This window comes from Myodes glareolus, chromosome 9 (genome assembly GCF_982192425.1).
Source record: "Myodes glareolus chromosome 9, mMyoGla1.1, whole genome shotgun sequence".
In the NCBI taxonomy this organism is placed as follows: domain Eukaryota; kingdom Metazoa; phylum Chordata; class Mammalia; order Rodentia; family Cricetidae; genus Myodes; species Myodes glareolus.
The window spans coordinates 50,420,218-50,657,170 of record NC_142034.1 but is presented as its reverse complement, the minus strand read 5'-3'; the positions used below and the strand labels follow the sequence as shown (position 1 = coordinate 50,657,170).

General features: G+C 43.2%; 9 protein-coding genes and 2 pseudogenes across 19 annotated transcripts; 7 read left to right on the top strand and 4 right to left on the bottom strand.

The window, feature by feature from the left end:
* Positions 1–700: 700 nt before the first annotated feature.
* Positions 701–18,834, bottom strand: Ctns (cystinosin, lysosomal cystine transporter). 3 transcript variants are annotated; one of them, XM_048448709.3, is made up of 12 exons: positions 18,423–18,834; positions 16,764–16,843; positions 11,878–11,956; positions 10,248–10,332; positions 6,349–6,452; positions 6,093–6,224; positions 5,428–5,527; positions 5,232–5,351; positions 4,003–4,173; positions 2,334–2,451; positions 2,048–2,162; positions 701–1,692 (listed from the first exon to the last, which is right to left on the bottom strand). In XM_048448709.3, the coding sequence occupies exons 2-12, from the start codon at positions 16,822–16,824 to the stop codon at positions 1,575–1,577; spliced, it is 1,203 nt and encodes a 400-aa protein (XP_048304666.3). In that variant the 5' UTR covers positions 16,825–16,843; positions 18,423–18,834; the 3' UTR covers positions 701–1,574. The 3 variants fall into 3 exon arrangements, with proteins under 3 accessions (XP_048304666.3, XP_048304664.3, XP_048304665.3); XM_048448707.3 differs by lacking the exon at positions 701–1,692 and having other exon boundaries at positions 1,713–2,162; positions 18,423–18,792; XM_048448708.3 differs by lacking the exons at positions 701–1,692; positions 10,248–10,332 and having other exon boundaries at positions 1,713–2,162; positions 18,423–18,804.
* A 111-nt stretch (positions 18,835–18,945) lies between these two features.
* Positions 18,946–42,861, top strand: Shpk (sedoheptulokinase). The gene is made up of 7 exons (XM_048448706.3): positions 18,946–19,180; positions 24,990–25,131; positions 35,322–35,505; positions 36,061–36,213; positions 36,939–37,114; positions 39,745–39,945; positions 41,219–42,861. Exons 1-7 carry the CDS (start codon positions 19,019–19,021, stop codon positions 41,629–41,631), a joined length of 1,431 nt encoding a protein of 476 aa, XP_048304663.3. The 5' UTR covers positions 18,946–19,018; the 3' UTR covers positions 41,632–42,861.
* A 10,523-nt stretch (positions 42,862–53,384) lies between these two features.
* On the top strand, positions 53,385–76,390 carry Trpv1 (transient receptor potential cation channel subfamily V member 1). Its single transcript, XM_048448045.3, has 15 exons — positions 53,385–53,758; positions 54,440–54,612; positions 54,694–54,846; positions 55,242–55,382; positions 55,488–55,786; positions 56,596–56,775; positions 58,063–58,221; positions 59,677–59,772; positions 63,060–63,130; positions 65,536–65,701; positions 66,106–66,172; positions 67,691–68,013; positions 68,501–68,628; positions 69,070–69,185; positions 75,445–76,390. The coding sequence occupies exons 1-15, from the start codon at positions 53,385–53,387 to the stop codon at positions 75,615–75,617; spliced, it is 2,619 nt and encodes an 872-aa protein (XP_048304002.2). The 3' UTR covers positions 75,618–76,390.
* A 7,261-nt stretch (positions 76,391–83,651) lies between these two features.
* Trpv3 (transient receptor potential cation channel subfamily V member 3) lies at positions 83,652–116,214 on the top strand. Of its 4 annotated transcripts, none has more exons than XM_048448715.3 (18): positions 83,652–83,801; positions 84,925–85,045; positions 92,400–92,504; positions 92,620–92,706; positions 93,411–93,565; positions 94,298–94,474; positions 96,281–96,421; positions 98,559–98,839; positions 100,874–101,050; positions 101,940–102,098; positions 102,744–102,845; positions 103,819–103,892; positions 106,997–107,162; positions 110,099–110,165; positions 111,169–111,443; positions 112,360–112,472; positions 112,658–112,737; positions 113,033–116,214. In XM_048448715.3, exons 2-18 carry the CDS (start codon positions 84,927–84,929, stop codon positions 113,125–113,127), a joined length of 2,373 nt encoding a protein of 790 aa, XP_048304672.2. In that variant the 5' UTR covers positions 83,652–83,801; positions 84,925–84,926; the 3' UTR covers positions 113,128–116,214. The 4 variants fall into 4 exon arrangements, with proteins under 4 accessions (XP_048304672.2, XP_085551398.1, XP_048304671.2 ...); XM_085695272.2 differs by having other exon boundaries at positions 113,030–116,214; XM_085695273.2 differs by lacking the exon at positions 83,652–83,801 and adding an exon at positions 85,128–85,214 and having other exon boundaries at positions 113,030–116,214.
* Positions 115,185–117,471, top strand: LOC125409586 (thymocyte nuclear protein 1-like; annotated as a pseudogene).
* Positions 117,472–121,857: 4,386 nt separating this feature from the next.
* Positions 121,858–141,306, bottom strand: Aspa (aspartoacylase). 2 transcript variants are annotated; one of them, XM_048448716.3, is made up of 7 exons: positions 141,217–141,306; positions 139,003–139,260; positions 134,845–135,040; positions 132,549–132,642; positions 129,968–130,075; positions 125,561–125,670; positions 121,858–122,585 (listed from the first exon to the last, which is right to left on the bottom strand). In XM_048448716.3, the coding sequence occupies exons 2-7, from the start codon at positions 139,233–139,235 to the stop codon at positions 122,388–122,390; spliced, it is 939 nt and encodes a 312-aa protein (XP_048304673.3). In that variant the 5' UTR covers positions 139,236–139,260; positions 141,217–141,306; the 3' UTR covers positions 121,858–122,387. The 2 variants fall into 2 exon arrangements, with proteins under 2 accessions (XP_048304673.3, XP_048304675.3); XM_048448718.3 differs by lacking the exon at positions 141,217–141,306 and having other exon boundaries at positions 139,003–139,384.
* LOC148120903 (small ribosomal subunit protein eS19 pseudogene) lies at positions 133,468–133,887 on the bottom strand (annotated as a pseudogene).
* Positions 141,307–143,631: 2,325 nt separating the features above from the next.
* Positions 143,632–159,165, top strand: Spata22 (spermatogenesis associated 22). 2 transcript variants are annotated; one of them, XM_048448720.3, is made up of 9 exons: positions 143,632–143,717; positions 144,786–144,881; positions 146,760–146,885; positions 150,533–150,593; positions 150,710–150,805; positions 154,894–155,236; positions 157,337–157,460; positions 158,357–158,454; positions 158,842–159,165. In XM_048448720.3, exons 2-9 carry the CDS (start codon positions 144,839–144,841, stop codon positions 159,031–159,033), a joined length of 1,083 nt encoding a protein of 360 aa, XP_048304677.2. In that variant the 5' UTR covers positions 143,632–143,717; positions 144,786–144,838; the 3' UTR covers positions 159,034–159,165. The 2 variants fall into 2 exon arrangements, with proteins under 2 accessions (XP_048304677.2, XP_048304679.2); XM_048448722.3 differs by having other exon boundaries at positions 143,640–143,717; positions 144,791–144,881.
* A 284-nt stretch (positions 159,166–159,449) lies between these two features.
* On the top strand, positions 159,450–169,328 carry LOC125409236 (olfactory receptor 1468-like). Of its 3 annotated transcripts, none has more exons than XM_087909569.1 (2): positions 159,450–159,465; positions 168,397–169,328. In XM_087909569.1, the coding sequence occupies exons 1-2, from the start codon at positions 159,450–159,452 to the stop codon at positions 169,326–169,328; spliced, it is 948 nt and encodes a 315-aa protein (XP_087765695.1). The 3 variants fall into 3 exon arrangements, with proteins under 3 accessions (XP_087765695.1, XP_087765696.1, XP_048304003.3); XM_087909570.1 differs by lacking the exon at positions 159,450–159,465 and adding an exon at positions 165,881–165,890 and having other exon boundaries at positions 168,400–169,328; XM_048448046.3 differs by lacking the exon at positions 159,450–159,465 and having other exon boundaries at positions 168,390–169,328.
* A 31,007-nt stretch (positions 169,329–200,335) lies between these two features.
* On the top strand, positions 200,336–204,772 carry LOC125409237 (olfactory receptor 1468). 2 transcript variants are annotated; one of them, XM_087909568.1, is made up of 2 exons: positions 200,336–200,346; positions 203,839–204,772. In XM_087909568.1, exons 1-2 carry the CDS (start codon positions 200,336–200,338, stop codon positions 204,770–204,772), a joined length of 945 nt encoding a protein of 314 aa, XP_087765694.1. The 2 variants fall into 2 exon arrangements, with proteins under 2 accessions (XP_087765694.1, XP_048304006.3); XM_048448049.3 differs by lacking the exon at positions 200,336–200,346 and having other exon boundaries at positions 203,819–204,772.
* Positions 204,773–216,004: 11,232 nt separating this feature from the next.
* On the bottom strand, positions 216,005–216,952 carry LOC125409238 (olfactory receptor 1468-like). Its single transcript, XM_048448050.3, has one exon. It carries the CDS (start codon positions 216,950–216,952, stop codon positions 216,005–216,007), a length of 948 nt encoding a protein of 315 aa, XP_048304007.3.
* Positions 216,953–236,953: the final 20,001 nt, after the last annotated feature.

The window sequence follows — 236,953 nt, the reverse complement described above, 5'->3', positions numbered from 1 at the left end:
AAAACCCAGATATTTACAGGAGCGAGCTGACTAGATGACGAGCTGGGAACTCCAGGCAGATGCCACTTAGGGGCTTGCCTATCCCTGCCAATCAGAACGTGGAAAGGAAAGCTCAGAAGGCTGGAGGTGTGCATCAGCAATGGAGCACCTGTCTGACATGCTCAGAGTCCTGGGTTTGCAGTCATAGCACTCCTAAAGAAAAAGTCCAGCATTTAAAATCTCTTTTTAAAGCGTAGCACCCAGTAACACTTTTTTTTTTTTTCTGGTGCTGTTTAACCCAGAGTCTCAAGCCTGTGTACTAGGCAAGCCTTCTGCCAGTGAACCACATCCCTACCTTACCCTGAGACAGTCTTCTTGCTGTGTTCAAGCTGACCATGACCTTGTGTTCTTCCTGCCTTAGCCTCCTATAGGTGACCTATGGGCTTGACCAGGCTGCTGATTCTAGGAAACAGGACTTTAGAGATGGTTCAGCCTACAGAGTAAGATCTTCACCACCCCTGCTTCATGCCCCACCCTGAACCCAGCAACTCCTGCTGACATCCACAGCCTGATGTCCCAGACCCTAGCACTGGCAGATAAGGCACTGTGAAACAAACCTACCTGACTCTGGTTGAGCAGGCATCTTGAACCCGAGAGGGCTTCCCTGATCCAGTGTGGGTCAACATGCAGCCACCTCAAGCCAGTGTACTCCACAACCCTATGCATTGCCACCTTTTAATTAAGGACATATACTCCACCAAAATGAAACAAGATACAATCACAAAAAAATACACAAGAATGAGAAGTATAACGGGCCCTCAGTATTAGTCTTGTAGAAAGCAAAAAGAGCAGATTGATAAACTCAAGGCACACCCTGGTTCCTTCCCTGTCTGGCATAGGAGGACAACTTGGAATGAGAAGGGAGGTTTGGGGTCAAGGTGGGACCCATAAGCATTATAGGTGGTGAGGGCTTGCTTTTCTGAGGCTCCTCAACAGCTAAGAAACTGGAGTTCTAGTTTGGGATTAGGGGAAGGAGCCTGCGCTCCCCTCTAGGGGAGCTACTCTTACAGCTTGATTGACTGATGGGTCTCGAAGGCACAGGCTGGTACTGAGTGCCTGCTCCATAGGTGTAAGGTTAGGAGCAGTAGGGGTGGGGAACTCAGATGGGGCTCCATCTGACTCTCAGAAAGTAGAGGTAAGAAAGAGGTCAAAAGAAAACAAGCCATTTCAAAATATCCCTCAGTGTTAAAAAAAAAATCAAAAAGTTACTGTGATATCTGTCTTTGTATGTAACGATCCAGAGGGCAGTTGGTGTGAGTCTGCTTCACACTGATCTGGCAGGCACCTCAGGGATCAGAAATATACTTTACCAGGCACTGGCCTGGGCCACATGTCCTACAGTTACTGAAGCAGAGTTATATAGAATGAGTATCAGAAATGTGGCCTTCAGAGAAAGGACCCCAGAGCCTCACCCCAGAGTTCTTTCCCCTCCACCACCAGCATCAGCACCTTCGAGTCCATTAGCCACAGCACCTGGCCGCTTGGTCCCTGTGAACACAGCGGTGGAAGCACCGTTGGCTCTCCCAGCTGTAAGGTTAGCCCTTCAAGCTGCTTCCAGAAATACTGGTGGTTTGGGGCAAGGCCATCGGCTGCAAACTTGGTGCCCAGTTCTGTCTGGGTTGGCTGTCAGGATCTGTGTGTGCTGCTTGAAGCCTTAAAGAAAAGAGAGATGGCATATCAAGATGCAGGAGGGCTGGGTGCCTCCCAGCAGGGGGCTGGAACTTTAGGTTGGAGAGACCACGTCAAGTCTGGCTTTCAGCCTTGGGGTAGAGTCAGGTGTCTGTCCCAGAAAGGAAGTCCTCTGTGGCTCAGGTGGGGCCAGGATGAAGGCAGGCAGGCTGAGTTTAAGGCATTTGGCCCTTGAAGAGAGTGCTTCTCCGTCGGCATACTGTACCAGCCCTGTACATCAGCTGCTTCTCTGGCCTTCGCAGGATACAACTTTTCCTACCAGAGCCCAGGCCCTGGCTGTTTATACTGGGTCTCTGGGTTCTAGTTCATCTGTTCGTACCCTGGTTTCTTTCTGTACAAACAGAAGTGCTGGATGAAGAAGACAACATCAAAGAAGATGGTGAAGACGCCAAGTCCAAACTTAGTTGGGTCTCCGAAGATCAGTGTCCATTGGTCTGTTAATAGCCAGAGAGAACAGAATCTATTTTTAGCTTCTAAGGCAGGTGGATGTGAGGGGATGTGAGGACCCCCATTTGCCTAGGAAACTGCATGAGCTAGGGGATCCCAGGAAGCCCCTTCCTCCTGTGCTTTCACTCATTGGGTAGGAGCAGCTTTGGCACACTCACCATTATTGTAAGACTGGAGAAACATCTGGAGGAGGCTAAAGCTGCCCCCTGTGAAGTCCAGAAGCACACCGCCAATGCTCCAGCCCTCGGTGCTTTTGTAGTAAAAGTTCATGTAGGCCTGGGGACAGACAATGCCACACATGCCTTGTGACTGCTACTCCAAATGAGATCTGCTGATTCTTCCCACTCATGTACTAAACTCAGGGCTCCAAAGAACACAATGACCTCTGGGCTTTTGACAGACTGGAGCTAGGGAAACAGGCTCCAGTCTGTATGCAGGGCAAGGGAAGCTTTCCTTTCTTTCCTGCCCTTTCTGCACCCTTGGACTCCAGTGGGGTGGGGTGGGGGTGGAGGAATGCTGCCTAGCTTCTCAGCCTCTTAGAGGCAGACCTCCAATTTTTATTTATTAAGCCAGTGTCTATGTAGCTTAGGCTGGCCTTGAACTCATGTTCCTGCTTCAGCTTTCTAGATACTCCAAGTACTAGGATTATAGGTGTGTACCACTATGTCTGACTGTGACTTTTCAGCCTTCAGAACTCCAGTGATCTTGTCCCCGATCTCAGCCTGAACTCCACAATTAGGAATGTGGCTGGGAGCCAGACTGTCTGGTGTGGAATCCAGCTTCAGCTGTGGAGTCAGGTCTATCTTGAAAAAGCTACTGAATCTTTTAGTTCTTTTACCTATAGAGTGGCAAAGTTGCCACCTCTGACTAGGCTTTCCAACTCTTGGGCATTATTTCCCTCTTCCTGCTGCCCCAGCCTCACCAAACCCACAGTGCCCTCAGAGTATCTCTAGCTGGCACCATCTCCTTTCCTACCATGCAGGAGGGAGGTCTTGGCCTTGTTGGCAGCCATCCTGATCTTTCTCATTCTGTCCCATACTTAGTTTTGCCTCTCCAGTTCTAGATAATCCTAAATGTCTCCCACAAATGTTTGTGCCTCAGGTTCCCAGCCTTAAGCCTTACCACAGAGTCTGGTTCCTCCATGTAGATCCCTTGGGACCTGGCTCTAGCTACCCAGTTTCTAGATTCTCATTATTGCTCAGCAGCCAGATTTCCATGCAGGTACCCAGGCCTGAAATGACACTTTCCACAGTCTACAGAGCTCCACTTTTCCCCTCAGGGTCTACCCCTGCCTGTAGCCAGTGGATACAAGACTCAGCACTGAGGCTTCTTTGTTGGGAGAAGTTCAAGGCGGCTCTAGAATTCATATGTGGATGTCATTTCTTTACACCAGGCTCTAGCCTGGAGCCATCATGCTTGCCAGGAAAGACATGCTTGAGTCTAAGCTCCAGGACCTGTATTGAACTCTAAGAACTGGGGAGGGGAGTGTGCTGAGGGACCTCTTTGGAGAACATCTTCACAAAGGGGAAGGCCACTGTGGTCAACTCCCTCCTCTGTCTGATCTTTTCTGATTTGTCCTTAGAGATGGCTATTGTGGCAGGCAGGCAAGAGAGAGAAATCCTAATTATTAGGAAAGACTCCAGGAAAGAGCAGGCCGTGGTATCCACTGGCCTTTTGCCATTCTAGGTTTACTGGCTTCTACCATAGCTTTCCACCCTTGTCTTCTTAGCTTAGTAAAAGCTGCCCCATGAGAGCAGGGCCTGGGCTTAGTACTTCTTGTCTTTCACACTACCAGCCATATGGAAATGCAGGAAGGCTCTCAGGTACCTGTGGAAAATACTTGATCAGCGTGACGGCGAGCTTGATGTAGGAGAAGCAGAAGAGGAACTGTAGCCATGTGGTCACACCGACTGCAGCCACAATCATGGTGACTAACACAAAGAGCCATGCGAGTACCAGGAAGCCAATGGAGGGCCATGACACATGCTGGTTGCCTCGCTGAGGATGAGAAAAAGGTGGGGTTTGTAGATGTGGACACAAAGGTTGCTTCATGGCTTCAGGAAGGGGTGGCTTTGGACAGGGATGCAGGATGGAGGCAGAAGTCTGGCCTTGGTGTAACCTGTGTAAAGGGGGTCAAGAACACTAGGGCTGTATCTGCATAAGGCCAGGGCAGGAGACCAAACCCTGTTGTTGGTCTCTGTCTGAGTGGTGAGTGAATCAAGCCTGGGCTGGGATGAGGTGTGGAGTTCCTAGCAACAGCTTCACCCTTTACAGTCAAGCTCTCCTGTTCCATTCATGTTGGCTCCTCCAGCCCCTGCCAATCAAGTTCCACCTCCACAGAGCTGGACACCTCAGAGCTCATTTGGAGGAGCAAACAGTGCAGGGCATAAATCCCAGTGTTGGAGGCCCAAAACCTCACCTAGCCTGCTGATAGCTCAACCCATGATGCGGAAGAAACCTGGGGATCTAGGAATCTGTCCCCCACTGCAGCTTTCTCTAGAAATGACCCCAAAGGGAGACCCCTTCAGCAGAGCATCACAGCAAAGGTGCAAGAAAACCAAGGAACTTCGAGAAAGTCACACAGCCCCCACTGGTTTTGTGACGTGAGGAGGTGCCACATTATGGAAAGGCGATGGTAAAGCTCACATTAGGGGTGCTCTTGTGAAACACTGGGACTTCTAGGTACCCCCAATCCATGCTGAAAACCCAGATAGCTTTTCAGTGACAGAGCTGAACCCAGGCTCCTCCTGATCTCCCAGGAGTTGGCTCCCTGGCCATTCCCATCTACTCACAGTTTCCCTCATGCCATGGTGAATGATCTTGCCTTTCCCTTTACCAAGAACCTCATTCAGCCTTGGCCCAAGAAAACACCATTTTCCTGACACACCCCCTCAGTTAAGCCAGGGACAGGATAGGAAAGCCCACCCCAAATCCATTCTGCCACAAAAGGCTGGGGGTCATCATGCCACCATTCCTTCAGGGCACGTGGGTAGAATGGGGTGGGGGTTGGCTTAGGACATCAGTGGCAGGTCAGGTCACCAGATCTCATCACTCACCTGATACAGGCAGCATTGCAGGATGACAACCAGGGTGAGAACGACTGCATGCAGGCTGAAGAAGACGTCATTACTGTCGACAGGGTTCACACCATTGGGATATTTGAGGAGAAACTGCTCCTGTTGGGGGTGAGGAGAAGCTTAGAGGTGAAGAGAAGCAGTTTGGGTGGGCTATAGGGAGCAAGCGATGCTGTACCTGGATGTAGGGTACCCATAAAAGGCCAACGTTGAAAACACTGTAGGCCACGAAGCCGGTCAAGTTCAGGGCTAAGAAGTCAAAGCTGAGACCAATGACACTGCAGGGGGGCAGAGGGGAAAAAAAGTAGGGCTGGGGTAAGGCAGGGAACCTCTGGGATGGGAGGGGACATAGAACCTAGTACATGGGAAAGGAGGCCTCAGCACCATCCTTAGAGGTCTCTCTATTACCATGGCTGATCCCACCCAACTGGCCCTCTTGAGAGCCAATCCCCTTCTCCCTCCTACACTCCAGAGGCTCCTCCTGGAGACCTCTAGGGGAGAGAGAGCACCCACTTCCCTGGCTCACTGCTTGGCAGTCCCCTAAGAGACCTGAGACCCAATGTGAAGATAGGAGAGCTATACAGTCTCTGGGGCTAAAGGTTGTATGTGTCCAGCTTTCCAGGGCCAAGGAGCTTCAGAGCATAATTTCCCTTACCCAGTCTGTTTTTGGTTTAGTTGAGAAGCTCCATGTCATTGTTCCCATAGGGAAGGGTTAAACCGGGCAAGGGACTGAATACACAGCATGGGAAACCCCATCCTACTTGCACAGAGACGAATGTAGAGGGGTGTCTTCCTGCAGCCCCACAAGGGTCTGCAGGGACAGCTCTAAGCTGGGCAAGTTACCTTTTCCGCCTCCAGTTCTGGAACACCTGTGGGTAGAAGGAGACAGACCAGGCCACGAAGTAGATCCAGCCAATCACCTGGTTTATGATGCTAACGATTCTGCTATGTATCACCAAGAACCGAATCCTGGGACTAGAAAGGAATTTGGGGTGAGGATGCATTGAGGTGAAGCTTCTGGAAGAAGTCCCGATGCACATCTGTGCCTGGCCACCCTTCCTGCTCTGAGGCCACAGGGGTGGGGTGGACACCAGCCTACCAGGTCTGGTTGGAATGATTGCCGTGCAGATAAACAGTCACTTGTCCAACATTTTGAGAAGTCACTTGGAAAGAGGCATTCTTCTCTCCCGGAGGCACTATGACCTGTTAGGAAGGCAGAATTTCATCTGCGGCCCTGTACAGTTAACAGGGTCTGGCTCCAGGCCATGAGCCAGGGAATGGGGGTGGGGGTACTGGGGGTATATCACACTCGGCTCTGCTTTCTGAGAACTTACCAACCAGGCACAAGAATCCCACCCTGCCCATGTTTCCATTTGGTTTTCTGAGCAGAACCATAGGCCGGTCCTTAGCTCTCCCTGGCTAATCACCAAAGGAGTATAGGATAACTTTTATCCTCTCATTAGCTCTGATAGCTCAGTCTACTCATCTGTACATGGGGGTAACACCAGTGCCTGTCTCATAAGGCTGCTTTGGATATGATGTCCTTAAAGCTTCCAGTGCAGAACTGGGCACATGGCAGGCTAGGAGTGCTGCATATCACGACTATGAGAGCAGTATTATTTCTATTTCCATTGTTGTGATGTTCAGTGAAATCCATAAAGGATGTTTCCCCATGCCCTGCCTCACTGCCTAACAGCAAAGCAGAAGAAGTGGGAACACAAGATGCTCTTGTGGTCATTTCTGCTTGATGTTTGTCAAAAGCTCAGCTTCTGGAAGATGGGCTTGGAGCCTGCCTGTGCCATCTGATTTTTTTTTTGTCATCTTCCTGCCACACTGAAGAAGCAGGGAGCTGGATGGCATCTTGTTGGAATCAAACTGTCCCCATTTGCCTTATAACATTCTAGGTCCCACTCTCAACCTTTGTTGCAAGTACCACATGCATGCAGCTCATTAAACCATAGTGTTTCTTTTTCTGTCTTTCTCTGGTTTTCTAAGACAGAGTCGTGTTATGAAGCTCTGCCTGGCTTGCAACTTAGTATGTAGCTCCAGCTGGTCTTAAACTCACAGAAACCCCATGCCTTAGTTTCCTGAGTGCTGGTATTACAGGTAGAAGCCACCACACCTGTCCCCCCACCCCTCAGCCCACCCACACACAGGGTTTTGCTAACACAGCACAATCTGGCTGAGACTTTGAGATCACCCTGCTTTCAGCTCCCAATGAATGGGATGCCTGGCAAGCAGGGGCTTCTTACTGGACTTGAGGCTCTGCCAGGTGTAATGCCAGCTGTTTTATATTTCCCGCTATTTCTTTTAATCTCCAGAATGTGGTCCATGATGACCTCTATGCCTACAAATAAGGGAAACACTGGCTGGCTGAAGTCCCTGACTTCTAGGCTGAACTCCCAGACCACCTGACTCCCAGGTTCTGACCATTGGCTTCTTATACCACAGGTACAGGACAGGAATGGGCAGGGAGGGGCCAATGATGCAGGAGCCTGAGAAGGTGGGTTCAGGTGTTCATAATGATCATCTTCCAAAAATGGTTTGGTTTTGACTCTCGCTGCTAATTAAACAAACAAACCTAGCCTATAATACTTATACAGAAAAGTACACACAGCACAGCTTGATGAAGTGTCTCTATACACTGCACACATTTAGCCTCCAGATCAAAAAATGAACATTTCCAACACCCAGAAGCTCCATTCGGCTCCCCTTGCCCCCAGTCTCTTGACCCTGAGGATAACCACTGGCCTGACACGATGAGTTCACTGTTTTTTATTCAAGGAACCTTACAGTCCATTTTTTTGTTTTGGGTTTCTTTTGCCTGTTATTCTTGATTTTCATTTATTTTTACCTTTACTTCGATGTCTACATATAAACTAACTGGTGTCTGTTCCTCTGAGTCTCTACATGTGACCTACAGGTCCAACAAAGCTTAGAGGCCTTGAAGTAGACCTGCTATTAGGACTGTGTCTTTCATTGTGTTGCATTCTGGCCTCAGCCTTGAGGCTCCCTGTGTGTGTGTTTGCAGTGACTAATACTGTACAATGCTACCCATGGACACAAGGGTGTATAAGGGCTACCTCTGACAGAGGGGCTCTTTAGTGGGATACTCTGAATCCCCTCTTACTGCTGTTTGCTTGTTGGGGGGCTCAGAATGATTTGTAGCCCAAATCCACAACCACCCAGGGTTTTTTGAACCTCAAGGTTGTCCCTGCATTTTTTTCTTGCAGCCCCTCCCCATCCTTTGTTATTATGGTCAAATAAAAGTTATATATGATAAAGTGTGATGCTTTAATCTATGTATTCACTGCAATATGGTTAAAATAAGATAATTAACTTATTTGCTACTTTACATACTTAACATTCTTTTGTTGGGTGTGGGAACATTGACGATCTAATCTTTTATCAGTTTTCAAGTATAGGCACATTTCCTTTAACAACAGGATATTACGCTAAGAAATTAGACAATTTCATAGTCATGTGAACATTTGTAATGAGTATGTACACAAATAAAGGTGGTTATGACATCATTGGGTAATATAACCTTATGAATCCATTGTCCTATACATAGTCCTTCCTCAACCAAATACTGTTATTCGATATATAATTATGATACTTCGTTGTTAATAATAGTCACTACGGCCTTCAGACTTAGCTGACTGATGTTAAGCTTTTTTTTTTTCTTCTTTCAGTACTTGCGATTGAATTAGTGCCTTGTGCATGCTATCAAATGCTCCACAACTGAAGTTGTTTTGGCTGTTTTTTTTTTTCTCTCTGAGACATGGAGACAGGGTCTTTCTATGTAGTCCTGGCTGTCCTAGAACTTGCAAAGTAGATCAGGCTGGTCTGTAACTCACAGAGTTTCACTTGCCTCTGCTTCCTCAGTGCTGGGATTTAAGGTGTGTGCCACCACATCCAGATGCACCACTGAGGTCTAACTCCAGCTTTTTATTTTCTACCTTTTATTTTGAGACAGGTCTCACTATTTTCCCAGGTTGGCTAGGAACTTGTTCTGCAGCTTAGGCAGGCCTTGAACTTGTGACCTCCTGCTTCAGCCTCTCAAATAGCCGAGATTACAGGCCCATCATTTGCTTGTTTTTATTTGGAGTTGCTGCTTCCCTATTAAAGTATTTTATCTAGCCAATGACAACTGATTTATATGACTGGCAATGTAGAAGCAGAAGATAAAACATAAAAAGCTATGAATGATTATCACTATTATACCAGAAAACCTCTGAGACAGTTCTGCAATTAACACCCAACCACCAACAATGTCTCAGAATGATGTGGACCCCCCCCCCCCAGTCATCCAAAGACCCTGCTAACATGTAGACTTTGAACCAGTAGGTCTGGGCTAAGCCTGAGATTCTGTTAGAAACACAAAAATTAGAAAGTTAGTCTTTCTCTCCACACACACATTAACTTTTTCCTTCCTTCCTTCCTTCCTTCCTTCCTTCCTTCCTTCCTTCCTTCCTTCCTTTCTGTGTGTTGGCAGAGATTGAACCTAAAGCCTCATGTATGCTAGATAAATACTCTACACACCAAGAACCCCCTCATTTCCTAAAATGTTTTAAAGCAAGGCTGATACTTCCTATACAAAGACATGGCAGGGCCTTAAAATATCTTTAGAACTTCTTCATTCTCAGAACCACCTTTGCCTGAGGCTTTTTAAAATTTTTTATCTTATTTATTTTTTTGGCACCTGCCTGTACACTGTACCTTACTTAGTATTATTAACCATGGTTTAGCTCTAGGATTGAAGACCCAGAAGCTATTCATCTCAACTTGCATTCATCCTGTGAATCCTTCACTCAAACTACATAGCAGAAAACATTCAACCTTAAAGAGGCCAACAAAGCCCAAACCACATATTTCTATGATGGAATGGGGTGCGCGGGGGTTGGGGGAGCCTAGGTAACTTTCCCCCACAATTAAAACTAAAATGTGTTCCGTTGCCGAGTGTTGCCTTAAGCGTTAGTAAGGTCTGTTACTTACTTCATCAGGAAGCTCCAGAATAGTAAGATTTTTTGAACGAAATGTGATTTCAAAAGTGATCACCAAGGTTGCATTTAATGGATGCCTAGGAGGATAAGAGTCTGGTTACTGTTGGGAGGTTGGACCCTGTAAGATGTCAATCGACCCTCTGGATTTCACACTAGGTCTTCCTTTCTCTGGAAATTAGGATCAGGAAGGGCAGTGTGCTCAGACTACACACATCCAGCCCCCAGATCAAGAAATGAGCATTTCCAACACCCCAGAAGCCCTGTTCTGCTCCCCTCAAGTTTCCTGACCCCAAGGATAACCACTGGCCTGGCATCATGGAGTTGCTGTTTTTATATTTTATATATAAAGAATTTGACAGCCCAGAGTCTTTTGTGTTTACCTTCTTTTGCATGACATTATGCTTTACTTTCATTTATTTCTATAGGAGAATACCTTCACCTAGATATTTGCCCCTAAACTGGGAGAGGTAGAAGGAACCATGTTCCCGCTTTATGAGAAGACTAGATATTCCTTTGGGGTAGAATGAGAACACAAGAAGGTGGAATTCTGGCTGTGAATAATGGGGGCAAATAGAGGGAACAGGCCAATGGCTCTCTGCCCCAGTGGGAAAAGCTCCTTCGGTAGGGTCAGCTCTGAGCTGGGTGTGGTGTGAAGGTCAGCAGGGATGGGATGAAGTGAGTCCTTTCAGAGCAACCCATGGAGACCTCAAATGTGAGAAGCTATTTAAAGATTCCAGAGAGGGGAGAGAGGGTAAGCAGATAAATTAGATGGTTTACATGAGGAAGGTGTGCAAGGTAGGAGGACAGAGCAGAAGGTGTGTGAGGAGGCCTGGGGACTTCCAGGGCAGGTGTAAAGAGCATTGTCTAGCTGGGACCCACAGGCATGGTGAAGCAGTTGCAGGCCACAGAGACAGAGGAATATCTTCTGGCAGAGGGTGAACCAGGTTAGGACCTTCATGCCTAAACCAGTACATGTCAGCAAGTAAGACTTTTTTCTTTTCTTTTCTTTTCTTTTCTTTCTTTCTTTTTTTCCTGAGACAGGATTTCTCTGTAGCTTTGGAGCCTGTCCTAGAACTTGCTCTGTAGACCAGGCTGGCCTCAAACTCAAAGATCCGCCTGCCTCTGCCTCCTGAGTCCTGGAATTAAAGGCGTGCGCCACCACGCTTGAAACACAAGGAAGACTGTTAAAGGCTAAGTGTGAGCCGGGACGGGTAGAACCCCTTGATACTATCACTTCTGCTTTGGCAAGTGACCTCAGCTGTGCTTGCTGGTCAGCAGTTCAGTTCCTCAACCCTTGACTTTTAGGGCTCTGATCAAATACTTAGTCTTGAAAAGGGTCTTGAAGTCTGGTATCACCTGTGATCACCAGAAGACTTACTTGCTAGAGGAAACAGCTCACATTTCTAGGGAAATGTGTCCCCTTTTCCTCCCAGTGGAAACAGGGACTCTGTAGACTCTGTAGGTGTTTGACTTTGGGACCCTGCTCTGCAATCCTGAACTCGTACCACTCTATTTATGTCCTACAACAAAGAGGCAAGGGCATCACACCAGAAGTACATGCAGACAGTGCCAGAGGTCAGTACCAAGTGGGGCTGAGGAGAGAACTGGGCCTGAAAACTTACCCAAGGGTGATGCTGACATTGGTTGAACTGCCATTTTCCAGCTTCACAGTGGGAGGAACCGTGAGACTGACAGCTGACTCTGGAAAGATGCAAGTCAATGCCATGAGTCACCACGACAAAGAGTTTAGCCCACAGGAGGAATGAGCACCAGGTCCCTGCCATCTGAACTCACTAGCCCTGACTCACTGATAGTCCTGTTTTCTAGGTGCACTTCCAGACTTGTATTATGCTCTTTCCATCTCTGCACCAGGGGCAGACTGCCACAGTTTAGAGCAGGAAGTGCTGGAACTTCCTCTTCCTTCCCCCCTGTGGGCAAGCTGAGTTCCCCAGCAATGGTTTGGGAGCTACAGAGCCCAAAAGTTATAAAACAGACATTCAGTTCAACATCTGTGATTTTTTTTTTCAAGACACTGTTTTTTTCTGTATAGCTTTGGAGTCTGTCCTGGAACTTACTCTGAACTCAGAGACCAGCCTGCCTCTGCCTCCTGAGTGCTGGGATTAAAGGAGTGGGCCATCACTGCTCAACCAACATCTGGGATTGTTAAGGGCGGACTTGAGACAGATTGAAAACAGCCCATGGGTCCCCTCTGAAAAATTGGTCTGGTCTCATTCCTGGATTCTGAGGTGGGCACAAGGCCTGGCTAACATGTTTCTAAAGAACCATCTGGGGCTTTCCTGCAGACTCAGCTCACCCCATGCACGGTTCCCTCTCTGAGGCTGTTTGCTAGGGACTGGAGGATAGTGGTGAGGGATGTACACTTTTCACTATCAGGGCTTGCTTCTTGGCATTAAGGCGCTAACTCGGGAGCTGGTGGACAAACAGGCCTCCAGGGTAAGGGAGGAAACAGGCTTGGGTCTTAGAAAACCATGTTGGGGTGAGGGCTAGGCTGGGAGTATAGCTCAGCGGGAGAATGTATGACCAGTAAGCATAAGACCCTGAATTTAATCTTCAGCATCAAAACAAAACAAAATGAAACAAAATGCCAAGAGAAAGAAGGAAGATCATTTTGGGAGATCAAATAACCGAGCACACTGTGGTCACAGGGTATGGCTGGCTAGCTTGAATAATTCCTGTATTCTTTGGACAGCCCACCCACTTTGTCATTGTGCCATTCTAAGGTATTCAAAGCTTCAGGGCATACCTGGCCATCTCACCTCCCCTGCCTTACAGACTTCAAGGAAAGGCACATCCTAGAAGTCATGATCAGGGATCCAGATTAAGAGAGGAAAGGGTATCTTAGGAGGCAGAGAAAGTGCTCCATCTGGTGAATGGCTCCCATAGGGATAGGAGGTGTAGGCCTCTACCCAGAAGCCTCCACGGCAGAAGATAAAGAACTAGGACCTGAAGTTTTAGAGTTCAGGTTGGAGAGAACAGTGTCACCTCCTCCAACCTCAACTGTCTCCCCTTGGTATTTCCACTGCATGGACACTTCCTGGGAGAGTCACCTTATGTCCCAAGGTGCTTACTAGCTTGAAACTCACACTTCTGGGCCCAGTTCTGCCACATCTGAGCTGCTTTCTTCAGTTTGGTCCCCATGTACAAATGCAGATGGTGGCTGTACCCAAAGTACAAGTCTCCCAGATGTGATTCTCCATAGTACAGTCTCTAGCTCCCTCACAAGTGGATTCTTCACGTCAGATTAGTTGTTGTAGCTTCAGAGTCTGGAGGCTGTTTTGGCAACTCTGTCCTGTCTGCCATGCTAACTGTCCTATCTGCTGTGCTAACTCTGTCCTGCATGCTATACTAACTCTATCATGCTATGCTAACTATCCTGCCTGTATGCTAACTCTACCCTGCATGCTATGCTAAGTTTCCTGCCTGCCATGCTAACTCTGTCCTGCACATTATTGCTAACTCTGTCCTGCCTGCTATGCTAACTCTGTCCTGCCTGCTATGCTAACTCTGTCCTGCATGCTATGCAAACTCTGTCCTGCCTGCTATGCTAACTCTGTCCTGCATGCTATGCGAACTCTATCTTGCATGCTATGCTAACTATCCTGTCTGCCATGCTAACTCTGTCCTGCCTGCTATGCTAACTCTGTTCTGCACACTATTGCTAACTCTGTCCTGCCTGCTATGCTAACTCTGTCCTGCATGCTATGCTAACTCTACCTTGCATGCTATGCTAACTATCCTGTCTGCCATGGTAACTCTACCATGCATGCTATGCTAACTATCCTGCCTGCCATGCTAACTCTGTCCTGCACACTATGCTAACTCTTTCCTGCCTGCTATGCTAATTCTGTCCTACATGATATGCTAACTCTATCTTGCCTGCAATCCTATCAGTCTGAGGCTTTGTTCTGGGCTTGCCCAGCTAGGGAAGTACAGGACTTACTATCCCAGTCTATGAAATTTTATTTACTGCTCAGGACTACGTCAGAGAAGTAAGACCCAGAGCCAGTCACTGTTCGGGGCAAGCACATGCATGTTGTATGTGTACGTGTAGGCACTTAAAAGGGTGTATATTAAAGTAGGAAGATGGGAGCTTTCAAAGAATCAGATCAGAGAGCGTTTAAATCATCCTCACTCAGTACTACAGAAAACACTAGTGCTCAATCAAGCAAATGAGATTCTAGGCTCTGAAGTCACACAGTTCCATCCTGGTTTGATACTTCCTAGCTGTGTGACCTGTAGAAAGGTACTTTACTATTAAGCCTACACCTGTGGAGCCTTACCTGTAAAATGGGTGGAATAAGACCTATCTCACAGATAAAATGCAGAATGGTTAGCAGCATGCTTTCTACTTTCTACATGGCCTCAATACTAAATAGTTGTTAGTTTCTATTACTGTCATCACTTTCCAACTGCAGGCTAGTTTAGTCCAAGATAGGAGGCAGTTGGGAAGCTGTATCATACCCGGGGACAGCAGGAGCCACAGGGAGACCACCTTGTTTCCCCTAAAGCAAATCAATCTTTCCTTCCCGATTTTTCCCCCATTCCTAGACTGGGAATTGAATACCAGGTCCTTACACACACAGTGTAAGTGATCTACACTGAGCTCCATATTCTTTTTAACTTTGAAATAGGGTCACATTAAATTGTTCAATCAGTCTTCAATTAATCTTGTCCCATAACCTGTACCTTAAACTTGTGATCCTCCTGTCTCAGTAGCAAGGATTATAGATCTAAGCAATTGCTACTGGCTGGTACCACTCTGCACCCTACCTCATCCCAGTCATTGCTACTGACTCTATTCCCTCCCTCCCTCCCTCCCTCCCTCCCTCTTTCTTTCTTTCTTTCTTTCTCTCTCTCTCTCTCTCTCTCTTTCTTTCTTTCTTACTGTGAGGTCCGGAGTGCTGGGACTACAGGTATGGCACCATTTCTGTTGTTCTCATCACCCCCATTTATATATATATATATATATATATATATATATATATATATATATATGGAAATGGGCATTTTTCAGTCCTATTTTAAGTCAAGGAAACTTTCTGCAAGAGGGAAAGAGGCCTGTTCCCATAGCTACACACAACTGAATGAGGATTCAAAGCTAGGATTGTTGGGTCCAAAGCCCAAGCTGTTACCACTAGGCTGCACTGCCACAGATTCCACTCAAAGAAGTCAGAAGTGACAAACTCTGGAGGCTTTCTGTTCTTGTGTCATCCTTGATGCTGACACCCCAAACAGAGAAGAAAAGTCCAGCAGACTGAGGCTGGGATCCAGTCCAATTCCAGGTTCTTAATTCTGTGGTAGCATCCATTGCTCCTTCATAGAGATGGTCAGAAGAAAGAGGCAAATGGAACGGAGGCTCTATTCCAGTCCTAGTTTTATCTGTGAGGCTTTCTACCCTGCCTGAGTCTCAGTTTACCCTCTGTGTAGCTAGGAGTACTAGCAAGATTTTCCGTGATCTCCTAGGTAGTATCCTTTATGTGCTCATGCACACATGCATACACAACCACATGCACCCAATTCCCAGAGAGTTGACTCAGTGGGGCTGAAGTGTGGCTGTGGCATCCCTCTGGAGAAAGGTGGCAGGATCAGGACTCATGGTTTGAGTCCCCCCTTGCCTTTTTTTCCCCCAGAGATTACTTCTCCATAAGGTGTGACTACTAAGGAATATGACTGATATTTACCAAACCTAGATGAGCCGATCAGATGACCAGTTTTCTGGCCATCAGGAGGCCAGGTAACCATAAGGATGCAGGCAGTGTGTGCAGCTTTAGGGCACATGTGTATGACTTCTAGTGTTTGCCCCACGCTCCTGGAAATTATTTGTCAGAAACTTTAAGATACATTTGCCTTGGAGTAACGACCTACCTAATGACTAAAATGGGCCGGGATCTGGGAGTACCAAACAAAGCTATTCACAGAAGGAATTCCAGAAATGTCTTGGGTATTTCAAGGATGACAACAGTATTTGAAGGGATCCTCTGACAAGGATGTATGATCTCTCTAGCGTGCTTTCTGTGTGGCTCAGGATGCTGTAACTCTCCGATCTTCTGTAAGGGAAAGGTATTTTCTCTTATGATGTGGGGCCAGGTGACTTTTCTTGCATCTGTGCCTGGAAGAACCAGGCACAAGGCCTCCTTAGTGTCTCCCAGGACCCACAACTCTCTCCGTGAGGTCCAGAGGGCAGAAGCACAAGTTGTTTTTTATAGATACTACCTCAGCTTGGTGAGGCTCTGAGAGCCAGTTGTATGGTCTGACTAAATAACCAACTACTATCTCTGTTGATACAGAAAAGGCAAGAGGCACCCCAGCATAATAGGCCAATTGTGTTGGGGACCATTTGGCTCTTTGTGTGTCCCCATACCAGACCTGAATCTGGTTATCTCACTGGGTGGGAGGCCGACCGTAGGTGGCATGGACAGCGCGCAAAGAGGTTACTCTTTCCACTATTCCCCTTTTCACAAAGCTGAGAAGTCACTCTTAAACTTACCGCATTTCTCTATGATGTTCAAGAGGAAAAGGATCAAAATAAGCAGGCAATTCCTCATCATGTTCTCTGACTTCTCAGAACTAGGAAAAAAGACAAACAGCAAGAGAGAGGGATGTTAAGGATGAATTAGCTCAGCTCTTGGTGGACAACATGTTACCTGAGCCATGGCAGTGGGACAGTTCATAAAGGACTTCTACTTCACAGGCTCTGTGACCGCTGACCTCACAGGCTTGGCATCACAACCTCCGAGAAGGAGACCTCAGAGAGGTCTTATCTTTGTTTCGTGTAATGGGCAAACCTGCTCAGAGCAGCTAAGTGGGCTGTGTGAAGTCTTACTCTGCGGAAGTGAGCACAGACCCGTACCATTCCCTCAACTGCTTTCTACAACCCAGTTAACAGGAAAGGAAAATAAATGGAGTTTCACTGGCAGAGTGTTCTCTTTTTCCAAAACCCATCTCTTCTCTAGTTTCACTGAAGCAGATATGGACCATGAAATTCAAACACTGTGTCAGCAAAAAAAAAAGCCCCCTCCTCCCCCAGTGCTAAAGGCTAAGACATCAGGAAGAAAAACCACAGAACAGATGAAAAAAGAATCGACAAGATGACCACAGTGCTAAAATGATCAGATTGGTTAACCGCACAACTAGGCTTGTTCAGAAAGAAAGACACTTGCCATGCCCATCTTGGGTGTGTGTTCTAACCTTCTTCCAGACCCCAGTCACATGGTGCTTTCCAGAGCTTCTACCATCCCCACTCAAGAGCAACCTGGAATCAGACACCTTCCACAGCAGCTTCCTTTGCCAGGTGTCTGATGTAGTCCTGCCCTTGGTGCGTAACCTGGAACGTCCTCAAGGGATAACTAACATAGACTGGACAAGAAATATATTCCTTGGAGATGGACTGTCCAGGTCTCAGGCTTCCCGTTTACCTGCTGTATAAATTTGGAATACTTTTAACCGAGGCTTCCTAATGGGGGGACCGCACCACAGAATTAAAGTGAGATGAAACTTAAGGCCCGAATTCTCAAAAGGGGCTAAAATAGGCTCTTGGGGTCTGAAAATATCTGCAACTATTATTTGTGGCTCCCCCAAAAGCCATAATATAAAAAACAGAGCTTATCAGCTGTATTAAAATTTTAAGGAGGTGGACTGATAAGATAAGAATGTTTAGAAACAATGATGTAATGTTATTACTGCTACCACCCAGGGTTCCCAGCAAGCTCTCACAAAGCATTTATTTTTCTCAATATTACTTAAAAGGCAAGACCCAGGTGTCCTTTCTTCCTCTGGGCGAATCAACATGAGCTTCTGGAACGGTCCTAACAGTATCTAACTCCCTTCCCACCCCAAGTCACCTGCACATTCCCAAGCCAGACTGAGGCGCACCAGAGGAGGAAAGCAAGGGGTTCCAATTGCACTCGAACAGTGCCACCAACACTGGCTGGCAGCCGCTATCAGTGCTTTTGCTCACCATAACCTGGCCCTTCAACTTGTGGTTGTGCAGGCCTGGGCTGGGGCCAGAGGACAGAAACCCAGGCGCTGCTGAAGGAGGCTGCATTCGCGGCAGACTGCCCCTCTTAGGTCTGGCTACTGTCTGCTGCCGGGTGGGTGGTGTCCTACCAGGAAAAGGAGAGGCCGTGCCGACCGCGATGGTTCTCACCTGACAGCTTCCCAGGCTCGGTGGACTGACCTCACGGAAAGCAGCAATCTCGCGCCAGATGCCTCTTCAGAATGTAAAGAACTCTTTGGGCTCCGCTGACTTTGTGCGAGGGCGGAGCCAGCTGTCACCTGACCCGAACCACCTGGTTTATGGAGCTGAGCGTTCGGTGCGAGGAGCTCTGGGAGTTGTAGTTTTCACGAATCCTAGCCCGATAAAGCTGGGTAGGGTCGAGGGAAGGGCGCAGGCACCTTGGCAGGGACGGGAGCTCGGATGTGAGGGGAGACCTAGTCATTTGTCGCGCCTGCGGCAGGACTCTCGGAGCCTCTGTCGTCTTTTGGTGAAGATTCTCGGACGCGCCGCACAGTCTGGGAACCTCAGCTCAATAGGTCCCGCCTTCTGTCGCCTCTCCACCTATCGCCGGGGGTGCTGTGTGTGGCCGTCTGCCCTCCTTGGCCAATGGGAATACAAGAAGTCGCCATGTTGCGTGCGGCAGAAGGATTGTCAGGGAAGCCCCGCCCCCGTGCTGCCCTCCCCAGTGAAGTGTTCCTGGGCTAGCGCGCTGCTCAAACCACCGGAACTTCGCTGGCACCGCGGCTATGGCTTCGCGACCCGTCACTCTCGGCATCGACTTGGGCACCACGTCCGTGAAGGCCGCCCTGTTGGAAGCTGCACCCGGCCACCCATCCGGGTTCGCGGTGTTGGCCAGCTGCGCCCGGGCTGCCCGGGCAGAGACAGAGAGCGCAGCGGCGGGGTCCCAGGTGAGGTAGCGTCCTGGAGCCGCCACCTTCGGACGACCCTAGCGACATCCCGGGCAGCACCTTTCTGTGAAGAAGTACCTCTGACTGTCCAGTCTGTCCGACCTCCACCTGCTGTCCTTTCCTCCAGAGCCTCGAGCCTGCTGCAGCTCAGGCTAAGCCGTTAGATTTTCCCAGGGAGCTTTCCCATCTGCGGGTACCGATCTTCCCACTCTAGGGCTTCTCTGGCGGCCCTGCCCATGGTGCTGGATCCCTCTACTCTTTGCCCATCGCTTTCTGTACTTTGACCCGAGAGCACTCGCTTTCAGAGTAATAATCACAGCCCAACTATCACGCTTGCTTCTCGTGGCTCACATTTGCTCTGTGCCCTCAAGTTCAGACTTCGTTTTGTACCCCTTAGGCAGGCTGCGCTCTGGAAATCAGATGCAGCATTAGGCTTACCTCGCTCCTCTCACTGCGTAGAAGCGAAAGTGAACAGAAAATTTCACTTGGTTACTCAGAGAATTCCAGCTCCAGCAAGATTCTCTAGAGAAATGTTGTCAGAGCAAGAAGGAAGACCCTGAGATAAGTTGATTAAAAAAAGATTTTTTTTTTTTTCTGAGACAGAGTTTCTCAGTAGCTATGGAGCCTTTCCTGGAAATAGCTCTTGTAGACCAGGCTGGCCCCGAACTCACAGAGATCCGCCTGCGTCTGCCTCCCGAGCGCTGGGATTAAAGACATGCGCCACCACCGCCTGGCTAGTTTATTAAAATTTTATCCCGGCACTTGGGAGGCAGAGGCCGGTGGACCTCTCTGAGTTCAAGGTCATCCTGGGCTACACCGAGAAACTGTCTTGAAAAACTAAACTGAACTAAACTAAAATAAAAAACTATCTTTATAATTTTTTTTAAATTATCAGACTGATAGTTATATACCACAACCAGTGGTTTTTGAAACTGTAAGATAGCAAAGTACACATTCAGGGTCCCACAGGCTGGCTCAGCAGCTAAAAGCAATTACTGAGCAAGCATGATGACCCAAATTCCATCTTCAAAACCCACCATGGAGGGAAAGAACTGACTTTAGAAAAACTGCCCTCTGATGGCCACATGTGCTCCATGACAGGCACATGTTGTACACATACACACACACACACACACACATACACACTATATATACTATATATAGTCTACATGTATATATAGTATACATATATACATAAATATGTGCAGACATGTGCAAAATCCTATGAATTAAGAACAGTGGACATCTGATGATGTAGGTAGCCTCAGAACGGACACCAAGCCTCAGACTCCACTCCTGTTAGTTTCCTGAAAAGGGAGAGTTTATAATCAATTTATTTACAGAAATTAATTTCAAGGTGGAATGTAACATCTCACTTTTTTATTGGCCTTAACTTTTTTCCTCATCTGAACTAGGTGGCCACTAAGGCTTCTTCCAGCCAGAGACTTGGATTGAGTGCGGTATCCCACTCTGGAGCTTCATGTCTCAGAAGCTGTTGCCCAGGGTCTGTATTCAGTTCTTTGGGGTCCAGAATCCTTCTTGCTGGAATGTGTTTAAGAAGATAAAAATTGCAGAGACTCTTCTAATTTTCCCAGAGGCCTTCACATTTAATTTGGTTGGAGCCTCAGGGCATTTTAGAATGATATTCTACTTTATTAATTATGACATGGAGAAGCTGGCTCCGATTTTGGAGGAGTGAGAAGCTGGGCCAGGATTATAGTATAATGGGTTCAGACCCTGCCTTTTTCTCATAAAATTGAGCCCCCTTCTCTCTGTTATGAGATAGGGTTTTGTTGACCTCAAATTTGGATCTTCCTTATTTAGCCTCCTCCCAAGTGCTGAGAGGGCAGGTGTGCTCCACCCCATGCAGCGAAAATACAAGTTTTTGAAGAGAATCTCTGTCAGTTGTCTGTTTTCTCTGGCTCTGCCTCCTCAATTGGTGGGGCACAGGGTTGGGCTGGTTTGAGTGAGTTGTTCAGCACTTTTTTTTTTCAAGTCTGAAATTCTATATCTGGGTATAGCTCTACTGATGTTTTGAACCAAGAAAGAGTAGTAACAATGACTTTTCTGTCACAGTATGGGTGTGCCCATTGTCTTGGGACTGCCCCTGGTCACACTCAACCCTAAAATGAACTGCTGAACACAGCTTTCTTGTCTTTACCCCAGCTGGCTCATGTTCCTCCTCCATGGTCTCCACCCACACAATCCATTCACCCCGGACCCATTTTAAACAGAGGCCCCTCTGTCCTGAGGGGATGCACCATCCGATGGCTATTTGAGGACTTTTAAACTGCCACTATCTAACAGAAATGAAATCACAATTGTGAGCTACACATGTATTTTCAGTTTTTGAGTGACTATTTTAAAAGAAGTAAAAGGAATGGATGAAATTAATTTAGTTTAAATTTTATCTATCATTTATTAATTTGAGACAGAGTCCCACTATGTAGACCTAGCTGGCCAAGAACATATTATGTAACAGAGTTCTATCTGCTTCTACCTTCTGAGTACTGGGATAAATTAATTTTTGTTATGCATTTTGTTTAACCTAATGTATATAAACCATCATTTAACAAGCACTGATGGAGCTGTGTTAGTGAGCTATTTTGCATATTCATATGAGTTCTGAACTAGCATGTGTGTCTTTAGATGCTCCTGTATTTGATTGTAAGTGGATGCCAACCTTGCATTGTGTTCCTCAGCCCTCAGGTTTTATTCAAGTCCCACCCCCACCCTCACTTTTTTCTTTTTGAAAAAGTGTTTCTCACTGGCTTGGAGGTTGACAAGCAGGCTGGCTGTTCCATGAGCCCCAGGCATCAGCCTATTTCTGCCTCCCCAGTGCTGGGATCCCAAGTACGCATCACAGCACCAGGCTTTTACAAACACCAGTTCCAGGGATTAATCTCAGGTCCTCAGTCTTGTAGGGAAAGCACTTGACTGACTGATCCATCTCCCCAGCCCTCAGATGTAACTTCAATCTTTCAGTTCAGATCAGACACATGGCTTGCACTTGCTGGGCAAGCATTCTACTGTTATGTATCTACTACTTGACATTTTTTTTAGCTGTACAACTTTAAAATGTGTTTCCTCTGTCTAAGGCCAATCTCTCAGCTTGAACCTGTCCAACTCCTGTATTCTTTTTATGGTGTCATCTACTAGGGTCTCTTGACTTTTACTAGTATTAATATGGTTTTAGATTAAACGCTGATTAATTTTCATGACTTTATTTTTTGTTCTTTTTTTTCTGGGAATTGAATCCAAGGCCTTGTAACTGGTCAAAATGGGTTCTTCCACCAACTGTATTTTGTATTTTTAATCAGAGTTTTTTTCATGTGCAGAATAGAACCCAGGGCTTGATAGATTCTAGGCTAATACTCTACCACTGAGTCACACTTCGCTCTGTATTCGATACTAAATTTTTAAAAAATTTTATTTATTTTATGTATATGTGTTTTATTTGCATGTACACCTTTATTCCAGAAGAGGCCATCAGATTCCACTTACAGATAGTTGTGAGCCACCATGTGGTTGCTGGGACTTGAACTCAAAACCTCTGGAAGAGCTGCCAGTGCTCTTAACTGCTGAGCCATCTCTCCAGCCTCTATTTTGCATTAAAAAATTTACTTTACTTAAATTATGTGTATTCATGCATGCCCGTGTGTAGATTTGTGCATGTGAGTGCCAGTATCCATGGAGGCCAGAGGTGTCCGCTCCAACCAAAGCTGGAGTTACTAGGTGGTTGTAGGCCCCCAAAGTGGGTGCTGCCTAATGGGGATATTGGGAGTCCAACTTGGGTCTTCTGCAAGAGTTGTACATGCTCTTAATGGCTAAGATATGTGTGTGTGTGTGTATGTGTGTGCATGTGTGGTATAGGTAGGTGTTCATGTTTATATGGGTGGGTGTGCATATGTGTGCATGTAGAAGCCAGAGATGAATCCTGGGTGATTTCCTTCATTTCACTTAATCTTCTGAGACAGGATCTTTCACTGAGACTGGAGCTTGCTGTTGCTTTGCAACACTGGGATTGTAGGCACATATTGCTGTGCCCAGCTTCTCCGTGTGGGTGCTTGGTTTCAAAACCAGGTCCTCACGCTTGCATGGCAAGCACTTTATTGACTGAGCGCTCTCTCCAGCCTCAGGATCTGCTTTGTTTACATTTATTATTTACTCATTTGTTTATTTTATTTTAAATGAGATCTCATTACGAGACTATGTCTCACTAGCTCAGACTATTCTCAAACTCTTAGGCTCAAACATTCCTCCTGCTAGGGCTTATCTGATAGTACTCTAGTCTTTTGGAGGTTTGTTCTTGAGACAGGGTCTCACTACATAGTCCTAGCTGCTCTGGAACTCTCTATGTAGACTAGGATGGTCTGGAAATAACAGCGATCTCCCGGTCTTTGCCTCTCCAGTGCTGGGATTAAAGGCATGCTCCATGCTCCACTGTACTCGGTTCTTTGGGTCTCTCTTGACCACATCTTCCCTGTGTCGAGGCTCAAAGGATGATATTCCCCCATTGTGGCATCTTTGTTGAGGAAGCCAGTGTAGGGGGAATGAAAATGTCCTAACGAAGTTTTCTCACCCAAACACACAGAGAGTTTTTTTTTCCCCTCAGATGTATCAAGAGCAGGCTGCAATCTGGATATGAGCCTCGCTTTCCAAGTCCTTGGGAGGCCGAGGCTGGAATGGGGATCATTGGCATGGGAGTTAAGAGCCAGTCTGGACAACAAGCAACATTGCCCACTCCACTTTCCTTTCATTGTTCCCCCCAAAGACCAACCTACAAAGGTGCTAGACCTGTCTTCCATCCCCTATGAAATTTCACCCTCAGGCTCAGTCAGGAAGACCAAGGGATGGAGCCCTCCTGCATGGACTTCCCTTTCTTGGCGGTTAATTTCCATCCTTTGGGTTCATTTGAGTTTCAGAGACTCATCTTACCAGCTAATTTCTGCTCCTCCCCTTATCATGTAAGACTTTTCTAATTTCTCTACATTCCCTAGTCTTTCTTTCTTTCATTCCTATAAAAAGGGGCAATGTAAACTTCAATGGCTCTGCGTCTTCTGATTCTCTTCCATGCTGTGATTTTTTTTTGTCCTCTTTCTTGTTAATAAATTGACTTGCTTTTTCTCCTATTGAGTCTGTCTCCAGTCATTCAGTTTAGCCAACCTTGATTGGAGGGGAGAGAGGGAAATTTCATCTGCCTCTGCGTTGCCAGTTTCTTTCTTCTGCCTCTGTCCCACCCTTCCACATCCCCTATAAGGAGACCCCCCTCCTTATTTCTCTTGCTGACTGTGGAACTGGCTTTTTTTCAGCAGAGCCTGGTGTGTTGCTGAACAGTCCAGAGTTGTGGCTTCTTCCCTGAGGGTGGGGAGTGGGCCTTTGATGGACAGTCTCAGGGGGTGGGGAGTAGGGATTTGATGGACAGTTTCAGGGGGTGGGAAGTGGGCCTTTGATGGACAGTCTCAGGGTTTGGGGAGTGAGCCTTTGATGAACAGTCTCAGGGGGTGGGGAGTGGGCCTTTGATGGACAGTCTCAGGGAGTGGGGAGTGGGCCTTTGATGGACAGTTTCAGGGAGTGGGGAGTGGGCCTTTGATGGACAGTCTCAGCGGGGTGGGGAGTGGGTCTTTGATGGACAGTCTCAGGGGGTGGAGAGTGGGCCGGGCCCAGCTGGAGCTAATCAGATCCTTCAGTTCCGTATCTTGGCAATGGCGCTTGGAGGAGTCTTCTCTCTAGGAGATCTCTGGAGGCCCTCCCTCCTTGGTCTGTTTGTTTGTCTGCCCATGCCCACCCTGTCCTGTTCTGTTTCCAGGGCCGGGAGCAGGATGTGACTAGAATCATCCAAGCCCTAAATGAGTGCCTTGTTGCCCTCCCCCGGCAGCAGCTCCAGAGAGTCGGAGCTATCGGAGTGTCTGGACAGATGCATGGCATCCTATTTTGGAAATCAGGTCAAGGTATGCTCGGTGTGGGTAATGATCTCATGTTGTGGTCACTTAACAGACTAAGAACAGGGTTGTGAAGGACTCTTGGATCAGGGTCAGGTTGTCCTGGCATGGGCATAGTGCCTTGTTCCTCAGAACAAGATATCAAATGCTATCTCCTGTGTTTTGTGTACATTTTGTCTGGGCCAAATGTGTTGTGAAGGCTCAACTGTCTACTTGCACATCCATTATATTGCCCATGGACAGCCGGAGAAAAAGCAACTTTGATGTTTCTTTGGGACTCAGTAAGGAGGATCTCACATAGCCTTCTCTTTATTGTGCCTGCTGTGACTGGACAAGATGCCAAGCAGAGGGAACTGGAATCTGAGTATTTTAAAATTAAAATTTAATTTATCATTCTCTCTCTCTCTCTCTCTCTCTCTCTCCCTTCATTCTCTTCTTCCATTGTACATTCTGGGGATGGAGCTCAGGTGGCTAGACTTGTGTGGGAAACACTTTTACCAGCTGAATGATCTTGCTGGCCCTGGGTATAGTATAGGTTTGTTTTTTTTTAAACTCAGTCTTATGTAGCTCAGGCTGGCCTTAAACTCTTTAAATAGCAATGTTTAATGTCTTTAACTCCCGACTCTCCTGCCTCTACTTCCATGTAAACCCAGGACCTCACTTCATATGTGCTAGGCAAGTACTCTATCATTGATCTATGCCCTAGTTCTTGTTTTTTACTTTTATTAATGACTTGGTAAATTGCCCAGGCTGTCCTTGAACTCACAATAGCTCAGGCAGACTGCAAAGAACTTAGGATCCTCCAGCCTCTTAAGTAGCTGTAATTACAAGCTTGTGCCACCAGCCCCAGCAGGGTATAGTTTCTAATCTTTACATAATTTTTCTTAATTTAATTACTATCACTTTAGTGGGCAAAACATTCTTATTGTGTTTTTGTCATTTGGTCCTGGGGATGGAACCCAGGGCCTTGTACATGCTAAGCATGTGCCTGCAGAGCATTATTTTGTCTTCGTCTGATGAAGGTTGGCCACAGGGCAAAGGTGTGGCCCTCAGGGGAAGACTGTGCCAGGAGGACAACAAGCACTTCAGGTGCCAGGTGTCAGGGTAAGGATGCTACCAGCATGACCTCATCCGACTTTCCCAACAGTTTTATGATGAGTGTGACTGTCACCACTGTGCAGGTGAGCAGGAAGTTCAGAGAGGTTAGAACAACATACAGGGGCAGTCGTGGTCGAGCTTTCAAAGGTCTCTCAGAAGAACAGAGCCACAGGAAGGCAGTGGTACAGGGAAGGGGGGGACTTCCCAACAGAATGTTTGCAGAAGGAATAGAATTTACAGGAAGTCACCAGCTCCCCGGATTGCTAGGCATTCTTTTTTTTTTAAATTATAGAAAATATCATATAGACATCCACTAGAAAGGGTAGTTTATAAAACCATTTAACCTCAGGAACATTATCATTTGGGCGCAGATGGGTGCTCTTATTTATTGAGATGGACTCTTGTACCTCCCAGACGCAGACACATGGTACTGCAGCTGGCCGAGCGCAGGTTTTTTTTTTTTAGGGGCAGAAATGGCTGCTTGGGGTTGATGGGTGATGTGGTTAAGAGGGTGGGATGCTGAATTCACTCCTGTCTGCCTAGAAAGTCAGGGCCTCAGGTGCCCTGGGCTGAGTGAATGGTGACTCTCCTCATCTAGTGATGTGTCCTCTGAGCCTTGCCCCAGACAGGGCTGGGAATCTGCAGAAGCCCCTTGCTCCCTGAACTGCCTGTTATCAGGTTATCAAGTGAGCTGCTTGGCTCCAGGCAGCAGAAGGCCAATGAGGGCGCCAGAGCTGACCTCTCCTAGGCAGTCTTAGGTTGTAAAAGCTTTTTAAATTCTCGAATTCTTCATTAACAAGAATAAATGTCCTTTTAATACCAAAACCCTTTCTAAAGGGGAGAGCAGAGATCTAATGATTGTGGTCTGGTCATCTGCCTTCCCTTCTCCAAGTCTCCTGGATTCTGTACCAACCACACAAACCATCAGCCACATTGTTGGAAGAACTGCTTAAAATTTCACGGAGCCAGTCTGCCGTCTTGTTTTGCTTTCTACTTCTGGGAAACAGGAAGCAAGTTTGCTGCTGCTGATTCCTGATGATGGAGTCCAGCAAAGTCAGGTTTGGGATTGAGTTGTGCCATTTTTTATGGTGGCCACAGTTCAGGTTGGTTTTAGTACCTACCACATGGAGGCCGTGTGCTGGTCCCCCTGGGAGATGTGGAATTGACTGTAGAAGCTTGTATCTTCCAGAACACAGCCATCATGGTCAGGCACCTGCAACTCGAGCAGTGGACCAAGTACTTCAGTGAGGACACAGACAAGCAAGTGGGAGGCCTGGGAGTGACTGGCATTTTCTGAGAGGCCTGTGGTTAGGCCTGTTTTTAGAGTCCACTTTCAGGCTCAATAAAAGAAGGAGAAAAGTAGGGGCCATAAAGCAAAGCTAAATGGCAAGCTGCAGACAGGGCAAAAACATTTGCCAATGCAGAGTAGGTGAAGGACAAACATCAGGCGAAGAAAAGGCAGGTGGACCAAGGGTCCCCGACAAACAATTCCTGGAAGGGGAATTACAGAGGACACGATGCTCAGTGCCATCCGCAATTAGGAGAATGCAGATGTCAACAACCATGAGACATTGTTTTCCACCCACTGGGCTGAAAGAAATCCAAAGGCCTGGGAATCTCAAGAGTTGTCAAAGGGGTGGGAGATTGGCTTATTATAAATACTGCAGTTGGTATTTCAATAGTGTAAATTAACAGAGCTCTTTTGTAGGGCAGCTTGGCAAGGCCTGTTAAAAAGGGTGGCTGCTATGCCTTAGGAATTATACTACTGGGAACTGGTCCACGAGAAGTACTTCACTGCATCTTTGTTTATAGTGGCAAAACTGTGCCATTTACCTGTGGGGGCTCATTGCATACATCAGTCAGGCCCATGACGTGGGATGATGTTTAGTAGTTAGAAAGAATAAGGTGCATTCAAGCATATTGACACACAGAGGACTCAAGACTTGCTGTTGGGCAGCAATAGACACAATAGACTATTATTATTTAAACAAACACACCCAGGTCAACCACACAAAACAAAACCTGTTGTGTGAAGGTCAACAATAGATGGTCACCCAGTAAGAATGCACAGTGATAAGGGGGTTGCAACTAAGCGGAGAATGGGCAAGCAGGACTTTTACCCTCTCTGTAATATTTGAATATTTTTTTAATTAAGAATGCTTTCATTTATCATTATGTTGTTACAAGCTTCAAAATGTAATAGCTCTTTAGCAAAGAGAAAGAAGGAATGAAAGAGGGAAAGAGAAGGAGACTTCTGTTGGGTCAGATTCTGGGACAGGCTTCCTAGGTTAACATACTAATTATTAGGTCTGTGAAGCATCCTGGTTTATTTTTTTATATGTGGGGATAACAATCACATAATCAAGGCTCAGCATCCATATGGCAGCTTACAACTGTTTGTAGCCCCATTCCTGTGTAATCTAATGCTCTCTTCTGTCCTCCACAGGTACCGCATGCATGCGGTGCACAGACATACATGTAGACAAAACATGGCAAATAAATAAACAAACAAATTGCCGCATACCATGAATTACTATATTTATTTATTTAAAAAGTATTTATTATGTGTACAGTGTACTATCTGCATATATGCCTGTAGGCCAGAAGAGGGTGCCAGATCTCATTACAGATTCAGGTAGCATTGCAGCTGTGGAGGAGGCTGTCGTAGGAGGAAGTGTCCCTCCCTGTCCCCGCCTCCCAGGGGAACTTGACAGCAGGCAGATGCTGTAGGTCCCTGATGTCCAAGCTTTGGCCTGTAACCTGCCTCTCTGCTGTGCTGCATGCCAGGAATACTGACAGACTGTTTAACAAGGTTCCTTTAGAGTATTCGCAGCCATTGTTCCATCTATCTGTAACAATAGTCCCCAGCCAATTTAAAAAGATTTATTTTTATTTTTAAAAGATTTATTTATGTATTTTATGAATGAGTGCTCTGTGTGCATGTCCATCTGCAGGCCAGAAGAGGGCACTGGATCCCCTTATAGATGGTTGTGAGCCACCATGGGAATTGAACTGGTGACCTCTGGAAGAGCAGCCAGAGCTCTTAACCATTGAGCCCTCTCTCCTGCTATTTGTAAGGCTCACTCCCTTACTACATTCATGTTCTTCACATGCCACTTCAGAGAGGACTTCTGCACCACCTCCAATAACCTACCACTGTCTTTTCCTTTCCCCCTTTGCACATTTTCCACAGCAACTAAAAGTACCTGGTATCATATCTTTGCTTGTCTCCAACCTGGCATATAAGCTTCATGAAGGCAATGGGCTTGTTCACTATTTTGTGCTCAGAGACTAGACTGGAGCAGTGTCTGTTATACTACTGGGAAACCGGGACCTCTGGAAAAGCCGCCAGTGCTCCTAACTGTCGAACCATCTCTCCAGCTCCCCACAATGTCTTTTGGGAGAGCACCCTTAATGACCTAAGATCTCCCACTAGGTTCCACCTCAAAGTTTCTACCTCTTTTCAATAATAATGGGACCAAGCCTTTAATACATGGTTTGGGGAGAAATTCCAGTCTGACCTATCACAGAAGAGAAAGGTTTGTCATCAACATTACCTTCTCTAGTATTTACTGAGTCTTCTCCATGTGGTGGCAGTGTTCTGAGTGCTCTTCATGTATTACCTTATTTAATGTAGACAGTATCACACAGACAACACATAGGACTCTAACCAGAACCTTATTTAACCCTTGCTTTTGCTAGAATAGAAGTGTCAGAAACATTAGGATTCAGGGGTCTAGAGTTCTAAGTGCTTTCTAGTTCTGAACTTTCAGATGGTTGTCACCAAAGTACTGGCTAACGTGACCCTTTGTCCCCAGGATTGGTTTCAGATGAATCATAAGAGGAAAAAAAACACAAAGAAAATGGGAGAACACTGTAAGAGACCTTGGGGTAATGGGGACTCATTTGAGCTGGTATGTGTGTGCATGTGTATTTGTGCACGTGTGTGTTGGCTTGGGCTGAGTAAGAGACAACCAGTCAGGAGGGGAATTCTGGCGTCTCCAGCCCACAATAGTCCTACAGGAACACAGGTGTCTTCAGGGATATAACCAAAGCATTAGAGAAAAGAAGTTGTCCTCATCCAGCTCAAGATTCGGTGACTTAGAGTCTAAAGATTCATGTAACATCATTTGTTCTTGGGGGCCAACTGGGACACCCTGGCATGAGGAGATAATTTGTGACACAGGGACAGATTACCTGTGGATCCACTCAGGATCTGTGTATCCTTCTCTAGACCTTAGGGCAAGACCTGTACCACTGACATTCCTGGGCAGATTAGCCAGTGTTGCTGGGAAAATGAGCTCGTAGGCCAGGATAACAGACACGTGAAGAACAGTCCTATTCCTCAAGAAAAATATTGTCTTGGGTTAGTCTGATTGGATGAGATGGAATTCACAGAATGGGATGCAAAGAACATAAAATGAGTTCGATACAAACCAGGTGTAGTGGTGCATCCCTATAATCCTAGCACTCAGGAGACCCAGGCAGGAAGATGGTGCGACAGAGGCCAGGCTGGGCTACACAGTGAGACCCAGTCTACACAATTTAATTTGATACACTGCCTAGGGTTACTATTGCTTTGATGAAACACCATGGCCAAAGCAACTCAGGGAGGAAAGGTGATATGGCTTATGCTTCCATATCACAGTTTATCATCAAAGAAACTCAGGACAGGAACTCAAGCAGGGTAGAAACCTGGAGGCAGGAGCTGGTGTAGAGGTCATGGAGGGGTGCTGCTTACTGGTTTGCTCCACATGGCTTGCTCAGCCTACTTTCTTTTCTTTTCTTTTCTTTTCTTTTCTTTTCTTTTCTTTTCTTTTCTTTTCTTTTCTTTTCTCTTCTTTTTTCTTTTTGGTTTTTCAGGACAGGGTTTCTCTGTAGCTTTGGAGCCTATTTTGGAACTCACTCTTTAGACCAGGTTGGCCTCGAACTCACAGAGATCCCCCTGCCTCTGCCTCCCAAGTGCTGGGATTAAAAGTGTGCACTGCCACCACCTCCTGGCTCAGCCTGCTTTCTTATAGAACCTAGGACCACCTGCCCAGGAGGCCACACCCACAATTGACTGGGCCCCACTTCCATTGAGCACTAATTAAGGAAATGCCCTACAGACTTGACTACAGCCTCATCATTTTTTCAGTTGAGCCTTCCTCCTCTCCTGTGGCTCTAGCTTGTGTCAAGATCATATCAACTAGCCATCACGAACGCTAAACAGTACTGAAGGGGGATGATGTTAGCCAGGGCAGCACAAAGGAACATACAAAAAGAACCAGGAAAATTAGATTTTACAAGTCTAGAAGTTGAAACAGAGTGTAATACATGAAATTAATAGTAGAATGGATGAAACTTTAGAACAGATATCAGACTGAATGACCAGATTGAGATCTGTCCTGGGACTGGTGAGGCGGCTCAGTGGGTAAAGGCTCCTGCTGCCAAGTCTGGAAACTTGAGTTTGATTCCCAGAACCCGCATGACAGAAGGAGGAACCAACTCCTATAAGTTGTCCTTTGATCTCCACACTTGCTCTGGCATGCAGATGTACACATGCATGTGCACACATGAGTTCACAAATACATATGAAAGCAGTTATTAAAACTGAAAACTGTCAGGAAGTTGGAAAGGATATCTATCTATCTATCTATCTATCTATCTATCTATCTATCTATCTATCTATCGTCTATTTCTCATCTATCTACCTGTATATTATTTATCTATCATCTGATCATCTGTCATCTCTCTGTCTATGATCTATCTGCCTATCATCTATCTATCCATCTATCATCTATCTGTCTGTCTGTCATTTACCTGTCATCTGTCCATCCATTCAAGAGAGGCAGAGGCTACAAACAGAAGCACTAACATCTGAATAATATGAGAAAGAAAAATGACAGTGGAGAGGAGGAAATATATGAAGAAATAATGAAGAAAAACTTCCCATAATTGACAAAATAAGATGGAGTACCCCAGACTGAAAGGGCCCAAGGAATGTGTACCAAACCCCACAGCTAGTTATATTCTAGTGAACTTTTGAGGACAGAAAATTGAAAAGCTCACAGAGCCCCAGGTCAGATCTCACACAAAATAAAGAGGAACAGATGACCTCTGGACATTTTCTTACAGCAATTCTCTCTGGGAAGTGCAGTGGGATGGGATTTCGGATTCCTGCCTCTGTTTCTGCATCACAAATTATCTCCAAACTTAGTGATTTACAGATAGCTACCACTCTATCACATCTCAGGATGCTTTCTGACTGACTCTGTTTTTTTCCATTTTTATATAATTTATTAATATCCAGGGTAATGATGATCATGAAAATTAACATTAACGTATCATTAAACATTTATTAAAGAGTTAGAAAAATAAAGACAACAATCATTTCCAGCTCTACTACCTTAATATAATGACTTAAACTAAGTGTCCTTTCTCTCAGACTACTGTCTATAAAAAGGCAATTTTTAATTTTTGTTGCATTTTATTTGTTTGAGTGTGTGTGTTGGTGTGTGCATGCTATGCTAATCAGTCTGAGGCTTACTTTTTAAAAACATACCAGAGCTCATACCGGAACTACATTAATATGTAATGTTTTTTCACTTAATGTTGCAGCCTAAGTATTTTCTATACTATTACATAATATTCACAGCTGACTGACTCGTGCATGGTGTTGATGGAGGCAGGCTGCTGCTTGTATTCATCTGGGGGACAGACTCCTCAGGATGGCTCAGGATAGCCTTTATCAGTGCCTGCTATCTTTATGAGGAAGGCTGCAAGGCCAGCTCCCCTGGGAATGTCTGTTAGATGTCACAGTGGCTGCAGGGTATCTGGGCTTTGTACCTGGAGGCTGGTTTCTCTGAGAGGGGTGGGGGTGACAACCCTTTGTGTGTGTGTGTGTGTGTGTGTGTGCATGTGTAGGCACAAATGCGTATTCCATGACCACATTCTGACCATGTGTGGTGGTCAGAAGACACCTGTAGGAGTCAGCTGTCTTCTTTTACCATATGGATGCAGGATCTGAACTCAGGTCATCAAGCTTGGTGACCCACACCTGTATCCACTGAGCCTTCTCACTGGTCCTTCACATTAGTTTTTGAGATAAATGGACTGGTCCTCTTCCAGGCCCAGCCTTACCTAGAGCTCATCCCTGGGGTGAGGATGGAGGCCACATCCACTGCTGCCAGCCAGGTACAGGTGGGGGCCATGAAGAGTCTTTTGAGAGCCAGTCCAACTAATGATGTGGCCACTGTCATTATCCCAGGGAAAGATGTCTCTGTGTCACTGTGCCCCTCAGCATCTCCCACATAGTAGGTGGGGGAGGCAAGCAGAGGCCGGGCTGGGAAGGCTTGGAGTCCCAAGGCCAGAAGTATGCCTTGTACTGGTCATTTGGGTGTTGATCAAACGTGATGGGCAGGAACTTATCCACAGGTAGCATGCGTTGCAAAGACTGAGAGGCTAACAGTTTGCAAGCGCCTGCCAGGCTCAAGGTGTATGCTAGTATCCAGTAGGAGTACCCAGTCACCACCAGACCGGGCAAACCCTCCATGGCCACCTTCTCCTCAGGGTTCACCTGCTTCTGGCCAAGGTAGATCAGGCCCCACAAAAGCTTCTGAGTCACCACGTCCTCCATCAGCCGTTCCAGCCGCCTCTGGAAGTTATCCTCAAAGCGGACGTCATCCTCAAACACCACAACCCTGGCCAGGCCCCTGACAACCACCTCTTCCCAGATGGAGTAGTGGCTGAGGCAGCAGCCCACCTCACCCTTGATCAGTGTGCAGCCCGTGTAGGTGTCCTGGTACCAGGGAGCAGGTCCACACCAAGGGGCTTAAGGATACTGCTGTTGAGTGTCCTGCCATCCACAGCCTCTCACTGAATCCAAAGCTCACCCTTCCATTGGGCTAGCTGACTAGTGTGCCCCAGTGACCTATCCATCTCTATCGGGGTGGTAGTTATGCCTAGTTTTTACCTGGGTGTAGATTTGAACTCAAGTCTGCTTGCTTGCTTGATCTTACCCACTGAGCCATCTCTTCCGCCTTGGCCACACTTCTTATAACCTCGCCTTGGATGTTCTTAATTATGACTTCTCCATATTCTCTCAGTCAAATAAGTCACCAGGTAAGGGCATAACTAAAGGAATAATGTTAGATACTGCTGCTTAACAAGGAGATACAGCAAGGGTTGTATGGGAATCCACCACAGATAATGGTTTTAAACAGTGAAGGAAAGGAACTTTGGACCTAGACTGTTCCAACGGATAAAGCTGCCATTCAACCTTGAGAATATGAAGAGCATCTGAGCATCTGAGCATCTGAAGCAAGAAGGACTGCAGATACAGGAGGACCTGCCCTGAAAGCAGCTTGGTTAAAGTGCTTAAGTCAGAGCACAGGGGACTTCATATCAGAAGAGACAGATGAAATAAGCTTGGTCAGACCTCTCTAATGTCAAAAAATAATTAATGAATTTGGGGATGGGAATGTGCTCAGTGGTAGAACATGTTCTTAGTATTCAGTAGGTCCTAGGTTCTATCCCTAGCACAACAAATAAGCAGTCAATTAGCTCAGAACAAAAGAGAAGAGGAAACTGGGTGATCCATCTCATATCAAACCTAGAAAATTTTGTCGTCATGAAGGTTGGAAGACAGGATGATCAAGAGACCTTGAGAGTTTGTTAAATGTCTTCTCTTATGAGCTGGGGGAGATGTGTATCAAGTTAGAGATGAATTTAGTAACCAAACCAAGCCTGGGTATGGCAGTACTCTGGCACTCAGAAAGCTGAGGTAGGAGTATCACAAATTTGAGACCAGTCCTGAGCTAGACCCTGTCTCAAAACACCCAGTCTAACCCAACTCTTTCTCACCCACCCATCCACTCCATCCTAGGCCCAACCCCCACACAAGAAGAGTGAACATTGAGATGAGGGTGGAGAACAGAGGTGAGACACACAGGAGAAGTGAGTGAGGTCACCCAGCCACTCTGCTCTCAGACCCATGTGTGAATGAAGCCCTGTCCCAGAGGGGAAGGTTGTGCTGTAAATTCATTGCAGAGAAGATCCAAGGACATGCCTGTACTCACTCAATGCTGTTTTCTCCATTTTTGTCATCTCCTTTGTTGCAGGCTGTGAATGGACGGAAGGAGGGCCTGCCCTTGTCTTTGAGCCCAGAGCCGTGAGCCACTTGGTCACATGGCAGGATGGCCGTTGTAACAGTGGTTTCCTGGCTTCTTTGCCTAAACCAGCATCCCATCTCAGTGTGGCCACGGGATTTGGCTGTGCAACCATCTTCTGGCTTTTGAAAAACAGGTCTGACAACTGTTCTTTGAATCAGCATAGGGTTTCTGGGGTGCGGACAGACAGGACTGTATCTCTAGTTAGTCAGCATCTTTTGCCCTGTGCCCCTGTGCCTTGAGTGGGGCCTGGCCCAAGGTGGAGTCACAAGGCTCACATTTGGTCTAGAATGGTTCCATTTGTGGAGGTTCACCATTGGCTATCTGGTTCTAACTCAGGACAGGAGATGGAGGTGGAGGTGAGGTGGCGAGGGAGAGAGAGGGAGAGCCAGAGAGGGCAAGTGATTTGCCAAGGTGAGTTCACAGTGGGGGGTCAGGGCTGTAGGGGACAGAGCCATGACCTTTTTTCCCAGGCATAGGGCCTTTTCCCTCAGGTGCCTTCCCCTGGAGCTGACATGGGATAGCTTTATCTAGAGTGGCCAGGACACTCACTGCGTTGAGCTATAGTTTGTGAGCTTGTGGCTGTGCCTCAGCTGTGCCATGTCTAGTCCCCTCTGTTCACAGCTAGGTACAGCATGAGCTTCCATATTCTCATTATATTGTGACAAACTGTTTCTGGTGTGATAAACAGCCCAGAGTTCCTGAAGTCCTATGATGCAGCTGGCACCATCCAAGACTATGTGGTTGCCATGCTGTGTGGCTTGCCAAAACCCCTGATGTCTGACCAGAATGCTGCTAGCTGGGGCTATTTTAACACCCAGAGCCAGAGCTGGAACTTGGAGATGTGAGTATGGCCTCATGGGTGGATCCAGAGGAGGGGCATGCCTGCAGGGAGAACCTGAGTAGGACTTTAGAGCTGTCACCCTTGTCTGTATTGAAAGAGAATGGGGCAGAGGCTGTCTGGGGGAGGGATGGTTTCGACTTCAGTCTACATGAACATTTGCCTTTCAGGTACAGAGCTCCAGGGCCCTGTAAGTTCACTTTCTTCAGGGCCTCAATTTTGAGCCCCAAGACACAGTTAAAAACACATGGTAGTCCAGGTAAAGAGCTTTGTGGTATGCTTCATGCAGCCTTCACTAACCGTGAGCAGTGGATGCATGGGGTGTTCATGAGGCCTCTGGGCCTGGTTTGGTTTGGAATGCGCTAACCAACTCTAATGGTACTGGGGCCCCAGTGTTCCCTTTGCAGAAGGTTTGTGCTCCCCTCAGACAAGGGTATTGGAACGCCCTCGACGTCTGGCTCATCTCTAATCCCTGCTCCCGTCCCCCTCTTCTATTTATCTCTTCCTCTTTCTGATGGCTGCTGTTGAGATTGTTTGTCCCCCAACCCCACTCTGTGATGAATCTCAAATTTTAGTTCACTGTCTACAAAACCCAAACTCATGACTTTAAAAATGCCAGAGACGTTTTGTAGTAACACCGCATTCTGTCCTCCCTGCTGCTGTGTGTAGCTCTAGCACTGAGTTTCCAGGAACCGGTACAATCCAGATGGCTCACTTCTGTTTTGCAGACTGGAAACGGCAGACTTTCCTGTCCATCTGCTCCCTGACATTGCAGAGCCAGGCAGCACGGCAGGCAGAACCTCTCACTCGTGGTTTGAGATCCCAAAGGGCACACAGGTGGGCGTAGCCCTGGGTGACTTACAAGCCTCTGTCTATTCCTGCATGAGCCGAAGGACTGATGCAGGTAAGTTTGCCATTTGTTCCCTCCTTAGACTCCTGCCACTGTCTCCTCAGTACCCTCTGACCCCAGGGTCTGTGACCCACAACATGGCCACAGGCTCAGGATCCTTTCAAGGTAGAAGCACCTTCATCTCTGCAGGGGAATCTCTCCTTGCATTGACCCCACTAGGGCTAGGAGAGGCAGAAGCCTCCTTTTTTCTTTCTGTGTAACCTATGACCAAGAAAACAGAGATTAACTGGGACCATGGCTCAGTGGCAGAATACTTACCCAGCATGCACGAGGCCCTGGGTTCTGATCTCAGCATGAGCAATAAGGCAAGAGAAGGGAACTAGAGCTGTTATTATAGTATCAATGAAAGTTATATTAGATGCACTTCTAAGAGCAGAACCGTTTTTGTCAGGACACAGTCTCCATTTGGTTTCTTTTTAGGAATCTATAAAATCTAAGGACATGTAAAGTGGTACAGACCCTTTGGAAAACACTGTAGGTCCTTAGAGGCTAAATGTGGAGTTAGCGTAGGACCTGGTGATTCCAGTCCTAGAGATACAGCAAGTGAACCAGAAACACGTGTCTGCACAATCACTCCAGCCCAGTAGTTCATACCAGTACCGTTCCCAATAGCCCCAAGTGGAGTGTGACAACTGGGCCATCTGTACAGTTAAAGGGATGAAAGCTCTGTGAGTGCTACAAAGAGTGAGGACAGACATGAAACCGTATATCACATGCATCCAGTAATGCCTCAGTGTCATGGAATAGCCATGGACAGAGAAGGATGATTGGTTGCTAGGGGCTGTGGTGAGTGATTGTTAAAGGGTACATTTTCCTTTTATTATTATTTTTAATATTTATTTATTTATTATGTGTACAGTGTCCTGCCTGCATGTGTGCCTGCAGGCCAGAAGAGGGCACCAGATCTCATTATGGATGGTTGTGAGCCACCATGTGGTTGCTGGGAATTGAACTCAGGACCTCTGGAAGAGCAGTCAGTGCTCTTAACCTCTGAGCCACCTCCCTAGCCCCACATTTTCCTTTGAGAGTGATGGGAATGTTCTAAAATTCGTTAGTGGTGAAGGCTGTTCCCAGGTGAAAAGACAACTTTTCCCACTGTAGGGTATCATAGATCACTTCTGACACTGGGTGCACCAGGTTTCTACCTGCACCAGCAAGTATTGAACTGGGCAACGGCAGACACCAGCTGAGTGGCCTCTAGTTCAGTTCAACCTTGACACCTTCTCTTTGGAGGTATCTTCAGATCCCACAGGTTGAGAGCTCAGGTCTAGAGAGGTTTCTCCCCACACCATTCATATCAGGTTCCCACATTCTCTCTATAGTTCAGTTATGCTGCCTGTGTGGTTTAGAGAGATATATTAACTGGTTTATTGTGAAGGATAAAGCAAAGGATACAGTTGAAGAGGTGGATGTGGAGGGCAGTGTTTGGGAGATGGCATGTGACTATCTATACCTTCTTTTCTATGCTACCTCCAGAATCTTCCATGTCTTAGTTACAGAAACTCTTTATTCTGTCCTTAAAAACCTAGGTTCTCTGGAAGAGCAGCCAGTGCTCTTAACCACAGAGCCATCTCTCAGCTCCTAAGTGGTTTTTTCTTTATGACAGAATCTTTGATAGCCTAGGCTGGCCTTGAACTCTTTATTCTCTATTTCTATTCCCCCCACTTCCTGACTTCCTAGGATACGACTGTGCAACACCATGAGTAGTTTTCTCTCACCCCTAAAAAACCATAGAATTGAATATACTAGGATATTGTATATTCAGTTCTGTAACTGAATACCACAGACTGGAAATTTATAAAGGAAAGGGTTCATTTAGCTTATGACTCTAGAGGTTTGGCAATACAATGTTGAGGGGCCACATCTAGTCTTGGACCTTCTCGCAGATCATGACATGACAAAGGACATCACACACAAAGACAGAGAAAACTAGCCCAGGTGAGCTAGCTTTTCTAATAAAGTTGCTCTCACCATAACCCACAAATCCATTCATCAACAAGCCATCTGATCCAACTTGGAAAGTTCCTGCTGGTTGCCCTTCTTAGCTTCATAATGGAATTGAACTCTAACATGAGTTTGGACAAGAGCATTCTAGTCATAGCAAGACCCCCTCTTCCCAGGGTGGTTGGATTCTCTGGTTCCATGGGCAGAATGAATGGGGTCTCTTCCCTGGGCCCTGGCCCTGAGCCTAGAGGCAGGTGGGGTAATATTGCTTCTGGCTCATAGCCTTTCTAGAAGGTTTGATGTGGCATAGCACAAAGATTCTTTATTGCCTTTTGAGGCTGTTTTTTCTTTTGTTGTTTCTGATCCCTTAACAGGTGAAGAAATTGGATGCTGGTTTCTGTTTGGTTCCTAAACCTGCCAACTCTGAGAAAGTAGTGCACTATTGGCTTCTGCTTTACTTTGTTTATTAGACTGACTTATTTTATTTATTAGTGTTTATTTATTAGACCGAGTCCAGCACACACTTGGTAGGGACAATTGTCTATGCCTCTTAAAGTAAGTACTACACAAGAACACTCATATTTTGAACATGACCACGCTTTCCCCCTGCTCTGTTACGATGTTATGATATGTGACCCCGAGTTAGCCCTGCAGGCCTAAACTCTGTTGTCTTTGTGCAGTTCTCAACATCAGCACCTCCGTCCAGCTGGCAGCCTCCATGCCTGTGGGATTCCAGCCACTGCAGACTCCAGATCCTGCAGCCCCAGTAGCTTTCTTCCCTTACTTTGACAAGACCTACCTAGGAGTTGCAGCGTCACTCAATGGGGGCAATGTGCTTGCCACATTTGTCCACATGCTTGTTCAGTGGATGGTGGATCTAGGTAAGGTGGAGCCCACAGAGTGGTGTGTTCTCTGCTCGTTGCCCTTGTCACTAATGTATACTGTCCAGATCCAGCCTCCCACCCAACTGAGTCTCTCTCTCTCTCTCTCTCTCTCTCTCTCTCTCTCTCTCTCTCTATATATATATATATATATATATATATATATATATATATATTTGCCTGCCCCAGGAGTCTGAGATTTCAGCTTCCTTTCCTCTGTTTCTGAAATGTCATTATACACGTATATTTGGGGGAGGGCAGGTGGCCAGGCACTTTCCCCCTAACCTTGACCATGGATTATTGCAACAGTTTCCCAGCTCCTTCTGACTCCATAGTCTTACTTTCTCAGCTAGAAAGTCAAGGTCTTATGGCTCCTTACATTTAAGGCCTCCCTTCTGATGACAACAAACATCTGAAAAAATGGAATGACTGACACACATGAGCGAAAAGACCACTGGTGTTTGACAACATTGTAAAATCCTAATAGCACTTACTTCTGGTTGGCAGTTCCTGCCTCCATTTCTTGGAAGGCTCCTTGGGAGTACCTACAAGGTTTTCCTCTATGTATAGTGGCACATGTAACTGCCGTGTACCAGAGGTCTGTCCTGTAAGCATTGAAAGTCAGCCAACCAGATTTAGGAAAATTGTGGCCTTTAGGTGCAGTGGTCACTGGAACATATCAGGTGAAGTGATTACTGGAACATGTATGTCAAAGTCAGGTAACTGTAGAAAACATGAAATATGGGAACAAGGGTAAGACACAGGCAGAAGGCACGTGGGAGTCTTCTATAGGCTGTGCACACAAGATGGCAGGCTGGGGTTGGCAGATTGAGGGTAAATTCTACCTTCTTGGCTTGATCTTCCTAGTGTGTCTTTGTAGGGAGAATCAGGAGAAGGTTTTGAGTTGCAGAACCAGTCCTCAGACCATGCAGGGAAACCCTATATTCAGATTCTGCTGTAACTGGATTGGGTCTGTTTTTCTTACTAGTAAAAGAGATAGTACTATTCTGTTTACTACTCCGATTGGCACGGTGAACCTGGGAGAATGGATCCTAAAAATGAAGTGGATTACAATCTCATGCAATAGCCAACTTCTGGAGGATCTGGCTTCAATTCTCAGCACCCTCATGGTAGTTCACAACTATCTCTAACCGCAGTCCCAGAAGATGTGGTGCCCTCTTCTGGCCTTTCAGGCACTGCATGCATGTGTTACACAGTCTTTGCCTGCCTCCATCAACTGCATGGTCTCACACAGATCTTCCATTTCTGACAGGCCTGGAGGCTGAAGAATCCACTGTCTATTCACGCATGATTGAGGCGGCTGTACAGCAGAAAGACACACATCTCACCATTACCCCGACAGTGCTGGGCGAGAGGCACCTACCAGACCAGCTGGCCTCTGTGACTAGAATCTCCTCGTCTGACCTTTCCCTGGGTCATGTGACCCGGGCCCTGTGCAGAGGCATTGTTCAGAACCTGCACTCCATGCTTCCTTTTCACCAGCTCCAAGAGTGGGGTGTGGAACGGGTGATGGGGAGTGGGAGCGCACTGTCCAGGAATGAGGTGCTGAAGCAGGAGGTCCAGAGGGCATTCCCTTTGCCGCTGTGCTTTGGGCAGGATGTGGATGCAGCCTTTGGGGCAGCTCTGGTCATGCTCCGGAAAGACCTCAACCAGAAGGACCTTTAGTTCAGCAAGCTCTTTGGTTAAAAGAATGCTGGTAATTCTATCTAATCGACATTGCCAACATGATCTCTGGATTGTCCTTTTCCTGGACAGTCCTGTGAGCAGACTGTAAATTATACTTGATCTTGAGGTACTATCTAAATTGACCAAGATCTTACCTTCAGGACATATGATAATCATGCAACCAGGAATCACTAATCAGATCCCAAACTAATGCCTTCCAAGAACAGATCTGAGAGCTGATTACAAATGCACATGTGAGAGCTGGAGAGAATGGGAAGAGGGAGAGGGAGAAGAAGAAAGAGAAAAACACAGCTTCCTGATCACTAGGCTCATCTGTGATGCAGTTGTAGACAGAAAAGGAAGATGACTTCAGAGCGAACAGTCAGGTAGTCATGGCTCCAATTAAGCAAAGAAGACTCGCTTTATGTCCAGCATTTGGACTGGTCTCTATAAGAGATCCAGCTTTGAGTCAAATGCATTGTGGGAAAAATCCTTCCTGCAGGATTTTACCAGGTGGCTGGAGGCCCCTTTGCAGTCTTGTTGTCCCTCAGCCCTAGCATGTTCTCCGGGTAGAGAGAGGCCTAAGGACGGTGAAGCAGGATGGCTTGGAGGAGGCTGGGCTTTCCTTGCCATGTGCATTTTTTTCTGGGAAAGTACTGCACCAGGGCTACCCTGAGTCCTCTCAACACAACTGGCTTGAAGGCACATTCCAGAGGAGGAAAAGCAGGTGGCATGAACAGCAAAAGGGACCAGAGTACTGTGGCGAACACTGTTCTGACAGACTGTTTTAAAGATGGCGGCAAGGCACTGAGCCTTTTCCATGACTGTATCCAGTCATATGTCCCCCAGTCCCTGCCACAGGGGGTGGCCAGTTTCATGAGAGAACCCCTTATCCCACAGGTCCCACCCCTTTCTCTGTGGTGAGGGCCTTGCTGGCCTCTCATGGCTCTGGCTCAGTAGAAATGCCCTGTTCAAGAGGGCATGCGTATAGGGCCAGAGCACCATCAGTCTTCTCAAGTTACAGAGCCTTCCAGGACAGCGTCACCATCACCGCACCTCCTAGACTCCTAAAGGACCCAAGACTTGGGGGCAGCTGTGACTTTGGGGAGCAGTCATGTTGTCTCTTTGTATGAGTCATTTTGTGAGCTGATTGTGGGAACCCATTTGATGAGTTTGGCTCCCACTGCTGGCTACAGTTCAGATAACTGAATAAAATTCATTTTTCCAGAATCTTGTCCCTTTGATAAACACATACCTATCTGTTCTGGAAAGATCATATATTACTGCATGGCTGCAAAACGGACATGGCTGACATGGCGGCAGGGACCCTCATAAGTAGATATGGTGGTGCATGCTTTTAATTCCAGCACTTGAAAAGCAGAAGCAGGAAATCTCTGTGAGTTCTAGGTCTGTGAGCTCAAGGACAGCCAGAGCTACACAGAGAAACCTTTTCTCAAAAAAAAAAAAAAAAAAAGAGGCCTTGCCCCATATTACCAGGGCAAGGATACACGTCTTAGATCAGCCCATCAGGTGCCCTTGGCAGTCATGTCACAGCCCTTGAGGAAGGCCTAATGAGAGAGGTGGAAAAGCAGAGGGCTCCTTGGTACCCTGTTAGCTGAAGAAGCAGTGTTCTAGGATCATTTAGCTTCCTGAGGTGCAGCTGGTCTTGCATATTCAGAGAGCTGTGGGTAATGTGTAAAGACTAAGATCTTGGGCTGGTGAGATGCCTCAGTGGGTAAACAGACTTGCTGCCAAGCCCAGTGACTTGAGTTGTATCCCTAGGATTCACGTTGTCCTGTAACCTCCACACCTGTGCAGTGGCACAAGCGTGTCCTGTCCTAAATAAATAAGTAGATGTAATAAGGGGAAGACCTGGATGGGTGTCCTCTAAGCCATGGAGCCAGCATGACACTAGAACTCTGTGACCTTTTTAGGTCACGTGTCTGCTCTGCCCTTGAGGGCTGAGCCTTGGAGTTCAAGCTTGTTGACTAAATGCCCTGCTGCTCCTTGTCAGGGCCTCTTTTCTCTGGCCTGAAGTTACAGCCCATCCACCGCTTCAACCCTCATTGCTGCAAGGTGCCACAACATGCTGGACGTCAGATTGCTCCTCAGATGACTTAGGTGGCTCCTAGCATCAGGCCGGATATCAGTGCTCACGTCTTAGAAGCACGTACAGTTTTTCTCATCTGATTGACTTCTCCAGGGAAATGTAAATAGATGTGTATCTGTTTTAAGCAGCTGTCTTGGTCACACTCTTCCCTTTGCCCAGGAGATTGGTGGTGTTTCAGAGAGTACATACTTTGTCTTCCTGGGTCCCTGTCTAAGGTCAATATGGCATTGTATCTTTGCCAGTCAGTGAAGAACACAACTGTGAGTGAGAACCTTTGCTGTCTTTGAGCTTTGCAGGATATTTTATTACCACAGCAGACCTTACTTTATCTTTCTATGCAGCCACAATAATCATGGCGTCTGTGAGGTTTCCGTTGTTTCCAACGCACAAGAGACTAGCCTCATTTCCACAGCAGCAGGGCGACCTGGGAATCCTGTCAGGCTGATGTGTTGATGGATTTCTATCACTAGGAGACAAACTAAGCACCGCGGCAATAATCTACATGCCCAGAAGGGGGAGTTGCTTATTCTCCATGCAAGGAACATACAGCCAAATCTTAGAGTTTCACTAACATTTAATATTTGTTGTTACCTGCTGTGAAGTGAGAACTAGTAAGTTTTGGTTTTTTTTGACCCGCTCAATCTTTATAATCTAGGAGGTGAGTGTATCTATCCCCATTTCACAGATGGAGAAACAGACTCGCTAGGTAACTTAGCTGAAAGCACAAAGCAACTCCAACCCCCAGAGCCTACTCTCTTCATTTCATTTATTTATCCATTCATTTCTGACTGTATTTCTTTTTATTATGTTTGTTATTATTTTAAAATGTTATACAATATTGTTTTGTTATATTCTTCCCCCTCCTCCAACTTCTCCCAGATCCTCCCCACCTCCCTACCCAACATTTCACATTTTTTCTTCCCTCCAAACAGAAACAAACCAAAGATCAACAAAACAAACCCCAAAAGACAAAAGAACCAAACCTTAACAACAACAACAACACAAAAGCACACACATGCACAGACCTTGGAGTGTTTTGTGTTGGTTAGCAGCTCCTGTGTGTCAGCCTCCATTGGAGTGTGATTGATAAACTCAGTGTCACTCTCCTGGAGAAAAGTCATTTCCCTCTCCTAGCAGATATCAATTGCAAATAGCTTTCTGATTAGGGGTGGGACTTTGTGTCTTCTCCCCCTTCTCCGTGCTAGGATTCTGTCTGGCTTGGAATCGTTCAGGTCTTATGTGTGCTGTCAGTCTTTGTGAGTTCATACAACATTTCCTTGGAGCCACCCACAACCTCTGGTTCTTACCATCTTTTTGCCTCCTCTTCCGCATGGATCCCTGAGCCTCGAGGAGCCCATTTAGGGCTGAGTGCTCCAAGGTCTCTCATTGTCTGCACATTGTCCACTTGTGGGTCTCTGTGTTAGTTCCCATCTCCTGTAAGAAGATGTTGGATGTCACACAGGAATGGAGGTGGGCTCAGGAGAGTGGCTAAGTGGGGCAGCAAGCAAGAACTAGGAAGACCCTGGGTCTGTACCAAGGGGATGATGTCCCCTTGATTGAGTTGAGTCCCAAGGGGACAACAGTGGGCTGGGAAGACAGTGCTCTCTTTGGAACTCTAGGGAGAGGGTCGGGACAAGTGTATGTGTTCACATTAAAGTGTTGACACACCCAGAGTGTGACACTGGGTCTGAAGTAATTTGGTCAGAGAGCAAATGAAAGGATACCTTGGGAGTTGTGAGTCGGAACACAGTCAAAAGAATGACCTTGGGGCAAGGAACCAGGAGAGAGAACTGGGCTCCAGGAAAAATGGCAGAGGGCCTTTTACCTCAGGTGCATTTGGTTCCCTGGATTGTCCTTGGTTGTGATTTTGTGCCTCCTGTGTTAAAAATTTATATTCAGTTTATAAGACATGTTCATTCTTGTTGGATGTTAGAATGTAGCTATAGAACCCAATTTGGTCAACGTGCCCTGAACTGCCTTCTGCATTGCTTTCATGTTTTCCCAGATACAATATATACTACATGCCAGGCTTTTGTGTTAAAGCTGGTCTGTTCTGAGAAAGTTCTAGGAAAGAGCTGCTATGTCATTATTTAGTGTGTGCTTACTGGTGTTTATTTACATGTTTTTCTGAACCCAGACTCAGTGATTTCTTTTGAACCATTGCTTTCTTCATTACGCTCATGTATAAAGTACCCTGAAACTGAAGTAAAGCTGTCTACAGCACTGGACTGTAGTCTGCTCCATTCTCTGAGGTCCTCAGATCCCAGATCCATCAGACAAGATCTGCACAAGTCGGCTGAAAAGTTGCCGGTTGTGGTGGGACGTGCTGGCCAAACTGTGACGGGCGTATTCTCCCGAAGTCAGTGGCGTTTAGAGAGCAGGGACTTCCTGGAATGGAGGTGTATGGTTGATGGCATGGATGGTGTGGACATGGATGGGAGAGTGGCTTCTATAGAAGGTGGCAGCCCCAGGAGAGGCTAGAAAACTACTTGGAGAGAGATGGACAGCTTGGCTCCCACACGACAGAGAAGTGAATGCCAACCCACCCTTCCCCTCCAGCACACCTCCCTTGACCTGTGACTGCAGCTGCATCTGGACCCTGTGGCTTTCTTGTTTTGTGTTTTTCTTTTTTTCTCAAGTAGAAACTCCTGAAGGTAGGTCCCTGTGCTCTTTGCTCTTTTCTTTCACCCTAACTTGCCTTTTGCTCCTATTTGGAATGGCCTAGCAAAGCAGAATCCTACCCCTGTCTATGGCCCCACCTACAGCCCATGTGCCTACTGCATGGAGTCTTCCTGGTGGCACATCTAGAGGATTCCCCATGGCAACACGGGATACTGCCCCTCAGTCGAGTGCTTGCTATAGGTCTTGCCCCATATGAATGAGTCTGTGTATGATTCATATCTGCTGTGGGCTTCCAGTGGGCAGAGGACTTTTCTTCATCCTCTTGTACTGCTGTGAGATTCTCAAAGCCTGTCATGAGGGTTCCACGTGATCTTTGTCTCAGCCATGCGCAATTGGCTAATCCATTTCATTCATTCTTATATAGTCATCACACACGAGGTCTTCCTTGCTTATTTACACAGGAAGATGCGCTAATAAAATACCTATCTTTAAAAAATTCAACTCACCATACTTCTTAATGTCTAAGATACTAATAATTGAAAGAGGCTTAATAAAAAATGTTTTAGGAATAAATAATTCCTAGCACATTAAGCATACATTAGAACATAAAATCCATCCCAACCTAAGAAAAATCAGAAGGTTAGAAATGCATCAGGGCAAGTCTTTGACAGCAAGATATTCTCATTACAGAGATACTTGCTCGGGTGACTCATGAAACATTAAGCAAATCTTTTTTTTTTTCATTATAAAGCAATTAGTCACAACCTCAAGCTAATGGCCGGACGCAACTCAGCAGTCAGTAGCCATGGTTCTGAGAACACTAATTCCTCTGGTCTGCCTTGGCTCCTGGAGCTCATTTACCACCAGCTCCTTAGTCCCCAGCATAGAAGTAGCCGCACAGGTACAGCTACCAGCTCAAGTTCCTTGCAAGAAAATGTATGGGACATATTACACAAATAACATATTTTCTGTCACATATAGAATCAAGATTCTATATGTGTAATATATTTATATATTCAATGTGTTTAATTGAAAACAGAAAAGGGACAGTGTAGGGGAAAAAGACATAGGGGAAACAAATAAGATAATGGGAGATAAAAACAAGCATATGCTATAGCGAGGATTACATACACACATACATGCACGTGTATGAATGAAACATAAAAGTGGAAGGAAGGAGCTCAGTCAGCATTGAAAGAGGGTGACAAGGTGGGGGACAGGGGCAGATATGAGCAAAAAAAATCCATTATTTTCTCCCTAAATTTAAAAGCCCAGTAATTTGTATTTAACTTTGTTTTTGAAAAATGAGAGGAATTAAAATCACAAAGAGTAAAAAGCCAGTGTTTGTAGCATACTAATATGATGGGAAACCTCTGTCAGCCAATGACCTTTAAGAGGTTGGACCAGGTTAGGGTGTGACCTTTTGGTCATATGAACCTATGCCTATATACAAACCATCGAATTTTGAGGAAAAAAAAAAGGAAAAAAAGGGCAGGACAGGGAATGGACACCAGGTAGAAGCAGCCTATGTGTCCATCAGCCAATGAATGGACAAGCAAAGTCAGACATGCAGGCAGACAGTGGAATGTTACTGTCTCCAAAGGGAAGGAAACCAGACACTTTGAGGACATCATGCGAGGTGAAAGAAGCCAGTTACAAACAGACAAATATGGTCCGGTCCTCTGCCACACTTGATTACACTTGTACCAGTGGTCTCAACCTGTGGGTCACGACCCTTTTGGGGGTCACATAGGGACCAGGGGCTGGGGGCTTGTTTAAGAGAGGTAGAGTTTCAGCCCGGGAAGTGAGGAAGCTCTGGAGGGAGCTGGCGATGCCAATGGTGTGGATGGACAGCAGACCACCTGCTGTATGCTTGCGGTGGTTAGGACAGTGAAGTTTAGACTCTCGACATCTTACCACACTTTCAAAACGAGAGCAAGCCCTTGGGATCATACTAATGGAAGCTAAAATGGCATATGCAACAGAGAAGTCTGAACTAGTCATGTGACCTGAATAATTGTTTACTACCTTGGTGCCACAGGTTTCTCTTCTGCAACTTAAGTATGACAGTCTCTGCCCACCCACTCTGGGGTTGTTGCAGGGCCTGGGAGGTGGGTGTGGGGAAGTCCTTTGGTGACAGTGCTATAGAGTGAGTGGGAGTCGCTGTACACCGAGGGCCTCCACTCTGGTCACAGCTTTTGTACTATTCCAGGTGGGGCTGCAGAAGCTGTGTCTGCGCTGCGGCTTATCGACACCCCCTGGCTTCCTAGATGCAGCTGCTCGGGTGGCTTCTGCAGGGTGTTTGTGGGTGCAGCCTGCATGTAACCCCTGAAAGCTGTGGATTTTCCTGGAGCGGATCTGGGAAGGAATGGGCTTGTCCTAATCGCCCACTGCATGTGATGGTTGAACCTGCCTCCTGGCAGTTGGGGCGACACTAGGGGAAGCAAGAAATTGATACACATATTCTCTTGTGTTCTGTTGTTCACCGAGGAACCCCTGTCGAGTAAGGCTGGGTTCTGGAAGACCTCGAGACCCCAAAACCTATCCTCTACCCAGGACTTGAGTGCCCAAGAACCCAGAGGCCCAAAGGAGGCAGGGCCTCCATACAAGACAGGTGACACAGGGGTCCCACTCCTTTTAGGACGCTGGATTTTGCATATCTGGCTAGGACAGTCATTTGGGGAAGCTACTCCTCAGATCATGGCATACCAGAAGAATGATTTGGAAAGTCTTCCTGCCCTGAGAGACAAGGCATGGCTCAGACTGGACTGGGCTGGAGGCGGCTAAGTGCACCTCGGCCCTGGCATGACTGGAGGCGGGGCGGTGGCTAAGTGGTTTCTGAAAAAGGGCAAAAATGATGGGAAAAGCTTTGGAATCCTTTGGGAATCGGAGCCGTGGCAACAGCAGCTGCTGCCATTGCTGGAAATGTTTCCTTGAGTGCCAGAGTATGCCCAGAGCCCACCCCTGCTGTGGACCCAGGGAGGGGCAAGGACCCTCACAGAGGCAGGAAGGCCACTCCTACCACACACCAGCCCGACTCTTCCACGAAGAACAGCTCCTACGCGCACTTGCTCCATTGTGGTGTGCCTGCACCTAGCTGGTAAGTCCCTTTCTCCATTTGATGGCCTGCCACTGTCCAGCTGTGCATGGTTCCGCTGGGCTCTGAGGGTCTCAGTTATCCCATCTGAAAACTGGGTCATGCCATGTCTGCCTTAGGTGGCTGGGAGGAGGCTGAAGCAACAGTGCCGCACACTTAATTTGACTGACTGTAGGCAGTGGGTCCCTGCAAGAGGTGCTGTTAGTACCAGCGTTCTTTCATTGGCTTCTGCAGCAGGAATGGGGAGGCTGCAACTACTGTAGAGGCCAGAGGTTTGTGCATAGCTGGATGCGGTCAGTGTGCTGGCCTCTGTGCAGAGAGGTGCAGGGATGGACGGGAGTAGCCTGGCTTCTTGTGTTGGTTCATCTCTGTTCTTAGCAGAGACCCTCTGTCCTTCCTTCCTGGTATACATAGGAAGCCCTGCTCAGCTCTCTGTCTTTCCTGAGTTGATCCTTGGGCCAGGTAGAAATGGGCTTGATGTAGCTGGCCATGTTTTCTCAGCTTCTCAAAATCACAGGCAGCCAGAAGGAGATGTTCTCAAGGTCTTAATGGGAGGGAAGTTTGGGGCACAGAGGCAAGTGGGAGAAGCACCCCTAGAATGCCCTCATGGTCTGGAGAGAAAGGAGGGATACTCTCCACCCACTGACAAGGAAATGCAGACCCAGAGTTAAAGTGGGTCTTGGAGAGTGGGTTTTCAAGACAGCCCTGGAGTGCATCCTGAGTTCACGGCCCTGGTGTAAACCAGAACTTCTACCTCCATCAGAAAACCAACAAGTTGGGAGTGGGAGGGTGTTGGGAAGAGGGGCGGAAATGGAAACTTTTATAATTTAATAAAATTTACTTTAAAAAAAAAAAAGAAAACCAACAAGTGTCTGCAGAAAACATGGCTGAATTCCCCGGGTCACTATAACACCTTCTTCTGTGACTGGTGCATCCCTATGGGGCTCATGTCCAGACATACTTTAGTCATGGTTATGACAGACTATCTGTACCATTCCCTTCCCTTCCTTTGCCAATGCCCTCCCTCCTCCCCCATTGCCCCACTAATCATCTTACCCTTAGACTGGGAGAAGCTTAGTTTCCAAGGGGAACAGGATGCAGAAAGTGCGGTGATGATTCACAGTGACTTGTGGGCTGCATCCCAGTTCCCGGTTTGGTTAGATTGGGAACTCTCCAAGGAAGAGGCAAAGACCCAGCCAAGAACCTTGCTGCAAAGTTCATGGAGAGTCCTGCTGGTAGCATCTCTCTTGTCGAGTGGTTCAGCTCATCAGGACTGCTTTATTCTTGGGTTCGCAGCCAGCATTATCCAAGGGTTAGCCATGGACATTCTGGAGAGAGTGAGACATTGGCCATGAACCTTATCTGTACTTTGTTTGGGGCTTAGGGGATCTTGGGATACTTACTTGACCAGGAGGTTGCTTTAGGTTTGTGACTTCTGTCTGGTCCCAGGGGATGGAGTTGGAGAGGTGGCAGAGTGCTAGAGATGCTCGCAGTCAAATCCAGGTTCCTCCTGGTCATCGTGTGACATCTGAGAAAGATTTACCTCTGAGAGAAGCAAGAATTAAGTGAATGTAGGTGAATGTGCTGACCATAGGATGTGCTCAAATATACTGACCATGCTTATTCTCATTTGTCCCCTGTGCCTATCATTTATTTATTTTTAGTATATTTTTGTTGCGCTTGGGATGGAATCCAGGGCTTCATGCACGTTCAGCACTGAGTCACACCCCACGCCATCTGAGCTTTTAACATCACTACAACCTCCCCAGACTATGAACAACAGGTCCTTGGCAGGAAACTGTCTTTTGAAAGCCTATAACAGCACCTGGCTCCGTAATTCCTAACCTCTATTTGGCTTCCTGCTGCCTGCCTAATCATGTTTCCATTCTGTTCCTTGACCTTCTAGGCCTGCAGTTTCCGGTTCTATTGTTCACCTGTCTTCTGTCTGAGTTGCAGCACAGTGTAGATGGGGCTGAATGGCAAGCTGAGCAGATGAGGAGTGGTTAGAAGTGGCTTTTCTGTGTCTGGGAGCACTCTGCCGCAGCGGCTCTGCTGGATTCCACAGCCATAGGTGCTCCCGAGAGCAGACCAGCAGGGGAAGCAGCTATGCTCTGCCAGGCGCAGGTTGGGACTGGTCAGGGCCCCTCATTTTGTTTTTTTTTGGATGTGAATATTAGTCCTCAGCCGATTCGTGGGCCTGGCCTGGCCATGCACTCAGGGTTTGTGCTGCCTGAACTTTCCCTTGGAAATGCAGAACTCGAGAGACCTCCTCAGCCTATGTCAGTGGCTGCTCTCCAGCATGGAGACGCAGTTGGGCTGTTTGTTTCCCTAACTGACTGTGATCTGAGACGGATGACAGCCTGGGTCTGATCGCTCTGATTTCCAAAGTCCAGCACAGCCTTTCCTTTTCTAAAAATCGGTCTTAGAGTTTATTCTTTGAGAATTTCACACACAAGCACAATGCACTTTGATCACATCTATCCTGTTAGCCTCACTGTGCTCCGTGTCTCCTGCCCATGCTTCCTCTTCCTTGTTCTTCTAAATACCTGAACCGAGTGAACCCCTGATGTGCAAAGATATGGGATCATCCACTGGAGTACAGACAACCTACAGGGGCCACACTTCGGAAGAAAGCCAACTTTTCACTCCTCAGCAGCCACCAACTACCAATAACTTGGAGTTAGGGATGGGGCCTCCTGAGCCCTCGCTCTTCAGTGTGGGTCTAATCGGTCTTGCACGGAAAACTGCAGCTGCTGCGAGTCCACCAGAGCAGCCGCCCTGTCGTGTCCCAAAGACAGTGTTTCATTTTCCCTGGGACCTTTGGCCCTTGCAAACTCTCTGCTTCTTCTTCCATGATGGTCCCTGAGCTTTGGTGGAAAGGGACACAGCATGGCTTTTTCCGGCTAAGTTTCTGCTGGGCAGAGGTCACAGGGCATGGGAGGAGGTAAGCAGGTAGACAGAGATAATTGACTCTAAGGTGGCCTGTGTTAAAAAGGGTGATCAGGATGGCTAGGCAGGAGCCTGGCCTCTCTGAATGGTCAGGGATGGGGGCGTTTTGTGGTGGTGGGTAGACTGGTGTTGGGTCTTGAGGGGAGAAGGAAGGCATTTGAAAGGTGGGAAGATTTGGGCAGGGAAGGGGAGGGGAAAACACTCCAGCTGGTGGCACCATAGGAGCAAAGGCTCCTGGTCCAGGAGAGACCTGGGCACCAGGGAGCAGGATGGCCAGCAGGTGGAGGGGGAACATGGGAGATGGGGTGGGAAAGAGTGTCGGTCCCCACTTAAGTGGAGAACACCCACCTGAGCAACTAGCTTATCTCTAGAGGTTCAGGTCTAGAACACCTGCCAACCCCACAGCAAATGATGCCACAAAGCATAGGCTGAGATGCTGGAAATACACCAGTTTCACAAAAATGATCCAAGGCATGCATACATGCTGCACACATCAGACCCCTCCTGACACTTGGTTGCTGCAGCTGTGTGGAAGGGCAAAGGTAGGTGGTACGTGTGTCTGTTGGCACCTGGCACACGAGTTTATACAGCACAGATGGGGGCATTGCCATCTTCCACGAACATGGACTGCCTGGCTCCTTGGGGCTTGGTCAACCCGTTGGTCTCACTACTGAGTTCCTCTGTGTCCTTTCTCTAATGTGGTGTACGGAGGCAGGAAGAACAAACCAGGCAGCTGAGCCCCAGAGAATCTCAGGGATGGGAGGCTTCTGACCTCAGCCTCAGAACTTGCTGGCTCTATGATGGGGAGCTTGACCACTGTGGCCACAGGATCTGCTGGGCAGTACAGTTCTGTTTCCCCAGGGCTGCTGGACTGGAAGGCACAGCCCTAAAAGCTTTGCTTCTGCAGGGCAGTACTAATTGGGCTTTTGCGGTGTCCTGCTTCACGGGAACCTTGACAAGGAGAGCAGGGAGGGGATGAGAAGTTGTGGTCCTCCAGATGGGCACAGACCTCATCTTTGTGGCTACCCACAGGTTGCACATTGGGCCACAGAGGATCTGGAAAAGATGAAGAAATGGGATAGCTTAGATTCCGAGGAGTCTGAGCACCCACCCCAAGAGAACTCCTGCCTGGACCCTCCAGACAGAGACCTTAACTCCAAGCCGTCTCCAGCCAAGCCCCACATCTTCACTACCAGGAGTCGCACCCGGCTTTTTGGGAAGGGTGACTCAGAGGAGGCCTCCCCTATGGATTGCCCTTATGAGGAAGGCGGACTGGCCTCCTGCCCTATCATCACCGTCAGCTCTGTTGTCACTATCCAGAGGCCTGGGGATGGACCTGCCTGTGTCAGGTAAATCTGGAGGTCCTTCCTTTCCAAGACCCAAGTGGTTCCACCAGTGGCAGTCCCAGCCATGGGCTAACTCCTCAAAGCGGGCTTGTTTCTGGGTTAAAAGTCACAGAACTGGGGAGCTGGGGAGCCTTCAGAGGTGGTCTGGCCCACACTCTTGTACCCTCACTGGACACACAGTCACGGATGTTGGAGTGTGTATACTGATCCCAGCTGCCAGCATATGCTAGATTTCCAGGCCCCGAATGCTCACCAGACCCAAATACTTAGACTTCAAATTCAAGGTTAGGATCTTGGGGACTAAGAAGACAAACAGCTCAGGGGAAGAACCTATCAGCTTTTCTACCTCTTCTGAGGCAGGGCCGGGAGTCACAAGGTGGCTTCTGGGTAGTGTGAAGATGTCTTCGTTCATCAGAGGCCAAGCCAACCCTGCTTACCCTCTAGGCTTCTGTCTCCTGAGCCCCAGAAGGAAGGCAAGTGGACTGGGTAGAAGAGGTGACAATAGCAAAGACTTCCTCCCGTCTCTCTATAGGCAGGTCAGGCACAGGATAGGATGGACAGCTGTGCCTCAGAATCCCCATTAGATTTGTTTCCTAAACTGGCTGGTTTGCTTTGGGGCTTCAGAAGCCCCAAAGGCTTCAGGGCAGAGCAGGGCCTGAGTTGAGGGTGTAATTTATTTCCCAGGCAGGCATCCCAAGACTCTGTCTCCACTGGTATCGGTGTCGAGAAGCCCCCCAGGCTCTATGACCGCAGGAGCATCTTCGATGCTGTGGCTCAGAGTAACTGCCAGGAGTTGGAGAGCCTGCTGCCCTTTCTGCAGAAGAGCAAGAAGCGCCTGACTGACAGCGAATTCAAAGGTGGCCCTGTGAGGGCTGGCTTCCCAGGAGAGGGTCATTTTCCAACCCTGGCCTGGTTTTGACCCTCTCTCTGCCCTTCAGACCCAGATACAGGGAAGACCTGTCTGCTCAAAGCTATGCTCAACCTGCACAACGGGCAGAATGACACCATCGCTCTGCTCCTGGATGTCGCCCGGCAGACCGACAGCCTGAAGCAGTTTGTCAATGCCAGCTACACAGACAGCTACTACAAGGGTGAGGTGGTGGGTGGTGGCCTGGTGCAGCTATAGCACACCTGCCCCCTGAGGGGATTGCCCCAGTTCCTGCCACTGTGTTGCGTTCTGGTTCTGATCAGTCTCCTTCCTGGGATTGCTGCTGCTCTCCTGCTGACTGGGTGGTCCCTACCTTCCTTGCTTGTCCTTCCCTCCTATCTCCCTCTGTCTCCTCTCTTTTGTAACTTGGTATTTTCTGTTCTGTTCCTGCTTCACGATTTTCCTGGCCTCATTTGTGGATCCTGGCCTCCCACTGTGAGGCTGGCGTTTTCTGTGTGCTTCTTCCACAGTTGCTATCTGCTAGGGGCCTTCTCTGGGGGTGCATCTCTCTAGGCTGTAATCGCAAGGCTAACTGTGATAACTAGCATCCCTCTGTAGGTCAGACAGCACTGCACATTGCCATTGAGAGACGAAACATGGCACTAGTGACCCTCTTGGTAGAGAATGGAGCAGACGTTCAGGCTGCGGCCAACGGAGACTTCTTCAAGAAAACCAAAGGGCGGCCTGGCTTCTACTTTGGTAGGGAGGCCATGTGGCATACATAAGGGAGCTAGAGACCCAGTTATCCAGGGACTAGTCAGTCTCATTCCTAGGGCCCCACTGAGGACCCTGTGTTGGCTGCAGGTGAGCTACCTCTGTCGTTGGCTGCGTGCACCAACCAGCTGGCCATTGTGAAGTTCCTGCTGCAGAACTCCTGGCAGCCAGCAGACATCAGTGCCCGGGATTCGGTGGGCAACACGGTGTTACATGCCCTGGTGGAGGTGGCAGATAATACAGCTGACAACACCAAATTCGTGACAAACATGTACAACGAGATCCTGATTCTGGGGGCCAAACTCCACCCCACGCTGAAGCTGGAAGAACTCACCAACAAAAAGGGGCTCACTCCACTGGCTCTGGCTGCCAGCACTGGGAAGATTGGGGTAGGGTGGGTGCTTTGGCTGGAGCTGCTATTATCAGGCAGGGAGGGGGTCTGGATAGAGGACTGTGTGTACTGGTCTCTAATTCCACCAGCTAATGGGGCTGTTAGTGTGAGTCAGAGGAGCTGTGAGCAGAAACCATCAAGCAGGATGTGTGTGTGTGTGTGTGTGTGTGTGTGTGTGTGTGTGTAGCCTAGGTTGAGAGAAGAGGCTGATTGTTATTTTACTAGAGTGAGTGAGAATTTTGGAATATAAGGAGGGTCCTAAGGGGGAAACTTGGAGCAGACCAGGTAGACCAGGCCCCAGCCAAATCAGGGTCCTATGGATGATGTCAGGTAAGGCTGATGATGTGTCTGGGGCTGCTTGAATTGGAGGGGAGGTGCTTTTCCAATAGTAGAGATACTGGGAAGCTGTCCCTGCCCATAAGACTAGGCTGGTCTCAAAGTTGCAGTAATCCCCCTGTCCCAGCTTTCTGAGTGCTGTGAGTACAGCCACAAACCATCAGGACTGGCTTATTGCTTCCTTAGACTTCGATTATCTCCTTCTGGCTTGAAGTTTTTTAGAAGGGCCTACCACTGTCCTTCACAGAAGGACAGTAAATCTTGAGACCCTGGTGTAATGCACCTGATGCAGCTGCAGCTGGGGCTAGAGGCAACTAGCTAGTGGATCTAACTAGTTGTTGGGGCTTGGGTTGGGTTCCTGATGGAGGTGGGAAGCTGAGTCCATTTTTCAGAAAAGCTCAGAGCCTGCATGGGGAAGCAGCCTGTGGCCTGGCCTTAACTGTCCTGATAGGGCTCTCCTACCTGCCACAGGTCTTGGCTTACATTCTCCAGAGGGAAATCCATGAACCTGAGTGTCGGCACCTGTCCAGGAAGTTCACCGAATGGGCCTATGGGCCTGTGCACTCCTCCCTTTATGACCTGTCCTGCATTGACACCTGTGAGAAGAACTCAGTTCTGGAGGTGATCGCCTACAGCAGCAGCGAGACCCCTGTGAGTGGCCAAGGCTAGCGCCCCTGCTCAAGCTGCATCTCGTATCTCGCAGGAAAAGCTGCTGTTAGGGGCCTGTGTCCTGCAGTCTTGTCCCTCCTCCTTTCCATTATGTTTCCCTTAGCAAACGAAGGATAGCCATCCGATCATAAAAATGAGAACATTTCAGAAGTACAGCGATAAGGACAGCTCCCTTTGATACCGTGTGAAAAGCTTCCTAGAGTTTTTTGTTTGTGTAAATGGGCTCATACTATACACCCTGTAGGGTAAGCAGTTGTTTCTCTAATTGGTGTGTGCTGTAGTTAGCTTTATATTAGCACTCAGATATCTGGCTCGTTTAAAAGCCCTTGCCCAGCACCCATCCCACAGGACAGTCAAGTTGTTTGCAGCCGCTCACCACCCTGCAGGCCACTGACACGAGCCTGGGGAGTTTTCAGTGAAAGACACATGAAATTGCTGTCTCCAAATCAAAAAGTATGCCCACCCTATGTCTTCTTGTTTTGGGGGACGGGGCTGGCTAAGCAGCCCAGGCCAGCTTTGAACTCCTGACTCTCCTCCTTCCAAAGTGCTAGGACATGAGTCAGGGGTCGACCCACCCTGCGGTGAGGCGGGACATTGTTATGCATTTACTGGCCTTTTGTACCTTTGTGGGTCTCCTAAGGTTTACAGGACTATTTGCTGGCTTATTCTGGTTTATAAACCTCTTGCTTCCGAATGAGTCATCAACCTTTTCTCTCCCGCTGTAGTGTGGTGTTGTTTCTTCTCCCCATTTGCCTCTTGGCTTTTATAACACCCTTTTCTTATGAATGGTTTTCATTCTGATAGGGGCAAGCCAGTCGCTCTTTTTCTTTTTTGGCTTCTGGATTGTGTGCTGTGCTCTGAAGACCTGTCCTTTACAGAGTCACACAGTGGCCCTTCTCTGTTCTCGTAACGTAAATGTCTGTGATTTCTGATGGTCATAGGTGACCCCTATGAAAGGATCGTTTGACCCCCCAGGTTGAGAACTAATGTCTTAGGGCTTGTCCAGTTTCTTCCAGTCAGTGTACTCACGGAGACACTGAAGTTAAGAGGGTGGGTCACTCAAGGAACCGCAGCAGAGCTGGGACCAGCCCAAGGTCCTGGCTGTACAATGGTTCAGACCTCTGGTGACCCTTGGTTGCTTGGCAGGCTGAGGGGACATTCTTCCTTGACTGTATGGGCTACATAAGTGTGAGAAGTGGTGTGGGCTGGTGTAGCTATTCAGTTAGTTGTTGGTGCAAGAGTGAGCCTCACTTCTCTCTGCTCCCATAGAACCGCCATGACATGCTTCTGGTGGAACCTTTGAACAGACTCCTACAGGACAAGTGGGACAGATTTGTCAAGCGCATCTTCTACTTCAACTTCTTCGTCTACTGCTTGTATATGATCGTCTTCACCACGGCTGCCTACTATCGGCCTGTGGAAGGCTTGGTGCGGACAGAAACACGGGCCCTATCTCGGGGTTGGGGTTGGGGTGGGGTACTGTCCTGAGATACTTTTGGCTCCAGGTCCAGACCTTGCCTGCTACCCCTTCCTAGCTCACTGAGAGGTAGAAAGTCTGCTTGGAGAGCCTTGCTTCCTTCCTTAGTTTCCCCTCTTGCAGGCTGGCCTGTGCTTGGACTTTGTCTTTTAAGTCCATGGTTCTGGGAAGTTGAGCACGTGAGCCTTGAGGCTCCTGAGTATGAGGACTCAGGACTGGGGAGGCGTTGCCCCTGGGTATCTGGAGATCATAGGATGGTACAAGCTCCAATTCCATTGCCACTTGCTGGCCTGCACTGTTTGACTCGCCTGCTTGTTACAAATTTACTCCTTAGTCCTATGCCCTTGAGTACTTTTGTGCCAGGCTGGGTTCCATCTCTTAGTTCAGTTTAGGATGAGACTCTTTACCCTCTTCTGAGCCATGGATTCCATTATGTTTCTGAATTGAACCTTCTCATTTAATACCCAGATCACCAATTTTCTACCCTATCTCTGGAACATTTTACCTGTAAATTTAGTTTAAAAGCTTGAGTTCTATCTGTGTATAAGAGGCATTTAGTGACTTCATTCGAAAAGAAAAGAAAATTGATAATGGGTATAGCTCAGCGGCATAGTGCTTGCCTAGGATGTGCAAGGCCTTGGGTTTGATTCCCAGCACTCCAGCATTATAACAAATTAACAAAAGAAAGGACACACAAGTTTGTTAGAGAGAGGAGAAATATGCTAATAAAGTGAGATGAGGGAGTGAGCTAATGCTGGCAAAGTGCCAAGGGGATCCTCCCAGAAAATGGCTGCGACACGAGGGTGGTGTGCATGGGTGTGGAGGACACCACAGGCTGTGGGGTGAGTGGGATTCCAATGCACCAGGTCTGTAAGAGCACCTCCACCTACCCTGTCCCCTGCTCCCATCCACTCAGAACCCTGGGCAGGGACATTGCTTGGGAGACAACACAGCTCTGCAAGAGACTCAGGCAAGCAGACTCACAAAGAAACCTTCTTGCAGATGTTCCCCTAGTACATCACTGTCTTTGTGTTTCTTTCTTTAAACTTATTGTTGTTGTTATGATGTATGTATGTGTGACACACACACGTGCACACATGTCATAGTGCACATGTGGAGATCAGGATTGGAAACAAACAACTGTTTGGAGTCAGTTCTGTCCTTCCATCATGTGTTCTGGGGACCAAACTCAGTTCTCAGGTTTCCCTGGAATCACTTTGCCAGGCCTCTGCTTCTCTCTTTCAGTGGAGGCCTGTCTCCTAGGCAGGGCCGAGTCTTAACTGTAAGGCTGGGTACCTGGTGGCCCCTGGTGAACGTTTGCTGAATGGGTGAATGAGTGAGTGAGTGGAGTCGCTGGCTGCCTCACAGTCCCCCTATAAGCTCACTGGCCTCTCTGTGCCTCACAGCCCCCCTATAAGCTGAGGAACACCGTTGGAGACTATTTCCGAGTCATTGGAGAGATCCTGTCTGTGTTGGGAGGAGTCTACTTCTTCTTCCGAGGGGTAAGCATTCCTTCAGAAGTTGTGGGCTTCTGTTGTCTCTGACAAAAGTCAAGAGAACCACTGAGAGCTGAGTGAGCGCAGCTGAGAATCCTCTGGGTGTTCATGGCTGGGTTGCAGGGACCATCCAGTGTATTCCTAGGGGCCTGTGGCAATCAAGCAACACAGACAGACCTCCACCACTGTCTTGCGGGAGGGGTCTTCGATTGCCTGGCCAGCGAGCCCCAGGGCACTCCCTACCCAGCACGACTTACAGATGGGTAATGCTGCTGTACCTGGTTTTTGTTTTTGTTTTTCGTGCGTGCAGGTCTCATGCACACATCAAGTACTTTGTTGAGGCATCTCCTCAGGCCCTGGGGTATTTTCTTTGAACTTGGGAGCTCCTTTTTGAATTTTGTGTCAACTTCCCTGTATAAACTAGAGTTTAGGGAAGATGTGGGATTTATGCTTTTTAGTTTCGCTTCCCTTGAGCGAGACTCAAGAGGGGGTGAGAACTCAATGAAAAGAGATCTGAATGCAGAATTTGAAATCATCATCATCATCATCATCATTATTTATATTATTATTGTATAATTTTGACTTGAGGTTTCTCTATGTAGTTTATTCTGTCCTTGCATTCTTTTTTTTTTTTTTTTTTTTTGTTTTCAAGGCAGGGTTTCTTTATAGCTTTGGAGACTGTCCTGGAACAAGCTCTTGTAGACCTCAAACTCACAGAGATACGCCTGCCTGTGCCTCCTGAGTGCTGGGATTAAAGGTGTGCGCCACCACTGCCTGGCATCCTTGCCTTAACTTTTTGAGTGTTGAGAAGATAGGTGTGCACCACTACACCTGAGTAGATCATTGTGATTTTAACCTCTAAACCTCGAGCTTTAAGTCACATGTATTTTTTCCAGTGACTTACTATCTTAGTTACTTTTCTATCGCTGTGATAAGACACCATGAACAAAGTGACTTACAGAAAAAAGAATTTATTTGGCCTTCTGGTTTCTAAGGGTGAGAACCCATGATGGAGGGATGGAGGTTGCAGGTGACAGGTAGCTGGAGCAGCAGTTGAGAGCCCATGTTTTGAACAGCAAACAGAAAGTAGAACAAGAGAGAGCTAGAATGAGAGAGAATGAGAGAAATGGAAAGATGGGGTGGGGAGAACACACTGGGGATAGTGGAAGAAGTATTTGAAATCTCAAAGCCAATCCCCCGTGACACACCTCCTCCAACAGGGCTATACCTCCTAGACATCCTTCCCAAACAGTTCCACTGACTGGGAATGAAGTGTTCAAATGTATTATCTCATGGGGCCATTCTCATTCAACCCCCACACTTAGGTTTATGGAGTCTTTGCAAATCAGCAGACTTTGTCTTCGTGGAAACACTGTCTTTTCACACTAGTAACTGATGTTATCTAAGAAAGTATAAAGCCCCAGCAGCAAGTGGGCTCCTCCTAGCAGACAGAAGACTAAACTGGGGGCAGGTGGGTGTAGGTGTTTGGAAGAGGATTACCTAGCTCACCAAAAGGTTGATCTGGTGAGTTAGTTCAGGTGTGGCTGCATAAAGGGATTTTTTTTAAAATTTAAATTATTTTATTTTATTTCTTTTCATTTTAAAGCTGGTTCTTTTTTTTATTTTTTATTGCTTTATACATAATACTATTCAAAATTTCCACGTCCTCCCCTCCTTCCATTTCCCTCCAGCTCCCTCACTCACCCTTCCCCCTCCCTTAAGAGAGGTCAGGATCCCCTGCCCTGTGGAAAAGTCCAAGGCCCTCCTCACTTCATCCAGGCTTAGAAAGTTATGCATCCAAACAGACTAGGATCCCAAAAAAGCCAGTACATGCAGTAGAGACAAATCCCAGTGCCATTATCATTGGCTTCTCAGTCTGTCCCAATTGTCAGTCACATTCAGATGGTCCAGTTTGATCCCATGCTCATTCAGACCCAGTCCAACTGGATTTGGTGAGCTCCCATTAGATCAGACACACTGTCTCAGTGGGTGGACCAACCCCTCACGGTCCTGATTTCCTTGCTCATATTCTCCCTCCTTCTCTTCAACTTGGAAGCTCAGTCCAGTGCTCTGATGTGGGTCTCTGTCTCTATCTCCATCTGTCGCTAGACAAAGGTTCTATGGTGATATCAAGATAGTCATCAGTTTGACTATGGGACAAGGCTAGTTCAGGCACCCTTTCCTCCACTCCCCGGGGTCTTAACTGGGGACATCCCCGTGGACACCTGGGAACCCCTCTAGAGCCAAGCTTCTTGCCAACCCCAAAATGGCTCCCTTAATTAAGATATCTTCTTCCCTGCTCCCTTATCCGTTTTTCCTCCATCTCAACCACCCCACTCTCCCAAGCTCTCCCTAACCCTTCCCTTCTCCCTTCTCTCTCACCCTCTCCCCTTTCCTGCACCCTACCCCCACCCCTATGCTCCCAACTTTTGCCTGGCGATCTTGTCTGGTTCCAATTTCGAGGAGGATCTATATGTGTTTTTCTTTGGGTTCGCCTTATTACTTAGCTTCTCTTAGATCGCAGACTATAGGCTCAATGTCCTTTGTTTGGGGTTAGAATCCACTAATGAGTGAGTACATACCATATTCTTTTTGGGTCTGGGTTATCTTACTCAGGATAGTGTTTTCTATTTCCATCTTTTTGCATGCAAAATTCAAGATGTCATTATTTTTAACAGCTGAGTAGTACTCTAATGTGTATATGTGCCGCACTTTCTTTATCCATTCTTCCATTGAGGAGCATCTAGGTTGTTTCCAGGTTCTGGCTATTACAAATAATTGCTGGTGGGAATGCAAACTTGTGCAACCACTTTGGAAATCAGTGTGGCGGGTTCTCAGAAAATTGGGAGTCAACCTACCTCAGGATCCAGCAATACCACTCTTGGGAATATATCCAAGAGATGCCCAATCATACTACAAAAGCATAAAGGGATTTTTACGATAATGCTATGCTCATTTATCGTAAAGGAAGGTGGTACTGGGAGAATAAGTTAGAAGCAAAGAGGCTTTCAGCTCTACTGTGGGATACAGCAGCTCATAGCATTTTGGTGATCTTTTTCTTCCCAAATTGCCTTCTAGATACACTTGTAATTGTAGTCAATGTCTTTAAAGCTCTTCACGAGTCACATGATATCACCCATCCAATGAGCTTGATTGCTGCTGCTCGTTCTTCGCAGCCTGCTGGAACCCACTCCAGTGTTCCAGCATGCTGGCACTCCGAAAGACACCAGGAGCTTCCCTGTTCAGCCACATCTAACACTTCCTAGAAACTTACTCTGTCTGTTCTCTCACAGATTCAGTATTTCCTGCAGAGGCGGCCATCCCTCAAGAGTTTGTTTGTGGACAGCTACAGCGAGATACTTTTGTAAGTGCTGCTCTGTGTTCCATTTAGCTCCTTCACTCTCTCATCTATGCTTGAACAGGCACATAGCAGGGCGGGACCTAGTAGGTTGAAGCAATGGTGGGAGGCACTCAACAAATATTCATCAGATGAGTGAATATCAACTGTTTACACTGCCAGATAAATATCAGCTGCTGGGGTTGGCGGACTGTGTCACGGTGGCACATGATTTACTGCTGGAGTTAGGGGTCCCTTCCTTCCCTTTGTTCACCGTGTGTGCATCCCTCTGCCATTCACTGGGTCGATATTGGGAGGTGGAGGTGAACTATACATAGTTCTCACTTTCAAGAATCTCCAGTCTTTAAGGCAGATTTTGAAAAATTTGTTTGCTTTTCATTTTAACTTCATGAACATTTTGGACTACATAATTCATAGTTGTTGAGAAAGGGATCGTTCCATGCACTGAGTATTTAGCAGCATCCCTGGCCTCTGTCCAATAGCTTTCCCCCTCCCCACTTCCAGGCTTGATTATCAAAACACCCGCCGATAAATACCAAAAGTTCTTTTGTTGGTGTGGATGGTGGCATGTGCTCCTGGTTGGGGGTCACTGCTTTTAGAGGAGACGGATAAGCAAAGGCACAAGTGTCACAGAGCCTCTGTTCATAAAATAGACTAGAACCTGTGAGCCTCATCCTGCACAGAGGGCTTTCAACCACGGGTTTCCTGGGATCTGGACTTAAACTCTCTTCTGATGCCCAGGTTTCCCTCAGTCCAGGGGCTTCTCTTTTTGCTTCTGGTGTGATTAAGGAGTTGATTTCTGGTGCTATTGTGACGAGCTTGTTTCTAGGATTCATAAGCCTCATGTTCCCACGGTAATCTTCAAATACCTTTATTTTAGTTCCAAAGGGCAAGCTCAATCTTTAGGGTCTATAGCAATTGGTGAGCACAATACTTATTTGCATAAAGAAGAAATGTTCCCCTACATAGCACTGTAAGAGTAGACTCAAGATTACATTCCTAAAAGTTATAGCCATATTACAGTTATGTTAAAACACACATATACATGCACATGCGTGCAATTATACCAATGAATATATATTACTTTTATGTTATCAAAACTACTCAAACATACTGATATAACTCATAAGAGTGCAAAAATTCTTATACTCAAAGCCAGGAGCTTCTTACCCCCAACCCTTTCCTTTCTCTGAAACCTGCTTTCCTTGGGCTCTTTCTTCTGACACATACTCATGCGACAGAGAAGAATTTAGCATCCTCTGCTCACCTTTATAGACCTTGATGGAGCAGGGAGGGAACTTGGACTTCCCACGGGACAGGGAACCCTGACTGCTCTTAAGACTAGAAAGGGAGGGGGAGGTGGGAAGGGGGAGGGAGAAGGGAGGCGGGGAGGAGGTGGAAATTTTTAATAAATGAGTAAATAAATTAAAAAAGAATTTAGCATCCTTCTCCCCATCTGCTTCCCCCTTTTCATCATCCCAATGTGATTATATAATATTTTATTTTAGTCAGTAATCATCATTTGCATTCTTGTTCCTTTGTAAATATTCCTAAGTGTCGAACAGCTTTGTAATCGTTCTATTACTTGTTTTTGGTTTGTTTTTTTTCTGGCTTATCGGATTATCATTCCCTTAATTTTCCCTTGTTTAGTTTTCTCTGTAGACAATGTTAATTCTTCCCACATGTCCTAAAGCAGGTGCAGTTCTCTTCAAAATCAGATTTAGAAGTTATAGCACGTGGCCAGATCACTTTTCTCCCCCTTGAGGGATCTCTTCCTAGAGTTTTCTTTCTTTTGTTTGAGACAGGGCCTCTCTATGTAACCCAAACTAGCCTCTATTCTAACTCGCAGCAACCCTCCTGCCTTTGATTCTGGAGTGTGGGGTGACAGAGGTGTATACCACACCTTCTTTCCTGTTTCCTCTTTGAGACTGGGTTCTTTTCCAGCCTGATCCTTCTTTCACCTGGCGCGTCTTTCTGTTGCCAGCCTTGGGATTCTCATGGCTCCCATCTCTTCCTCACTTCTTTCTCTTTCCTGGCCTTTCTTGTTTTCTGGACATCTTTCAGTGTTTCAGTGGTGTTGCTCAGAGGGGAAGCAGTTGATGCTGTAAAGTGTCGTGTGTAAGTGTTCATCATCAATAGGCTGGGGTATTCAATACATTTCTCACTTATATTTTCAAAAAACAATGGATTGAACAGGGTAGAACTATCATAAGTCAAGGAGTATCTATATTATATTTACATTGAATAAAATTTTGAAGAATAAAATTTCCCCTCCAACCTGCCATACACTTTCCTCCTTGTGCCTGCTGGGACAGCACAGCCCCAGCCCCTGCATGGCTACGTTCTCACTCTTCCGATTCTTGCAGCCTGGGCCTTTCTCCTAAGTTGAACGACTTTGCCTCTGCCCTCAGCTTTGTGCAGTCTCTGTTCATGCTGGTGTCTGTGGTACTGTACTTTACCCACCGCAAGGAGTACGTGGCTTCCATGGTGTTCTCCCTCGCCATGGGCTGGACCAACATGCTCTACTACACCAGAGGATTCCAGCAGATGGGCATCTATGCTGTCATGATTGAAAAGGTGGGTTTCCAAGCCTGTTTTCCACAGAGCCCTGTGTGCCCCATGGATGGGAGATACTGCCCTATGCATTCTTTTCAGCCTTTCTGTATTCTCCAGGGAGCCGTTTGTTTAGCCCTTAGCCTATTTATTTCCCTAGAATCAAGCAACCTGGCATTGACCTGAGCCTGCAGGTTTTCTGCAAACTTGTTGCCTTTGCATTCCAAACCACCATCTCCCAACCAGAGCAAAAGCCATGGGAGAGGTGGGAGTCATTTCCTCATGACATCTGAGCTGGAAACCACAGAACCGAGCCCTCTGCAGGTTCCTGTCACACGTCCTCTGGTCGCTCTAGGCTGATGCAACCCTGATCGTTGTGTACCTACCAGGGTTGGACTTGCCTTTTATCAGTCTGCTCTTTCCTGCAGATGATCCTCAGGGACCTGTGTCGATTCATGTTCGTCTACCTCGTGTTCTTGTTTGGATTTTCCACAGGTAATGGGCTAAGTCAAAGCTGGTGGTAGGCAGGTGTGTTGCTCACCTGACCTCCTCAGGCTCTGCAGGGCTGGGGGAGGAGGAGCCAGGTGGGGAAGACAGGCGCATTCTTGCAGGTGACTGAGGGATAGAGAGAAAACCCATCAGCATGAGCCTGAGAACTTGGAAATGTGATGGATGAGGCGTTCGTGGATGTTTTAGAGATACTGTGCTACTTGTTTGCCCTACAGCTCCATTTTGGGCTGGCTTTTATCCAACCTATTTCAATACTATTTCAGACTCACAGGAAACTTTCAAGAGTAGTACAGATGACTCCTCTCTGTTTCTTACCCAGATTCCCCAATTTAAACATTTTAAAAATCTCTCCATTTCCTTGTCTGTCTCTTCTCTGTCTCTTTGTCTATCTTTTCCTTCCCTTCCCCACTCTTCCCCTCCCTTTCTCATCCCTTTCATTCTTTATTCCTGGTTCTGGAGATTGAACCCAGGGTCTAATACATGCCAGACTAGCACCCACTGAGCTACAGCCCTAGTCTTCATGATTCCCTAACCCCACCATTCATTGCTTTTGTAGTCCCTGGCATTTTATCATAAGGAAGAGCTTTTTTCCATCTCCTCAATTCAATTTTTTTTAAAACATGAGGATGGATGGTCTTGGGGTTCTTTTTATTCCCTGTAGATTCTTACTGTCATGTGAGCCATAATCCTTACTATCCTCAGTTATTTTGAAGCTGAGATCTGGCCCTTGGGAGCCCCTTCAAGCCGGATCCTTGGCCCCTCTACCTGGTCTACAACCTGTTGTTAGCAATGCCCCTGCCTCAGTTCTCATTTGAGTTCTGTGGTTATGTGGTTCCTGAGGCATGCCCATCTCTGCTCCCAATCTGCAGTTGATTTTAGAACTCCTGTCTAGGAGGGTTGAACACTGGTGACTAGGGGTACTAATAGGTTTGGGCTGTGGCACCTGATCTGAAGTTCTGCATATTAGTACAAGAAGGGATTGTGTTTAGGGTGTTCTCGGGGCACTGACGCATAGTATGAATGGCACATGGCTGCTTAGCAGTACTTAGGCTCCGCAGTACACCTCCAAAGAAGAATATTAGCAGAGGTCACTCTTCTTTGAGATGCTCGACATCCGTGATTATAGAGTGGATCTCTAAAAGGCATGGTGTGGTTTGACACCCATGGTTATAGAGTGGATCTTTAAAAGACATAGTGTGGCTGGCAAAGTGACTCAGGCTCCCTGTCTTTTTAAGCAAGTTGTGTATTATAAAAAGGCCTCTATATGTACATGGTCTACATAGCTTTGCATATTTCTTCAAATACCTTTTCTACTAGATAATTTAAAGCTCTTATTATAAGGAAGCCGTGTATTATTACAACTTTCTGATAGTCTGGGAGGGGGAGATGCTACATAACGGGGTGGCCTTCCTGCTGCCGGGTGCTGGGTAGGAGAGGTATGTATCAGGGAGTCTGGGGTCTTGTTTTCCACCCATCCACACCCCTTTCTCCTGTGACCCACAGCCGTGGTGACACTAATCGAGGATGGGAAGAATGACTCTGTGCCTGTGGAGTCCACCCCACACAGGTGGCGAGGGCCTGCCTGCAGGACCCCCGACAACTCCTACAACAGCCTGTACTCCACATGTCTGGAGCTGTTCAAGTTCACCATCGGCATGGGCGACTTGGAGTTCACCGAGAACTACGACTTCAAGGCTGTCTTCATCATCCTGTTACTGGCCTACGTCATCCTCACCTACATCCTCCTGCTCAACATGCTCATTGCCCTCATGGGCGAGACGGTCAACAAGATCGCACAAGAGAGCAAGAACATCTGGAAGCTGCAGGTGGGCAGCAGAGTGGGGCAGGGCATGCAGCCTCGAAGGTGTTGACTGTCCCTCGCTGTCACACAGTGGGGCACATGAGCGCCTATGGGACTGAGTAGGGGTCAGGAAGCAGTGAGCTTTGGAGCTGTCATCTTTATCTGTGTTTCCAGTCACACGCCTGGCGGGTAGCAGAGCCAGGGTTTAGACCAGGCAGTCTCATGTTTGAAACTCTGATGTCACACAGGTCCCCAAGTGATCCCTTTGTAAGCACCATCAGTTCGTAGGGTTGCCTTCCTGGACCCAGTAGGCAGTAAATAGCCAGGTATAGGTAAGCTTGGCTGATCTCCTTCATGAAGCATGTGCGTTTCAGGCTTTGGAGCATGTGCGTTTCAGGCTTTGGAAACAGACCTGTTATAGGAGGTACTGCAGGGCCAGCTTGGAGGTTGCTGGGGCTGGGAGAGATTCTGGAGGTGGTGATCCAGGAAGGCCTATTTCCCCTTCCCTTCAGAGGGCCATCACCATCCTGGACACAGAGAAGAGTTTCCTGAAATGCATGAGGAAGGCCTTCCGCTCCGGCAAGCTGCTACAGGTGGGGTTCACGCCAGATGGCAAGGATGACTACCGGTGGTGTTTCAGGTAAGGCAAAGCAGGAGTTGAAGCTGAGAGCATCTGCTCTCAGTCCGGGGCATGCAGGACCCATCGAGAGCCAGATGAGGGTGCAGAGGCTGGGCTCAGGACTCCCTGGGACCAGTCACAGGTTTAGGGAACTCTCAAGGCCAGCAGCAGGTACAAGGGCCACATAGGATTCAGCTGTGGGCACAGGACACCCATTCAGATCTCAGGAGGTAGGACTTCCAACATGAAGCACGGAAAAACTTGAGGGGTTCAAAAATGACTGCCTGGTGAACAGAACCAAACCTAGGAATCCGTTGTTAAAATTGCTGGACCTTGTGGAGTGGTTAGAAAGAACGGGTTGTCCATGAAATAAGCCCAGTCTGTCCCTCCACCTGCTGTGTCTTCATCCTGATGGGCTCGGCCTTAGACAGCTGGCCCCGGATCCTGTCCCCTCCCCCACAGGGTGGACGAGGTGAACTGGACTACTTGGAACACCAATGTGGGCATCATCAACGAGGACCCGGGCAATTGTGAGGGCGTCAAGCGCACCCTGAGCTTCTCCCTGAGGGCAGGCCGAGGTGAGGTGGCATGGGTGGTGCCACGGCAGGGAGGGGCCTGACTCTGGGAAGTGGGGTTTCCTACTCCATGTTGACTTTCCTCACAGAGGACCTGGGCTGTGTAGCAGCGACAGATGCCAGCCACCCACATGCTAGTGACTGCTGTGTGTCCCCTGACACACCTGTGTAGCACTGCCAGGCGTTCCTTGGACTCATTGATTTCAGATTAACTTTTGGTCATTGCGTGTTCAGAAAACCTTTAATGTCGCCAGCATTTTAATGGCCCCCACATTCAGTTTTATGACCCCATATGGGGTCACAACCCACAGTTTGAGATGCTGGGTGTTGGGGCTACACAGTATTTTTGCAGAAGTCTTTATATTCATCGAGTCCCCTCTTTTTTAGTCAGCTCCGAATTGTTATTAATCCCTTTTGGAGAATTTCGCACTTCAAGTTTTAAGCTTTTTGACTTTGGAGTTCCTGTTTCTCCTGTCCTGAAGGTTCTATTTCTTTGCTGAGGTCTTCTAGCCATTCCCTCATTAGAAGCACGTTTTCCTCTGCTTCTTTGAACATAGTAATGCTACTTTATAATTTCTATCTGCTAAGGGATGGACTGGCTCAGAGACAGCACTCTCTGCCTATCAAGCACAGGGCCTGGGTTCAGCGGTCTCTAGCTAAATCCAGCATCTGGGCTATCATGGCGTCCATTTCTCTTAACTGCTATTTTTTTTCTTTTTTCTTTTTTGTGAGAGAGAACCACATTTGCTTGGCTTCCCTTTTAGGTCCAGTATTTTCAGATTGTGTGCTGAACATTGTAGATAAGATACTATGGAAAGTCTGGATTCGGTTACCTTCCCTCTAAGAATTCAGTATTAATTAATTAATTAATTATTATCTTATATACTAAATGGTACTTCACTTATTCAGGAATTGCCTTGAGCTTGTGCCAGGCATAACTGAGTATAAGGATGTTCCATACACTGGCTGAGTTCCTTTCTTATACTTGAGTTAAAGTATGTCCCTCCCACTTCCAACCCCATTACAGCCATTCTCTATCAAGTATCTTGTAGTTCTCAGCTAACTAGTTATAGGTCACCACCCTGCCCCAAAGCTGACCAGCCCTCCAGCATCGCAGCACCTGTTCCCCCTATGCTCTATGATTCTAACTGTGTCAGCTGCCCCACGACTGCTTCCTCCTTTTCTTAGGGGAAATTCCATGCTCCGCTAGGATGGCTGTTCACTGTACTATAGTTGGTAAAATTGTCACTAAGCAGAACCAGGGTATTGATAGGGCTTCCCTTGTGAATGCCACTTCTCTTAGGGTTTGTAGAATTTCACATCTGTCACCTCAAGTCTAAACACATCTGCCGAATGGCATTTTGTACAGTTTATGGTTGTCATGCGCAGGACAAGATCATATGGAGATCTACTTTATCAATGGCTCACTAGAGGGCTGGTGATGTAGCCCAGTGGTCAAGTACTGGGCTAGCTTGTGAAACCAGTCTGGATTCCATCTCTAGTACAGAGAAAAGCAGCTCACTTTTGGAAAGCAGTTCCCTGCCCTTGGGCTTCCTTGTTTTCACACAGGTCCCTAGTTCTGTGATTTTCCTGGGAATGTAAATGGTAAGACTCCCTGGTCAAATTATCACCTTTGCTCATTATCTTTTCTTCGATTTGTCAGTCAGGCTAACATTTTCTGAGAGCTACTCAAAGATGGCCGTGTGTGATTTGAGTGGTCTACCATGATCCTCCCACTGACTTAGTGAGCTGGTGTTGGTTCAGACTTCTGGAGTCTGAGACAGGGCAGTTTATTTTAGACATATTTAAGTATGGTGCCATTTTGGGAAAAGTGTCCTAGTGATAATTATCACGATAAAGCTTAAGGTATGACTGCACTGAAACTCTTTTGCAAAACACATGTGACCTCTTCCATAAGAATGGGTTCTATAACTTAAAGGCCTAGGAGAGGATCTGGTGTGGTCTAGGTCATTGTAGAGGTTACCAAGCTGCGCAGTATGCATGACATCACCCTTAAGGATGGGTTTTATTGACTGAGAAACAACGATCAGGATAAAGGTCTAGGGAGGAAGAGTGTGGGATAAGCATAATAGTCTGGGGGTGGGGATTTGGGTGAGGCCTGGCCCTACAGATCGCACTGAGCATCAGGCTATCAACTACATCCACTCCCAGCCTTCTGGGTGGAAAACAGGTGTGTGTCTCCTCACCCGAGGAGGCAACCCTGAGTGTTTAACATTCCTGGTTTCCCTAGGGCTTTATCTGTGAGCACAAGGACATCATGCCCTCTACACTACTCAGTGAACCTTTATCCAGTTAGACCAATGATTTGGAACAGAAGTTGTGGGGTTTAATATCAGATTTTACACTTTATACCTGTTTCTTAGGGAGCGTTCCTTCAGGATTTTGCTTTCTCACTTCTGTGACAGTAGAAACTCTGTCAGTTTCTATCAGAGCCAATAATTTGGATAATAAGAACCCCTCCTCGCCAAGCTGCATGTGGTAGGAAGAAGTGGGAGAATGCGGGAGAGGGAGGGACAGGTGGTCAGTGAAGGAACTAGGGAGTGCATGGAGAGTCTTGGTATGAGAATGAGGATGTGGTGAACGGTACTGGGAACTTTAGATGCTCTGGAGACCCTGGAACTGGCGAGGCCAACAGTTCCCAAGCTGGGTGTCTCCACTTCCCAGCCAGTTAGTGCTCAGTATATTGATGGACAATAATAACTGAGTCTTCCTTGAGAGCTCTCTGGGGCTTTAGATCTTGCCAAAGTTCTTATTTGAAGCCCAGTGTCACCAGGCCTCCCTTGGTGTTTTCCTCAGCTTCTATGCCCTGCTTGAACCTTGTCTTAATTTTTCTTGGCTGCTGTTCATCACTTTAGAGTTGCCCAATGTGGAGCTGCATTGCAGAAACCTCTTTACCCTCCCATTTAGGGAGCCAGGTAGTAGAGGTGGAAGCAGGTGTGTGATAGACTCATGAGGTCACAGGTTTGCCAGTGCCCGGGGGAAGAAGAGACCTTAAGATGTTACTTGAGAAAAAGCTTTTGACAAAATACAACATCTCTTCATGATAAAGGTCTTGGAGAGAGCAGGGATACAAGGAACATACCTAAACACAATAAAGGCAATATACAACAAGCCAACAGCCAATATCAAACTAAGTGAAGAGAAACTCCTAGTGACTCCACTGAAATCAGGAACAAGACAAGGATGTCAACTCTCTCCATATCTATTCAATATAGTTCTTGAGGTCCTAGATAGAGCAATAAGACAACAAAAGGGGATCAAGGGGATACAAATCGTAAAAGAAGTGAAACTCTCACTATTTGCTGATGATATGATAGTTTACATAAGCGATCCCAAAAATTCTACCAAGAAACTTTTACAACTCATAAACATTTTCAGTAATGTAATAGAGTACAAGATTAACTAAAAAAAATCAGTAGCCCTCCTTTACACAGATGATAAATGGGCTGAGAAAGAAATCAGAGAAACATCACTCTTCACAATAGCCACAAATAGCATAAAATATCTTGGAGTAACTCTATCCAAACCAGTGGAAGACTTGTATGACAAGAACTTTAAATATTTGAAGAAAGAAATTGAAGAAGACACCAGAAAGTGGAAAGATCTCTCATGCTCTTTGGTAGGTAGAATTAACATAGTAAAAATGGCAATCTTACCAAAAGCAATCTACAGATTCAATACAATACCCATCAACATCCCAGCAATTTCTTCACAGACCTTGAAAGAATGGTACTTAACTTCATATGGAAAAACAAAATACCCAGGATAACCAAAACAATCCTGTACAATAAAAGAACTTCTGGAGGCACCACAATCCCTGACTTCAAACTCTACTACAGAGCTACAGTACTGAAAACAGCCTGGTATTGGCATAAGAACAGACAGGAGGACCAATGGAACCGAATAGAAGACCCAGATATTAATCCATACTCCTTCAAACACCTGATTTTAATAAAGAAGCAAAATATATCAAATGGAAAAAAGAAAGCATATTTAACAAATGGTGCTGGCATAACTGAATATCAACATGTAGAAGAATGAAAATAGATCCATATCTATCACCATGCACAAAACTCAAGTCCAAATGGATCAAAGACCTCAACATAAAGCCAGCCACACTGAACCTTAAAGAATAGAAAGTGGGAAGTACACTTGAATGCATTGGCACAGGAGACCACTTCCTAAATATAACCACAGTAGCACAGACACTGAGAGAAACAAGTAATAAATGGGACCTCTTGAAACTGGAAAGCTTCTGTAAAGCAAAGGACACAGTCAACAAGATAAAACAACAGCCTACAGAATGGGAAAACATCTTCACCAGCCCCACATCAGATAGAGGTCTGATCTTCAAAATATACAAAGAACTCAAGAAACTGGTCATCAAAAGAACAAATAATCCAATAAAAAAATGGAGTACAGACCTAAACAGAGTACTCTCAACAGAGGAATCTAAAATGGCTGAAAGACACTTAAGGAAATGCTCAACATCCTTAGTCATCAGAGAAATGCAAATCAAAACAACTCTGAGATTCCATCTTACACCTGTAAGAATGGCCAAGATCAAAAACACTAATGACAACTTATGCTGGAGAGGTTGTGGGGTAAAGGGAACACTTCTGCATTGTTGGTGAAAGTGCAAGCTGGTACAGCTCCTTTGGATATCAGTACGGCAATTTCTCAGAAAATTAGGAAACAACCTTCATCAAGACCCAGCAATACCACTTTTGGGTATATACCCATAGGATGCTCAATCATACCACAAAGACATTTGCTCAGCTATGTTCATAGCAGCATTGTTTGTCATAGCCAGAACCTGGAAACAACCTAAATACCCCTGACCGAAGAATGGATAAGGCAAATGTGGTACATTTACACAATGGAGCACTATATAGCAGAAAAAATAACAACATCTTGAATTTTGCAGGAAAATGGATGGAGCTAGAAAACAACATATTGAGTGAGGTAACCCAGACACAGAAAGACAATTATCACATTTATTCACTCATATGTGGTTTTTTAACATAAAGTGAAGAAAATCAGCCTACAAATCACAATCTCAGAAAATCTAGACAACAATGAGGACCCTAAGAGAGACATACATGGATCTAATCTACATGCGAAGTAGAAAAAGACAAGATCTCCTGAGTAAATTGGGAGCATGGGGACCATGGGAGAGGGTTAAAGAGGAGGGGAGAGGAAGGGAGCAGAGAAAAATGTGTAGCTCAATAAAATCAATAAAAAACAACAAAAAACCCAAATAAATATATTTATTTACCAACACACACACACACACACACACACACACACACACACACACACACACACACGTTACCTGGGTGGATGAGGGGGAGTCCAAGAGCTTGAAGAATTTTTTTCCTGGCAGGGTCTCATTATGTAGCCTTGGCTGTCTTGGAATTCACTCTGTAGACCAGGCTGTTTTTGAACTCACAGAGTTCCACCTGTCTCAGCCTCCTGGTGTTGGGATTAAAGATGTGTGCCACTATACCTGGCTAGGATTTTTAAAAAAATATTTATTAAAATTAAAATATAATACCATTATTTTCTTCCTTCCAACACCTTCTGTGTCACCTCCTTCCAACCCCTCCCAGGTCCCCCCATTATCTCTTTTTCTTTTGTTATTATAGGTATGTATGCACATATTTATATGCACAAATATATAAACATAACCTGCTGAATATACAACTTTTGTTGTCAGTGTGTATATGATTTCCAGGATAAGCACTTTGTATTGGGTAACCAATTAGGGAGCTTGCCCTGGGAGAGGCTAAATCCCCCTCTCTCAGCAGTCATTAGTCGCCTGTAGTTCTTTGTCTAGGGGTGGGACTCTGAGATTTTCTTCTTCTGCATTATCATGTCTATTGATATTGTCATTATTTAGGTCTTCTTTAGGCAGCCATCTCTAGGAGACAGTCTAATAGCAGACTTCCTGGTCCTCTGGCTCTTACAATCTTTGCCCCCTCTTCCAAAACGTTACCTGAGCTTTAGGTGTAGGAGTTGTGTTGATGATGTATCCACTGGGACTGGATTCCCCACAACCCATTGATCTCTGCATTGTATCCAGCTGTGGCTTTCTGTCATGGTCTCTGTCTTCTTTAAAGAGAGGCTTCTTTGATCGAGGGGTACCCAGGTCTCCTTTCATCTGGAGATGTGAGGCCTACCAATGAACCCATGCTTGTTTTGTTGCATCCAAGGTGCTAATGATTTTGTTGCCTTTCAGTTGCAGGGAGAAACTGGAAGAACTTTGCCCTGGTTCCCCTTCTGAGGGATGCAAGCACTCGAGATAGGCATACCACCCAGCCTGAGGAAGTTCATCTGAAGCATTTTGCAGGATCCCTTAAGCCAGAGGATGCTGAGGTCTTCAAGGACTCCATGGCCCCAGAGGAGAAGTGAGGGACACCATCCAGGGGTCAATGCTGGGTCTTTGGATGGCCCATTGCCTCTGTGGGGGAAGGGTGTGCTCAGGGAACATCAAGCCCTGTCGTTGGCTGGGTCCATTCTGTGCCTGCCTAGGCACAATCCTAGGACTTCACAGGGCATGCTGTGGAAAAGTGGGAGGTTGTGTGGGAAGAGATCTGCATCCAACCATGACTGTCTTCAGGCAAATTTTCAAACGTTTGGCTTTCAACTGTGTACAAGTTTTGTTAAACAGAGTGAATGGCAAATAATCTCCACTTGGACACTTGTTACACCCTGGCTTTATTGGATTTTTGGACTGTTGGGATATGAGCAAATGGAGTCCAGGAAAACAACCTTTAAATACTTGCTTTGATATAAAATGCTGAAACCTTTCTCCTCTACGCTGTGTTGACTATCTTACCTGCCCTGAGAGACTTTGGAGGAGTCTGTCATTTGACAAGCCCAGAGAAGGTGGGGGGATGCTAGTCCCGTTCCCAATTCCAGCAGAATCAAGTTGTTCCAAAGTGACTTTCCCCTTCAATGTAGAATATAAGTCTTTACAAAGTATTAGCTTCCTTGTTGATTAAAAAAAACCCCACAAAACCATATCCAAAGGATATGTCAGGAAGTTTTCAATCCAGAGGCCATGGCAGGAAGTTTTTAATGATCCTTCTTTGGCTGTAATCACAATCCTGCTCCACTTCCTGCAGTGCTAAGTGCACCTTTCAATGTTAGTCTTGTAATTCATAAAATAAACTCTGTATGTGTCTGCAGCTATGCTTTATAATAAGTGTAAACTTGGTGCTAATAATTGGGCTGACATTGCTAGGTGGTTCTCTCTTCAGTCTGTTCCAACCCCTCCTCCCCATGTGTGTGCGTGCGTGTGCTTGTGCGTGTGTGTGTGTGTGTGTGTGTGTGTGTGTGTATGATAAAAACACTCTGGCCAAAAGCAACCTGGGGAAGAAGGGGTTTATTTAACCTTACAGGTTGCAGCCCATCATCAAGTGAAGCCAAGGCAGAGACTCAAGGCAGAAGCCTGAAGCAGAGATCACAGAGGAACACTGCTATGGTGTACAGGGCATAGCAATGACAAGTGAGAAGGGGTAAAAAGTCTTTATCAGCCCAGAGCAGATACAGAGATTTATTAAAGAAAATACAGTGATACAGTGTGAGGAAGTGTCAGGAGAGAGACGGGGAAAATTCATTTCTTCCTTCCTTCCTTCCTTCCTTCCTTCCTTCCTTCCTTCCTTCCTTCCTTCCTTCCTTCCTTCCTTCCTACTTTCCTTCCTTCCTCCCTCCCTCCCTCTTTCTTTCTTTCTTTCTTTCTTTCTTTCTTTCTTTCTTTCTTTCTTTCTTTCTTTCTTCCTTCGTTCCTTCCTTCCTTCGTTCCTTCCTTCCTTCCTTTCTTTCTTTTTTTCTTTCTTAAGATAGGATCTCACTGGAGCTCTGACTTGCCTGGAACTCACTCTGTAGACCAGGCTGGCCTCAAACTCACAGAGATCCATCTGATTCCTGAGTGCTGGAATTAAAGACATGTGCTACCATACCTGGCTAACAGTGAGCTTAATTCTACGAGAGAGAGAGAGAGAGAGAGAGAGAGAGAGAGAGAGAGAGAGAGAGAGAGAGAGAACACTCTTGAGGGAAATGGAAGGTATTTGTTTTGTTTTTACAGTTAGGAGGAATTTACATGGTCTTGTTTTGTGTGCTGTTTGTATGGGGCCCATATCAGGAGAGGTTAAGTAGGCTTCTCATTATCTTGTTAAATAATAAGTTTTATAGCATCATTTGTCTTTCTTTCTTTTCTTTTTTTTCCTGCTCTAAATTATTTATTTATTTGCCACAGCATATGTGTGGAGGTCAGAGGACAACTTGTGGGAGCCAGTTCTCTCTTCCTACTTTGTGGGTCCCAGGGATTGAACTCAGGTCTTCAGACTTGGAGTTAAGAGACTGTACCTGCTGAGCCATCTTGAAGGCTCAGTGGTCTTTCTTGAGACCATTTTGTCACTCAACCTTTGGGTTGCGACTCCTTTGGGAGTCAACGATCCTTTCACAGGGGCCACCTAAGACCGTCAGAAAACACAGATATTTATATTATGATTCATAACAATAGCAAAACCACAGTTATGAAGTAGCAATGAAATACTTTTATGGTTGGGGGCCACCACAACATGAGGAACAAAGGGTCCCAGCGTTAGGAAGATCGAGAGCCACTGGTTTAGTATAAGGGCTCAGGCATTGCCAGGAGTCAGGCTGGAAATGTTTGTGTAAGGCATAACGACTTGCTGGGGCCAGGCTCTAAGCCATCAGTGTCTGATAGCTAAACGTGTTTCTGCCTCTGTAAGCTAGGATCTACGTCCACCTCCTAAAACAGTGCCACTAGATGGGGATCAAGTGTTCAAATTTACAAGTCCTTGGGGACATTCCACTCTCTGGAGGGAGTAGCAAGACCCTTTTCGATGCTCACCTCACACGTAAGATGGAGGAGCACAAGGTTGGCCCCTGAGGCGAAGAGAGATGTGCACAGCCCATGGGCAGGTGAGTGAGGAGGAAGAATGCCGACCGCCAGGATGGTTGGAGTGGTTATGAAAGGGCTTGACGTGCGTTATCCTTTAAGCTTCCTAACAGCTCGCGAGGAAGCTGTTATTAGCTCTCCTTTATAAATGAGAAAATCAAGGTTCCAACAGTAGGTTACACAGTCAGCAAAGAGCATGACCTAGGTTTGACCCCAGGCAGCCTGACTTCAAACCCATCTTTACTGCTGAGTCAGGCTTGGGGCATGTGGGCCATTCCTGTCCCAGGGGAGTTGGACAGGCTTCTTATTACCGCTGTCGGCCCTGGGCTCCTTGCTTTACTTGTAGGACAGAAAGAAACTTGTGTCAGGAAACAGATTGTTTGATAGCAACAAATTTCCTTTTCATTTGTTTCTGCCTGCGGTGTGCCTGTGGTGTGCATGCGTGTATTCTGGCGTGTGTGTGTGTGTGTGTGTGTGTGTGTGTTGCTCTGAGGTTGATGTTGGTACTCTTCCTAGATTGCTCTCCACCTTATTCACTGAGGCTAGGCCTCAGAGTCAAACCCAGAGCTAGCCAATACAGTTTGCCATGCTGTCAGCTTGCTCAGGGGATGCTTCTGGGCAAGTCTTTGCCTTCTGAGCACCGGGGTTACAGGTGAGCTGCCACAGCAGCTCCGTATTTCCACAGATTCTGGGGATCGGAGCTCTGGTCCTCACACCTGTGTGGCAAGAGTTTTAACCTCTCAGTCATCTCCCCAGCCTCAGATTTTTGAAACAGGACCAGCTTTTTGAATGTAGTCAGAGTTGGAGGAGGTCTTGTGGGTGTTCCTTTGCAAAATTGTTAAAGGGACAGCATCCGACGTATAAAGTGTTGATTCACTCGTGAAGTAGTTAGGATCGTTTTCAGGCATATCTCCTCTGTATGTTGAAGCTGAATGGATGCCACCGCAGCCATCTGATTGGAGTTCTATAAGCCACGTCTGTTTTGCATCTCAGCCGCGATTTCCATCTTGGACGGTTTTAATTCTCTGAATCATTTCTTCAGCATTAGGCTTTCCCTTCCTCTAGTGCCTTCTAAAACTGATCTTGTTAACTTCAGTAATTTTCCTGCACAAATTAAGTGGTCCTCCATAGGATTAGAGCAGAGAGAACTCAGCGGGTTCCACGGACCCACCTGAAGAACATCTGCTCTTGAAACCTGTTTGCTGGCTCTGTTGATGCCGAGGTTAAGACAAGGTTCTTCCAGAGACAGCACAGACTTGTAGGATCAGCTTGATCCATCCGTTTTGCAGCTTGAGCCTTAATTTTGCATTCATTCCCACGCCTCTGAGGCAGCATTTGGTGGAAGGAAGATGCCAGTTTGACACAGAGACAAGCTCCCATATGAGAGAGAACTGGGACAGACGCGGCCTTTTGGTAGATGAAGCCTACAGTGGCTGCCAAGCATCTCCTGTTGTAACCTATACATTCATGGTTTCTGCAAGCTGTTCAGTTTCTACCTCAAATCTCCCAGGCTGCTGTATGAGACAATTCAGAGAATCCTGAACATGTTCTGATGTGTGGGGCCCTCACAACTGTCCCCATTGGCTTCAGGGGGTTCAGAGGAGGGACTTGATGGATAAAGTTCAGAGCTGTCTGTAGACGACTTAGACATTAGGCACAGGAGCCATAATCATTTGGGGTTTAGTCACTGGTGGCTCTGAGTTCTGCTGTGGGATTTTATTCTGAGAACTAGGTGGAACTCTTTGGGGCTTCATTTATTCTAGGAGTGAATCCCCCTCTCCCTGGAGCCAGAGGAGTGCAGCTCTGGGATCCTGGAGGTAGTATAGTCTCAGTCTGGTAGAGTGACTGCAGAGGACCAAGACATATAACAAGAGTTAGTTGAAAGAGAAGAGTTTTTTGTCTTTCAGACTATGAAGAAAATGGAGCAGATTTATCAGGGGCTGGTCATCCATATTTGCATGACATTGATGATCAAATAGACCAGATATTGGAGAATTTTATGCAAAGTTTTGTTTGAAATCAGAGTATAGGCAAAGACAGTAATATGAAGTTTAAGTTTTAAAAACAGTTTAGGTGTGGGTATTTAGCAGAACACAGGAAAGCAAGATAATGTACTAAATTGAGGATGTGGAATTATATAATGTAAGTGATTTTTTAAATTTTCATTAACACTGCCTACCAAAATAGACTTTATTCCCCATAACTTAACATGTGCATATACTTTATTATATGTAGTTAGTTTCACTGTTTTGGCTGTAATAAGATTTTGAAATAAATGGAAATTTGAAAGCAAAACAAATAAAATGTCTGAACCACTTTTGTTTTTAAAAGTTACGTCTGAATGTTCCTTCTCTTTTTAAATTAAAATACTGTTTGTTAATGCACTTTCATTCAGTAGCTTCCAGTTTTCTCTTTTTTCCTCCTCCTCACTCCTCCTTCCTTCCCTTCCTCTCTCTCTCCCTCCCTCCCTCTCTATGGCTGGTTGTGAGGATTGAACCTAGGGCCCCTAGGCTATACTCTAGTCAAGTACTCTACCATTGAGCTATATAGCCAAGCCCTAAATTAATAAACTATGTTTGGAATAGTTTTAGGTTCACAGCAAATTTCCCATGAATTGAATTCTCTAACTCTGCCCTCAACAGCCCCTCCCCTGCCATTGGTACCCTTGGCGTTCCCTCTCAGCGCTTAGCCCTGAAATGGCTATATCCTGCCTTGATGCAGATGGAACCTATCCTGATCTCTGTTCAGGCCTGAGGAGGGAGACAGAATTCTGCCTCAGTCCCGCTCCAGCCTCTAAGTAGGGTTCTTTCTGGAATGTGTGAAGGAATCTGCTTCCTCTTCACTGGCCCCCATCCACAGAGACTCCTATTCATCCCCTCTGGGGAGTTGGAATCTGTGAATTGGTTACTTGGTATCTATAGGTCTTAGAAGGTGCAGAGAGTAGTGTGGATTTGCTCAGAGCCTCCTGTGAGCCCTCTGTGGGTGTGGGGCATCAGGCAGAGGATGGCTTTTGTAGATCGACCACTGATTAGGGTTTCTGCTCTGACCTCAGCTAGCAGGATCTTGGGTATCTTGACAGACATAAGAGGTTGCCTAATGTTCAGGCCTCTGGAAAGTAGGTTGGGACAGGGATAGCAAGAATCCTGCTTTTCTCCCTCCCTGCCTACACCTGAACCCAGGCTCTGGCCCTGTCTCTTCTATGTACATACATACCCAAATCTGAAAGGCCTCTTCCTGGGATTATTGTATGTTCTTTCCACCAAGGAAAGAGAGTTGAGATTGCTGAAGAAAAGCGAGCACGCCCCAGCTCGTGGCTGCCGCAGGAACTGGGAATCTGGTAGGATAGTTGTTAAGATTTGGGGCTTTGTGGGGTCATTCACATGGCAGACAAGACCAGGCAAGCAATGCTGGGCTTGCAAGGGCTGGAGAAGGATAGAAGGAGGTGGGGATTCCAGCTGTACAGATCTGCGATTGTGCTTTGTGGACCCCAGGCTGGAGACAGAACCTCACAAAGGCAAACTTGATGCAGTGTAGGCAGGCAGAAGCGCTGCCTTTTGCATGCACTGCTGGGTCAGCCCAGCCGGGTCAGTTCCCTGTTAGGTTGCAGTAGCGACAGTGTCCCTGACTGGCCAGGGGCCAAACACAACTCTGGGTGACTAAGGGGTCACTGTTGACCCAGCAGCCTGGGGTCATTCAGTGCATCTCAACTCCATGTTTGATCACTTTGCTGAGTGCATACATTGCCCTAGGCATGCCACCACACCTTGAAACAGGTCAGGGTCTTAGGAGTCTGATGCTCTGCGGATGAAGCTTCCTTCCTTCCAACTCCAGTCCAAATGCTCCCTCTGACTGGAACCCATCATTTCCTCATTTGATGATTCCTCCCCCCCCCACTTTAGTCGGTTCTTGTCATCTGTGAAGGGATTGTCCCAGCTGGAGCTGGTCTTCTGGATGGTCCATAAGTTTCCTGAGGGTAGGGACAACACTCTCAGGTTCTGAATCCTTCACTGGGGTCTTGCTGGAGCCTCCTATGTAAGGGGTCTTAGATGGCTGGATTCAATGACACTAATATGGACCAGCCCTTGGAGCTACACCGAGTTTCTGTGAGATCATATTCTTATAGCAAAGGGGGCTTCCTTTAATCCTGTTGTTGCAGAGTGTGTCTTGGCATGAGTGATAAAGAAACTTTTAAGTTAGTCTCTATCTGGTTGCTAAAGAAAAGCGTGCAATCAAGGAAAGTTTCAACACAGAGCCCAGAATAGCCTCTTGCCCAGGATTCTGAGACATCAGAAGGAAAGGCAAGCCAAGGCTGAGTCAGGCCTGGGCAGGCGAGGAAGAAAGAGCCTGCATCTCCTTGAAGTTAGGGCCCTGATGGTGGCGTTGCTGGCGCAGAAGCGCAGTAGTGAGAACCCCCGAGTTCTAACTGTAGGTTTCCGTGGTGTAAGGTGCAGGAGCAGCAGCCTTCCAAAGCTACACCTGAAGACCACTCTGCGCTGCTCTGGTCACAGGTCTTTCTCTCTCGTGGCCTAGAAGCTGACTCTGCCTCATCCCGCCAACTCCCCAGGCCTGGCAGGGTGTAGTTATCAGTGATCCAGAATCTTGCCTCTTGGGAACAGTCGGGAAAGTCCCTGCTGTGTCAGCCAACAGCACTGTCACAGAGCAGGGACTTCCAACCCTGTCATGCCTTGCCTACACGTCTCCCCTGCAGAAGGACATGTGCAGCTCCTGCGTCAAGCTCGGCTCCAGAAGCCATTTGGACAAGCAGGGAGGGCACAGAGTCTTCCTGTAGTGCCCTGGTCTTGGAGAGGTGACACAGGCAATTGCTGGGAGAACAATCGGGTGTGACAACAGCGCTACCAGCTGACATAGGTTATGAATCCTTCTGCACTCCAGGCCCTCGCTCGAGCCCTTTCCATTTGCTCCTTGTTTATTCTCTACCTTCCAAGGTGGGTGATGTGTGCTCGACAGGTGAGGAAACCCACGCTTGGGAGAAATGACTTGTCCAAGATCACAGAGGCAGGAAGTGGTGAGGCTGTCGCACATAAAGGTCCATGATGCATAATAACTGTTGGGAAACATTGGACTTCCTCTGTCTGCGAGGGGCTTGCTCCCAGGAACTAATTTTGAAAGACGGATGTCAAGTCTTACGGTTGATCACCCTGGGGTGCACCAGGACAGCCTTTTGTTGCAGCCTTCCTTCTCGGGATCAGATCAGAGCACCCTTGGAACTTCTTTACCTCTATCATCTTCGCCTGTGCATAACATCCTCGATCAGAAAGTTCTCTGTAATGGATCCCATTTCCCGAGTGAGGAAACTGAGGCTACTGATGTCTGCTGAGCATCACATATAAGACAGGGAAGGCTTGGGACCAGACCTTCAGCTTTGTGCCTTTCCTGCCTTTTCTCCTGTGGGGTGAGGCTGCTCTGTGGGTGTGGGGGTGACTCACGTAGGGCACGTGGGCGGTGGGCGTGGCCTGCCTGGCGCCAAGGGCAGGTGGCCCAGCCAGTTCTGCCTCTGATGCTTCATTCCAGCTGTCACCTATCTCCGTGCCTATGATGAGAGCCTCTCGCTTCCTCAGCCACCTTCCTGACGGTGGGTTTTTGGCCCCAGACATGCGGTGATCTCAAAGCAAGGGCTATCACCACCACCACCTGGAACCTTCTAGGTAAGTCCTTGTCACTTAGGAAAGCTGGTATCCCCCAGAAAGACTACAGCATGGGCTTGGGATCCTCCAGGCTATGTCTGCCCTTGGCCTAGGGGCCTCAGGAAGGTGCGGGGAGAGCTGGGGTTCTAGTATGGGAAAAGAAAAGCCATGCCAGCTCTGACAACAGGCAGCTGAGAGAATGCAGGCTCGGACAGGTCCAGGAACTTTCCCCTGAGGTTTGGGAATCCCAAGGAAAGAGAAACACTAGGGCTTGTCTCCCTCAACTACCTTAGGGATGGTAATCTCCATGGCAGGAATGTGATGGGCGTTCAAGATGGGATGAACTATCCCAGCACTGAAGAGGAACAGGGTCCTGCTGCTCACAGATATGGACACAGCAGATAGGGAGGATCTCCTTGTGGCCTCTACCTGGTCTGTGTTCCCAGGTCACACCATTTCAATCAGTGTCAAGTCCCTGGCAGGTGTGACATGGTAGTTCCCGGGTGAGGGACCTGGATCCCAAGGCAGGGAGAGAGTCCAACAGGTGAGGATACAAGGCGCACAGGCTGACTCAGGAGCTAATTATAGCTGCCGGAGCCTGAGTCCAGACTGTCCTGACCCCCACTTGCCCCAGCTGTTCACAATAGCCCACACTCACGGGCTTAGCCCAAGAAGGATGGAGCAATTGGTGTCAGGGCCACAGGTTTACTGGGGACCGTTCAACTATTTCTCAGGAGGGAAACCAGAGGATGAGGGTGGGTGAGGCATACCTCTGTCTACCTTTGCTCTTGGCCCGGCAAAGCCTTTTCAGCTCCGTATGTCTACTGACTGCCTGGGGTAGAGGCAAACTTTAAAGGGCACTCATCTGGATATAGACAAGGGCTGGGGGTTACTTCCGTATCTGAGTAAGTTATCTGAGGTGACTTAAATTGTGGTTGGTTCCCCTGACTGCAGAAGCAGGGGATATGGAAACTGCGGGAACAATTTGCCTATGCCCAAGAAAGGCTGACAGTTTGGAAAGATAGGAAGTGAACTTCCTGTTGGAGAGGTACGAGCAGGAGGTAGATGGTACCCCATGGGAGTCTGAAACACCTAGAAGCTACCCCCTGCCCTCCTTAACCTCAGCATATGTCTTGGGCTCCAGCAATGAATGCCCACTCCAAGGAGATGGTGCCCCTCATGGGCAGAAGAACCACTGCACCCAGCGGGAACTCCGTTGTGCTGACAGAGAAGAGGCCAGCAGATCTCACTCCCACCAAGAAGAGGTAAGGTTGAAGGCTTGGGCTGAGCTTTGCATAGTGAGGGGCTCTGAAGGTATCCACTCCAGGTATCCCTTGTCTCCCATAGACTCAAGACGCTGAGTGTCGTCATCTGGAGTGGCCTGATGATAGACTGGGTGTAACGTGGAGGTGGAGACCAGTACTACATATTCAGGTGCCTTTGCTGATGTCTTCATGACCGGCACAGGGATGGGTTCTCCTTAGAGGGGATAGGGGGAATGGAAGCAAGAACATTCAGGAAGGCTCTTGGAAGTGTAAGGGTTGCTAAAGCGGTTCTTGAGAACAGCAGTAAAAAGGCGGGTGTCATTCTAAGTAGTCTGGGTCCTCAGTTGGGCATGTTCTTCTCACCTACACAAGCGATAGCTTTCAATCTACCATGGAATCAATTCTGTATAATGGGCTGTATCGAGAAAACCTGGGGAGGCAGAAGGTACTGAAAGATGGATTCAGTATTGTGCAAAGTGTAAATTACTGGTAACTTACAGAAGAAAGTGTATTTTGGGAGGCGGCGAAACAGGAGAATCCTGGCATGCAAGGAAGGAGGTGGTGTGTCTGTGTGTCTTGTAGGGCTTTAGATGTATGGCACGGTCATCTGGTGGGAAAAATAAAGATTATGATAAAAATGGCTATAGTTGTGTCAAGCTGACTCTCTATTAGATGACACTACTAATGAGCCAGATTTTAAGACACAGTTAATTGCCATGGTGTTGACAAAGTGGTTAGCACAGTCAGGGGATCAGTGAACAGTGTGTGTTGACTTTGATAGTATGGGGCTCCTGGGAGCTGGGTAGGGCTGAAGTGGTTTTGTCTCACTTCTAAGTTGAGCATGCTGGGACAGAGAACAGACTTCTAAATGTCCATGGCTGACCTTTTTAGTTGATTGGGTACCTCTCAATTGGGCCAAGCTACACCAAGAGGCTAGTTCCGGTCCACAGTCTAGGATGTCTCCTTTGCCCTTCCTTCTTTGACCCCACCTCGGCCCTCCTCTTGGGTCAGTGGAGAACTTGGTTTTGTCTGCCTGTGGTTAAAGTCAGAATCACTGAGGTTTCCTGTGTATTAGGAGATAGACACCTTAACACAGAGACAAAGAACACCCACTCTTATTTATAGCCTGCAGGGGTGGGCACAAAGGGGAATGTGAAAAGTGTCTGGAGTAAGTAAAAAACCTATGACAGAGGAAGACTGAGGAGAGAAAGGCCAATTTGAGCTTGCGGACACTCTGGAGCATCTCAGAGAGGAGATGATGTTAGAGTGGGCTTTGGTAGGTGAAGTTGGTGGGAAAGGGTCATGAGAGTGAAGGCTGAGAGCAGGGACTGAGGATTTTAGTAGCTGAAGTGCCATGAGGGTAGAAGAGCCACAGTCATGTTAGGGCCAGGTCTTGGGGAATCTGTTAAAGTACACAGATAATCCTGTGGAGAGTAGGGGAGGCACAGAGAATTTTCTGATGAATGGTGCAGGGAGAGAGGAATTTTGGAAATGTTTCTCCAGGCGACCCATGCAGACAATGCGTTATAAGGGGGACTGAGGGCAGAGAGACCTGGAGGAAGTTGTTGGGAAGCAGGTGACAGTTGATAAGGTCTGAGCCTGAGTGTTCAGGGAATGAGGAAGGGATGGATGAGAGTGGACTTAGTCATGGGATCTTCTAGGGGCAAGAAGAAGGAAAAGCCAGAAGATACACCCTTCTGGTGGGGTAACTCAGAAGAATGGCAGGTTACCTCGGTCAAGAGCCTACCGAAGGAGCAAGGGCAGGCGTGGGGAGTCGAGGTCATGTGTGAAGTACCAACTAAGAGGTGCCTAGAAGACCCCAGGCAGAGCTTCTACCCTGGAGTTCAAGAGAGAAAGAGAGGAGGAAGTGGAGGTAAGACAGGTGGCATGCAACTGGGGGCAGCCTGACTCTTCATGGACCCATCCAGGAAGTGAGAGAGACACAGTTAACCTAAGCCAATACGGTCCATCTTTCTGGGTCTCTATTTCACTCCGAGTAGGGGTTTGGACACAAGGGTTGGGTTGTGGACAGGCTCTCAAGAAAACCCTGGATTCTTTCACATCAGGCCCATCTGAACGGCATTTTTTGAAGCCCATGTCTGTTCATGAAATTAGTTACAGGCTACCTGGCCCAGGTAAGGATATGAGGTATGACTTTTGTCTTCTGAAGTGGTGTTCCGCAGACTCTCTGAGAGGTTCTCGTGTGAAGGCTTGAGACTTTCCCTCAGAAATGAGTATAAGTCTTGGGCCTAAAGGGAAAAAAGAAAAAGAATAAATTATTTGTAAAGACAGAGTACAATGGCCGTCATTATGAATGTTTGGGCTATGCGCTCATGGGAAAATTGAAGGCCGGAGGCCAACAGGTCTACAGAGGGGAAAGCTCTTTGGGCTTGGGAGCTTTCCTGAGCCACCGTGTCAATCCTTCAGCAGTTGCTACATTGAGCTCCTTATTGGTCCCTAAGTAAGGGGACATCCACATCCAGGGTCAGAGAGCTGGCCTTGGGGAGTTTGGACACTTGGACATTTCTTGGATCAAAGTCGATGGCTAGACAAGCTCCTCCCTGCTTCCTGGTCTTGGGCTGTCTCTCGAAAGTGACAGAAATGGTGGAGAAATGATATACAGCTGTCTGTGCACCCAAGTTAACCACACCCAGGTTGCACCCTTTGGCCTAGACCAAAGGAATAAACAATGAGCATCTACAGCAGGAAGGAGCCAGGCTGTCATGTGGTCCAGACCTTCCCATGTGCTGATGTGGGTGGGATGTGTCTAGTGTCAAGTAGGGCAGGGATGGGTCAGGCCCTGCCTCGTGAGTTAGGCCCTTGCCTAATTGTCTGGTCTTCCCCAGCCTGGTTGTCATTACTCTTCTCTCCACATCTGTTCTCTGGATTCAACGCTTTCCTTTTCCAAGACAGACTTCCTTTCTAGACCAGGAAGCATTTCTCATTCTCTTTACTCCAGGACTTTTCTAGAACCAGAGGCATATTTCAATATCCGGTCTGTACTCCAGTTATCATGTACAGAACCTCTAATTCCTAACCTCGGTTATAAGGGCCTCCATTGTTCTCATGCTCCTGTAACCCAGCCTCTCCCTGAATAGACTGGTGTGGTCACTGGGACAAATGTGTTAGTCCTGGTTGACATCTCTGAGGATGGGGTCTCTGGAAGGGGTGATTGTCACCTTCCTAGCCCCTCAGTTTCATACATGGGCAACTGATTAATTTTGAGTAAGTGGAGGAGTAAATGAGGGGTCAGGCAATGAGGGGAGTGTGGGAGTGAGGATGCTGTCCAGCCAGATCACTGCACAGTGAGATGATGCCTTCTCTCTTCTGTGAGACCCTCAGATTTAGGCCTGTGTGCTGAATGCCTACATGATGTGGCTTTCTGTATCATTCTTGATCCCTTGAGGAGCTCTTGAGAAGAGGAAACTCGGTAGAGGAATCACAAAAGACCACACTTGAGCTTTGTGTATGAGACTGAGAAGGGGGTGGGGTGGGAACAGGCGAGAGCTTTCAGCAATTGGGGTCACAGCCTCTACCATTGACAGTTTAAGGTTGTGTTGATCTGCCTGAGTATTGGTTGTATCCATAGACATCTCTACCTTATCTACCTACTTGACTACTTATTATCTATCCATGCATCCATGCATCTATGCATTCATGCACCCATGCATGCATGCATGCATCTTTCATCCATCTGTTCTTCCATTATTCTGTCATCTACTCACTATTCATCTATTAACTCATCTGTTCTTCTGAACGATCAGCCATTATTCCTTCCACTTGAATATGTCTCATTCATCACCTATCCTTTCAAGCATCCATTCAGTGGGGTCTTCTGAGTACCAGGATCACTGTTAGGAAATCAAGGTTGAGTCTGGAAAATCAAAGATAATGTTATTATAGTCCTCGCTATTGGGAAATTTATAGCTGAATGACAGTGTACTGTCCAGAGCAAAGAACCAAATGGTCTATCTGAGCTATGCATCGGTCTTGCCTTGAAGCCAGTTTTGATCAACCCACTGGAACAGCAGATCTGGAAAAGAAGGGAGTTGCCCTGTATCATAGCTGTAGGACCAGTGCCTGGCACACTGTAGGAACTTGATAAGTATTTGTTGAGTGAAACAGTCTCAATAGCAGGGTAGACTCAAGAGAAGACCAGACCAAACTTTCTTGGAGAAAATCCATGGATGTGGGTTTGAGGCTCTCTTTGATGGAGAAAATCTGACAGTTCTCAATCAGGCTGTCTTGAGGTCAAATCTTTAAGAGATGTGCTTGGAACCTCTGAGTCTTGCACAGCAGAGTGGGGGCAGATTCAGAGTGGTAGATCAGGGTATAGTAACCTGACTGGTTACCTTCAATGTCCACTTCAGCTGGACAGTCCACAAGTGCATGGTCTTGGCGTTGTCTTGGCTGGGAATTATCTGGCTCAACCAGTATCCCATCAGCTGAGGATTCCTGGCCAAAGATGGAAAGCACCAACCAGGAGGCAGAGGCAGAGCTTGGTCAGAACCCAAGTTTGGGTCCCAGCCAAAGATATTCTCCTCCCTTTATCTTCTCTCTTCTGACGTTTTTCTTTTATTTTGACACATTTACTTTTAGGTACGGCTAGAGACACATACACACACTCTCTCCTTCCTTTCACCTGTTCTCCTCAACAGGTTCTTAGCCAGACTGTCCTTGAACAATCTTTCTGCCTCAGCCTCCTGAGTGCTTCACAGTGTGAGCTGTCGTGCCTGGCAGAAGGCTCCTATTTGGTGTTCAGAAGCCAGGAGGGAGAAGACCAGTGTGTCTTCTGCCCCATTTATGGATTTATTATGAGCTTTTAGGCTTGTCTGTGTCTGAAGTGGGGAGAGGGACCAGGATTCTTCTGCCTGCCCCGGTTGGGTAGCCTCCTTTTAGCCAATTACTGCAGTGGATTCAGCTGGAAGCAGGGCTGGAGGACTAAACTGAGCAGAACAGTGTGCATTGCTGTGTCATTTGTTAGCCTGGACAGCGGGAAGCAGGTTCTATGCCCAACTCGCGTCTGCCCTGGGGGGAGGTGCTTACTCATCCTTAGCCTCAGATGCCTTGCCTGTAGACTGGGGCCCTGATCACACCCAACTGCTCTTCTCTCTGAACTTGAGATGGGAGGAGCTGCATTTTGCAGCATCCACTTTTCTGGGCCTGGGAAAGACTCAGGCAGTAAAGGTGTTTAGAAATGCTGTGTGTCTACAGTCAGGGGACCAGCATTCTGGGTGGGTCATATGCCCAGCAGCAGCTAAGCTGCAGCAGCTGCAGGGTTGAGTATAGTACAGTTGAATTCACCCTCAGCTGATCCTCACCTTTACGTTACTAGAAGACTCATCTCCCAGTGTGTGACTGTGGTCATGCACATCTGTATTTGTGGGTGTGGCTGACTGTGACTGGCATATCTTGGGTAGAGCGTCTGGCTTTTCTTGAGGTAGTGTGTGTCTTCCATTCCCTTGACGTCTGAGGAGAAAGCTGGCCATGGCTTTGTCTTTCTTCTTTACTGCCTGACAATGTTTTCTGGGCCTCCCTATCCTTTCGTTTTCATTTTTAATTCATTTTTTGCTAGTATATATTAACTGCACAAAGTTAGGGGCTTCATTTTGACATTCATGCAATATACATAATGAACTTTGATCATATCCTCCCCTCTTGTTACTTTTTATTTTTTTAAAAAATAATTTTTGAACATTTATTTGTATGTGAATATATATTATCATGTGTATTGCTGTTTTGCGTACATGTATGTCTGTACACTATTGTGTGAAATATGTGTGTGAAATGCCCACAGATGCCAGACAAGAGGTGGCACAGGATCCCATAGGACTAGAGTTACAAACGTTTTTGAGCTGCTGTGTGCATGCTGGGAATTGAACCTGGGTCTTTAGGAAGAGCACCCAATGCTCTTAACTGCTGAGCCATCTCTCTTGCGTCCTTCTTATTCTTTCTTATTCCTCCTTTAATCAGCATTTCCACTTGCAGTTTTTTTTTTTTTTTGAGCATGTCCTGGAACGAGCTCTTGTAGCCCAGGCTGGTCTTGAACTCACAGAGATCCGTCTGCCTTTGCCTCCTGAGTGATGGGATTAAAGGAGTGTGCCACCACTGCCTGGCCTCCACTTGTAGTTTTATGTCCCTTTTCGATCTTCCACATGTGCGAGGAATATGATATTTTGTGTTTCCAAGTCTGACTTATTTCACTTAGAAGGCTGATCTCCAGCTCTAAACATTTTCTCAGAAATAATACAGAATCTCATTCTTCAGGGCTGACTAGAACACCATTTTATAAAATACCATATTTTATTTGTTCACCTGTGGGTGGGCAGCTTGGCTGACCCTGTAACCTGGCTATTGTGAACAGCGATGCAGGAAACATGCACACCTACAGGTGTCCTTGTAGGGCTCTTTTTGCTGCAGACCTACAGACTCTACAGCAGGTTCATATGAAAGTTCTATTGGAAACTTTCTGCGGTGCCGTCATCCTGACTACCACGGAGGCTGCACCGCTCTGCGTTCCCTACAGCAGCATGTAAGGGCTCTTTTCTCACCCACCCCACTCGCCACCCTTTGCTGTTGCCTGTTAGCTTGAAGTTAGCTCTTTTCACATGATAAATTTTATATTTTATCTTTTTAGAGATAAACCTGCTATGTAGCACAGGCTAGCCTCGAACCTATGATCTTCCAGGCTCAGCCTCCTGAGTGATGAGATTAGGGGCATAGGCCCCCATCTTTGGTCTGGGTTTTTCTTGTTGGTGAGGGATACTCAGTCTAGGTTGCCAGCCCATTGAGTTCTCCCTGCTCTACCCTATCTTTTTCAGTCCATTTTCTGTTATGACAAAGGGACTAATGGGCAATGAGGGCAGCCAGGCTGACTCTGGCCCCTTTGTTTAAGTTGCTGTAAGGCCTGCGTGGATTTGAGCCGAGGGACCCCTTCTAAAAAGCTTTGCCTTCAGGCCTAGGTTCTAGGAGCAGCTGGATGGCAATGGGAAACCCAGTTCCTGTTGCTGTCTTCCCATCTTTGATGTATGTGTATGTTTTTTTTTAATGTGCATTGGTGTTTACCTGCATGTTGTTCCCATCTATGAAAGGTCTTATAGCTGAGGACAACTGCAGATTCTCAGGCTTTGGACCATTCTCAGTGAGCCTCTTGGGGGTTCGTCTACATGGTATTCTAGAGACAAGAGCCATTCAGACTCAGCTTAGAACCCAGGGTCTACTCCATCCATGAGGAATAGACTAGGACACATGACACACAGGCTGAGGGTTCAGTATGGGTGGGTCCTCGTGGCAAGACTGCAAGACACATAGGCCCTGCCCCAGCTTTAATGGCCTTGATTGGGTGTCTCCCCAGTGCACACTTCTTCCTGGAGATAGAAGGATTTGAGCCCAACCCCACAGTCACCAAGACCTCTCCTCCCATTTTTTCCAAGCCGATGGACTCCAACATCCGGCAGTGGTGAGTACTGCTGCTGGCCTGGACACATGGCTGTGCCTGGCTGTGGGATGAAAGCACTGTACATTTCTAAGTTTGTCCTGCTCTCTTCCTTCTCTTTCCTCTTCTCTGGTGTCAGCATATCTGGAAACTGTGAGGACATGGACTCCCCTCAGTCTCCCCAGGATGATGTGACAGAGACCCCATCCAATCCCAACAGTCCAAGGTCAGTATGGCACTCACCCTTATGTCATTGTTCTCAGAAAGAGGAGGTGTCACAGGGTTGGGCTGCACAGAAGCGAGAAAGAAACCATTATCCCTGGGGAGCTGGGGACAAATGTGTGGAGGCCTGGGCCATGGTTCTGGCATGTGACATTTTGTGAAAAGGAGAGAAATATCAGTAAATTATAAAATGGGTTTGTTCATTATAAAGCATCCAAGCAATGCATAGGAGAATAAGGACTTTAGCACAAGTTACACAGTTATATAAATTTAAAATCCCTTCACATAGAACTTCAGTATGCATTTTTGCAAGAGCACATGCAAATGAAAGGACGTCCATCTATGTTACAGCAAAGATCTGTTGAGAATGTGGGGGCAGGGAAGGATAGAGGGAAAAGTTCAGATAGGGAGATGAAAGGGCACATCCTCTTCCCTTAATTCCATATTTCAAAGTAATAACTTACACATCCTTCTTGATCATCTCTGTGTATATACAGGTGTGTTTTGATCACTGTGATTGCATATAGATATAGGAAGGGGAGCCTGGATCGGACAACATGGAGCACAAACATGGCATCCCTAAAAGACATGAGAGGCATAGGAGTTGAACAGCGGTCTGGAGGCCAGCAACTCTGGTGGTGGAGCAGAAGAGGGTAGGAGTTAAGGTAAATACGGGGTGAATTCTCAATGCATGCCTTCTGGTCTTAGCGCAAACCTGGCCAAAGAAGAGCAGAGACAGAAGAAGAAGAGGCTGAAGAAGCGCATCTTCGCGGCCGTGTCTGAGGGTTGCGTGGGGGAGCTGCGGGAACTGCTACAAGAACTACAGGAGCTCTGCAAACGGCGCCGTGGCCTGGACGTGTCTGGTCAGTGCCTGGCCCTAGTGGGATGCAGGCCCTGGGGACTCTGGTTGGTTTGGCTTGGCCTCTACTCCATCTCCTGTGGGGTTGGAGCGTGAGGTACCTTGGATACTGGTGTAGCAGCCCTGAGCTTGATTTAGAGGGCCATGGGGAGTCATGGATGGCTTAAGGCAGGTGTTGGCATGGTCTGGCTATGGGGTGGGATAAATCTGGAGAGAGTTGCTATTCAAACAGGGTTGGAACTCTGTAGTAGGCTTGGGAGAGGGGCAAGAGTTCTGGAGAGTTCCTCAGGCACTGGCAGGAATTGAAAGATTAGGGGGTTTATAGCTGTCTGGGGAACAAGGTGAGGAACGGGTTGATGGGGAGGTAATGAGCTAACTTTTAGGCCATATTAAAGGGTAGGATGGAGATTTCAGCACAAATATGGCCACTGGGAAGCCAGGCAGCAGATGACATTATCTCCTCTCCAGAGAGAAGGTTCAAAGGTCAAAGAGCAGTGGGTGCTGGATGAGGCTTTCATAAGTGGTAGAGAGCTGTGAACAGCAAACCAAGCAGGGAGCTGGAGGAGGGTGTGAGGAGAGGAAGGAAGAGTGCCAGTTAGTACAGAGTTGGGGTCTCCCCAGTACAGGGTAGAGGGCGTGCTTTTGAGGTGCAGGCTGCAGTTTCCCACACCCTGTTTGGGAGCCCCAGGGCAACCAGCCCTCCCTGCCCTGTCTTTATCATTGACTCCTTCTGTAGATTTCCTCATGCACAAGCTGACAGCCTCAGACACAGGAAAGACCTGCCTGATGAAAGCTTTGCTCAACATCAACCCCAACACCAAAGAGATTGTGCGGATTCTGCTTGCCTTTGCTGAGGAGAACGGCATCCTGGACAGGTTTATCAACGCCGAGTACACAGAAGAGGCCTATGAAGGTATCTGTGGGCAGAGGCAACCCAAGAGCAAAGGATGGAGGCTGGTATTTCCCATGTGGTGTGGCTACACAGCCATGCCAGTCCTGCTGTACAGAGGCACTTTGGTCATGAAAGCCAGATACGCAGCAGGCACGCTGCTCGTCCTTCCTTTTTCCCATGAATAATGCTGAGCAGGGGTGGACAAGTCAGGAAACGGGGATGCTCTGAAAAAGTGACTGTAGACAGACTGTGCTAGGAACAGCAACGACGATGTAATGTGAGAGCGAGTGACCGGGGTGAGTAACTGTAGAATGGCAACCTTGATCCAGAGCCTAGCTGATGGGAAGAAGCCAGAGCAAGTTCAGGGGAAAAGCCCCCAGATGAGCATGGCCAGAGCTGAATGACAGTGGGAAGACTGGGCGCTCTGGGCGCAATGTAGCTCAATTGAGGAGAGCTTCCTCGGCATGCGCAAGGCATTGTTAGATCCCCAAGAACCGCACAGCAAACAAATATAAACAAACAAACCAAAGCCCGGTGACGAGGCTAGAGAGCCAGGTGGGGGCCAGTAAAGGCAGCGGTCAGCCCTGCAGTCATCAGGGTCACAAGCTGTCCCACTTCAGTCTAGCTTTCTGGGTCGCTTTGTACGTGAAACTAGGGAATATAATTTAGGGTCTTGTGTCCTCCCCAGGACACCCCCTGTGAGCAGTTACTAGGCTACATCCTAAGTCTTTGGGAGTCAGTAACTGACTCATCACAGTCAGCTCATGATTGGCCACCTTGTTGATATGCCAGGGGATGTAAGCAGCTCAGTCTTCCCAGGTGGGAATCTAGCCGGGCTTAACCATTCTTATAGGCAAAGTAATCTTGATTTATTTTGTTTGGATTCTACAGGGTTTCAAAAGGAAAAGTCATGGCACCATGGAGGAGGGTGGGATCCCCAGGGAGCAACTGCTATGATTGACTGCTGAACTACAGGGCAGGCTCCCCGAGGGTCAAGGCAAAGAGAAAAAGAATGAGCCATATCCTGTTCTTAGCCTGTCACTTGTTGGCACTAGTCCTGCAGAGGTTCAGAACAGTGCCTGAGGTTTACCTGTCTCGACTCTTCTCCCCTCCCAGTCTCTTTCTGTACGTTTCTTTCTTCTTGTTTATATTTCAGGGTCCTAGATCTTCCCACCACTGGCACAAGATAAGATCCCTTTATTTTTGGAGTGGTGGTCTATGGAAGTGCTCTCACTATGGAGCTATATCCCTAGCTCTTTTTAAAAAATTGAACTAGGGTCTCTCAGCTTGAACTTACTCCACAGTTCAGATAGCCTTGAACTTGTGATCGTCCTTTCCCTACCTCCTGAGTAGTTGGACTACAGGCCTGGGCCACTAGGCCTGCCCAGAAGACTCTCCTGAGGGCAAGGATGGAGTCTATTCCTGGGTGTTCTTAGGTTCACACACTGGAGAGGTTGTCTTTTTTTTTTTTTAACATATTTTTGGGAGAGTGAATTTATCAACCTTATCCATCCCGGTAGTAAGGCTGTCCTGTCCTGGTCACAAGTCCTTTTCCTTCTCGGACTCCCCTAGCCTCTTGATTTCTCCACCAAGCCCTTTGTTAGGCTTGCAGGAGGTCATGGGCATCCTTGCCCTGGTCTTCTCCAAGGTGGGGGACCACACGACCTTGCTTTCCCAGAACCAAGGTGGCTACCAACATGGTGTCTTTCACATGGTATCTACACTCTTAATGTTTTCAGTCAGCTACTGCTCCCTGGGGTCAAGGGGCTCCACGGTCAGCTTAAGTTATCCCAGGCCTTTGAGCGCTCATGCTGGCTCTGTTCGCAGGGCAGACGGCGCTGAACATCGCTATTGAGAGGCGCCAGGGAGACATCACAGCAGTACTCATAGCAGCAGGCGCTGACGTCAACGCGCACGCCAAGGGTATCTTCTTCAACCCTAAAAACCAGCATGAAGGCTTCTATTTTGGTAGGTGACAATGAAGGGGGGATGGGGAGAGGAGAAGGAACTTCTTGCCCTCAGCTCCATTGTGACCGGCCTTGCCACATGGGGGTGCTGCAAGAGAGAGTTCTTTCTGCAGATCAGAGACTGGGTTGGTGCCACCTCCTCCACAGAGGCTCACTGGGGTAGAAGAGCCTGCCTGACAATGCCATCTGGTAGCAGAAGGGGTCACATCTGCAGGAAACAGAGACTTGGGGTGGTGTGTGTGTGTGTGTGTGTGTGTGTGTGTGTGTGTGTGTGTGTGTAAAAGGGCGTGAAGGACAGGTGAGGACACTGGGCTGAGGAGGAAAGGAATTTGCTTTAGAGCCATAAGACAGAGATGGGTGCTATCTGTGCCGACGGCAGAGTGAGTGGGGAGAAGCCCAAAAGCAGTTGCAAGTGTGTTGTGTGTGCTGGATAAATGTCCTTACAGGGGTGTCATTTATGTAAGGGAGTGACCTCTGCAAACTTGAGGTTCTGTAGTGTTTTGGTAGGTACTCTTGGCTATAATGCCTATAATGTCCTTCTGGCTTTATTTACTGTGTGTGTGTGTGTGTTTGTATGTGTATGTCTCCTGTATGTGAGACTGTGCATGTGTGTATATGTACAGTGTGTGTGTTGGTGCTGTTAGTGGGAGGAAAGACACAAATGCCTTTCCCCCTTCTGACAATGTTCACATTGTCTTTACAGATTCTTTGAGTTAAAAAAAAAAAAGATGTGTAACTTAGTTATAGTGAAATCCACCCACTTTAGTGTGAGATTCTGTTGTTTTTATAAATATATTACCGTCACAGTAAGGACAGGCAATAGGAAGTGCCACTGGGCCTGACTATGACTGCTTTGACCTTTTTTTTTTATTTATGCTTTTTGTTTTTTTTTTTGAGACAGGGTTTCACTGTGTAGCCCAGACTGTCCTAAAACATAACATGCTCGGTAGACCAGGCTGGCCTTGAACTCATATTCTCCTGCCTCTGCCTCCTGAGTACTGGGATTAAAGGTGTGGGCTATAACTTTCTTTCTTTTCTCTCTCTCTCTCTCTCTCTCTCTCTCTCTCTCTCTCTGTCTCTCTCTTTCTCTCTCTCTTTTTTCCTTCCTTCCTCTCTCTCTCCCTCTCTGTCTCTCTCTTTCTCTTTCTCTCTTTTTGTGTATGTGTGGTTTATATTTGAGGTTATGTGTGTGGTGTGCATGCATGTGTATGTGCAGAGCACAGAGGTTATCTGGTGTTCTCCTGTATTATTTTTCATCTTTTCCCCTTGGGGAAGTCTCTCACTGAACCTGAAGCTAGTCTGGTGGCCAGGAAGCCACTGCAAACTGCTTGACTCTGCCCCCATAGCAACAATGCCCAGTTTTTTATATGGGTGCTGGGGATTTGAACTGAGTTCTTCATGCTTGTACAGAAAACAATCTTATCCATGGGCTATCTTTCCAACCCCACCTCTGGCTTTTTAATCAGCAGGACTAGAGGAGTCTGGGCATTTTTGAGGACAGCCTCTTGCTCAGTCACTCTTGTGTCCACATTGCCCAGCATTGGACCTAATTACAGCCAGTGTTGAGAAACATTTGTTGGGTGGAATGAAGAGGGGGCACAGGTAGGAGTAAAACAGAGGAAGAGGAAGCAGGAATTTTGTCCAGGTGAGTGGGAGGATTTCTAAATTTTAAATAGGGTGGCTAAAGTGAGTCAGCGGAAAGGTGGGATCTGAACCAAGACTGGGGATAAGCAATGTGGAGTATCTACAGCAAGCAAGAGCAGCTTCTGCAAAGGCCCCAAGGTTAGGAAATGCCCCATGTTGGAGGGAGGGGGCTGCTGTGCCTTAGAGGTGTGAGCATGGCTGAGAGGATGAGAACTCAAAACCTAGGAGGCTTTCCGGGTAAGCCTGGGTAAGCAGGGACCTAACTGGGTTGCTTTGCTCCCCTGCTGAGTGTTGGAAAGTCAGTGGGGAGCAGGGGAAGCAGGTGACTATTGGTGTGATCTTGCTTTCACTGAGCAAGGGGAAGTGGGAGGTGGTCAGGGAACCTCAGGGATCAGTGCTGCTGTGATGAGCAGCATCTGGGACTCTGGTCCTGGGGTCTGAAGGATGTTGCTTTTGGCCTAGGAAAGACTGAGCTCTGACACCTCTTTCCCCAGGCGAGACACCCCTGGCCTTGGCAGCATGTACCAACCAGCCTGAAATTGTGCAGTTGCTGATGGAGAATGAGCAGACAGATATCACCTCCCAGGACTCTCGGGGAAACAACATCCTGCACGCACTGGTGACAGTGGCCGAGGACTTCAAGACCCAGAATGACTTTGTTAAGCGCATGTACGACATGATCCTGCTGAGGAGTGGCAACTGGGAGCTGGAGACCATGCGTAACAATGATGGCCTCACGCCACTGCAGCTGGCTGCCAAAATGGGCAAGGCTGAGGTGGGGCCCTGCAGTGAGGGTGGGGACTGGGGAGGCACAGCTGCTACTCTTTTGGCTTGGGGCCCGTGTGAGGATCCCATACAGGTTCCAGCCTCAACATTAGGAAGGCCACAGCTTAGGTCTGGAATTTCAGAGGTGGTTCGGTTAAATCCAGCACGTGCTCTAGCCTTAGGATGTCAGTCATATACTTCTGAGTTCAGTCTCTCTTCTTGGAACTTCTTATGTGGGGCCAGATTGGAGAATCCCTAAGGCCAAGGTGATGCAATATCTCAGGTGCTTCATGGATGAGCATTCCTGAGTGGTGATGCTTAGCTACAGGCTGTGTGTCTGTCCTTCAGGCTTGCCTCTTCTGGGGCTGTGCTTCCAGAATGGCTGCTCTCTGGCAATAGAAGGACCTTAGCCTGTTGGTTAGGATTCTTCTCTAGCAGTGTGGCTATATAGGCCCCTTTGCCTGTGTGATGTGGTCAAGAACTCTAAGCTCAGCTGAGCTCTTTGGGAAGACCTAGGCAGGGCGAGGCTGATGTGTTTTGTTTATCTGTGGTTGGAGCTGTGGCTTGCCTGAGATCAAGTTTCTTCTCAGGGGACCGGTGTTGGGAGGGGACTGTGGCTCCTGGGGGGCTGTGGGAGGACACTAGATGGTTGGCACCACTCAGCAATTCTGTTTGTGTACCCTTCTACCTCTCCTAGTCAGCTGCACTGAGGTCAGGCCAGGGTTGGAGCTCACAAGGGACCTTTATATTCTCTTGTGGGGGAGGAGGAGATGGAGAATGACTTTAACAAAGGGAGAATTGTATGTCTGACCCCCCACCCCGTCCTGCTACCCAGGCTCACAGCTTGTAGGGGCTCTAAGGAGAGTCAGAGGGTATTTGTGGGCCTAATTTCTTTTGTGAGCTTTCCCCTGCCTGCCAGTGTCTCATTTGTGCTCCCTGCTACCCAGCCCAGGGAAGAAGCATCTTGAGGGGGCACGGCCCTGGCACCCCTTCTGCTCTAGGGCAATGCTTCTCAACTTTAATGCTGTTCCTCATGTTGTGATGACCTTCAATCATAAAATTATTTCATTGTTCTTTAATAATTGTAATTTGCTACTGCTATGAATTGCAATGTATATATCTGATCTGCAACCCCAACGGGGATGGGATCACCAGGTGAAGAATTGCTGCTCCAGGGGGTAGTGCTCTCCTCTGTGCCAGTCTCAGGGAGGTACCCACCAGGGAGGTTCCCGAGGCTTTTACTCACTAGAGTGTAGGAGTTGTCTGCCTGGCTGTGATGGGAGATGCAGTGGGAAGGCTGTGTAGCTGAATGAGATTCACACACCGATGCCGTCTTCCAAACAGGTCCCTTTTGTTGGATTGTGGGCACATGGATGCTCTATCCCCAGTATAGGGTGACTGATGACTTAGCTTTCAGGAAGTGGTCAGATGGAAAGCAGTGCCCCCCCTCTTCCCACATAGGGGACCCACTCAGAGAGCTTCACAAAATGGTCTCCAGGTTTCTTCCTGAATCTGGAGTTTTAGTAGTTGCCTCTGTGTTTTGAAAAGCTCTCCAGAGACCCTAACATACAGCAGAGTTTGAGGACCACTGACCTGCAGAGTGGACTCCACGGGTCTCCTTGGTGTCTGATGCCACGGCTTGTCCAGCAGAGTGATGAGCCTGGCTGTAAAGTCTAGGCTGAGGGTGGGATGGAGAAGCAGAGCAACTGAGAGCTTCCAGTTCAGGCCTCACGGAGACCACTCCTAAAGATGGTCGGTGTTTGGATTTTTTGCTGAACTGGAGTCCACATGGTTTGGGGACCTACTAGCTGATGGTCTGACTGTCTGCAGTGTGCGAAGAGTTCTCATCCTCTGGCTCCCTGTGAGGAGGCAAGAATTGTGCACTTCACTCCCATTCCACAGACACAGCTGGAAGGACACACATTTCACAGTCGTGACTCCAGGCAGAGCTGGCACTCATACTGAACGTATTCAGGGTTGACCTGCCTCTGGCTGGTCCAGTCCTGTTGTTTCCAAGCTCCATTATTTCTCTTCTCATCCCCAGATTCTGAAGTACATCCTCAGTCGTGAGATCAAGGAGAAGCCTCTCCGGAGCCTGTCCAGGAAATTCACGGACTGGGCATATGGGCCTGTGTCGTCCTCACTCTATGACCTCACCAACGTAGATACCACGACGGATAACTCTGTGCTGGAAATCATCGTCTACAACACCAACATTGACGTGGGTCTCCCAAGCAGGCTGGCAGGAACTAGGAGTGAGGGGTGGACCAGGGCTTGAGGACCCTGGAGGAATTGAGCCAGCATCCCCTAAGCCCCATATTGGTGATTTGTCTTGGTGGAGTCTGGAACAGAGGGCATGGCCCAAGCAGAAGCTAGCTCTTTTGTTTCTGACCAACATTGAATAATAGAGTTAAGGTTGAGGAGCTGGCTTCCAAATCCTGGGCAGTTTGGAGGCAATTTAAGAGGTGTGTGGTATCTCATATATCCTAACTCATCTATGTGGTCTGGCTTAGAGGCATTTATTCCTCAAAACTCGAATCCACAGTAAGTCAGAGTGCTCGCTAGCTGGAGCAATCTGGACCTTTTTGGAGGAGGTAGGAGAGGGAACACTAATGAAGCTGGGGGTGAAGACCGAGGATCAGCTCAGTTTTCAGCTCTTGGGGTAAGTGAGGCAGAGGGCCAGGCATCTATCCTTTGTATTTTTATCAACAGTCCTACTTCCCAGAGGCTCCCTGGACTCTCACAGCAGCCTGTTTGGCAGAGTGGATAAGGGTTGTGGTGTAGATGAAGAGGTGAAGGCCGAGAAAAGTTCAGGCGATGTCCTAAGGTCACAGAGATACTAGAGCCCCTTTCTAGCTTCCAGTCCAGTGTGCATCAGCTCTTCCTGAAAGAAGCCCCAGTATGCCCCCTTCCCCCAGAGCATTTGACTGCTCCTAAAGGAGCCATGGGAACTGGGAGTTACCCTTCCAACATTTCCATCAAGCCAGTCCATTGCTTCCGATGACTAGAGCCTTCTGCCACTGACCCCACTGACTATGGGCTCCTAATAGGCCCTTTGAAAAATGGTCCTTCTTGGCCTGCCTCATCTCCACGGGGTGTTCTGTCCCCAGAACCGGCATGAGATGCTGACCCTGGAGCCCTTGCACACACTGCTGCATATGAAGTGGAAGAAATTCGCCAAGTACATGTTCTTCCTGTCCTTCTGTTTCTATTTCTTCTACAACATCACCTTGACCCTCGTCTCTTACTACCGTCCCCGGGAGGACAAGGTACGGGGGTTTTAGGGGTGGGGTGGTGGGTGGGAAGGTCTGAGGTGGAGGATCTTAGAGCTGCCTCATGTGGACATGGGGAAACTGAGGTCCAGAGAGGCTAGGGCCTTTTCGTAGTGCTGTCCAATTATTCTCCAAAGTTTCCAGTGCACAGAATAGTTAGCCAAACTGTAGGTGAATAGATCTAGGGAGATTCATACTGGGAGAGAGTTGGGGGTGAAGAAACTTCAGGCCCTTCCCAGTTTTTCTATAATTCACTGTGTTTGCTGTGAGGCCCACAGAAGGTGGGTTGAGAAGAGGTTACTTGGTAAAACTCTGGGCCTCAGCTTCCCATCTGTTAGTGGAGTGCAGTCTTGGCTTCACTGAACTATGGGAGGAGGCCCCATCGAGTGTCTGATAGTAGATGTGGTTGGAAAGAACCAAGCAATGGGCTTGTTAGCAAATAGAGCATTGTCTCTCTCACTGCAGAGTTCTGGGTTCTCAATGAGAACCAAGGGGCAGGCAGGGCCAGGAGATGAGGTTCCATAATGGCCTCTGGTCCATCTTGAAGGCCCAGAATGCTTATACAGCCTAGTTCCTTCAGGACTTGTGTTGCCCTTCCCTCCCTGTTCCTCATCCTTATCATCTCCTTCCTTTCTTCCCCAGGACCTCCCGCACCCCTTGGCACTGACACACAAGATGAGTTGGCTGCAACTCCTAGGTAGGATGTTTGTTCTTATCTGGGCCACATGTATCTCCGTGAAAGAGGTGAGTATATTTCTATACCCTTCTAGACTGCCCTTTGGAGACAACAGGGTGGGAACAGGGCTGGCTTGCACTCTAGCCTGTATTGCCACTACTGTAGGGGTTTCAGAAAGACATTTCCTTTCTAGGCCTTAGATTCCTAAGTTACAGTACAGAGAGCAATGAGTAAGACAGGTCTATTCTATCGGCTCCATCTCCTCCTCTGTTCATCTGTCGAGTTGTGTGCCTTGTATACATCCTTCAAGCCATCAGTGTCTATTAGTCTTCCTTCTTGGTTCTACCACCTTGTCTTTTATCCAATCACTCAGTCATCCATTCCAAATCCTACACAACCTCAGCACCACACTTCTGTTCTTTATTCAATTATTTCCCTACCTGTGTGACCATCCATTTATCCACTGATCATGCATCCACTCATGTACCTACCTGCTTATCCGTTCAACCAGCCAATGAACCAACCTACAGACTTGGAGCCTTTTGTATATGGGGCACTGAGATGCATGTGTGACAGGGAGGGAGGGAGTTTGCCTTTCTTAAGCTCAGCTGGGTAGGGAGCTAATGGTCACAAACACGGAGACTGTAAGGTGGATGAGAACAGTGTTTAGAGGGAGGGAGATGATTTGTCTGGGAGTGGGAGTAGTTGTGGAAGCTTCATCAATACAGTAGGACAGGACAGGAGGCCATGAGAAGCAGCAGGCGCAAAAGCTCAGAAGCTGAAAATTAGGCCACATTTGACGGGTAGCTATAGTGACTGTGCGGCTTTGCTGTTTCTGGGCCGAGGAGAGGGGTGAGAAGCCTGTGGGAGGGGTTACCCTCACTGAGGGGTCAGTGATGTCCTCCAGGCACAGGTCACCCCTGTACTCCAGCTGAGCTACCACATACAGAACCCTCCCAGAATCCCCACTGGGGGCAGTACTTCCTAGAACCCTGGGTGAGGGCAGGAAGAGGGTTAAGCCTTTCTTTTCTGTTTCTCTAGGGCATTGCCATTTTCCTGCTGAGACCCTCTGATCTACAGTCCATCCTGTCAGATGCCTGGTTTCATTTTGTCTTGTGAGTAGGTCTGTCCAGCCACTGCCTGTGTCCATGTCTAAGCATCTACTATCATTATAGTCCAGAGACCCCCTCTGCCTCTTCTAGATGGAGATGTATGTAGATGCCCGTGAAGAGGATCAGGAGCCCCTAGGACAGAACCTGTCTTGATGGCATGGGAAGGCTGATTCCATCTCTCAGCGCCCCAAATGGCAGGCACCCCAGAGAAACAGAGGCTTGGCTGTCCTGATGGTGTTTGCACACAGCAGATATTAAGGCAATCCCTTCTAGCTTCAATGATGTTAAAGTTGCCACCTGAGATCTTGGTTTGCCAGGAGGAGAAGGCATCTAAGAAATCAGTCTTGTGTATAGTCACCTTTGGAGTTCTCAGAGTAGGGTAGTAAGTTACACACCATGACCGTGTGTCCCAGCAGTGTCAGAGCCCCAGTTATTGCTGTGTTGGCGGCCCTGGGCTTCCGTGAGAAGGCCCAGTTTAGCAGCCTCTCTGCATGAAGTCAGATGCAGCTGACGCTGAGCTCTCCTCTGACCCCTCCCTTAATGAGCAGAGGGTCATCATGATTCTGTGGTACTGTCAAAGCTGAGGATGAAGAATACTGGTTCTACAACTGTGCCACACTATTGATGTCTTTCTTCTGAATATGTAGGAAACTGATGTTTCTAATTGTGTGTGTGTGTGTGTGTGTGTGTGTGTGTGTGTGTATGTCCCAGGTCGTGTATAGGAGTGCATGTGTATGTATGTAGGTCAGAGTTTGATGTTGGGTATCTTCCTCAATCAGTCTTGGCCTTGTTTTTTGAGACCCTTTGCTTTTTGAGACATGGTCTTTTGCTGAACCTGGAGGTTCCTGATTGGCTAGACTGGCTAGTCAACAAACTCTGAGGATCAGATCCTGTTTCTGCCTCCCCATGGGCTGGGATGGTGAGCACTCACTGCCACAGTGGCTTTCTTACATGAGTGCTGGGGATCTGAACTCAGGTCCTCATGCAGAAGTTTTATGCCAACTGAGCCATCTCCTGCTCCTACCTAGTTTTATTAAGTGTGTACCTGCCCTCTAGTGGTTCTCAACCTGAGAGTTGCAGCCCCTTTGGGGAGTTAAATAACCCTTTCACATGGGTCACCTAAGACCATCCTGAATGATTCATTACAGTAGCAAAATTACCATTATGAAATAATAGTGAAGATAATTTTATGATTGGGGGTCACCACAACATGAATAATTGTATTAAAGAGTTGCATTATTAGGAAGGTTGAGAACCAGGCCAGTTAGACACTGCCCCGGAGTGAGCGCAGAGCACATGTGTGCCTGCCACTGCTGAGAAGGTTCGATAGTCCCAGAGAAGATTTGTTTACACAGTCTCTGGTCCTGCTCTTCCGTTTCTTCCTTGTTTTGCTATGGTAGAGGGGGGTAGGGCACCCTTGCTCACCACAGTCCTTAGTGTGGTTTATCAGTCAGGCCTCTGTTCTTCACTTGCAGGAAAAGCAAGCTTGCTGTGGCCTCAATTTGGTTAGAGGCGTTGTAATTGTGAAACTGTCGGACATTAGAAACACAAGAGTTTTCAGTTAGATGTCTTCCAAACTGCAAGTGTAGGCACTGTTTAGGAGGATATTTTCATCATGTATGCTTGTTGCTTGCTGTATTTATTGTTCGGAAAAGTTTCATATACATATATAATACATTTTTATCAAATCTAACTTTTACTCTCACCCCTCCACCACCTCTCATATTTCTCTACCACTTCTCCCTCCCAATTTCATGTACCCGCTTGTTTTTCAGAGACAGGGTTTCACTATGTAGCTGGCTCAGAACTCACTATATAGACAAGGCGGGCAGCCGATCAAAGGTCACACTACCAAAGGAAGCACTCTTCCTCCCCCAGCAGCCATCAATTGCCAAAAGCTCCTTAGCTATGGGTGGGGCTTTGTGAGCCCCTCCTTTACTTACACTGGAAATTTGGTTGTCTTGATCTCGTGCAGCTCTTGTTTCTACTGCCACAGCCACTTGTGATTCTTATAAATTACAACCCTGTCATGCTCAGAAAACACGGCTTTGCAGCAGGACCCCTCAACCTCTGGCTCTTGCAATCATTCTGCCACCTCTTCCATAATGATGTTTCACAGAAAAACTACCATCTTTAAAATACTTTAAAAATATTTATTTAAGTGTGTGTGCATGCGCGCGCGTGTGTGTGTGTGTTTGTGTGTGTGTGCGCACACAGGAAGGGTGGAGGACATATGCCATAGTTGAAGTCATGCCATATATGGAAGTCAGAGGACACCATGTAAGAGTTGGTTCTCTCCTCCTATTACGTGAGTTCCAGGAATCAAACTCAGGTTGTCAGACTTGGCAGGAAGCACCTTCACCACCTGAGCCATCTTGCTGCCCCTGAAGCCTCCATAGTAACCATTTTCAAGCACAGCTCAAGGCTGTGGAGTGTACATGACTGTACACCCAGCCTCTAGGTAGCTCTTCCTCTTGCAGAATTGAGACTCTGGACCGAGCAAACCCTAACCCCATCTGTCTTCCTCTCTGGCAACCACCCTTCTATTTTTAGTCTCTGATTTTGACCACGCTGGGTACTTCATAGAAGTAGAAAGATGGTAACTGTCATTTTCCAGCTGTGTTATTTCATTTGGCATACGTTATACCTTAAAATGATAGAAGAATAGGCTTTTTGGAGACTTTAAAATGAGTAGTTTCTGAGTATGAATGTTGGAAGATTTGTAATTTTATTAAAAACATACTTTTTGCTAAATCATTAATCTACCCTAGTGTTTCTCACATCTATCTATGTGGGAATTGTAACATGTAGGTGATTTCCAAGTCATCTGGCATTGTGGGCTGTATGCCAGAGTCTGCTAGCATACTGGAGATGTATATATATATTTAAGTCCCAGCCAGGTACAACCAGTCCACACTGGCCCTGCTTTTCTGCTAGCGATGCAGTCTACACTGCATTCAGACCCAGCCAAATGGATGACAGGCAGCCTTACAATCTCATCACCATCGGCCACCGGGGTGACCCTTCGAGAGGTTAAGGTTTGGGGGTTGAATGTCTCTGTCTGCTGCTGAGAAGTAAGGCCCTTGTCTCCTGTGTCTCCTGAACAGTTTTGTCCAAGCTGTGCTTGTGATACTGTCTGTCTTCTTGTACTTGTTTGCCTGCAAAGAATACCTCGCCTGCCTGGTGCTGGCCATGGCCCTGGGCTGGGCGAACATGCTCTACTACACGAGAGGTTTCCAGTCCATGGGCATGTACAGCGTCATGATCCAGAAGGTATGCTGGGAACTGCGCAGAGAGCCCTTTGAGGGCAGGGCGCCCACTTTTCAGGTGTGGATGCTAAGATCTGAAGCAATACTCAGTAGTCCAGCACTTTCTCCAAAATGCCACAGTCTTCCTTGGGTTTTGGTCAGATATTAAATGTCCAGCTCTTAAAACACCTGGGTTGTTTGGGCAGTGGATAGGAGCATACTTTATGAAGGAAATATTCTGACCCTTGATCATCAGTATGCTGGAAAAATATCTAACAACTGCCCTTTGGGATATATGTGTGTGTCTATGGATACATAGCCAAGTGTATATACATTGCATACATACATTCATCATACATTTTTACTATATGAAGAATGTCACCAGCCTGTGGTGGCACCTGACATGTGAACACTGCTCCTGTCTGACCTTCAGGCTGGTTGACGGTTTACTTTGTAAGCAGCAAGGTGAGATGAAGCCCTGGAGACTTAGCCTGGAGCTTGTCAGTCAAGTGGAGAGCAACTGCTTTGTTGAGCTGGATAACTGTGAGCAAGCACCAGAAGCATTGGTGACACTCCTGTGCTAGTCATGATGTAACAGCAAGAGACAGCCTATACTTAAAAATATAATATTCTAACTAACGTTTTGAAAATTTCATATGTGCTTACTGTGTATTTTGGTCATATTTACCTGACTCCTCTGCCAAACTTCTCCTTTCCTCACCCAACACGCTTAACATCAAGTTCTCTTTCCTTTAAAAAACATCACAAATATATACACACGTGTGTATAGAATATATAATACATATATAATATATAAAACCACACACACATACATACCTAATGATTCCAATTTGTGCTGCGCATATACTCTTGGGTGTGGAGTCATCTGCTGCGATGTGATCAACTTAGCAAGGCCCTGTTCTTAAAGAAAAACAGATCCTCTCTTCCCCAGAAGCCATCAACTACCAACAGCTTCTCAACTGGGGTTGCTGGTGACCCCCCTCCATGCTGGAGTGGTTGTTGGCTTGATCTTATGCAGCTGTTCTATAGGCAACAGTTGCAGTTCATTGGCACACTGGTCCTGGCATGTCCAGAAGACACTGTTTCCATCTAATGGTCCCTGACCTTTGGCTCTTACAATCTTTGTGCCCTTTATTCCACAGTGCTCCCTGAACCTGTGGGGAGGGGAGTTGATGTCCCATTTGTGGCTGAGCCTCCATGGAGACTAATTCTCTGCACTTGGTCCAGTTGAGAGTTTCTAACAGCCCACATTTTATTTTATTTTTTATTATTAAATTTACTTTTTAAAAAACAATCTTTTCTTATTTTACACACCTATCCCAGTTCCTACTCCCTCCCCTCCTCCTGCTACCCGCCACCTTCCCTTTACCTAAGTTCCCCATCCACTCCTCAGAAAGGGTAAGGCTTCCCAAGAGGAGTCAATAAAGTCTGACACATCACTTTGAGGCAGGACAGAGGCCCTCATGCCTCCATATCTAGGCTGAGTAAGGTATCCCTCCAAAAAGAATGGGCTCCAAAATGTCAGTTCAAGCACTAGGGATAAATCCTGGTCCCACTCCCAGTAGCCCCACAGACTACCCAAGCCACCCAACTGTCCCTCGCATTCAGTGGGCCTAATTTGCTCCTGTGTAGATTTTCCCGCTATCAGTTCAGAGCCAGTGAGCTCTCACTAGCTCAGGTCAGCTGTTTCTGTGGATATCCCCATTATGGTCATGACCCCTTTGCTCATATTATCACTCCTTCCTCTCTTGGGCTGGTCTCCAGAAGCTCGGCACAGTGTTTAGCTGTTGATCTCTGCATTTACTTCCTTAGGTTGCTGACAGGTCACATTTTAAAGTTTAATCTGCTTTGACAATTTTCTGGGCCCTTGTCTTGATTCTAGATGTAGACATCAATAAAACAAGGATCATTTTGTCAGCAAGATTTAAATATTTGTAGCACTGCCAATTTTCATGACGTGAATATTCTTCCCTGGTGGATTTGCAGATGCTGAGATTATGTCACTTGGCAGCCGGGGAGAGATGAGCAGAGGCACACTGTTACTACTAGTCCCACTCTCTGGTTACAATAGCTATAAATCATCCCCAGATATAAACAATCAGAGAACTCTCAATTATGAATATTTATTATCTTAAAAATGTAGCTTAATTATAAATTTATGTGACTAAAATTTGATTATGAGATAGGTTCTTAATATAGAGCTCAAGTTGGTTATAAACTCATGGGCTTCATGCCTCAGCCTTCAACACACTTAAGTTATAGGCATGTTCCACTAAGTTTGATTTAAATGATTGAATAGTTTTGTGATTCTTTTCTTATCTTTTATTTAGTTACAATTGAAAATATGTGTTCATTTAAAGTGTAGAATTGGGTATAGCTATATACTGTGAAGCGACTACTAATTTCAACTTAGTTAACACAGCCATCAACTACCATTTATCTGTGTAACATTAGAGACCTATGCTTTGGGCACACTTCAACCAAACAATTTGGTGTTTTTCATGAGAGTCCCAGAAATTCTTTATCCTACAATTGAATGTTTTGTTCAGTTCTTCTTAATGGCCATGGTCACAACACTCATGCAAATTCAACAATCAGTTCTCAGAAGTTGGTATGGGCTGGCACGGGCAAGCCACTGTCCCCAGGGAGGCCCAGATGTGAGATTCCGTAGAGAAAGTCACAGGGAGACTCAGAGAGACTGTGTCCTGGGAGGTGAGATTGAGGAAAGAGAGGCAGGGAACAAAGATTGAGGGAACAAAGCAGGAAAGGGGGCTTCCTGTAGAGATGGGGCACTCAGAGGAACCTGGGAGCATCAATGGGGTGAAGAGGGGAAGGAAAATGATCAGAGTGAAGGCAGGGTTGAGGTGGGCAGGAGGGAGATGGGTGCACAGAGATGGTGTGCTCGCACCTCACACTTGAATCATGTCCATTTCTTTGTAGGTCATTTTGCATGATGTTCTGAAGTTCTTGTTTGTTTACATCCTGTTCTTACTTGGATTTGGAGTAGGTAATTGCTTCCTAACTAACAGTAACTCCCATGCTTGTAAAGCACTTTATCCAGATATCAGAATGGCAAAACATGACAGCCTCAGCAGTGACGCGGTACTTGCCACATTGGTGTTTGCCAAGCAGATTTTTTCCCCTCCTCTCAGCAACTTGATCAAGTTGGTATCATCACCCGTGACCCCATGGATTAACCCCTGACTGTTACTTTTACCCATCCAGTCTGTGGTTTCCCCAGACTTTCACATCCATCATAATCTGAGACAGACTCAGTGGATGTTTCCACCCATTCTACAGTGGCCCTTTATAAAATCCAGTGGGAACAGCATAACCCAATTTTATTTCTAACCACTGCATAAAGAGATGGCATGTTTAGCATGTTTTTCTCCATGTCAATTCTGTGGGTGTTGTTTTTCTTCCTCTAGTGACTGTTGACTCAAATTAGGCAGCTGCTCTCATCTGTCCGATGCCTTTGCTGGGACAAATGCTGCTTATTTATTTGACCCTTCACCTGTTCACTTATTCCTCCAAGCATTCACTCACACATGAGCCTCCCCATTGTGCTCACTCCACAACAGACCACTGTGGTGTATTGCACAGAAGAGAAAAGCAAGCCCAATCTTATTCACAGGGAACTCTTAGCACTATATCAAGAGGGGATGCAGGATCTCATGGTCTTGGGGAATACCGTAACTCAGGTACACAGAGCCAGAACCTTAGTCTATATGGATCCAGGTTCATGCAAAGGGCAGTTCACAACCATGGTAGGATGCGAATAAGTGAGAGCCAAGCTGGGGGTAGAGGAGGGGAGAAGAGGGCGCGCTTCAGTTGACAGAAAGGAATTTCTGGAGGCTCGGCAGGAAAACCAGCCTCATGAGATGAAGAAGAAGAGAGATGGGAGCTGAGCTGCCAGAAGGAGGGAGGCAGCAGCGCACACATGCAAACACATGAGTTCTCTGAGTAGCCAGCCACCAGGGAGCCCAAGGTCATCCGTTCTTTCCCCCCAGCGCTGGCCTCGCTGATTGAGAAGTGCTCCAAAGACAAGCAGGACTGCAGCTCTTACGGCAGCTTCAGCGACGCGGTGCTGGAGCTCTTCAAGCTCACCATAGGTCTGGGCGACCTGAACATTCAGCAGAACTCCACCTACCCCATCCTCTTTCTCTTCCTGCTCATCACCTATGTCATCCTCACCTTCGTCCTCCTCCTCAACATGCTCATTGCCCTGATGGGCGAGACAGTGGAAAATGTCTCCAAAGAGAGTGAGCGGATCTGGCGCCTGCAGGTGAGTGGGACAGAGGCCTCTATTGGGACTTTGTTCAGCACTCATCTTGAGGTCTTGCACAGCCATGAGCACCAGTGGGTATGAGGCACATCCTGAGATTCTTCTTGAGCCTTAATGTAGGTTCTTTTGGTTTTGAACAACAGCACATGCAGGGACATGCAGGCTTTTAGGGACGCTTTATTCATGGCCCCCATGATGTGTGGATATTGAAAGGTGACCTCAGGTTGAAGCAGGAGAAGGAAGGGTCTGGAACAGTGAAAGTGACGTTTCTGTTCTGTTCTATTTGGACATTATCATTTCTCAATCCTGAGAACAACTCCTAGTGTGGATCCTGTGTGATGACCAGATCTGTGAGCTTACTAGAAATAGGGCCACTTAGGAAGTGGCTTTTGAAAGTAGGGTTTGAGGAGGAGGGCATCCCTTCAGATATCTGCAGAGATGCTTGCAAGGGACAGACACACAAAGCTACAGGAAGAGAAGCTTTGGTTTGACACAGAGGGTTCCCAATTCCCAGGACCTTTTCAGCTGGATTGTACACAGTGTTCTAGGAAGACTGGACTCAAGAACAGGAAAGTCTCCATAGAGTTCAAGCCTGGGAGAGAGTGTGGGAAAGTTTGACGTCTGAACTTTCCTTCATCTGCAGTTCCAAGGACCCCAACCTTTCAATTAGGAGGCTCCTGGTGTCCAAATATACTATTTATGTCAACCTTAAAGGAATTTAACCATCTGTCCCCAATTTTTCTGCTTTCTCATGTTTGAGTTCTGTAGATGACCTCAACTGTCAAGATGTATGCGTTAAGCACAAGTGGGACCAGAGTGATCTACTAGATGGGGTACCTGAGGGTGTACCCTCCTCTGGAGTAGGGCTCTTGGAGCAAGCTTGAAGAAGCTAGTTTAGGCTTCTTTATCTCCCTAGAGAGCCAGGACCATCTTGGAGTTTGAGAAAATGTTACCAGAATGGCTGAGAAGCAGATTCCGCATGGGAGAGCTGTGCAAAGTCGCAGACGAGGACTTCCGGCTGTGTCTGCGGTAACCCGGAGGGAGGGGCTGTGGGGAAGTAGTCTTGATATGGGCAGGATCAGCAAACAGGAGGTTGGGTATCCCCACATCTGTGTCAGTCAGAAGAGGAGCTATGTAGAAACCGGGGCATCCCAAATGTGTTTGCTTACTGAGATGCGATCATGGAGTAGTGATTATAGTTGTCATACATGCAGGATCAACGAGGTGAAGTGGACTGAATGGAAAACACATGTGTCCTTCCTTAATGAAGATCCAGGACCCATAAGACGGACAGGTACTATTGCTGGGAGGTGGTGTGGGACCCTCTTTTGTGGATCATATGACTTCATGTGAATCATGTGCTTTTTCCACCAGTGTAACTGGAGGTCCTCCCCAGCTCTGGCTCTCTATAGCATTATTTAGAACACGTTTTGAAAACTGAGTGGTTGGGGGCTGGGATATAGCTCAGGCCTTGGGTTCAATCCTCAGCACCACCAGGAAAAAGGATTGCACTAGCACACAGGAGCAGGGTACAGAGCGATGAACTTCTAAGCCCATGTCTCTCTCTCTTTGTTCCCTCCCTGTAGCAGATGTGAACAAAATCCAAGATTCTTCCAGGAGCAATAGCAAAACAACCCTCTATGCATTTGATGAACTAGAGGAATTTCCAGAAACGTCGGTGTAAAAGCATGGCTTTGAACTGATGTGACACCGTGGTTGGTCCTGATGCTGCAGGCCGAGTCCTGGTGCTGAGGTGTTGTGCAGAATGCTGGATTAGAAGCAAAACGATCCTCACATCAACTGGTGGTTGCTGAGGGGCAATGGTCAGGGTCTGAGAGGAAAGTATCTTGGGTTTTGTGGCTTGAGGAAGGTCAGTACAAATTCCTGGCCAGCAGTCCTGAATCTGGAAGTCTCCTGAAGTTCAGTGTGAGGTACCTGCAGGTTGGCTTGGCTCTAAGGAACATGTGCTGGGGTAGGGAGGAACGGGAGTCTGAGGAGCGGGGCGAGTAGTCTTTTTTCTGGAATGACCCTATTGTTGAGGCCAGCTCCAACCCAGACTTCTTCTTTACTTCCCCACTATGACTACATCTCCTGAATTTGTGGGAGACTTTTGATCCTGTACCAGAATATGCAGAGGACCCGAGCTAAGTCAGATCTGCTGGGGGAGGAGGGCAGTGAGCTACGGAAATGCCCTTCCAGAACCTCCAGCAAACAGGAAACTGGACTCCATCCTTGGAATGAAATCCAAGGCTAAACCTGTCTCCAACCGAGAGATGTTTTTAATAGTGAATTGACACACGGTTTTTATTTTTAGTTCAGGAAAGACATTTCAGTTTTGAATGAAAATTACTTCAGATGAAGTAAGCAACTTTAAAAGCTGAGAACTAGATTTTGGGCTTTTGGATAGGATGTAAGTATTATATACTAGGTCTCAGGGTAGCTAGAGTCAGGACAACGTAAAGCCTGAGGGAGCCAGGCTGTGATCTGGGGGAAGGGTTTGGCAACCATCCTCTTCCAGTCTCATCCAGTGCTGGCCTCACTGTAGCTAAGTCAGAAATAGCAGCTGATTTATTTTCAGGTCTTAAAACTCAAGAGGTGACAAGCACACGTCAGTGTCTCCCTTGCGGAGATTCAGCAAGACACCTGAGTTGCCCTGCTAGCGCACGTTTTTGTTAACTGTGAATTTCGAAACTGCAGCAGAAGGCTTCTGAGGAAAGAAGGTCTGTCTGACTTGGGGCTTATTTTCACATCCTCAGCCCCAGAGTTTTCTTCTCCTTGAAATTTCAGAGTCAGTTTGGAGACTGGAGAATTTCCCCAGTGACTGGAAATGTTATGCCTCCCCTCCCCCCTTTCCGGTATTTAGTAAAATGGGTTCACTTGGAAAGGTTTGAGATAGAATTACAGATCATTATGAAGATTTAAAAAAAAACGTTAAAGGGATCAGAAATAAGTTGGGTCTTTAGAAAACTTGGCGTTTGGTGATTAACCTGACTGGAGACCAGGTAAAGCAGTTCACTCTGGCAGGTTTCTCCATTCTGGAAAGTTCTGTGTCCCAGTTTAGCTGAGTAGATGAGAAGTTGGCGATTCCATCCATCCTCATGGCCAGGTTGGGGAGAGGTGGCGAATGATTACCGCACCAGACTGCCCAGCCAACAGCAGCCACTGCCTGCTCAACTTCTGGAATCTCTAGAGCTCAAAGATCACACTCAGGGAGGGGAAGATGACAAAGCATGTTTGTGTCCCTGGAAAAGAGAATATTTGAGGGGGACATCATGGGCAGAAGGAGCAGATGTGCTCGTGATGGTCAGGAATAGTGAGAGAACTAGGCTAACATTGTGGTTCAGTTCGGTAAACAGCTGCTTCAGCTTTTGGGGGTGTTCAAGAAATGGGCTGAGTACTTATGGGGGAAGATGTTGAAGAAGCAATCAGGTAAATTTAAGGTTCCTAGATATTCTACAAACCAGTATTATATTGCTGAAGTTTCCCTGAGTCATCTTGAACAGATGTTTTTGTTTGAAGGGCAATTATTGGCTCTAGGGAGCTAGAATCCCAACTTTGCTTTGACTTGGAAGTTGGTAGATAAAATCACTTAGCTCTGCATGTCCCACTTGGAGAGAAGGTGGCAGAAGTTGGGCAGATAGAAATAACCAGCTGGACCTTTGCCTTCTTATGTGTTGTACTTTCTGTGGATTTGGATGGAATTTGTTGGCAAAACCATTTCTGAACTGTGTATTTGTCTAAATGTGGGATTCCCCAAAGGCTTTCAGCCCAGAGGGTCAAGTTAAGAAGGTTTACCAAACCAAGGAAGGGAAGCTTGACAAAAAGCGTTCTGTTCAAAAGGTTCAATTCCCTCACCATACACCTGGGCACTTGGGCTCCAGAATGAACATAGACTTATCCAAAGTCATGTCAGAGCAGGTGAAGCCAACATGTCCTGATATCTGGACCACAGGTATTCTTCTGCACAGGTTTTACCATTGGGTGTTTTTGTAGTTGGCACATTCAGGGGCTAGTTTTTTTCTCTCACATGTCATGGAAGTTAGCATTGTCTTTACAAGTCTAATGACAAGTCTAAACATCGAATGTGCCTAAAGTCACAAATAACAAATAACAACAATGAAAACAGCAATATACACCACTGACTCTATGGGCCTATCAGGACACCTTAAAACCCAATGATTTACATTTCAGTAATGTAGGGAGAAGAGATTTTCCAGGTATGGGATCGAGCATGCTCAGACAGTAACTGTAAACCCTGTTTTAGCTGAACATTTCCCCAGGAAGAGTTCTGTATTCTAGACATTATGTCGTGTGTCTGGAATAACACAGGTGCTCACCTTCCTTCCCAGTGTCGGGGGAAGGAGTAAAAAGTTGTACTGTGAAGTCATTGAGCTCTTAGGCACCTGCCCAAGAGAGTACAGTATTATTGAGGTTCCTTTCCTTCCTCAGGGCCTGGTGACTGTCTCCTTTGGCTCTGAGTGAGGCTCGGGGAGACAGGCCCTCACCAGAGTCTGTAAGCCATACTTGACTTCTGCATTGACTTACACATTTTTAACTTATTTTATATTTACTGTGATCTTAGTTCCAGATACAGAATTATCATCTTGTTCTCACTGAATGTGCCTGATTCTTGTAAAATTTAACTTATGGACTTGTTTTTAGTGCTGCATATGTGAAACTATATGTTTAAGAAATCATAAAGAGGAAAACTACTTTGGCCTCATTGAGGAAATAGTTTTGATTTCTAATAAATATTTATTTTGTCATGTCATGGCCGTGTTTTTGTCTTTGCATTGTGTGTGGGAATATGAAGACCAACTCGAACTCTTACAGTGTTTCTTAACAGGAACGAGTAAAAGTAAGGTTTGGGTCTAAAGCATTGCTACTAGACCCATCCAGTGACTGAGCTAGCATGCTGCATTACACATTACCTTCATGTAATGTCTATATCTCAAAGCACATACATATCTGGAATTTTATTTGATGTATTTGACAACTTTGCTTGAATAAAAAAAATTACCCTGGGGCTGGAGAGATGGCTCAGTAGTTAAGAGCACTGTTTGCTCTTCCAGAGGACCTGTGTTCAATTCCCAGCACCCACATGGCAGCTCACAACTGTCTGTAGCTCCAATTCCAGGGGATCTGACACCATCACACTGACATACAGGCAGGCAAAACACCAAGGCACATAAAACAAAAAAATGGTTCAAGCCAGAAAGCTGGCTAGAGAAAGGTGTTGATGTGAAGTTCAGCGTTGAGGATCTCAAAGCACAGCCCAACCAGACAGCTTGCTGGGATGGTGTTTGCAACTATCAGGCTCGGAACTTCCTCAGGGCCATGAAGTTGGAGGAAGAAGCTTTCTTCTACCATAGCAACTGTAAACAGCCAGGCATCATGGGACTTAAGGTCAGCTGGACTGGGAGTGATGGAGCATGTGATCAAACCGGACTCTCTGAATGTGGCTGTCAATGAGGGCTGACTGAGAAGCCAAGGACAATGGCGCTGGGTTTTGATTCTACTGCAAGGACTGGCTTTGTGGGAGCCTGGTCTGTTTGGATGCTCACCTTCCTAGATCTGGATGGAGGGTGGAGGACCTTGGACTTTCCATGGGGCAGGGAACCCTGACTGCTCTTAGGACTGGAGAGGGAGGGGGAGGAAGAGTGGGAGGAGTGGGAGGGAAATGGGAAGAGGGGAGAAGATGGAAATTTTTAATAAGTAAGTAAGTAAGTAAATAAATAAATAAATAAATAGATCGTAAAGGAGGTCTACCCAGACCACACACCATTTGAAAAAAATAATCCCTACTACGACCCATCCAGTAAAGAGGACAACCCTAAATGGTGGATGGTATTCGAATGATGAAGCATTTTACCCCCCTGGAGGAGCTGAAAGCTTTTTTTAAGGGGCCAGCTTCCAGTGGCCCCTAAAAAGCATGACTCTCTTCACTCGCCAGAGACTGTCAGTTCAGCCTTTGACCTGAGACGAGTTTGATTTTATTTTGAGCCTGGAGGAAACAGAACCAAGTTAGTGAAGGCTCTACTGAGGGAATGAACAAGCCAGTGATCCACAAAGTCAAGATCCTATAAGGCAAAAGGAGAAAGCTTGCAGTGTCGACCTGGGGTCATGTGCACAGGTGGTTTGTTTATGTTTCCCAATAAAAGATACTTTATGACAAAAAATTAAAATAAGAGCAATCTTATGTGTATAAGATTTATATGTGTATGTCTGTGTATACACATGTGCATGCCTGTGCTCATGGAAGCCAGGAGAGGGCACCAGATCTGAATCTGGAGTTACAGGTGGTTGTGAGCAGTTCTGGGACTCCATCTTTGGGCATCTGCAAGATCAGCAAGTTCTCTTAACTGCTGACTCATCTCTCCAGCCTGATTCATTAACCTTTGAAGTAGTTATAGGAAGTCTCAGTCAGATGATGTTAGCAGTTCAGGCCTTCCAATTTCTCAACTCCATCCACTATGTTTTGCTGTTTCTCTTGCATCCATGTAAACCCATGACTTCTCTTTGAGACAAGAAGGCATAACTCCCTGCTAACACCCAGGATTTCCATGATGAGGCAATGAGAGTTGCCATCAGCCTAACGCTTATGTTTGGGCATTTTTCATTCTTTAGAGTTATCTCATAGGATGGGAGTTTTTTTTTTTTTAATTTGAACCCCCAATCATTGCTTTTGTGGTATGGATTACAGAAATCACAACTAATTTATTATCAGGTAGAATACTACATTTGATTATTTATTTTCTTAGTTTACTGAATAACTAAATTCAGAAAAATTTCTTTCCTTCTATCTCTGGTTGGAAGGCAAAGAAGTGGGAATTGCACATAGTCACATCCTGGGTTAAATAGATTTTGTCTGTAACCTAGGAATAGTCTATTAATGGTGATATTCTGGGGGCTGATAGAAAAAGGGTGGAATGCCTGTTGTAGGACATATTTCTGTGGCTAAAATGACTAGGTCATTGGGCACGATCATTTTTATGACTGTTGATACTGTGAAAAATTACCTGCTTAAAGAATCAAAGTCTTTTTGGTCAGCTGCATTACAAAGCACTTCCGAATGGTTGTTTACCCTAATAGCATAGTTTTCTAAATTGGTGACTATAGGTCGCAGTTTAGTGGGCAGGGAAATCAAGACCTGGAGGCAGGTGGAACAGTGTGCAAAAGTTGTAATTTTTTTTTCTGGCCCAAATACTCCGAAGTTTAGTCAGACCAGTATCAAGAGATGCTGCCTTTATCTTCCCTGGCCAGGAAGCACGGTTCTACAGGAAGGAAGGGATCCAGCCCAGTTCTAGAAACATGTTCCTTCTCTACTGAGTGTGAGGACTTAGTCCCAATTCTACTAAAATTGGACACCCTTTATGGGCACTAATAGAGAATACGAGTATAAATAATCAAAAGGTGGTAGAAAAGGGGGAGAATATGAATATTTATTGTATAGGATACATTTCCGCATCCTCTGTCTTCATTCACTTTTGTAACACTCTCCGGTGGCTTCTCCATTTCCTTCACCAGTTGTCTGGTTCTGTTTTCCAGTAGCTACCTCAAAACTGTCACTGGTGACTGTGTCTCTTCCTTTTCCATGTCTGTAGTTGGGTTAATCTCCTAGCTGGAAGTGAAAATGGAGACTATCGGATGGGGACACCTTCAACTTTTGACCATCAAACCTATGATTTCGCTTGTATCCACACCCATGCAATACCACTTTCTGGTTCTTATGTCATTTGATGTGGCAAAAGTTAATTTTTCCATTTAATAGATTTCTTTCCTAAAATAGGATGCTTGCAATGAACTAAGTTAACTTATCAATAGCTACTGTGGCTCTAGTTAGTTTTTTTTCCCCCCCCAAATTGTAATATAGCAACCTCCTATAGACTCCAGGTTTTGATTGACTTGGTTTTTGAATCAAATCTCTATTTTTTTTGGGGGGGGGGCTAAATTCAGGAAATGTCAACCTTCTCTTTTGGTTTGATAAGATGTACCATTTTGGTCAATGTTCTTTACTTTGTGAATCTGAATGGAGTGCATTCTTGTTGTGCACTATGAAACCTACTAAGCTTAGGTGGCAACCATGGTTAGAATCTTCTACAGGAGTTCCTTCCTGTACTAGGCACTGTAAAATCCCCCACAGGAGAGCTAAGACTGTGAAATCACAAGGTGGGGGGTGTGCTGAGCACTGTGACATCCTTGATAGGCGTTCACTTATCACTGACTTGATACCTGTTAAGGAACCACAACCTGCCAAAAACTGTATCAGCTTCATGTAGCTCTGTTGGGGTGGAAGATATAAGAGGCATCTCGGCAGGTTAAGCAACAAGCCTCCTGATGACAATGTAGGAGGAAAGGTAGAGATACCCAAAAGTTCTAGGAGTACCCTAAGAAGCCATTCTCCTTTAGGCTTTTTGTGGGGGATGTGCACAAGGCCTTTCAGACACACCTTGTTCTGGCCCTATGTGTTTCTGACTTGTGCAGCACCAAAGCCTTGATCCCTGCATTCTCTAGAGTTCTTCTCACTGCCTCTTCTCACTTCCTCCTGACACAATGACTGTCTGTGGTCCCCGGTCCTGTCCCAGTGGACTCCTATGGTTTCAGCATCTCCCAGGAGACTCAACAGCACATTCTACCAGAGAAGACTTTCTAGATGGTTTTACACTCACTAGATGAGTTCTCATTTGACTGACAAAAACTTCATGCTTCTGCTGCATGGCAGCATTGTGTTATGTGTTGTGGGTACTGCAAAGAACAAGAGGAACTATCCCGACTCTCTAACTCAAACTAAATGGAGAGAAACTCAAAGCCATCCTGCTAGGCTTACTGAGCCTCCTTATTCCCCAGGGAAAGGTGAGTGCTCTATCTGCCCATCCCACAGCCCCATGATACAGGACAATCAGGAACTCAGTTTATTACTGTGAATGTCAGCTTATATATGTTAAGTGACATCCTGTGATGTGGGGGTACTTCTAGCCAATGAGAGGCAGCCAAACCTTCCCCCTGGCTGAAGGAGTATCTACCTAGTTTTTGCTGTCTCATTTTCACTCAAACTGGAGCCTACTGGCCTCGAAGTATAGGCCCTGAACTCGAGCCAGGCTTTTTTCTGTCCCATAGGACTCGTGGTACAGGCCCTGAGATAATTTTGGCTCAACAAATTCCACTAAAATCAGGAACAAGACAAGGCTGTTCACTCTCTCCATATCTATTCAATGTAGTACTCCAAGTTCTAGCTAGAGCAATAAGATAACAAAAGTAGATCAAGGGGATACAAATTGGAAAAGAAGTCAAACTTTCACTATTTACTGATGATATAATAGTACATATAAGTGACCCCCAAATGTGTCTGATGCACACATTTATTCTACCAACTTTTCTTGGCACATCCTGGTTGTAGATACTGATAAAGATAGTGTTAATGTTGTCATGGTGAGATGGAAGAGGAGGAGGGCAAAGGAGTAACTGAATGAGACAGAGGGAGATTCAGAAGTCTTTGCACTCACAATGAGAGTGGAGCTGCATTTTGAATGATAGGCCAGGACAAGATCAGTCTGGGGAGGGGGAAATTGCAGGAAGGTGAGAAAATTCTAGAGGAAGAAGTAGTGTGGGTGAAGGCATACAGGAACAAAACAACATGAAGACATTGGAACAGAAAGAACAGGAAAAAAGAGATGAGTCTGGAGGTTGTGGGGATGGAGAGGCAGACCATGAAGGGCCTTTTGTGTTAACCTTGAATAACTGATGGAATGCATCTTGGGCACTAGGCACTGAGCTAAGTGCTTGCATTCATTAGTTGCTTAATCCTAACAGGGATACCATTATTATGTTGACATTATAACGATCACCTTCACTTTATAAATGAGGACACTGGATATGTAGATTGTTATAGACTCAATCAAAATACAATATAACTGAAAGTGGATAAAACTATACACATGTATAGATGAAATATATATATGTATATATTAAAATGTATAGATAACACACACACATATTAAAATGATTTAACAGGGGACTAGAGAAATGACTAAGTAGTTAACAGCACTGGTTGTTCTTTTAGAGGACCTGGGTTTGATCCCCAGCATCCACATGGTGGTTCACACTGTCTGTAACTCCAATTCTAGGAAATCTGACACATTCTTCTGGCTATAGAGGGCATTAGGTACACATGTTGTGTACAAACATATGTGCAGGAAAACACCCATACACATAAAAAATTACAGACTGTTATTAAGGTATGGGTGCTTATAACCATGACTGACTGAGTTTGATCCTTGAGATATACATTTTGGAAGGAGAGAACCCACTTCTGAACATTGTCCTCTGACCATTACATATATATTGTGGCTTGAATGTGAGTGCACGCACACACGCGTGCGCGCGCGCACACACACACACAATAAATAAATACATGTAAAACAAAAAAGAACACATTTAATTAGACAGCACTCATTCAGGGTACCATGGCCATAAACAAGATCACATATAATTAGAAATTCTGAAGCCTTTAAGAAGACAAAACTTAAAAATATTCTGTAGTATCAGTTTTTAGTAGCACTTATGCATTACTTAAAAATGTGCATTCACTCTATCTCACTGTCTTGCTACGTGGTAAATTGCACTTAGCATTGATTTCTATGTTATCTTTTGAATGTGAAGCTATGTTAAAGCTACCAGAATGTAATGTAATGCAATGTAATGTAACACAGAAACCAGAAACACACTTGCCTGAATGAGCAGTATGTAACTCATTCAAAATATATTTGAAAGATATTCATTAATTTATTCTTTTCTTTCAGAAACTGGCCCGGATGCTTACTGCTTGAGGCATGGGACCAAGTGTTGAGGAAAAGAACTAGAATAAGGCACATCTCTGCTCTTGAGGCGTTTACAGAGTCCTGGAGGCTTGCAAGACTCCCAGGAACTGTGAGCTTGCAGTGATTTTTAGTGCAAAGTGGAGCGGATGCTTTTTGCGTTGAGTGTTAGCTTGGTTGTCTTTGCGAATGCTTCTTTTTTCTCATAATATGCGGCTTCATTCACAAACACCGGGTACACGGTACAGTCTCCACCCAATGTCGTAGTCTTTCCATCAAGAAACACAAACACGGGATCTCCAGGGTGTAACGGTTTCCAGTCTTGATCCTCCCAGGAGACATCAAAATATATTAATTAATTACATTTGGCTTTTTCTCTGTTTTTAATTTTTTTTTCTGTCAGGCTGTAGATGACTAACATTGTCCATTAAAAAAGACATTCTCTATTGAAAAGACACAAGAGGCACACGTTGAGATGTATGTGAGCCTTCTAACACTAATGCTTCAGACCACAGGAGCCCTGGAGCATCTGCAGCGTTGCTGTGCTGGCCAAACATCTGGGGAGTTGACTAAGATGACTGTCTAGGCCAGGGCAAGGCCTAGTCCTCTGCATTCCTAACTTTTTACAGCAGCATCAGCATCACCAGAGAGGCTGTTAGAAAAGTAGAACTTCACCTCCTGCTGAGACCTACTGAAAAACAATCTTCATGTGAATAAGCTGACTGAAATTGAGAAGAGCTGCCCACAGTACTTTTTCCTCAGCCACCGCTGCATTTCAGAATCACTTGGGAGGCTAGCACACTCCTGTACCGGTGAGAGGAATTAGCCTCGTCTCAGAAACACAGGTCCTGAATCTTCCATCCCAGGGAGAACAGGCTTAGTAGATATTCAAACATATTTACTGAGATAACAACCTATCAATCTCTCTTATAGAAATGACAGAGAGAGAGGGAGAGAGAGAGAGAGGGGAGAGAGAGAGAGAGAGAGAGAGAGAGAGAGAGAGAGAGAGAGAGAATGGTATTGAGAACTGACTTTAGAGTACTGCACATGCTAGCTCTACCACTGGGTTATACTCCAAGCCTTCTTTCTTTCTTTTTCTTTGAGCCAGGGTCTCACTAGTTTGCTCAGGCTGGCCTTGAACTCACTCTGTGACCAAGGAAGGCCTTTAACTTGTGCTCCTTAGTCTCCCCAGTTAGCTGGGATTACAGGCTTGTGCCACCAGACCTGACTTGAGCCCTTCCTTATGGTCTAGCAATTCCAGTGATCTTTTCTGACTTTGGGACCCAACACTGATCAAGTTGGTTACTGTCCTCATCCTGCCTTCTCCACCTCCCCAGGACTGCTTTTGTATCTCTGAAGGACGTCACTGAGGAGAATACACTTGAGTGGCCCGTGCTTGAGAGTGCTGTGGCATTGTCAGCTGCCTGTTCCCTGAGCTTGTTTTCTTCTCTTCAGCACACACTGTCTTTAAAGACCATTGCTCACGGCTCCTCTGGTTTCCAGTTGGCTTCCATGAAGCTAAAGGCTGGATATGCTCTATTGGTCTGAATTTGTGGGCAGGAAGCTTTATGAGGTTGCCTGATGGCTATTGGAACCATTAAGTAGGGATCTGAGTTGGATCCGTGGTTTTCAACCACGGATACTCAAGCCAATAGTGTCAGATTAGCTGAGATGCTTGGCACTGTCAGTTTTTAGAAAGTTCTCTTCTTTGAAGGGAAATGTCTGGGGGAGAGGGGAGGTGGGGGTGTTGGGAGGAGTGAAGGGAGGGGAAACTGTAGTCGGGATGTATTTTATGAGATAAGAATTTATATAAGTAAATTAAAAAAAAGAAACAAAAAAAGAATTTATTTATTTAAAATAGAAAGCTCTCTAGGTGATACGTATTCATGGCTGAAAAGCCTTGCATCACACAGCCCCCCCCCCCCCCAGGTCTCTTTCACCCTTTCACCTCTTTCACTCCAAGGTCTAACGATGGAGTGGGTGCTGTAGCTGCTTGAGATCTCTCTTCTTCCCTGCCTTTTCCTTTGACCTCTCCAGACTTCAGCCTCCTAACTGCCCTGAGAGCTCTTTCACTCTGTTATGACTGACTAAACCAGGCAAGGTATGATACTGGGATTCAGAGGAGAGTCATGGGACCATGTCAGGAATGTCCCAGAAAAACAAGTTCAGGGAGGTGTCAGCTATGTGGCCAGTGGCAGAGAACATTAGTTGGAGATCTGTCACTCACAGCTGTATCTCTATGTGACAGTTCTGATTTTCCTTTTCCATCCTCCTGCCTTCCCATCTCCTCTCTTTTGGAGACAAGGTTTCCCACTGTAACCCAGGTTGCTCTCAAATCTGTAATCTTGCTGTCTCACCTTCCCAAGTACTGAAATTATCAGCATGCACCACAATACTATGCTCAATGTCTATTCTAATAAAAGAATATAAAAGCTCAGAAATTAAAAACTACATCAAGGTGTGGTGGAACACTAGTGTAATCCCAAATTTGGGAGGCTGAGTTAGGAAAATCATGACTTTGAGCCAGCCTGGGCAACAATGGGAAACTCTTTCTTATAAAAAAAAGTCAAAGCAAAATTAAAACCCAAATAAAATGTATATAATTTTCCCTATAATTGCACATGGGTAGGCATTTTCAATTCTGGAAGTCTTGTTTGGATGCCTCTCTTTCCCATTATGAGGTTATAGTATGTGGCTAATATCATTTCTAGATGGCACATTGGACTTCAGTGTTTCCAGACTATTAATCACACGAGACTGTAGGCCACACTCATGGATGTGCCCATAGAGCCAGCACACATTATATGTGGCAAACATCCAGAGAGGGTCTGGGGCCCTCCCTGCTATAGTTTGGGGTGGGGCGTGTCTCCCAGTGGTCCAGGTGTTAAAAACTTGGTTCCTAAGAGTGGTCCTATCAGGAAGAGCTGTGGATCAGTAGGAAATGGTTCCTCGAGAGAAGCCCTTGGTCACTGAGGATTCTAGAGGGGGCTGTGGTCCTGCCCTGCAAACATTTTCATCTTTGCCTTGTAGTTGTCTTGACCATGTGCTTTTGCTGCAACCCCAAAGTACTGCAGCCATTCTGAAACCTCCAGAGTGGTGAGCAGAATAATACCCTTTTCAGTTTATTAGATTTTTTTTCTATCATTTATTTCATTATAGCGACGAAAGTCTGACTGATACGATACTTTAAATACTAATAAATTAGCTAATGGGCACAAAATGCTATATTGAAGTAAAATTATATCCCAAAGTAGATTTACTTTGTAGATTTTATTTACAGTATTTCAAAGAAACAGATATTACCTGCAGATTAGGATGGATAACAGCAGCCACTTCTCCACTTTCATTCCTTGGATAATCAACTTTCTCCATTATTTTATAGACTTCAATAGTACAGGGAGGAAATTCTTTTCCTATGGTAAGAGATGGCATGTGTTAGTCACAGCTAGAAAGAAATGTCCTAGAAAAATGGATGCTGGCACTTCAAGGAAGGAAGTGAAGAGTGCCACAAGGCAAACAGTCTGTTACGGAGGCTCATAAATGTCAAGAAGCCAAACACACTCTAGAATTATTTGTCAGTATACTCCCCACAAGTGCGTGAGACAGAGGTAGAAACAGAAGGTACACATTTCAGTGTTTGCTAGGACCATGACTAAGAGAGCTGCTGGGTTCTTTTTTCCTGGTTTTCCTGGCTGTGTGTTCTCGATCAACACGCTGGCCTTCTGCAGGCTTGTGTTCATTAACTGTCAGATGAAAGTTTGGACGAGCTTATGGCAGAGTCCTTCCTTCTGACATTGCGCGACTGTGTGTCTTCACAGAGACATCCAGCAAGCTAGCTGGCTTCAGCATAATGGATACACTGCACATAAATCAGCATAATGAGACAATGCACATAATTCAGCATAATGGGACATTGCACATCTGGCAAGCCCTGAGGAGGGACCTTTTGGGATACAGGGAGTCTGCTCAACAGTGGAGTGCAACCCTCAAAGATGGTGCAAAATGAAATAACTCTCAGTGCCAAGAAATAGCAGCAGCAGCAGTTTACAGGCACAGGAGGCAATCTCCAAGCCAACACTAGAACCCCGGAGGGCCTAGAGTGTGCTGTAGCTGAAGCCTAGAGGAAAGCCTTCCTTTCCTTAGAGAGGAATTGGAATTGGGAGATGGGTCATCACTTCTAGCTGACTTTTACCTTGCAACATGCTACCCTAGAACTTAGCAGCTTAAAGCATTGAGCTTGTGATTCTGTAGGTTGACCAGCATCTCCTCTGGTCTAGTCTGGCTTTGACTGATTTCTGATTGTCTAAATGAGACATGCAAAGTGAACCGGCAGGTCCTCTGGCTGCTGAATGGTATGGGATAGTCCCACTCTCATGTCTGACAATTGAGAGGCTGAAGCTTGATCTGTGTGACTGTGTGGGGGGTCCTTGAGCTCTCCATCTTGTAACCTTTTCCTATAAGTATGGAATGAGCCACATAGTAGCCCGAGGGGTTCCCAAGAACAGTAAGAAAACAAGCTCCAGAGCGCTTTTTTTTTCAAGCTTCTGGGGCATAAAAACAGATTACATGGCTAAGTCAGATTTAAGAAGAAGGGAAGCACAGCCTGGGTGATTCAAGGATGAAGAAGGATGTTCTATAGTTACCACCCCACACCCATGTTACAGGGAGTACAGACTGTGATTTGTAAACCATGTGTGGTGGTCAGCAAAGGCTCATATATTTGAATGTTTGGTCATTTGGGAGTGGTGCTACTTGACAGGGGTTAGGAGGTGTGGCCTTGTTGGAAGAAATGTATCACTGGGGGTGAACTTTGGGGTTTCAAATGCTCAAGCCAGGTCCAGTGTCTCTCTCTTCCTGTTGCCTGACAATCCAGACGTAGAACTCTGTTACCTTTCCAGCACCATGTCTGCCTGCAGGCTGCCATGCTTCCTGCCATCAAGGTGAAAACCTCTGAATGTAAGCTATCCCCAATCAAATGCTTTCTTTTATAAGAGTTGCCACTGTCAACACGGATTAAGATACCATGTCTTCCATCAGGTTTGTGCCTTCCACCTGGTTGTTTAATTTCTTAATTCACTGTGGTTTGACCCTTGGCATCTGAGAGACTGTTATGGATATGTTCTGATCTTTCCAACACCAGTTCCACCAGACAGCATAGACCTGCCCTCAGACAAGGGTGATAATAACTAATTTTCAGTTTTATGACTTTCTGGAGGTCAAAGGACTCCCACAAACAAGAAGCTCTTGTGGCCAAAGGAGACGCTCCCTGAGGCTAAAGGACAATACCTACCACAGGCCCTGAGCTGCACTTTAGTTACATCATCAGAACTATACATTCCTCAAGGCAGTCTAATGGAATTATTATTTACATAGGATGTCTCTGACACCTTTAAAGTTTTCTTAAATTTTAAAGTAAATTGTTGTACAGTTGTTGTAGTTCTTAGAATATTTTTAGATTTATTGAGTAAGTGAACAGATGTGCAGAAGATCCACTCACCCACCTCTTCACCATTCACCATCCGGTTGTTAATTACAGACACAATACATAAAAACATCATTCTTGCTGACTATAACTAAGTTAGTCTCACTTAGCCCTCTTCTCAGTAACCACTGCTGTAGCTTAGTGTGCTTTTTTCTAGAGCTTTTCCTATATATATGCACACACATGCACGCACACACACACTCCCATCTCTGGAAAGTGATAATAAATCAATTATTGTAAATACAGGGTTTCATTGTGTAGCCCAGGTTAGTCTTGAACACTGAACTCATTTACCTCTTATTTCAGCCTCCTCAGAACTTAGATGACAGACATGAACCATCACACTTAGCTTACTACTATATTTTAAAGTCAATTTGTTTACTGTATGCTTTGGTTTACAACGTGTGTGTGTGTGTGTATTGCATATGAGTGTGTGGTTGTGTGCACCATGTGCAAGCATGTGAGAGTCATAGCAGGGTGTTGAGTATTGTCCGTTGTACTTTCTACCAGTTTCTCTCACAGAACTGGAAGCTTGCTATTTGGGTTAGGCTGGCTGGCCAGTGAGATCTCAGCATTCACTGTTCTTTGACCCACAATGCTGGGGCTACAGGAATGGTCAGCTACACCTGGATTTTTATGTGGGTGCTAAATATTCAAGCTCATGCTTGCAGATCAAGTGATAGCACCCACTGAGCTATCTTGCTTTTCCAGAATTAACAGCTTGATTTTGAAAAATTAACACTTTTGAAGACTAGTCCAATTTTAGTTTATTTAATTCTTCACAGCCATTGAACATTTGGGTCATTTCCATTGTTTTATGATTGGAGACAAAGCTGCAGCAGCCAGCTCTTATGTAACACACTGGATGTGCACGCCATGGTGCTTCTTTGAGATATGGAGTTACTGGAGCCTGTGGCTTGTGCATTTCAAGAAGGATGTACTGAGGATGCAGCTACGGTTCAGTAAGAGTAAGAGTGCTTGCTGGATGAGCATGAGGCTTGAGCTTGGACACTAGCACCGAAATAAAAGGCACATGTGACCATGTGTGCCTGTAACATAGAGAACTGAACGGAAGGAATCAGAAAGATTGCACAGTTTGTGGCTGCCAGCCTAGCTCCAGATTCAGTGAGATATCCTGACCTAGAGGAATAAGGCAGAGAGCCATAGAACAGGGCATTCAAAGTCCTCACATGACCCAGCAATACACTGACACACATGTGCTTATAGACCATATACATAGGTCACACTCTCTCTTTTATACAAACAATAGATAAACAAAAATAAAATACTATAAATATACCATAAAGGGTCTTTACCAAATTATATGTTCACCAGAAAGTAATGAGAATATTTTTTTCCTACAACTTTGCCAAAACTTAATATCAGATTTGAATATTTTCTTAATCTCATGAGTGAAATCATTTTATACTCCTTTGATTACTCATGATCCTGAACATCTTATGCTTACTGAACTTGTGAACTTTCTAGTCATTCTTATATTCTTATCCAGCATATATTAGCCATACACAATGATGGGTTTTATTTTCAAATGTGTAGGTGATATGTTTTGATCACATTGATGCTCCATTATTCTCTCTTATCCCCTTACCAATCCTGTTCATCACTTTCTGCTTCCCACCCAGTCCTTTCTACCTTTGTGTCTTTCTTCTAACCCAGTAAGTTTCCTTAGGATTGCTTACAAAAGCATGGCGAGGGAATTTACAGGACCATGGGCAGCTTATTAATGGCTATGCTGTTGAACAAAATGTCTTCCCAGTATCCACTAGCCTTCTAGACCTTCACAGCAGGGTGGGCTTCATCTGTCTTGTTGTTCAAAATGGAAATTAATGAGATAAGGAAAATGGCTTGATTTGGGAGCTTCATTGTGAGAGCTGCTTTTTTTTTTTTTGAACATTTCTACTGGTCATTCCTTGAGGAATTGTTGAAGTGAAAAGATAGTTTTCACTCTAGGAACTGACTGTGGCACACATCTGTAATGCCAGCCCTTGGAAGACTGTGGCAGAAAGACTGAGAGTTCAAGGCCAGCCTAGGTAGTGAGACTCGGGTGTGGGAAGGCAAAACACACACACAGAGATCATAAATGTGATAAACATGACCTAGATTCTTTTTATATTTCAATGTTTAGTGGTTAACTTTTACATTGAGACACCCCTCATGGTTAAGTCATGTACACAAACATACAGAAACAACTGCCACCCAACACTCACCTTTGTTGAAATGGTGTATAAAATCAAGAGCATGTTTAATCATTCTTCTCATTTGGTCCAAAATATCAGCTCTCAGAACACCCTGAGGTTGGGGACCAACTTCTATACCTATGTACAGAAGCAGACACATCACTTTTATGTAAGTTGTAGAATACACTGAAAGATTAAGTATTTAAAATATAAAGACCTAAGATCCCAGTGTTGTGACTGTTTAATATCATGGAAAAAAGCAGAGACAATGTTAGAGTAAATACAGAACATGGAAACCCACAGAGCTGTGCTGAAGTAGGAACTCAGGGTTACATTTTTCTTTTATACCCTTCAATATTATCAAAACATTAAAAACTTACTACTTAGTAAAAGATACAGACCAAGAGAGGCTGGTAAGTAATAGGTGACCACAACGAGAAACTGTCATGGACTTCATAGTTACCTTAGCAAGATGAAATATGTCTATGTAGTCAGAAATCTATCTAACTAAGCTTGGGTTTAGTTTATGTGATTTTTGAGCAACATTCTTGCCTTTATTATAACACTATATCTATAACTTACTGATAAGATGGTGCAAAGTTTGTTCTTCATTTTCTGTAAAATTAGATTCATTTTTCTATCCCAGTAAAACTGTGCCTGTACTATCATGTCTTTCCATACTCACCACTACAGAACGTTCCTTCTCTAAACCACTTGTCTAGTCCCTTTCTCCTGCCCAACTTCCCACAAAAATCATCTCTTCACTCATCACCTTCTCCATCCTTTAAACCATTTGCAAATTCTAATACTGCACACCATCACTTAATTCCACAAAACTTATAAGTTCCTTTACCCTCATCTGATTTTCACCCATTTCTACTATTTCCTAGTCTGTTAAAACTTATATTTTCAGGCGGTGGTGCACGCCTTTAATCCCAATACTTGAGAGGCAGAGACAGGCGGATCTCTGTGAGTTTGAGGCCAGCCTGGTCTCTAAGAGCTAGTTCCAGGACAGGCTCCAAAGCTACAGAGAAGCCTTGTATTGGAAAAACCAAAAACCAACCAACAAACAAACAAAGAAAGAAAAACTTTTTTTTTCTTTTTTATCATCTTCATGTAAAATCTTTGTTGTGCTTATTTTTCCTATGTGTATAAATAGACCTTTATTTACATGCATGGTATCATAGGTCTTGGTAAGGTATTTATTCCTACATAAAGAATTTGTAAAACTCTGAAAAATATGTTTCTGGATATGTCTGTGTATTGTAGGAGAGGTTGTTTATCCACCTCAAAGTCATCTTTCTTCATTCTAACAGAATGGTTTGGTTGAGTATCCACAGTACAAGGAAAAAGTACCTTGTTTTTAGCTCAAGAGTAAGTACTGAATGGCTTAAGGCACTTACAGTAATCATAGCACTCTAGTGACTGAAGCCCCAAATAAAGGATGTGCAGGGGAGACCTGAGACACTCTTTATTTAATGATGTTTAGAAAAGTTGTTGTGAGGGAAGAAGAAGATGTGGTGTAGTAGATCTACACGGAGAGCAAGGACTACAGAGTGGTAGAGGTGGGTACTTCATGTCCAAGAATCATGTTTGTTTTCCCAAGTTGAGAATATTTTTCAAAACCAAAATTAAGTTTGGCCCAAGATCTCTCATCAGTGCAGAATCGTTAAATCCACAGGATATGACCAAGACACATTCAGGATGGAAGGAAAAAACAATGGTCATAAAAAGTGCTAAATTTGAGATGAGGTTATGCCTAGAATCTAAGAAGATTGTGTCTAGTTACTCATCCGTGTTGAGGGTGGGGAATGTGAATGGATATGCTTGGGTTTGATTGTCAGGCTGCCTGCAGCAAACTACAACCCACCTTTTGGAATTAAGTTTATCTAGAAGGATCCTGTGAGACTTGAGGCAACTTGGCATTAGAATGGTCCTTATACTGTTAGTAGCAGCTAAAATAAGTTTGTATGGACACTCTTTGTGACTATAAAATGTTGAATAAAAAGGTTTTTCTTTCTCTTGATCTTTAGTGTTTTTATTCATTATTTAATAAATAAACTCCAAAGAAAGTTTCAAAATCATAAGGAGAACACACTAGCATTTCTTACTTATAATGTACTTATAGTTCCTTGGGTTAAAATGTTTTAAAATTTATCTCTATTTGCAAGGGACCAACATATCAGCAGACATTTGTTCTAACTAGAAAAAAGTACCAACCATAAGTATCATAGACCAAGCCTGATCTGTCAGACTTCAGAAGTCTTATCCTTTTATTCAGTGTCAAATGGAACCAGGGTGTCTATCTTGTTATTATTGCAGTGCTGGAGTTTGGATGAAAGCCCCTATACAGGCTATGCAAGTGTAGCCTTATCCTATATCATTTAGGCTCTAATTTGCTTTTATTTTTGTCATTCTATCTGTATGTATACCTATATATTTTGAAGTATTAGAATACTAGGCAAGGACTCTATCACTGAGGGTTTGCCCACAGTTAATTTGTTCACCTGATCATTATAAGATTAATGATATGTGGGGTAGCTAATTATGTTCTTTGTGTTTCAGTTAGGTTGTATTTTCTTTACCTGTGCCAGTAGGAAGTATAACTTACCAACAGGATACTTGGCAACGGAACGAGTGGTTGCATATTTGAGGGAAGGATGCTCAATAAGATAAACATAGCAGGGCAACGGAGCCAAGGAAGTCTGAAGAGAATTGAAAACATCTTTCTTAGTATGCAAAGCATGTTTTGCTCTCTTGACTGCTACAGAGTCAATAATCCCTTCAATATGCTTTATATCATAATTAAAATTAGCCAGACAGCTTTATGAAATAGTCTCTAAAACCCAGTGCTATAGTTTTGAAACAGACAAATGAATTATATATAAAATCAAAATATATTAGTTTTCTGGGCAAAATGTACATAAAACCATACCCAAGGATGAAAACTAAAAATAGGAAATAAATATTCCTTCTGAACATTTTTGACTACTTCTGAAAACATTTTGTTTACATCTTTGTTTATACTTACTATTCAGCAGAGTATTGGCCTTAAATTCTGTTACTACTTATGGTCCAGATCTCTACAGCTACAGGGTAATTTCCTCCACAATTTCTGCTTATTTCGATGAGAAATTGAGCCAGGTTTCAATTTGAGACAAGAATTTTACTATGGAGCTCTGGGTGGTCTGGAACTTACTCCATAGTGTTAATTTATCTCAAAGTTCCACCTGCCTCTACCTTTTGAATTCTGGGATTAGAAGTTTATGCCACTACACCTGGACTAGCCTCTAGGTTTTCATAACTAATTATAAGCCATGTAGTTTCACATATGGTAATGAAAGCATCCAATTTTCTCTTCAGTGAGCAAAAAAGATTGCTACATTGTGGTCTCCCCAACCCCACCCTCATTCTGACCCCAGAAGCACTAGGTACTCACTGTTAAAACTCAAGAGAAAGGAAGAAATAGCTAACCTTGACTATAGGTTATAAAATGAATGAGGCCATTAATTAACCCAGCATCTTTTGTTCTAATGCTTCTTGTTGGCAACTGCCACCTGTCTGGTGTTCCTATCTAAATTGTTCTGTCCCTGAGGTATTAGCTTGTGACACCCATCTTGGTCCCTTTCTACTATTTTTGACCTCTCCAGTACTTGGAGGAACCAGTTGGCCAGAATTTTGGAGCCTCTGCTGAAGTGGCTGGGCCTGACACCGTTTCTCTGCTGTCCTTCATAGATCTTGGTCATGGAACTGACCCCACACCACCATGGAGGTACAGTTGCCGTGTTGTGGAAGAAGCTCATGTATAGAAGCAGCTCTCCTCACAGGGGCAAGCTTTTTATTTTAGGCCAGCTTGACTGTGTCCATCCTTTTGAGGACTTTTTGAGGAAGACTGACCAAACTCTGACAAATTCTTGCTGGTTAATATCTTTTACAGTAACTCCAGGCATCTATGGCCTCCATGCTGCCAGTCATAGGAAAGGGCTATAAGTTACATCATAAGCTAAGTGCTTTAACTCTTTTTTTCATTGAAGACTTTTAGTATTTACACAGGGTTAAGTGTTACTATGCCCATTTTATAAAATAAGGGAAGCAAGGTTTTGGGAGATTAATGAGTAAGAAAGTCAGGATTTGAACTCAGGTTCTCCTGGACATCTATGTCAAATTCCTTCTATTAAGTCATACCAGCTCTCAGGAAGGAAGAATATTTATTATATAGAAATAAACAGATAATTCAGCATTTGTGATAATGCTGCTGTTCTAGCAAATTTTTCTCTAGTTGTAGATATTGGATGGTGGAATTTTTCATTCTTCAGATTTCTGAGCCTCATCTTGTGGCTGAGAATAAGTCATCATGCTCAGTGTTCATCTGCATCTGCAGTGAGTATGAGGATGTACCCGGCTGCCTGGGCTGAAGTCTTGATGCTCTCATGAAACACACTGAACAGCAGAGGTGTTTCAGTCACAGATACCAGATGGGGCCCAGGGTAAGAAGCTGGGAAGCCAAGACTCTTCGTCTTTATACTTTAGTCAACCCTGAATGATCTTGAGTTTTCTAAAACTGTGTGATTGACATGTTTCAACTGCATCATTTAAATTTTGGTATTAATTTTATTTGGTTTTACCAAAAACCGCATGTTTTGTGATTATCTGAATAAAATTTATAACTTTGTAAATATAAATATAAAGTATTTATAAATATAAAGTATTTATAGACTTTTTATTATTTTCCTCATTGTGTTTATTGTTTACTTCTTTTTATCTTCTTATCAGCACTGCCTCTCCCTTTGCCTCACATTTGGCCATGGGATACAATCCATTTCTCTTTGTCCCACCTTCCTTACATCTTTCAATGACTTAAATAGAAAGGATTCTAAGCTAACACACATTAATAACATTGAGATTACCTTAATATAGTGAAACATCTGGATTAAAAAGTCATTCTTGGAATCCTCGAGAATAAGAGTGCAACCCATGTTAGAAGTCGTGTTGTGAAGGTCAAAAACAACATCGTACGAATTGTCACTATTTTTTGGACCAAATAAGTGGTTTATTTCTTGAGCCCGTCTCACTTCATATGGCAAATCCTCAGACATCTCCTTGCTATTTTAGCAGAAAGAAAAAGAATAATGTCATCTATGGCTATGATAATATAAATACACAATGGGGATAGTACACAAAGAACAAACTGTAAACCTCATATGTATATTAAAAAATCTGTGCAGAACATGAAAATGTATCTGAAACTTCCACAAATGAAAAACTGCACCTTTTCTTCTGCTGATCCCATATATCCGGTGCTAGGTTTATTTATGTGGCTGATCTTGGGTCACAGCCTTTAATTTGATAAGCACTTCCTTGTAGTTATGGTGCATTGTTTATTTATTATGGGGCAAGACCATCACCATCCACGACCACTGTGGTTCTCGTGCAAAGGCATAGTTCAACCCAGGTGCTTATGTCTTTATTGGGTATTTTAAATTGAAGACTGGGTATGATTTAGGACACAGTTTGCAAACAACAAACCACAAACCCTCCCAAAGTACAAAACTTACCAAACATACTTACATAATTTTTCTGGAACAAGGGTTGATAAGTGATCATTATATTCTCAAATGGGTCTCTCCACCCTCTCTTTACTACTTGCATTTTTTTTTAACAGTGCTGAAGATTGAACTTTGAGCCTCCTCTAGCTAGGCAAGAGCTCTGTCACTGAATTACAGTCCTAGCACGTCCTTCTTGTTCTTTTTAATTTTGAGACAGTCTTGCTAATTTTCTCAGGTTGGCTTTAAACTTACTCTGTAGTGAAGGGTGGAGGATTGCCTCCTGCCTCAGCCGCCCAAGTAGCTAGAATTATAGGTTGCAGTTCTCTGAACAAAATTTACAATTTTATAGATTCAAGAATTCACAAAGGTTTTTGTTACTTTATTCATTGTTGTTATTATTTCACTCATTTCTTCTCCTCTCTTCCTGCCTGTCAGCACTGCTTGTGTCAGAAGAGAACTCCGAGGATGTTCTATTCATGATAATGCTTTAAACTTACACTTCTCTATTGTTTCTCAAACATACATATTTTTACATAATTTTATATATTATATTACTTGGCCATTTTAAAAAAAATAGTTTGTTTCAGAGTCTTTCCTGCTTGGAAATCACATCTGCAACCAGGAAGGTGCATCAGCCTTTTTGTGATAATGAAGCCAAGGCCATCAGGAATAAACCGAGCATGTGAAGAAAAGTACAGTGGGAAGACAGATGAGCCAAGGGCACTGGTGACATCAGGGAGCTACTGCACCGGGACCACCTGTACTTGCACATAAAGTTCATGAACAAGAAGTTTAGATGACTATTCTTGAGTTTCTAACTATTCTTGAGTTTCTATTTGCAATCAAATACAGTTCCTAATGTGATTTCTCTCTCTCTCTCTCTCTCTCTCTCTCTCTCTCTCTCTCTCACACACACACACACACACACACACACACACACACACACCCCACAGGCATTTTTCAAATTTAATTCAAGATTAGTTCCTATAAGATTAGTTCATATTGTCTCACAAGGTTACTCCAGAACTTATTTACTTCCATTTGGATAAATGGCACCATTACCCACTCAGATGTTCAGCATCAAGGTTTTAAGTTTTGAAAGATAGTGGGCACTCTGAATTTTCATGCCTGGGGAGGGGGTCCAGCTACCATAAGAAGAGTTCTGCGTGACTAGATTGCAAGAATAGACAGGGGCAGACCTTGGGTGGCACTAGTAGCCACACTGCTACAATAGCTGTGTTGTAACAGTAGGTTGCTTAGATCTATTCTGGATAGTAGATTTAAAAAGAACATCCTGCATGGGAAAGCAGATTTCTATTATAGGGGCAGTGCTGTGGTACCACGTGAAGAACTCATGGGAAGAAGCCTGGGTTAAACTGGATGTATGTAGGTCCTGTAAGAGGCTATATTATCTGTCCACAGAGGAAGGCTGGCTTTGTGGAGTGCCTATATACATAAATCTTTTATAGCATTAGAGAGAGCCCAGCACCTTATCCATGCTAGACAAGTACTCTCCCATCTGAGATACAACCTCAGTCCACTTTTTGAATTATTTATTTTTAAAGAAGGATCTTGATAAGTTGCCTCAGCTTCCTGAGTAGCAGAGATTAAAGATCTGTGAATGCAGGCCTGGCTGCTCTGTGGAGTTCTGTAAAGAGTATGTGGGAGAACTTACCAAACCAGACAAGGAGGTTGGAGAGCAGAGACAGCCCTAAGGTTGCCTCTGTGAGGCACTTGTGTCACCACTGAAATGAGGGATGTAGGAAAAGACAGCTGCCTAGAAGACGGCTGAGAGGTTCATTGGTTATTTATCTCATAATTTGCATAACCACCGTGAAACAGAGCTGTCTAACCTCTGAAGACTGTTAAGACTAAGAAAGAGAATGTGAACCTGTCACTGAACAGGTACTATTGGCTGTTCTTAGTAAGAAAACTCGCCCCAATCCACTTCAGAGCTATCTGGAAAGTTAATACACAGGTTAAAGGATTAATTCTTCAACAAATCTTACTTGTCACATATGTGCTAGTTAATAGCTATTTTAGGTAAATAAACATTCATAATTTACAATAAATATCATTCAATTCATAATTGTCCCGATATAACCTCAATCATGAAGATAAAAGTATTTCTGAAATTTAAATTTTGCTAATAAAATTATTTGGTGCACAAAGTATCACTGCTGTGTAACTTCCGGGGAAAGCAAATATTTTGTAAAGATGAATTTTGTTTTATCTACGTTCTTTTGTTCTGTGATAAGACTGGGCTGAGGAATTCTCTAACTAGCATTTATTAACAAACAGGTGTATGGTCAGTCCTGCTAGCACAGGCCTATAATTTCAACTTCTTGGCAGTGTGAGGCAGGAGGGTCAAAAATTCAGGCCTGCCTAGGTTACAGAGTAAGCTCAGGGCCAACCTGGTTAGTTTAGTAAGACCTTGTCTCAAAATAAAAGCTAACAAGAGTTTAGACACTTGCATGGACAGTGCCTCCCATAACCTAGTGCATTAAGACAAGAAAGCAAGCACATAAAGTCGTTAGGTGCTCCTCTGGGTGCCTTTTGTCTTAGCTAGCAGTCTACCAACCAGTCGAGCGTAAAAACCGTGTACACTGCTTTGTACATCCGCAACACCTGGTGGATGCTTAACGATATTTTTAGGTTAAATAGAAAAATGATGCTAAGAAAAACACTTAGAGGCATATATAATAGCAAATATTTTGATACAGATAAGGGCAGAAATAACTGGTAATTACCAACCTAGAGTATGGTGACCATACACACCACATGGAACTATCTAAATCAGCTGCAACCCAAATTCAGAGAGGTCGGAGGAGGAGTCTTCAGCCCTTGTTTTCCTCAGCGGGGATAACCCACCACTAGAGATGAACACATCTCTCCCTCTGGCTGCACACTGCCCTGATGCGCTCAGGCTCTGGATGCTTACTCACTCTTTCAATCAACAAACATCAATCAAAACGTCACCATTTTCTCAGCTAGAACTTTACCATAAACACATCCTACAAGAAAGCACAGTGGTGAATTTCCCACAGAACAGCATGTTTACAGTGACCAAATTAATTTACATAATGACCAAACATTGACTTATTTTTTTGAGAAGAATTTTGAGTCTTATTCGAGTCTTATTTTTATTTTCACACATTGTCCAAGCTTGCCCAAACACAAATTTAACCCATGGGATTATTATATTTGTGTCTTTCAAGACACATGAGTCAGAAATAAAGATCTTTCCCATTTGCTGCTGTATACTGCGTGGCGTAGAGTAAATAAAAATCAGCAAAGCCTGGAGCTGTAAAAAGTTTACAGCAGAGCACGTGAATGCTGAGTTTGGGTAGTTGCATAATTCACAATGTAGCATGATTAAAAGCGAAAGTGATCTTATGGGTTAAGGACGCTCTACGTACTGGTCTGACCGCAGACTCGAGCACACACGTGTTCTCTCTCCCAGTGACTATCGCTTTTTCACACAAGCAAGCTCTCACAGAATACAGAACACAGTCTTACCTAAGATTTTCAAGGTTAAAAACACGATTCAGGTCACAGTCAATGTATCGGACACACTTCTCCACTGCCCTTGGGTTGGTTATGAATGGCTTCACCTCCAGCCCTTCTCTCTGAATTTCAGCACCATTCTTTAGCCAGTGAGTAACTAGAAACACTCCTGTCAGCTCATTTCCGTGAGTCCCTCCAAAGATAGCAATCTTTTTAATAGGTTCTTCAGTAACACAAGCAGTCATTTTACCAAGTAGACTGGTCTGATTTCTGCAATTCACAAAAGAGGAGGTCAAAGGACGTTTAACTCCTCAGAAAAGTTTCCAAGTTTAGATCTAAGCAAGAAGTGCAAAGTACAGAGTTCTCGAGTATTAAACAATTGTTTCTGTCACAACTTCTGAGCCTGTTTATTCTATGGACACTCCCTTCTGTAACCCCTCCCTTTACCATATTTGGGTTAAAATATGCAAAGATCAACTCGAGATGCAGCTGCTAACTTCCAACTCCCTCAGATGGTCAGCAGATCTAAGTGCAATTGTGTTAGCATCTCCTGCCATAAAAATTCCGTTTTCTGTCCAGGATGATTATTTATAATAATAATACTGCAAAAAGCCCAGTCCTCCTAAATATAACAATGTGGCTTATTTAGTGTTTATGTTTCCACTGACGTTTAAAAACATTTCTGAAGGAAGCATCTTTTCACGACCTGAAGACATTTGAGTCTCTCTTTACAAACGGTCAAGGACAGGTTCTCAGAGTGCCTCTTGAGCAGCATTCCTTCTGCAGTCAGAGACACAAAAACCCAGTTAATGATGGGCTTGGTAATATGGCACAATGGGTAGAAGTGCAGGAGGCGAAACATCTTGCTGAGTTCTATCCTAGGGAGAGAACAAACTCCTAAAAGTTGTTCTCTGACCTCCACATGTATGTCTGTTCTTCCCCCCCCCACACACATACACAAATAATGAATGAACTTAAAATTATTTTAAAAAAGTGACTCTGAAACATCTTTAATGTCTTTCTCAGGAACTGCTTGGTAAATCTATGTTTTTTTTAAAATTTTGTCTAAATACCAAGCAAAAAGCAGCTGTTAGTAATTTTCAAGTCTTTTTAATGCCTGAAAATATCTTGCAACATAATATATAAAAGTAACATATGCATATATCACACATACATTACACATATATTTTAATGGATGCAATCTCATTTACTAGCATTAAAAACTGTCTTCTAGAATGCATTGTTCTACAGGGGTCTTAATAGGGGAACTTATGCAGAATAAGATGATTATATGGCTTTGGAGAAATGACTCTGAGCCAAATATTGAGTTTATGTTCAATCACCCAGAAGGCCAAGAATGTACAGGAAATATTTATATTAGCAACACCAGGTTGTTTAGACACAATAGAGCCTTCATTCCCAAACAGGGTAGGTTGGCTAATCTATAATGTTTCCCTACAGACATTTGCTTAATCTATTCATAAATCCACTTTATAAGATATAACAGGTTGGGCTGACTTCCTTATTGCAAGGATAATGGAAAGAAACACTAAGCAGCCCGACTAAGTTTCCACAGTTACATAAAAGCAAGCTAGGCCTGGAAGCCATGTTTCTCATTAAGGCCAGTGTTTTCTACGGACAACAGGGTGCCTCTGTTTTTCTTGGACTCCTCTGAACTTCTAATTTTGCTCTTTCAGAGTTCACATCAACAGCCAATACAGTGTAGAATTACAAAACACACAAACAAAATACATGATGAAAATACAAAATGTTTCATAATATTTAATAAACCAATGCCTCAATTCTTCAGAGATTATAACGCAGATATAAAGCAAAGTCAATACATCAAAATTACTGCGATAATCTAAGACCAAGTCCCTGTAGCTGCTGGTTTTCTATCTGCCTCGGCATACACTAAACACTTCATGATGATGAAAACAGGCACATGTAAAGAGAGAACCGCAGAGAAGCATTCCCACTCTGCCGTGTGGTTTCTTTCCTGCTGACCCGTGGTGTGTTCTGCCCTTTGCCCCAGTCTCTCTCTGGAAACGCCACTTCAGTAACTTACTCGTGGCAGGCACCAGCGACTCGAACTTTGAGGCTTGTTTTGTGGAATTTTAACAGGCCAGCATTTGGAAGAACTTTCACATTCCTAGAGTTTCTGTCAGGTGTGCAAATGAGTAACTTCCTGGGCAATTAGTGAACAGCAGCAATTCTCATACTTACCTTGTTTACTGTGTACAGTTTGTCTCCTGCAGAAAGCCTTATTAGAAAGCGAAAGCATTTGCTTAGAACCGGAGCAACACAGCCTTTCACTCTCTTATACCAAGTTAACTTCCAAGAGGGTTTTAACTCCCGGTTTCCCAAAGCACTAACTTTGCTTCCCAAAGCACCTGGCAAAAAAGCCACTCATTTTTTATTAGTTATTTTTTGTAAGTTCAGAGAACTGATAACATAATGAGTGAAATCCTTCCTAATATGCCCTCTCCCCTAAAGCATTTCTTGCAGCACTTTAATTTTTTGGCCAGGCCTTGCCACATAGCTTAGGCTGGCTTCAAACTCTTTATGTAGCTTAGATTGGCCTTGAGTTTGTGAGCCTTCTGCTGCAGCCTCCTGAGTGTTGAGATGATCAATTTCTTAATAAAATTACGTGTTTAAAACAAAGAGACAGCAAAGTTTGACTTCATAGTATGGCTAGCCAATCAGAGTCAAACCAGAAATTTTGTAGGAAGGAAATTTAGGCTGAGAGCGTTCTGAAGTCGTGTCAGAAGATGTTCTAGTTTGCTTTCTGTTGCTGTGATGAAATGCTCACTCTGGCCAGAAGCAATTTAGGTGGAGGAAGTGACTTCTGGGTCACAATTTATCCTTTCAGGAAGTCAGGACAGGAATTTAAGCAGGAACTTGAAGCAGAACCCGGGAGGAAAGCTTGTTGGCTCACTCTCTGCTCTGGTCAGCTATCTTTCTTATGTTGCCCAGAGCCACCCACCTAGCAAGAGCTGGTACCACTCACAGTGGGCTGGGACCTCCCACATCAATTATCAATCAATATCATTTTTTAGGAGACATGGCCACAGACCAATTTGAGCAATTCTGAGATTTCCTTAGATGATTTAGCTCTCAGAAGAGTTAAAGGTGTGATTTTTTTTTTTTTTTTTTTTGGTGCTGAGGATCCAATCCAGGGCTTCATTCTAAGGCAACCACTCTCTCTACCACCAAACCATACCTGATCTCTTGTCTCTTTTAAGAATGAGAAATCTATTTTTTTGTTATATATTGTACATGTTTTTATGTATGCATATATGAAGTCAAAGCTCACTTCCTCGAAGTTTACTATACTCATGTCTTTAAGTCTTTTATCTGGAATCACGATGAATACAGTTTTTCTTTTTTTCCAGATTTATTTAATTAATTAATATATGTCTTTTTTTTTTTGAGGCACAGTTTCTCTGTGTAGCTCTGGCTATCCTGGAACTCACTCTGTAGACCAGGCTGGCCTTGAACTCACAAAGATCTGCCTGCCTCTGCCTTCTGGGTGCTGGGACTAAAGGCATGCACCATTACCGCTCAGTTTTTCCAGATATTTTGTTGAAGTCTTTTTCCAGATTAAAAATGTTCAAAGTCTATTCTTTACCCTGTCATTCAAGTTCTGCTATAATTTAGCAATCTAATATCTACTACCACGCTTATTTACTGACTTTCAAGCCTATTTTTAGCATCTTGTAGTTGTAGACCTTTTCTAATAACCATCCCTCCATAGCTGCACTTCCCACTTCTTCCCTTCACCTGTGTCACACAGGGCAGGGAGAGGACATGGTCTTTGAGCCCAGATATCTAAATACCTGCTCTATACTAAAAGTACCCCCAAAACGGAAGCTACTGTTTGAAACAAGAATTAACCTTTATTGAGCACTTATTATGTGCTGGGACAGTTTAATGCCTTTTACTATTTTAATGCAATGAAGTAAATACTGTTACTGCTATTTTATTGAGGAAGGAGATGTAGACATAGAAAGGATAAGTTGCCCAAAGTCATAGAGCCAAGAAATCCCAGTTTTTCTAGGCAGGAGGCTTAGAGCTCAGGCTCAGGTTGTCATACCACTCAGCTTCGTTTGTGGTGTCCCTCTGGGGCCTATGTGCTCTTATGCTCTCCTGGACAACTGAGCACTGGCTCTGCCTTTCTGTTCTTTGCTTTGGAGAGGGGTCAGTTCCAAACTGGTCTCAGCTCCCCATTGGCCTCTTCCCTGTCTGATCCACGGTGTAGTCGGAGAAGGTAAGACACATCTTGTTTTCACGCCTTGGAAATCATTCTCTTCTAGACACAGTCCAGGATGCCCCCAGCATCTTAGAAAATGGGCAAGGCATAAGGAAATAGAGGCCACGATTTCCTGACATAGCTCGTGCAGAGTGTGGCCGGGCTGGGAAACCTCCCTCGGCCTCGTCCATAACCAGAACACATTTCTCTCTGTGGACAGAAGAGCTAAAGAGGCAGAGCCATGCTTGCGCCGGCTGCGTAACTCACAAGCGAGGGCGCCAGGGACGTCTCTTTTGACTTTTCTGGCTGAGACACTCCAGTTGTTCCTGTAACTCTCGCGAGACCTTCAAGCGCAGGCCACTCTCTGCGCTTGCGCAGGCACAGATTGCCACGCCTGCGCACAGGCTTCCTGCTCCGCATCTCTGTACAGCACGCGACCTCCGAGGGAAGCGAGATTAACTCGAGGGCTCCGTTTGTATGTGGTGTTGGCTGGGGATTCCAGAAGGGAAATACCGTGGCCCTGTGACTGGCTGTGTTAGGTGGCGGGGAAGGGGGAATGTTGGGAGAACATGAATTCTGACTGGAAAATGTAACCCTTCCTTCAGTGCGGGGTGGGGGGGGCAGGGGGTAGACAGGCCCCTGTCCGGCCTCCTCCTTGTGAGGCAAGGTGTTGGGGGAGGGTGTGCCTGTGGGTTGGATAGCCCCCTCCTCCCGCTACACACACACACACACACACACACACACACACACACACACACCCACCCTACACACACCACACACCCATCCACCCCCCCCCACCCTACACACACCACACACCCATCCACCCACAAACACACATACACACCATACACACAAACACACACACACACACACTCTCTACTGAGGCAGGCTCTCTTGGTGGCTGAGGCTTCAGTGTTTTTCGCCTATAGCTCGTGCCCCTTGGCCGTAGAGATCCAACAAAACAGTAGTTTAAACAAGTTTGATTGTGAAACCCTGCCTTACATGCCGCAGCTTCAGGATAATTTTTGGACATTAGCGTTACCTGTTTGATTTATATTTTAGTTGTGTTCACATCAGTGTGTCTCATTGGGCAGTGAATTTACAGCAGAAATTATTTGGGTTTATGTCTGGCCTTTTTCATAGGCAAGTATTTGTTAACTTAAACAAATTAACATATAAATATATTAGGAAGCTAAAAGCAGAAAAAATATAATGAAAACAATGTTTTACTTGTTTCTCTAAGTTTGCCAATGCCTTTAGTCCCTTTTCCTTAAAGCTTTGGCCCAGAATTCTCACAATGGGTCTTCGATTCTGAAATAAATTACTTACTACTTTCTAAGAAGTCTGTATATATTTAGGAAACTATTATATCCACCCATCTTAATTTATTTGAACATAGCTGGAAAAATGGGATATGTTTCATATACTTGGTCATAAAGCAATTCCTGAAGTGGTCACTTTAGAAACCATAATGCCCATACTTAATAGGCTGAAAATTTGGTCTTGTTGATAATAATGAATTACAAGTTTCTTCCTTTGAAAGTTTAGTCAGCTTCATTTTGTGATGCCAAGTATAAAGCTGTGATACTGAAGAAAATGAAGAGAAACCTAAATGAAAATTCAGCTCGAAGTACAGCAGGTATTGAACAGCCTCTCAATTTTTAAGTATTTTTCAGATACCACATAAGACATGTATAGTTTCTAGGAACATTTTGGAAGGAACTTTTAAAAGAGATTAAACATTAGTCTAGCCTCTTTTCTTTTTATATCCAGAAGAGGTAAAGAGGTTTGTGAAGGTACAGTATTTAGTAGGGTAGAGATGAGAGTAGAATGAAAATAATTGAGATTTCCTCCGGTGCTTTTTTTCTCCAAAATGTAAGTGATTGATTTACTTACGCTTGTAAGCAGGGAACAAAAAAAACACATTTTTTTTTGTGACTTGTGATTGACTTGTTCAAAATGTTTTTAGAAGTGTTTCTGTTTTCTAATATTTTGTATTTATATTTGTCAATTTTTAGGTAATGTAAGGACAAAAGTCAAGAATGATGAGAGTTAGGGAAATGATCATAATGTACAATGAAGCTCATAATAATTATGGTAGACACACTGTATTCCATACATTTCATCAGAAGTATTATTTAATTCTTAGCATCACCTCTGTTTTCTAGATAAGAAACCAAGGTACAAAAACCTTAAATAATCTACTGGGTAGTAGAAACAGGACTTGAACCTAGAAATCTCTGATTTTAGACTCCATAATCCTAATCACCATGTTATACTTCTCTGTATGTATCATGGGCACAAAGAGTTTAAGGAAACTGCTCACATTTAACTTTGAAGTTGTTTTCAAATTCACTTTGAAGGCACAGTTTAAACGTAGGCAGCCTGACTCAAGAGCCCACTCAATTCTAGTTTTTCATTAGAGAGCCTCCACAGTTAGTATTCTCCTGCAGTACAATGAGAATGGGGCAGTAAGACAATGGTAGCATGGCAAGAGTTTCTGAACTAAGACTTAAGAACTTGGGCCCTATCTAGGATTTCTAGTTCTTGAAGATGTCTTTTGTCCCTGAATTCCCTTGTAGTTTCTAAAGTTTATTTATTTACTCATTTTTTTTTGACTGGAGAACCTGCTTCTGGGATCTGGAGGAAGTGGTGATAGTATTTATTTTCATTTGGATTGGGTATTGTCATTCTTTTAAGGCAATTAAGGTGATTCTCAATCTGTGGGTTGTGACCCCCTTGGGGATTGCATATCAGATATCCTGCATATCAGATATTTACATTACAATTCATAACAGTAGCAAAACTATAGTTATGATGTAACAATGAAATAATTTTTATGGTTGGGATTCCTACAACATGAGTAACTGTATTAAAGGGTCATAGCATTAGGAAAGTTGAGAGCCACTGTCTAAGACATTTTCAAAATGATCCATAGAAAAAATTATAGATAGCTGGGACATTTGTTAAAATTATAATTTGTGTTTCAAACTAAATATATTGAGATAAAATTGTCAACATTGGGAATTGTAACCTTTGAACCCACATGTTAATCAGAATTCTAGGATAAATCTTAGTCAAACTGAAGTTTGATGACTATGGCCCCAGAAGCTGGCTGTCACACACTAAAACATGGTTAGAATTTTGGAAAGCATGGTTCATAGTTTCTTCTTTCTTAGCTTTGGTATATTCTGTAGGTACTCTGATGCTGATAAGAAATTAGACAAGCAGAATAGGGAAATATGGAAAAGAAGTAGATTTGGGAAATGTTTGAGGATAAAAACAATTACTTAAAAGTAAGAATTAAAGTGATAAGATAGAAGAAGAAAGGATTTTAGAGATACTGGTGAGCTATTTAGGACTTCTAAAAGATTATAAAAATCTTTTTAAGGGCATATCTGGTGTATTAGCATGTAGAAGTAGACAAACTATGCATCATTACATATTATTAATGGCAGTTAGTCTAGAAATAGATACTTACCTGATTTATACTAATTTATTGGTACATTCAATGTAGGCTGTTTGCCTGTGCCATTATTCAATCAGAAAAAGAGGAACAGACAGCCATTAACTTCTAATCCACTTCAGAATGATCCAGGTATCAGTACTGTTTCTGACAGTTACAGTTCTCCTCTACCAACAGGTAAGAAAATGAGTAAGGTGAAAATTTTAAGAGACAGTAACTAGGATTGTAGAAAATTCCTGGGTCTCTCATTGAAGCAAGTCGCTGCTGGTTTTCACTGCTCAGATATAGAGATTACTTGGCTCCTTCTGAACATTCCAGCACAGGAGTTTTGAGTTGCCTTGTCTACGAGGGTGGCTTAGCATTTAAATAGAGTATCTTTATGTCTGGAGCCTTTGTTCTAATAAAGTAGAAACCTACAGTGCAAAGATTGTTTTTCTTTCTCAAAACAGATTACTGTGACTTATATATTTGGTAGGAAAGAATGGAAGAATTTGAGTTACCTCAGAAGCAGGAAAAAGTGTATATGGAGTATAAGAAAAAATGGAAAAAAATAGACTGTAGAAAAGACACAAGCCCAGGAACTCCTGGTACTGTGTTCTAGTCATTGCTTTCTTAGGGCAGCTTTGCCTGCTTTTCTTTGTTGTGTTTTTTACTCTTTTTCTGAAAATTCTTAAGTTGCAGCTTAACCATTGAGTAAGGGACAGACTTTTAGGAGGTGCTTATAGTTGTGAAGACTCTACCTCTATGCACAGGACTAGTGCCCATAAAAAGGAGGATGAAGGAGAAGTATGTTTGCTGCTTCTGTCATGTGAGGATACATTAAGGGGCTATCTCTGAAGCAGAGAACATGCTTTTACCAGATACCTGGTTTGTTATTACCTCAATCTAATATGTTTTAGTCTCCAGCACTGTCAAAAATTCCTATTTGTAAATTACCCAATTTAAGATTCCTTATTCTAAGATACCCTCATCTAATATGCCCTTATATAGCTTCAACTAGTACATTGTATAAGTTGCTATTGCTGGAAATTTACATAATCTAGCTCTACTTTTTAGAGATCGACTCCTTCTGTAACTCTTGATTAAGATTTGGAATCAGGAAGCTTCTAATGTGACACCTTTTAAGTGAGACCACTAAAACCTTGTCACCCTGTGAACCAGTAAAGCTGTCTGTCTGTCTGTCTGTCTGTCTGTCTGTCTATCTATCTATCTATCTATCTATCTATCTATCTATCTATCTATCTATGTGTATGTGTGTTCCAGAGATGAGACTCAGGTCATTATGCTTGATGGCAAGCCTTCCCACTAGCCATTCACTGGCTCACTGTTTACTGACTTTTTATTTACCTCTGAAAGAAGGCACTGATAGGCAAACATTCTGAAATATATTTGGTCCATTATGTTATGTATATAAATTTTTGGGACAAACTTTAAAATTAATATTGGAATCATATGTGAATAAAATATTAAATATAAAATTTTTATATATAGTAGTACTCATTTTAAATTTCATTTAGTATATTTCCATAGACTTTGATATAGTCATTAAATTGTTTTTCTTCAACACCAGAAATTTAAAAGTATAAAATTAGTATATAACATTCCCATTTTCAAAATTTGAATTTTATTTTTAGTATGTGTGAATGAGTGCACATGTATGCATATCATGATGGTATGTGTGTGTAGGTCAGAGGACAACTTTTGGGAGTCAGTTCTCTCATTTCACTGTGGTTCTGGCATCAAACTCAAAATATGAGACTTCCATGGCAAATACCTACCCATAGATAGCGATATTTGGTCTCCATTCCTTTTTTATGGATAAAAAGTAGAAAATGGGCATACATAAGACATCATTTATCTTAGCATTCTCTACCACTTAAAATCTTCCTTATCATTTAAATGTTTAATAAGTAGCATGAATACTGAACATGAGAAATTACAGGTGTGAACTATTACATGTGGAAATATGAATTTTTTTTTGAGACAGAGTTTCTCTGTAGCTTTGGAGCCTGTCCTGGAACAAGCTCTTGTAGACCAGGCTGGCCTCGAACTCACAGAGACCTGTCTGTCTCTGCCTCCCAAGTGCTGGGATTAAAGGCATGCACCACCACTGCCCAGCCAGGAAATAGGATTTTTTTTTAAATCTTGATTTATTAGTTTGGGATACAGTCAACTTTTAAAAGAGAGTACCATCTGTCTTGTGACATAATGGGCAGGAGAAAGATTCCCCCCACCACCTGGAGCAGGAAGAAGAGATGGCTCTATGGTCATAAGAGTGGAAGAACTGTCCCTCATCTCACCAGCTGCAACACTCGGGATGACAGGGCCTGTGCCTCAACAGAATGGCACAATAAAGCCAACCCTGTTAGTGCACATGTGGATGAGCCAGGCTTGAAGATGTGAGCATGGGAGAGCTGCCCCATTGCTCATCTGTCTTGTGGTAGCATGGGCAGGGGAAAGAAGTCCTCCCCTGTGCCCACCAATGCCTGGAACAGGTAGGAGAACTGTCCCTGTGGTCATAAGAGTGGGAGTCCCCATCAGCTGCAACTCTCTGGAGAGCAAACCCTGTACCCCGGCAGGGCAGCACAACAGATCCAGCCCTGTTAGTGGAGGTGTGGGTGAGCCACTCCCAAAATCGTAAGCATGGGACAGCTGTCCCCATTTCTTATCTGGTCGACCAACTCCTACAGCTGCTCAGACCCAGACCGAGGGTTATGACTTGGACTGCTCCAACATCCACCCCATCTATGGTCTGCTGGAGCATGTTAAAGCCTGACCCACAGGCCCAAAGCTGCCAGAACTCCACAACACAGGGTACCAGTGGGCTGTACAGTCCAGGAAGAGCCCTAGTAAGGGCCCATCATCACATGGGTAGTGGAGACCAGGGTCCTCAAACCAGATCAATGACTCTTTGCAATGCAAATAGAGAAGTATGGACTAAGGAGTATACTGCATGACTTGTTGGGTCACACTTCAGTTTCTAGATGAGATTTTTGAATTTCTTCCCTATTAAATTTTTTTCATTTTTTTCTTCAGTTTTTTCTCTTAAATTTTGTTTTATTGGTGGGGGGATGCAAGGGCAGAGGGCAGATGTGATGAGATGGAGAATAAATGGGATCAGGATACATGATGTGAAAAACATAGAATAAATTTTATTAATAATGATAAAAAAGAAGAGAGTAAGGGAACAGAGAGATGACTCAGTGGTTAAGAGGAATTACTGGTTTTTCAGGGGACCTGAGTTTGGTTCCTGTCACTCATGTCATGTATCTTACAACCTCCTTATAACTCCAACTCCAGGGGATCCTCTGGCCTCCATGAGCATGTTCCCTCATGTGCCTATGCCCTATAATTAAAACATAAAATATAAATCTTGAAAACATAAGAGAGTAACTAGAACAGAATAGAAATGTCAGTGTATATCATGTATAGTAAGGATTAGATTTGATGTTAAAATTTTATTTTACCCTTTTATTCTGTGTTTCTCCATTAGTCTCATACACTAGCTATCTAGTTACCAGTTATGATTTATTTCTTGATGTAGGGTAGAATAAAGTTTAAGAAACATTGGATTTGACTAAATTTATGTTTTCAATTACAAGGCACTATATTAGAATTGATTGTGGAAAAGACAGATTAAACTACTATCTTTACAATGGGGAAGAAAGATGTCTATAAAATTAGGCAAGCTATGATAAATCCTACAATCAAATGCTACTGAGGACTGCGTCTTTATCTTCAAATTGTTAGAACTCTCAAATTTATTAAATATAAGAAATTATTTTTAAAAAGTATCTTATTTTTACTTTTCTTATACTTTTGAGATTGGGCGTGGGAAGCTGTGTATCCAGAGGTGACTCCCTTAAAGAAAACAACGAATATAGGGTATGTGTAAAAATATGAACTAATAAATGTGTGTCTGTTACTGAGTGATGCCATTTTTCTGTATACATTTCTCAATTTGAAAGCAAACTATATTTAACAATATATTTCCTTGAAAGGCAAATACCAGCTTCTTCTTCTTATTCCCTGAAAAGTCAAGATTCTGTGTCTAAACCTATGCAGTCAAGTGCTGAAAGAAGCCAAAGTGGTTGGGGGTAAGTCTGCATTTGTTTTCTCCTCTTCTTTCCTTAAAAAAAATCTTTCTTAGAAATACATTTAGGAAATTTCTACATTAATAAGTAACTGGTATTTGAATATAATCTATGTTCATCTTCCTGTATACTTTAAATTGTACAGTGTAATGCATTGTAAATGTTATGTAGTTGGGCATGGTGTACATAAGTAATAATGACAAGTATATGTCGGGTATAGCTGTAATTTTTTTCCAAATATTTTTGATGAATGGTTTGTTCTGGTCTGTTGGAGCAGAACTTGTGGATATATATGAAAGGCCTAAACTGACCTACAAGTAGTAGGTTCAGCTGACCTGAGCTAGTAGGAACTCACTGACTCTGGACTGATAGCAGGGGAACCTGCATAGGACCAAACTAGGTCCACTGAATGTGGGGGACAGTTGTGTGGCTTGGGCAGTATGTGTGGCCACTGGGAGTGGGACCAGGATTTATCCCTAGTGCTTGAACTAGCTTTTGGAGCCCATTCTTTTTGGAGGGATATCTTGCTTAGCCTAAATACCGGGGAGGGGGGAGGCCTTGGTTCTGCCTCAAAGTGGTGTGTCAGACTTTGTTGACTCCCCATGGGAAGCCTTATCCTTTCTGAGGAGTGGATGGGGGATAGGGTGGGAAAAGATGGAGGGGGTTGGAGGAGGGAGGGAGTGGGAAGTGAGATAGGTATGTAAAATGAGAAAAGATTGTTTTAAAAATATAAATAAAATAAAATAGTAGGTTTTTATATAGCTTTTTTCATATACTTTTTATGTCCTGATCTTCCCTGTATGCCTATCTTTATTCCTACATAAACTCTCCCATCCCCAGTATTCCCAGTCTCTACTTTTATATTGCCTATGTTCTGTTATGCTCCCTTAAGGTACTTCTTCAACGTCCCCTTTTTAGCCACGTGCCCTCTATAGATCTTCTAAGTTAAACATATCCATCTAAAAAAATTGAAGCCAGGATTCACATATGAGAATGTGGCATTTGTTGATATGAGCCTGGGTTTCCTCACTTAGTATAATATTTTCTAGTTCCATCAATTTATTGAAAAATTTTACAATTTAAAAAAATTTTTACAACAGAATAAGATTCCACTGTATATGTTAATCATATTTTTATTATCTATTCATTACTAATGGACCTTTAGGCTGATTCCCTTTCTCTGCTATTGTGATTAGACCTGCAATGAATGGATAAAGAAATATCTCCATAGTAGGATATAGAGTCCTTTGGACATTAGCGTATATGCTCAAGGTGATAGAGCTTGGTTATATAATAGTTCTATTACCAGATTTGAGAATTTCATACACACATACAATGAAATATAACTATATATGACACTTATTTCCTATTCTTATACTTCCATATATTTCAACATGTCCCCCTTTCAGTTTCATGTCTTTTTATTTTTTATTTTTTGGATATAAGATATCTTTATGTAGTCCTGCCTGTCGTGACGTTCATTGTATAAACTAGAATGGCCTTGAACACAGAGATCCCACTGCCTCTGCCTTCTGAGTGCTGGGGTTGAAGATGTGTGCCATCTTTCTCTTAAGTAATCCAATAAATTCAATTAGTGTTGTCCATATGCGCATGGGTATGAGGCTGCCACTGAAGCACTGGAATCTTGTCGGTGGCACATCATCAAGAAAACAATGATTCTTCTCCAGAAACTATCAACTGCCAATATTCCTCAGTAGGGCTTGAAATCATCTACTGTCTCTGTGCTGGAAGTATAACTGGTTTGATCTTGTGCAGATTTCATGCAGGTTACCCCAACTCTTGTTGAGTTCATGAGTGCAATTGTCATATCATGTTCAGAAGACAACATTTCATAGCCTCCCTACCTACCCTCCACAGGTTCTTATATTTCTGGTGTTTTTGAGAAGCCCCACACTTAAATTCCATAGTGGTTGTACCAGACTGCACTCTCACCAACAGTAATGGAGTTTCTCTTTCCAAAATTCTTGTCAGTGTTTATTATCATTTTATTTATTCATAGTAACTCTTCTGACTGGGGTGAGAATGGAATCTCTAAGTAGCTTTAATTCTCTTTCCCTGGTGGCTAATGAACACTTTTAATGTTCATTAACCATTTGTATCTTTTCTTTGAGAGTTGTGTTTATACTACAACCCACTTTCTTTTGAATGAGTTGTTTGTTTTCTTGGTATTTAGGTTTTTGAGTTCTTTGTGTACTGTAGTCATTAATTCTGTGACAAAATATATCTGACAAAGATTTTCTCCCATAACGAAGACTGCCTCTTCACCGATTGACCATCATGCTCATTGCTGTACAGAAGCTTTCATGAGGTCCCATTTGTTAATTGTTGGCTTAGTTCTTGTGCAACTACTGTTCTATTTAGAAAGTTCATAACTGTGCCTTTTTCTTGTAGTGTTTTCCTTACTTTTCCCTGTAGTACTTTCAGGTTTTGAGACTTTTGATCCACAGGACATTTGATTTAATCAGTCAACCAATCAATCAATCAATCGATCAATCAGTCAGTTTATTTTCAGGGTAAGAGATAAGGATCTAGTTCTTTGGTGGTTAATACACAAAGTTTAATTGGTAACGAAAGTATACCAATCCGAAGTAAAGCTCCATGGCTTTAGAATGAGTGTGATAACTATATAGAGGTTCACTGAGATATATAGACTTTGGATCTAGGCAAGTGCTTGTTTGAGTAGCTGAATTAATGTAGTATTTTAAAACAATTGCTGGTTCTTTAATTGGGTGTTTAAGAACTCTGTGTTTGTTTTACTCAGAAATCTAAAAATCATTGCTTTTAGAAACCAGGATAGATTTTGTTTTTATTTTCTGGGAATATGACTAAAATAGCAGTTTATAGTGATTCTTCGTGAGTTTTTTAATAATAAAAAGATCATGTGTGCAGGGTTGCATATAAGCGTATGGAGGGCTCAGAGGCAGCTATGTCATGGAGAAGCTTGCCCTAGCATAGGTGATGGCTCACAGAAGCTCATCTCTGAGTTCTCTGTACATTTAGCAGGTAACTATGCCCAAGAGTATTATCTTTGCAACAGTGTTTGCTGCTTATGTAACTGTGGAAAAGGCCAGAATATTATGATTTTCCTGAGTTTTGTAAATTTCATTAGCTACCTGAGTCTTTTGTGAGCCTCCTCTCCCATCTAGGAATGAATGTTTCAATTCAGAGGAAATATCTGCACAACAGGCTATACAAAACACAAAATGAATAACAATAATTCTAATATTTTTTCTGAATACTAATGTTTTTTATGGTGTTTATAACCTAAAGATTCACAATTGTGATTTATTTTTTCACCCTGTTTATTCTTAAATTTATACTTAATTTATTAACAGTAGTTCTCAAACTGTATAAGCTTTATGTCCCATAAAACCTAGGCTTTCTTGCTAATCATTGGTTCTCCTCACCCCTTTTTAAAACAAAGGATGGGTTGTATTAATTGTCTTGTAATATTTGCAGTATTCATAGTTAAGAATTTGTAATTGAACTAGTTTCTCCTTTCCGTATAACTCTTAACTGGCCTGCTTAGGAAATACTTTTGTTTGGGTCTTATTAAATCCTACACTGACCAGCTTTTTTAAGTCATTTAGGTTAATATGGTAAATAAATGTTAAAACAGGTTGGTTAGTAGGCTTTTCAAAGCACAAAATATTAAATAACCTTACAGGCAAGCTGTAGCTTTTTATTTTAAACTTTGTCGAAAATTTCAAAATAAATGTATAAAGAATTAAGCAGAAGTCCTCAAAATATTCCACTTGGAAACCCCTGTTATATGAATTTTTGAATATTGTAAACACGTACTGTACTCTGAGATGGGAGACAGATGTTGTCTGAATTCTGAACTTACCAGTGACTTGCTGTTATATGACTTTGTATGAGTTATTTCTTCCCTAGGGTGTCTCTAAGTTTGGAAAGAGAAGTAATACTATATTGTACCATTGTGCAATGAATGATGTGTTTGAAATTTCTCACTACGTAGTAGCTGTAAACCACTGATTGTCATAAAAATGAAAAAAATTCATCAGTTTTTCCTAAATAAAAAGACAGAGAAGTATGTGCTACTTTTACAGCTTCAGAGGCGACAACAGAAATACCAGCTTGAGAACTTGGGATAAAAATTATTTCCGTCCTCAGCATAAAACAGCAAACACAGCAGCAAACAGTAAATTCAATTCTTATTCAATGAATTTGGGAGCTCAACAACAGAAAAAGTCAGGAATGCCTGAATTTCCTAATTTACATGGACACAAGGAAATTGGAGTACTCAAACAAACAAGTTTATCAAAGCTGCCTGGCTCTACAGTGAAAGGCCCAGACAGAGCCAGTGCACTGCAGGCATTTAAGCCCAGTTTTCAACAAAATCAACTTAGGAAAACAGTGTTGGATGACACCCCAGGAGAAAATACTCTGAAGGTAAACATTTAAATATTAATGAATGACTTATTTACATATTTGAATGTGTAGTAAGTATGTAGATAGATACATCCATGGTATATACAGATTCACACAAGTATCCAGTTTCCTATTGGAGTAGGTGAATGTTAGTTTCTGAAATGTCTTACATTTTTTTGTTTTTATAGTGATTTCAGAATTTCTTACTGATTTTTACACTTTTAATTATTAAGGTAACAATAATTTATTCATTGTTTATAGAAACAATATATACTTTTTATTGTCATTTCCCCAAAAGATATCAGAAATACTTTCCTGCAAAGTGCCAGATAACAATATTTTTGGCGTTAAGAACCATACTCTCTTTGTTGTAATTATTTTACTTCATGACTGAACTCTGCCATTGTAACTTATAAGCAGCCACAGACACCACATTAGTGAATGAACATGGTCATGGGCCAATAAAAGTTGATAAAATCAGTGGGTTATATTTGTTGTGTAGACCATAGTTCACTGACTTCTGTTTCATCGTTCACAGGACTTCTGGTCCTGTTCTGACTTTTCTGTCTTCTACACTGTATTGCAAAGTGCTATTCACCCTGGACTCTTCACACTGTGAATAATGTGGTGTATACTGATACCTATCAGCTTTGAATCCCATTCTTCTACAGAACATGTACCTGTTCCTCAGCTGCACTTCTGATTGCCCTTTGAAATGTTTTCTACATATGTGCAGGTTATTTTCTCTTGGTCCTCATCCCAGGGCCAGATCCATTGTTCCTCTGTACATGTTTGTGTTCTGGGGGCTGCATTTCCTTATTTGGTGCCTCTCTCTGGGAGCCTCTGTTTGCTGGCTTCTACCAAAGGTCAGGTACATGGGGGTCACTGGGAGGATTTTGATGTAGAGAGAGGTGGAGGTTTGCTTTGTTCTACTTCAGTATCTTGTCAGTAGCAATATCTGTGTCCCTTTGTGAGCCCAGTTTTCATGGTCGTGATTGTTCTATTTTTGTCTCTCTGCCCTTTTAGTTTGTTACTGCTGTTAGTATTTGGGTGCTTAAGTACTCTGTTTTTGTTCAGACCGTAATCTGAACATCATTTTGTTTAGCAAGCAATTAGGGTCAATTCTTTTTTTTCCTTTATTTTCTGGAAATATGACTAAGATAGCATGTTTTATAGTGATTCTCAATATTAAGCTACTTTGTACACAGAATGATATGGCATCGTCACCCTAGTAACAATGGCTCACCGTGGCAGCCATCTTCAAGGAGGCATATCTAAATCTTGCTTAGAGGGTGATGATGGGGAAACTTTGAAAAATAGTTTTGTCTGCTCTTTACAACCCTTACCCCCAGAAAGGAAATTTTTTCCCTACCTTTCAAAGTTAGTGTCTTTTTTGTTTGCTTGCTTGTTTGTTTTAAGACAGGGTCTCACTCTGTTACCCTGAACTCACTATGCGTATTAGGCTGGCCTCAAACTCACAGAGATCTGCCTGTCTCTGCCTCCCAAGTGCTGTGATTAAAAGCTGTATTTCTAGATCTTCAAACAAATGAACAAACACACAAACAAACTTATAAGGATGGGGCTGAAGTGATGGCTCAGTGGTTAAGCGCAGTGGCTACACTTCTGAAGGACTTGGATTCTGTTCCCAGCACCCATATAATAGCTCACAACCTTCTGAAACTCCAGTTATAGCGGATCTGACTTCTGTGGGCACCACATATACCCATATGCATACATACATACACACAAAACATATGTGTGGCGGTCAGAGGGCACTTGTATGGAGGTCAGGAGGTCAGAGGATAACTTTGTAGAGTTGGTTTTCATGTGTTCTGGGGATTCAACTCAGGTCATTAGGCTTATATGGCAAGTACTTCATCCACTGGGACATCTCTCTTACCTCATAGTTCTTTTCTTGTTTTCAATATATGCATTTCAACTATAATGCAATGCGATGTAATACTGGCTTTAATTTGGGGGTTTAATTGCATTGAAACTTTTAGTAGTTCCTTTTTACACATTCTATACATGTACTTATTATAAGGACCTAGACTCTACATAGTTCAGAAAGTATAATGAATAAAATTAAACATTTTTCCAATGCTGTTTTTTCCCCTAAAGGATGTCCCCTTGAGTCAGTTAAAGGAAAAAGATAATTCTTTAAGAATTATTTCTGCAGTCATTGAAAGCATGAAGTACTGGCGTGCACAAGTGCAGAGAACTGTACTTCTTTTTGAAATATTAGGTAGGTATAATATTTCAAGAGTACTTCAGTAATTGGATGTTTTTAATGTCATTAGGAATGTCTAGGGTATTATGAAGAGTAACACAAATTGGAAAAGGAGATGATGTTTATTTGGGGAAATGTAGGCTGGCTTCAGAATAACAGTTATCTACTAACGGTGCGTAAAAAATGGTTACTAAGTGATTGAATAACACACTTTGATAAAAATTTATGATGCTAAACATGAGTTAGGACTTGTATTTGTTGATGAAGGAACAGCTTTGAGAGATGTTAAACAATTTACTCAAGGGAAAGGAAATGGGAAGATGTAGATTAAAACAATAAAAACTTGCAATTATGTAGGATGAATCAGCCTAGAGAGATAATGTTTCATAAAACTATGGTAAATATATATTGAAAATTAGACCAAAAGTAGATTTTAGGTGCTTCTACCCTACCTCAGAATGTAACTGTGGAAGGGGGTAGGTATGTCAATTTGTTTACCTGAAGTAATGAAAACATTTGAAATCTATTTGTTTTTTTCTCTGTTCTTGTATGTCTTACAGGGATAGTTTGTTTTAGAAAATGAAATAAATCAAGTTTGAACAATGTTACAAAATAGTATGAAGCTGAAGATTTGACACTAGAATTCTATTTCAATGTTATTTTTATTAAACTAGAAGGCTTATTTGTTGTTATAGTGTATTTTATTGCTACAACAGCTCTGGATTTCAGCCAGTCTACAGAACACACTGAAAGGATAATTCCTCCATAGAATTCCACTGTATAATTGGAACGGGGAGAGGTTGTTATGTAATATCATTTAAGAAGATTACCTCTTCTTAAATATCACCTTTTCTTTGTTAATTTTTATTTGTATTTATCAATATTAATTTCCCCACTTCCATGTTGCCTAGCTGTCCTGGATTCAGCTGTCACACCTGGTCCACATTATTCAAAGACTTTTCTTATGAGAGATGGGAAAAATACTCTTCCATGTGTATTTTATGAAATTGTGAGTATCTTAAAGTGTTCACGTTCAATGTCTATGACTAACAACAACAACAACACAAAAAAATCACATGAAAATATAGGCTACAGTCCTGTGGCAGTAGAAATTATTTTAGCAAAAAGAATATCTATCATGAGCTGTTATGGGGAGAATCTTAAATTTTCTAGTAAGCAACTTCTTGCTAGTTTGTAAGAAGTCCTATCCAGGATAGGGCCACTCCTGTGACAGGATATGTGTGTATACCTAGCTATCTTATAAATAGCACAGAGAATCATACCATCTATGGTGATTTATGTTTATCATATCATATCATTTGTCATATTATAAATTAGACATTGATCTTTAGATGAAGCAATACATAATTTTTGACTTTTATGTTTTGAATAACAGGATCGTGAACTTCCAAGATTGATCAGAGGCCGAGTTCATAGGTGTGTTGGACACTACGACCCAGACAAGAACATTTTCAAGTGTGTTTCTGTTAGACCAGCATCAGCTTCTGAACAAAAGACTTTCCAAGATTTTGTTAAAATTGTCGATGTGGAGATGAAGTATCATACTAAAGTAATGAATGAAATGTAAACAGTGATAAAGGGAGTTATGCAATATAAGCTGAAGCATTTGCTGTTGTTAATTTACCTTTTGCATGAGTTTATCACTATTATTTTTTCTGTATTTCACTTCTTTTTATGAAAATAAAACTTTTTAAAAATAGATTTGACCTAAACAGCATAACTAAACTTTTTTTTAATTTTGAAGTTGTGTTGAGCTATGCTTTACATTTGCTAAATTTTAAAAACCACTTCAGGTAAAAATGCTCACTGCAGCAGAAAGAAATAGATACTTCATCTACTTGATTTTAGCCAAAGGGCTGAAAACTCTATCTTAGGTGTAGGTGATTCTTTAACATGGGATTAAAACATGTGAGGTAGCCCCCAAACCATCAGACTTCAAAGGACAATACTGGAGGCACTTCCACTATCAGTAGCAAGGTGGACATGAGTATTATCTTAAGTATTATTCTGTACTTGTTCATTTATGTAGGTCATTTAATTACTTTTTATTTAGACATTATTGTTATTTGCTGAGAATTTCATACATTGTATTTTGATTGTATTCATTCATTTCCCCAATTCCTCTGAGGTCATCACTTCCATGTCCACCCAACTTAGTGTCCTTTTCAGTTAAAAATGCATGGACTTCCAGGTGGTGGTGGCACAAGCCTTTAATCGCTTGGGAGGCAGAGGCTGGCAGATCTCTGAGAGTTCGAGACCAGCCTGGTCTACAGAGTGAGTTCCAAGACAGACTCCAAAGCTACACAGAGAAACTCTGTTTCAAAAAACCAAAACAATTACCACCTCCACCAACAACAAGAAAAAAAAAACACCTGTGGAATCCACTTTGTGCTGTCCATATACTCTTGGGTTGACTTAAAGAATTAAGCCTATGGTATTCCATTCCATCTTTTGGTTAAAATTCAGGAAAATTTTAACTAGGATTTAGAAGAAGTCTGCCTAGTTCAGCTTTAGTTATCATTACCATTTAATATTGATGCCTCAATCTGCTCTGGGCTTCTCTTTTTGGTCCATTGCATTCCTTTATCATCTAAGTGTTATGCCACTCCACTTTTCTTCTTTTCTGTCCTTGCTTTCTGGATGGAGTCTTACAGTCATATTCCAGCTGATCTCTTTCCTTGGTTTACAGGATGGAAGTTAAACTAAGTGATGTGGTCTAATGCCTCCTAAAATGTTTTAGCAACAGGAAAATATCAAATCTTTAAGCAGTTTTATTTTCTCCATGAGTGCCATAATAACCTGTGAGGCATTTCTCGGTCTGAAATGCTTCATTTTGCCCTGTCTATGAGACTTAAAAACATATTCTGAGAAAAGTCTTATTTCCAGTCCAAATGCATTATCAGAGAGCTTTATCTTGTTGGGAGAAATGAGAGACGGTATGCATTAAGTAGGGAAAAGAGAGACCAAATTATGGAATAACTTATTTGACCACCACTAAGAGTGACTTACACATTCGTGTCTAGCACAAATGTTTAAGGGTAAACAAATTAGACATAATACCATTTTAGTTTCAGGTTCTGAGTGTGTCTAATCAGTTCCTGGAACCAGAAGAGCCCAATACTAGGATACAAGAAACAGGGAAAATAGGCCCGAGGTAACCCTGCCAGACTCTACATCAGTGGTTCTCAACCTTGTGGGTTATGACTCCCTTGACAAACCTCTATATCCAAAAATATTTACACTATGATTCATAGCAGTAGCAAGATTACAGTTATGAAGTAGTAATGACAATAATTTTATGGTTGGGGTCATCACAACATGAACTGTATTAAAAGATCACAGCAATAGGATGGCTGAGAACCACTGCTCTACATGGGGAAGGTCGAAGTCTGTAGAACTTCCTGCCATAGATGAGAATATGACACTACATAAATATATTTGATAACATTTCAAAGAAAGGACCATTTCTAAATAGATGCCTCATTGGCTCTATTTTAGTAGACAGTGAGACTGCTAGTCAGCAAGTTGGGGGCTCTTTAAGTATCTGAATCAAAAGACAAATTGCTATACTGCTTGAGGTAATTTAATCATAGGTAACATGAAAAAATTCATTTTTTGTACAAAATGAAGAAAAAGATCATGTCTAATTTCCAGAAACTTTATTTATATAAGCTTCATTCATAACCGCCCCAAGTCGGAGCAACTGAGATGTTTTTTGTCAGGTTAATGGGTAAACTATTGTACTACAGACAATGGAATGTCAGTTCACAACTAAAAGAATCAAAGAAATGTTAAGTGTAATTACTAAGAGAATAAAGCCAACTGTAGGATCTTTTTTGTGTCAACAAATCAAAGGCAGCTATTCTAGAAATCCAATGAAGGCAATACTATTAAGATCCATATTTCTGAAGAATGAAGGCCAAATCTAGTTAAAATGATGAAAAGGGAACACAGGAGAAGTATCGAATAGAATATTACAAATATTAACTGTAATCTCATGATTGTCTTACTTTGAGTTTTTATTGCTGTCAAGAGATACCATGACCACAACAACTCTTACAAAGAAAACATTTAATTGAGGGGGCTCGCTTACAGTTTAGAGGTTCAGTTTATCATGTTGGGGAGCATGGTGGTAGGCAGGCAGCCTTGGTGCTGGAATTGAGAGTTCTACATATTGACTCAGCAACTGAGTGAAATTTAAGAAAAGACCTAAAAGCCTGTCCTCACAGCAACACATTTCCAACAGAAGGTGTGGCCCAGACTAAAGGTGTGTGCTCCAGCCTGAAGGGTTGGATTAAAGGTGTGTGTCATCCAGCTTCCTCCATCAAGACCACACTTCCTCCAACAAGGTCATACATCACACTTTCTATGAGCTTATGGGGCCAAATACATTCAAACTGCCAAAATGATCAAATGGAAAAGTTGACACTGGGAAGGTATTCAAGATCTAAGAAGATTGGTTAGGATGATGGTGGGGGCTGCATTCAAGGTTTTTTGAGAGAAGGTAGAAGCTAGAAGTAACTGAATAAGATACGAATCCATTTTCCTTTTTTTATTTTGACTTGAGGAAGAATTGAACATGATGTGGTAGCGTCTCTCTTTTCTCTTATTCCTGTCCTTCCTGTGTGTCTTCAAATGCTTGGTCCTTGTAGTTGATTTCTCTCTTATCTGGAATATGTTTATGGGGAATTTAGTTGTAGTGAAAGGTTCAGCTACCATTGAAATATTTCTGAAATATTTTTTGGTATTCAAAGACCACTGATAGTTTTTTGTTCACATGATAGAGCCTAAGCTTTAATATTTTAAAGATATTTTAAAGTCTTCACAGTAAGGCCCCTGCTTATTTTAAGGCTGCTCAAACTATTCTCCCCAAATACAATACCCTGCTGATTCCCTAGACAGACAATAATTAAGCATCTCTTAGTGGGCTTCTTGCTACCCTCTTGGCCCCCAAAGTACAGTAACACATGATCAGTGACTAATCAGTCACTGTTACAGTCTTCCAAGAGAATTAATTATTCAAGAAGTCTTGAATAATTATTTTGTCTTATTTAATGAGTTCCTCCAGGATCTAGACTCCTCTGGGAGGCAGAGCCCCTTAGTCCCAGGGATGAACAGAATGAGGAACGTGAGCAGGGATGGTAGAGACACAGGTGATGACTACAGAGGCTGTTTTTGGTATGCCTATACTGAATAAATGGGAACAGGATCTTGGATCAGGGTCATGGAGTCACCCTGAGACATTCTGGGTAAGTTTACAGGAAGTTGAATAAACTGGGACCTTTATGTCCATAACTGGAAGGTCTTAATCTCCCATGTTTCATGATATTCTGCAAGACATTTTTTTCAGATATACTTCAATCTCTGTGCTTCCCAATGTGTTTTCCATATTGTAGAAATGTTCTGATTAGATGTTGTCACATATACTATGTTTAGTATAGCATTCATTAGTATTATTATGCAATGTGTTATCATAAGATTATATCATCTCAATATAGTGACGTTCCTGTGAGGTACACATTTTATACAGATGTTCTTGTTACGTATTTGATTATTCAAGTGTCAGTGACCATATCAGAGGAGCAACAGGTGGCAATTGATTTCAGGTGCTCGGTGCACCAGCTTACAAGGCACTGATGGGTGAATCTCGGAGAGGTAAGGCCTGAGAGACTCAGTTCCAGTATGTCTCTTGCCCCTGCTGTGACTTTGCATGTTTGCGGTTACCTTTTGTCTCTGGTATCTGGCATGGTGTGAGTAGGTGTAGAGAAATCTCCATTGCCTTTAATATAGTATGATTGTTTCATCAAAATATCCTATTTTACCTGGCATTTTTACCTGTGAATTATTATGAAGACAATTTCCTCCTAAGCTGTACTGTTTAACTGAACTGAAACAATGATTCTATACAATAATAGTGTTAGCAGGATTTTGATGATTGAGGGTCTTTAATAAATATAGTGATAGATTATGATAGAGATTAGCTTAGTGGGAAAACTAATATAGGTAAAAGCAAGATATGGTGTTGCCCAACCCCTGATAAAGCAGGGGCTGCAGAGGATAGAAAACAAGGACAATGAAATGTTACACAACCAATTTCTCCCGAGGAGCTGTATGGACTGTGGCTTAGGTTAATGATTAAGAAAATCAGTTGTATCCCAGAAGCTAAGCTAGCTCAAGTTTTTTTTTTTTTAAAATCCTAATGTTGAGAGATGTGTTCATTAGTTTTGGTGTACATCATAGCTAAAACAAAGCTATAAGTATGGCTTAATATTAGGTTAAGATGTTTTTGTTAATACCTTTGAGGTAGAAAACCTTGGAAATCAATTTAAAGTTTAGAAGAACATACTTTCAATAGCTGAGCAAGGGACTCATTGAGGTCAGGGAGCAGGTAACCTGACTATTGCTGGCTGAAGTACTTTTCTTACTAGTATGGGTTAGAGATCAAGAGTGATGATTAATTTCTTGTGTTCATTTCTTCCCTGAGCTTCCTGTTCTAAAAAACTGTTGGTGAACAGGTTTACACCCTGAGGATTTAAAGAAAGAAGACTGATCTTTTTAATATATAAAAGTTTAGATTGGTGATTCTTTTAAGATTTTTATAAGATTATCTATAAACAATAAAATTATTGATCCTTTGTAACTACAAAATTCAGCCTGTCAGGAAAGAGCTGGCTGTGAAAAATACTTTTCTCTCTTATACTCTGTTAACCTATAACTACTTGCGTGGGTATTAATGTATGAGGGTTCTTGGAACAACTGGTTTTTCACCTGTAATACATAAAAATGTTTAATCATGTATGAGATATGGAAAACAGGCAATGTATTTATTATAATAATTCAATTGAAAAAATATAATGTAACATTGTAATTTCTATACTGCTGGAAGAATTTGCTGGGATATCTAAACTGTGAGGGATAAAATAAATTTAGAAGAGAGACAGAAAAAAACATCAGGGCAGGAAAATAGAAAAAAATTGAGTAGAACAAGTGACAGTAAGAATAATAAAATGAAGAGCTCAGCTTTGGCACTCAGAAAAGGTCTTCATGTGTCTGTTTATCTGTCCAGTAGTTCACCTGTTCTGCACCTCCTCTTTAGTTTCTCTGATCTGCTGAAGGACTGCCATTCATCAGCACCCTAACTGAGATCCTGACATGTTGGAGGTGTGTGTGTTTCCTGTTTTTTTTTCTGGGCCCAGAGAGTTAATTTTAGTTCCCCTTGCTGGCTCCAGGGAATTAGATTTACTTCCGCAGATAGAAAAGTCAGGTTGAATGATTAGTTCACTAACTCTGTTGAATTCCCTGCAGCCCCTGAGCTTCTGGAGGCTGGTTCTCATGGCAACAATATTCAAGGAACTTAAAAAAAAACTCAGGTAATTCCCTTGAAGAGATTATAATCACAATTATTAGGTGACAGTGTGAAAATCTATATTTTTAAAAGCGAGTTATATGATTAACCTATCAAAGTGTGGTTCACAGTTCAGCAGAATTAGACTCACCAAATGTAAAGTCTGAACATTTAAAATGTAGAATTTTGAGCACACCCAAGACTTACCGATTAGAATCAGACTTTATGAGTATTTCAGGTCTAAATTAAATTTTGTGCCATGACTAAAACTAAGCCTTTTGTCACTCTTATATGCAATTCAGACTGAGAACTGAACAGGTACCCTATGAGGAAAATGAGAGACACCATTATTGAACCCCCAGAACTCAGGTGTTGATCAGTGGCACTATCTGCAAGCACTGTTCTTGTGCTTTCTGGTTCTTCATAAATGCCTCGATATCAGAGGTGTATCCTGTTCATTTCCCAGGGAAACTCATTCTGAGATAGGTATATAATATAAAATTTTATTGATACTTTCCCACCTGCAACACTAAAAGGTCATGTCTAAATGTAAAAATTGTTAGTTTGGCTAGATTGAATACTATTGGTAAGGTTGAAATTCCAGGATCTGGGTTCACTTGTGTCTCTTCAAGGGAGGAACTTCTCATGTACCTTAAAAGCCTTATTAAATATCTTTTTATCTCTGAGGCATCTGACATAGACATGTGGAGACAAACTGAAACAAAGTTTCAAAATTTTCTTTGTTCCTCCTTTCTCCCTAAATCATACCAAATTAATAGTTCTCATTTCAATATCAATGAATCATATGGATATTATTACTCAAGAATCAAAATGCTAATGCAGTCACACATAACAGGTTGTCTGACTGTCTATTTGGAATAAATCATAGTGTGTTGGGCAGCCTAATGCTTTCCATGGATCTGAAGTTACACTGGGAATCCTGTAACACAGTATCTAAAGCTACTTGGTTCCAACAATTGAGTCTGAGAAGATGTACAGGCTTCTAACTATGCCTTAACTCCAAGCACAGACAACAAATATTGAGAAACTCTGCTCACATTCAGGCAGCATGCCAGGTAGTCCTGCTGCAAGATGAAGACATGAGGATAGACACAGCCTTTCCCGCACAGACACAGTATGGTGAGAAGTCAGCTCAAACCAGTGATCAGGGCACTGATGGTTGTAGAATGGAAAGAGGGTGCAGTGAGACCACAATATCCATTCTCACCTCCAAAGAAACCAAGGATTTAGTGGATCAAGCCCCATATACTGTATTTAAAGAGCAAGACCAGTGCAATGGGGACAGAGAGAAGATGTCACTAGGTAGCAGGAATAGCAACTGTGGTGGGCTGGAGTCAAGACACTGTGACCTTTCAGTCCAATGTGGATGAAAGTGGAATATGAGAGTTGCTGTGTGAGCAGATGAGGCTGTGGAGGCAGGAAGGGACCAGTTGTGATGATCCTGGTTTCTCTAGTGTCTTTAGAAGGACTTTTGACTTTATATTGTGAAGGAGGAAACAACAACAACAACAAAAAATTTTGAGTAGAATGATGATCAGTTTCATCTCAGACAGCCACAATGTGAGAAGATTGAAATAGAGATAGAAGAAAAGAGATGAAATATTCCAACAGGGCAGTCAAACCATCTAGATGAGATACAATGGCAGTTTCTGCTTGGCAATTGAAATATGGATGGATGGATGACTTAGAAAGAAATGAAAGGACAGACTTTATGGGATTTTCTAGATTAGATGTTGATGGGAATGAATGGATGAGTAAAAATTCAAACATTTCTTCTGTGAGCCTAGATTTCTTCCCCTGAGATATGAGAAGCTGGATAAGAAGACAAGGAAAAGGGCAGGGTGAGTTGTACTTGGCATTTGAGATCTATTGAGCTAAAGGTGGTCCTGTTATACCCATGGGGAGATAATAAACAGCTGGTGGAATACTACAGGTAATGGTGTGGTTAAGCTAAGAATTTCAGGTGACAACTGATGCCATAGCAAATGGATGGAAGTAGAAAAAAATCATCCTAATATGAGGTATCTTAGACACCGAAAGACAAACATGGTGTGTACTCACTCATAAGTGGACTTTGAATGTAAAATAAAGAGTAACCGTACTACAAAATGCAGACCCTGAGGGACTAGCTATCAAGGAAGGTTTAAGGGGGGATGTCTGGTACTCCCTGGGAAGTGGAAATAGAGATTTTGTGAGTAGACTGTGTGCAGGTGCAGATGTGAGCATGAGAGATCAGGCTGGGGGTGCAGAGGAGGAGAGTACTTAAAGAGACTACTGGAAAAGAGGACATTTGAGGGTCAGGTAAAAACCCGGTGAAAGGGAATCTCCTAGTCACCTACAAGGATGACCAAAGCTAAGACTCCCAGCAATAGAGGATATACAGCCTGAACGTCTATCTCCTGTGATCAGATTGATGCCTAGCTCAACTGTCATCAGAGAGGATTCTTCCAGCAACTGTTGGAAACAGATACAGACCCACAGTTAAACATTAGGTGGAGTTTTGGGAGTCTTGCAGAAGAGAGGGAGAAAGAATTGTAGGAGCCAAAGGGGTCAAGGACACCACAAGAAAACTCAACATAATCAACTAACCTGGGCTCATAGGGACCCACAGAGACTGAACCCACAACCAGTGAGCCTGCATAGTACTAACCTAGGCACTCTGCATTTCTGTAACAGTTGTGTACCTTGTTCCTCTTAACAGTGGGAGCAGGAGCTGTCTCTGACTCTTACTAGTTTTTGGGACCCTACTCATTCTAGGGTCACCTTAACAGCCGTAATACATGGGGAGGTGCTTAGTCATATGGCAACTTGATATGCCATGTTTTGTCAATATCCACGGGAGACCTTCCTTTTCCTGAACAGAAATGAAAGAGGAGTGGATTGGGGGTGGTGGGAACAGAGGGGTGGGGTCAGACGAAAGGACTCGGAGGAGAGGAGGGAGAGGAAATTGCGGCTGGGACACAACATGAATAAAAGCGGATGCCATGGAAACAGGTGAGCTTTTTAAGGGAAAAAGCCATACAGTGAAAAGATGGGTGTTTAGTACAAAGGCCCAGGAACAAGTGACTACTATTAGGAAAACAAAAGAAAACAAAAACAAAACCCAAAAAACCAAAACAAACTAACTCTAACTATTGAGAACCAATGGCCATTGAATTAACATGAGAGTGGCTCACCTGTGGGTGTGTTTTAGATAGGAAATAACAGACAATCATATCTGACAAGTGTCTTGGACTTAGTCACGAGACTAAATTTAAGAAATTTAATCCAGACATGGTGGTGGTTGCCTTAAGTTCCATCACTCAGGAGTCAGAGGCAGGGAGATCTCTGAGTTCCAGGCCCACCAGGTTTATACAGGGAGCTTCAGGTCAATCAAAGTTAAGTAGAGAGTCTGTCAGAAGCACACAAAAGAAATGTACCTATTTTCTTTCAGTTTATGAGAACGTAAACATCTATTGAAGCATACTTAGCAGATCCTATATCATAGAAATGTGTTCATTTTTATTTGGAATTAAGAGACTTTTAAAATTTTCTCTTAAAGATTCAGGTGACACAGCATGACAGAAGGGAACCAAACTGTCTTCTCCTGGTTCCTCCTCCTGGGTCTGCCCATCCCCCCAGAGCACCAGCACCTGTTCTATGCCCTCTTCCTGGCCATGTACCTCACCACTGTCCTGGGAAACTTTATCATCATCATCCTCATTCACCTGGACTCCCATCTCCACACTCCCATGTATTCTTTACTCAGCAACTTGTCCTTCTCTGACCTCTGCTTTTCCTCTGTCACAATGCCCAAATTGCTGCAGAACATGCAGAGCCAAGTACCATCCATCCCCTATGCAGGCTGCCTGGCACAAATGTACTTTTTCTTGCTTTTTGGAGACCTTGAGAGCTTCCTCCTAGTGGCCATGGCCTATGATCGCTATGTGGCCATCTGCTTCCCCCTTCATTACACCAGCATCATGAGTCCCAAACTCTGTGTGAGTCTGGTGGTGCTGTCCTGGGTGCTGACCACATTCCATGCCATACTGCACACCCTGCTCATGGCCAGATTGTCTTTCTGTGAGGACAATGTGATTCCCCACTTTTTCTGTGATATGTCTGCTCTGCTGAAGCTGTCCTGCTCTGATACCCATGTAAATGAATTGGTGATATTTATAACTGGAGGCATCATTCTTGTCATTCCATTTGTGCTCATCATTGTGTCCTATGCACGAATTGTCGCCTCTATTCTCAAGGCTCCTTCTGCTCGAGGTATCCGTAAAGCCTTCTCCACCTGTGGTTCCCACCTGTCTGTGGTGTCACTGTTCTATGGGACAGTCATTGGTCTGTACTTATGTCCATCAGCCAATAATTCTACTGTGAAGGAGACAGTCATGGGCATGATGTACACAGTGGTGACCCCCATGCTGAACCCCTTCATCTATAGCCTGAGGAACAGAGACATGAAGGGAGCTCTTGTTAGAGTATTTTGGAAGAAGAAAATGATGGTATGATGCACATGATGGTAATGATTGCGATTATTTATGTAGTAGACAATCGATATCAATATTATCCCTCCAGAGTACCAGCACCATTCTATGTACTAGATAACTGATATCAATATTATTATTATCTGAATTATTCACCTCTTTTTCATTAGGAAAAAATTTTATAATATTATATAATTGTCCAATAATTAAAATAGTAGAAGTAGATATGTGCAGTTGGTTGAGAAAGGAAACAAGTGATCCTCCTGTGTCTACAACACATGGTGCTGGGGTTAGGCAGGTGCATGGCCATGCCTTTTTTAGGTTAGTGTTGGGAATCTAAACTCAGGTCTGATTCACATGTACCAAGTACTTCTAACTTTTGAACAATATTTCCAGTTCTACACTTATCATTTCCTAATGGTGAAACCTTCAAAATCATCTGTTTTAGGAATTTGTGATAGTTTGAATATAATTAGCCCCCATAATCTCATAGAGAGTGGCACCACTAGGAGGTGCGGCTTTGTTGGAGTGGGTATGGCCTTGTTGGAGGAAGAGTGTCACTGTAGGTACAGGCTTTGAGGTTTCCTGTGCTCAGATACTGCCCAGTATCTCAATTGACTTCCTGTTGCTTACAAGATGTGGGATTCATAGCTACCTCTCTAGTACCATGTTTGCCCGAATGCTGCCATGCTCCCCACCATGAAGATAATGGACTGAACTTCTGAAAGTATATGTGAACCACCACAATTAAATATTTTCTTTGTAAGAGTTGTCATGGTCCAGAGGAAGAGATCCACAGTGGAGCACTGGGCTGAGCTCCCAAAGTCTAGTCAAGGAGTGGAAGGATTGAGAATACCAGCAAAGAACTCAAAACCATGATGGGAATACACACTGAAATAGCTTACCTGAGGTAATGAGAGCCCACCAACTCTGGCTTGACAGCAAGGGAACCAGCATCGGACCAAACCAGGCCCTCTGAATGTGGGTGGGGCCACTGGCAGTGAGACCAGGATTTATCCTTACTGCTTTTTGGAACTCATTCTTTTTGGAGGGATACCTTTCTCAGCCTAGATATAGTGGGGAGACCTTGGTTCTGCCTCAAAGCAATGGGCTAGACTTCGTTGACTCCCCATGGGAAGCCTTACCCTCTTTGAGGAGTGGATGGGGAGTGTGGAATGGAAGAAAAGTAGAGGGAGTGGGACAAGGGGAAGGAGTGGGAACTGGGATTGATATGTAAAAGGAGAAATAATAATAAAATGATACAAAGATAATAAATAATAAAAAGATAGTTTTAAAAAAATAAGAGTTACTGTGGTCATGGTACCTCTTCACAGCAATAGAAACCCTAACTAAGAGAGAAATATATAATACATTCTGGTTACAGGCACCTGATGATTCAACAGTACAGTAATATTACTCCTATCTAATTACAATATAGAGGCCATTGATCAAGCTCTCCCCATTCCAACTTCTCCCTACTCCCTCTGGCCTCTACAAACAGATAATTTTACATATTTTTATATTATAATGGGATGATTTGGTGTATGTTATATTATGCAAGTGGCCATAAGGATTAGATAAACAGACAGGGAGAGGGACATGACTAAGTAATAGACTGTAAACTTCCAAGCTTGCTGTCTTCTTCTTCCTCACTCTGTTGACCTGAGACAAATCCTGGCAACTTAAAACAAAAGTCTTGAGTCCTCTTGTGAGGACTTTTGAATTTGGATTAAATGAAGTTTTCATTATCATAAGGTGATGAGCCTGCAGATCCCAGAGAGCAGAATGTGATGATTTAAATGAAAAGTATCTCTCATAGGCTTGTTTATTTAGCCACTTGATCCTCAGGTAGTGATGCTGTTTGGGAAGGCTGATATGCTCTTGCTGGAGGAAGTATGCCTCTAGAGATAAACTTGGAGGTGTTAAAGCCACACAGCGCTTCCTTCGACCCCTCTTGCTTGTGTTTGAAATCAGGAGCTCTCAGTTTTCTGCTCCTGCTGCCTTCCTGTCACAGTGGACTTTTATCCCTTCGTAACTATAAACTCAAATGCATTCTCCTTTTTACAAATTGCTTCTTTTTAGTGTTCTATCACAGCAACCGAAAAGAAGCTAGTAGAGTGACTAATGCAGAAAAACCAAGCCTCGAGCTGGGCATGGTGGTGCACAACACTGATCCCTGCACTTGGGGGAGGGTGAGCCCCATTGTAATATCCTAACCTACAACCACCCTGCTACTAAACCCACACAGTCCACAACTGCACTTGAAATATTTGTGTGTCTAAGTAAATCTTAGGAGCTACATCAAGTCTTATCAGTATGACTGCCTAACATGAGCTGAACAAAGACAGCACATACCAAAGTGTACAGATGAAAATACTCAAGGCCTCAACTCTATGCTGAGTACTACAGTCAACCAAGGAGTCCTGAGAGTGAAAGAGTCTTTCTTAGGGAGGAGCACACCAATACCAGATGGACAGTCCTGAAGACATACATAGTAACACAACACAGGCTGAACAGGTTATATTTAGGAATAGATACATATATACACATGTATATTTATGTGCATATATATTTTTTCAATATATATCCATGTAATAACAAGAGGAAAAAAGGGACCATAACTTTAAAAAAGAGCAAGGAGGGGCATATGGAAGGGTTAGGAGGAAGGGAAAGGGAAGAAAGAAAACGGAACAGAAGGGAAAGATGATGTAAATTTATTATAATCTCAAAGATTAAAAAAAGACTTCCATTAAAAAGTAAACTGACAATTGATCAGCCAGCTAACAAATGGAGAAGACAGATAAACAAAACCTCCATCCTGAGACTAACAGTGGAAGGATGGAAAAATATCTTACATATAAATAAAACTAAAAAAAGAGAAAGTGGTAACAGCACATAATGCCTCATTATATGAGAACTACAAAAGATGATGGCATTATATACAAAAGAGGGCTAATTCTTTTTAAATAGCGGGACATCTAACCATCTAAGGAAATAGTTGAGAAAAGGAGGGATAGATTATGAGAAGATGAGAGTGGAATGCCTAAGCACAGCACGTCCTGTATCAGGCAGTTCATTAGACAGAAAACAAATGAGGAAACTCTGGACTTAACACATCAAGAGCTAACAGACATGCGGAGAAGCTGTGTCTAACAGCAACAGAGCATGCAGTTAAGTATACATGGGGCATTTTCTGGGCTGAATGATATACTGGGACACACAAAGGGTTTAAGAAGGTTTCAACAGTATCAAATACTTTTCCTGAACACAGTGATATAAAACTAGACTTCAATAACAGAAGGAATTTTAGAAAACTCCCAAATATATAGAAATTCAGCTTGTTTCTTGTCAGCCAATGGATTGAAAAATACATTTAAAGGTGTCACACTGCTGGCGCAGCCTGGATGCTGAGACTGGCAGGGGGTGCTGGGATTGAGACATGGAGGCTTCTTTTCAAGTGGAAGAACAGTAGCCTTTATTTTGCCTCAACTATGTCAGGGGGAGTGAGGGCAGCTAGATCACAACAAAAGGGAAACGGTGATGTATCTTAACACAAATAAAAACAGAAGCAGACCATCCCAAATAGTACCAAGAACACATCTTTTTTATTTAATTAATTAAAAATTTTTGTTTATTTTGCATCCCTATCACAGTTTTCCCTCCCTCCTATCTTCTTGTCAACTTTCACCTCCCCTCTACCACCCATCCACTCCTCCTCTGTGTGAGAACAGGACATGTCTATTAATAGCAAAATTTCTACCACAGCTCTCTCCTGCTATGCCATCCCAGCTTTCGGCCTCGAACCCCTCCCCTCCTCTCTCCCTTTTTCGGGGCTTAAATTCCTCCATCTCAGCCGGGGTGGGCACCGCGGGCCGGGGCAGGTGGTGAGTGCAAAGGGAAGGAAGTCCCTTTGTTCTGATAGCCTGCCTGCAGCAAGCTAAGGCTGCAGGCAAAGTGATTCCTGGATAGCAAGGGGCACTAATCCAGTAGAAGAAGACCCAGCGGAGGGAAGAGCCATTAGAGAGCATCTGAAGGAAGAGATGGGCAGGTGCCAAGGCAAGAATTCCTCCAACAATCTGAAAAACAACATGAAAACACCAGATCCCAGCGATCTTACGACAGAAGGACTTGAACGCCCTATTCCGGAAGAAGTGGAAAACAGTGTCATTATGAAAGCAATAGAGTCTCTTAAACAGGGTATGAATAACTCACTTAAAGAAATAGAAGAGAAATATAACAAAAAGATGGAAGAAATGAGTAAAGAAATGGAAGACAAATATAACAAAAAGTTTGAAGAAATGAGTAAATTCGTAAATGATACCCTGGGAAACCAAGAAAAAACAATCAAACAGGTAATGGAATCAGTTCAAGAATTGAAAACTGAAATGGAGGCAGTGAAGAAAACACAAACCGAGGGCCGGCTGGGTATGGAAAATCTAGGTAAACGAACGGAGACTACAGAATCAAGCTTAACCAATAGAATACAAGAGATAGAAGAACGAATCTCAGATTATGAAGACACCACAGAGAAAATAAATGCCCTGACCAAAGAAAACAGCAAATCCAAAATATTCTCATCACAAAACATTCAGGAAATATGGGACATAATAAAAAAACAAAATCTAAGAATAATAGGAGTAGAAGAAGGAGAAGAATTGCAGATCAAAGGTCCAGAAGATATATTCAACAAAATTATAGAAGAAAACTTTCCCATCCTAAAGAGGGATATTCCTATGAAGGTGCAAGAAGCATACAGAACACCGAATAGACTGGATCAGAAAAAAACATCCCCTTGCCATATAATAATCAAAACACAAAGCAGTCAGATTAAAGAAAGGATATTAAGAGCTGCAAAGGAAAAATGTCAAGTAACCTATAAAGGTAAACCTATCAGACTTACACCAGACTTCTCTATAGAAACCATGAAAGCCAGAAGGTCCTGGATAGAGGTACTGCAGAAATTAAGGGACCATGGATGCAAGCCCAGACTACTTTACCCAGCCAAGCTTTCGTTCACTATCAATGGAGAAAACAAAATATTCCAGGATAAAAACAAATTTAAACAATACGTAACTACTAATCCAGCCTTACAGAGAATACTAGAAGGAAAATTACATCCCAAGGAATCCAACATTGCCAACACTGACTACAATAATTCAGACATCTAGCGACCCTTCACTAGCACAATTCAAAGAAGGAAAACACATACACTCTATTACCCCCCCCCCTCAAAATGACTGGAGTCAACAACCAATGGTCATTAATATCTCTTAATATCAATGGACTCAATTCACCTATAAAGAGGCACAGACTTAGAGATTGGATACGAAAACAGGATCCAACATTCTGCTGTTTACAAGAAACACACCTCAACCACAAAGACAGACACCTATTCAGAGTAAAGGGTTGGGAAAAGGTTTTCCAGGCAAATGGACCTAAGAAACAAGCGGGTGTGGCCATTCTAATATCTAACAAAATCGACTTCAAACTAAAATCAATCAGAAGAAATGGAGATGGACATTTCATACTCATAACAGGAACAACTCATCAGAAAGAAGTCTCAATCCTGAATATCTATGCCCCTAATGTAAAGGCACCCACATATGTAAAAGAAACTCTTCTAGAACTCAAGGCAGTCATCAAACCACACACGCTAATAGTAGGAGACTTCAACACTCCTCTCTCACCAATGGACAGGTCAATCAGACAGAAACCTAACAGAGAAATAAGAGAACTATTGGAGGTATTGAATCAAATGGACTTAACAGACATCTATAGAACACTCCACCCAAATAGGAAAGAATATACCTTCTTCTCTGCAGTTCATGGAACCTTCTCGAAGATTGACCACATACTCGGTAACAAAGCAAACTCCCACAGATACAAAAAAATATTAGTAACCACCTGTGTCTTGTCAGATCACCATGGATTAAAATTAGAATTCAACAACAATGCTACCCCCAGGAAGTCAACAAACTCATGGAAGTTGAACAGTCAACTACTGAATCACCCCTGGGTCAAGGACGAAATTAAGAAAGAAATTAAAGTCTTCCTTGAATTTAATGAAAACAAAGACACAACATACTCAAACCTATGGGACACTATGAAAGCAGTGCTAAGAGGAAAGTTCATAGCAATAGGTGCCCAACTAAAGAAAACGGAGAAAGCACACATTGGAGACTTAACAGCACACTTGAAAGCTCTAGAAAAAAAAGAAGCTGATTCACCCAGGAGGAGTAGAAGACTGGAAATAATCAAACTGAGGGCTGAAATCAACAAAATAGAAACAGAGAAAACAATCCAAAGAATCAATGAACCAAAAAGCTGGTTCTTGGAGAAAATCAACAAGATTGACAAACCCCTATCCAAACTAATCAAACGGCAGAAAGAGCACATGCAAATTAATAGGATCAGAAATGAAAAGGGGGATATAACCACAGACACAGAGGAAATTCAGAGAATTATTAGATCTTACTACGAAAGTTTATATGCCACAAAGTTGGGAAATGTAAAAGAAAAGGACATTTTTTTAGATAAGTACCATATATCAAAGTTGAACCAAGACCAGGTGAACAATCTAAATAGACCTGTTAGTCGTGAAGAATTAGAAGCTGTTATCAGAAATCTCCCTGCCAAAAAAAGCCCAGGACCAGATGGTTTCAATGCAGAATTCTACCAGAACTTCCAGGAAGAGCTAATTCCTATACTCCTTAATGTATTCCATAATATAGAAACAGAAGCGTCATTGCCAAACTCCTTTTATGAAGCTACAGTTACCTTAATACCAAAACCACATAAAGACACAACTAAGAAAGAGAATTACAGGCCAATCTCACTCATGAACATCGACGCGAAAATTCTCAATAAAATCCTGGCAAACCGAATCCAGGAACACATTAGAAAAATTATCCATTATGATCAAGTAGGCTTCATCCCAGAGATGCAGGGCTGGTTCAACATAGGCAAATCTATCAATGTAATCCATCATATAAATAAACTGAAAGAAAAAAAACATATGATCATTTCATTGGATGCTGAAAAAGCATTTGACAAAATTCAACACCCATTTATGATAAAGGTGTTGGAGAGACTGGGGATACAAGGATCATACCTAAATATAATAAAAACAATATACAGCAAGCCGACAGCTAACATCAAATTGAATGGAGAGAAACTCAAAGCCTTTCCACTAAAATCAGGAACATGACAAGGCTGTCCACTCTCACCCTACCTCTTCAATATAGTGCTTGAAGTTCTAGCAATAGCAATAAGACAACATAAGGAGATCAAGGGGATTCGAATTGGAAAGGATGAAGTTAAACTTTCGTTATTTGCTGACGATATGATAGTGTACATAAGTGACCCCAAAAACTCTACCAAAGAACTCCTACAGCTGATAAACACCTTTAGTAACGTGGCAGGATACAAGATCAACTCCAAAAAATCAGTGGCCCTCCTATACACAAAGGATAAAGAAGCAGAGAGGGAAATCAGAGAAACTTCACCTTTCAAGATAGCCACAAATAGCATAAAATATCTTGGGGTTACTCTAACCAAGGAAGTGAAAGACCTATTTGACAAGAACTTTAAGTCTTTGAAGAAAGAAACTGAGGAGGATACCAGAAAATGGAAAGATCTCCCTTGTTCTTGGATTGGGAGGATCAACATAGTAAAAATGGCAATTCTACCAAAAGCAATCTATAGATTCAATGCAATCCCCATCAAAATCCCATCAAACTTCTTCACAGACCTTGAGAAAACAATAATCAAGTTTATTTGGAAAAACAAAAAACCCAGGATAGCCAAAACAATCTTATACAACAAAGGAACTTCAGGAGGCATTACCATCCCTGACTTCAAACTCTATTACAGAGCTACAGTATTGAAAACATCTTGGTATTGGCATAAGAACAGAGAAATCGACCTTTGGAATCGAATAGAAGACCTGGATATTAACCCACAAACCTATGAGCACCTAATTTTTGACAAGGGAGCTAAAGGTATACAATGGAAGAAGGAAAGCATCTTTAACAAATGGTGCTGGCATAACTGGATGTCAACCTGTAGAAGGATGAAAGTAGATCCATACCTATCACCATGCACAAAACTCAGGTCCAAATGGATTAAAGACATCAACATTAATCCGTCCACTTTGAACCTGATAGAAGAGAAAGTGGGAAGTAGTCTACAAGATATAGGCACAGGAGGCCTCTTCCTAAGTAGGACCCCAGCAGCACAGACAATAAGAGAAACAATGAATAATTGGGATCTACTGAAACTGAGAAGCTTCTGTAAAGCAAAGGACACTGTCACTAAGACAAAAAGGCTGCCTTCTGACTGGGAGAAGATCTTCACCAACCCCTCATCAGACAAAGGTCTGATCTTTAAAATATACAAAGAACTCAAGAAACTAGGCACTAAATCTCTAATTAACCCAATTAAAAAATGGGGTACTGAACTGAACAGAGAATTCACAACAGATGAACTTCGAATGGCCAGAAGATACTTAAGGTCATGCTCAACCTCCTTAGCGATCAGGGAAATGCAAATCAAAACCACTTTGAGATACCATCTTACACCTGTCAGAATAGCTAAAGTCAAAAACACCAATGATAGCCTATGCTGGAGAGGATGTGGGGTGAGGGGAACACTCATCCATTGTTGGTGGGAATGCAAACTTGTGCAGCCACTGTGGAAATCAGTGTGGCGGTTTCTCAGGAAACTGGGAGTCAACCTCCCTCAGGACCCAGCAATTCCACTCTTGGGAATATACCCTAGAGATTCCCTAGCATACTACAAAAGCATTTGTTCAACTATGTTCATAGCAGCACTATTTGTAATAGCCAGAACCTGGAAACAGCCTAGGTGCCCCTCAATAGAAGAATGGTTAAAAAAGGTGTGAAACATATACACATTAGAGTTTTACTCAGCGGTAAAAAATAATGACATCTTGAATTTTGCATGCAAATGGATGGACATAGAAAACGCTTTACTGAGTGAGGTAAGCCAGACCCAAAAAGAGGAACACGGTATGTATTCACTCATAAGTGGATTCTAACCATAATTTAAAGGTCTTTGAGCCTATTATTCGTGATCCTAGAGAAGCTAAATAAGAAGACGAACCTGATGAAGATTATTTAGCTATCCGCTAGGAGGTAGGAAACAGTCAAGAGTCCCAGGTAACCTTGGGTGCATGGTGGGGGGTGGGAGGGTTGTTGGAAGGGGAGAGGGTTAGAGAGAAGGGAGTAGGGGAGGAATGGAGAAAGCTCGGTTGACCGGGATGGGGGGAAGGGAGGAAGGATGAATATGGGATCAGGGAAGAATATATTTCAACTAAGGGAGTCATTTTAGGGTTATAGGAAACTTGATTATATATGGGATCCCAGGTCCAAGGAGAGATCCCCAGATTGTTCTCTGGACAGAGGAGAGGGTGCCTGAACCGGCCTTGGCCCATAACCATACTGATGAATATTTTGCTTATCACTATAGATCCTTCATCTGGCGATGGATGGCGATACAGACGGAGACCCACATTGGAGCACCGGACTGAGCCCCCCAAGGTCCAAACGAGGAGCAGAAGGACGAAGAAAATGATGAAGGACTGCGAGGGATGCTATCACCCACTGATACAAGGGGTCGGATCTAATGAGAGTTTACCAAGGGCAGTTGGACTGCGACTGAACGAGCACGTGATCCAACCAGATTCTCTGAATGTGGCTGGCCCGGAGTCTTTCTGAGAAGCCATTGACAATGACACTGGGACTAGTTTCCTCTGCATATAGTGGATTTCTGGGATCCAGTCTGTTTGGATACTCACCTTCCTGGACCTGGAGGGAGGGGGGACGAACTTGTACTTCCCACAGGGCTGGAAACCCTGACTGTCCTTAGGGACAAAGAGGGAGGAGGAGGGGGGGAGAGTGGGAGGGTGTTGGGAAGAGGGGCGTAAATGGAAACTTTTATAATTTAATAAAATTACTTTCAAAAAAAAATTTCTACCACAAGACACCTGCAGCCAACAAAAACTGAACCAACTTAATGTTACTCTTCAAAGAAATAGAAAAACAAACAGACCATGGTAACAGAAGAAAAGAGCTATACGGATCAGACTAAAATAAACAAGAGACTAGAAAAACAGTGGGAAATATCAGTGAAACTAATGACTAAGAGATAGGTTTTGAAAAACCAAAATCAACAGACTGTTGTGTAGCCTGATGGAAGGAAGACAATAAGCAAGTAAATAAAAAACAAATAAAGAGACTGTGGATGTCTGAATGGGAAACAGTCTGGCAGGAGGAAGGTGCTCTGCATTCTAATGAAAGAAAGCCTTTCTTCACTCGTTAGTTACCTCTTAGTTGATTATTGCCCTGGGCTGTGTGCCAGGCCACCCTCCCCAACAGCCTGGCCATGTTTACTTAGACCATCACCGATGAGAACCATTTCTGATGAGAACAACAGCATGGATCCCAGCATGTGGTTTCTCTCTAGGTTTTGTTAGCTTCTGCCCTCTGCTGGACATTTCATAAGCCAAGGCATCTATAAAATGGCATTTTACGATACCAAGACAACTTCTGTGAGTTGACTTGACCTTACGTCATCCAGTGCTCTAAGTAGTGTCTTCCTTGTTTGTTTCCTGAGTGGCAGTGCATTTAGGTAAAAGAGGGAATGGTTGTTTTGACATGTGGTTTATGATTGGAGTGCTGAGAAGAAAGGAGAAGAGAACTGGCAAGAAATCTCTGCTGGGAACTACAAACACTTGGAATTCACAGCAGGACTCAGGCAGTGAGGAGAGGAGAAAAGAGGTGGGAGGCATACAAAAATCCTTCCTGAATCTTTTAACTTTATATAGCTCTTTCCTTTTCTTTTTTAAAAATTCATTTTACATACCAACCACAGTTTCTTCTCCCTCCCTTCTTCCCTCAACCCATCCCCCATTCTCTTCAAAAAGGGTGAGGCCTCCTATGGATAGTCAACAAAGCCTGACATATTCATTTGAGGTAGGACCAAGCTCCTCCCCCTGCATCAAGACTGAACAAGGCATCCCACCATATGGAATGGACTCCAAAAAGCCAGCTCATGCACCAGGGAAAGATCCTGGTCCTGCAAGGGGTCCCACAAACAGACCATGTTACACAATTGTCATCCAAGAGCAGAGGGCCTAGTTCAGTTCCATGGCAGGCTCCCCAACTGTCCATTCTAGAGTCCATGAGCTTCCATGAGTGCCAGTCATCTATCGGTGGGTTTCCCTGTCATGATCTTGTAGCAAGTTGGGCATTGTGACAGAGGAAAAGCAGAGGTCAGAGAAGGACAAGTTGCTGAGTAAAGAATACATGGATCTGTGCAGATGGGAGTCCATGTGAATGAGGATGATGATGAGGTTCCCCAGGACAGTGGTGAGGTACATGGCCAGGAACAGGGCATAGAACAGGCGTTGGTGCTCTGGGGGGATGGGCAAGCCCTGGAGGAGGAATCTGGAGAAGACAGTGTGGTTCCCTTCTGTCATGTTGTGTCACCTGATTCTTAAAAGAAACTTTTAAATAATCCAAATAAAAATTAATACATTTCAGTGATATGCAATCTGCTAAGTGTGCTTCAATAATTGATTGCATCTTCATAAACTGAAAAAAAAATTTTTTTCTTTTGTGTGTTTTTGACACATAGACTCTCTTCATAGCCTTGGTTGGCCTGGAGCTCCCTGTATAGACCCAGTGGGCCTAGAAATTAGAGACCTCCCTGCTTCTGATTCCTGAGTGCTGGGTGTTAAGGTGTGCACCACTAAACATGACTTAAATTTCTTAAATTTAAACCCATAACTAAATCTAAGTCACTTGTCAGTTATCTCACTGATAATTAGATACAATGAGATTGTCTGTTATTTCCTATCTAAAACACACCCACAGGTGAGCCACTCTCCTGCTAATTCAATTGCCATTGGTTCTCAATAGTTGAAGATGGGTTTTGCTGACAATAGTTACTGTTTCCTGAGTACTGTTTGTACTAAACACCTCCTTCCTTATACTTCTATGGTTGGTGACTTGCAAAAGCTTGCCTATTTCCATGGCACCAGTTTTTTTAATTTATTTATTTTACAACCAAGCCACAGGTTCCCCTAACTCCTCTCCTCCAAGTCCCTCTCCCTGATTCAACCCCTTTATTCAGAAACCCCCAATCCACTCCTTCTCCATTTCTGTTCAGGAAGATCTCCCATGAATAGCAAGAAACATGGTATATCAAGATGCTATAAGACTAAGCACCTCCACATGTATTAAAGCTGGAAAAGGTAAGCCATTATGAGGAGTAGCCCCTGATCCCACTATTAAGAGTCACAAAAGAGGAACAAATTGCATAACTATAGCATATATGTAGAGTAGCTAGGTCAGTCTCCTGTAGGCTTGCTGGTTTTGGGTTCAGTCTCTAGCACCACGTTTGTTGATTTTGTGGGTTTTCTTGTGTCCTAGAGTCCTCTGGCTCCTACAATCTTTTCTTCTCTGCAGCAGAATTCTCTGAGCATCACCTAAGTTTTGACTGTAGGTCTTTACCTGTTTTCATCATTTGCTAGATGAAGCCTCACTGATGACAACTGTTCTAGGCACCAGTCTGGTCGCAGGAGATGGCCAGTTCAGGCTATGCATCCTTGTAGATGACTGGGAAACTTTCTTCCACCGGGTTTTTACCTGACTCTGAAATGTCTCCCTTTTCCAGTAGTCTCTTTCAGTCTCCCACTTTGTCCCCAAAATCTGATAGCTCATGCTTCTATCCCCACCAACCATCAGTCCATTCACAAATCTCTTCTATTTCTGTTTCCTGGGGAGATCCAGGGGACCACTCTTGAGCCCTCCTTGTTACTTAATCTCTCTGGGTCTGTGGATTGCAGTACTGTTATCCTTTTTTTTTATAGTTAATATCCATTATGAGAGAGTACACACCATGTTTGTCTTTCTGTGTCTAGGTTGCCTCCCTCAGGATGATTTTTTCTACTTCTATCCATTTGCTATTGGCATCAATTATCACCTACAATTCTTAGTTAAACCACTTTGTTATCTGTAGTACGCCACCACCAACCTCTTATTATCTCCCCATAGGTATAACAAGACCATCATCAGCTCAATAAATCTAAAATGCCAAGTACACCTCACCCTGTCCTTTTCCCTGTCTTCTCTTGCAGTTTCTCATAACTCAAGGGAAGAAATCTAGGCCCACAGAAGAAATGTTTGAATTTTCACTCATCCATTCATTCCCATCAACATCTAATCTAGAAAATCCCAAAAGTCTGTCCTTTCATTTCTTTTTAAGTCATCCATCCATCCATTATTTCAATTGCCAAGCAGAAACTGCCATTGTATCTCATCTAGATGGTTTGACTGCCCTGTTGGAATATTTCATCTCTTTTCTTCTATCTCTATTTCAATCTTCTCACACTGTGGCTGTCTGAGATGAAACTGATCATCACTCTACTCAAAATTTGTTGTTGTTGTTTTCTCCTCCTTTACAATATAAAGTCAAAAGTCCTTCTAAAGACACTAGAGAAACCAGGATCATCACAACTGGTCCCTTCATGCCTCCACAGCCTCATCTGCTCACACAGCAACTCTCATATTCCACTTTCATCCACACTGGACTGAAAGGTCACAGTGTCTTGACTCCAGCCCACCACAGTTGCTGTTCCTGCTACCTAGTGACATCTTCTCTCTGCCCCCATTGCACTGGGCTTGCTTTTTAAGTACAATATGGGGCTTGATCCACTAAATCTTTGGTTCCTTTTGAGGGGAGACCAGATAGCATGTTCCCATTGCACCCTCTTTCCATTCCACAACCACCAATGCCCTGGTCACTGGTTTGAGCTGACTTCTTACCTTACTGCCTCTGTGCAGGAAAGGCTGTGTCTGCCTGCATCTTGCAGCAGGCTACCTGAATGTGAACAGAGTTTCTCAATCATACCACAAAGAAAGACATTTGCTCAACTTTGTTCATAGCAGCATTATTTGTAATAGCCTGAACCAGGAAACAACCTAGACGCCCCTCAACCGAAGAATAAAGAAAATGTGGTACATTTACATAATGGAATACTACTTAGTTATTTGAAATTTGCATACAATTGGATGAAATTGGAAAAAAAAACATCCCGAGTAAGATAACTCACACCAAGAAAGACAAGTACAATATGTACTTACTCATAAGTGGATACTAGACATAAAGCAAAGAATAACCAGCCTATAGTCAACAACCCCAAAGAAGCTAGGTAGCAAGGAGAACCCTAAGAGAAACATACATGCCTCCCCCTGGGAAGGGGAAATGCACAAGATCTCCTGAGAAAACTGGGAGCATGCGGGTGGATGGAGAAGGGAAGGCTGAAGGGGAGAAAGGAGGGAGAGGGAGAACTTAAAGGAACAGGATGGATGAGATGGGGGAAGGACAGAGAGGAAGAGCAAGAAAGGGAAAGTCTTGATTGAGAGAGACATTATGGGGCTAGCAAGAAACCTGGCACTAGAGAAATTCCCAGGAATCCACAAGAATAACCCCAGCTAAGACCCTAAGCTATTGTGGAGAGGGTACCTGAACTGACCTTGCCCTGCAGTCAGACTGATGACTATCTTAAATGTCATCATAGACCTTCATCCAGCAACTGATGGAATCAGATGCAGAGATCAAGTGATTCAGAGATTCCATCAGAGCACTGAACTGAACTCCCAAGGTCCAGTTGAAGAGAGAGAGGAGCAATAATATGAGCAAAGGGGTCAAGATCATGATGGGGATATCCAATGAAACAGCTTACCTGAGCTAATGGGAGCTCACCAATTCTGGTCTGACAGTGGGGGAACTAGAATAGGACCAAACTAGGCCCTCTGAATGTGGCTGACAGTTGTATGGCTGAGGCAGACTGTGGGAACACTGGCAGGGAGATCAGAATTTATCCCTGCTGCTTGTACTGGCTTTTTGGAACCCATTCTCTTTGAAGGACTACCTTGCTCCACCTAGATATAGTGGGGAGGGCCTTAGTCCTGCCTCAAAGCAATGTACTAGACTTTGTTGACTTCCCATGGGAATCCTTATCCTCTCTGAGGAGTAGATGGGGGTTGGGAGGGCAAAGGTGGAGGGAGTGGGAACTGAAATTGGTATGTAAAATTTAAAAAGATAGTTTTTGAATAAATAAATTAATTAAAAAAACAAAACAATAACAAAAAAATGATGAAAGGCTTAGATTTAGCCATGGAGTTAAATTTAATTTAGATGTGAAATACATGTTTATCCTTGTAAATTTTGATTCTGATCAGTAAATCTTGTGTGAGATCAAAATGCTACATTTTAAAAATCCAAACTTCACATTTGGTGATGCTAATTCTGGAGGTCTGTGGACCACACTCCGACAGGATAACCATATAACTCCTTTTAAAAATACATATTTTCACACTGTCTCCAATAAATTATGACTATAATTTATAAACAATGGGTTATCTTGGCCTTTTTAAGTTTCTCGAATGTTGTTGTTATAAGAACCAGTCTCCATCAGCTCAGGGTTTGAGGGGGATCCAATGAAGTTGGCTCAATGAACTAATTACTCAACTTGACTTTTCTATCAGAGGGAGTAAAACTTAATTCTCTGGGGCTGGCAAGCTGGGGATTAAACTTAGCTTTCTGAGCCATCGAAAGTGAGGGGGGGAGCACATACACAGTAGATTTCCAACATGTCAAAATCTCACTTAGAGTGCTGTTGAATGACAAGCCTTCAGCAGGTAAAAGAAACTGAAGAGAAGATGTAGATCAGGCAAACTACTGGACAGACAGACAGACACATAAAAACTTTCATGAGGGTCAACTTTGTGCTTTGTTTTATTATTTTTTACTGTTGCTTGTTCTACTGTATTATTTTGTTCTGTGTTTCTGCTCTCATGTTTCTCTTATACTTCTTTTGATATCTTACTTCTAACTTTATTTTTTCCCCTACAGCTTATATACACTAGCAAAATCTTTCCATCAGTATAAAAATTGCAATGTGGATACATTCTATTTTTAAGTGGATGATTACAGTAAATACAAATAAAAAGCAGCATGTTTTCCATATTCCTTACATGAGTAAGCATTTTATGTATTATAGGTGATAAACAAGTTTTTCCAAGAACCCACATACATTCCTACTGAATCTTGCTAAAGATTAACAGGATGAGCAAGTAAGGTACTTTTCTCAGTCAGTTCTGCTGTTGACAGGTTGCATTTTGTGGTTACAAAGAAAGGACCAATCATTTTATTATTTATCTCAGGTAATCTTATTAGGAATCTTAAAAGAATCATAAATCTAAACTTTTATTTATATAAAAGAATTAGTCTTCCCTACTTTAAATCTTCAGGGATATATCTATTCATCAATAATTTTTTAGATCAGGAAATGGGCACAAGGAATTAACCTTTGATCACCAACTCATACAAGAAAGATACAACAGTCAGCAACAGTCAGGCTACCAGTGTTCCTGTTCCCTGACCTCAATGAATCTCTCATACAGCTATTAAAAGTATGTCCTAACTGTAATTTTGTTACTGCCATGAATGGTAATCTAAATATTTGTGGAGATGTTTCTTTAAGGGTCATGACTCACAAAGTTGAGAACCATTGATTTAGAGTATGGCAGGGTTACCTTAGGCTTGCTTTCCTTGTTTCTTATGCCCTAGCATTTGGTTCCTCTGGATTCTGAACTGATCACCACACATTCAAAACCTCCTGTTTCTATGCCATATGGTGCTGGAGCTAAACAGGCACATGACCATGCCTTTTTTTTTAAAAAAAATGTGAGTGTTGGGGATCTAAACTCGGGTCTGATTCTGGGAACCAAGCACTTCTACTCACTGAGCAATTTTTCCAATTCTATATTTATTATTTCTTTATGGTGAAACATTCAAAACAATTTGGTTTTGAAATTGTGGTAGTTTGAAAGTAATTGGCCCCCATAGTCTCATAAGGAGTGGCACTACTAGGAGGTACCACTTTGTGGAATGGGTAAGGCCTTGTTGGAGGATATGTGTCACTCTGGGAGTAGGGTTTGAGATTTCCTGTGCTCAGGATGCCAGAGAGAGAGAGAGAGAGAGAGAGAGAGAGAGAGAGAGAGAGAGAGAGAGAGAGAGAGAGGAAGAGATAGACATTGAGATTGAGATGCAGCAGGCAGCAAAGTTGGATGGAGGGATGGTGCCATATAGGTCATTTGAATCAGATATAGAGCTATAGGATTTGGAGTTTTCTCTACTGAGTTGCAGTCTTACTATGGTCCAATATCTCCCCACTATTTCCAGATTTTTCCTTTTTGGAATGACAATGTATAACTGTTCTGTTGTATGTTAGAAAGATATGATTTTGATTTTATAAATGGTAACAATTGAGAGAAACTTGATATTTTGGACCTTTACACAAAAAAGGCTATGGTGACTTCTAAAGTTGGATTAAATGAAGTTTTCATTATCATAAGGTAAAGAGCTTGAAGATCCCAGAGAGTGGAATGTGGTGGTTTGAATGAAAAAAAAACATCCCTATAGGCTTGTGTATTTAACCACTTGCTCCTCAGGTAGTGATGCTCTTTGGAAAAGTTGGTGTTCCTTTGCTGGTGGAAACTGGTGACTGGAGATAAGCTTTGAGATATTAAAACAACACAGTACTTCCTTTAACCCCTCTTGCTTGTGTTTGAAATCAGGAGCTCTCAGTTTCCTGCTCCTGCTGCCGTCCAGCCAGGATGGATTCTTATCCCTTTGGAGCTGTAAGATCAAATGCATTCTTCCTTTTATAAATTGCTTCTAGTTGTGGTGTTCTATCACAGTAACAGAAAAGAAGCTAGTAGAGTGAATAATGCAGAAAAACCAAGCCTCAACCAGGGCATGGTGGTGTAGAACAGTGATCCCAGCACTTGGGGGAGGGTGAGCCCCATTGTATTATCCTAACCTACAACCACCCTGCTTCTAAACCCATACAGTCCACAATTGCACTTGAAATATTTGCCCTTATTACCACAGATAGGTACAGTCTACCCCCTTCAGCAGAAACACCCCCTCTTTTCTTTTCCTTTAAAGAAAACAAACTATCTTTTTCCATTTTACATAACAATCTCAGTTCCCACTCCCTCCCCTCCTCTCATTCCCTTTACCTACCCCTACCCCACTCCACCCCCATTCACTCCTCAGAGAGGGTAAAGCACATTGCTTTGGAAAGGTTCAAGGCCTTCCTTACTATATCTAGGCTGAACAAGGTATCCACCCAAAGAGAATATGTTCCCAAAAAGCCAGTACAAGCAGTAGGGATAAATCCTGGTGTCACTGCTAGTGGCCCCTCAGTCTGCCCCAGCCATACAACTGTCACCTACATTCAGAGCGACTAGTTTGGACCTATGCTAGTTTCTTCCCTGTCCCACTGGAGTTGATGAGCTCCCATTAGCTCAGGTAAACTGTTTCAGTGGGTGTCCCCATCATGGTTTTGACCTCTTTCCTCATATTCTCACTCCTCCCACTCTTCCACTGGACTTTGGGAGCTCATCCCCGTGCTATGCTGCAGGTCTCTGCTCTGTTTCTGTCAGTTGCTGGATGAAGGTTCTACTGGGACATTTAAGATATTCATCAATCTGACTGCAGGGCAAGGCCAGTTCAGGCACCCTTTCCTCTATTGCTTAGGGTCTTAACTGGGGTCATTCTTGTGGATTCCTGGGATTTCTCTAGTGCCAAGTTACTTGCTAGCCTCATAATGGTCCCCTCAATCAAAATATCTCTTTCCTTGCTTTCATCTCTGTCCTTCTCTTTGCAACAGACAGAGACATATAGTTTTGATCTACTGGTAAGGTTCCATCTGGCATCTGGCATCTGTCTCCTGTTGCAGCTATGGTATCTCTCTGACTCCACCTACTTTCTCTCTCTCTATCCTTTCTAGTCTTACTATATTCTGTTAAGCCATTGTCCAAAAGCAGATTCTTTATTAACCAATGGCAACAAAACATATTCATAGCATACAGAGGGGAATTCCATATTACCTCCCCTTTTCTTTCTAATTAAAAAGGAAGGTTTTAACTTTAACATGGCAATATTACATACAATAAAAGAGTTATCAACCAAGAATTACAGTATTTATATCTATTTTATCTTTTATTATAACTGAGGAAAGCTATAATTATAACTATTTACTCTTCAATTTCATCAAAGACCCCAGAAGGATATAATATTACCTAAGTTAACAGGAAGTGCATTGTAAACAATTTTCAAAACACTGGAATTGACAGACATCTTGCTGCCTGGACAGTCACTCAAAGTTCTTCTGTATTGTTGCAGTATCCATCTTCAGCCTTCAGGCACATGGTATCTGGTAGACATTTCCATTAAGAAGAAAGTTTAAAAGACTGTTTTGCCTCTATTGGCAGTTTGCCAGTCACTTTATTCTGTGTCCTGAAGAATGTCTGGCAGACTCTTTCATGAAGCCAGAACTCTGAAGGACTATCTCACCTTTACGTAAGTTCAGCAGTCATTTTTCTGTGGCTCTTATATATTCAGTTCACACAGCATAACATCAAGCAGTCCAGGCAAGAGTAGTTTCTTGCCCAAATGACTAGCACATTCCATAAGGAATCTCTTTTATGCCCATCACCATCTTCAAGTAGACTGGTGTTACCAGGAGCAGATGAGTCTCATTGTCATGAAAAGTCCTAATTTCTTTTTTTTTTAAATATTTATTTATTATGTATACAATATTCTGTCTGTGTGTATGCCTGCATGCCAGAAGAGGGCACCAGACCCCATTACAGATGGTTGTGAGCCACCATGTGGTTGCTGGGAATTGAACTCAGGACCTTTGGAAGAGCAGGCAATGCTCTTAACCTCTGAGCCATCTCTCCAGCCCAAGTCCTAATTTCTTAAACATTTTAAATGCCATATTCTGTTAGTCTTTGAAAGAGCTGAAGAATACCTATCCATATGAAATATATCTCTCTCTGTACATCTAGAAAATATAACTAACATGACTACAAGCTTGACTATTACAGATAACTATCTATTAACCTTTATTTCTTAATTATACATTGTGTTTTAAATAAGCTGCAGAAACACAATACCATATACCAAAATTGACCTTAAATTTGTATCAATAAACCAAGATCCATACCAATGCAAAGTATTCATCTCTATAGCATATCCTCCTTTAAATGTAAACAAACATTTTTAAACATTATTTGGGAATTTGGGCATAGTTTTCTCTAAACTACTTCCTGCTCTTTGTTGGGTGAAGTAATTTTGGGTGTTTATGGCAACCTTTCAGGGTCTCTAGGTTTTTCAAACCACATTAGTCTGGAAGGAATCCACAGGTTTTCATCCTCTGTGGAAACAAAAGAATAACCTCTTTTCCAAAGCAACATATCCTTAGACTCAAATTTTGAAGTCAAGATACCTTTATGTTGGTTTAACATACCAGCCTCCAGAATCAAATGTCTCTTTGCATTTGATTTTATTTTTATATTAAAATTTTATGTATATTTATATTTTTATAATATACATAATTCAGACTCTCTGTGTATATTCCATCTTTATGTGGCCTATTTTTCTTACTCTATTACTTTTTCTACAAGTTTAATATTTATTTTATTATCTTTACTCCTTTAATCTATGACTACTTGTACTCTTATAACTGTCTATACTCTCTCTCTTTTAAGCCATGTACATTTATTCAACACTGTGACCCATTTACAGGTCTTTTCTATTTGATTTTGTCTTTATTGTGTGCATATCTGTAATTGTTTTCTGACCAGGAGAGCTTTTTATTTCCAAATACTAAGCAGACATGGTTAGGACCAGCTCTGCCATTTTGCCTATTGGTTCTGCACAGTACAACATGGTGGACACATGTTTACTGCCTCTGAGACTGCCAGTTGGGAGCCGTCCTCACCATCTCAACTCTGGGTAGCACTGTGTAGCATATAAGCCCTTTTTTTCCTGAGTAAAAGCTAAATATGCTGTGCAGTGCCCTGCATAACCTGAAATACCTCTGCGTATGGCCACAGGAATCCGTCATGCTCTCCTGCCTGTGCACTCCTAGCAGACCCCATTCCACTACCTGTCCAGGTGGGCGAGTGCTGAGCTGTCTCAGTTGCTTTTCTCCTGATCCTGAGTGGGTACACAAGAACCTGGGCCCAAATGTTTGGGCGCCAATCTGTAGGCAGAGGCTGCTTGTTTGTTCCTGGCTATCCAGACCTGAAATAATTACACAGAAAGCTATATTAATTAAACTATATCAATTAAAACACTGCTTGGTCAGTCACTTAAACATATTGCTAGCTAATTCTTATATCTTAAATTAATCCATCTCTATTAGTCTATGCCATTGCCATGTGGTTGTGGACTATTGGTAAGGTTCCATCTGGCATCTGACGACTGTCTTCTGAGGTGGCCACATGGTGTCTCTCTGACTCCGCCTATTCTCTATTTTTTCCAGACTGGCTATATTCTGTTAAGCCATTGGCCAAAAGCAGCTTTTTAAAATAACCAGTGGCAATAAAACATATTCATAGCATACACAGGGGAATCCCACATTAGTATATAGAAGGGTTGGGAGCAACGGAAGGGAAGGGAGAGATGATGTAATTTTAATATAGCCTCAAAAATAAAAGAAAGAAAAAAATTCCATAAAAAATCAACAACTGAGCAAGCAAACAACCAACCAGTGGATGACACAGACAGACAGAACTCCCAATTCTGTTTGACATGAAGAGAATGAAAGTCAAATGATGGAAAAGCTTCTTCTACATAAATGGTTACTAAAATAAAGACAGTGGTAACAGCATGTATCTGTTACAACATACATTAAATGAAATGAAAAAAGATGAGGGCATTATATATCAAGAAGAGGGTTAATTCTTTTTAAATAGTGGGGCATCTAACCACCTAAGCAAATAGTAAAGGTCCTGAAAAGGAGTGGATTGTGAGATGACAGAGTAGAATATCTTAGCACAGCACTTCCCATATCAGGGAGATCATTAGACAGGAAACGAGGAAACAATGGACTTAAAGCATCAGGAGCTAATGGACAAGTGGAGAACCTGTGTCTAACAGCAACCGAACAAGTATTTAAGTGTACATGGGACATTCATTCAAACAGATGATATGCTGGGCCACAGGAAGGGTTTAATAAAGTTGAAATAATATCAAATGCTTTTTCTGAATACTATGATATAAAGCTAAAATAGAAAGAATTACAGAAAATTCCCAAATATAAAAATTAAGCATGTCTTTGGACTGTCAATGGCTCAATGAATAAAATAAAAGGGAAATAGTGATATATCTTAAGGGAAATGAAAATGCAAACACACTATCCAAAATAGTGGGATGCAGCGAGAATATGTCTTCTAATAGCAAAATTTCTACCAAGAGACACCTGCAGACAAGTAGTAAGATCACAAACAACTTAATGCTATTCTTCAAGGAAATAACGAATGAACAAATAGTCCATGGTAACAGAAGAAAAGAACACTACAGATCAGATTAAAATAAATGAGAGACTAGTGGGAAATATCAGCGAGACTAACAACTAAGAGCTAGGTTTTAAAAAACCAAAATCAACAGACTGTTATGTAGGCTGATGGAAGGAAGACAATAAACAAGTAAATAAAAAACAAATGAAGAGATTGTGTTGGCCTGATTGTAAAATAGCCTGGTGGGAGAATGGTCCTCTGCATTCTAATAAAAGAAATGCTACTCTTCAGTTACCTCTTAGAGATTATTGCCATGGACTGTGTGCCAGGCCACCCTTCCCACAACCTGGTTGTGTTAACTTAGACCATCACCCATGAGAACCATTTCTGATAAGAACAACAGCATGGATCCCAGCATGTGGTTTCTCTTTAGGTTTTGTTTGCTTCTGCCCTCTGCTGGACATTTCATAAGCCAAGGCATCTATAAAATGGCATTTTAGGATACCAAGACAACTTCTGTGAGTTGACTTGACCTTAAGTCATCCAATGCTCTAAGCAATGTCTTTGTTTGCTTCCTGAGTGGTAGAACATTTTTGACATGTGGTTTATGATCAGAGTGCTAAGAAGAGAGGAGAAGGGAACTGCTAAGAAATCCTTCCTAGGAACTCCAAACACTTGGAATTAATGTTAGGACTCAGGCAGTAAGGAGAGAGGAAAAGAGGTGGGAGGCATAGAGAATTCTTCCTGAATCTTAATACAATACTTGCAAATCAATTCAAGAACTTGTTAGGAGAATCAGATGGTGGACCAAATGCTGCCTCTGTGTGAGTCAATGGAAAGAATCAAAATGAGAAAGAAAATAGACCCTATCTCCAAAAGAAAGAGAGTGCAAAGCTTTGAAAATTTTTAAAAGAAGTGAAAGGATACATGAAAACTACAGAGACACAGATGGGTAATGCAGAGAAGTTGGCCAAACACATCTTCAGTCATGCAACTCCCTGATCAAGTCAGGAAAATTAGAAATGTAGCCCAAGGGTAAGCCAGGAGAGATGCTGGAAGAACCCACAGTATTGTATGATATTTTGTTTGTGATCTGCTTGGATTCAGAATTCAGGGCTGACCACTAGTTAACCACAATGGAGTTCAGTACAGAGAGGAGACAGGCTGTGTTTAAGTGGATCAAGGCCAGGATCTCGGCCCTTTTGGATGGAGGAATGGAAGAGGTAGGAAGTCAGTGTTGTGTTGGCTGCTCTGTTGCTTCTCTGATCCTTCAGGGTTTTACTCCAAAATCTTACTCCTGAATTTTATTAATAAATATTTATTAGATTTACACTTCACCACAGTGCTCTGGAGTAATCCTTTTGTACACTGTAAAGATTTATCATTCAATTGGTTTAATTAAAAGCTGATTGACTGGTAGCCAGGCAAGAAGTATAGGCAGGACAATAAAACTAAGGATGCTGGAATGAAGAAGGGCAGAGTCAGAGAGGAATTGCCTGCCGGACAGAGAATAAGCAAGACATTGTAGAAGGAAGAAGCAGGCTGCGTTCCTGCCTGGATCCCACATGGCTAGCTTAGCCCGAGAAATAACAACACACAAATTGTATTCATTTAAACACTGCCTGGCCCGTTATCTCTAGAGAGTTAGTTGCTGGCTAACTCTCACATCTTGATTAACCCATTTCTAATAATCTGTATATCACCACGAGGTCGTGGCTTACCAGGAGAGATTCAGCATGTCTGACCTGGCGGCTGGCTGCATGGCATCTGCCTCATTGCCTTCTTCCTCCCAGCATTCTGTTCTGTCTATTCCACCCACCTAAGGGCTGGCCTATCAAAAAGGCCAAGGCAGTTTCTTTATTAATCAATGAAAGTAACAATAGACAGATGACCCTCCTCCATCATTACCATATTGGGATAGAAACAATCCACAGGGTCTCATCCTCTGTGAAAACAAAAGAAGACCCTCTCTAAAGCATCATATCCTTAGACCCAAATTTGAAAGTCATTATACCCTTATGATATCCATTCTGGTTTAGCTTGGCAGCCCATATAATGAAATGTCTCTCTGTACTTAGCTCCTTCATAGTCAAAAATTTTAAAGAAAACATAATGTACAGAATCCAGACTCTCTGTGAATTTTTCATTTTTATGTGGCTTATTTTTATTTATTTCTTTTAATCTATAACTATCTGTACTCAGTCTCTTTAAAGACTTTACCCTTTTTTAAAGGCATTAACTTTATTCTCTATATTCTTTTTCTTCTCTCTCCAAAGCCTACGTACAGTCATTCAACATTGTGACCCATTTATAGGTCTTGTATGTCTGAATCTGTCCTATTGTGAATCTGTAATATTTTTAGTATCCAGGAACATTTCTTAATATGCTAAGCAGTTCTTAAAAACTTAAGTTGCATCATGTAGAGGTAATACGGTACTGCCTATTTCCTGCACAGTCTAAACCTTAACTGCCCTGTTATTATGGTAATTACGATAGTTCCTGCCTGAGACCAGCACAGTTTAGGATGGCAGAGTGGAGCTGGAGCCACTCCAGCCTCAGAGCCCCTCACAGTTCCAGGCACACAGCAGGTCCACACTGGAGCTGCACTCAGCAGTTTAATTCTGAGACTGAGCGTGCAGTGCAGAAACTCTTTTCATCCAAGTTACAGCCAAATCTGACATGCAGAGCACTGCACAGCCTGGAAACATCTCTCTGTATGGAGGCAGAAATCTGCCATGCTCTCCTGCCTGCCTAAGCCTGATTCCACTGTCTGCCCAGGTGCAGGCAGGGAGCACTGAGCCATTGGCATGGTCTCAGAGTACTTTCTTCCCGACCTCAAGTGGGCACACAAACGTCCGGGCCCAGAAATGCTCCATAGCCGGAGTTTGCACCAGCGGCAGAACCCAGGAAGCTGCGGTTTAAAATGGCGCAGCTTTTTTTCTACCACTAATGCTGAAACAGGAAATCTCTCTACAACACGCTCTAGCAAACAGCAAAATCTGTGTTAAACTCTCTTTCCTTTATTTTTAAGCTTTCTCAGGTTTTTAAGTGGATTTAGTTACCACTTTGGGCGCCACTTTGTAAAAGGAAGGAGCCAGCTGTGTTCCCACCCAGATCCCAGCTAGCTTACCCCCGAAATAATTACATGGAAATTGTATTCATTTAAACACTGCCTGGCCCATTATCTGTAGCCCCTTATTGGCTAACTGTTACATATTGATCTAACCCATTTCTAATAATCTGTGTAGCAAATGAGGTGGTGGCTTACCGGGAGGATTCTAACCGGCATCCCGTCTCTGAGAGGAAAGTCACGGGCGACCGCCTCACTGCCTTCTTCCTCCCAGCATTCTGTTCTGTCTATTCCACCCACCTAAGGGCTGGCCAATCAAAAAGGCCAAGGCTGTCTCTTCATTAATCAATGAAAGTAACAATAGATGACCTTCCTCCATCAAGGCATACTGGAGAGGTAAATGCTACAAGCCTTGGAGCAACATGTAGATTGATAGAAATGGCTTAATTTAAGTTGTAAGAACTAGTTAGCTAGCTAGTAGTAAGTCTGTGCTATCAGCAGATCATTTGTAATTAATATTAAAACTCTGAGTGGTTATTTGGGAACCTGTGGTTGGGACAGTAAAACTCTGACTGCACATGGCACTCCAACATCGGGCACCTACATCCACACAAAACCCAAGAAAGCTTAGAAAGGTTCCAAATACACAAAAATGGAGCTAAACTTTGCCTCCTAGTCTCGTATCTCTCATGCTGGCCACAATACTAAGATGTGTCTCCCAGCAGCTGCCTGCTGGAAGAGCCAGCCACCAGCCCCACACACTACAGAATCGATTAAGATTTAAATAAAGAATAGGAAAGCTATTTTCTAGACTAGAAACCTCATGTTCATAAGACATTGAGCTTTGTAAACTCATTTTGAGAGTCAACAACTTACATTCATAGCCTAACAGAAATTATTGTGTACAAATTGGTGACATGATAATAAAATTTATGAAAGTAAAGAAAATCAAAGTCAGTTTTGGAAGAGAAAAAAATCAGGAGAATGCAGAGCCTCTGGTTTTCAGATTTGCTATTAAAGAAACATGAAAAGTATGTGCCTGACTTCAGACTATCTTACCACAGGCAAGATTCACACTTGGGGTGCTGTGGCTCAAACTCAACCTTACACCTGTTAGGCATGCTCTACCACTGAACTATACCTTTAGGTCTTGGATTTACTGAGATAGGTCTCCCTATGTAGACTAGACTTCTGCTTAGTTAAGGTTTCTGTTGCTGTGAGAAGACACCATGGCCATTGCAACTCTTATAAAGGAAAACATTTAATTGGGACTGGCTTACAGTTCAGAGGTTCAGTCCATTATCAGCATTGTGGGAAAGTACGGCAGCATTCAGGCAGACATCATGCTTGAGAAGACCTGAGATTTCTACTTTTATTTTTGTCTGCTTGTTTTTTGTAAAAGAAAGCAAACTATCTTTTTTTCATTATACATAGCAATCCAAGTTCCCATTCCCTTTCCTCTTCCCATTCCCTCCAAATACCCTCCCGCCCTACCTGCATCCAATTCTCAGTGAGGGTAAGGCATATTGTTTTGGGGAAGGTCCAAGATCCTCCCTACTATATCTAGGCTGAGCAAGGTATCCACCCAAAGAGAATAGGTTCCCAAAAAGTCAGTACATACAGTAGAGATAAATCCTGGTGCCACTGCCAGTGCTTCTTAGTCTTCCCTAGCCGTGCTACTCTCAACCACAATCACAGGGACTAGTTTGGTCCTATGTTTTCTTCTTCTCAGTCTGTCTGGAGTTTGTGAGCTTCCATTAGCTCAGGTAGACTGTTTAAGCGGGCACATTCATCATGGTCTTGACCTATTTGCTTATATTCTCATTCCTCCCACTTTTCAGCTGGACTTTGGGAGCTCAGTCCAATGTTCCACTGTGGGTCTCTGCCTCTGTTTTCATTAGTTTCTGGATGAAGGTTCTATGGTGATATTTAACATAGTCATCAGTCTGACTACAGGGCAAGTCAAGATTGGGCCCCCTCTCCTCTATTGCTTAGGGTCTTAGCTGGGGTCATCCTTGTGGATTCCTGGGAATTTCTCTAGATCCAGGTTTTTTGCTAACCCTCAAACAAGACATCTCTTACCTTGCTTTCATCTCTGTCCTTCCTCCTTCTCGACTATCCCATTCTCTAAAGTTCTCCTCACCTCTTCCCTTCTCCCCTTGCCTTCCCATTTCACCCTCCCTTCTCCCCGACCCCATGCTTCCAATTTTGTCAGGCAATCTTGTCTGTTACAACTTTCTAGGTGGATCTATATATATTTTTCTTAGGGTTCACCTTGTTACTTAGCATCTCTCAAATCATGAACTACAGGCTCAATATCCTTTGTTTATAGCTAGTATCTACTTATGAGTGAGTACATACCATATTCATATTTTTGGGTCTGAGTTACTTCAATCAGGATAGTGTTTTCTAATTCTATCTATTTGCATGTGAAATTCAAGATGTCATTGTTTCTTTTTTCAGCTGAGTAGTACTCTAAAGTGTAAATATGCTACATTTTCTTTATCCATTTTTTGGTTGAGGGGTATCTAGGTTGTTTCCAGGTTCTGTCTATTAAAAATAATATTGCTATGAACATAGCTGAACAAATGCTTTTGTAGTATAATTGAGCACCTTTGGGTACATGACCAAGAGTGTTATTGCTGGATCCTGAGGTAGGTTGATTCTCAATTTTCTGAGAAACTGCCATACTGATTTCCAAAATGGTTGTACAAGTTTGCACCCTCACCAACAATGGATGAGTGTTTCCTTTACTCCACATCCTCTCCAAGATAAACTACCATTAGTTTTTTTGATCTTAGCCCTTCTGACAGGTGTAAGATGGTATCTCACATTGCTTTGATTTGCATTTCCCTGATCGCTAAGGATGTTGAACATTTCCTTGAGTATCTTTTGGCCATTTGAGATTATTCTGTTGAGAATTCTCTGTTTAGTTCTGTATCCCATTTTTTTAGTTGGGTTATTTAGAATTTTGCTGTCTATATCTTGAGTTCTTTATATATTTTGAAGATCAGTCCTTTGTCTGATGTGGGGTGGGTAAAGATCTTTTCCCATTAAGTAGGCTGGCTTTTTGTCTTATTGACTGTGTCTTTTGTTTTACAGAAGCTTCTCAGTTTCAGGATGTCCTGTTTATTTATTGTTGCTCTCAGTATCTGTGCTATTGTTGTTATATTTAGGAAGTGGTTTCCCGTGCCCATGCATTGTAGACTACTTCCCACTTTCTTTTCTATCATGTTCAGTGTGGTTGGATTTATATTGAGGTCTTTAATACATCTGGACTTGAGTTTTGTGTATGGGGATAGAATGAATCTATTTTCATTCTTCTACATGTTGACATTCAGTTGTGTCAGCACCATTTGTTGAAGATACTTTTTTCCATTGTATAATTTTAGCTTCTTTGTCAAAAATCAGAGAAGCATCACCTTTCACCATAGCCATAAATAACATAAAATATCTTGGGGTAACACTAACCAAAGAAGAGAAAGACCTTGTCGACAAGAACTTTAAGTCTTTGAAGAAAGAAATTGAAGAAGATAGCAGAAAATGGAACGATCTCTTATGTTCTTGGATAGGTAGGATCAACATAGTAAAAAAGGCAATTCTACTAAAAGCAACCTATAGATTCAATGCCATTCCCATCAAAATCCCAACACAATTCTTCACAGAACTTGAAAGAACAATCATAAACTTCATATGGAAAAACAAAAAACCCAAAATAGCCAAAACAATCCTGTACAATAAAGGGGGGGATCACCACCCCTGACATCAAGCTTTATTACAGAGCTACAGTAATAAAAAGAGTTTGGTACTGGCATAAAAACAAGGAGATTGACCAATGTAATCTAAGATGCAGATATTAATCCACACACCTATGAACACTTGATATTTGAGAAATAGTTCTATTTCTTGATCTGCAGGCAAAGGAGTAACTGAGACACACTTCCTCTATCAATGTCACACCTACTCCAACAATGCCACACCTCCTAATAGTGCTGTTCTCTATGAGCCTGTGGGAGTCAGTCACATTGAAACCACCACATCTAGCCTCAAACTCACAATCCTGCTGCCCTCTGCCTTGTGAGTGCTTGGATTGCAGATATGAATTACCAGAGTGGGATATATTCATTTTTCTACAAGCTATTGCTATTTGAGGAAAATAGGAAGGCAGTTCAATGGACTAAGTAGTCTTTCTATCAAATGATATTGAAAATTAAAATTTCCACAGGTAAAGTCAAGACAAAAAATGCACTTCAATCCATTTCCCTCACATTCTCTAAAGTAATTTACACAAAATGGATCATAGATCTTTCTAGTTCTCTAAGTGCTAAGGAATTCCTACAGTACTTTTCTCTATGTAGTTAGAGAACTTCCTGAGCAAAAGTTAAGCACTATGTGCAGAAGAATTGAAGTGAACACTTCAAACTGCATCTACCAAAGCTAGATGGAGCCAGTGAAAAGCTGATTCTGGCTGCTATGAATTAAAAAGAAACCGCAGGTTGAAAATGGTATGCCCAAAGTATTAGTTCTCAAAAGGTGAATTATTCTGGTAGGAAATGTAATAGTTGTTTCACTGTTTGGGATTTTTTGGTTCTTATATAAACTGATGTACTCAGAGCGGTGGTGCCTTTGTGCCTGGGATGGGTGGTGTTGATTAGCACAGGAAACTTGGATGCTCTGTATGCAACAGAAGCAGGGAATGCTGTGTTTTAAATGTTGTGGAGTTCTTTGGGCACCACTTAATATTTCCATACCCTCAAATAAATTGTTAATTTAAACACTAACAACCAGATAAGCTGACAATGATGCAGATTCCTAAGTGGTGAAAGGGCTCCATTCAGCTGATGACTGCCAAGTGCAGGTGGAATGTGGGAGAAGCAGTGGAAATGTCACCTATGGCTAAGTGGTTGCTTAGAGAGGGACTGAAAGAACAGGGCTTTGGGATATTCAGGTACATATGGAGAATGTTGGGAAGGTAGTGGAGGATGATATCAAAGCTTTCCTATGGGACTGAAAAAGGCTGAATGAAGTGGGAGTCTGGACTTTTGTATGTTGACATGAGGATGAATTGAACATGGTTTAAGGGAGTTCATCTTATGTTGTCATGTATACAAAGTTGGGTCATGCAAGTCTGAGTCTCACTAGCAGCACGCTTACATATTCTAGAGTGACATAGAGAAAGTTGGCTTAGAATCTGACTATGTGTCAGTGGACTCTTTCTCAAACACATGTATTTAACTATGGTTCTCTGCTTCAGATCATCTAAAGGACTCTGTGGAAAACTGATAAAGTGCTCACAGTCTTTAATACCCTCTATGGATTCTTCAACCTCCTTTATTACCTCCTCAAATGCAAGCTCCATTGACACAAGACCTTGGTGATGAGTAAACATTCCCCCATCAGTTTCTTTATGTTCCTACCATTTTTCCAAAGTATAGTCATGGGTAATCAAGGGATTTAATCAGAAACAAGGCTTCTAGAGAATTGATTCTAGAAGGGTCCTGGATAATTACCTTGTTTTAAATGAGTTCCTCTAGGACAAAGGCTCCTCTGGGATGCGTACTGAGCAGAATGAGAAATGTGAGCAGGGGTGACTTACACAAGTGACAGCTTAGAGATCATTCTTCATATGCCTATGATGAATAAATGGGAACAGAATTTTAGTCCAGCTCCTGGAGTTACCCTGAGATATTTCTGGGTAAGTTGACTGGAGGGTGAATGAGCTTAGTGTTCTTGCAACTTGAGGTTTTTGATTTTATTGGTTTTATGACATTCTATGGGATTTATTTATGTCATTTATTAAGGACAACATTTATTAACATTAGTATAAAATACATTCTCACAAATTGAGCCATTTTAGCATGATGGAATCCCTGTGAGATAGATATCAGATACATAGGGTTTCAACCCTTGACTATATGGGTTATATTATTTAAATACTCAAGGAGCTTAAGAATATTTTAGAGAGCTTTTCTATAAGAGATTATGCTTATCACATTAATTGGGGAACAGTTCAGAAGTTTGTCCTCAAAGAATATATCATATCATCTTACTATTCTACGTGTGGTCCACAGACCAGCAGAGTTATTACTAAAGGTCTTGAACTTAGTGTCTTGGGCATGCTAGACAAGCACTCTACCACTGGGTTATATCTCCAGCTTGAAGCTCTATGCTTTATGACTCTTATTTGTAGCCTTGACTGAGAATATGTAAGAGAATGTGTATGTGTATAAGACTGAGAACATGTATGTGTATAAGGTGAGGGAAATGAGAGGTACCTTCATAGGAATGGCTCAAACTTTTATTCCTAATGAGTGTCACTGTCTTCCAGGTGGTATCCTTTAATTTTGATTTATTATAACATCTAGATGCCAAATTGAGATCTTCCTCATTTCTCAGGAATGAACCTTTTGGTAAGCTATATGTACACTATTTTAATGATGATTTTCCTTATTGTAGAAACAAGGAAGCAAGCAAGCACTATCAGTGCAGCTTGACTAAACAGCACTATCAGGGTGAAAATTCTAGCATCTGGATTCGATTATTATTCTTTAGAGGAAAAAGGTACCATGTGCCTTGTTGTTCCCTTTCAGCTTTCTTAGCACTGAAGTATCCAGCATATGCTTGTACCTGGAGACAAATTGGAGGGTGGTCTCAAGAGTAGAAATTACCCGCTTTCCTTCCTTTCTTCCCAAATAATTAAATCTATCATATTATTTTCAACCTAATATTAACAAATCAAAAATATATCAACATAAAGGGCAAAATATTTATGTATAATGTATGCTATATTTTTCAGGTTATCTAGGATAAAAAGTAGCATGCTTAGGCAGTATAATATTTTCCACAGGCCTGAAGTTATACTCAGGAATTATATATTAAGATGTCCAAAGGTAATGCTCTATAGCTCAAGCTAGAGACTCCTTCTGGGAAGGTACAATAGCAGCGATCATTTTAGATGAGTGTTTGCAGCCCTTGAAGTTGAAGAAATCTGTGTGTCAGTCTGAGGGACAGCCAACAAAAATTCATGAGATGCTGGTCATGTCCAGTCACCATGCCAGGTGCTGTTCAGGCCACAAGATGGCGACATAGTCTTTCCTGCATGGAGTTTATGTAGGGGTGGGAAGTCAGTCAAACCAGTGATCCGGGACTTGAGTGCAATGGGAAGAACATAGGATGCAGTGGAAACGTGACTGTGGGGCTCATCTAGAAAGGCATGAAAGATTTAGCTCTTCAAATCACATGTAGTCTAAATGGAGGATAGATGGAGGAAAAGCCGGGTGAAGTGGAAGCTCAGGGCAGAGGAGACCAGATAGGGAGAACGGCAACTGTGAAAGGCAGGTGTGAAGAGATAGTGATGGAGAAGTCACACATTGTTGTGTAGGACCTGTTTATGCAGTGGGTCACATGATATTGTGGAGGTAGGCAAGGGACAACTCTTCTGGAACAGTTTGCCTTTTGTGCCTTAAAAGAATTTTGTCATCTGAAAAATGGTGAACATTCATGAAACTTTTAGCATGGTAATGATTACCAGATTTTCATCTCAGACAGCCAGGGAGTGAAGAAGTCAAAACAAGATAAATGTGGACGCAGGGAATTCAAATTAAAGTTGATCTAACCATCCAGACATAATTTTGGCATGGTCCAAATTTGGGAAATGGGATGAGCATAGTTCAATTAGAAAGAGAATCAAAGCTGGGCATAGCATCACACAGTGTAACCCTAGCATTCTGAAGGTGAAAACAGGAGAATGGTCTGTTTGAGACCAGTATGGAACTACAAAGCAACTCAACCCTAAACAAGACACTCACACCACCCTCTTGGAGGCTCCAGGAACATTTTGGAAGAAAGGGAGAAAAGAATGCAAAAGCTATAATATAGGGAGAAGGGGTGTAAAATGCCATCTTCTGGGCAATACAAAGTGATTACAATCATGAGCTCTCAACAATTATGAATGACTGCATTGTGTGTCTACACAAGAATGGTCTCATCAACAGCCAGGTGTGGCTAGAGCTCTCCCCTCACCCCTGAAATATTTTGTACTGACAGATTCAGGGAAAGGTTGGTCATAGTCTTTGGTTGGGTGCACACTGGTGATCACACCAGACCCTAATGAGCAGTTTCAATGCAGTGGTAACACAGATGTCCCTAGTTAAGCTAAATGAGTCACAAAACAAAATGAAAAATCATGAATCTGTGAGAGGAACAGATAAGAACAAAACAGATGGTTATTAGGGATGGGAGACATAAAAGAGAGAATGGGGGGGAAGGAACCAGAATACATTACATACATGAATCAAATTGCCAAAGAACTAACTAAATTAATAAAAAAGCTGAAAGGAGAGACATAAAGAAGAGGGAAAGAAATAAGGAAGCAGAGAAGGTAGAAAAATATAGGATAAAGGGAAGCACAGAATCTATAGAACTTTCTAGATTGTTAGAGAAAAAACAAAAGAAAGAAAACTCTTAGGATTCTGACTTGAGCCTAGATTCCATTCACACTAAGGTATGAAAGATGGAAGGGTGGGTTAGGAAAATGTCAGGGGAAAGTGAGGTCTGTTGATCTGAAGATGGCCTGGTAAATCCAGGAATAACTAAACACTCGGCACTTGATGCTGGGGTTGTGAAGATGGTAGGTGTGCCCATGAAACTTAGATGACAACTGATGCCATGAGAGCAATTTGGGGGTTGGATATTCATCGTCACAAGGGAAACTGTTCAGAAACATACTCCAGGGAGCAGCGACATGAAATATACTGTTAGAAAAACAACCAATAGTAGTTATTGTGAGTGAATGGTCATACAGTCGTCAGAACTGGATAACCTCTGAATATGTTTTAGATGGGAGAGAAGGTTTTGCTTCTAATGCTGTGCTAGGTGGCTGAGATTTAGACATGGGGTGATTCTGGTTGTAGAGTCATCTTTCAGGTATGAAGATGAAATTAAGTATAGAGAACATGTTCACAGATCACATGTCACACATATGTTTGTTTTTATTTGTATTTTAAGGACATTTTATTTTCTCTTCAAGAACCTAGATGCAGGGCAACACAAAAAGGAACCAAACTGTCATCTCCCAGTTTCTCCTCCTGGGCCTGCCCATCCTCCCAGAGCACCAGCACCTGTTCTATGCTCTCTTCCTGGCCATGTACCTCACCACCGTCCTGGGAAACCTTCTCATCATCATCCTCATTCACCTGGACTCCCATCTGCACACACCCATGTATTCTTTTCTCAGCAACTTGTCCTTCTCTGACCTCTGCTTTTCCTCTGTCACAATGCCCAAATTGCTGCAGAACATGCAGAGTCAAGTACCATCCATCCCTTATGCAGGTTGTCTGGCACAAATGTACTTTTTCCTGTTTTTTGCAGACCTTGAGAGCTTCCTCCTAGTGGCCATGGCCTATGATCGCTATGTGGCCATCTGCTCCCCCCTTCATTACACCAGCATCATGAGCCCCAAACTTTGTATGAGCCTGGTGGTGCTGTCCTGGGTGCTGACCACATTCCATGCCATGCTGCACACCCTACTCATGGCCAGATTGTCATTTTGTGAGGACAATGTGATCCCCCACTTTTTCTGTGATATGTCTGCTCTGTTGAAGCTGTCTTGCTCTGACACACACGTTAACGAGTTGGTCATATTTATCATGGGAGGCATCATTCTTGTCATTCCATTTGTGCTCATCATTGTGTCTTATGCACGAATTGTCTCCTCTATTCTCAAGGTTCCTTCTGCTCGAGGTATCCGTAAAGCCTTCTCCACCTGTGGCTCCCACCTGTCTGTGGTGTCACTGTTCTATGGGACAGTCATTGGTCTGTACTTATGTCCATCAGCCAATAATTCTACTGTGAAGGAGACTGTCATGGCCATGATGTACACAGTGGTGACTCCCATGCTGAACCCATTTATCTATAGCCTAAGGAACAGAGACATTAAGGGGGCTCTAGTTAGAGTCCTTTGCAAGAAGAAAATTTTCTCTTGGCTATGATGGTAGCTACTGGAATTTTAAATTAACTTACATATACATATATTCACACTGATATTGGGTATTGTAGACTCATTACATCATGAAACTTTCTGCTCAAATGAAATATTTTAGGATTGTTCAATATGTAAAGTGTCACAGAAATAATATTAGTGTACAGAATAGCTCCATGTAATATGGGTTATCATTTAGAAATCCTGTGAATCAGATGTAGCAATCTAGCTATCCACATCCCACCTGGACAGTCTTTTTAGAACTCAGAAGAATCTCTGATTAGGGTTAGAATATAAATGAACACATATGTCTTTCTTGGACTCAGTTTTGTCTATGATTCCTGTTATCTGAGCCTGTATTCACTGCTACTACCTTGATCCTGAATAGTTCTCTGAATCAAGGCTTGCATCAAGTCTTTGGTAAACTTACAGCCTTATAAAATAGGGCCCCAGAAAGTCAGATTCTGACAACTTTAGGAAAATGCAACTCTTTGTATTCAACCACTGCTCCATAAGTGAGTCAATGGAGGTATTCTTCTGAGCCTTGGTGCAAATCCCTAGTAGGGTCAGATGTTAATCTGACCTAATCTATATGCAGAATAGACTGTTTGCTTTATAGTAACAGTTTTGATTTATATTTGCCCAAGAGATGATTCACACCAGGGCCCAACATTCTTCTTTCTGGTCATTTGGAAGAAGTTGGAATCTGTTTATCCCCCTGGAAGATCTTTCCTTCTTTATTATTTCAAACTTCTTGATAATTTTTGCAGACATGCTTTGTAGTAGTCTAATGGTGATTGTATGGAAGAAAGTAAATTTTGGCTCAGATTATTCAAATTTGGAACATCTCCCTAAACACCCCACAGCTTCATAAATAGAATTAGTGGCCATTCATTTTAGCTCCATAAACATCATTGTTTAAGTCTCCAACATTGAACCATTTATTTTTTAAAATGTTGCTTCTAAGTGGTCACATCCAAATAATTTCATTCTTCTATGTTAGATCACATCTCTGCAGTCCAGACATCCTCCTGTACCCACTTTTACTCTCTGTCAGTAGGTGCCTTTATTGATGCTTTATGACAAGCAAGGAATGCTTATGTCATTATGTACCTATATTTTCTTTTTGCTCTACATTCTATTTCTCAATTCCATAGTTTACTACAAAGTTGCCCTAGACACTGTAAATTTCTATATGTATGAATGTACACATATATTAAAATGGATTAAGATTCACAGTCACATGAAAAGAATGAAGTTGGACTGGTATTTCACAGTTTAACTAATATTTTCTTGAATGAATCAAGACTAAATGATTGACATCTGGAGCACACGTGAACAGGTGAAATGTGGCCTGATTTGAGGATATGATGGAATATAAAAGGGAAGTGAATTTAAGAATAAGATAATAGTTTCACTTTGAATGTGATGAGTTTATAATAATAAATATAATTTCAATCCCACATGCTTTTTTGCATATATATATATGTATATTCACAAAATCTATGGCAATAGAAATCTTAGAATATGTAAAGGGGTAAAACTTCACCACCTTTGATTACTTACTGATTAAAGACATTTTTAAATCTCAACTGTATGTATGTCATTGCCAAAGTTTCCAATCTTGATTCACTAATTTTTGTTTGTAGTCTTTCCTAGTGGTAGTTGTTATTATACCTTAGGATAATTTTTTTTTACATTTCAACCAAAGTTCTCCCTCCCCACCTCCTCCCACACCGTACCTTCCCCAGCCCACCACCATCCATTTCTCCCAACAGATAAGGGCTATTATGGGGATTCTACAAAATTTGTAACATTAAGTTGAAGCAGGACCAAGCCCCTTCATCCTGTGTTAAGGATGAGTATGATATCCCATAATAGGGAATGGGCTCCAACAATCTAATTCATGCATGAAGATAGATCCTGGTCTTACTGTTAGGGGCCCTCAGATAGTCCAAGTTTCACAACTGTCTTCCACATATGGAGAGCCTATTTCAGTCTAATGGAGAATTCACAGATGTCATCCTAGAGTTCATGAGTTTCCACCAGCTTGGTTCAGTTATCTCTGTAGATTTCTCCATCATGATTTTGATCTTCCTTGCTCATGTATCCCCTCCTCCCTTTCTTCTACTGGATTCCTGGAGCGCAGCTGGGGGCTTGGTTGTGGATCTTTGCATCTGGTTCCATCAATTGTGAGATGAAGGCTCCATGATGATAGCTGGGGGGTATTCACCAGTCTGATTACAGGGGAAGGCCAGTTCAGGCACCCTCTCTACTATTGTTAGAAATCTTAGCTGGGGTCATCCTTGTGGATTCTTGGGAATTTCTCTAGTACTGGGTTTCTCCCTAACCCCATAGTGGCTTTCTCTATCAAGATACCTCTTTTCTTTTTCTCTCTTATAAATAACTCACAAATGGTATAAGACATTTGACATTTGCATAACAGTTGGTAGGAGTCTGTTATTTAGAGAGTAAAAAGTACTTTTACAACTTAACAAGAGAAAAACAACACAAAAAATGCTAAGGAATCCAACAAACATTTCTGTATGGGAATCACATAAATGGCAAATAATGAGCATAACATAACACAATACTCAACATAATTAGTCATTCTCTAAAGATGCTAAAATGTTCAAAGAAAATGTCATAACCACCAACTATGTTGGTTTTAGCTAGTGAAATGTAAAATAATTGTTTATGAATATGGAGAGAAATTGAAACTCTTTTACATTATTGGTGAGAATAGGAAATGTTGCAGCTGCTCTGGAGAAAATTATCAATTTCTCAAAATTAAAAGTAGAATTACCACAAGACTCAGAAATTCTACTTTTTGTCATATTTTAGGCATAACTAAAATAATTGTGGTACTTGAACATTTGTATATGAAAAGTTTATAACAGTCTTGTAGTCCCAAAATGGAGATTGTTCTCAATTGAAGATTGAATAAACAAAACAGAGCCTACCTTACAATGGAGCAGTCAGCAACAGAAGTAGCTGAAGGATTGTTCTATATTGATACATTCATTCATCTTGAAAATAGTAAACTGATTAAAAAGTTACAGTCACAAAGACCATCTTGTGTATGATCCTATTTGTATGAGGTATGAAGGATACAAAATTCCATAAAGATATAAAGTAGAATATTATTGTCTGTACCTGGTTAGGATAGGACTGGAGAAAATGGAGAGTAGCTATGGGTAGGCACAGAATTTCTTTGGGGAATAAAAAACACTAAACTTAGGGAGCAAAGTGCCTTTATGTCAAAAATTAATTTCATTGACTGAGCAAAATTGATGAATGAACAATGAAAATGTGGTATATGTGCACAATGGAATACTATTCAGCTATAAAAAAGAATGAAACCATGAATTTGCAGGTAAATGTATGGATCTAAGAAGAATATATTGAGTAAGATAACCCAGACACAGAAAATCAAACACCTGTAGTTACTACCCCAAATACTAAGATATGAGTATACAATATGGAATAACCACAGAAACCAGGAGAGTATAAAGGGACAAAGGGGGGAATGGCTTGAAAGGGGAATAGTAGAATACAGATGATGTGAAGTGGGAAATGAAAAAGAACAGGGAGGGGCTCTAACTAGGGACTAGGAGGGTGATCAAGAAGAACAAGAGAGGACAAGGGACAGATAAGACCAAAGTTGTTTGATAAAGCCTCAAGAAATCATACTGTATATATATTGATATATCTCTATCTTTTTCTGTATGTATGTATGTATGTATGTATCTGTGCATGCCATTTGGGTTGACAATGTTGAATGCTCCCCACAAAAAATTATAGACTAACAAAATTCCCAGTACCAGTCATGAAAAATCTCATTTTAAATAGTTGATCAGGGTAGTCCAAGTGACTCTCAATGTAGTAAATATTATCTATATAGCCCTTGGCTTCCTCTCAGGGGTTGAGGGTGGGCTTCTATTACTGAAGGTACCACATAGTTAGGACATAGAATTAGGATGATTTTTTTAGCAGATATGACCTGAAACTCTCTTTCTTGCAGTAAAGCCTCCATGGTACCAGAAAATACTATTCAATTTGCCACAGGAGGGAAGTAATCAGATATTCCTATGCATCAGGAACACATATGAATCATTTCAGTTACCAGTATGGCAAGATATCCATAAATGTTCAGTAAGTGGCACTCAAATGATTATGGTAACCAACAACTGTTGAATCAGGCTGAAAGACCACTCGCATGGATGAACTCCTTTATTGGTTGTGCAATGCAACGTGATCATCATTGAAGTCATATACATACAAACTGCAAATATGAACTGAGATTGCCATATTTATACATATTCATACATACATAAACACATAAGTAACAAATATGTCAATAGCAAATATTTAAAAAAGGCTTTCCCATCATATTACAAAAAGCCAAAGAAGTTATAAAGAAATGCCCTATTTGTTCTTTATACAAATACCTTCATGGAAAAACCCAAAGGACACTCAAAAGAATGAAATATGATAGATGGATGTGTTCTATTTTGTAGAATTAGGAAAACTAACATATGTACACCACACCATTGATACTTATTTGGTTTTTCAATCGGCAACTGCTCTGAGTTTGGAAAAGGCTGATTCAGTAATCACACATTTGCTAGAACTTATGGCCATCATGGGTATACTTGCACAGACAATGGTCCAGCACATGTCTTTAAGAAAAAAAACAGTTTTTGCTTATTAGAATAGAAAGCATATTTCAGGCATACCACACAATCCTACAGGACAGGTAGTTATAGAAAGATCAAATCAAACTCTGAATGATAAGTTAAATAAACTGGAAGTGATGATAAATGTTCCCTAATATGATTGCATGATGCTTTATTAATTTTACATTTTCTAAATGCTAATATGAAAGGAACAACATCTGTGGAGAGACATTGGATAGTAGAAAAAACTATGGAATAGAATCAAATAATATATTTTAAAGACATACTGACCTCAGGATGGAAACTAGGACATATGTTACATTGGGGAAGGAGTTTTGATTTTGTTTCCACAGGAAAAGAAAATTATGGATACCATAAAAATTGACAAAGATTCTATCTGATTAAGAGGCAACTCTTAATTAGAAGAGAAAATAATTAATCAGACAGCATGGCCATTTAAAGTAACCTATACAACTAACAAATGCTTTTCATTTGATCAGATATAACTTTTCCAAAAGAGAACTTCCCCAAAATTAGGGTTGAGGAAAGGTTTTGTTTCTGTCTTCTCAGGAGAATAAAGGTATCTTGGTAAGGAAGTCAAAGTTGACTGGACAAATAAGACATCTGAAGAAAAAGGACAAATCATCCAGAAAAAGTATCCTAAGAAAAGTAGTAAACTGGCCTCCTGGTGCATTACATTTCCAACAAGATAAAATTTCTAAAATCTTCCCAGATGTTTGTTTCTTCTATTCTCTACAGATATATAATACAAATGGTCTTTTCGTAGCCCCAGACTAATTAAAAATTAAAGTTGGCTTTGAAGTTGGAGTGTGGCTCTTTCCTTCTCTAAGCCCAAGCATGGTTATTAAAGTAAAATCCAAAATCTCTGTCTCATGCCAGAAGAGTTACCTAATATGGTACAGAAGAAAAACAAAAATTAGGGATTATTTTATTGCCTCCAATCTCATAAACCTTTAGTTTTATTTTGAAAAATTTTTTTGAGACAAGGTTTCTCTGTAGCTTTGGTGTTTGTTCTGGAACTAGCTCTTGTAGGTCACACTGGCCTTGAACTCATAGAGATCTGCCTGCCTCTGCCTCCCAAGTGCAAGGATTAAAGGCATGCGCCACCATCGCCCCACTTATTTTGACTCTTTAACAGATTTTCTTAAGGTATAAGATTTATAAGATAATTTATATCTATGTATATATTTAAAACTTTTTGTTTTGAGATTAATGGTCATATAGAGTACTAACTAATTCTAGAAAAAGTTTTCATCTACCTTCCTGTACATGATTTTGGGTTTGAGACTCTATCAGTTTTCTGCAGAGAACCATAAGCACACCCAACAGCAACCTTTGAAGTCTCTAAAATGAAGATAGGGCCCCACAATGATGATTTCACCATGACTATGATAACACCATTAAGCTGAAAAATATCACTGAAAGATCATCTTTGAACTACAATCTGATCAGAACTATTTTGAAGTGGCTAGCTGAGATGATACAGCCTAACAGACTACTTTAGCCAGGACTTGAGACAAGCCCTGCACTTTCCTATTATGAACAGACTGTACAAAAAATGATACAGCTACCACTCCCAGGACTTGGCAATTAACCCAAATTTTTCTTTTCAGGATCCCCTAAAGATGCCATCATCCCCAGAGAGCAGGAAATAAATTTAAGAACATCATACCCCCATTTCCAAGAGTTGGGGGTAGGTGGTTTATGGTCTTTCATTGGGTTATGGATATTTGTCACTGTTTAGGGTGATTGGTTACAAGTTGTTTTTGGTAATTATCAGGAAGAAAGCTAAACAAAGGAAATTAGATTCAAGGTTCTTACTTTGAAAAGAAAAAAAGGGATATAGATAGGATAAAAGGATAGATTTTGAATCTATTCTGAAAAGAGAAAATGGAGGATATAGACATGATTAAGATAAAAAGATTATTGAATCTACTTTTAAAAAGCAACTACTAGTTTTAAATGTTTTACATTAGATTGGACTTTTGTATACTATATACAATTCTTTTATATTAATGGTGTAGGAGGCCCTTCTTTCTATGTGTTGCTTTCATTGGTTAATTAATAAAGAAACTGCTTGGCCTGATAGTTCAGAACATAGGTAGGTGGGGTAGACAGAACTGAATTCTGGGAGGAAGGGAGCAGGGTCAGAGAGAGCCACCCGCCATGAAGCTGCCAGGTCAGACATGCTGAATCTTTCCCAGTAAGCCACGAACTCATGGTGACATACAGATTTTTAGAAATGGGTTGAATCAAGATGTGAGAGTTAGCCAATAAGAGGCTAGGCAGTGTTTAAGTGAATACAATTTGTGTGTTGTTATTTCAGGGTATAAACTAGTCAGGCAGCTGCGAGCCAGGCCAGGAATGCAGCCCACTCCCCTTTTACTACATATTGATACAAATTTGAGATTAATTTTATTAGAACATACTGTACAGACATTTCTACCCTTGTTCAAGGTATTGTACGTATATAACTCATTTAACAATGTAATATAAATTTCTAGTCCTTGACAATTAGTTAATCATCTATTATAATTAAATTTGTAGTCACATTAGGTATGTTTTCAAGGTCAAAGAAAGATATATTTTAGATAGACAGGTCATTTTCAAACACTTCAGAATCTACTGAATATAGCATTTAAGATGTTTCAATAACTTAGGTTCTTCTTTTTTATGACAATGAGACACGCCTTCTCCTGGCAGCATCAATCTAATTCAGAGAAGATAACAGACATTGAAAAAAAATCCATATGGACTTTACTTTCTTTGTGCAAAAGTAAGCCACTGGGCAAGAAAATGCCCTTGCCTCAACTGCTGATCGTACGCTGCCCTAATTGGACAAGCAAGACACAAAAGAAAGTGATTGCCAAACATTGTCAAGACAAGGAAGAACAGCCCTTCAAAATAGCCTGCTTCACAGAGAAGTCTATCAGATATGCTAGGCCTTTAAACTGAAGATGGATGCCCCAACATTGCAGAGGAGCTTTGGGTAACTGTCCATGCAGTCATTTTTTTCTGTCATTTCTCACATTTTTTGGAAGTGGCTTGCTCTCACATTCTGCTTACTCAGTTAATATTATTTCCTTCCTGGGTCTCTGAGGGAGTTGAAGACTAGATTGTTACAGTTTTCCTTGTTTATCAGATGCAGAAAGAGAGCTATTATAGAAAGTAAATTAGGTAAAGATTTTTGAATCACCAAGATAGGGTAGATATGGAGTATTTTCTCTGAATTTTTCAAATACAAATGGAGTAGACATTGTTGATGTATTTATTACCTACATATTGTATATAGTTGTCATACTTATTGTATGTAGTTTTTCTTATATTAGTTATAGATTTATTTTTTATTTTAGATAAGGGGAAATATAGTGGTATATTATTTGTGTTTTAATAAATAAAGCTTGCCTGAAGTTCACTACAAAGCACTCACACTAGTTAGCCATATAGGCCAAGCAGTGGTGTCACACACCTTTAATCCCAGCAGCCACACCAGCTAGCCATAGAGACCAGGCAGTAGTAAAAAACAATGTCATCTTGAATTTTGCATGCAAATGGATGGAAATAGAAAACACTTTACTGAGTGAGATAACCTAGACCCCAAAAGAGGAATAAGGTATGTACTCACTCATTAGTGGGTTCTAGCCATAAACAAAGGACATTGAGCCTATAGTTCATGATCCCAGAGAACCTAAATAATAAGGTGAACCTAAAGAAAAACATATATTTATCCTCCTGGATATTGGAAGTAGACAATATCGCTGGGCAAAAGTTGGGAGAATGGGGCTGGGGGTGGGATGTGGGAAAGGGGTGATGGGGAGAGAGAAGGGAGAGGGGAGGATTGGGGAGAGCTTGAGGGAATGGGATGGTTAAGATGTAGGAAGTGTGGATATGGGAGCAGGGAAGTAGATATCTTAATTAAGGGAGCCATTTTAGGGTTGACAAGAGACTTGGTCCCAGAGGGGTTCCCAGGTGTCCAAGGGGATGTCCCTAGCTAGGTCCTTGGGCAACAGAGGAGAGGGTGCCTGAACTAGCTTTCTCCCATAGCCACACTGATGAATATCTTGCATATCACCATAGAACCTTCATCTGATGATGGATGGAGATAGCGACAGAGACCCACATTGGAGCACTGGACTAAGCTTGCAAGGTCCTGATGAAGAGCAGAAGGAGGAAAAACATGGGCAAGGAAGTCAGAACCACGAGGGGTGTGTCCATCCACTGAGACAGTGGGACTGATCTAATGGGAGCTCACCAAGGCCAGCTGGACTGGGACTGAATGAGCATGTGATCAAACTGGACTCTCTGAATGTGGCTGACAATGAAGGCTGACTGAGAAGCCAATGATAATGGCACTGGGTTTTGATTCTACTGCATGTTCTGGCTTTTTGGGAGCCTGGTCTGTTTGGATCCTCACCTTCCTAGACCTAGATGGAGGGGGGAGGGCCTTGGACTTCCCACGGGGCAGGGCATCCTGATTTCTCTTAGGACTGGAGAAGGAGGGGGGATGGAGAGTGGAAGGAGTAGGAGGGAAATGAGAGGAGGGGAGGAGGTGGAAATTTTTAATAAATAAATAAATAAAATAAAAAATAAAAGTAAAAAAAGCAAAGTTGAGTTTAAGGAAGTTTAAAATCTTCCAATATGAGTTATAATTAAGAAGATAAAAGGGGGCCTGATAGAAGTAGATTAGCATAGTGGTTTCCAGATGGCAGGATTGATATGGGAAGAGAGAATGGGAGGAGATGATAGATAGATACAGATGTGCATCTGGGTAAGAGCAAGCCTTTTAGATGATGTACAGCACAGTTGGAGGACTATCATTGGCAGCAATTCATTGCTTATTTTAAAATGTCTGGAAGAGATCTATTTGATTACCTACAGAAAGAGACTAAACACCTGAGATAAAGGATGCATCAGTTATGCTGACTTGATCATTACACAATGTATGCTTGTACTGAAATTCATACTCTTTTATTTTGTGGCTATTTTAAAAAGATCCTTTTAGAGTAAGGATAGGTTTAGTAGACAATATTGATATGCTAATACATTTAGAAAAAGAATGTGAGTTATGAGAATATTTGATGTAGGAGGCATAGGTCAATGGAATAGGATCTTCAGAGAAAGACTAGTATAAAGAAAATGTTAAGACCCTGAAAAAAACTGACAATACCAAAAACTAGAAAAGACCTCCAATGCTCATGAAATGATGGGATTAGTATTACAAACATGGCTCTTATCAAAAGCAATATATAGACTCAATACAGCACCCATAAATTTCTAATTCTCCACAGAAATTTTAAAAGCATTAAATTGCATATAGGAACATAAAAGTTAAGATGATCCCAAACAACAAAGGAAGGTTGAAAGTATCACCATCCCAGATTTCAAGTTATGCTACAAAGCTATAGTAGTAAAAACAGTATGGAACTTGCATCAGAACTCATACATTGATTAATGGAATAGAACTGAGGAATACACTCCTACAGACACCTGCGTTTTTAATGAAAAGGTCAATAATACACTTTGGAGAAGAGACAATATCTTCAACAAAGGCCCTGGTTAAACTGGGTAGCTACATGTAGAAGAATGAAACTATACCATTATCTCTCAACCTGCAGAAACTCTATCCCAAAAGGCTCAAGCACCTCAATGTAGAAGCAAAATACAAAACAGATGAGTAGTATGTTTAAAAAATAGGACTTGTATCAGGCTCTAGCATATTTCCATGGTTCTAGGGAAATCAAATCTAGGACCCTGTTAATTCTAGACAAAAGCAGAACTGCACAAATGACACTGTTATTAAAAATATCAGGAAGGCTTACAAAACTTTGGGAGAGGAGGGACTGTGAGAGCTAGAGGATGTGAATAACTCCAAAGAAACAACATCTTCCAGGCAAAGCAGTGCTGGTACAATATGAGCTAACAGAGACTGTGACAACACACACAATACCCACACAAGTTCAAACAAGACAAAATCCCACTACTGAGAAGGGGCCGTCTCAGGGAATTGGATGCCCTCTTCTCTCCTCCACTGGCACTGCATACACAATGCACAGACAAATCATCCATATGCACAACATAATAGTTAAGGCTAAAAGAAACTAGGAATGAAAAAGAGCCAAGGTTTGTTCAGAGAGAGAACATAGAAGACTTTAGGAGATGGAGGCTGAGATACTGGGATGTTATCATTGACCTAGGATTTTGGATGGCAATTTAAAAATGAGATCATAGTTAAAGCAGAACTCAGGTAAACTGATAAAGTTTTGGAGTGACTTTGATGTAAGGAATGGAGGGCACTGAAATAGTAGCTCTAATACATGCCTTTTCAGGATCACCAAAGAAAAGCAAAATAGAAGAGCAGTCAGGTTCACAAAAATAGTTTCTGTCCTCAACTTCACACTTAGACATTCCTTCTTTTACATAATGGGAAATTGCTGGTCTATGCTTTTAATAAAATCTCATTTGGAAGGAAAAATCTGGAATAACATCCCCAAATTATTACAGTTTATTTATTGGGTGTAATTCCCCAAAATTATCAAGTGCAGCTATAAAAGGCAGAAGGGAATTTTCTTCTTACAAAGGACTCTTATCAGGGCCCCCTTCATGTCTCTGTTCCTCAGGCTGTAGATAAAGGGGTTCAGCATGGGAGTCACCACTGTGTACATCATTGCCATGGCTATTTCCTTCACACTAGAGTTATTAGCTGATGGACACAAGTAGAGACCAATAATTGTCCCATAGAACAATGAGACCACAGACAGGTGGGAACCACATGTGGAGAAGACCTTGTGAATGCCTTGAACAGAAGGTACCTTAAAAATGGAGGAGACAATTCGTGCATAAGACATAGCAATGAGTAGGAATGGAATGACAATAACAAGTCCTCCCATGATAAATATCACCAACTCATTAACATGTTTGTCAGAGCAGGACAGCTTCAGCAAAGGAGATATGTCACAGAAAAAATGGGGGATCACATTGTTCTCACAAAATGACAATCTGGCCATGAGCAGGGTGTGCAGCATGGCATGAAATATGGTCAGCACCCAGGACAGCACCACCAGGCTCACACAGAGTTTGGGGCTCATGATGCTCGTATAATGAAGGGGGAAGCAGATGGCCACATAACGGTCATAGGCCATGACCACTAGGAGAAAACTCTCCATGTTTCCAAAAACTGTTAAAAAGTACATTTGTGTCAGACAACCTGCATAGGGGATGGATGGGTCCTGGCTCTCCATGTTCTGCAGCAATTTGGGCATTGTGACAGAGGAAAAGCAGAGGTCAGAGAAGGACAAGTTGCTGAGAAACAAGTACATGGGTGTGTGGAGATGGGGGTCCAGTAGAATGAGGATAATGATGATGAGGTTTCCCAGGACAGTGGTGAGGTACATGGCTAGGAACAGGGCGTAGAACAGGTGTTGGTGCTCTGGGGGGATGGGCAGGCCCAAGAGGAGGAAACTGGAGATGACAGTTTGGTTCCCTTCTGTCATATTCTTTCTTCTGGACCTTTAAGGGAAATAACATATATCCTTAGAAACCCAATAAAAATAGAGCTCTAGGCTCTTTGTTTATTATATATTTTAAAACAGTTGATCTCAAACCATAATTATAAACTTCTATTTAATTACTCATGATCTTTAAAAAATCTCATTGTATGTTTCAGTATTTTATCATTTCCTATACATAAACGTATTCCTGTGACATAAAGCATGCTAGTTTTCCCCTTACCCGTTGAATGTCCATCCTAGGCAGCTGCAATTGGCTCCTTCTTTTAATATCTCTTACACATGGGTGTGTGTCAGGACCGAAACTTTATTTTTTAAGAATTCCACATAAGTATGTATGTACGTATGCATGCATGCATTTGTCTATGCCAGTGGCTCAAATTGACACTTGAAATTTAGCCAATTCTGTGTCTCCTTTAGAACTCTACCCTGTTTCTTAGTAGTAATAGTTCCTTGGATATGTCACAGGCAAATGAATTACAGTAGGTCCAAATGAAATCCATAATACCACTTTGCTCTTTCTCAACTTGCCCATGTTTTGCTCTTGGTTCTCTAAGGCGGACCCTGGGAACTCAGTTCTGTAATGGTAATTCTGGGAAACTGATAAATCCAATGTCTGAAGCGCCTATATTGACTAAGAAATGTGTCACTTTTATTTCTCTTCCTAGCACTGTCAAGCTAGAAAATCCTGTAGCTCCTTTTCATCCTTCTACTTTATCCATTCATCTCCGCAACACCACACTCCTAGGCCAGGCAACTAGATGTTGCTAAGAATGTGTTTACAACATTATCAATGTTTAAGTCATTAGACTTTGAGTAATTTAATGTGATGAACCTCAGGAACTCACTTAAAGGACTTAACAGTTTTAATTTCTCTTATTGAAGCCAACTTCCAACAATATCCAAAGCTCTTACAATGTTCACAAATGAAGTTTTGCGGCCTGAGCTGTGGCATATGTGGGTGGGCTGCCCTTCTCCAATGCTAGTCTTGAAAGTCACACTTTCTTGCTTCCAGAATTTTACACTTGCTGTTTCATTTGCCTATACTTTCCTTCCCTCCTAGCCCCTTCACGTATGTTATCCCCATCTATCTTTCATAGATATTATATGCCACTTTCTAATCAAAAGTTTCCATACCAGATTGAGACCTGTTACCATGCTCTCACAGCATCCTATGTTCTTCTCACATGGTTCAATGTCCCTGATCACTGATTCGTGTAGGCTTCCCACCAGACTACACTACCTGCAGGAGAGTCTATGTCTTCCTTTATCTTGCAGCAGGGCCAGCCCTTGGCATAGTACTTGTGTTACCTGTGTTTGTAAATGTTGGTTGTGTTTCAGTCTGAGACAGATTACTTAAATGTTAAAGGCTACAGACTCCCACTAAATAAGAGCCAACACCCACACTAAATCTTGTCGTAGTGTTTTTCTTTAGTTTCAGTATTCTGGAGGCAGAGGCAGGCAGACCTTTGTGAGTTTGTGGCTAGCCCAGTCTCAGTAGAGTCCCAGGCTAGCCAGGGTAATGCAGTGAGACCCTGTCTGAAAACATACTTTCCATATTCATAATCATCAGACTTGATCATTTAGCACTATCTTTGTCGTTGTCAATGTTACAAATGTTATTTTGTACTTAGAAAAATTATAAGGATAGATCTGATGTACTGCTCTGCTAGGTAATGCTGATTATTCAAAATGAAATTCTTTTCAATAATTTTTTAAATTTATTTTTTAAATATCATTTTACACTCCAATCACAGTTCTCCTCTATCCCCTCCTATCCCCTCCCATCTCCTTCCTATCCCCACCTCACTCCCTCACATCCCCCATTCCAACTTCCACGTATTCCTCCAGAATGAAACACACACACACACACACACACACACACACACACACACACACACACACACACACACATTTTCTTCTTGACAACACCAACAAACTCCACTATGTTTTGGAGTTGTCAAGGCAGAGAAAGAGCATACAAGAATGCCAGAAGCTTTTTCTACGTGCTATCACCGAACTCACCTCTGAGGCCTTCACCCTGCAGACATTATTTAATGAAGCTGAGCTCACTGATTGTATGTGTGAACGCTGCATGGTTACATCACAGAGAGAAGAAGCATGTAGAAAAAATCATGCTTCACTGTATAAGAGTTCATGTCATGATTAACATATATGGATAGACTAATCTTTGGTACTGATTTTGGTGAAATACTAATTCTGATGGTGCCATGAATGTGGTTTTCAATGTCATTAGTATTTAGAGCAGCAGACTCAAGGTAAAATAAAAGTAGTTTCTAAAAATTCTACTTCCCTTGTAAATGAGGGGTGTCTCTTGTAGTATAGGAAAATATATGGAGGTCACAGACCAGAGACCTCACCTGCAAGTGCTGTCCCCTGTGATCCAGAGAGCTTCGTATCTTCTCCAGCCATTTAATAGGTAATTATCAATCAGGGCAGCACATAGAAATCCCCTAGGTGACAGTGTGGTTCACAGTAAATACAAATCACCTAGAATTCTGTGAAAATATGGATTGTGATTCTGTAGCTTAGATTCTACGTTATAAATAGAACAGTAGGTGATGATACCTGGGTGCTGGAGGAGGCAGCACTTACATTATCACTAAAAATACACATTAGTGAGTCCCATCAGATAAGTTTAAATTATTTTTGAAAGGAGAACAACTTAAGGTGCACCAATGCCCCTCAGTAAAGTTAAAAAAAGTCTTTATCATCACAGGTCTATTATGTTGGTAGGGTATGATCTTAGGAGAATAATTGCATAGCTATTGATAAGAGGAACTACATGATGAATAAATATTACAAATGGCAGCTATTAATTCAAATATACCTATGGTGTGGCAAAGTCTCCAAAGATGAAGGAAGACAAAGAAGGAAATTATTTCCTAAAGATCTTACAGAACATCACACACTATAGCATATTGAAATTCTTGTGTTGGAAGAGCAGAAAAACATCAGCCCATTCACCCACCTGCCAACTCATCCAGAATATTTGAGGGTGATGCACAGTTCGAGTTAGATTACCATGCTTCTCTTTATTCACTATGTCCACAGGAAATAGTAGTCTCTACTCAATGCCTAGATCTGTATCACCCTTTTTCCTATCTCTTCTTCCAGTTACCTCTGGGCTTAAGAGACTCTGTATCCCAGAGGATTCCAGATCCCGAACAACTCATTAGAGTAATTATTCAGTACCTTTCTAGGACCAATTCTTTCAGAGTCCTGTAGTGGTGACTGATTAGTTATTGATTATGTGTTACTATACTTAGGGAGAAGGGAAAGAAGAAAGATTCATAGGTAGATGCTTATTCATAACTTGTTCAGGGATAAGCTGCACACCTATGTTCCTGGAGTCTGTATTTTGAAATAATTAGGAACTAAAATGAATAATTTAGAAGTGTCTAAGAGTTTGAAAATGTGCAGAAGAAGCAATTAGTTACTATTATGGAAACATTACCATGAAAGTCATGAACTTTGGAAATGTTTCCAAGAGACACTCTCTGAGTAAAATGTCATACTGCATAAACAGTCCTCAAGATACATAAACACGATGCTAACAAAGACCAGAATTTATGACTCAGCTTTCTATACCTGCCAATATATGTTAAGGGCAGGAATAATAACAACATTTGATGAATTCTTTAAGATTACATTTCTTTCTTCAGGTCAAGATATAACAAGCCTAGATTCCCACTTCTTATCAGTTGTTTTTGGCTCTTTATCTCTCTGGGAAAACATTAACTGTATCTACTACCAGCACCCCAACCACTTTCTGTATCTGTATCAGTACATCCTAGTGCCATGTTCTATATCCCTATCATTGTGTCTGAGGCCAGTGCTGATGGTTATAACCCCAGCTTTTGTTCTCTGTCCCCTGTCTTTAACATTCATCAACTGAATGAGTTTCTGTACATAGTAATAAAAACACATAATCATCCTGGGGAACCTGAGCCTTCATTGACTTTGCCTGCAATGGGTTGTTCCAGAAGATATTAACATTTCATTTGAGACATCGAGCTATTAAAGATGTTAAAACACTTCCCCAGGACTTCAGACAGAGTGAAAACTTCCTGCTTGTTTTATGTAGGAAACATGTTTCCCATTTGGTATCTGCATCAACCACACCAGGAAGAATAATGCCACTATTGCCTGATAATGTCTTACATTATAATCCAAAGTGGCAGGGTGGTAGACACAACTTTTAATTAAGTGAAACTGGTGCTATATCTCCTGACCAAAAAAATGTATGTGAAAATAAACTATTTGCCTTTGTAGAGTGTATAGTTATTTGTATATTCAGAGCTGTGCAAATATTCCACAATTATTTTTAAGACCCACTCATCACATCCCAAAACTCTCCTGAGTTTATTTATACTTTGTGTTAATTACTTGCCTTGTTACTATGACAAAATACCTGACAAAGGCAACTTAAGGAAGAAAAGGGCAATTTTGACCCACAGTTCCTGGGAATAGAACTTGTCATGGCAGCAGGAAAAATCTGGTCATATTGTGTTCAGAGTCCGGAAGCAGAGAGATGACTGTCTGGGCTCATTATGTCTTCTCTTTCTCATTTGCTCTGAAACCCTAGGCCATGAAAAGACATTGCCTACTTTTAGGGTAGGTCTTCTTACTTCAGTTAACTTAATTGATAATCCCTGCCACACAGGCTTAGAGATTTGTTTCCTTTGTGTTTCTAAATCCCATAAATTGACAGTTAAGATCAATAAACTTTTAGCGATCCTACACTTTCCCTACTTTGTCCACCCTGACACAGTCAGAGGAAATTCCAGTCTATTTTGTATCTTTATGGATTTTCTTGACCTTGATATTTTGCATACATCCAATCATGCAGAGTATTATATCTGTTTCCTTTCATTTAGTGTGGTTGTTTGAATAAAAATGGCCACCATAAACTCATAGGAAGTGGCATTATTGGAGATGTGGCCTTGGCTTTGTTGGAATAGGTATGACAATATTGGAGGAACTGTGTCACTGGGGGTGGGATTTGAAGTTTTAGAAGCTCAGACCAGACCCAGCGGCTCTGTCTATTCTTGCTACCTGTTGGTCCAGATGTAGAGCTCTTAGCTACATGTCTGTCTGTATGCTGCTATGTTTCTCACCATGATGATAATGGGCTAAACTTCTGAACCTATAAGCCATCCCTAAGTAAATGTTTTCTTTTATAAGAGTTGCCATGGTCATGGGGCCTCTTGACAACAATAAAAAGCTAACTAAAGCACTTAGTCACATCAAGGCATATGTATGTTTCAATAGCTCATTTGTTTTTAAAATATTGAGTGGTATTTCATAGATCTACAATGTTTTAATTGGGCAATGATCAATTGATAGCTCTTTGTGTATTTGGACTGTTATAAATAATTCTCTTTTGGATATTAATATAAAATTTTTGGTTTGAATATAGCAGTTTTTATGTATATACCTAAAAATAGGAATTTTGGATGATAGAGTAATAATTGTTTAACTTTTTAAAGAATCACCAAATAATTTTTCCAGGGCAGCAGCATCACTTTATATTTCAACAAATAATATTTGTGATACAGATTCTCCATATTTTCATTAGTGTTTATTTTCAGTTAAAAAGAAAACCAAAGCCAGGTGTACTAGCACATGTCTTTAATCCTAGCACTCCGGAATCAGAGGCAGGAAGATCTTTGTGAGTTCTAGGTCAGCCTAGTGAGTTCCAGGATAAAGCTATATAGTGAAACCCTGTTTCACAAAGAAAAAGTAAAGGAAGAAATAAAGAAAAGAAAATCAACACACACACCATGACTTACATGAAGTTGGATCAGCCCTATCACAATTAAGTATATTTACAACAAATTTATAGTCCACCTTACATAAAATGGGGAAAACCTCAAAGCATTTTTTTAAATCAGGGAAAATACAAAAGCTCTCCGTTTCCCATGCCTATTCAGTATAGTACTTGAAGTCTTAACTAAAGAAATAAGTCAAAAGAAAGAGATAAAAGTGCTGCAAGTGGCCATTGACTATGATACTGGGACCTGTTTCCTCTGCATATGCTGGATTTTGGGGATCCAGTCTGTTTGGACGCTCACCTTCCTGGACCTGGAGGGAGGGGGAGGGAACTGGGGCTTCCCATGGGGCAGGAAACCCTGACTGCCCTGGGGGACGGAGGGGGAGGAGGAGGGGGGGGGTGGGGGGAGTGGGAGGGTGTTGGGAGGAGGGGCGGAGATGGGAACTTTTGTAATTTAATAAAATTTACTTAAAAAAAAAGTGCTGCAAGTGAGTAAGCTAGTTGTGGTTAGTGACTGCAATCCCAGCACTCAGGAAGCAGAGAAGGGAGAGTTGTCATGAGCTCTAGGTCAGTCTGGTGAACATAGTTCCAGGACTATATAGAAGACCTAAGACCTTGTCTTTCTCATTTACACACACACACACACACACACACACACACACACACACACACACGTACGCACGCACACACACGCTCACATACACACACACATACTCTTTAAAAGATGTCACAGTTTTAAATTTAATCATTTTAGAAAATGATTAGTGTAGTCGTTCACTACATAGAGGAGGTTTTACCTTTAAGGCAAAGGCTGAAATTTCCTTGCCCACATTCCCAGTAGTGGGATTGTGGGTTACATGATAGTTGTATTCATCATTTACAAGGGTCCCCACAGTGTCTTACATAATGGAATGCTAATTTTCATTTTGATCAACAATTTATAAAGGTTCCCTTTTCTTTAAAATCTTGCAAGCATTTGTTATCTCAAGTTTTTTTTTTTTAAATAGCCATTGTTATTGGGGTGAGATGACAATTATTACGGGTTTCATTTAAATTTCACATGTGAGAATTATTGTTACACACTCACTGGCCTTCTATAGAGAACTGTTTCCTTAGGTCAGTTCCCCTGCCCTTTTTGAAAGAATGATTTTTTTCTTTTTTCTTTCTATTAATTTTACATAAAAACCATAGTACTCCCTCCCTTTCTTCCTCCTGCTCCCCCTATTTCTCCCCTACTCCATCCACTCCTCAGAGAGGGTAAGGCCTCCCATGGGGAGTCAACTAAGCCTGGCATATCAAGTTGATGCAGGGCCAAGTCTCTCCCCACTGTATCAAGGCTGAGCAAGGTATCCCACCACAGTGAATGGGCTCCAAAAAGTCAGTTTATGCACCAGTGATAAATCTTGGTCCCACTGCCAAGGGTTTCACAAACAGACCAACCCACATAACTATTACCCCATTCAGAGAGCCTTGTTCAGTCCCATGCTGTCAGTCCAGAGTCCATGAGCTCCCGCTAGCTCTGGTCAGCTGTCTCTATGGATTTCTCCATCATGATCTTGATGCCCCCCCCCACCTTGCTCATACAATCCTTCCTCTCTCTGTTCAACTGGAATCCAGGAGCTCAGTGCAGTAGTTAGCTGCGGATCTCTGCATCTGCTTCCATCAGTTACTGGATAAGGATCTATGATGACAATTAGGGTGATCACCAATCTGATTACAGAAGACTGGTTCAGGTATTCTTTTCTCTCCCTGCTAGGAGATTTAGCTGGGGTCATCATTATGAATTTTCCTGGGAATTTCCCTAGTACCATATTTCTCCATAACCCCATAATGATCCCCTCTATCAAGATGTCTCTTTCATTGCTCTGACTCTCTGTTCCTCCCTCAACTTACCCATCCTATTCTCTCAGGTACTCATCAGCCATTCTCTATCTTCCCTCCAAACCCCCAGTTTACCCAGGAGATCTTATCTATTTCCCTTTCTAGGGGATCTGTGCATGTCCCTCTTAGGGTCCTTTTTGTTACCTAGCTTCTCTGGGGCTATAAACTGTAGCCTGGTTATCTTTTGCTTTGCATCTAATATGTACTCACTTATGAGGGAGTACATACCATGTTTGCCTTTCTGTGTCTGGATTACCTCCCTCAGGATGATTTTTTTTCTAGTTCTATCCATTTGACTACAAGTTAAATGAGGTAATTTTTTTAAACCACTGAGTAATGCTCCACTGTGTAAATGTACCACATTATTACATTTTCTTTATCCATTCTTAAATTGAGGGGCTTCTGTGTTGTTTCCAGGTTCTGGCCATTCTGGATAACACTGATATGAACAGAGCTGAGGAAGTGTCCTTGTGGTATGATTGAGCAACCTTTGGGTGTATGCCCAAGACTGGTCTTGCTGGGTCAAGGTAAATTGAGTCCCAGGTTTCTGAGAAACCACCATACAAATTTCCAAAGCGGCTGTGCAGGTCCTCTGCTGTTTGTGTTCCTGCCATCAGTGGACATCCTCCACATCCTCCCCAACACAAGCTGTCTAGCCATTCTGATAGGTGTAAGATTGTATCTCAGAGTCGTTTTGATTTGCATTTCCCTGATAATTAAAAATGTTGAGCAATTCCTTAAATGTCTTCCAGCTATTTGAGATTCTTTTGTTGAGAATTCTCTGTTTAGATCTGTACCCCATTTTTCAATTGGATTATTTGGTATTTTGACATCTAGTTTCTTGAGTTCTTTGTATATTTTGGAGATCAGCCTTCTGTCAGATGTGGAGTTGGGGAAGATCTTTTCCCGTTCTGTAGGTTGCTTTTTTGTCTTATTTACTGTGCTCTTTGTTTGCAGAAACTTCTCAGTTTCAGAAGTGTCAGCGTCTAGTGCGTCGGGGTCCCTGGGTAAGGGGGTCGAACAAACCAGGATACAGGGGATACAGAGTGGAAAACAGCATTTGCATCTGCATGCTGTGTGTTTATTAAGTAATCCTTTTATATACTTTGGAAACAATTACTTCAGTCAACAGTTTTATCTAAAAGAGGAACTATAGATCATGAGTTAATCAAGGACTTATTTAGATTATGTACACAAAGCAGCTTAACATAGCAAGGGTGGTCTGGGGGCTTGCAAGACATCCTAGCCTATTTTAACCAAGGGTCTCCAGAGACATTATCTCACTGTCCCAAACTATTCTAAGACTTCCTTCAGTGAGCAGAACAGCTGCTTCAAGCTGAGACTGCGGCCTCAGGGCAGCCACTTCCGCAAACCACAGGGTATGTGATACTTGCTCTCAGAAGTAAAAGCCAGAGGACTGGTCACTCTGAAATGTCCCATAGCATTCAATGGAACTTCTCTTAGATTAGTACTATATTGAATAGATACGGAGAGAGTGGACAACCTTGTCTTGTTCCTGATTTTAGTGGAAAAATTCTGAGTACCTCTCCATTTAGTCTGATGTTGGCTGCTGGTTTGCTGTATATTGCTTTTATTATACTTAGACTTGTGCCTTGTATCTCTGTTCTCTCCAAGACCTTTATCATGAAAGGGTGTTGGATTTTGTGAAAGGATTTTTCCACATCTAATTAGAGGATTATGTGGTCTTCTTCTTTCATTTTGTTTGTATGGTGGCTTACATTGTCAGATTTTTGTGTGTTGAATCATCCTTGCATCTCTGGGTTGAAGCCTACTTGATCATGGTGGGCGATTTTTCTTTTTTTTTCAGCAGAAATTTTTACTATGATCAAATGTTGGCAGCACTGATTAGTGTTTGTTGTTTTTCCTTTTTATGGTGAACAATAAAGTCTTAATAAATTAAATATTTAAACATGTGTTAGTGCTTGGATAAATATTGGCAGTATGTCAATCAGTGAGCAAATATTTTACTTCTATTGTTTTATTTGTTGCTCAAAACAATCCTATGCTGGGATATAAGACCTCCAGCGAAGAAGCAGCATCCCAGGAACAAACAGAACTATTGAATAAATTAATCATGAATCTGTCTTCCAAGTTCAAGGGATCCACAAATTAAAGTCCTGATTGCAGAATAAAGGTAGAGCTGGTGAAATATTCTTTTAACTTCGATGAAATGCTAAGTTTGGAAAGCTTTACACTGTTTTATATTTATGCTACAACTCTATAAAGGATAACAGCTTAACTTTGCGACCTAAAACTGAGAGTCACATTTCTGTCTTTGCCTAACCACAAACACAGCGATTTGTTCATGCCTTCACCTCTCCATTATTTTATGGCTCATGCAGAAGCAAACATATAGTGTGTCATTGATACATGACTTAACATTGCTACTACAACTTCTGATTGAATAAAATATTATTCAGTTTTGGTGTATGGCAAACCTTAACTGCATGTCATCATTTCATACAAATTCAGAGGACAAGTCCACTTTCTTCAAAACAAGTTTCTATTGCATTTTTTTTTGTTTCTGACACATTTGTATGGAGAAAACAAGTATTCGGTGGTCATACAAATCAAAGAAAAACTTTCAACATTACTAGACAGAAAGTCAAAAGTAACTTGACCATGCTGTAGTTTGCTGGAGTATTTCAGGTTTATTTGTGGTGCTCTGTTACATACATTTTCAGGTGACACTGAGGGCAGAGAATATCCTCTGCCTCCCTCTTATATCTCTGTCTCTACTACTCCATTTTTGTATGAGTTTGGTGCCTATCACTTCATCACCAACTGCATATAAATCTAAATTGTGTAGACAATGAAGGTTACTTGTAAGATAAGCCCTCAGTTCCCCAAATTAGGTAACATTGGATAAGCAATGAATTTTCTACTAAAACTCCATGAATTGTATGCTTTTTAATTTTTTTTCCTTTTTTATTATTATTAATTTATAAAAATTTCCACTTCCTCCCCTCCTCCCAATACCCTCCCACTTCCCCCACTCCCTCTCCTCCTCCCTCTCCAGTCCTAAGAGCAGTCAGGGTTTCCTGCTCTGTGGGAAGTTCAAGTTCCTCCCCCCTCCCTCCAGGTCTAGGAAGGTGAGCATCCAAACAGACTAGGATCCCAAAAAGCCAGTACATGCAGACGAAACAAGTCCCAGTGCCATTATCAATGGCTTCTCAGACAACCCCCATGTAAGCCACATTCAGAGAATCCGGTTTGATGACATGCTCATTCAGTCCCAGTCCAGATGGCCTTGGTGAGCTCTCATTAGATCAGTACCCTTGTATCAGTGGGTGAACGCACCCCTCGTGGCCCTGACTTCCTTGTTCTTGTTCTCCCTCCTTCTGCTCCTCATTTGGACCTTGGGGGCTCAGTCCAGTGCTCCAATGTGGGTCTCTGTCTCAGTCTCCATCTATCGTCGGATGAAAGTTCCCTCTGATCCTGACCTTCCTTGCTCACAGTCTTCCTCTTTCTGCTTCTCATTTGGACCTAGGGAGTTAAGTCCTGTGTTCCAATGTGGGTCTCTGTCTCTATCTCCATCCATCGCCAGATGAAGGTTCTATGGTGATATGCAAAATATTCATTAGTATGGTTATGGGCCAAGGCCAGTTCAGGCACCCTCTCCTCCACTGTCCAGGGAACAATCTGGGGACCTCTACTTGGACCTGGGAACCTCTCTAGAATCAAGTTTCTTGCAAACCCTAAAATGGCTCCCTTAGTTGAGCTATATACTTCCCTGCTCCCATATCTGTCCTTTCTCCCTCCCCCCATCCCATTCTCTCAAGATATCCCCCATCCTCCCCTTCTCCCTTCTCTCTAACCATCTCCCCTTACTTCCACCCCCACCCCCAACGCACCCAAGTTTGCCTGGCAATCTTGTCTACTTCCAATATCCAGGAGGATAACTATATTATTTTCTTCAGGTTTTCCTTGTTATTTATCTTCTCTAGGATCACGAATTATAGACTCAAAGACCTTTAACTATGGCTAGAATCCACTTATGAGTGAGTACATACCATATTCCTCTTTTTGGGTCTGGGTTACCTCACTCAGTAAAGCGTTTTCTATTTCCATTCATTTGCATGCAAAATTCAAGATGTCATTGTTTTTTATCGCTGAGTAAAACTCTAATGTGTATATGTTCCACACCTTTTTAAACCATTCTTCTATTGAGGGGCACCTAGGTTGTTTCCAGGTTCTAGTTATTACAAATAGTGCTGCTATGAACATAGTTGAACAAATGCTTTTGTAGTATGATAGGGCATCTCTTGGGTATATTCCCAAGAGTGGAATTTCTGGGTCCTGAGGGAGGTTGACTCCCAGTTTCCTGAGAAACCGCCACACTGATTTCCACAGTGGCTGCACAAGTTTGCATTCCCACCAACAATGGATGAGTGTTCCCCTTACTCCACATCCTCTCCTGCATAGGCTATCATTGGTGTTTTTGAGTTTAACTATTCTGACAGGTATAAGATGGTATCTCAAAGTTGCTTTGATTTGCATTTCTCTGATCACTAAGGATGTTGAGCATGACCTTAAGTGTCTTTTGGCCAGTCGAAGTTCTTCTGTTGAGAATTCTCTGTTCAGTTCAGTACCCCATTTTTAAATTTGGTTAATTAGAGCTTTATTGTCTAGTTTCTTGAGTTCTTTGTATATTTTGGAGATCAGACCTTTGTCTGATGAGGGGTTGGTGAAGATCTTCTCCCAGTCAGAAGGTAGCCTTTTTGCCTTAGCGACAGTGTCCTTTGCTTTACAGAAGCGTCTCAGTTTCAGGAGGTCCCATTTATTCATTGATTCTTTTATTGTCTGTGCTACTGGGGTTCTACCTAGGAAGTGGTCTCCTGTGCCTATGTCTTATAGACTACTTCCCACTTTCTCTTCTATCAGGTTCAAAGTGGTCAGATTAATGTTGAGGTCTTTAATACATTTGGACTTGAGTTTTGTGCATGGTGATAGATATGGATCTATTTTCATTCTTCTACAGATTGACATCCAGTTCTGCCAGCACCATTTGTTAAAGATGCTATCCTTCTTCCATTGTATACCTTTAGCTCCCTTGTCGAAAATCAAGTGTTCATAGGTTTGTTGGTTAATATCCACGTCTTCTATTTGACTCCATAGGTCGACTTCTCTGTTCTTATGCCAATACCAAGATGTTTTCAATACTGTAGCTCTGTAATAGAGTTTGAAGTCAGGGATGGTAATGCCTCCAGAAGTTCCTTTATTGTATAAAATTGTTTTGGCTATCCTGGGTTTTTTGTTTTGACATAAAAACTTGATTATTGTTCTCTCAAGGTCTGTGAAGAATTTTGATGGGATTTTGATGGGGATTGCATTGACTCTATAGATTGCTTTTGGTAGAATTGCCATTTTTACTATGTTGATCCTCCCAATCCAAGAGCAAGGGAGGTCTTCCCATTTTCTGGTATCCTCCTCAATTTCTTTCTTCAAAGACTTAAAGTTCTTGTCAAATAGGTCTTTCACTTCCTTGGTTAGAGTTATCCCGAGATATTTTATGCTATTTGTGGCTATCGTGAAAGGTGAAATTCTCTGATTTCCCTCTCTGCTTCTTTATACTTTGTGTATAGGAGGGCAACTGATTTTTTGAGTTGATCTTGTACCCTGCCACATTACTAAAGGTGTTTATCAGCTGTAGGAGTTCTTTGGTAGAGTTTTTGGAGTCACTTATGTACACTATCATATCATCTGCAAATAATGAGAGTTTAACTTCTTCCTTTCCAATTCGAATCCCCTTGATCTCCTTATGTTGTCTTATTGTTATTGCTAAAACTTCTAGCACAATATTGAAGAGGTATGGTGAGAGTGGACAGCCTTTTCGTGTTCCTGATTTTAGTGGAATGGCTTTGAGTTTCTCTCCATTCAAGCTGTTGGCTTGCTGTAAATAGATTTTATTATATTTAGGTATGATCCTTGTATCCCAAATCTCTGCAACACCTTTGTCATAAAGGGATGTTGAATTTTGTCAAATGCTTTGTCAGCATCCAATGAAATGATCATAAGTTTTTTTCTTTCAGTTTATTTATATGATGGATTACATTGATAGATTTGCGTATGTTGAACCAGCCCTGCATCTCTAGGATGAAGCCTACTTGATCATGATGGATAATTTTTCTAATGTGTTCTTGGATTCGGTTTCCCAGTATTTTGTTGAGGATTTTTGCGTCGATGTTCATGAATGAGATTGGCCTGTAATTCTCTTTCTTGGTTGTTTCTTTGTGTGGTTTTGGTATCAGGGTAACTGTAGCTTCATAAAAAGAATTTGACAATGACTCTCCTGTGTCTATATTGTGAAATACATTAAGGAGTATAGGTATTAGCTCTTCTTGGAAGTTCTGGTAGAATTCTGCTTTGTAACCATCTGGTCATGGGCTTTTTTTTTTTGGTAGGGAGGTTTTTGATAACTGCTTCTATTTCGTTGCTACTAACAGGTCTATTTAGATTGTTCACCTGGTCTTGATTTAACTTTGGTAAATGGTACTTATCTACAAACAAGTCTATTTCTTGTACATTTTCCAACTTTGTGGCATATCGGCTTTTGTAGTAAGTTCTAATGATTCTCTGAATTTCCTCTGTGTCTGTGGTTATGTCCCCCTTTTCATTTCTGATCTTATTAATTTGTGTGTTCTCTCTCTGCCATTTGATTAGTTTGGCTAGGAGTTTGTCAATCTTGTTGATTTTCTCCAAGAACCAACTTTTTGTTTCATTGATTCTTTGGATTGTTTTTTGTGTTTCTAATTTGTTGATTTCAGCCCTCAGTCTGATTATTTCCAGTCTTCTACTACTCTGGGTGAGTCTGCTTCTTTTTTTCCAGAGCTTTCAGGTGTGCTGTAAAGTTTCCAATGTGTGCTTTCTTCGTTTTCTTTAATTAGGCACTTAATGCTGTGAACTTTCCTCTTAGCACTGCTTTTCTTGTGTCCCATAGGTCTGAGTATGTTGTGTCTTTATTTTCATTAAATTCAAGGAAGACTTTAATTTCTTTTTTTATTTCTTTCTTGACTCAGGGGTGATTCAGTAGTTGACTGTTCAACTTCCATGAGTTTGTAGGCTTTCTGGGGCTAGAATTGTTGTTGAATTCTAACTTTATTCCATGGTGATCTGACAAGACACAGGTGGTTACTAATATTTTTTTTGTATCTCTGGAAGTTTGCTTTGTTACCGAGTATATGGTCAATTTTCGAGAAAGTTCCATTTGCTGCAGAGAAGGTATATTCTTTCCTATTTGGGTGGAATGTTCTATAGATATCTGTTAAGTCCATTTGATTCAATACCTCCAATAATTCTCTTAATTCTCTGTTAGGTTTCTGTCTGATTGACCTGTCCATTGGTGAAAGAGGTGTGTTGAAGTCTTCTTCTATTAGTGTGTGTGGTTTGATTACTGCCTGGAGTTCTAGAAGTGTTTCTTTTACATAAATGGGTGCTTTTATATTAGGGGAATAGATATTTAGGATTGAGACTTCGTCCTGATGAATAGTTCCTGTTATGAGTATAAAATGTCCGTTTCCATCTCTTCTGATTGATTTTAGTTTGAAGTCAATTTTGTTGGAAATTAAAATGGCCACAACCGCTTGTTTCTTAGATCCATTTGCTTGAAAAAGCTTTTCCCAACCCTTTACTCTGAGTAGATGTCTGTCTTTGTGGTTGAGGTATGTTCCTTTTTTCTTTTCATTTTTTTCAAAGTTTATTAAATTATGAAAGTTTCCATTTCTGCCCCTCCTCCCAACACCCTCCCACTCCCTTCCTCCCCCTCCTCCTCCCCCTACATCTCTAAGAGCAGTCAGGGCTAACAGCCCTGTGGTAAGTTCAAGTTCCTCCCCCCTCCCTCTAGGTCCAGGAAGGTGAGTATCCAAACAGACTGGATTCGCAAAATCCAGTATATGCAGAGAAAACAAGTCCCAGTGTCATTGTCAATGACTTCTCAGAAAGGCTCCGGGCCAGCCACATTCAGAGAATTCGGCCACATTCAGAAAATCTGGTTGGGTCACATGCTCGTTCAGTCCCAGTATAGCTGGCCTTACTGAACTTTCATTAGATCAGTCCCCTTGTATCAGTGGGTGATCGCACCCCTCGCGGTCCTGAGTTTTTTTTTTCATGTTCTTCCTCCTTCTGCTCCTCATTTGGGCCATGGGGTGCTCAGTCCCGTGTTCCAATGTGGGTTTCCGTCTGTATCGCCATCCATCGTCGGATGAAGGATCTATGGTGATAAGCAAAATCTTCATCAGTATGGTTATAGGCCAAGGCCGGTTCAGGCACCCTCTCCTCTGTCCAGAGAACAATCTGGGGATCTCTCCTTGGACCTGGGATCCCATTTATAATCAAGTCTCTTGTAAACCCTAAAATGACTCCCTTAGTTGAGATATATTCTTCCTTGATCCCATATCCATCCTTCCTCCCTCCCCCCATCTCAGTCCCCCGAGTTTTCCCCATTCCTCCCCTACTCCCTTCTCTCTAATCCTCTTACCTTCCAACAACCCCCCCATGCACCCGAGGTTAACTGGGACTCTTGTCTATTTCCAATCTACAGGAGGATAAGTACATGATTTTCTTCACGTTCACCTTCTTATTTAGCTTCTCTAGGATTTCGAATAATAGGCTCAAAGACCTTTAATTATGGCTAGAATCCACTTATGAGTGAGTACATACCATATTCCTCTTTTTGGGTCTGGGTTACCTCACTCAGTAAAGCGTTTTCTATGTCCATCCATTTGCATGCAAAATTCAAGATGTCGTTGTTTTTTACCGCTGAGTAAAACTCTAGTGTATATATGTTCCACACCTTCTTTAACCATTCTTCTGTTGAGGGACACCTAGGTTGTTTCCAGGTTCTGACTATTACAAATAGTGCTGCTATGAACATAGTTGAACAAATGCTTTTGTGGTATGATAGGGTATCTCTTGGGTATATTCCCAAGAGTGGAATTGCTGGGTCTTGAGGAAGGTTGACTCCCAGTTTCCTGAGAAACTGCCACACTGATTTCCACAGTGGCTGCACAAGTTTGCATTCCCACCAACAATGGATGAGAGTTCCCCTCTCTCCACATACTCTCCAGCATAGGCTATCATTGATGTTTTTGACTTTAGCTAATCTGACCGGTGTAAAATGGTATCTCATAATTGTTTTGATTTGCATTTCCCTGATCGCTAAGGATGTTGAGCATGACCTTAAGTGTCTTTTGGCCAGTCGAAGTTCTTCTGTTGAGAATTCTCTGTTCAGATCAGTACCCCATTTTTTAATTGGGTTAATTAGACTTTTATTGTCTAGTTTCTTGAGTTCTTTGTATATTTTGGAGATCAGGCCTTTATCTGATGAGGGGTTGGTGAAGATCTTCTCCCAGTCAGAAGGTAGCCTTTTTGTCTTACTGACGGTGTCCTTTGCTTTACAGAAGCTTCTCAGTTTCAGTTGGTCCCATTTATTCATTGTTTCTCTTATTGTCTGTGCTACTGGTGTTCTACTTAAGAATTGGCCTCCTGTGCCTATATCTTGTAGACTGTTTCCCACTTTCTCTTCTATTTGGTTCAAAGTGGTCCAATTAATGTTAAGGTCTTTAACCCATTTGGACTTGATTTTTGTGCATGGTGATAGATATGGATCTACTTTCATTCTTCTACAGGTTGACATCCACTTATGCCAGCACCATTTGTTAAAGATGCTTTCCTTCTTCCATTTTATACCTTTAGCCCCCTTGTCGAAAATCAAGTGTTCATAGGTTTGTGGGTTAATATCTGGGTCTTCTATTCGACTCCATAGGTCGACTTCTCTGTTCTTATGCCAGTACCAAGCTGTTTTCAATACTGTAGCTCTGTAATAGAGTTTGAAGTCAGGGATGGTTATACCTCCAGAAGTTCCTTAATTATATAAGATTGTTTTGGCTATCCTGGGTTTTTTTGTTTTTCCATATAAACTTGATTATATTCTCTCAAGGTCTGTGAAGAAGTTTGATGGTATTTTGATGGGGATTGCATTGACTCTATAGATTGCTTTTGGTAGAATTGCCATTTTTACTATGTTGATCCTTCCAATCCAAGAGCAAGGGAGATCTTTCCATTTTTTGGTATCCTCCTCTATTTCTTTCTTCAAAGACTTAAAGTTCTTTTCAAATAGGTCTTTCACTTCCTTGGTCAGAGTTATCCCAAGATATCTTACGCTATTTGTGGCTATCGTGAAAGATGAAGTTTCTCTGATTTCCCTCCCTGCTTCTTTATCCTTTGTGTATAGGAGGGCAACTGATTTTTTGAGTTGATCTTGTACCCTGCCACATTACGAAAGGTGTTTATCAGCTGTAGGAGTTCTTTGGTAGAGTTTTTGGGGTCGCTCATATATACTATCATATCATCTGCAAATAACGAGAGTTTAACTTCTTCTTTTCCAATTTGAATCCCCTTAATCCACTTATGTTGTCGTATTGCTATTGCTAGAACTTCTAGCACAATATTGAAGAGGTATGGTGAGAGTGGACAGCCTCGTCTTGTTCCTGATTTCAATGGAATTGCTTTGAGTTTCTCTCCGCTCAGTTTGATGTTAGCTGTTGGCTTGCTGTAAATAGATTTTATTATATTTAGGTATGATCCTTGTATCCCCAATCTCTTCAACACCTTTATCATAAAGGGGTGTTGGATTTTGTCAAATGCTTTGTCAGCATCTAATGAAATGATCATATGGTTTTTTTCTTTCAGTTTACTTATATGATGGATTACATTGATAGATTTGCGTATGTTGAACCAGCCCTGCATCTCTGGAATGAAGCCTACTTGAGCATAATGGATAATTTTTCTAATGTGTTCTTGGAATCGGTTTGCCAGGATTTTGTTGAGAATTTTTGCGTCAATGTTCAAGAGTGAGATTGGCCTGTAATTCTCTTTCTTGGTTGTGTCTTTATGTGGTTTTGGTATCAGGGTAACTGTAGCTTCATAAAAAGAGTTTGGCAATGACTCTTCTGTTTCTATATTGTGAAATACCTTAAGGAGTATAGGTATTAGCTCTTCTTGGAAGTTCTGGTAGAATTCTGCATTGAAACCATCTGGCCCTGGGCTTTTTTTGGTCGGGAGGTTTTTGATAACAGCTTCTAATTCTTCACGACTAACAGGTCTATTTAGATTGTTCACCTGGTCTTGATTTAACTTTGGTAAATGGTATTTATCTAAAAACCAGTCCATTTCTTGTACATTTTCCAACTTTGTGGCATATAAACTTTCGTAGTGAGATCTAATGATTCTCTGAATTTCCTCTGTGTCTGTGGTTATGTCCCCCTTTTCATTTCTGATCTTATTAATTTGTATGTTCTCTCTCTGCCTTTTGATTAGTTTGGCTAGGTGTTTGTCAATCTTGTTGATTTTCTCCAAGAAGCAACTTTTTGTTTCGTTGATTTTTTGGATTGTTTTCTGTGTTTCTATTTTGTTGATTTCAGCCCTCAGTTTGATTATTTCCAGTCTTCTACTCCTCCTGGGAAAGTCTGCTTCTCTTTTTTTCCAGAGTTTTCAGGTGTGCTGTTAAGACTCCAATATGTGCTTTCTCCGTTTTCTTTAAATGGGCACTTAGTGCTATGAACTTTTTTCTTAGCACTGCTTTCATTGTGTCCTATAGGTTTGAGTATGTTGTGTCTTTATTTTCATTAAATTCAAGGAAGACTTTAATTTCTGTCTTTATTTCTTCCTTGACCCAGGGATGATTCAGTAGTTGACTGTTCACCCACGCGTTTGTAGGCTTTCTGGTGTCCGAATTGTTATTGAATTCTAACTTTATACCGTGGTGATCTGACAAGACACAGGTGGTTACTAAAATTTTTTTGTATCTGTGTAAGTTTGCTTGTTACCGAGTATGTGGTCAATTTTTGAGAAGGTTCCATGAGCTGCAGAGAAGAAGGTATATTCTTTCCTATTTGGGTGGAATGTTCTATAGATATCTGTTAAGTCCATTTGATTCATTACCTCTAGTAATTCTCTTATTTCTCTGTTGTGTTTCTGTCTGATTGACCTGTCCATTGGTGAGAGAGGCGTGTTGAAGTCTCCTACTATTAGTGTGTGTGGTTTGATGACTGCCTTGAGTTCTAAAAGTTTTTCTTTTACATAGGTGGGTGCTTTTATATTAGGGTCTCATAATCATGGTCTCAATCATAGGATTGAGACTTCCTCCTGATTAATTGTTCCTGTTATGAGTATAAAATGTCCGTTTCCATCTCTTCTGATTGATTTTAGTTTGAAGTCAATTTTGTTGGAAATTAAAATGGCCACACCCGCTTGTTTCTTAGATCCATTTGCTTGAAAAAGCTTTTCCC

What these genes read in the sequence shown, in the direction of transcription:
- Ctns (XM_048448709.3), bottom strand. Translation starts at nt 16,824, where the DNA reads ATGATGAGGAATTGCCTGCTTATTTTGATCCTTTTCCTCTTGAACATC. An exon ending in AATGTCAGCATCACCCTTGG is followed by an intron (nt 10,333 to 11,877) that starts GTAAGTTTTCAG and finishes TTATCCTCCTAG; the next exon opens with GCATCCATTAAATGCAACCT. An exon ending in TTCTGGAGCTTCCTGATGAA is followed by an intron (nt 6,453 to 10,247) that starts GTAAGTAACAGA and finishes CCTTCCTAACAG; the next exon opens with GTCATAGTGCCTCCGGGAGA.
- Shpk (XM_048448706.3), top strand. Translation starts at nt 19,019, where the DNA reads ATGGCTTCGCGACCCGTCACTCTCGGCATCGACTTGGGCACCACGTCC. An exon ending in ATTTTGGAAATCAGGTCAAG is followed by an intron (nt 25,132 to 35,321) that starts GTATGCTCGGTG and finishes CCTTTGTTGCAG; the next exon opens with GCTGTGAATGGACGGAAGGA. An exon ending in TTCTGGCTTTTGAAAAACAG is followed by an intron (nt 35,506 to 36,060) that starts GTCTGACAACTG and finishes TGTGATAAACAG; the next exon opens with CCCAGAGTTCCTGAAGTCCT.
- Trpv1 (XM_048448045.3), top strand. Translation starts at nt 53,385, where the DNA reads ATGAGAAGTTGTGGTCCTCCAGATGGGCACAGACCTCATCTTTGTGGC. An exon ending in CACAGACAGCTACTACAAGG is followed by an intron (nt 54,847 to 55,241) that starts GTGAGGTGGTGG and finishes ATCCCTCTGTAG; the next exon opens with GTCAGACAGCACTGCACATT. An exon ending in GCGGCCTGGCTTCTACTTTG is followed by an intron (nt 55,383 to 55,487) that starts GTAGGGAGGCCA and finishes TGTTGGCTGCAG; the next exon opens with GTGAGCTACCTCTGTCGTTG.
- Trpv3 (XM_048448714.3), top strand. Translation starts at nt 84,909, where the DNA reads ATGTCTTGGGCTCCAGCAATGAATGCCCACTCCAAGGAGATGGTGCCC. An exon ending in GACTCCAACATCCGGCAGTG is followed by an intron (nt 92,505 to 92,619) that starts GTGAGTACTGCT and finishes CTCTGGTGTCAG; the next exon opens with CATATCTGGAAACTGTGAGG. An exon ending in AGCGGATCTGGCGCCTGCAG is followed by an intron (nt 111,444 to 112,359) that starts GTGAGTGGGACA and finishes TTATCTCCCTAG; the next exon opens with AGAGCCAGGACCATCTTGGA.
- Aspa (XM_048448716.3), bottom strand. Translation starts at nt 139,235, where the DNA reads ATGACTGCTTGTGTTACTGAAGAACCTATTAAAAAGATTGCTATCTTT. An exon ending in CGTTGCCAAGTATCCTGTTG is followed by an intron (nt 130,076 to 132,548) that starts GTAAGTTATACT and finishes TTCTGTACATAG; the next exon opens with GTATAGAAGTTGGTCCCCAA. An exon ending in TATACACCATTTCAACAAAG is followed by an intron (nt 125,671 to 129,967) that starts GTGAGTGTTGGG and finishes CTCTTACCATAG; the next exon opens with GAAAAGAATTTCCTCCCTGT.
- Spata22 (XM_048448720.3), top strand. Translation starts at nt 144,839, where the DNA reads ATGAAGAGAAACCTAAATGAAAATTCAGCTCGAAGTACAGCAG. An exon ending in TTCAGCTCGAAGTACAGCAG is followed by an intron (nt 144,882 to 146,759) that starts GTATTGAACAGC and finishes CATTCAATGTAG; the next exon opens with GCTGTTTGCCTGTGCCATTA. An exon ending in CATGTGTATTTTATGAAATT is followed by an intron (nt 158,455 to 158,841) that starts GTGAGTATCTTA and finishes TTTGAATAACAG; the next exon opens with GATCGTGAACTTCCAAGATT.
- LOC125409237 (XM_048448049.3), top strand. Translation starts at nt 203,819, where the DNA reads ATGCAGGGCAACACAAAAAGGAACCAAACTGTCATCTCCCAGTTTCTC.
- LOC125409238 (XM_048448050.3), bottom strand. Translation starts at nt 216,952, where the DNA reads ATGACAGAAGGGAACCAAACTGTCATCTCCAGTTTCCTCCTCTTGGGC.